Source organism: Melozone crissalis, unplaced genomic scaffold (genome assembly GCF_028551555.1).
Source record: "Melozone crissalis strain CALT ecotype California unplaced genomic scaffold, PUWL_Pcris_2 ptg000023l_1, whole genome shotgun sequence".
Classification (NCBI taxonomy): Eukaryota; Metazoa; Chordata; class Aves; order Passeriformes; family Passerellidae; genus Melozone; species Melozone crissalis.
Window position 1 is genome coordinate 30,436,713 of NW_026535801.1, and position 288,358 is coordinate 30,725,070.

The 288,358-nt window shown below is 42.8% G+C and overlaps 1 protein-coding gene across 1 annotated transcript; it reads right to left on the bottom strand.

Moving 5' to 3' along the window:
* Positions 1-14,471: 14,471 nt before the first annotated feature.
* On the bottom strand, positions 14,472-216,383 carry SEMA5B (semaphorin 5B). Its single transcript, XM_054278238.1, has 25 exons — positions 216,306-216,383; positions 204,876-205,099; positions 195,492-195,552; positions 144,378-144,583; positions 129,996-130,095; positions 115,300-115,345; positions 91,984-92,046; positions 83,183-83,281; positions 82,237-82,450; positions 79,374-79,659; positions 74,977-75,112; positions 71,303-71,510; positions 68,989-69,196; positions 54,787-54,904; positions 45,877-46,058; positions 42,729-42,872; positions 41,100-41,247; positions 39,635-39,860; positions 38,779-38,997; positions 36,735-36,905; positions 35,709-35,858; positions 34,761-34,805; positions 31,458-31,663; positions 15,106-15,175; positions 14,472-14,544 (listed from the first exon to the last, which is right to left on the bottom strand). Exons 4-25 carry the CDS (start codon positions 144,529-144,531, stop codon positions 14,537-14,539), a joined length of 3,201 nt encoding a protein of 1,066 aa, XP_054134213.1. The 5' UTR covers positions 144,532-144,583; positions 195,492-195,552; positions 204,876-205,099; positions 216,306-216,383; the 3' UTR covers positions 14,472-14,536.
* Positions 216,384-288,358: the final 71,975 nt, after the last annotated feature.

Genomic DNA, 288,358 nt, shown 5'->3' on the forward strand with positions numbered 1-288,358 from the left:
TGCTTCCAGAGCAATTTTACAGGGAAAGGAGCTTGGCTGGCTATGTACTTCATGTACAAAAAAATAGGCAATTTTTTTTTTTTTTTAGAAAATCGTGCCAGTTGGAATAAAGTGCAGACCCAAAGGATTCTGCACACATCATGAACAGATAATCTGTTAGAAGCAGCCTGTAATTTACCTGAAACCTGTGATTTTAGCTCCCACACCTGGAGAGGCCAAGCAGATGGGCAGTGTGTCTGTGTCAGGTATTCAGGCTCACAACATCTCAGTTATTCCCAACCATCTGACAGAGCTGAGAGGAGTGGGAGTGAGATGTCTTGAATGTTGGAGTGGGTTGGGAGACCCCAGACTCTGTCAGTGTTTGTTGTAGTAACTTGGGGAAAGCAACAGGTTGGATTGAGTAACAAGAAGTGCCCAGTTCCAGGGGGCATTTCAGCACCAAAATATTGCACTGGACTGATGAAGTCCATGCGCAATTTGAAATTTTGTGTGTCAGGGATGTTAATGCTGGGTTTGTTCTACAGTAAGCTGAGCAAGTGACTGCATGGCCTTGCACTGCAGCATAAACAAGCAGCCCTGATTGATGTGCATGTATTGGCTCTTACAAGAAAGGGAAATGTGATTTAATTGTCAGGAGTGACTGAAATATGAATGGGAATTACACAGTTTGCACAGTGGATATTACTGCTCTGTAATGGTGTGACAGCAGGGCTCTAATTGTTCATTTCTTTTGTTGGGTCACTTGCAAATTAAGTAAGTATCTCTGACAAAGGCATTTTTATGTTTCATTTGTTTTGAGGAGGTTCCTTTTATACTAAGTACAGACCATTGTAATAACTTGGCAAGACAAGTGCTACACTGTGTACGACACCAGTTCTGGGTATTGATTTGGTGTTTGATGTTGGGGCTGCCATTCTCTGGGTTGTTAAAGCACCACATGGGAAGAGCAGGGATGTGGGGTGTGCAAGGAGCTCTGTGTGTGTGGATGCACAGTTGTGAAGGGCAGAGCCAAACCCTGCCAAAACACACAAGGACTTTGTCACCTTCCGTGGGTCCCGGCATTCCAGCTGTGGGGGGAGAAGGGGGAAATGCTGCCTTGTGGCTGCTGCTCCTTTCCATCAGAGACAGCCAGGCAGCTCCAGGCTCCCTGCTTCACCTGAGGGGATCATCCCCATCCACACAGATTCCATCCCACATCCCTGCAGCCGTGACTGCTGCCAGGTGGGTTGTGGGTGGCACAGGAAATCTGCCTTCCTTCCTCCAGGAGTGTCACTGCAGCTGGCACAGAGCTGCCCCAGAGCAGGCACAGCCACAGTGCAGTCAGAAGAAGATGTCAATCTGCTCACAATTTTTGTAGTTTGTGTTTCAAGACAGATGAGACTAATAAATAAAGGAAGAAATGTAACTCTGTCCAAAGTTTTGACAAGCAAAAGCAAATATTTGCACAGATGTGCTGGCTGCTGCCAATTGCTTGGGATTGCAATGTTTTTGGATCAATTCATGCCCCCCACAGCCCCAGCACTGTTTCTTCAGTGCTCAGGCCCAGCAGCACCGTGGGAATCTCCAGGCCCTGGTGGAGGCAGGGGCTGCAGCACAGAGGGAAGGCAAGGGCTGAGCCAGGATGCCCAGGACAGGGGATGTTGGGCACCTGGGCTGTTTGCACAGGAGGGGTGGCTCCTTCAGCCCACTTGTTCCAGACCCTCATTTTTTCCTTCCTCAAGGATGAGTTTTTGACCTTCATTTTCTGTTTGTGATGGGATTTGTGCCACAGGGACAGCTGTGGCGGTGGCACACAATGTGGAGGTGCTGCTTCTCCAAGGTGCAGCAGGGAAGGCAGGTGGGACTTGCTCTCTGCACTAACAGCTTTTCTCTGCAAGGTCTCTCTGCCCAGTGGCTTCCTCCATGGGATTTATCCTCTTGTTGCATCTGGACAGACTCACTGCACTCACTGCATTGCTACATGAAGACAATACCAGCAGCAAAACCTCTTTTCTTTATGGGAAGATTTTCCCTTCAGGCTGAGGCCACTTCTCCAGCCTTGGTCCACATGTTTGTCAAAGCCACCACAAGCCCAGGCTCATGTTTTTTTCTTCTCATAGGGGATGTGCAGGTTTGTGTGGGACAAGCCAGGGGGCTTGGGGAAGGGCTGCCAGGGTTGGGGTGCCCACCCATGCCAGGGGAGGAGATGCTCTGTGTCCCTCTCCAGCAGGGACTCCCTGAATGTGCAATGTAAACTGGAGCTGTGTTCCCTGCCCCTCCCTGCCCACAGCTCCTCTTTCTGCTCTCACCTTTCTGCTCCACCTGGGCTGAGCCAGCCCAGCAGAGCTGCAGGTGTCCCCACTGACACCAGCTCCTGCTCCCGTGGGACAATGATGCATTTTCCAAACATATCTCTTTTCTCTGCCTATGATATTTGCTAGATTAACATATCTTTTCCCCCTATCATGTTTAATGTCTTCCACTGTGCATTTTAGAAATGAGTACTTGATAAGGTCACAAAAACAGCTTTTAATTATGGGACACACCTAACAGTTGGGGTTTTTTGAAGTGCATGAACATATGGAGAAGGAAGAGGGTTTTACATGTTGGAGAGCATCTTTGTAAACTATCCTCGACTTGTAAGACTGTTCAGTTTTACTGGAGTTTGTATGCATTTTACTTTTGTAATTTTTAAAGTGATTTGATAGAATTTTATTTTAGGGCAAATTCTACATTTTGTATGCGATATTCCAATGTGATGTATTTTTATTTTTGAGAAAATAATGTTGAAACCACTATATACTTGTCAATGTAACATACCCATTGTGTAATTTCTATTTAAAACTGGACTCTGACCATGAAGAGTGTGTTATTTTATGTACTGGCTGTTGCACATTAAAGAGGTTACTCAGTTTGCTGTTCATCACTTCCAAGAAAGCACAAGGGAATAGTTTATTTCTGCCATAATGCTGCCAAAACCCACTGCAGATACTGCCATGAAATGGGGGTTGTTTAGTCTAAATCAATGCAGCCTCATCCAATCTCCCAGCCCAGCCAATGAAAGATTTCCATGGCTTTTCCTGAGGTTTTGGGGGATGGTCTGGCACTGCAGGTGCACCCCTTGGTACCTCCAGCAGGGAGGAGAAGGGAAGGGCTTGCAGGGCTGGCAGCCTCTGCAGCCCCACCACATCATCACCACTCTGGTTTCACACCCTGATTCCTCAGGGCTCAGGATGCTGCAGGCCAGCTGATTTTGCTGGCCCCCATCATCACTGCATTGGGGCTTTTGGAAAGGAGACCCTTCCTAAGAGCCTTCCTTGTGTTTATCCTGTGTTTAATTGAAGCAGACCCAGCCCAGCATCTCTTGATCTGTGTTTATTTTCTAGGACCAACTCTTCAAGAATGGCCTGACTACTTATCAGGGCAAATTTAAAATAGCCTCACATCCTATTAGTGCTGGGAAGAAATCTGTCAACTCTCATGTTGTGGAATATCTGGGCCCCACTATTCTTAGCAACAGTCTCTTTCCAGGCTATATATGGGAGCTTAAAGCGCCTCTAATGACACAGTTCCCAGTTGTATTTATCTTTGCAGTGTTACAGAAATCTCCATCCTTAGGGGGATGAGAACTGAGGATCCATCTCAGAGTCTGATGTAGTTCTGTGTGTTGGTGAAGTCCCTGTGCTCGTTTCTTAGGTTTTTTTCCTATTTTCTGTTTTATCTTTGCTGCTGTTGAAGCCTGCTCTTTCCCTGGCACATGAATGACATTTATTCTGTCTTTCCTGAGGGAGTGCTGGGTGCTGGCAGCTCCCTCTGCGACTGTGCTGCAGTTGCACGGGGGGAGCAGCTGGGCTGGGGCCAGCTGGTTGAAAGCTCTTGGTGCTGTGCCCAGATGTGCCCAGATGTGGGTGGGCTCTCAGATACCTCATGTCTAATGCTTGTGAGACCAGCTAAGGCTGGGGAAAAGGCTGGGGCCACTTGTAAATGCTGGTTCTGTGTGTTTTGGCATCTTTGGGCTGCAGCCAAACACCCAGGATGCTGATGCTGGGAAACATGAGCAGCAGCAGCCCCCAGGCAGGGGTTCCTGCCTTCACCCTCTATCCATGGGTTAAGAGAGCTGAGCAGCTGCAGGGCTCTGCCTGCTCCAGGAGCATGATTTGGGTTGCATCAGGGACTTGGGACCCAAGGCATTCACCTTTACACATTTTGAGAGAGGTTTTCAGCATAGGCCTGAGCCTATGGCAAGCACTGCAGCTTGTCCCCCCTTGCACACTCAGTGTGTCAGGGATGGTTTTATCCTGGCTGGGGGCTCTGGGGCTCTGGGCTGGCGTGCAGCAGGGATGCTCAGAGTACAAGTTTGTACCTGCTCACTCCAGACCCTCCTTGGCTCCAGCAGCTCCTGGCACGGTGGGGCCTGCCAGGGACTGAGCTGCTCCCCAGGACAGGCAGCTCCGCCAGGCAGGAGGTTCATCTCCTGCAGTGCCAAAGGAGTGATGGAGCAGCAGAAGACAGCAGTAATTGCCAGAAGGCTTTCAGGCAGAAAGCAAGGCTCTCGCTCGAGGACAGGCTGATGTAAGTCAGCATGTAAATTGGGGACAACATAAAAATAATTCCAGCCAAGCTCCTAGGAAGAAACCTATGAACAAAAAAATGTTGTTGCTAAGAAATGTGAAAACAGAAAACAATAATGTGGCTCCTGGCAGGGTAATAAAAGTGTATCAGCGTTGTGCCTGCTCTCCCGTACAGATCGCTTGCTCGTGACAGTAAATTAAGTACTGCCAAAATGGGAACGGTTTTCTCTGTGGCCATTGATGCTTCACATCATGGAAATATCAAATGTTTCTGATGGCTGTTCATTACCCTGTGCTTGAGAGAGGAGCAATCCTTTGCTGGCTCCATTATTTCCATGACAGCAAGGAAATGACTATGGGGGGTTTAAAAACGGAGGAAAGCAGCAGGGTTAGATGGATGGAGCCTCCACAGCCTGTTGCTGTTCACTGTGCTCCATGCTAACCCTGGCTCTGGGACACACCTCACTGTCCCCACAGTGATGGAAAGCCAGGACTACTTTTTGCTTTTTTCACAAACTGTGAAGTTTGACCTTGAAAATCTTCAGAGGTGTTATTTTGAAGGGTGACAAGGCTGCAGCACAGCTGCTCAGCCAGAAGACACTGCTCACAGCTCCCCCACAGCCAGGAGGAGCTTTGAGTGATTGCTGGGCTCCAGATCTGCCTCAGCTCCTACGAGAACCCAAAGAATTGCACCTTCCATACTCTGTAGAGATCCACACCATGGAGCTGACAGATGGACGTGGCTGGTGTGCAGCACAACAACATTTCCTTGTCATCTTAGTAGGTTTAAAATGAAAACCAGCTGACCTTACACACGTTTGAGTTGCTGTGAGGTGTCAATTCCCTTTTTTTGTTCCAGTTGGAGCAAAAAAAGGGTGACAGAACTGCTGGGTCACAAAATAAACCTGGCCTGTGCTCACACTGGGGCAGCAGGAAAAGGTGAGAGCCTGCCCAGCTGCCAAGAGCCAGATTTGCATTTCTGTCACACCAAAATCACCTTCACCTAGTTCAGTCCTTACCCCAGAGGAGAATGGTTTGGTTTGGAGATATTGTCAGCAGCTTGAAGGGCTGAAATCTCAGCAAAGACAGGGATGTGTGCATGTGGTTGGGTTTTTCCTTTGGGAACAGCTGAACTCTGTCACCTTCTTGATTAATTTGAACCTCAGGTTTTTTTAAACAGAAAGTGCAATGACAACTCTGTTAGTGTTTTCTTTATAAAGGGACAAAACAAACCATGTCAGAATGCATTTCAGCTGTTAGCAAAACAGTTTGTAATGAGTCTCCAAAGCTTTTGGTAACTGAGTGTGTGGTCCCTCAAGGGGGAAGCACACATGGGGTACCATGGGGAGCAGAGCTTTTGCACTTGAGGGTTGCCTCTCCCACACTGAGGTGCTTGCTCTGTGCTGATCTCTTCAGGATGGCTGCACTGAGCTGATTTTGGCCAACACAGGGAATGTTGCTGAGCTTGGGGACTGTCCCCCTGCCCGGTCACAGCAGCACAACCATGTGGGCTCTGAGAGAGGAGTGAAATGGTTGTGTGGGCAGAGGGAAATTCAGGAGTCAGAGCCAGGCCATGTGATCCCTTTGTGGTGGGGGCACTGGTGGGGGTGCTGGGCACCAGCAGCAGTGCTGGGTGTGGAGTAGGGGATTCACTTGAGACCTTTTTGAGTGCAGCAGCCTGCCTGCTTTCACAGGAGTGTGTCTGCACAATGCTCTGCCTGGCCACTGCTCCTGGCAGCATATCAGGCTCAGGTATGAGAGAGTCAGCAGCCTTGCTAAAATCAGGCTGCAGGATATTTCTTATTTCCATGCTATCTGCACGATGTGGTGCCTGTTCAGAGGAGGAAATTAACTTGTTCTGGATAATGCCTGGGTGCCCAAACACCTCTGCTCAGCTGCTCTGTGGTGGTTACAGCTCGTTCATGTGAGTCCCTGCTCCAGCATTGCCATGAGCACGGGGGTTACCTGGGCTGGGCTGCAGTTCCTGCCCCTCCTCATCTCCACAGCACCGAGTGCTGGCAGTGCCCTTGCCCAGGCAACTGCCCCAGCAGCCATGGATGTTTCCATCCCTTATCAGAGAAGAAAACACCAGCAAATGGGCTTCATATGGAGGGACAGGGCTGGGACAGGTTTGTCACTGCAGCACCTGGCCCAGCCTGTCCCCAAAGCCCCTCTGGCAGGGAGCTGGGAGGAAACAGTGAGACCAGACTCGAGTCATGAGGAAATTTCTGCTTTTTCCTTTTCCTGCATTTTGTATGCCAAACCTCTGAGCACTCCCAAAGGCAGGTTGGAGGGGTCTGTGGGGCTGCAGCTGTTGCTGGGCCCCCCAAGCAGCCCCACAGCCTGGCCTGGGTCCCTGCTTTGCCTGTGCTGCTGGGGGTGCTCCCACACCTCATGGGGAACCCACAAGATAATGAAACTTTCTGTTTTTCTCACAATTAAGAATTAAAGAGAGAAAAGGGTACAGTTGGGATGCACAGTGAAGGTGAGAGAACAAAATTTACTGACATTACCAGTGAAGCTGTTATGTTAATGAGTCAAATTAGCAACTAGAAAAAAATGTGGTGGTAGACAGATTTAAGGGAAATTGGAAATTGGTTCCAATGTAATACTTTGCTCTAATTGTATGCAGAGGTGTCTTGATGCAAAACAAAACTGTTCAAAAATGACCTCCCTGTGTTATCCTGCAAACTAACTGAGAAAAAAAATCCATCTTATTCACAGCAAGTTTGTTTTTACTGTTCTTGTGCCTCTCAATTACTTTTTAATGGTCTGCATTGAAAAGAAATTCCTGTATGCACACTTAAGAATATGAAAACACCCAAATGATAGCTTATGATTTAGTAGGATTAAAGTATTATGTATGCAGGTGTAGCACGTTTCAGGTTATTAGCAATCCAATCTATTTTTTATGACATTATGGTGTAATTTTCTGTATGGAACTTCAATATAAGTCTTAAGCTGTATCGGAACATAAACTAAAATGTTCCTGACTCTGTCACTTTTCATGGTCTTTACTTTGATTAATAAATGCAACAAGAGCTATAACGTTCTTCAACACGAGGTTACGATCATCCTTCAATCAAAATATGTCCCTCAGCTTTTCATAACTTTTTGCATCAATATGTAGGGCTTGAGCAGCAGCAGCAGCAGCAGTGACAGGATTTTATTGCAGCTGAGCACACACAGCTGAAAGGCTCTGCAGAGGATGGATGTATTCTGCTGGCTTGGCACAGAGAGCAGTTTTGCTCTTGGGGGCTCGGTGTCACCTGCAGAGAGCTGAGGAGCACAAGGGAGATGCTTACTGCAGATCTGGACAAGGATTTGGCACCCTGAATTTCATATTCAATCTCACCTCAGCGGGCACCTCACTCAGAAATACCTTCTTTGAAAGGCACACCCCATGTTTTGTTGGAGGTTGTTTTGGGGGAAGGGAGCCTTACATCCAGTAACACAATTTGGTGTCCCCAGAGACTGCAACTCATGACAAATATAATCCAGACCTGGGCCTCATGATGTGGCCAAAGTGCAGACAGGGAGGAAGGATGGATGCTGCAATTCCCCATCCCAGCTGAGTGGATGTTGCATGGCCACTGGCCACAAAGGTCAGGAGGAAGCTCCTCCTCATTCCTGCTGGCCCATCCTGCCAGAGCCATCAGGAGCTCCAGATCCGCCACGTGTTGGTCACGCAGGAGAAATAACTCACAGGCTTGTCAGGTTGGTCTGTTTTATTTCTGAATTATTCTTTACATTGTACAATATATAAAAATACAGAGTACCCAAAAAAAATTCACAGTGTCTAAAGGCAGTGATAATAGTCTAGGTCACCTTTATGCTAAAGTACCATCAAGTTCGATTGCATAGGAAAGGTGATGTGCCTTCACAACAGAGTCCAATAACACTCTCCAGGTTTTATTGTTTTGGGGCAAGCATTCTGTGTTGACATAATTGTTTCCCATGTATCCAAGATCCAATATTGCATCTGTCACTCTCCCACCTCAACCACAAGGTAAATCCTATCATTTCCATCTCACATACCATGCATCCTCCCTAAGCTTCCTCTGTGGGAATGCTCCTAATTAAGCACATGGCTTTTAGGTATGGGCAGGTCTGGATGCTGTCTAAGGAGGGGTGTGGAAAGAAAGCACACTGCTGTGCAGCTGGCTGGCTTTTACATTGTTTGACATTTTGGTACTAATAACATTTTTTTCTCCAGTTATTAATGGCCCATCCACGCCGACCTCTGCTTGACTCCGTGGCCTGAGAATCAGCAGCGTCCTGCTGACAGAGGCATCAGCACCAGAGTGCAGTGTTAATACTTTCATGACCAGATTTGTTTAAACCCAAATCGTGGCAGGGGCTTGCAGAAAGCCAAATGCTGCTCTTACAGCACTGAATCCTCTTGAATAGCAGGGGCGAGTCTGCAGCTGAGGCTGGAGGCGGAATGGAAACAGTAACAGGTTCAAGACCCAAATTTACACCAAATGCTACTGAGCACAAATGTTTGTGGCTGTGTAAATAGTGGGTAGCTCGTTTTGCTCCTCCAGCCAACATTAATGCATTAACACATTAATTTTGCCCAAAGGTTCTAAAGAAGGAATTTCCAGGCAGAAGAGCTAAGACTGGGTAAGTCCCACTGGGACCCAGCTCCAGAGGGGTTTCTGCCCAGTTTTGAAGGTTCTGGCAACCAGGAAAAACAAAGCTGGAAACAGAAAGCTCTCTCAGCTACCCCCAAACTGCTCTTGAAGCCACCTGAAGCTTCCTTCTAAAAAGCTTAAGGGAAAGATTCATCTGTTGGGAGTTCAGGCTTTGGTCATGAGGGCATTGAAGGGATTTGTTGGAGAGGAATGAATCCTCCAGACCTGATTTACTGGGTATTTTTCTGCCATGCTCTGAGGGCGCTGTGCCCTGCTGTGTGCGAGGGCTGGCTCAGGGGGGACAGGTGAGGCAGAGCCTTGGCCACAGACACAGAAAGCTCCAGAATCACCCATAGCACCAGGGGCCTCCATGGCCTGGTGGGCTTTTTGGACCCTTCTGAAAAACAAAATACATGGGATCACAGGGCTTCTTTTCCTACACTTCAGATAAAACCTCCTGGTGTGACTGTAAGGCAAGGTTTGCAAAGCTGATCAATAACTCAGAAGGCAGTTACTGACTTCTTTAACATGGAAAATGACATTTTCCCCATTCTAACAGATGATGTCTTTTGCTCTAATGGTACAAGACTTGTTACTCCTACTTGCTATTTTAATTTTCTTTGCACAATTACTCCCTACTTATAATTACAAGAACAATAGAGTGATACACATGAGAGATTTAGGAGGCTTATTATGAAAATATAAACAGTATCAAGTATCTCTTTCTTAATAACTCTTAACCAGAATGATTTAGGGGAGAACCAGCATTTCTAACTAGAAAAATCAATTTATTTTTCAATAAAAAATTATATTTCATTTACCTCAAAATTGTGTTTTTAAACCTAATGGAAAGGGTATAAGATTTTTATAGGGTTTTTTCTTCAGTTTGTCCCTGTGGAATCTGAATACCAGCACTGCCTTTCTTATTCTAAGTTTCCTCTGCAGGCATTTTGCTAAATATATATATTGCGTGTGTATATATTATAAATATATACCGTATCTATCCACTGATAGATGTATACACTGTTACAAAAAGAAGAGTAAGTTGTTACAGAAACTTTACATTTACATTTTTATATATATATTTATAGATATTTATATATATATATATAAAACTCTCCCCCGCTACATTTGGTACAAAGAATAAATCAATCTCAATGGACAGCAGTTTTCTCTCCAGGTGGGCTGAACAGCAGATTATGTCTGCATCAGACATGGGCTCCATTCCTGCTCTCTGCTGATTTCAAAGCAAACACTTCATTTTCTGAACATAAGGCAGTAGGAACAGTGGTGGTTAGACAATAAATGTTATTCTCCTATATATCTGTACAGGTCATGCATTTGAGAGCAGCCCTGGCTCATAAGCTGAACATTCAAGTGCACCTTTAGAGCAACAGCACCTCTTGTGTGAGGGTTTGATCCTCAAGTGGTTCCTCTGTCAGTGAGCTGTGAGTTACTGGCAGCTGCTCAAGGAAAACCCAACAGCAAGGGCACTCCATGCCTGGATAACAGCAGCAGGCACAGCCCTCAGCTGGGAGAAAGGCAGCCATTTCCATGGAAAAACAGAGAATGGCCTAATTACAGATGCTTCCACTACATACTTGGCTGTAAGATTTCCATCATATCTCATGTCCTGTACACCTGAATCCTATCCAAAGGGTTTGCAGAGACACAGTGTCTCCAGACCTACAGAGGAACCACCCAGGGTTCCTTTTCTCTGCCTTAGAAGTAAAGGAAAAAATATATATAGCATAATGAACTTTCTGGAAAGCAATGGAAATGCTCCCAAAGGAAATGCATTTCCACTCCAGTTTAAGATGGCATTAGGAATAGGAAATTTTAGCATGTTTAACATCCAGCTGCAGGAGCAACTCAAACTTCTACAGATATTACAGACGTGATGCTCAAGGTGTCAAATTACCTGGAGTGCAAGAACATCCCTGCACATCACGTCATTAACCTGCCACACATTGCAGAGCTCATAAAAAATGCAACTCTCACACTGCATTAACATCGTCCTTACAGAACTGCACTCCTCTGCAAACATTAATTGAGTAATACAGTGTTCTGATTTCTTTTTTTCACTCTCTCCTGGATTCTGCTTTCTGCTCGAATGGAGACTACAGCCCCTTGCTGTGATTGCCAATTATATGAAAAAGGGCTGAATCCATTTGGATGGCTGATAAGAAGGAATATCTTGATGAAACTATAACCACATGCACCACCCTCATAGCATCTGCCCTCCAATAGCCTACAAAATATCCACCTCCTGAGCACAATGGCAATAATCACCCATCTTGGTGACTTGAACATTTAAATAATTTCATATGATACTCTGCAAAAAAGAAATCAGTTTACATCATGTTATTCTGTGAAGCCAAAAATGGAAAAAAAAATTTAAAAGGGAGAGGGGAAAAGAGAAAGGAAAAATAGAAGATTGAGATAATTGCAAGGTTTGACTTGCTTGCATTCCCTCAAACTCCAGCTGCAATCTTGCCACGTGCATGGTAATTGCAGAGTGTGTTAATACAGGGAATATTCTGATGGGGAAGCTCAGAGATGGCTTTGATTTTACAATGGCTGAAATGATCTTGGGAGCCAGTGTTTTCTTCTGAATCACATAAATTAAAGCTGGGAAATCCCATCCTGATAGTCTAATGTAATAATTTCCAACCCTTGGGCTACATACTTGTTAGAACTACATTAAGTCAGAATTTTAAATATTGCTGAAGGGCATGTGGAAATTCAGTGAGACACAGTGAACTCCTTATGGCACGAGGCACGAAGTCATCACTCCTTAAATGGGATTTAGGGCCTGGGAAGAGCCTCCCTGAAGGCTGCCTGCCACCAGTGCTATCCTGCTTCCCTGGTGATCCTGCTCTGCTCCAGCCGCTCTTGCCTGGCTGTGCTGCTGAGGGTTCAGGGCTGCTGAACCACTGTGCCAACTTGGAGAGTTGCAGCAGGTGCTCCAGACATTCTGCTAGGTCTGCATCAGTTCCTGACTCCACTGCTTAAAATCTGTTTAAGGGCATCTCTCTCTCTCCCTCTGCCCCATCTATTTCACCTGAGCAGAAACAAGGTGGGCTGCTAAATAACAAAAGCAGCTGCTGGAAATGGTGGGCACTGCTGAGCCTAAGGTGTCCTTGTGGCAGTGCTAATAACCCCACTTTATTACAAATATCCCTACAGCTTTCAATCACTGCAAACTGAAGTCAAACAAAGTAATTTAAAAATGGGAGGCTATTGTATACTTGCCCTCTGGTCAAACCACCATAACACACAGGCTTGCAGAGTCACGCTGGCTCTCCCTCGCAGGAAAAGCAATATACTTGTCACAAGTAGCACAGGCTTTCTTCATTTCCTACCAGCTGCCTACGTGAAAGAGCTGAGTACACGGCCCAAGCTGGGCTCCCAAACAAGCAACTGCAAAGGAACAGCACCGAGAAACAACCGATGTGGGCTCACAGCGAACTCCGGAACCAAGCGGGGACAGACAGGACTGCAGGGACAGACCGAGCCGGGCCGGGCACTGCTCGGGGAAGGTGCGGACAACAAAGCCAAGCTCAGGACCACGTGGAGCTCATGCGTATTTCAGGGTGTACTTTTATCTCATGCTCAGTATTGCGACATTCTAAAATACTTAGCATCAGGAGTTCATCATAAATATTTAGAAACACTGAATGGTAACAGCGGTGAACTTGTTCACGTTGCTAACACACTGGATGTAGTTGTACATTAAGCACCAGCAATAAGTTTCCTTTTTGCCAAACAATTATGTCAGACAAACATCTGGTTGTAGACAACATGGCTTCTGCATCAGACTAATACAGTTCTTATAGACACAGTCACACACATACACAAAATTACATTTCAAGGCTGGATATACTGTTTAATAATGCCACCGCTCCAATTTACTTCAATAGCTGCAGCACCATTTGTTTGTTGGATTGTTTTTTCTCAGAAAAATTAAAGAAATATTGGCAAACAACGCACTTTACTCAGTTGTGTTACTATTTCATAGAGTACTGAGTGGAAGACGCTGTAAGAATGTGCAGCAGACTTTCTGGGTCATGTCAGACTATGGAAACATTCCTTAAAAAAATACCTTCCCCCTGCAAAGTCAGAATCACTCATTTTTTGAAAGTATATGAACTAAAACCCAATAATAAAACAAGAGGAAATATTAGCCCAAAGCAAGGTGATTTCCCACAAGAAGAGCACGGCCTCTAAAGTTGCCTCTCCTGGCAGACACAATCAGGATCAAAGCTAGAACAAAAAGAGTTAATACTGTCTCAGAAAAAAAGAAAAAGGAAGAAAGAAAAAAAGCCCATGGCTCTTGTGCGGCAATCATCACATCTCTTTTTCCAGTGATATAAACATCTTTGTTTGTTAGGCACTCCAAGTTCATGTCTCCAATGTTATTCCAACATTTACTTTTCTCAGTGTCTCACTGCCTGTATAATTTTCTTTTAATTAAGACTGGAAACATTCTGGAAAGCTTCTTTGGATAATGCACTTTCTTTGTGTGTTGTTTCTCATCAGCTGAACTGCATATTACCAAAGAAGGCTGCAGAGAGTATTTCCTGTAATATGAAAAGATTCTCTTGAAGATATAGGGAACACTGCCCTATAAAGTTACTACTTTTTTTTTTCCTCAGAAACATAAAAAATCAAAAATAAAAATTAAAAAAAAAAAGGAAAAAGAAAATGTTCATCAAGTTGTTGGTGTGATGGAGTTCTGTTTGGCCTGTCCCATGAGCTGTGTGTCATCTGGCACACCATTGTTGTCCTGGCTCAGGAATGATGCATCCAGCCCTGCTCCAGGAGGCCACCTCTCGCCTTCTTGGAGTGCTCCTGTGTGTTTTGTGTGGCTGCTTAATGGTCACCAAGCCCAGCACACAGCCCCTTCCTCGACAACCTCAGCCTTGGACAGCACGCTGACCTTCCAGCCATAAACAGCTGCAGTAGAAGAGCCATCTCCAGACAAATATCCACAAAAGCTCTGCAAATGGTCCATTTGAATTCTTGTCCTTGTAAGGAGATGTGCTGTTTACAAGAAACACAATTAACCAAAAAAAAAAAAAAAAGACCCTACTGTACAATATTTACATCTAGAAGCTGGGCCGGTATTTGGTCCATAAAATCAATTTAAAAAAAAAATCATATAGGAAGTAATCCAGTCCCATAGGATCTGTCCATCATCAGCTGTTGGTAAAGGTCCTTCCAGGGGAGGCCTCGGGCCTGTAATCATATTTATTCAGTGTACTGGGGTAATAGGTTGTTGTGTACACATTGGTTTGCTGCAGCGGATAGAAGTTGGTTCTGTCGTCCGGTATCAAGTTGTTCTTGTTAAGTGTCTGTAAAAGAGAAGAGGAGATGACAGGCATGGCCACAGTGCCACACAATTACTCTTTTCTACCTGCAGGCACCTCCCTCTCACCTGCCTGCTCCAGACAGACTCTGCTGCAGCCACCACCACCTTCCCTCCGGCTGGGAGAGCAAGCTGGCGCCTCGCGCTCGCTACGGGCTGGGCTTGGGGACCACAGCTCCTGCCGGGTGTCCCTCAGCTGCCCTGTGCTCAGCTACTGCTGGGGATGGAGCCAGAGCCCTCTCCAGGGACACTGAGTCTCCTGGTGGATGGCATGTCTGAACACCTCTGTCACACAAAGCCATGCTGGGCCTACACGAAGGCTGGCGATTAACGGCAGCGCTCAGCTCTAACCTCGTCAAAAATGCTCATGGTACAGCTCTAACCTCATCCAAAATGCTCATGGTACAGCTCCAACCTCATCCAAAATGCTCATGGCTCAGCTCTAACCTTGTCCAAAATGCTCATGGTACAGCCTGTGGCTCCCTCTCAAACCAGGTGCCAAATGGTGCCAACCTTTTCCTCTTTGGAAGAGCAGGTGTGCATTTACCTGATCTCCATCTCCATTGGTAGATATCCAGGTTTGGACCCCCCGATATTAAGTGTGTCACTTCTGTAAGCTACAGTATAAGTAACAAATCATGGTCACTTTTGGAAAATCTAAAATTACTTTAAAAAATTTAACAACCACGTAACAATTGTCGGAAACAATAACATAAAAAATTAGAATGACAAATGCCCGTTTTACCAGAAAAATTTAGAAATGTTTTTTTTCTCCCTCCCCTCTTCCCACCAACAAGCAGATGTACCCCTCTCCCCAGATTAAAGACCATTGCTATGCCAGCTGTTACCTATGTGCAAGGATAAAATCACACTTTGTGTGTATGTGTGCAATAATTCTATGGAACTTTCTCCATCCTCACAGTCATCTGATTTCTGTGAATTTTTCTGAGTTACTTTTATCACAATTTTTTCACCTAACCCCTGGCTTAAATTTCTTATGCCTATCTTTGGTCTATGTCACTCCAAAGTGCACCTTTAATGGCTGTTGTGCAGGGAACTCAGTCCTTTGATCTGGGAGTCAACACCAGGCGTGCTGCTACAGCATCCTTATCTTCAGGGAACATTTAATTAACAGCACATTTAAGAGAGTATGAGCATCTCTCCCTTCAGGAGCAGAGATGGAGGGGTCTAATGAGCCAGCTAGTCCTGGGCCCTAATGGCTGTTCTGGCATGATCTGATGCTGCTTTAGTGAGGAGCCACTTCACCTCACTTCCCCCTTGAGACAAACCTCTCTTCCCTGACCCAGCTCAGGGCAAGGTGAGAACTAATTAACTAATGCTTGAATCCATGAACTACCCAGCTCCTTCAGCTTTACTCAACCCACTGAACATCAGGCAAAGTGTCTCCCTCAGCAAGGTGAGAAATCTCTGCTCTGCCTGAGGGCAGGTGGAAGTTTCTGGGGTAGGCTCTGTCCCCCCAGCCCCAGCAGCAGCAGAGTGACCTGACTGCAGTGGGGTCCCTACTGCACAGTCAGGCTTCATCCACATCCCAGCTGCGACCACTGAAAGGATCAGCTACCCTGGGCTCAAAGACAAGACCACAGGCAGTACATTTATCTCCCTGTTTCTTTGTAATAAAATCATTTTACTGCATGGGGAGGGGGAGAGGAGGAGGAAGAAAAGAAAATGTTTTCTTCTAATCAGCAGACTGACAGCTACAGCTACCTTGGGAGCTTACAACTCCCAATTTCATACAAGATGTTAGAAGGAAAAGCTTTCCTGTGCCAAAGCTACCCTGGCAAAGAAATCTCCCAATTGCTGAACCACCAAATAAATTTTTCAGAAATAAGCACTGCCTGAAACATCTCATATGAAAACTAGAGGAGACCCAGCCCCCTCCTGGTTTGACTGCAATCTCCCCCTGCCTGGACTCCCTAAATTGATCCCATAGCACAACACTTGTAGGAACCAATGAGAGAATTTGTATAGGCATGCTCTAAGTGACAAATACTTTCAAGAAATGAGAATTTGTGCCCTTCAATATGGAAGTAAAAAAGGAAATGTCATGCTTTGCTCGCAGTCACCCAAAAAAATATTAAAGTAGTGTGGCCAACAGTCTGCAGCTTTGTGCTGGAGGCTGGGAAAGAAGGAAGCCAGCCTCAGTCCTCCAGTGCTTGCTATGCTTCCTTGGGAAATCCAATTAACTGCTCTGCGCCTCCGTGTCTTCTGAACCAGCTTGAGAAAAACAAAGTTTGAGACTCCCTGTAAAAAGGCACTTCTCTAAGTACTACCACCAAGTATTTGGGGAGGTTGCTCTCTGGTGAGCCCCACAGATGTTCACACTGGCTGTACACAATGGCTGCTGTTTCCTACTGATGTTCCTAGTCTGGAATACCCACTGCTGGCACCATAACTCCATGGCCACAGCAGGAAGGAAGATGAAGAGGCTGAGTCCCACTGCCACAGTTTCTCTGGACTCTCTTGACTTTCTCTGGTCCAGCATCCAGGCCTTGTCTGGTTGGTTAAGATTCATGGCATGACAGGATTGCCACCTCTGAAACTTAGTGAGGTGAAAACCCTGACCTGCAATAGCTCAGGACCATCTTGATATAAGGACGAAGACCTCAGGACTCAACTTCTTTGGCTTTGGGATGGAAAATCTGTATGAGTTTTAACATGTTCCACAGTATTTAAAACTAGCCCATTACAACAGATTTAGCAATTAATTAACATGATTTGCATTTTTCCTTCTCTCTCTTCTTATGTTCATGTAGTACTTACTTAAGAAAAACACCACAACCGGTCATTTGCTCTTTTTGGTTTTATTTTGGATGGAGGGTTTATATCTTAAGTAAATACCTCATAAAATGGCTTAGTGGAATTTATAATACAATTAGCCACAAATAATTTGTCTCTGGAAATGCTGCAGTGGCAGTACTGTCCTAAATCAGCATGATCAATGTGCACTGCTTTAACATTTCCCCCCACAAACTTATTGTCTGTCTCATTTTAATAAACAGATGATTAGGTTCCTTGGCACTAGAAATTGGTTGATATTTTGTAGAAGGGAAATTAGGCAGCAGTGAAATTTAGAGATGTACACAGACACACTCATGCATTCCCTGCAGGAGAAGAGGCTGCAGTTAAATCTCTCTGGGTCGACTCCTGTGCTGCTTTACTCAGAGTTTTAACCCCTGCTCTCATCCCACAGCTCTTCACAGTGACAGTACAGAGATGGCAAACAACTTTCCCTTTGGAAGGCATTTCCTCATTGCTGTGTGGGTTATGCCATTGAGAACAGAGCCTCCTGACAGCCTGAACTCGCTGCAGTTCCTGTGGGATGGGATCGTCCTGCTGCACCCATGGATGCCCCCAGCAATACTGATCAGTCCCAACAGGAAAGGCAAGAGTTGTCACCAAAGTTGTCACCAGCTCGCCACAAAACCCAATACAGACCAGACCCTGGCTCCCAGCCCAACTCCTGCCAGTGTCTCATCCCCTCAGCCCCCCTGAGCCAGGTCCTCAGTATGATCAGGGCCAAGAAGTGCTTCCTGAAGACAATGCCCAGCATGTCCTCCTGGAAGGGACAGTCCTTTGGTGCTTTTGCAGGGACTTGGCAGTGGCTGCAGCAGCAAAGCTGACTGAAGCAGCCCAGCCAGCACTAGAGCTCACCAGAGGTTTCAGGGAAGGAAAAGAGAGAGACTTGCCTTTGCAACCTGAGCCCTCCTGCACCCTCCAGGGCAATAGACAATAGACCTGTCAGTCATCTCAGCACCTCCAGACCCTTCCAATGACACTTTTCCTGACACTCAACCTGTATCTTCCTCTTATTGTCTGCTTCCTCCCATATCAAATACTAGTGACTGCCCTTGCCAGCAACTACAAGCTTTTACAACTGTCTGCTCAGTAAGCAGAAAGAACCAAAAGCCTGATCAATGCTTACTGCTGCAAATTAGTTTTGACAAAATCTCCGTGCCATACACTTGATGTATTCCAAACACCAAGGAAAATGCATTTCAGGCCCTTATTTTGGTCCTATCCTGCCTTGAGAAGAAAGAAGCTTCTGGTATTTGTGCAAGCATAATATTCCACGTAAAAAGTGAGGCCAGACTGAGCTAATATGAAAACCTGTGGATGCACTTAGGAAAAGTACTCCATTCCACTAACAATTATTTCTTTTACCTGCTTCCTCCCTCACAGTATGAGCCATGACATCCTGGCATATCTGATACAATTTGTTTCTTTTGGTCTGTTCACCACTAACCTCAGTTCGAGGGCCTGTTAGCAGAAGGAAAGCGCCCAGCACGCTCTAACACAGCCAAGTGGATCACTCAAAAGCAAGCCCAACTTAACTGCTTTCTTTAAATGGCACCTTACACAGCCTTTAGGCTGCATTGGCATATGACTGATACAATTTGAAAAAATCTCTGACCCAGGAACTCTGCTTTGTCAAGCAGGAATGTTTTCATACGGACTACAATGGTTATGGCTTTAATAGACTGTAAAAGAGCAGCAGCTTGCTCCCTTATATGTGATATGTCAACTAACCAAGAGATCCAGTCTTGTTGTTGGTGAATCGCATGTCCGTGCCAAGCACAGCAGAATCCTGAGTAATTCAATATTTATGGAATTATATGAACAATCTGATCACTCATGCAAGTGTGCAGTTAGAAGTGGAGGAGTCTGAGGGGAAGGGTCACACCACAGGCAGAGCACTCACAGGCTGCTTCTCCCAGTTCCTGCCCAGTGCTGGGTGTGTTAAACATGACTCTGTTGTACCACATGCATACATTTAACTTTGTTCAGCTTTCTCCATTGATATTTTTAGCCTAGGTCATCATTCAGATTTTCCATTTGTTCATTTTTCTCCAGCAAGACCTTGCCACTAGTTCCCCAAATTCTACCTCTGCTCCAAATGATTAAGTCATTATCCACTGACCTACTTGCTTACATTCTCCCAGATGTATCAAAACATCTTTACACATAACAGTATGGGACTTCCAGTACTACTCAACTCCCATCCCACAGCTGCAAGTATAAGCTGTGTAAACATTTCTTACACACATAAACAGATCAAATGTTTCAATTTCCAATATGAAGTCATGAAAATTTCAAAACTTGATTTAAAAAGTAGATGGGCATCTCCCCACTCACAATTAAAAGGAAGTCCATATATTTTTGAAAAGTTAAGTGAAAATGATACTTCTAAAAGCTTCTGATACTCGTACAACTAATACTAAAATTAGGGCCATAATGTAGTTCCCACAGGGTAACATATGATGGCAAGATTTCCTTAATCTGCTCATGTAGAAAGCACTCAGCTTTTCAGAGCTCAGCATTCTCTCTGAGCTCCAGATCTTTCTATTTTGGGGGTTGTGGAGGAAGAGTCAGCAAGTTTCCCAGGAGTTTTGTAGGTTAATCTTCACCAGCTATGCAGCACCAGAATCCCAGTGAAGTTCAGTGAGCAAGGACAATATCCCCCAGCCTCACAGCTCCTCCACTATTTCTCTGTAAACAGATATAATTTCACTTCTTCTACCTCCCACCCATGACATTTTCCTCTTTAGAAAGGTAAAAAAGAAAAAAAGTGGGGGAACTTCCCTGGGCAGCTTCAAACAATTTTTTCAGTTTTTATGGTTACCACCACTTTAGCCTCTGAAGAGGCTGAACAATGCAGTGCACACCTTTCCATGGCTCATCAGAGACATGCTGCCTGTGCCAGGGCTGCACAGCTTTAGGTTTCCACCTTGGAATTTTGTTTGTAATGTTGAACGTCCCAGTGCACTACAGAGAAATCTTCCCCTTTCCTTCACCCCAGGATGAGTGCAGGCATGAAGGAACCAGGGGCAAGAACTTCAGTCGCTGCTAACCCTGGTCATCCACTGTGAACACAGCAGAAGGTCTAAAATCAGAGTCCAGGGAGCAGACAGCAACTTTGCAGCCAACCCATTCCTCTTAGTAAATGCAAATGAAGCCCTTGTGCATCCCTCATCCTTCCGCTGCAGAAACCAAGGAAAACACTCCTGCTGAACTCAGCCACACAATTATCCCTAAAAGAATTGAGGCAGCCTTTCCAACTTTCCTTGTAACAGCATCCAACAGACCTCCTGTAGCAACAGTGGGATGGCCATTACACCCCCTCATTCCCCAGGAAAATCGAGGGATAAGGGAATTGTGCAATGATGTAATGAAATCAAGATCCAACATTTAGGTTCTTTTGTGCTCCTTTTAAGCCATTTGCTTCTTGCAGTGAAATCAGATTAAACAAAATGCCTTTTTGATGCAGATCAGCTGTTCCATGGAGCTAGACATGCCTCCTTGTTAAAGGATGTTACTTTTTGCTTTGTTGGAACTTTAGCCAAATGACTCGGGCTGTGGAAATATATTAATATTATGAAACATTTACCAAAGCTTGTACATCTCTGGAAGTACCAGGGCAGAGATCTTGGAATTATAATTAATCAGTAAATTTGGGAATAATTAGCATAATAATTACATTTCAACAAAATAAACCATACAACTAAAATAACCTCTTTTGGCAATAACTGAGAAAATACATGACGTCTGGCCCACCCACATGCTCCCTTTCTTCTGATCAACTGGATGCCACAACACTGCTGTGCCTCTTGAGCTAAGAATTACAAATAACCCTGGAAAGATGGAAAGTTGCCAGGAAGACCTTACGAGACCCATGTATTTTCTCCAAGCTAGGAGTGATTTTTAGGACTTGAATGACTCCTCTTTCTGATATTTCTTTAAAATTTGCTTAGTATCTTATGCCAAGAAAACTATCTCACCTGATGCTTTTATAAAACCTCTTAAGCTCTGCCTACATGGAGTCAAAGGAAGCAGTGGACAGGGTTTATGTATTGAGTTTTTTCCTGATGAATTCAATAAGGCTGTTTGCAGGATTTACAGTGAAGTGTAGATGTACAGATGAGGAACCTATTTTCTGTATAAGAAGGTTATTCATCTCAAAAAGAGATACAAAAAAATCCCACTGGGACACTAAACTTATGATTGCATTTTCTTTTTGGATGGAAGCTTACCATATTTTTAGACTGGAGATTCTTTGTTCACTGTTATTGGTAAATAAATTAAACAACCCCCAAATGACGGCAGCATCTGTAGATGTGCTCAGGTTGACAATAGAACTAACATCCAATTATCAGAAAATGAATAGCTAAAGTTATTTATAGCTGTTTGAAAATAGCTATTTTATCCTTGCACTTAGGAGGGAGTGAAGTTATATTACTGCCATTGTAAACTTATAAAACCCTTCAGAGCTGGCAGCATAAAGGACCATTGTCAGAAGGATGCTTTGGCACATCTCTGACTTCAAGCACATGAGTAAGATGGCAAAACAAACTGCATGTAATAGTAAGGCAAACTGAAGTATTTTTCTGAACTGGAAACTGAAGTCCGAGGAGGTCATGGAAATCTTCCCACTGGCAAGTGCAGGTGTCTAGCCTAAAGCTTGCAATTTAGCCCCAGCTTGCCTATGATTTGGTGGTGGCAACACCCATGACGGGGTGTCCAGACACAAAAGAGGAATTCAAGGCTGCCCCAACTGCTTCCCAATATAGCTGATGCACAGGATATAGCAGACATGATGTCAGCTGTGTGGGAAGGTGCAAACTGTCTCCTCATTGCACTCCTTGCCTTGGTGAATGCTCTTCCTGGGTGCCCCACGCACACAGAGTGTTACTAGAGAGGTTCAGCATGCTCCAGTACTCAGACAAATTCACCAGGCATAACCATGGCCCTTTAAAACTGACATTAATCACTCTGGGTGCAGGTTTGGAGCAGTGGGCTGTACTGGGCTCCAGCTGATGGCAACTAGTCTGGGGCTGTCTGGGGGCACAGCTCCCACTGCCCTGCTGCTCTCATACTGGAGCAAGCAGCCTTGAGCCTCAGAGCTGGTGAATTACCAGCACAAGTCATGCAGCCTCGTGCCAGCCCACAGTGCTGCATTTAGACTGAGAATTGCAAAGGTGTAACTGCCGTGGTGAAAAAAGAAGTAATAAAAATAAAAGTAAAAACTGGGCCCAATTTGCCATCTGCTAACTCCATTCAGTCTCTTATAGTCTTACTGCTTTCCAAATTCTCCCACCCTCTAAATAGCTGCTTCTTGATTATTTTCCTCAGGATTGCTTTATTTTCTCCCCATGTTGCCTCTCACCTTGTTATTTCCTCTGTAACCTCCTCAGGTCATTTTCCATTAGTCCTATACCAGTGGCTGTTTTTTTGACACACCTCCCAGTTTAATATCTACTGCTCATTTAATTAACACACTGACTGCACTCTCTCCAAGGTCATTAATGAAGATATTAAATAAAGCCAAACCTTGCATTACTGCTTGCAGCGTCCCAAACAACTCCTCCCCATAGCCCTGTTTGTTCCCGTCAACAATTGCCCAATGTTCACAGTCCATTAGCCAGGTTTCAATCTCTACAGCAGCCTTCCTGTCCAAGCCAATTTCTATTTACACATCACAAGATTGTTTAAGACACCAATACCACCCTCTTTGCTTTAGATGTATGGACGAGTGAAGCTACATTTTTAACCAGCTGAGAATCTGCAGCTCTAACTCTGTGCAAAAAGTGATTATGTTTGATTTCTCCCTGCTCAGCATTAGGTCTTGGCTCAGCTGTCAGCTCAGCTGAACCACCTTTCATTTCATCAGGGTATGTGATATGTTGCCTCTCAAATATTAATTCAGATCTTCCTGCATATTAATACTGACACAGATTTGTTTCAATGAGTTTCCACTGCTGTAAGTGAAAGCACAGTTGAGTCGATCCCATTTGTTTCTCCTGGTTTCACTCTCTAGTATAGCCCTGGCTGCCAAATTTTACAGACAGAACAGGATTTAACACCCCATTGATGTGCTTGGTTGAATGGGGAAGGCCTGGGCTTCTTCTAGAGATTGTGGGCCCATATGCTCACAGATGCTCTGTCTGATCCCCAAATCCAACTGACATTTCCCACACAGACTTACTCATGCTACTTGTGGGACTTTAGTGCATTGCACTTCTGTAGCTTAACAGTGACTCAATTAGCAGGGCAGAAATGAGCCTGCTTTCTCACTAACACTTTTGTATTACCTTTGCAATTCATGGCACTGGGGGTTTGCCTAAGGTCCCTGATATTTATAAAGGTAATTGGAGTTGTTCATTAGCTGGTTCTCAGAGACTCTGGGATAGAGTCCATCTAGATTCCTTCACCCACAGATTTTCAGTTCTTTCCTTTATTCACATGCTTTGTGCCAAATCTCAGGACAATATCAGAGCTGACTCAATGAGGATTCCCCCAGCTCTATGGGAGTGCAGGCAGAGTTACTCCTGCTTCCCCTAGGCCAAACCTCTCGTGAATATATAAATGATGCACCAGGGAAAGTGGCTGTGGCTGTAGTGTTTCCCCAGGCTGTGCAGCTCATGCTGTGGCAGCAGCCAATGCATCCTGAGTAGCCCTGAGCTCTCAATGATTCTTCAGGACTGTGCAGTCATGGTCAAGAAAAAAAAAAAAAGCTCAAGTATTTCATCAGTTCTCACTCAAGAGCTGCCAAACACTCTGGAAACTGAGCTCTAGTCCTGAATACTGACACAGCTATCTTTATTTTGTATGCATGTAGCTCAATTTCTTTATAACTCTACTTAAGAATCCATTAATTGCAAGTGGAACTGTTTAAGAAGAATAGCAAGGCAGATCATCTCCAAGTGTAGCACAAAGGTTATATGTTTTCTGATATTTATTGTTTGTCTAATATTATCTTCTCCCTTTTCTCTAGCTCCCTGCCTCTTTCATGGCTCCCTTTAAAGTCTTCTGCAAACATATAATTAATTCCTCCTGCACATCTTGGTGGCACTGAGGATTTCCTGGTTCAGCTAATACACATAACACTTCTAGCCAGAGCTTTGAGGCAACCAAGAGGAGAGAATCACCCCAAGTACCTGGACCAAGGGAGAACCTTTAACTTCTAGCAAATGAGGAAAGGGTATATTTGAAATATTCCACTGCTGACCAGTAGAGGGAAGTCATGTAAGTAAGCAGCAGCAAGTCCAGTGCAATTTTGTTATGCCCATTCCTGTAGTTCTTCAATTAATTATTCTTCCAGCACAGCTGGGTGGGTGCAGGCTTGTGCATGTCAACCTCAGAGAAATTAGGAAAGGGGGAAATTGCAAGAAAAAGGTAATATCAGTCATTAGATCAATTAGTGTAGCCGAAAAATCAGATAAGCTTTAGAACACATTTGTCTGTCTTCAGTTCTGAAACAGCAGCTCACATGTTCAAAAACCTGCCAGATTTTCCAGCTACACTCATTGATCTAATTAAAAACAAACCAAAACTTGTCTGCCTACAAACAGATTATCACAGCTGCAGTAATATTTCTCCAAAGAAGGGCTCATGTGAGCATCCATGATGATCTAGCTTGTGAGAAGGCAGAGCATGGACCATATCCCTAACCTGGCCGTAGAGGAGATGTGCCTGGTTGTAAAGGGGGAGCAGAGAAGGCTGAGTTAATAAACAGAAAAACGTGACAGGATACTATGAAGCATCTACCCACAGTGTCAAAACTTCTTAACATGGTTTAAAAACAAAAAGTCATCTTAAAAGCCAGACTCTCTTAAAAATGGTAGGGAAAAGGGAACAGTGAGGATTCCCACCCTACAGGGAGCAGCAACACCCTGTGAAGCAGCAAGGGTTTGCATGAAAAACAGATGGAGCAGGGACTCAATTCCCATCGGGGGACTGCTGCGAGCAGCTGCTTAGTATCCCAGAGGGAGCAGGAGCAAGGTAACACTCCGATGTGAACTGGCGCTCTCCCCTACTCTTAAATACTTTATCTGCGCGAGTGCGCTATCTGTGAGTCACACACAGCACCCGCTGAGCCCCTGCTGCCAGGGGCTGGGGACAGCACCGGGAGAGGCACATCCCTGCCTGGGCACAATCACCAGGACAGCCACACCTCCAGGCATGCTTGACTGCTCAATTTGACTCGAGCCAATGATATAAAGGGAGAAAAGACACTAATAGATTTTGACTGAGACGCACCACTTAATCCTTTTTTCCCCATCAGTAAGCTCTCTTGCTTTCCCTTCATAGTAGGCATTATGCAAATCGAGTCCCCTGAAGTGATATTTGCAACTGCAGGATCATACAAGAAAGGGCACAATGCTTCTTTGCCAATCCAACCCCCTGCCCCTACTATTCTATTTCAAATAATACTATACTCATGGTAAGTACTAAAAATATGTACTCTACCATTCAAGCACTTAATGTTCTTAAATGCCACTTTGTTCAAGGGAAATGGCCTTTGTTAAACATGCAATTCACTGGGAACAGAATTTATATTTCAATCTGATTTACTATATCTATACATATATATATGGCTTTTTCCCCCCAGCTGATTACATCAGCTAACACCATGCAGCTAAAGCAAATACTTCAGGGACACTGTTGATAACTTCTTGAGAACACTGGGTATCATCAGCTACTGCTTTATATGTGAACATTACAACCACTTCCTGGGGCTTGAACGATGCCGTGAAAGGGTCATTGGGAAAAGAAAAAAGCTTATATCACAGTGCTATCAATGTATGTGCTGCGATCACCAAAAATAAATGGGTTGGCCAATTTTAGTTGCAGTAACAACACATCAAATTAACTGCAGGACACTGAAACAAAGTTTTCCATGGAGAAGCAAACATTCTCAAAGACCAAGGCTGACTTTGACAAACATTCCTCTAGGGCACTTGACAACAGTTTAAATAGCTTTAACTTAAACCACTGGCTGCCTCCTCTCTATAAAAAGGTGTGATTTTCAGAAGCAATGAAAATGACCATCACCACAAGAGAGACATTTAAAATCCATACAGAGATTCACTTTCCTATACCCTAAGCACTACTATTTTTTTCACAGAATAAAATTGCAGACTATTCTGAACTGGAAGGGACCCACAAGGATCATCCTGTCCATCTCTCAAGAGAATGGCCCACACAAAATAACCTTGGCATAATAAGCACCATGCTCAAACCAACTAACTAATCTTTTTGCTAATTTTTGCAAGGTTGAAAGCCACAGCAAGCACACAGTGTGTTATTCTATTCAGAAGGATTCATCTTCCAAAGACAGAATTGGTTTCTGTGTCTCAGCTCCCCTTGTTAGTATTTTATTGCCATGAATTATTTGGGATTAGTAATGAAGTGTGGATCACAGGGCCCGGAGTCCTTCACAGGGGGCGTCTGCTCTGCATTCTGTCATTTGTTTCCCAACAGCATTGTTCTCACTTCATTAGGAAATATTCATTGCAGCTTCTAATTTATACAGTCCAAGTGATCTACTGATTATTCCCCCCATTTTCTGGTAACTGCATCTATATTTGCTGTACAGTTTTAGGCAAGTGCAGGACTCACAGTTCTACTAAAGTTAATGTGTATTGTTCTAATGTCCTAGAAAAGTCAGATATCAAACAATACATCAAACACTTAGTTTCCCTCTTTCATTGCCATATCCTGCAATCTCACCTCATCTTTTCCCACACTAAATTTAATCCTTGACATAAATGACTGTTTTGCTTCAGTGTTTGGCCCTAAGTTCCTACAGCAGCAGTGCTGATGCCAGAGAAGGTGCAATGCTCAGGTGCTTCCTCAGTTTATTTGAGACATCAGCACAGAGAGTTTTACTGCATGACTCATGACTAAAGCTGTGTGGAAGGAAGGAAGGACAGAGGGAGGTCTGTCCAGCACAATCACAAAGAAAATCTGCAGAGTCATCATCAAAACCATCCTGCAACTTATGTTTCTCACTGATCCCATCTGGCCAGATCCAAAGGCCATTGGATTTTGGATTTGGCCCAATATGCAGACGCCTTTGTCCAAATCCCTTGTAGAATAAAATGTTGGCTCTCTTTATTGGCAGAGGATTTAGCAATAGGAAGAAGTTCAGTCCAAACCCTTTCTCCATGTGTGGCTGTTCCAAGAGATCCTAATTCACAAGGGCTCAATCTTGACCCTACATCCTCCTGCTTCTACTGCAGGATCATCTGGCTTTCCATCAGCACAGCTGTGCTAAGTAACTCACACAAGGCATGGAGCAGCTGAAGCAAGATGTTAAATAGAAGATCTCCTCACTGCTTTGATAGTCAGTTATTATTTAATTGGCGTGGCAGTACTGGGAAGGTTGTAGGTGGTTCTGTAACCCGTCATGCCAAAACGTGAAGAGCAGATAATTTTTATTTCATTATGCTTTTGTTCTGCACAGTCTTCAATATTGTCAGAGTGTTGTTTGAACTTCAACCAATTAATGAAACATGAACTGCTTATTAGGTGACCCAAAAGGTCTCTCCCCTACGATCTGTGAATACCAAATCAAAATCAACGTGTTGCTGGTAAATGCATATGCATGAAATCTTTCAAGGCATCCTGGCTAAAATAGCTAATAATAAACCTCACATCATTCTTGAGAAAGCAGAACAGGAAGGGAAAAGGAGCCAACAAAAATAAAACATGCTTCTGCAAAACACTGCCTATGCAAGTTAGCATCAGCTACATGATCAATAGGTCACCCATTATGTATGGTATTTACATCTGATCTGCATTACTGCACTGCTGTGCTGGAATGGCCAACAAGGCTCATATCAGCTAGCACTTCCTTCATTAAAATCTGCCTTCATATAAAATTTACCTTGATTTATGAGTTTGCATTCAGTGCTGTACATTTCAATGTAACACTGCCAAACTTTCTACAGTGTTCACCTGCTGGTTGTAGAGCAGAGATATTTCAAGATGAAAACAAACTAAAGATGGTTGCAGAAGGCTTGTTATTATCAAAGAATGGAAAATAATAAACTTGTGCATATGGCCAGACTTCTGCTACCATAATGTCGCTATGTATTATCATTTTTTGTTACTGAAAAGTAGTCTACACACCCTCTATTTCCTTAATCCTGAATTTAATAACTCTTTCACACAGATACACACACATACAATTATTCTTTTGCTTTCATTAAAAAATGTTGAGGGTGGTTTCCTTTGTATCTGCTGAAGAGAAACTTATTTGGGTTTAGAATCTGGAACCTCAGGTCCTTCCACTTTCTTTCAAATGTACACATTTCAAATTCAGATAGGCCCACATCCAAGCTCAGTCCAGCTGTCATTATCAGGAAGGTGAATTTTAGCTTCTCCATCATTTTAATGTTAATTCTGTGGCATCACAATAAAACTACACATGCTCCTTGAAGGCATGAAAAATCTCCCTCCTAACCCTTAAAAAAAATCTGTCAGTTATTCCTAAATATAAACCTGGCTAATAACAAGTTCCATAAGTAATTACACAGCACAGAGCACACAGAGCCTTTCCTTTTACTTCATTAATGCTATATGCTTCAAGGGAACACAGGAGTGGCAGATTTGTACTATGAAATGAGGAATTTTCAGCCAAGAGCTTAGGAAAGGAGGGGCAATAGAGAAGGTGAGCAGAAGGAAATACTCAACAGGAATGGAGAAAAAGAGGCTTCACTTGACAAATAGATTTTACCCTTTCTGTAAATCTCTTTGCCTCATTCACCACTCTGAAGTGTATGACTTCGAGTTCTTCTCAGCAAGTAGCCCCTCGCTCCTAAACATTTAACTTTGGTCTGTCCAATGACTGCAGATTTATGCACTTGAACTCTTTCACTTCCTAACATTCTGTAAATAAGCCCCATCTGGTCTATCTCTCCTTGTGTCCAAGTCCCTTCTCTCCGAATGTAAGTCATACAGTCTCAGCTAGCTAATGCCTCCCTTTAAATAAACCAGACTTTTCAAACCTTGATCTAATGCCCAAGCTCTTTATGTCCCTCGAAAGAAGGCTCTAACAGCTGCTCACTGTTACTATACACTAGATCAAGTATTCAGAGATGGATCTATCAAAGAGGTCAACTCCCTCCTGACACCACATTAACTAATCTGCTGCTATTTTAAACTTTGCTTAGCTTTGTTATTACTTCTACTTCACTGCACCACTTGACATAGACATCGTGCATTTCATAACCCATTTACCCAATTGATCAAGATCGTTCTGTGAACAACCTCATCCTTCTAAATTTTAACCATTCTGCCTATTTTAGCATCATCTGATAACACATGATAGCACAGTATAAATCATGCAGAAAACGTTAACATAAATCCAGCCCTCTAACTACCTGCTTTTGGCCACAAAACCAGATTTGTGTCTTTTCTTTATTGTTTGCTATATAAGAAACAAGGGAATACTCTTGCTCATTTTTTAATTTCTGCAAGCCTTTTTAATCTGGGTCTTCCTATTGACTTTGCCACAACAGGTCCCTTAACTGAAAGGATTACTTGGAAGTTTGATGCTTCCAAGATCAAGTCCCTGTTCTTTACCTGTCTTAATAATTTATTACTGAACCTGTATATGCAGAGTGTCTAGAATAATGCATCCCGTGAAACTTTGTTAAAAGTCTCTGAAAATCCCGATATGTCTGCTGCTTCCCTCCTATCTAGATCAATATTTATTTAATTTAAAAAAGGAATCCAATTTGCTTGACATGATTTACTTTCCACAAATCTATGCTGACTTGCATTATGATGCTGGACTCTTATTAAACTGTATGCAACTGTAGCCTTAAGCTTGCTAGCAAATGTGGTTTTGAGACTGCATTTATAGGCAGCAGTATCCTCTGAGAGGCTGCAATGCCCAACAAGGATTTCACCACATTCTTATTACCACACTGGTCAGTTATTTTCCAGCTCAAACTGTTTTCCTTTAAAACAGCAAAACAACACTGACTCTTCTCAAATTATTTGATGCAAGCTCTTATTTCTGATATGCATTCACACTGCAAATCATAGCCATGTATCAGGAGTCTCACTGTGCCCAGCGTTACACAATTCCTACTTAGAAAGAGTCCTCAACACCCAGGGAGTTTAGACTGTGGCAACAGTCCCACCACTGATCTTATTGTTGGGTCTCAGCGAGAAGCCAGGCCGGACCAGCAGAGGCAGCCAATCAAAATGTCAGCAGCACGTAGCTGTACGAAGGAACAAGCAGCTGCAGGGCTTCCTTCTGGCTTGTGTTCCTGTCCCAAATCATGCTCCACACTGTTCAAGTGACCCTAGGCAGGCTGGTCCTCCTGTGGTGACATGAAGCCCCTCCACCCTTGCCACTGCTCACTGCTCTGATCCCACGCTCCACCAGGAGGCTGATGCTCAAATGCAGTCTCAGGGTATTGTCTGCAGCAGCCTGGGTCCTATCTGCTCTGATAATGGGCCATGCTCACTTTAGCAAGCCGACATGCCAACAACACATGCCACTTCAGCACTCATCTCCTACGGGCTTCAGCTCCCCACTCTGCTACTGTCACTGAATTCTGCACAGCTGCCTGGGGTAAGTTTCTGTCCAGTACTGAGAGAGGGGGGCAAAACCCTCTCTGCTTTCTCATTCACTCCAATTTGGCAGTCACCAAAGAATTTCCAAAATCTCATCCTACCAATGCACATTTTCCCAGCTATTTGTGCAATGAAGTTTCCATTTTTATTCTTCCTCCCCTCCATTTCCTCTTACCATGCACTAACAATGCACTGAACTGAGCTCTTACTGATTTTTTTAGAGGACAATTTGTATACATTCAATAGTCAGAATGGGCTGGAGTATCTTGGTATGTACTTGCCAGACTGGCATTCATCAGGACTGTGAAACAGAACAAAATCCCACTGCAGTAATGAGGCTTTTTAACCCCTTTGTGACAGCACAGCTAAATGCCCTTTCAACCCCATGTATAATGCCATCAGCTGGGCACAGAAACACAGACCTGCCCAGTTCCAAACATGACATGAATACAGAATTTATTTAGGCAGTATCAAGCTGTTTGTGGTATTTCTCCTCAAGTACCCTACCTTGAACTCCATAGGGGTGTACTTCTCATTCTTGGGGGTTGTGTTGCCCTTGTAATGGAGATGGTTGGGAGTGGTTGGGTGGATAACAGTGGACTCCTGGGACTGCCTCTGGCAGCGCTGGCAATACACGTAAATCACAAACGTTAACAGGCTGGAGCCAAAGAAACAGGAGACCCCAGTGGCAATCAGATGGATGAGACTAAAACCTGCAAGGGAAATGACAAGAGATGCTATTTTTAAAGAACAGCCCTTTTCCCTCCCCTGACAAGACCACAGGTGCAAATCAGAGCAGTGACATCTCGGGATCAACATTAATAAGCTGTTGAAGCCAGACTCTTACATTCTAACATAAACTGACATAATCTCCCTGCAAATCGGTCTCCCCACTGCAGCTCTGCCTTGTGCAGTTTAACAGGTTCATGCATTGTTTTCTCAAAGCTCCCTCCCTGTCTCTCCTCTCTCCCCTCTATTGATATTGAAACTAAACATTATGTTAAGCTGACAGCTAAAGAAATGAGCCATACAAACAATGCACATTAATGGATTCCAAAGCATGTGCGTGTCATGGAAATAAGGGGATAAAAATGCTCAGTGTTTCTCTGAAGGGGAAGGAAGGGAGGGAAAAGCACTTTTTGTCGGCTGCCCAAAATGCCTATGGGACTGTGTGTGGGGTGGGGGAGATACACATTCCTCCCCCTTGTAATCCAAGTGTGCTCAGCATTCTTGCTTATTCATAGGATGGCATTGCCTTGGTTGGTCTGCACTACCTATGCAGTGTATTTGTGGGGCTAACAGTGAAATAGGGGTCCTCCGGAGGACAGGAAAGATAAAGTGCACAAAGGAAAGGAGAACAGTGCTTGAAAAACACTTCTTTGTTGGCTTTCTCAGCAAATTGCAGAGATAGGAAATCAGTTGCAGGCAGGTGTGGGCTATAAAAGCCTCCTGCAGAGATCTGTCCATGTGGGATTGCACCAGCACCCTTCAAGGCCAGCACTGAGCTCTGGAAGGAGCAGTAGCTGGGCATCCCACACACTGGCAAGCACCTAACTCACAGCTCTGACTGGTGGGGGAAGGCAAAGTCAAACAGCACTCTCATTCGTCCCTCACCTCCCTGAGTCTCACACCCCACAGTAACACACACCACCACCAGATCTCCTCTGACAACAGAACCAGCAGTAGAGACCATTAGAGCCACCAAGTTATCAAAGCAACCAGGGCCATTATGGGATGGCAAAACTTTATGACCCTGTTGTATCTTGCTGTGTGCACGGGGGACTAAACAGAAAGGGATCAGCTATTTGATTCCAAATGCTTTTCCTCTGCCTTTGCTCTGCCATCTTTCAAAGAGGAATGACAGAGGCCCTAGAGCCCGAGGGGACCCCCTGACTGCTGGCCCCAGGGTCAGTCACATCGCCTCAGTGGCGACTGCAGCGGTAAATTTCCCTTAACACTTAAAAAGCCAATTCATTTGGACACACTGCTGTGTTGACTTGACTGTGTGCAGAGAAATGGGGCTGCTCAGAGAGTGGCTTTAAATGAGGCTCATTCTTACTCTGATCACGGTGTGCAGTTTTTTGGTGCCATCTTACATTTTAAGTGATATTCTTTTTAGATAGCAGATTCTGCCCATTAGTCACTGGCTCTCATCTAATCTCTAGCTAAAAAATATCCTTCTGATTTTAAAAAGAACAAAACCAGTAGAGTTCTACAGCAAAGTAATGCACTTCAATCATAATTACAGTAGGGACCATTCAGAATTTATTAAACTGATGACCTAGATTTATTTTTCAAACCACATTATAAAATTCCATTGCAAGATTACCATTTTCTATTGTTTTGGATGATGGTCCCAAAAAACCCAGCAGAAATACTATAATTTCCTACTAAATGTCTCTAGACTTTTTAAAACATAAATTTCCTTTCTAAAAACCTCTGCCTGTTTTGCATCACTCATGAGACCTAAAACATAGAATATGCAACTGTGTTCAGTAAAGCCACATGACATGCAGCCACATTCTCCTCCTGCCCTGATTTGCTTATATTGCAGTGAATGTTTCATTTCACTGCCACATTTGCAAGTCACAACATAAAGCTCTCTCCTATTTCACTCTCACCTTTGAAACACCCATCTGATTTTTCAAATTAGTTTTGGCTGTATCTTAGGGGGGGGAAAAAAAACCATATTATTTTGCGGTATGTGAGTCCCCAGGGGAAAGCTTTCTGGTTCATCACTTTGAAAATATAGATTTTCTGAGATGCACCAACAGAATTTCTATTGATTGGCTTCTTTGCCAAATATTGTAGAACACTACATTAATAAATAATATTAGCTATGGAAAAATGTAGATAGCAACAGCACAGTGGTGGTGCAAAAAGAGGGAAATGTGGGTACAGTGTATAACAGTAGAGTGCAAGTTATAGCAAAGGATCCTGGAATCAAAGCAGAACCATTGCACCCTCTGAGGGAGAAGGAGTGATGCAGGAAGCCAAATGTTACATTGCAGGAGCTGAAATCTTAATTGCATTGATTGCCCTCAGTTGCAAACTGAGAATCCACATTTCCATGCCACAGGTGGCATGCCTGTTTTTGCCATTATAGGGAGAAGAGATTTTGGCAGCCTGAAGATCATCTAGATTTCAGGAAAGCAGGGATGTGACGCAAGCAGGAATTGGCATGGCCATTAGTGTGAAACGAGCATTTTAAAACATTAAAGGAACCTGCCATTTTCTTCAGTCTGCATTTTTATCATAGGGGCTCCCAGGGGAGTGGAAAAGTGACACTAATGGCTGGACCTTTCCATGTTACATGCAGAAAGGAGACACAGTTTCTGTGAGAGGTGAGAACTTGAATGAAAGGAAGTGCTTGGAGGACAAGTATAAACCTCTAATCTCATCCTATATCAGCAAAGGATCTGTTTAAGAGACCCTGTTCACTGAAATCTTTATAGATTATTTAAAAACACCTGCCTCCAAACAGCTGGAGGCTTACAGTGGTGAATGGGGAATAACCCTTTCTTCCACCTGAACCATTTATCCTGGAGGTAGAGAGACACAAGGAATTGCTCTCTAGTAATTAATGACCCTCAGTGGCCAACCCAAACTTCCAAATAAATAAAAGTCTTGGACCTGACAAGTGGACATGAGATACATTCCTCCAGTCTGACTCAGACAGCAAGACTCCAGTGGAATTAAGGCTATCAGTGGGATATGAGCTGTATAGATTAATGGTTTGGTTGATACTGCACAGAGAAAAAAGAAGTCAGGTTAAGATAAAAATAAGATATATAGTTAGTGGTAACCTACCTCCACAGTTCGTGCTCTCATCGATGCTGGAGGCTGGCAGGATCACTAAACAAAGGAAAGAAGATTGGAGAAAGTTATCATTTTGCCATCTCTTTATTTCTTCAAGTAATTAAACCCTTTGTGTTTCAGACACAAGAAGGTGCTCATAGTTCTGCAGCAAGCTGAGAGTCTCTTTAAATTGAATTACAGGCTCATGGTTTGAAACACATGCAACGAAACCTCTCCAAAGATCTTATAATTCCAGTTCTGTTACTTGATCACTCTTTAGCTTCTTCAATTTAGGGAAAAGATGTTAGCTGAAAAGAACATGAAAAAGAATACCATTGCCTAGAGATGTCAGATTTTTAAGTCAGTGCAATGTAATCCAAAAAAAAGAACATGTGGAAAAGCATTATTCAGTTTAGACCCATATCAGATATTTGCCTGAGAGATTCAGTTTCCAGAAAGCACAGGGTGGAATATGCTGATGACCATCTGTCCATCAATAGTGTTGCTCTGTTAGACCCTGGATTAATCTCCCACCTTCATACCCCAATTTTCTGCATCTGCCTCACCTTAATTCTTATCTCTTTTGGGATGCTTTTTGGATACCTGAAATCAACGACCTTCTGTTGCCCATATGCATACTGAGAACAGAGACAATTTTTATAACCCAGCCTAAGACAAACCATACAAGTTTAAAAGCTTCAATTCAGGTGAAGCAACACTAGTTATTCGTTACGGATCAAGGTAATTCTGTTTAAAAGAAATGCTAAGCTGCTTAAGGGAAAGCCATTTATCCCATGCCTGCCATAAGGGAATTTATAATGTTTATCTATTTCCTTGTTTTTCTAGAAACATCCAAGCACCATTTTTAATAGAGAAAATCTCAGGCTAGTTTGACAGTCCAAGCACGAGCTGCTCTCCTGAACTGGCCCACCCTGTCCTCCTGGATGACCCGGTACATACCAGGAATTTCATTGTAGAGGCACTCCTGGTACTGAGTGCTGTTTCCGACGCACTGGGAGGAGTCGGGGCTGTGCACCTCGCAATAGCGGCTGCGGTACTGGATGCCCTCTTCATTGCACAGGCTCCACTCTGACCACTCCGACCAGCCACCTGAAATCCAGGGGCAGCAAAACACACACACAGCGTCACCAAGAAGGAAAAGGATGCTTTGTACATATCAGACTTCTCCCATGCTGAAGGATCCCAAATCCTGGCCTGGGCCTCTCTCACACATGTTTTTCATGTGTCCTTAGTGGATTTAATTTTCTCAGTGCAAGCATCGCACACTACTTGTCAGGTTGTAGTTCTCTTAATATGGACTAAACTAACCCTTGGTGGAGCACTGCACAGAACAAAGTTGTCTTAAAACCTCCTACATCAGCTCTCTGGTCAAAGACATACAAGGAGCAGGGTGGGGCAACGTTGCACCAAGACCTCCAAGCTTTGATGTGGCCTCCCAAAGACACCTCAAGCGGCCAGCACGAATTAGAGCATTCACAGAGTTTTGCTGAGGTTCCTAAGGACAGGATTGAGCCTGCACTGGATCAGAAATACACAAATCTAAACCCTGTCCTCTGAGTTGTAGCACATGCTGATCTGTTGTCTGTGAAACAAAAAGGAAGGACTGTCCTTCAGCAAATGTACAGATTGCTGCCTCATGACTCCTTTTGTTTGTCAGGTCAACTTCCACATTGAAGAACCAAGTTCTTGCTTTTTCCATTACTTGAAAGAGATTAACCATTAGCAAAATTTTACTTGACCAGCACCAGAATGCCAGAGCAATGGCCAGTGAACACACAAAGAGGAAGGAGTTCCACTGCAGTTGATACTGGGATGTCTCCTTATCCCCTGGCTCAACAGACATTGAATAAATGTCCAAAAAACTTGTAACTGGTGGTGTTTCTGATTGTTTTTTAAACATTTTGCAGCTGTGCCTTGCTCCCACCAGCCTGGAAGCCAGCTGGAGCAGGGATGAGGAGCGGCTACCTTGGCAGGGGTGTGTGTTGCAGAGCGCCTCCTCGGTGTGCAGCCCGATGCAGATGTCCTCCCCGCTGGACGGAGCTGGGTTGGTGCAGGTCCGCGTGCGCTGGTAGTGCCCACCCCCACAGGTGGCTGAGCAGTGAGACCAGGGAGTCCAGCAAGACCACGAGCCTTTCACTGGAGGACATTGAAAAGCAGACAGGTAGAGGCCATTGGTTACTCCTATCACTGTGACAAAGCTGGACATCCCCAGTGTCTCACCTTGCACATCCACCCTGCCCACACTAGCTAGCAGTTTCCTGCACCCCAGGACATTTGGGCCTGACAACAAGAACTTCACATCAAGAAAGGGTACAAATCCACTTCACTCTGTGGATGCAGAATGAAATCTATGCAGAAAAAGACTCTGCATCATAAAGTGCATCATAAAGAAACTATTCTTTGTTGTAGTCATTAATATTCACTGAAATATTCTACTCCAGTCTATTCCTTTCCTTTTCATAAAACAGCATTGCTGCTACTATTATTATTATTATTATTATTATTATTATTATTATTACTATTACTATTTCTACTACTAGGACTACTATGTTGTCTCCTGAAACTTCATAGCAACAGCAGATTTACTTGGGAAAAAAGCGCTGTAGCACCGAAGTTGAGCTTATATGGCACCTTTCTGTGGGAGGCCCAAGTCCTCTAGTTCCAGCCTTCAGGAAACAGCAACTCAGAGGCTTTATTTATTGACCCTGCGCATTGCAGGGGTTTTGAACTAGGTGACCTTTAAAAGGTCCCTTCCAGCCCAAACCACTCTATGATCTAAGCGTAACCCCATAAGAGTTTAATAATAAAACTAGGGAGGAACGTAAGATCCTTGAATCCCCCACCCCCCACCCACTAAACTGCCTGGTTTGCAGATCCACATGCCATTAATTCAGAAGAAAATAACCTGATGACTTAGAGCAAAATAAACCCAGGATTTGTGTATACACATTGAGTGAGGCAGGGAAGAAGGGAGACACAGAGAAATAGTAATCATGCACTCAGAACAGATTGTAAAACATCAGAGTGTCTGAGGGGAGAAAACAGCACAGAAAAGGGGCACAGACATTAGTGAAAAAGCCACTGAGAGCTTCCAAAATAGTACTAATAGCTGCCTTTATAGTGCTAGAGTTATTTCCTTTTTATAGGCCATAGAGTGCAATATTTGGCACTCCTGTTATACTCTTGCTGCACATTCTGATCATATCTGCATTTGAATTTTACCTTTGTATTGAATTTTAGAATCATAATAGTACGACTATAATAGAGCATTTTCAAGTGTAGGTCACAAACTACATTGCCAGAGGTAGATAATTGCTGGAACTGCAAAGAGGCAAGGTAATTTGTGTAAGATCACTTAAATTTACTTTAGACAGTTATTACAGAGCAAGGGGAAGGATAAGTGAGAGAGAATACAGTAGTCAGTGGTCTATTACTACTATTCTGGACCAGGAGTGCAACATAAACATGAGGACAAACTCGAAAACCAGGAAACCAGGCAAGAATACTCCCTGCTGGCTGTGCAGGAAATGGTAACTGATGTCAAGAGTAGATGCCCATCGCAAGAACAATACGTAAGCAGGAGAGGGGGAAGAAATAAGTGTTCACAAGAAGAACCACCACATCAAGCATCTCTATACAGTATTAAGCCACATTTATTGTCTGCCTTCTCATCATGGAGCAGATGCACCATGATGCCCTCCACTGGATGGAGCATCAAATCTTCCTGAAGCAAAGGATTGCTACAAGCCACCATACTACTTCCTCTAGAGGATGTGGCTGTGTTACCCTCTGAGCCGAGGTGAAACCTAAGTCAGCACTAAAAATAACATATGCGGGTCATTACAATAACTTTAAAAAACATAAGGAAAAATCCCCCAAATTAAAAAAAAAAAAGAAAAAAAAAAGAAGGCAGCTTAGAAATACTGATTCTGTGGTTGTTGTTGTTGCTCTACCACTAAGATTTAGGAAAACACCTCTGAATTTCATGCAGGAAGATGATCATGGTTACCTGGGCAGGGGTGAGGATTGCAGTCTTGGTACTCCATCGCTGACCCCACACAGGGCAAGCCACCATTTTTAGGTTCAGGGTTTGTGCATGTTCTCTTCCTGATTCTAAAGCCCAGCTCACAATCCCTGGAGCAGGAAGACCAGGCCCCCCAAAAGGACCAGCCCCCATTGATAATCCGTGCAGAGGTCTTACCAGTCTTGAGGAGGTCATCAACAAGAGCTTCAAGGAAAACAAACAAGACACCAAGATCCCAAATTAGTAATTTGCTGAGCTTTTAAAAAGGGGTTCAACTTATGAATAAAATCAGGATCTATGTGCCCTGCAGAATAGTTTCTGTTGAAATCCCTTGGCAAGAGGGTTTTTTTTTCCCAGAGCTACAGCTAAACTAGATAGAAAAAGAAATTTGTAGGCATACAAACTGAGTCTGCTTGTAACCTTGATAAATCACCTCCCTGGGCAGCAAATTGTGGCAGTCCAGGCTGTGCCCTCAAGATGCTGCCTTGCATCACAGCAGTCCTGCAGGCAACAACCTGAGAAACAGTGCGCAAGGGGAGAAAGAAAAGACACACTGTCCTGAGAACAGCTCTTCTCTTCTTTACACCCTCATTACTCGCCTGTTGTCTTTGGGGCAGCCTAGCAGGAGCAACAACAAATCTACACACTGCCATAAGCACAGAGTTCACGTGTGTATACGTGTGTCACGGGGCACTCCCCATCCCTGCCCCTCTGCAGTGACACCAGTCGTACGTGTTGACACTACTGCAGCCACAGTCAGGGGCTTGTTGTTCCGAGAGCACCTCCCTTGCACTGCCCCGCCTAGGCCTGCCCCAGGGTCCCTGTGAGCTGCAGGACGTACAGTCAGTGTCACACACTGCAGAGCCATCGTTGGGGCAGAAGCGACTCTCGGTTTTCTTCCTCCCGAACTGCAGCTCGTGGGGGTCGGACAGCTGAGCCCGGCATGTGTAGCGGAAGCGCTGCTCCTGGCGGGCCCCATTCTGGGTGATGTTGACAGGCATCCACGGGGTCCAGGGGGTGTTCCTGCGCACCTCTGGGCAGCTCTCCGGGTTGCAGGTCTTGTATTCCTGCCAAGAAGGAAAACCGCTCCCTCCTTACTTACTAAACAGCAGCAGCCTAACTGGCAGAGGCTTATTTACACTTCAGAAAATAACGGGGGTACTCCCTGGATCTCAAACAGTCCCCATCCACCTTATCTGACCTCACAGGAACAAAATGTGGTGATTATGGAGGCAGTGTGCTACATAGGTGGACCTCAAGGGTAAACTGCGCTTGCTATTTTTATGTCTCCCTCAGGTTTGTGTTTCTTTGCTGACTCAAAGTCCTGTGGGGCTTCAACAGCCTGGTTCATTATCGGCAGGAGAATAATTCTGGCAAGAGATAATAATAACAGCAAACAAGTTTTCTGCTCTGACCCTGAGATGCTCTTCTCAGGTCAGCCTAGAGAAGCCTCAAGAGGACAAGATGTCAGTAAGGTCTATTCCTTGAAAGTTTATAATTTTATTTTTAATAGTAGGGTTTAGAGTAGATATTTTACAGCTATTTTTGTTTGGTTGGCTTTTCAAACTCTCTAGTGAAGGTTATGAACCATTTGCCATCCTTGATCTAGAGCAGCCATTGAGCACACACAGCATTCTGGCTAGCTGGGAATGGGGGATTCAAGGGTTTTACAATTCTCATCACTAATGGGAGGAATTCCAGTGACAAACATTTGTGTTCTTGATTTAAAATAACTAAATAAACAACCCTCTTCTGGCAGAGGGGAAGAAATGTAATGCTTCAGGACTTCATGATTCTACTGTAAATGCCAAATATCTTGGTAAGAAATGGAAGATTCCAGATCAAACCTGCTTACACTGAAATGAAGCCCCACACAACCAATTAATATGGCTGCATGAAACAGCTGCTGGAACAGCAATGGGAAAGTAAAGAGAACAAATGGGGTGTTGGACCTGTTGTTTACTCAAGTGTGACAGTGCAACTCATTTTTGATGTGTGTGTGGCCTCCTTGACTCAACAGGATCATCCTTGGGAGTGGGACAGAAGAAAAGAGCATGTCTAGAGCTTTCACGTAAAGGATTTGATATCAGCCTACAGAGGCCTAAGGAAGAACTCTGTACACAAGTGTGTCCCTAAATATGCCACCCCTCTGTTTCCAAGTTCATATCAGCATCCTCTGAACTTGACACAACATTTTCTTCTTGCTTGAGAAATAAAACCACAATGGAGAGAGAAGCTAAATACCCCATTCCTCAATGCTACTGTCAATAAGTGCCCCTCATGCAATGTCAGTAAATAATACATACCACAGCACAGCCTGGACATGTGTTTCCATTTTCACAGGACCTCTGCCTTGAATGAATCCCTCCGCCACAATTCACGCTACATTTATTCCAGGGTCCCCAGGAAGACCAAAAAATCGGTAATGGACATGGATTGTTCTCATTACAGAATCTGAAAGAAGAAAGTGCATTGCTTAAAAAACTCCGTGTCAGCACATCCAAGGGAGGAAACGGTGTGGGACGCAAGACTGCACACTGCATTTGGGCACAACTGATGCATGCACAGAGCCAGCAGTGGCTGACACAACATCAGATTAGCAATATTCCTGTCCATGGAGAGGAATGTAGCCTTTGTACCAAATGGGAGTGGTTAATCAGGCTAAGCTCGTTGGAGTAAATGGTTGAGATCAGGTTTTCTGAAGTGCGCTGTCTCAAAACTTTTCCACAAACACTGAGTCCACAAAAGAGCTCATAAATTGATGCCCAAGTGTCACAAAGAGAGAGTGGATAGCAAATATTCTAAATAGGATGACTGGTGGGAGGACAACTCAACAGAGATCACTAATGTCACACCTGTCACTAATAGCAGGTACTAAACACCTCACAATCCTCTTTTTACACAATCTGGCTTTTACTGCTGCCTCAGCCCTAAGAAGCTAGAGTTTGCAACTGGATCCTATGTGCATCTAAAGGCAAACCCTAAGTGAATGCTATTTCATGTTCTGTGTCAAAAGTAACTGTGATTTTGTTCATCTTTTTAATCAATATTGTTCTCAAATTTAATCAGATAGAACTGCAACTGACTCAGAGGTAGTCTTTAAACCCAAAAAGGACTGTTGTGAATGGACACAAATCAAACCAAACATTAAAAGGTCTTGAAACATGGAAGTTAAATGAATTGCTCTTTTTATTCTGAGAAATGCAGAGACATATGTCTTAGTGACCACTCAAGGGACAAGCAACAGCCTGTTGCCAAGTACAGGTGACCTTTAATGAAATGTCAGGCCTGGAAGGAAGTTGGGATGCCCTGAAGCATGTATTTCATGAGGGGCCAAGCTGGAAGAAGGGTTATAGTGCAGATGGCTCTGTAGGTTCAGAAAGTACTAGGTTTTTAGTAATTTTGTGTGAAATTTTCATAGTTTAGAGGGGAAAAAAGATGTTTTTCTGATACCATACCCTGCAACAACTCAAGCCTGAATCTGTGAGTTAAGCAGTATTTTGCCCTGAACTGCTTTTGGAGCATCAGCACAAGTAATAGATACTTGGAAATGGTGCAACTGGCAGTGAGCTGCACATACTCAGCTGCCACTCCAGGGATGGATCAGAATGGATCAGAATGGAGTGACTGTGTCCATAAACTCTACAGTGCCAAGCAGGCACAGCTTCTGCCTTTGGGGAGGAGGTCAGCCCTCTGTGTGGGACAGGAATACCTGCAGAGGTCTGAAGGGTCCAACTTGGGAGTGAGGGCAGTTCTCAAGTGTCTGATGTTCACAGGCTCACTGAAAGAGGGTGTCCATGCACATACGCAGCCGCATCCCTCCCATGCTCCAGGATTGCTTCCACTCTGCACTTTGAGCCCAACAGCCTCAATCTGCCTTCCCAGCACCACTACAGCCACAGGACTGAGCACAGAGCATCATGGCCAGCCCTTACCTTTCCTCCCTGCTCTGTCCAACGCAGACCCTGCCCCCGTACCGGGGAGCGGGATTGCTGCAGGAGCGCTGCCGGACCTGGAAGCCGATCCCACAGGAGGTGCTGCATGGGGCCCAGGAAGACCACGGTGTCCAAGCGCCATTTCTAGCAAAAAGGGTGAGAGAGAACAACTATGGGAGAAGTGTTGAACTCATGGGAGAATAGATCATTCATTTCAACCAGTCTTTGTATTGGGGGAGTTTTTTAAAAGGGATTTTCAAAAGTGCCTAGCAGTGGCCTAACTTTCCTCCCTTTGAAGTCTCTAAGAATTGGAAAGGAAGACAACTAAGCCAATGCTGAATGATTTTCAAAATGTCTCCTAGGATTTACTGGGCAATAGCGCGGTTAGTGTAATTTTCATTGACTATTCCCCATCATCTTACCCATGTATCATAACCCTGCTCTTCTGACCCACTGGCTTATCCCAAAGTTGTATGTTCCAAACTCTTCTGCACAAAGAGTTCTGTTTTTAAGGATCACAAATGCCAGTTGTGCTGAACGATGTAAAAAACCTATCCTCTGCTAATTCAGTAGGTACTGATGCTTTAAATCTTTTACAGCAACACCACTGCCAGCTCCCATGTTTTTATCACAAACCTCATAATATCTTGTGTTTTCCTAAAGCCTTCAGCATTGAATCCTATTAAGTGGAAATCTGAAATTTCATTAAAAATAACAATAATTGCCTCTAGCTTTCAGGGCCGCCTGCAGACGTCACTGTAGTGTGACCTTAAATCTGTAGCAACCAGAGGCAATTAAGAGCTCAGAGGCAGGATCGAGTTTCATGGTTTAATGAGTGATCACATCTCTGCTGAACAGTGGTAACACAGCCTGAAGCCAGGGTGATGTAAAACCGCCCAGTTCACACCTCAGCGCTGGAGACATTGGCAAAGCTCCTGTGAAAGGCTGAGCACGTGTAGGTGCCTAAACATGTGCTTACACAGAAGCCAACATTTTCATCTTTAAAATCTTGCATCTATTAAAGCTCACCTTCCTCTGATTTGGCAGCACTGGACCTTGAAGCAGGAGAGGAGGAACCATATCTCATCCATTCTGTGCTGCAGGTTTCATTTCATATGGAGCCAGTGGTAATGCTCTGTCTTATAAAACTGCCTAATCTTGACACTTCAGTGCCGTAAGCCAAAAAATATCTTTCCTTGGGTGTGTTTTTTTATAAAGAAAAATCTTTCCAAAAAATCTAGTCAAAAAACAACTCAGGTGCTCTCTGACTCTTGAAAGCTAAGCTTGAAAACAGATGTTAATTTTCAAAGCATTTACTGAACTAATAACACTGCTGGCAAGAAGTATTTTCTGGCATAGCACCAATCAGGGCAGAGGATGAAAGTTAAAACCCACACTGCCCTTCACAGGTTTTGTATTTTTTATCAACTCTTGCCTGTTCTTGGCAGCTTTATTTCAGAACCCTGTTAGATCCTTCCCCCCTCCTCTTCTTGTTCTCTTATCCTTCTCCCTCTCTCCCTTTCCCTCTCCCACCACAAACAAGGTCAAAGAACAAGAAATCCACTCATATAAAAATTCTACTATTCCATATTATTCTGCCATGTTTTAAACTACCTACTACCTCCCCACTCTTTAACCCAAAAGAATGATTATATGTAAAATAATGAGAAAAAAAATCAAATGGAAGGTTGCTGTTACTGCTGCAAAAAGGGCAAGTAATTTCCCCTAAAGAAATCCTCAAAACCCCAACAATTCTCAACATCCATTTGTGTTTCAGGATTTTTAACAGAAATAAAGAAACCTTCCACTTTCAGATCTCCAGCTTTTTAATAGAACTCATCTTTAAACATCCTACTCCCTCTTTGCAGAAAGAAATCTCAATGCCATATGAAGTCAATTAAAGGAAATTTGAGGGCTGAAGCGGATGTAAGATGACCAGATGTCCCTATTTTTCAAACCACGCTGTTTTCGTATGTCTTAAGATTGAATAATCTGTTTTTCATTCCCTTCTTAGAAGCTGTTCCTGCCTTAAGAGGCATCAGAGCAGTGCTGAGAAATCCATCCCAGTGGCATGTTTTCCATTTGTCACTGACAGAGAAAGCCTGCTTGGGAAAGGCTTTGCTCAGTCCACAGTGGCAACACAGGGGTAGGAATGACTGCACACCTTTTGGGCAACACAGCCCATAACTGCAAGGAGAAATGCCAATTAAAACATGAGTATTGCTGGATTTTTGGTGCCAAGGCCAGCACTGATCTCCAGGGATGAGTCAAGAGACAGCTGTCCTTAATGGAATGAATGTTTACGGAGAAGATAAAGTAGATAAAAACTATATTGACCCAATATTTACCAAAATCCTGTCTGCCCCCACCCTGATTAAATAGTGCTTACACTACTGCATCATCTTCCCTTGAGTCATGACATGATGTGGTCTGAGGGTGGTGGGGCACCACAGACACAAACACCATGGCTATGTTTGGGCACCCTACAGGAGGACATTTAGCTTCCATACTGCCAGAGCTGAGCTTCAGGCTCCCATGGGCAGGCAGTGCTTTGGCCCCAGCTGAGCTGCCTGTGCTGTTCCAGCACCATCCTGGCAGCCATTTCCCACACCTGCTGGCTGCCAGAGGATGAGCCAGAGGATGAGGAGCTGCTCTCACCTGCACAGCAGGCAGCCTGTGCTGCAGACAGGTCACAGACTCACAGAACAAGGAAAACAAGGAGCTAGGCTCAGCCCTGTCCTTACAAATGTTGCTCTGAAGGAGCTCTGCTTGGTTTTGGCAAAGTGGCCTTGGAACCCAAGCTCTGAAAAATTATGAGCTTATTGATTTTTTTAGTCTGCTATTCAGCTGGCTGACAGCTACCTCTGCCTTACTCATCTCCTCCTGGATGGGTGACTACTCACTGTACAGGTGAAGGAAACCAAGGCACAGTATAGTGTACAGTAATTTGGAGTGTTCATCTTCCAAGAGCTTTGCCTGAGGGCCCTTCACTCAGAGCGCTTGGGTTTCTTCATTTTACTCTAACTTCAAGCTGGACCTCACACACCTCACACTGGCTGGGATACAATGGCATGGTCACAAGGAAGGAGCTAAGCTGTGGACACACACAACTCTTGCTCCCTTGAGAAGCACAAAGATGCTGAGGTACCTTGAACAATTTGCGACCTCAATCCTGGCCCCTTCACAGCTGCGACCTCCACAGCGAGGACGAGGGCTGTCACATGAACGTGACCTACACATGCAGGAGCCTGTGCTGTCCCCATCTGAGTGCTCACACAGTTGCCATGGGGACCAAGGCCCCAATCTTCCATTTGTTGTCAGGTTTTTCACCTAATTTTAAGAGAAAAAAAAAGTCATTAATAGCAAGTTTACATTTCTGGAGACAGGCCCACAATAGAAATGCCAAACAAAGCTGCCGGGGGGATTAGGATGCATCTTAGATGGGAGCTGTCTGTGCTTGTGAGCAGGATTCACAACAGAGCGTTGTTTTCAGACAATGCCACATCAATATTTACCCTCCAAATTCCACGCTGCATACCTAACATGTGCACACAGGCATCGAGCCGACCCAGCCAGCACCACACCAGGAGCAACATCCATCTGCCACACCACACAACCACCACGCTCCCTGCTCCACACTGCACAGATTCAGCCTTTCAAGCAACACCGTGGCCAGTACTGACTGACCCCACTCCATCATACTCCAGCCTCTGCAGGGCTTCCTGCAGGGCATTTTCCAAGTTAGTGTTCCTATAACCATAGTGACCAGCTGAGAGGCCTTGCTGCGTTGGTGCTGCCCAAACCTGCAGTAACAATTATTTCCCTTTCTAAACTGAGGCACAGCCTAAATGGCTGGAAAAAAAAAAAAAAAGGGGACATGATGGTGACTAGTATTAATGCTGAGGATCACATAGTCACAAACAGAGTAAGAATTCATCTCAAGACAATTTATAGACCAGACTATGCTGCTATCTGTTCCCTCTGCCCTTTGCTTCATGCCTGCACAGCCCTGAACAGGCTGGGACTTGACAGCTTTCTGCACACTGTAGTGAAGGAAAAACACAGTAGTACTAGCAGACCAAGAGCATGAGAAACAGAACTGTTTCAGGGCTGTGACAACCCTCCAGCAGACAGGGTGTCAGAGCTTGCTCTCCATTTGCTTAACCAGTGCTTCCAGGGGAGCCCTAAGCCGAGGGCTGGGAGACCAGATTGCTGGGGCCTTTGCCCCCAAGGCTGTGTGGAGAGGATGTGAGCAACTTGCTTCTCCTGGAATCCCTCCTGGACACTACTGCCTTCTTGTGCCCACTCCACCGCTACTGCAAAATCCTGCAGCCCAAGACCATGTCTTGAAAGCTTCCCTGAACACCCCTGTCCTGGCATCCCCTCTGCTACTGACCTGAGAAACACGATGCAGAAAGGGATTGGTGCTGGCCCTGCCTGCCTACAGCTACTCCCTTGTAAGAGCACAGCACCATGATGCACTTCTGCCCTGCTGGCTCCCCCCATGCTCCCCACCCCATGCCCCATCCCAAAGTGCCAGGCAGATGGCACAGATGGTGGTGCCTGCAAGCAGCTCATGCCTATGGGGTGACCCATGTGGTGGTGGGGTGCTCAGCACGGGGTAAGGCCTCTGGCAAAGGCAGCACTGGATTTGGCCTCAGTGTTGCATGCAACGAAGGGTGAAGGCAGGAAGAGGTTGGGTCTCTGGCAAGCAGCCCTGGCCCCAGATCTGAGCCAGCTACCCTGACAAACCCCACAGTGCCATGCTCCACTGAGCCCTGCTGCCAGCAGGATCAGTCCCCTGGGCTGCCCCAGAGGGGAATGATTGTCCCTGCTTTACAGACAAGTAAACCAAGGCACGGAAGGGCTGTGAGTCTGCTCAGCAGTCATGCAGGGAGCCAACCACAGCCAGGGGAGGAGTGCTTCCCAGCATTCATCCTCTGAAACATGCTGCTCTGTGCTTATTCTCCACGATTGGCACTACGTTAAACACTCCGAATGTACCTCTGGTGGGTTGTCATCTTCCCCTCTCACCCATCTACAGCAGCATCAAAAATATGCAGCAGTGGCATGGAAGCAATTTAGATCTGATGCTGCACTCCTCAGGCTGCAGCTGGGGGTTTCAGGCATCTGCTGTAAGCCTTTGTTTGCAATATATTATCATGTAGTTGTAAAAATTTGCTCTGGGCTGAAGGTTACAAGGCAAGATGCCCACAGAGGAGATCATGGAGCTTTGTTGTTGTTGAATTTGCTGTTTTAAACATTGTTTAAAAATCAGTACAGTTGGGTTTCTAGAGGTTGGAGTGGGGGAATCAAAATAAGTACTTTGAGGTACTTAATACTAGATTTTTATCTCATTTTCCTCCTGCCTTAGAAAAGTCATAATCCAAGTATTGGATCATTTCTATTCATTTTTGAGCCAGAAAGCCTTGCTGATTCCAGCAGGGAGTTCTGTTCTGAAATCAATGGGATGATGTGGCCCGTGGCATCAATTAAAAAAAAAAAAAAAGGCAAATAATCATTGGCTCATAAGTGATACTGGGAAACAACCCAAAAATTAAACAAATAAGCAACCATAACCAAAGTGCTGAGATTTATAAACATGTCACACTGTGAGTGTGGGAAGTTTTTATACTTAAGAAATTACATATGGATTATCATTCCATCTTTAAATCCACAAAAATATCTTCAAAAGAGTAAACTTAGGAAGTGGTATAAAAACCCATATGCACTGATCTTTTTCAGGAATACCTTTATAAGACAAATCCTTTGAAGCCTACACAGTGCCCATCAGGCAGAGAGGACATCTTTAAAAACACATCTGATCAAATGCCCTTCTCTCACCTGACAATATTGCCATTTCTGGAATTCTTGTCTTTTTTAAACTGCCGTACTCACATTAAGACCGAATCTTTTTCTTTCTTCCTTGTAGAATCTAAAAGGTCAAGTGCAGGATCTAAAAATTCAGACTGACCACTCCTAATCTCTGCTACTAGGATATTTTCCATATTTATTCAATATTACAGGTGAGACTGGAAGCATTCCTTGTTCCTTCAATTAATCTATTCTTTATCTTGGGATTCAGATATAAACTGCTTATAATTTTGCCAAGCTTTAATTAATCTGGAAGTTGCCATGTTAGCTGTTTGATGAAAGCTAAAATTCTTGCAAAGTTTCAGTCAAACTGCTTAAACCATTCATAAAATCAAATTTAGAGGAAAAGACTGTCCATAAGTTGCAATATTTTCCTTGAAACAGGCTAGTGTTCAGAGCAAGGAACTGAACTTTATGTCCTTGTAACACCTTTTTGCAATTCCCATGAAAAGCCATTCAAAACTGTGCAGAGTATAAAATCACTGGGACATAGGGAAAATTCAGTTTTCTGAGATTCATGGATTTTAATCTCAGCACCCAGACTCTTCTGTGCACAGGAGATGCTTCAGTGAAGGCAAGAGCAGGATCACCCTGAGCACTGCAGCTCTGAGCAGCTGCAGTGTCCACATGAATTGACAGCAGGGTACAAGACACCCAAAAACAGAGTGGGGAAACTGCCACTAATAGCAAGAAAATGAGCTAGCATGGAACAGATGCAATATGAGTAAGATAGGGGTTTGCTGGAAACACAAAGTGGGACTGGGATGAAAACCTGGAAGGAAGATCATTGTTTGGCTCAGGATAAGGAGGATGGTATGTGGGATCTCAGTCTCTCAGAACTGGGGCGCAGGGTGAACTAGACCCCCCCTGGGGGGCTCGGGAGTCCTGGAATGCTGCCAGAAATGTCTGGTGGCTGGACTTTGATCCCACATGGGAGATGACATCAGTATGAGGACGGGAGGATTTCACTGGGGTGAATGGTGAAGGGACAAGTTAATTGGAGTGTGAGATACAGGGTTTAAGATCCCTGAACAGGGGGGTCTAGAGAGGCAAGATGGAGGGATTGGGGCGTGCCCTTCTCCTTCTTCTTCTTCCTCTAGGCCTCCATCTTCTGTGGTGATGTTGGCACTCCGGGATTGGACCTTACTAGGGGAACACTGGTTAAGAAGGGTAGAGGGTATTGGAGAAAAATGATAAATATGGTATACGTAACTCCGGGTATAAAGATAGGTGACCGCCCCAGGGGCTTTCAGTGTGTGCCCATGGCTGACTGCTGAGCAGAACTCTGTCAGGCCAAGAGAAAATCTTTTAGATAAGCAATTAATAAACACCAAGACCAAGAACAAATCTGAAGCTTCCTCTCGTCCTTTCGAACCCGGGGGCCCAAGGCCATCTTTGGGCTTTTCCCCAGACCATCTGAACAGCCCAGAAATCCCGCAATTGGCGTCCGCTGTGCGGGCTATCTCCCACCAAACCTTTCGGGGGGGGGGAAAGCCCTGAAGAGCTGAAGAGCCAAGAGAACAGCACTGATAACTCCAGAGGAGGGAAGCCTGAAGAAAGAAAGAAGAAAAAGAAAAAACCGGCCGGGAGAAGCTGCAAAAATCAGCAGTCACTGAGAAATCCCATCTCTCAGCTTCTGCTGAAGACAACTCGTAGCAGAGCGGCCTGGACTGGGACCAGAAAGGCGCCTCTGATCCATCCCTCGTAATCTGCTGGACGGAGAACAAGGGCCTCCAGACCACGCTGGCGACAGATTCGGTAAGAAGGCCAAAATAATACTATGGGGGCAACACTCTCCCAAGAACAACGGGAAATCTTATCCACCTTACAAAGTGTAGCAGAATTATATACAGAAGGGATCCCAAAGAAAGAATTAAAACAGCTGTTATTATGGGCAAGGCTCAATTACCCACTTGCAGAAACATATCTTTTGTTCGAAGTCGGGTTTTGGCAAGAGATTAATAGGCATTTATATATTTTAGCAACAAAAAAAGATGAGACAGCGTTAAAGCTACTCTCGCCGGCAAGAATCATGTTACAAGGTATTGCAGTCCAGTCTAAAAAACTGGAAAAGCAGCGAGAAGCTGCGGCACCCTCAGAGGAGGGGGCGGAGCGGCAGAGCTCCGGGAAAAAAATTGCTCTGGCTTTGAAAGGCCAGGGGGAAAAGGCTCTCGAAAAAAGAGAGCAGGAAAAAATATTAAAACCCCCGATCAAAAAATGCAACAAACCCCAAGGGCGTCCTGAAACTCCAGAGAGTGTGGAGGAGTCAGGAGCAGAAGGGGGGGAGCAGGAAGATAAGGGATCGGGGGGGGGGCCTGCTCGCGGCGAAAGCGGCGACGCGGCGGCGGCGGCGGGCGCGAGCAGCGCCGGTGAGGATGAGGACACGCCCGCGGAGGGCGAAACTCGCAAAAACCGGGGGATAGACTCACATACCAGCGCGGGGGCGGCGAGCGCGCAAGGCGGGCTGAGGGAAAACGCGCAGCCCCGGAGGGCCGCCGCGGCGGGACGCAGGAGGCGCGCGGGTGTGACGTCAGAGCCGGTGCGACGGTCAGCTCGAATCGCGGGTAGAGCCGGGGGGCCGGCGGGGGAGGCGAACACAACATCAGAGGAGGAGGGGTCGGATTCCGGGACAGACCGAGGGGCGGGAACCTCGGAGGTGAAACAGGGGGGAGACGATGATGACGTTACCTTGGGGGACACCGGAAGTAGCTCAGAGAGCACGCACGCGCAGAGAGCAAGACGCGGGCGGGCCCGAGCCCGGTCCCCTGTGACGTCGCGGGTGAGGAGGGGCCGTGTTAGGGATTCTACGTCCCGCGGCTCCACACCGTCTCCAGATCTGGTGCCTTTGGTCTCGAGCCTCGGAGTTTCAGTTCCTTCCCTTCATGGGAGAAGCCGAGCCGGAAGAGGAAGTAGGGTAGTCGAGATTGCACCGTCATCCGAGCCAGGGAGGCCGGTGACAGCGCCACCTAGTGGCAGGAGGGCAGAAGTGCACGACATGCCGGGTCGGCTCGGCGGAGCCACAGCGCCATCTCGTGGCGAGACTGCAACAATGCAGCAATTTTTTCCAACAATATATAAAAAGAAAAGCACCTCGAAGAAAACAATGTTAACACAACAAAGGGATTATCCATCTGATCCACCGATCGTGAGACATTTTCTAAACAACACGCAGGCAAAGCTAAAGGGAGATCCTTTAGTTTTGATCAGAAACCCAGAAACAGGTTAAATAGAGGGTCCTTTCAAACTAATCATTTGGGGAAAGGGTTTTGCTTGTATCTCCACAGATCGAGGTCTGAAGTGGGTGTCGGCACGGCATGTGAAGCCATTCCGAACGCGAGAACACGAGAATGCTGATCCAAGAAGCAGAGAGACGAGTACTCAGACAGAAGTCGAGACTCGGGCTGCGAAAAACGACCCAGAAGAGAAATGAAAAGAAACTGAGGACTTTGGGGGGTTTTCACATAAAAGCAAAAAAAGATCTTCTTGGTGCAAACAGAAGGGGGAGATGTGGGATCTCAGTCTCTCAGAACTGGGGCGCAGGGTGAACTAGACCCCCCCTGGGGGGCTCGGGAGTCCTGGAATGCTGCCAGAAATGTCTGGTGGCTGGACTTTGATCCCACATGGGAGATGACATCAGTATGAGGACGGGAGGATTTCACTGGGGTGAATGGTGAAGGGACAAGTTAATTGGAGTGTGAGATACAGGGTTTAAGATCCCTGAACAGGGGGGTCTAGAGAGGCAAGATGGAGGGATTGGGGCGTGCCCTTCTCCTTCTTCTTCTTCCTCTAGGCCTCCATCTTCTGTGGTGATGTTGGCACTCCGGGATTGGACCTTACTAGGGGAACACTGGTTAAGAAGGGTAGAGGGTATTGGAGAAAAATGATAAATATGGTATACGTAACTCCGGGTATAAAGATAGGTGACCGCCCCAGGGGCTTTCAGTGTGTGCCCATGGCTGACTGCTGAGCAGAACTCTGTCAGGCCAAGAGAAAATCTTTTAGATAAGCAATTAATAAACACCAAGACCAAGAACAAATCTGAAGCTTCCTCTCGTCCTTTCGAACCCGGGGGCCCAAGGCCATCTTTGGGCTTTTCCCCAGACCATCTGAACAGCCCAGAAATCCCACAATGGTACACTTTACTGGGAATACTCAATTCCTGACTTGCCAACCACCCTCAACAGTGACACCATGAGCTTGGCTAATAGTTTATTAACTAAGCTAAAGTTCCTTTCCTGCTGGTGGCTCATGTTGGCATCAGTAAGATACCACAAAATAGGATGCATCTGTTTTTCTGAAATCAAAGTGCACCTCACTCCCTTCTCCCAAGAAAGCAGGTACAATCCTGTATCAGGACTCCCTGGGAAACTGTGGGCACACACATGGGAGGGCAGTTTAGTTTGTGGAATTTGTGTGCTACCATTTCTTAATGTTAAAATGGTTGAGATTGCAACCTCAGTACCCCTTAGGAGATTCTGGATGTTATCTAGGAATACCATACAGTGACCATTACCCCATGTATTATGTTAACACTGCATGATTAAGCCTCCATCTAAAATCTCTTAATATTAAAGCTGGAGAGTGGGGATCTGTGGCACAATGTAGTGCTGTACAAAGATGTTCAGACTAGCTCTGAACAAATTTGCACAAGAGCAGCAGTCAAGTTGTGTTAGTGTTGTGGTTGACTCATACAAATGCCTGGCCCATGTAGGATATAATTCAATAATATGCCAGTTCTGGCTTTAAAAGTTGCTGAATGCCAGTCTCTCAGCTGTGCCAGGACATCTGTTTGTGGGCTAGGCTGCAGAAGAACTCTGACATTAGCTGGGTTAGGAAAAGTTTATTTGGGAGGGGTGCTTTTAATCTACACCATTTCACACTTGACTGTGATCTCACATACAGCTGTACCAGCACAGCTGAGCGCCTGGTGCTCAGCCCAGAAAAGCAGGGTGGGAAAAGCCAGGACATCTTATGAGAGTAACTCATCCAACTAAACTCACAGACAGGTCTTTTGCAGGAATGAAGTCTGGCATTGGGTCATTACATTCCCCTTCCCTTTCAGTGCTCATCTGCACATGCTGTTCTTCTGGACCCTTGCTTCTGTTGTCCATGACCTTTCCTGCACTGAATACAAGGAAATACTTGGATATTGCTGATGCAGGTGTTTAAATGAGCCATCCCACTCCATGTCAGTGTGAATTCGTTCCAGTGAGTGGCAGGGGTTAAAGAAAAAGGAAGCACTTGCATGTGGATTTTAAACAGCTTGGCAGCCTGTCAGTCAAAGAGCACAAGGCTGACACATGTAACAGAATAGGAGCATCTACACAGAAAATAATCTACAATGGAATTTTAAAACAAATGTAAAATGTACCCCAAGAGCAGACAAAGCTCCTGAATATTCTGTGCTGGATTTTTATGACCTTGAAACAATGACCTGGAGTAGTTTGTTCCCTAGTGTGCACCACAGTAGACATGTTCAAACTAGAGGATTAACACCTCACACACCTATCAACAGACACAGGCATTAAGCAGGATGAGATAACAGCATGGGCAATCAAGAAGCACTGCATCCCAGTTCAACACAGGAGGGTTATAAACACACAAGCCTCTGAATCCAGCAGTGAAAAACTCAAGCCTGCCAAGCTGAGGATGGATTGAAGTAATGACTAATATTTCCTGGGAAAATATCTTCGGAGTAAGGAAGATAAGGGGAATAAACATCCCAGCACCTCCAGACAGAAATAGCGTCCTGAAGATATAACCCATCCAGCCCTCTCTCCCTATCTACTGGACTTAGCAGTATTAACATGCTAATTGACGTTAGATAATAACAATGAGCATTAATGACAATTTCTCCTCCACCCTCAATTTATTTAACAAGACTGCTTTTTCATTCCCAGCCATCCTGGCGGTACAGTTCAAGCAGCAGGAATTATACTCAGCCAGACAGCTTCTGGGGATCACAGCCAGGAACTGGATATTGTCATCAGAGAAGGGTGGGTGGCTGGGAAGGGAGCTGGAGAGTTAACTCAGACTGATTCAAGAAGAGACATGTTTTTTCCATTCCCATCTCTTGGAGACCAGGACCAGGAAAAAAGGCCATCTCTTTGCAATATCATGCAGATATCCCTTCTACACATACACACATCAGTATACATAAAATTTTTCCACTGCTTCCACTTACTGGGCACTCAGTAATATTTTGGGTCCAGAGGCTCATGTTGGAGCTGTCCTCAATGGTGGTGCATCGCTTCTGCTTGCTATCCCAGCCACAGTAAGGGTCTCTGGCTCCTAGGCATTCCCTGCATGTGCAAAGACAAAAGATTAAAGCCCTTTAAGACTGTCTAGCTCCAAAGACATGTATTCAAGTATAGTCCTTGTATGTGACAGCTGTCAACTGCACCGAGGCTCAGCAGAAGAAACAATTTCTTTAAGCAGAGGTTTACCTGCTTGGAAGGGGGGAAAAATGGATAGGAGGGTGATAGGACACAAAGTAAATATCACTCATAGAAGCTGTAGATTAAAAATCACTCTTCTCCAATGCCTAGGGAAAGAAAATGACTTTACAAATTTTAGTCAAAGAACACTTGTCATTGAGATATCTTTGAGCCCCCATGTAATCACACAGCAGGCCAAATCTCACACAAAGCGACCTCTGTGACTATGTTTTCTGACACTGTGTCCATCCGAAGGGGTTAGACAAGCAGAATTAGCCAATGGACTGGTAATAAAGGCTTTCTATTAGTCTTGGTCTTTGCTGGAACAATGGTTTCATTTATAATCCCAGCATCAAGATGTCAGTTTGGAAAAGTCACAGCAGAACATTATTTCTAAGCTTTTGGCTGCTTTGAACACTCCTGTATTCATTTTCCTCCTGAATCCATATTTACAGGCTAAGTGTGTGTTCCCAACATGTGAGCTGCTAAACAAAAATATCTAGGGCTATTACTGCCACTAAGCAGTGAAGATCAGTCACAGAAGTAGTCTGTACCAATAAAATTCAGCTGTATTGGTCGTTCCCATGAGTTGCTTTCAAACTGTTAATTTTCATTAAGAAAATATAAAGGTACAAGTCACATCATGCATGTATTAGTGAAAGACAAAGAGAGGACCAAACCTAAAAATATTCACAACACTATTTTTAATCCCTATGATCCATTCTCTTCTGTCACACAAAAGGCTGATAAGATCTTTCAAAAAATCCCAAATGACTTGAAAACTGCCAATTAGACAGCAGCAAGGGACCGGGGAAATATTCAGTTGGAGAAGCTAAACAGGAGAGTAATAAAATGTATTCTAAGGCAAGGTATCAGTATGATTAACGAAACATCAAACCCCCCCCCCCACCCGCCCCAATGCAATGAGATGTGAACTGTTCCCTCCCAGAAATCTTTGAAATCCTATTAGCCTGTAATCAGCTGCAAATGAAAAAGCAAGTCCCTCACACAGCTGAGAACACTCTATTAGTCTGTGCTGACTCCACAGTGATTTGTCCCAAAGCAAACCCCAGACTGCTTTGATGTCTGGTACCCATTGCTTTATATATATCTATATACAGACACATTTATATTTTAATTATGAGTTTCCACTTTGCTCCGCTCCTACATTTCCTCTGCTAAAGATTTCACACACAGAGTTGTAAGGAACAAAACTTCTTTTGCATGATTTAGGAAGGTAGTTACAATGACTGTCTCTACTGTATTTTTCCTTCAGTTGCTTCAGCACACCCAAGGAAAAGGCAAAGATGATTTTACCCCAGCCCCAGGCAACAGAACATCAAATATTTACCTAGAAAATGGCTTGGGATCCTCAGTCCAAGGATACAGAAGGGACATGTACTGCTTTGCTCATTACTTTGTCTAAAGACCCCTGTCCCGCTGTTTTGGCAACCCAAACCATGCTCACGCACGAAGGGGGCTGCTGCCACATCCAGAGCTGCCTTTGCTGTGCAGCAGCCCCTCAGCAAGGAGAGCACCCAGTTCAATACTGAGCACACCCTGGGGCATCTGCCCACACTGTGACAAGTTGGCACCTCAGGAGGAAACTGGGCAGTTTCTAAAAGGTAGAAAAAGAGAAGCAGTGGGGAGGGGGGTGGGGGGGAAGGTCCTGCTTTTCCTCAGAGAGCCTTTTGGTCAGGCTTTTAGACCCTGACACCTCATACACTATTGTTCCCAAATGCATGAAGCCATTTCACTGGGCACCCAGCAAGTTGAGAGAGGTCATTGTAATTCATAACGGGGAAGGCTGTTGCGAGCATCACCCTATTATGATACACATTTTCTCTGAATTTAATTTATAGGAAAACATGTGCTGCATAAATTCAGGAAATAATCTCCATATGTTCTGTACTGCAGCCCTCAGCCTGTCTGCAGGCTGCAGCATAGCCCAGCTAGGCACTGACCACTCTGCTGGCACTGCCATAATGTATGTCATGGAGCTAATGGGCCGCTCTTGGCCGGGAGCAGCCGGCTCTGGAACCCTCACAGAGCTCTCAGTGAATCACAGCCCACGCTCTCCTGCCACTGCTGTGACCCCCAGCTGACAGCCATCAGCAACCGAGCTGCACAGCTGCCAGGGGCCCTGGGGATGGGCACTGGGAAATGCTGGCATGGCAGGCCCTGGGGATGGGCACAGGGAAATGCTGGCATGGCAGGCCCTGGGGATGGGCACAGGGAAATGCTGGCATGGCACCTGTTGGCTGGGAGCTGCAGCCAGTCCCGTGTGCTGCATCTGAGTTCCTGCACCCAGCCCAGGCTCTGCTGGGCTGTCAGAACACACACTCTGTAATTTAACAACCATCACAGCCCAGGACTTCTCATGTCATGGCAGGCCCTTAAAACCATTTGAAATCTAAAAACAAAATAGCTATGCTGTCTGCCTCCCTTCAGGACTCAGAGCACACTCATCTGCCTCAGCTCTGGTGAGAAACCTGTTATATCAGCTGACACCGATACACTTAGGGGTAAGGAGAAATGTATCTACTTAGGCAAAATTTTGCCCATTTTTCTCCCTTTTTAAGCAGGAAAAGCATTACAATGTATGTAATGCAAGAAAATGACATTTCTGGCAAATACTTCCAGTGAACACTTCAAAAGCCAGCCTAATTTATATCCTTACAGTATCTTTAAAATATATATATCCCTGTTTATGTCATTAAAAGATAAAACCACATCAGCAAGCACATACCAAAAGACAAATATATGCAAGCACACATGCATACCCAAATCAAAATGTTTCAGAAGTACACTGGCATTCTTAGTAGATCAGGCACCATGGTGTGGAAAATGCAAAGATATCACAGCATTTCTCTGTGCTCATAACACAAAATAAATTGAGATGTTTACATGCAAATACCATTTTGTATTATGATACTGGTGAAAAATCTCACAGAGGCCACAGGGCCTGCAGTCTCGCAGGGCAATATGTAAATAATGTGAAATAAGATACAAAGGAGTTTACATACAACAATGAAATTCTGATGTTTCAAAGGCAATGGGGCTTCTGCCACTGGCTTGGTTGCCCAGGTTTTATATTGCACATAAAGGGAACATTTCACTTAAGTCTCTTCAGTAGCAGGCTGGGAATGACTCAAGGAACTAATGGGACACTGTTCTGTTGTCTCCCACCACAATTCCCAGGGCTAAGGGGAACCCATTATCCCAGAAGACTACCTGAGCATAGCAGGTTAACACTGACTGTCTTACTGCTAATGACTTACTTAATGAAATCCTACTAAGTGGGATGCTTGTGAAAGTAAGATGAGGATGATGATGATGATGATTACACCTCATGGCCCATGCCCTGTTTCCCTCTGGCCATCTAGTAACCTCATATTCAGTGAGGACTTGGAACCTCCTGACAGATATCTAAGACGTTGGATTTATTTTGATAGGAAGAGGTTGGATTTATTTTTATAGGGCATTAATATCAATAGTGATTCATTTTAATTCATTGCCTCACAATAAATGCCTTGTGTGAGGCATAAAGGCATACACTAAAGTTCAATTGAAAAACAATTCCATTTGAGTCTCCTATTCAAGGTGTTTTTTTCCTCCAGTTCCTCATTCTCACTTACTAAGGTCATTTGCATGAAAATAAGATCTTGCTCCTAAGAGCTCACCTGCTGCCAGCTGTTTGGGAGCTGTAAGCCTCCCTGCTGTTGGCTGTTGCAATCATTTCTACAGCAGTGATCTGGGATAACACAAAGGATTAAGACTCTGCAACAGGGACATTGTCACTAAAGTCAATGGAGACTCTTACCTATGACTCAAAAGAGTTTTCATATGGTCTTTGACAGCCAGTGTGCTGAGCCTTCACTAATGGTATGTGCTGCAAAAGGGCTTCTGCTTCCAGTATGCTAATGCTGCCCAAGATCCATTTTTTCGCAATGTCCTGAATGACATCTTCTTTCAGAATCTTCATTAAAGCTTAAACATCTGTATTTAAAAAGTTTTTCATTCCCACTTTAATTTGCTCTGGGTCTAGACAACCTCATCTTTTGGTCATTTTTCCCTGAAAGTTAAAACTTTAGACTGAAAATGAATCATCAAATCAATGGAACCATACCCAAGATGTTAGGCTTTGACAGACCAAAGGAAAGAAAGAATTACTACAGCCTCTTCCATTCTTACTACCAGAGAGAAGACACATAAAAATGCCATTTTGTACCAAGAGCCACAAAACTCATTCAAAATATTTACAACTAAGAACTCTGCTCCTTTCATCTGCCAGGTTCTGCTTACTCTCCCAGTTTTCATTTCCTCTCTTTCATTTAACTTTTTATCACTCCTTTTTTATGACTAATAGCAAATAGGAATGGAATGGCAGGACATGATGATGTGCAGAGGCAAGGCTCTAGACCCAAAGGCTGAGAAGTTCCTTCCCAAACTGTGTTTGCTCACAAAACCATCACTGCACCAGGAAACAGTTCCGTGTTTTGCTCATGAGCTTGGAACCTGCAGTGAAGGTCCTGTTTGTCAGGGAGACACAAGAACTGTTTCAGTACCTGGTTCTTTAGACCCCATAGGCATCACCAGGCAGTCCATCAGAGGCACATTCACTGGTGCAGGTTTTATAACCCTGATCCTGCAAGGCACTGAGCAAGGTTCATCCATGCTCAGCATCTCAGGAGCATGGCCAGCACAGGAATGCCCCTTGCTCTTTTGGGGAATAAGATCTCAGAGTTCCAATTCCACGCTGGTTTGTTCACTCTTAGAATGGTTACCTGTGAGGGAACAGCCCTTTGCAAGCAATAAAGGGGTTTTAGCTGAGTTAGTTGTAAGCATGAGGCTGTGTTTGGCAGACAGGCATTTCCTGACAAGGGTAGCTTACTGTCCCATTGCAAGCAACCTGCAGAGGGGATGAACTAAACAAATAATCATATTAGCTTCCAGCCAACCAAATCACAATTACTGACAACCTCAACAGCCTGTGCAAGGAAGAGTGGACGTCTGTCTTCCCCAAAGCCAGATGGCATGAAAAGAGAAAAATGAGAACCAAAAGGATGATTGTGGTTTAAGAAAATAAGATTGTAAAGGAAAAAAAAGCACCAGACATTCTAAAAATCCTTCTAATTTTGATACCTTTAAAAATTCAGACTGCAGAAATGAGTTAGTGATCTGTACAAATTCATTATCTTTCCCCATAAGAAGAGAAGCCAAGTGGAACTGAGCTGCTTTAGTCAGATGCTGGTCAAGTAGCAGCTTCATTTCTCAGTTGGTAAATATAACATATTCCATGCCAGATGTTACTGCCCTTTCCTCAAGACCAGCAGCCACATACTACATAAGGAATTCACAGGGCTATTTGTGGGGCAGAGCCCAGCTTGGGAAGAGCATGCTGCAGCTCACAGGTACCACCACTGTGAGGGGTGCAGTTGATGTTAATGTGGACAGACAGGGTTTGGTATTTTGGCATGTGATACTGGATGCAGAGGCAGAGAAGCTGAAATGGGTATGTGTCATTTATCACCCACACATGCTTAGCATCAGTGATTGCTCCTCTGCACATGATTTGTTTTGAATGAATAAATTAAAGCCACGTAAAGCAACCTCCAAAACTGAAGTCGATTTATGAGTCAAACACATGTTATTTATTAAAAAAAAGCAGTGCACAGACAGAGGATTTTCAGGCAGTTTCATCTCATTTTCTTTTCCACATCAGGGAAACTCTTGCTAGAGTTCACCTTCTGGCCTACCATTTTCAATATCACTTTAATCGATTGAGGTTTATAGATTATGGCCTCGCACAAGCTACACAACTATTCCATTTCTTACTTTCTGACATCCCATTCCATCATCTTCTAGCAACACTGACTTCTTTATTGGATAGGAATTTATTTTTATTTTCAAAGCTGTGAAATAAAACAACATTCCATTTATTCAAACATGAAGATTAATGCCATCTCTGATTAAATCTGGATTTATGTTTACATTAGTAAAACAGATTAGTAAAAAAAAAAAAAAAAAAAAGGAGTGTTCCTTCATGGACACTTTTAGAAACTCTTGTCACTGTGCCAAACAAAACTGACCTCTAATAAAAACAAAAGTACAGAGGGTCTCTGACTACCAGTGACAGGATCATTCATCCACAAGAAAACTCAGATACTATTGAAGTCCTAATGAAAGGAATAGCCAGAAGGAATTCCTGAATGCAGGGCATGTTTGTCGGGGTTGCAGAGCACCACCGTTTCCAAGCCTCAGCAGGCTTCTGAGCCTTAAGAAAACATGCTCCCCAGGGCTGCCATATGGGAAGAGGCAGAGGGGACCAGGCATCCTTTTGGAAAGGCAGCTTGGGCAGATCAGTGCACTCAAGTGTTACTCCCTGTCTCTGCCCTGTGTCAGTCAGTGTCTGGAGGCAGCTGTCACATTAAGACGTGCTCTGCTCCTGTGCTTCTGCTCTGTGGCTGCAGATCTGAGATCTCTGTGTGCAAACTGCTGGAGTTTGGTAGTGTGGGTGGAGACAGGCAAAGGGTGGCTTAGGCAAGAGCAAATCCACTGCATGAGAGGCAGACAGGTGCTTTATGCAGCCTCTGCAAGACACTGATGATTTAAGAACACAAGTTACACTAAAATGGGAACTCAGGATGGGAAAGAAAAATGCAAAGGCAGAAAACTTAGAAAGCAGTGTGAATGATGATAAAGAAACCTGAAAATAGCCTACAGTTGTCACCTAGGCTGCACAAAGTAATCCATATTCAAGCAGCTCCTTTGTGAAAGTAGGATTTTGTTAAGATCTGGGTAATTATTTTCTGCTCAACAAGATGCAGATTAAACTGGATAGAGCCTTTGTAGATTAATGTATCTTGGAAAAGTCAAATAAATATTAGACCATCCATTACAGCCTGAGGATCAAACACATCTGCCTTCTAATGCAGGGATATTTTAACACTGTATAAAGGCCAAAATGGTTCTGCTACATATTCTCCAGTGCTTCTTCCCATGCAATCATAATAACACCATCAAACAATGCTCATTCCTTTTTTTAACAAGAGAACATCACTTAAGTAAATGGATATTCTTGAAATCCAGCTTTACCTCTTGCAGACTGGAGTGTTCCAATAGTTCTACAATACTCAGTATTTTGATAGAAGATACCAAACTGTACAATATTACACTTTTTGATAACCCATACATATTTTATGTATTTATATGCAGTTCAGTTTTAAACTGAAGCCAGCAAAACCAAATTTGCTCTGACTCCAGATACTTCCTCATCCCCAAACAGGTAAAACAGCACATCTCCTGATAAAAAGTTAATGATGCATCTGTAGCAATACATTAACTCAGTATTAACATTGGACACATTTGTGTTTTGCCCTGCAAATTCTGCCTGAAGCTTGAGACAAGAAGAAAACCAGCCACAGCAGCAGTACGACTGCAGATCCTTTCATCAGGAGCCACGTTACTGAATGTGACCATTGCCTAGAATACAAATCTTATGACAAAATAGTAGCAAATGGCAAGAATTGACAGATGCAATGGATATCTGCCCTGGGGCTTGCTGGTAGCTTTAGTTATTAATCTTGTTTGTATAACAATAGCATTGATGTCATCCTAACATAACATATTCAAGAAAACGACATGCTTTCCTGTCAGTTGCCACTGTGTTGAAAGTAATTTCACACAGCCCACCTAGCAGGCATCAGATGGTAATGACTTTTAGACAGCATTGATCTGAGCTGGCCTACAGCCAAGCTCCTAGAGGTAAAAGGATCTGTACACTAAACTGTTCCTAAGTCCTGTTGGCAGGATGCTTTAAAAATAGGGAGCAAACAAAAGCCCTGGCATGTTCAACCTGTGTCCTCCCTCCTGGCAAACCCAAAACGAGTTGGCAACTTAGTCATGATAGGAAGGAGACAAAAGGAAGTGAGTCCTGAAATTAACTGATTTTGTTTGCTTCTTCTGAAGTGACCTTTGTCTGTTTCAGCAATCGTATTACTCTGGACTCCAGCTACTGCTAAACTCCCCTTCTGTTCACTAAGGGTCATTTCCAGACTTCAGAACTAAAAGTGGGAGCCTAAAAGTGCACAGGCTGCTTAAAATTAATATAATACGTGTCATTGGTTTGAGCATTTAGTAGAAATGAGAAAAACTCTAATAATTCATCTGGTTGGGAGCAGATGAATTAGCGCCTTCCTATTTTGTATCCCGTCTCTTTTTCTGCAACACATGCACCAGAAATCTCAGCACAGGCTTATTCCTCAAACTCAGCCGCTTGCTGCTTTCCCTGCTGGCCCTGCACTGCATTTCTCTCCTCACTGTTATTTGTGATTCCTTCATACTTAAATGCCATCTACAAAGTATGCTATTTTCTTTCTTCCATGCCATTAAAGATAATGTCAAATAAGATGAAACTGAAAACCAATCTCTCTGGCATCTCACAGGAAACATGCCCCAGCTCACTAGCTCACTGCTTATCCTTGTCTGCTTTTTATTTCCAATTTCAGACACATCCCTTTCCCAGACCATTCAAGTGAAGCTCTTTGACTGCTATTCTGAAAGCCACGTTCCTTAGACCTTACCATCCCTTCAAACCTTGGAGGTCCATATCCTGCAAATTGTATGGATGCACTTAACTTTACATATATAAACAGCTACATTAAAGAAAATGGGAGTAATTGCCTGCTACAGCAGATGCAAATGTGTTGTCAGGATAGAGAAAATGGTATAATTTTGTACTTCTATTTAAAGAACACAGATCCATTTCATCTACAAACTTCATTCTTTCCAAGAGCTTTAGTGATCATGGTTCTGTTTGATGTCTTCATTCTCTGTCAGTGGGAGTCTTGCTATTTTCTTAAATGCAACCAGAACGTCAAACCAGATGTTTAGTGATTTATTCAGATGTATTATTGGATACTGTGGATGACAAAACATTGGGCTGAGCACTCTCCTTTCTGCCTATGAAGTCTTCCAAAGCTTTTCAGCATTATTGGTGATACAATAATTAGCTAATTCCCTTAATTGTGGAGAGGCCATATCAGCCAGAACAGATGGAAATTAATGATTAAGCTTTATCACAACATTTTTGTAGTCTGTTACCTTTCCTTTTGCCTCTATTTTTAAATGGATATTCAATGTGCTGAATATTTTTTTAAACTCTCAGGCAGAAGATCTTCAAAACAAAATCTGGGCCAGATTTTCAACAGCCTCAGCTAAGAAGTGTTGGATTTTCAAGATCTTTGATGAACAATCTGGCCATCGGTGTCGCCTCAGCGATCTGCTGGATGCTGGGCTCCACTGAGCAAGTGTCCCTGTTGTTTCCTCCCCCACCTTTTTAAAGATTTTTCTTTTAACCCAACAATAGTTCATTGTTTGTCTTTCAAGGAGCTATCATCATTCTGATGAAGAAGTCAGAGGATTGTACTCAATTAAATCCTTCCCCCAAACTGGAAAATTTTTATACCTCTTCCCAGAGTATGTCATTTCTCCAAACTAAATTCCCCAATAGCTTAAGTCCTGAAATATGGTAAACCTGTGATTCAGGTTTTAGAATCCTACATTTAAGTGCTTCACTCCTTTGTTACAGAGGATTTTGCATCATATAAGGCTTAAAAAAAATAAAAGAAGAATGTAACATTAAACTCCAAAGCAATCCTCCATGTGATATCTCAAAGCCCTCAAAGGTGGAGGTGGTACAGTGATTGTGCTTGGAGCTGCAGTTCCACTTTGGAGAGAGACAAAGAGGGCAGAAAACTCCCTGCTTCTTTAGTGTAGCTGCTGACCCTTTTCTTCCAAAAACTCCCTGGAGCCATTTCAGGAGTTACTCACCTATATGTACTTAGTTTGTGTGATCACTGGCCCAGAGCTATTTAGAGGTGAGCTGTGCTTCTCTCACAGATATCAAGTCAGCAAATAAGAGTCCTTGTCAGCTGAGTCATTTTTGCCAGCTTTGCATTAAGTACCATGGCTGGAGGGGATGTTCAGAAGAATTTAGGCCAAGCAAGAGGGCAAAACCTCACCATCACTCAAGAGCAAATTCCTGCAATCGGGTCAAAAAGCAGACAAGGGTTCAGGTTAGAGCATGTCCTAGCTGCATTCAAGAGAACCTGGCTCTGGAAGCAGGAGGATCCACAGTGGCCTGAAGGTAACCTGAGGTGGCACTGCCACAACCTGGGAGATGCCCACAGCACAGCAGGGAGAGCACAGGCAAGCTAAACTACCCCCAGAACCACGCTGTAGATCCAAAACTGCAACCTGCATCATGTTAACTGCAAGTTTTATGCAGAAAAAAATAATATGGAAGGAGAAAGAGGAAGAAATGAATATCAAAATAAAGTGTATTAAAATAAACTGCTCAGGACAGGGAGAGGAGAAGGGGTGGGTATTCAAGAGACTGCTCCTATTTCCAAACATTTTCTTTTCCTCATTTAAATGTGCAATCAAAATCCTTAGTCTACCTCAGGGTTTCTGTGGGCTCAAAGGCCCATGGTTCTGATGCTGCAAAGAGACAACAGAAAGAGATCACAAACTATTCCTTGTAACAACCAGCTTCATTTTCCTATCTGTCTGATTGCAATCCTAAAAATGCATAACTGCACCTCAGCCTTTGAAAAAATTACTAAACTATGCCTTACAAATACATCCCACCTGAAAATAATGCTGCAGATCTGAGGTCCTCAGCTCTGAAATTCAGATTTGGGATTTTGTTCAGGCACATTCTAAAGATACAGTGGTGTCAGTGATAAGGCTGCAGTACTGGTTCTTCAAATATTCCTCACCAAAGCTTGGGGGCAACTTGAAGCAAAAAAAAAAAATCGAAGCTCATTTGAAAATTGCAGGGAAGTTACAAAGATTTCAAAGCCATGCAAAATTCAGCAGCAAGCACAGCCAAACTACCACCCAGCAAAGCAACCTTCAAAACATTCTGCATATTCAAAGGGCTTGTAGGTTTTGCTCATGTTGGACATCTTCCTGAGAGTCTCCAGTGAGTGGGGAACGGCAGCACTCAAGAGAGCAGGAAAGACAAACACGAGGAGCACACACGAACAAGGGAAGGTCTCTGCAGCCAAGTCCAGCCTGTAAATTTGGGCAGCTGACATTACAGATGTCTTCCTGTGTCCCTGTTGCTAAGAGTGGCTGTTCTGAAAAGACAGACTGAGACAGGTCAGTGGGCACACACAAAACACTGCTCAGACACCCACTACATCAAGACACGGGGCTGACTTACTGGTCACCATTTAAGAGATTAAATTGGTGCCGTGTCAATAAACAAACAGTAAAGGAGATGGCAGAAATCCTTATCCCTTTCCATCTCTTCCGTTTGCTGCTGTTTTTCCCTCTGCCCCAATTCTGAGCCTCAGTAGCAAGCCCCGAGGTTTTAAAGCGGCAGAGCAGCAAAGATCGCTGCTCGGGATCAATGCTAGGGTCAATTTTCTCTCCATACGATTGCTGTTCCAGGGAGGAGGAGGAGGAGGAGGAGGAGGAAGGCAGGTTGAAGGCAACAGCTCTGTATCAGCAATCATAAACCCACATCAGCCCCCAGGGTCTAAAAGGCTGAAAAGTTTCCTGATAAGAGAAGGCAGAGCCTACAGCAAACAATGTGGTATTCCTGCCTGGGAGGCACAAATTCTCTCCATCACCTCCAAGCCTCCCGAGCCGCCCCACCACAACAATTACATTATAAAAGCTGCTGAAACCAGAGCTTTTCAAGGAGGCCAGTCACGAAGTCACAGCACAACAAAAAAGTAAGCAGGGAGTATTATAGGGGCGGGAGCCCTTCTACCCATAGCGGCTGAATATCGGCGGGTATTAAATATAGACACAACAATAAGCAATAAATCACAGCCCAGGAGAAGTGCCAGGTGGAATGCACTGGAGGAAATTAAAATATCCTTCTTGATACTGTTCAGGATTGAAAGAAATACAAAGGAGGTCAAATTGACTTATCACCTACATAGCCAGGATGCTAAGGGGGGGAAGGGCTCCAACACCTGCAGCTGAAAAATTTGCAGTTGAAAATTTCCTAGACAAAAAAAAAAAAAAAAGGACAACTCTAAGTCTAAAATGTAATAATAATATCATAAACATTCTCTCAAACAAATAAATAAATGATGGAATTGCCTGGCTTTCCTGCATTTTCTTTTTTTTTTTCCTTCCTTTTTCCAAATGCACAAGACTCACCGACAGAGCAAAGGATGGTTTGCAATGTACACAAGAACACTAAATGGTCAGCACCCAAATTCAGCAAATTCTGGCCTCCCATACCACACCCCACCATGCCATCATGACCTATCTCATGTACCTTGCTATTGCCCAGATGGTGATTTCTATCATGAAACTAGTCAATGGAGGCAAAATTTGAGTCTCCCAACTCTGAAGAACTGGGCTGTTTTCTCATTTCACTCAAAACTGCCTCCAGGAAGTTTGTTTTACAAAAAAACCAGCACTGGTACACAAACTTCCCAGTGATTTCAGAGAGGCCTCAGTGCCATACAGCGCATAAAACTGAGGCTGCTTTTGGTCACCAGCAAGCAAGGGAACCTCTGTGAGGACAGGTTTTTGTTTTGCTGGGATAAGCTTATACAAGGCTGCTCTGCAGCCTCCAGGACCTAAATGTGGTGGTCCTGTGAGATACCCCACCTGTCTGCTCTCCAGCCACTTCTTTTTTCTAGCTTGCCCCATTTTAAGGCAATTCAGCAAACCTTCAACATTTGAATTTTAATGGAAGTGTCATAGAAAGTACTTGGGCAGGCTGAAAATAGGACAGCATCTATAAATTATTGGAAAGCTGAACTTAAGATTAGGAAGGGAAAAGGAAAGGAAGAACTCATTTCTCTTGAAACTGGATCATATATATGTATACACACATAAATATTCTCAGACTGAGACTACAGGACAGCCTGAAAAGGACAGCTGTTATGTTCTACCTTTTAAAATCTCTGCTTTTAAGGGCTAAGGACAGGATGGCATTTTCCAGCTGTGGTTTTTTCTCTTACTAAACACTTTTGTGTCCGTCTGTTTTAGACATGCATGGATTTAGACAAGCTGATAGATAAACTCTACTTGTTGAAAATAAAGTTATGGTGACATTTTCTATATCAGCTTTTTTGGCAGGAGAACAGGGACATCTTGAAGTAGGCCATGGAAGAGGGAATCTGTTTAAATGCTGCTAACAAAATCCTTCCTCTTGTCTAGCACAGAGGACATCAGTTTCACACAAAACTACAAAACTCTCACAGAGAGAAGCAAGGCAAAAGCATGAGAGGAGAAGGAAAAGTATTTTCAAGAGATGTAAACAAGTAAATGCCCACAGCACCCAGTGAGAATATTTCAGCATCTGTCTCAAACAGCTGCTATCACACTTTCACCTGCTCAAATGGAGAGGCACCATTTGGATGCAAAAACCTTCTACAGTCCTGTGTGGAAGACTGCTCTGGAGCCAAGGCAGACAATTAGAAAAAGTCATTTTTCCTACTCCCTTTATAAGGTACAATCAAGGCACAGAATCTATCCAGGTGTAAGAGGTGTCACACATAATGGAGATGAACTGTTGATTTCCAAAAGCAATAACAAGTTGCCACAGAGCCCAGCCCTGCCTAATCCTATGTTTGAGAGGTGATCACTCCAATAAGCAAGGAAAGCCTGGCTGCAACCCAAATTCAAAAACCCTCAGCCATACTGCCAATAAGAACCACCAGGAAAACACATGGACTTAATAAAGACAACACTATAATATGATATTAAAAAAAACCCCCACAAAAACAGAAGTAAATATTGTAAACCCGTACTTGGTAAACATATGATTAATTTCTGAAGAGGAGTAATTAACATTTACCAAAAAAAAAAAAAAGCTTATATTGCTTATCCTCATTGCTCCTGTTATGCATGTATCTGTAAGGAGATGCACTCCAGCAGGGATCTATTAGAGCTGTAAATTTACTTACCCTTCTGTTCTGTACATGGAGCATCTCTCCAAAGGAATTTTTAGCACTCCATTATTTAGACCCACAAAGAGCGACCTGTCGCTGTGTAGGATTTGGAGACTCTTGATTGCTTCCTGTTGTCCATCAGGGAGGATCTGCATTTCCTCTAAATAACAACTCCTCAGACTCCGGTTGGTGGTAGAAAGGGCCTTCAGGATGGTGCCATACTCTAATAGAACAAGAAACAAGGCACAAGTAAATTTTAGAGGCAGTGGCTTCATTTCATACCTGCCTAAAGAGGGAAATGTTAGTGTCACCTTTACAGAGCTGGTTTAACCTAGTTCTGGGTCACCTGCTGCCCTTGGTAGAGAGCTCCAGCTACATTGTTACAATCTCAGCAGAAACCACCTGAGAATGCACTTAAATGGGAATTCAGAAGGATGTGAACCATCTGGACAGTGAGCACCTGGCAGTTTTTCCCAGCTGGAGCACTGAGGCAGAGGAGTCTGGTCCCGTTACCAGAGAGTTACAGAGCAAGGTGACCCAGGATGGCAAGAATCATTTCTGGTGCCTTTAGTCTGTATTTCTATTGGGTTATGGAGCAGATCAGTGTGATTTGATGTCATGACAAATGACAACAGATGCAGCAGCCCTGCTGGAAATCTCTGAGGCCTCCATAATGACTGCATGGGTCACAGACCTAATTGATCCTCTTCCTGGAAGAAGTCAGCTTGACAAGGGGATGTTATGGCATGAGGAGTGCATACACAGAAACATACATGTTTGTGCTCACAGTGCTCTTAGATAAACAATTTAAAGATCTGCTAAACTGTGGGAGATTAATGCACACCACTTTTCACTGAAACCCCCAAGAGGACTGTCAGCCGGATGGCTCATGAAACTTAATCTTTCTGTTCCAGTAACTTCTGCACTGGTGCCAAAGCTCAGCAATTTATAATGTTGGGGTTGGCCACCATGTGAAGTTTCCCTTTCACCCACATTTGGAACAAGACAAAAGTTTGGGCTCAGTTAGTCTCAGGACTGAGTTTGTGCTCAGGGCTGCCTCTACTGAAGCATTTCACAGGTTTAAACATTTTCAGCAGATCTTACTCTTCAGCCACCACTAACCAGGGCCACAAAGCAAACATGAGTAAGTAGTTAAGGTTATGGCATTGGACCTTTCTACACTAATGATATGAGGCAGAAAGTATTCCAACTTTCTGTAAAGGCTTTGTAGCTTGGACCCCTCACTTTAAATATCAAGATATCATATTGGCAGAATCGTGTTGTATTTCCATTTAAGTACAATCTTCTCAACATAATCAACGCTCATGGAGTTCCCATACAGGGAGTGTTGCTAGAACATATAAATAATAAACCAAGATGACCACTTTTGAAATAAGTGGCGGTAAAAGTTAGATAAATTATAACACAGTCCTGAAGTTCCCTTCTCCTAAACATGAGAATAAGGCAATGACTCTGCATTCAGATGTGGGATTAAATGAACACTTATGGAAACTATCCATCTTATTCTAAAGTCAAAGCTTCTGCTGCAGAGGATAACAACATTATACCCATGAGGCTGGCCATATGCTCTGATTAATCAAACTATTTAATTTAACCTCTATCATTAGTATTACTATGGGCTAAGACAACCATTTATAACACTTTGTCCTTCTTCAGCATTTTCACTTATCCAAGATACCTGTGCTTTTCAGAAGAGGCAACATGTTCTGCTAATTAGTGGATGGAAGTCAAAATCAAGAGCCTAAATCATACACTTAATTCTACCACTGGCTTGCTATGTTCCCACAAAAAAAGCACTCAGCTTCCCTATCTGCCTTAAACTTCAGTGCATGCCCATTCCCAAAAGCACTGGGAGCCATACATCAGCAGGGCCATGAAAGTGCAAAGAAAGACACAATTAAGTCCCTGGGCAAGCCTGGAGGCTATACATTATTATTGCGTATTTAGAGATGGGTCTGTCATAGCACTGAGAGGCAACTGACATGCATGAAACCACATGAGCATTCCAGCCACTTCTGCTCTTCCTCCCTGTTATTTATTAGCCTGATTAGTTGAAATATGTTTTTATTAGAGGGAGAAAATGTTATTGTTCTTTTTAAACACAATGGAGATTTATAGTCTGATCACTTGGGACTCTGCCTCAAGTCTTCCATCCTGTTTTTAATTTACTCTGGCAAACAACTTCCATGCAGTTTTGTACCAAAATCATATTGAATGACAACTGTGTAAGGACTTCCCAATTGGGCTCCCAGGGCTGCTAGGTCTACAAGCAAGCAGGAGGAACTGTTGGAAGCCCTCACGCTCTTACCTGTTCCAATATACATGACGTGGTAGAGGGTGTCCTTCCCCTGAACAATATCAACCACCAGTTTGGAGAAGCGAATGCTGTCCTGAGTCACGTAGGGATCCACGGTCACTGGCTGCACCACGTCGTTCATCAGGAACAGGCGCTGAGCATCCTGCAGCACTCTCTCCGTCAGGTTCTCGTTAGGGCTGTCATCGTTCAGTGTGCCACACTAAATACAGAGACTGCATTTCAGAAAGTGCATCATCTACCCAGCCCAGCATGGAAACTCATGTCCTGTTGATTTCCTGGGGAGGTGGGTCTGTGTGAGGGTCACAGGATCAGGCACGCAGCCTGATCATAGGTCCTTAGCCCAGATTTGGCCTTTAGGCCCCTCTATGAAAACTTTTCTCCTAGGTCCACTGACCAGCAATGTGGAGTTTCATTCCCTTGTGATACCCTCAACCAGCACAACAGAAGGGCTAAAGCCTTCAACAAACCATGGAGAAAAAGAAAGAATTAAAACTAGTTGTAGAAACATTTAAAGGTAGCAGTGGAGAGAAAGTTTTTGTGGTGATAAATCCTTAAAATATTTCAGACACTACCTAGCATGTCAGTCTGTACAATGAACAAAACCTGGAGTTTAAAAAACCTAAAAATGGACTGGTTTTGCATAAAAGAGCTAAACTTGCCACATTGCTTTTCTTTGATGTGCTTCCCTCTGGACAGGGGGAATCTGCAGGATCTGAAGCAAGGCAGGTTCACAATAAGCTCCCCCCACCCCTTTTCTCCTAACAGCAAATGGCAGATCAAGCCATGACCCATCCTCCAGCACCAAGGGAGGCACTGAAACAGGACTCAATTCCCTTGTACAGCAAGAACGGGGAAGAAAAACAGCACATCTTGTGTCTTTTAAACCAGTGGATAATGCATTTTAAAGCCTGAGTTGCCATCTTAGATTAATCTCTAGAACTCAATATTTTCAAAAGCCAGTGCTACTTTTTTAGTCCATGTCAGTTGTTAGGGCTGGATCTCACTCTTCCCCATAATATCATGCCTGGAGGGCAAAAAATTTATCACTCCAAAAGGCAGCAGGGTGACTGGTTATTTATCTTCCCAAGACCATGGGAGACAGTGGTACAACTAAATCCTGCCAAGACCCATACTCAGTCGATGAACAACTTCACTACTCACTAAATGAAACTCACACCTGAGCAATTTCACTAGAAATAAAATCCTACACGTTTATTTTTCTTCATTTTGGATCCAGGTGTTTGGGCTTTCCTTGAAGAAAAGTCAGAACACTGAGAATGAGGATGCTGATTTACAGCAGTTGAGCTGCAGTGTACAAATTTCCCATGTGCACACTCTCCATGCACATCACAGCAACCCTTGGTGGTATCGCTGCCTTTCCTGGGTGCACCAAGCAGCCCTTCTCCCACTATGTGCTAAAATGTTGTCAGGGATTTAACACACATTCACACAGTAAATATGGATTCCAGTGGCTGGTGTACTAAGCTTTACAATAGTCTAGAGGTTGTGTGAACTAGGAGAACAGTTATGTTGATTCTCACAACCTATGAACATGGTCACTCTTTAATCAATTTAAGCATCTTCCTGAATAGCCAGACTAAGGAAACATCTGTGGGTTTTTATGTGTCCTCAGGTGGGTTTTAATGCTTTTTTCTATGGCAATCATCTTTTTTTAGTTCATGACTCATCCCAGATTCCAAAGAGTTCTTAGGTCTCTCTCTTTTGTTGTATCCTATGCTCCTTCTTGTTCTCAGCACTGTCTTCCTTTGGATACTTTTCTCCCCATTCACTTTTCCTTCTATTGCATCACCTAAAAGGAGTCCCAGTAGCAGGAATGTCATTGTTGGTTTTGTTTTCTGTTCTCAGCAAGTCACAGATAATTCTTTTGGTCTATTGGCAGCTCATGTGCTGACGCAGCATCCCTCTGATTTGGTTTAATGTTGTTTTGTTCTAATTTCCTGATTATCTGTACTGTCCTGGTCTTCTGCATCCTTCAGTATTTCTCCTTCCTCTCTGCAAGAAAAAAAGTTCTGGCATGCTTCCCTCATCTTTCTTTGTGAACACTGAGGCACAAAAATTAATTTAATGTTTTTGCAATATCTGCCTCTTCTGTCACTAAATTAACCTTGTCATCTCCTTAAGGTTCCTCACTGACCTCTTGTTCCTTCTGTACTTGAAAAACATCTTAATCTCTTCTTGCAATCTTCTTTTGTCTACCACATACCTCCTTTTTCCTTTCCTTATTTTCCTCTAACCCTTTTCTTTCATCTTGCTGCTGCAATCTTTACACTCCACATTTTATCTGATACTTTTCTCTACATGGAAATGCCTTCCAAAGTCCTTTACTATTCCTTCTGGGTTAGCCTAGCAAGGGACAGAAAGTCCTTGATTCTCAGTTTGCCTTAATATTCCCTTTAAATTAAAAAAATAAACCAAACCAAGGACAACAACAAAAACCTGGCTATGTTTGGGCATGGCTGGACCTTCAGCAGGGCTTTGTTTCTTGGTTTTGCGTGCACCAAGCTGAGAGGGTGATAAAGAGGCCAAGCCTGTCCCACCTCATACGGGGAGGAGCCCTCAGTCAGGTGCCAAGAGGGAATTCAGGAGAAGAAATCAGGTTCCTCAGCAGGAAGACAAGGCTGTCCCTGCCTGCAGCAGAGACCTGTCTCCCATCTGCTCTTGCTGTGATTTCAGGCGACTGTAGATTTCTTTTTGGAAGGTCCTTGACATCACCAGTTTGAAGGCAGACGGCACTTGCAGGCAGCCTCAGCACATTTGCCATAATAAAGGAGAGCCAGATTCAGAAAATCAGGCTGAAAGGATTTGCCATGGGGAAGCAAGGACAGGAAGACAAGTCCATCCTACCCAGGATTCCCCTGCTGGGAAGGAGCTGAGCTGTAAAATGGGCTCATGGTCCAGAAGACTCAGGGTTGTCAGGGCTGTCATACACATACTCTGCCCCACACTGACTGGATCTGATGATAAAGCAACTGAAGCTGTTTCATAATTTTCAAAATTGCTTTAACTGATAATCCTGGAAAGTTGCTCATTCATAAACTCAAAGATTTTTAAAAAGAGAAGGAACAATCCTGTGACAATCCTCAAGTGTCCCCTTCCACCAGTTACTGTGGCAACATGTCCATGGCTTCTGGCTAAGCTACCATGTGTTAGAAAGTCATTCATCTTCCACTGAAGCACTGGTAGCCTTAGGGGCCCTATCAAGTGATGGAAAATTCATCACTTCCTTGCAGAGTCACAGTGGTTAATTACCTTTCTTGTTTAAAAAATATAGATTGTCTCCATTCTAGTTTGACTTTGTCCAGCTTCAGCTTTCAATCCTTCCCAGTTCTAGTAGGGACATGCCTTATGTCCTCTTGTGAGAATCACATCCTCAGAGCTCACGTGCCAGTGATAAGTGCAACAGAGATTTAAATCATTCATTATTATAAAAAACCCAGAACATTTTTATTATTCCTTAAACCATTCAATTTTTGCCATGAATTCTGTGGCAAGGAGTTCCACAGACTAAAACACTCATAAATATGGAGAAATACAATTTATCTGTACCGTGGGTCTACCTGGAGAAATGAGCCCTACACAAATCAACGCAGTGAAGGGACAGAACATCAGAGGGACTGCAGCAAACAGAAGGGCAAGAGCAGTACCTGGAAATTGGGGATGGGATTTAATGTTGGCAGCCAGGCTGATCTTGGGTTTTCTTGGTAGCGGAAGGGGCCATTAAATGCCTGAGTAATGGCACTCAGATTGAAGGCACACACTGCTGAGGCAGCTATGCTGTTTCTGGAAAAGGGGAGGGGAAAAAAATCAATTTAATCATTAGAACATTGACATTTTCATCATAACAGACATCAAACTCCACTCAAATAAAATACATGTAAATTGCTAGGTAGATGTACAGTGATACCAATCTCACAGGGAGTATAAATAAATAAATAAATAAACTGTAAAATGCAGATGACTTGCGTGACAATTTTGAGAATGAATTTAAAGTTTGGTTTTAAAATGTCAGAGATTTAAGGGCCATGGAAGCAGTTCTGACAAGAAAGGTGAATACAGTTTAATTTGCATGGATTATGTGTGTCTGGTTTTACTTTTATTTTTTAACAACCTATCTATCTTTATTGATTACAAGCCAGCTAATTTTTAATCTCTTGTTGTTTCTCAAGGTGAAATTCTGGTTCTATAGGTTCCTGAAATCTTCAGCTACAAAATATATCACCTAGGATTATATTTATATACGTGCAGTGGAAGGGAAAAGGTGTCAGTGACAAACCAGCTGGTTCTGACAGCAGCTCAGCATGCAAAAAGGTCTTGTTAATTCACGAAAACCTCTGTTTTCAATGACCACAGTTCACTTCTGTGTGTTCCCAGGTGGGAAGAGGATCTGTCTGGGGCAGACTCTTCAAGCACACTCAGCCAGGGAGGCACAGCACAGTGAGGGAAATGCTGTGTGGGAAGGACTCTTTGGCAAGGAGTGTGTTTCAGGGATGCTGGGCTGCCCAGTCACACTGCACACAGATCATTGGCCTTTGCTGTTCCATTTCACTCCAGGAGGACTCACTTCTGCAGGGTCCTGAGCCAGCTCATCTCCTCCTGCCTCAAGAGGGTTGGAGGGCACTTCCTAGATGGTGACCTCAACAAAACTGACTCAGAGGGACATTTGATAAGTGATGACCTGAAATTCAAACCTGCTCCCAGTTCTTCCCTCCTCCCCCTCCTTTTTTTTTTTTTTTTAGAAAAACTACAAGGTTTAGAGAAAAAGATATCAAAATAAAACTAAAAATAGGGCCAGCATGAGAGACTGATTCATCACGGTGCCTTTTAAATAACCCAAGCCCTTCTGTATGAATCTTTTTGCTAATTAAGGCAATTTGAATTCCCTGAAAAGAACACTTTTTTGCCTTTTTTTTTTTTTAAACTAAACCAATAATTACACCCTCTTGCACACACAAAAAAAGCCTTTCTTCACCATTCCAGGCTGGAAAGCAGAAGAACAGATTCTTTCACAGCATATTTCTTCCTAGCAATACAACATCAGGAAGAACTTCCTGCTTTGCCTTCCCATTCTCTGCTCCCCCCTGCCCCTTGCATCCCCAGAATGATGGAGTAGCTCACTTTGAACATGTCAAAGCAATGCCAGGCAAACCTTTCTCCACTTTTGTCTGAACACTGCTGATGCAGTGCATGCTCACAGACAGCAGCTTTTAAGACAAACCTAATGATGGATGACAAGTAAATGCCTCGAGGCGCACACAGGAAAAAAAAAGACAATGAGGGAGAAAATGAAAAAGGAAAAGAAAGAATAAAATTCCACTAGTCTAATGAAAATACTTAAAAGAAAGAGAAAAAAAAGAATATTTTTAGGGCTCTGCTAAGGACTTCATAGTTTAACCTTTTCTCTTTGCTGGAAAGGAGAAAGGAAAGAGGTTTTCCATTAAATCTGTGGACCATTTTCTTTTCCATCTGTGGTCTGGCATATTTCCCATCCCTCCTTATGAAAAGTTTGATCCCAGTCTCAAGCCATTGACATCAACTGATGCAGCTGGCCCCTGTGTTTTGGTGTGAAGTGCAACTTCCTTTATTCCCACCTCCTACCTCCTGTGACTAACTAGCTGGTTTAAAGAATGGGTTAAGTTCAAAGAGGTTTTAACATTGTCACTATTACCTCCCAGAAAATTTTAATAAAAACATCTTAAATATTTCATCACTAGCTTCCCCCCAAAAGCTCTGTTTCCCACTGATTCAGCTGGGTATAACATAACATGAAGCAATAAATCTATACGTGGGTGTTGCTACAACCACTGATTCCCTTTTTTTATAAGATGACCCTAAATTCATAAACATGAACCTTCCAAAGTAAAAATACCTGTAAACATCATTAAAAAAAAAAACCCAAAAAACATAGTTCTTAGTTGCATTGGCATTTTATCACAAAGAAACTCAGACTGGCGCATAAATTAACCCTCTTTGGTATGCAGAGCTCATGTATCATGATATAAGTCCTAGTGAAAGTTAAAAGAATAATTACCATTATTTCTCTAGTTGGATGACAAATTGGAACATTTTCTCTTTGAACTTTTAAAAGAACACTATGTTGTGCACCCAAAATGCTATTTGATCTAACTTCAGCTGTTATCAATTACTAATTTCTTCAATTACACAAATGTTGCGTATTATATTATATTATATTCAGAAGATAAAAGAGAGATCCTACATCCCTGATGTACAAAAAATGCTCAAGTGTCCACTGAGGAGACAGGTAACACTCATCACATGTCATGTTAAACTTGGGAGATGGACACAGCAGGAGAGCACTGTCCCAGCCAAAGCTAGTCTATGTCTCCCCTTTGATTGTTCAAATACATCACCAATTTGATAAATAAAATAATAATTTTCTCATTTCCAGCTTCCATTCTTGGCTGGATGAATGGGCAAATGGATAGATAAAACATTATCACTATGGGCACAGAAGTCCTCCCCAACAGCAAAAAAAAAAAAAAAGTGGGGGTCAGCTCAAGTGCCCAAAGAAGTAGCCAGATTTCCTTTTAATGTTTCGGAAGTTTGGCAAATATCCTTTAAATGTTTTTAAAGAATGACTCATGTGCCTTTCAATCTGAGGACAGTTCTTCCCCTAGCCCACAGTCAAGGTGCAGTGCTCAATCGTGTTTATTTTTTCTAGTTGCTTCTCTGCTGGCTCACTTTGACTGACATTGGCAATGGAACAGAAACAAAAGATGGAAGAGGATGAGGGTGGCCAAACACTTACCTATTTCTTGGAATTTACAGAGGGGGAAGAACATTCAGGCTCTGTTGACTCACAGTGAGGCTCTCAACAGTGCTTTAGCTCAAGGAGTTGGGGCTGATGCTTTGTGACTTCAAGGGCTGAAGTTCAAGCCCTGTCACACCAGCAGGTGACACATTAAAACAGGAGGGTTTGTACTTCAGCAGGGCTTCACTGCTTTGGTTTTCTGTGGGCTCCCTGGGAACAGGCCCTTATTCATATTGGACAGGACTGCACACAAAAACCCCAAACAAGTTGGCTGCCTAGCACAAGGAAGGCACTTTGAGCATTTGCCATATGGAGTAACTACTCAGATTTTCATTCTCCAGTTTACACGTCAGCCTAACACCCCCCTGGAGAACATGTATTATTGAAACTCAATACCATGCAGACTGGTTATAGCTTGAAACTTATCATCCTAGCCTTAGGCATCGGAGAAAAAGTTATTTGAGCTTTCCTGACTTAAAAATATACATTATGAGTTTTTTAATATATTTTTTAATTAACTCCTCTTCTCCTTTCTGCTTTCACAGCTACATTAAATCATTCCAATTACAAGTTTTTTCAATATCAAGCCAAGAAGAGGTGATTATGAAGTATCAGAAATCATACCTTCCCCTGAGAGTTCCATCACTACTTTTGATTTGTGGACCTCAAACAGTCTGGCAGAGGTAAAACCTCCCCATCCTGCCTTGGAAATGCTAAATGCCTTGTGGCCCTCATGACCTTGCTATTACAGTGCTGTTCAACTGCAATAGATGTTGTTTTCAGTCTAGGCTGTTGTGATCCCATGTGCCTCGTTCTTCTCCTTCCAGCCCTTCTCTCCTAAGTGTGTGTACCTGTCCATCTCATGGGTCAGCTCCAGCGTTCACACAAATGTGTCAGATTGTCCAGACAATTAGCCTGGCTGGAAATTAATGTGTTTCTGTTGGGTCATTTTTAGATCATCTCTCTAAACTATACAAGTTGGACTGTCCCTACAAAAAGTCTGAGGTCTGTCAATGCCCAGGTTTGCATCAAATTAAGTTACCCTAAAACTGCACAGTCACCTTTTATGGACTCCAGGAATCTGTGAGCCATGGATTAAAAACACTGTGCTAAGGCTATGTTGTCATGATGGATAACACAGATCTATCTATTCTTTCACATTTACCAAACAATCTTTCAAAAATGATTGCTCAGACTGTCTAAGAAATCAATACATTGTCAGCCTCAGACTGCTGGGACTAGAGGAAGGGCAGTAAAGCCAGTGCAACTCACACATTAGTAGTGAAGACACCGTAGATCAGATCTTGCTCAGGAAGGTAGAAGGTGCTTTGCAATTCATTGTAATAAAAAGGGATTTCTCCAGCACGAGAGCAGTTCAGCCTGGCCTTCATGAAAGTTGTCCATGTGTCCTCCAGCAAAAACCTCCCTCCAATATCATTTTTGCAGACCCTTGCCACACGGGAATACACTGTTTTCCCACAGTCGTGTTCCACCGCGTTCTCACGGAAGAAGAAGTAGGTGAACAAGCCGATGTCATAGGCAGCAATAAAGTTAGGCTCTGAAAAACAAACATTTGAAGAGATTTATATAGGTTAGAAATCAATCCATGCTCACTGACTTGCTCAATGCATTGCACTGCCAGCTCCATTTATGCAGCCTGTCAAAGCTGGGACCACAGGGAGTTTGGAGTCAGCAGAGGACATAAAAACAGTAGATGGGAATAATGATATATGAGGATATAGCTCTAGTACCTTTTTTCAGATCTTGGAAAGGTCCCATTTTTCTCCACTTTATTGGCAAAGCTGCTACTGATTTCAGTGAAAGCAGAGTTCAACATTTTGCATATGCATGACTATTCTTTGTACCTATACTCATTTTACAAGATAAAGTCTCCCCATTGGGCTGCTTCACCTATTCACTTTTGAAGTGGACCTTATGATGTGTTAAATATGCTGCGTGCATCCGCCCGATTCCCCAGACAGCTGCACTGAAACATTCAAGCTACTCTCCCAGCACTGTCACATCTGGCTTTTATCATCAAACCTTTACAGTTTCTAGGCACAAAAGATTATCTTATGTCCATAAAACAAAACCATGCCAGAAACTGACAGCAGTGAAATGTGCTCTCCTTAATGCTTTTTCTCCTAAAATTTTTGGTATTATTTTCACAAGAATTGAAAAGAACTTTGAATTTAGTAGGTTTAGTAATAAATATTTTAATTGGGGATATAACAAAGCTTTAAAGTGTACAGTCTTTTATCCTAAAAGTTTCTTTGGTAAAAGGAAAAGTTTGGCCAATGAATAATATTTGACGAAACAAACAAACCTTCCCCAAACCTGTTGGTTTAATAGGGTGTTTCCACAATGTTCATTTCTGAGTAGTACTCAAAGGAAGAAGAATAAAGGGAGGGACAGGATTCCTTTAAAGCTGCAGTCCAGGAATGAAAGGAGAACACAGAAAGGCAGCCCACTTCTGCTGCAAGGTAAGTTTGGGAGGCAGATGATGGTACAGAGGGGAGGGCATTGCAAATCATCCCCTGTCAAACTTTCTTCTTCAAACTAACCATGAACCTTAAAGGGACCATTATGATCCCCAGCCTGACCTTCTGTCTAACACAAGCCAGAGAATTTGGCCCTGTAATTCCACCATCAGATCCTGTAACTAACAGGAGAATTAGACCACATCTTTCAAAGGAGATCTGATATTAGTGGACAATGTCACCTGGCTTTACATCCATCACTTTCCTCAGTGACTTGTTCAAATCACTAAAGACTGACCCAGCTGCAACCTGTACTTCTTTTCCCATTTGACATTATCTGCTTTCAGCTTCCAATCACAGGTTCTTGCCATGACTTGTCTGCTAGACTAAAGAACTTTATCCTTTCCAAAATCTTCTCTTGATGTAAGTACTTCCATATCATGAACAAAACACCTTTTATCTCCTTTTCAGAAAGATAAATAAATTGAGCTCCTTAAGGCTCTCACTGTGAGGCAGGCTTTCCAAGTTTCAAGTCACTGAATGGCTCTTCTCTGAATCACCTTCAGGTTTTCTGTTTCTTGTTGAAAAGTGGCCAGAACAGGACAAAATTACTCCAATGTCACCAATGCTGCACAAGGTTATAAATCCAAGAGTCACATGAGTTTTTCCAGTCACATACGAGAACTTCAGTTACTGTTTGTCTTCCTTAGACTCCCATGTTCCAATGTGGCTTCCTTCTGAATCTTGCATTCATGCACAGACAACAGGAACATGTTTCCAATGAGTGTATATGGGCTATGATGCTTCTTGTTCCTAATTCACTGTCTCTCCTGATGACATCCTTTCCCTTGCACTCCATATCTCCATATTGACTTCAGGATGCCTGCAGAAGCCTAGCTCAATCTTATTAAGCTCCAGAGAGTGCACAGTCCCACTGCTCTTATCTTTAATTGAAAGGCCCTGAAATCTAATAGAAATATTTGAAATATCTGGTCATATTACCTGAGTAAAAGGAGATAGGGGGAATACTGGGGTCTCCATCACTACAGTCTGCTCAGACTAGAAGTGCTTTGCCCCAGTTGGAAGGTATGGACTCAGTGCAGGGGATGCTGGTTGAAATTCTATAGCTTGCTTGATGCAGGGTATTCTCACACTGGGGTAAGAGCTGCTTTTAATAACTATTAATCCACATCAGCATGGACTCATATGGAACATAACGTGCTGTGCAATTTCTCATTTTTGGAGTGATCTTGCACTGGCACTGAAGCCAGGCATCTTCAGCTGAGTCAGGGGAAGTAAAGAGTGCCTATCACTCTGCAGAACTGGGTCAACAATGCCATGCTTTAAGTTGATTTTGATCTTCAAATCTTTGGGTGGTTTTCTTGTTAAAATGATGTATTTGGTCATCTCACAAGACAGGGACCCATATCTATGTTAAGTAGCCTATATGACCCACTTTCTATATTCTAAATCAACTTTTCTGAAATAATTCCAGGCTCTTTTTCAATGTCTTCTAAGCTGCATTGATTATTGCTCCGGAAGCCCTTCCCCATCATAACTCTGGATCTCAATATGAAAAGAGAGAGAAAGATTTACAAGCCTGTCAAGCTGACTTTAATACATCTCTTGCTCAGATGTGACCCACATGACTTTACCATTGAGCCATTTGGAGTTGTATTGTGCTGTCCTAAGTGGGGGAACATTTCCAAGGCTGCGGTAAATAGCAGGATCCCGTCCAGAAAAATCAATCACAGTTGCAGCATAGAGTTCTCCCCGTGATGTAATCACAGCTGTCGAGTTATGCCGAGGGTCGTACGGGCACCGAGCCACTCCATTAATTCTGTCAATGATTTTGCTGAGATTTCCTACCTGTATTTAAAAGGAGAGAGAAGAAAATTTAAAGAGCATCTGACTTTCTTAATGGTACAAAGAATTTGGTTTGCCCATGAGTACCTATGAGCAAATCCCTGATTTTTAAAAATCAGGTAGCTAGGAGAATGTAATCTTAGTGATGACTGAAAATTGTTCTTTACAGCCAACATTTGCCAATGTAAGAAGTTGTGTCTGAGCCTCACTGATCCTATTGCTTTGTACAGAGGGTTATTCTCCAGTCAATAAAGCCCAAACCCCCTTGGTGTAATCAGGTGCTCCTCGTGCAAGTGCAGGTTTTTAATCTTCTGTAGACACCTCCTGAATACATACTGGCCTTAAAAAAACATACAAACATTTTTTCTGGACCTGCTCCTGCCTCCCTTGAACCCAAAGGGAGTTTTGCAATTTATTTTAAAGAAACTTTAAAGTGTTTCGCTCAGGAGGTACTCAGAGCTAAGCTTGTCTATATTTCCCATTTTCAGTGCCATACACAAGGTTTACCTGAGCAGCACTTTCTCCAGACCAAACTCACCCATAACATGAACTTTTTGTTCCCCAACTGCAGACACAGTCATTGCCCCAAAGCAGCCCAAAGAAGAAAACCAACATAATTTCAGTCAGCTACATTTAGAACATATTTTGTGCAGCCATGACAGCCTGCCAAATGAGTGTCCTTCCCCAGAGCATGTATCCAACCCTCTCTATCAATGTAAAAGAGGCAGAACAGACCTGTCGACTGGAACACACTGGTGAAAAGGCATTGGTACCACAGGTGAAAACCTTCTTGCCATAAACAATCAGCACTCGGACATAATTCTGGCACTCTTCCTATAGGGACACAAGACAGAGACAAAGGATTTTTGAAAATGTTATTACATTAAAAATACCTGTATTGCAGCAGGAATGCACCTTCCTTAGCTCTAACTTGGGCTGAGGTTTGTTGCCTCCGTGCACAGCTGTAGGGAGCCAGCAGTCTAGGAGAGCAAGCCCAATTTGCTGGTTATTTCTCTAACCATAGCCCTGCACAGTCCTGGGGTAGGATGATAGCCATCAGGTCAATTTTGTCATAGCTACAAGTGCCTCTTTCTGTGCTCTGCTTAGAGTGGAGGAGAAATTTTCCCTCTTTCCACGATGATACTTCTGACCTATTCTCCCAGTAATGTTGCAGCTTTGAAAACATTACCAAGACACCAACTTCACCAGTGAAGGACAGCAGGTCTGTCTGCACTATAATTCAAACCAGTGCCAGCAGGATAACAGCAGGAACTTCTCTTTAATAGACCAGACTGGTCAGACAATCTCGTGCTTGAACAGGCTGTTACTTCCTGCCTCCTAGAGAATTGTGTGCTCAGCATTTTCCATGGTAGAAGGAGTTTCTCTTTCAGGCCAGGCCAATGAGAAATAGCAAGTTCCCAGTCTCAGTTGCTCAACCACTTGCTGGTACCAGTAGGCAACTCCCTCCACATACCAGTCCCCAAAGGTGTGGGGGTCCTGCTGTGGGGGTGGCAGCACAAGGCCGCAGTTGCCTTTTTGTTCAGAAAATCACCTTCACGTTGCTAGAGAGAGCCATGGTCTCTCTTTCTCCCCACAGATCTGTGCAGTGCAAATCAGGCTAACTGAGCATCTCCTGGAGTGAAGTTGTTGGGGTGGAGGAGGCCACACAGGGCAGGAACTTTCCAACATTACACACAGGAAAAGGGAGGTAAGAGACTAGTATGCAATTCCCAGAGGCAGTGCAAGAGGCTGCAGAGCCACCTGCCCCAAGGATCACCCAAAGAGCCCAATGAGCCACGTGCACCAGCCTGCCTGCCCCAGGCCCTGGGCCACCTCAGAGGAGAGGATATGAGCAATGACTGGCACCCACTGGGCTCCAAGGGAAGAAAGTCTATTATGTTATACCATAAGCAGAAAAGGAAACTTGTTGAAAAATAGCAACCTCAGCTGGGTTACCCGGGCTGCTTTGCTTTCTTCCCTCCAACAGATCATCATTTGCCACTAAGTTGAGCCTACAGCTGCAGACACCACTTCTCCCTCCTGTAAGCAGCAATCATACAGCAAGTTCCCATGCTGGGAATGTTGATAAATCCCCTGAAGACTTCATTTGCAAGAATCAGCAGTGTAAAAACACCCCCTATCATCTGGAAGGGAAGGGGCTTGCTTAGCTGGATTACACACTATCTTGTTTCATTTGCTGTACAGAAAGGATCCAACAGGAAACCTGCCAGTGCTACCCACAGATGGCAACTGCATGGACATGATATGTGATCCTTGCTTTTGAATGACACAGACTCCACTCCAGAGCCAGCCCAGGAGCACTTGCCCAGTCTGGAAAGAGGCTACTGAGTGCCACAAGGCACATGCTGCCAGTCTTGAGGGGCAGCAGGAATCAGATACCCAATGCCCAGCACCCAAAAATGAGAGCTTAGATTCATACCTGAGCCAACTCTTTTTATTTCAGAAGCAGATCAGTCATGGCGACTGTGCATCAGTCTATCAAGCAGGACCTTAAGAAGCACTGTCCCGCCTGCTGTGTTGAGAATAGTGGTCTCATTGCTTCCTTTAACAAGACAAAGGGCTTGCCATCCTCTCTGCCCTCTCTTGTCATTGCTGCATGGCGCTGGGAGCCCTGTCAGTTCCTTCCTGCCCTAGAGATGTCTGCATTTCATGACTGGGTTAAGTAATTCCTCTTTCTGTAGAGTACAGTTATTCAATCCCACATAATTTTAGGACCACTATATATTTGACTGCAAAGTACTAAAAATTCTCGAACAAATGCTGTTAAAAAAAGTATTAGGTCATCTCCCAACAGAGTGTTGTTTTCAGAATATGATTGATTTGCCATCTAACCTAGAATGCAGTTCTGTACTCAAATTTCACACAAGAGAGTATCCACCTGCTCCCCCTCCACTGCCACCATTCTCTCCTCTGTGCAAGGTCTGAGCAGAGCTTCTGACCCAGAACAGCTAAGACCAGCCATGTTGCTGGACCCTTTCCTGCCTAGGTACTACAATGTATTCCTAACTAAAGCCTTGGCCTGCAAAAATATAAAATCCTAATTTGCAGATTTCCCTTTATTTGCACAGAGATAAATTTAAATTTCTGTAAAATCTTCCCAGCTGAGAAGATAGCACACAAAAAGAATTTCTGTGGAAGGTCATAGGCTGCAGACTACTGGCAATGATTAATCTATTGCACATTTTAATCCATTTTTACTGCTTAAAAATAATGCTGCTAGGTGTAGGCCATGTTCACCTGCAGTTGTTCCTATGAGTTAACTGAGCTGATATTTTCCCTAGACCTGACTGACCATGGTAGCAGCACTGCATGCTCGTGGAGGAAGAGCAGTGATAATATGCTCATTTCATGCACTGCTCTCAAAGCAATTTAGACCCTTAAAGTAATGTTCTGAGGCAGATGCACATTGTCTGCCCTGCTCTGTCAGCTGGGGCAATGGAAACAATGCAGGTGCTAATCTCACTGTAGTGACACGCAGGTTAGTGGACACACACACAAAGGTCTGACTACCAGACCACATCTCTCCAACCTGCCTGGCCCAGAGCAGAATACAGTGCTCACCTTGTGTTTCTTATTGCTGTACCCATGGCCAGTCACATCAGTCTACAAAGCCTCCAACAAAAGCAAAGAAACAAAACCAATGAAATGTTCCAGCTTGCAGGATTTTTCTCAAGACAGTGTCTGGGAGATTTAATTAGATCCTCTTACTACCCCATTCTCAAAATAAATAGCAAGGAACAGCCTTCTCTCTGTATTCTTTAAACCAGCCTGGATTTGCTCTGAAAAGTCATTCAATACAGTGCTCTCTGCAGCAAGTCATAGCTGAGGCAACTGGTTAGTAAAATGATCTCACAAGCCCCTACAGAAAGTAGGAGCTATTTAATGCAGTTTCTTCCATGTGGCTGGAAAACTCTAGGCCCACAGGAAGCAAAAATCAGATGGGCTGTAATATAAGCAGAAAATTTGGCAAGTTTGAATCCACCTCTGTCCAGACAAGACAATATTTGGATCCTGCTCTCACATTATGGAGTTATGACAGTTAAATCTGTGTATGATCAGTCTGCAAATCTCATCACCAGAAGATATTACAAGGATCAAGAGATTAAGGTTTTAAATAAAGGGGGAAGACTGCATATTTATATGGTTAATAAGAATAACTTAGTTATATTAGTTAGGATTATTATTAAATATATGGTAGAGCTGATAAAAACCTGTGGCTCACTGCCAAAGAATTAAGCATATTTCTGATTTTCCTATGAATTGCATGTTACATACTTTGAGGTTCTTGCTCCTTCCCCAAAATTACCTGGTACTCATTCCTTTATTGAGACAGGGCCATAAATTTAGAAGGTATCACTTTTCTCCAGTCTAATGACCCTTGTCTGCCTAGAAAGGAAGAGGTCATGACTGCTAATGCTCAACACTACAGGCCACAGGATTTCAGAGTCAGAACAAACTGCACTGAAGCCCCTTCATGTCACCTCCTCAGTTTAAGCCTACTTTCATTTATTTACTTTTTGTAGCATTTAGAATTACTATTCATGTACTGTCTGTGAATGCTCTATGTCCATGACTGCGGACAGGACCAGGTCTCTTACTAGCTCACAGAGACATCAGGTTGTTTTGAGAGCACAATTCAAACCTGAGAAGCAAGAGTGGTGTCCTGTTACTGCCTTCATTCATGTGGACAGATCAGCAATGGAGGGGCTGACCTCCTGCAGCTTCCATTTGAGGTAAAACTCAAAAAGTTTCAGGCTGCTGCAGATAAACCAGCTGTAGATGCTTCTTAGTTGTTTATTCTGTCATCTCTTAACACCAGAGTTCTAAAGTGTTATAAATCTTAATCTCATTGTACAGATGAATTTTTCTTTGCAAGCATAGCTATATATAGGCACTACTTTAATGGCTTTCTAGTTTAAATAAACTACCCAAGCCCTGTTGTCAGAGATCTCCTTTTTATCTCCTTTTTAATTATTTGTTAACACTATTTCATCACATACTGATAGGTTTTACAGTTATACACTATATGAGAAAAATAGCTGTTGCAGACAGTCTGCCATGCTCAGTAGAGAAACACAGACTCCTGGAGCACAACCTGGAGTTCAGAGAATCAGCCAGCAGAACTCCAAGTTACCCCTTCTGTGACATTTTATAGTGCAGCAAACATTTAATTTATCTGCTGCAGTTTATCCCAATTTATTAAAAAATAATCAAGACCTAACTTGGTTCTTGAGCCCTGCTATTGGTACACTCTCAGGTATCTGTATTTACTTCTTTGGACAAGCAAGTCTGCTACTCAGTTTAAGCCAAGGCCCCAGCCAAACTACCCCTCTCTTCTGAGTGGAACAGATAGCAAAGAGAATTGCTAATGATTTTTCTAACCAAATGTTCTTCAATAGATTTCCTAATCAAATTTATTTGGGGGCTGATTCTGCATTGATAGCTTAGCAGAAGTAACAGGAATGTAGGTTCAGGTCTCTAGGAACAGTTACAAAGGGGATAAAAATAGCTGATGGCCTCCCAGCTATTTCTGTTTCCCTGGGGATTTCTATGGTGCCTCTCCTACCTGGATGTCTATTATTCTTAAATGGTGTGGAGTTTCCCAGTTCCACCAGATAAGCAGATAAGCATCCTCTATGTGACACATAGCCACTGGAAGGCCTGAAATAGCTCAATCCTCCTTTAGCTCAGCAATTTCTATGCACCAATCCCATTCCACTGGGCTGAAGCCTTGGGTAGGATTTCCCTGTAACCTTGTGCATCCACAGCAACAGGACACCACACAAAAAGAGGGAAGAAGCTACACTGGCAGTGCAGTGGGACAACTCAGATGGATGCCTATCAGATATTAATCTCATTTCTTTCTTGCTCCAGAAGTGCTATTAGTGCATCATCTTCCTTCTGGCTACACAAAGCTCTTAGGGCAGAACGTAAGAGCTGCCATTTTTCACTGTCGTTTTCACAAGTGTTTTCTTTACACAGTTTAAAATGATGGTGTGCTGCTTTTGGAACATTAACAAATAATTTGGTGCTTAGACAAAAGAAAGACCAAAGTTCTAATCTTGAAAAACGACAATTTTCCATGTTAGGCAAAATTCCTTAGATGTGGTGGATGGCAACTGTTATGCAGAGACAAACCAATTACAAACGAGGAACTGAGCAACTCCTAATGAAATTAAATACACCTCTTCCCCTTCTGCTCTATCCATCATTCATTTTAACTACAACCTCTGGATGATTTCATTTGGAAGACACAAAGAAAAGCAACATAACACTGACTTTGTTCTCTGCACTGTCTCAGTAATGTGGATGTTTTCCAGGGGACAGTTTAAAGATATTGATCATGCTACACTTTATAAATGCTACAAAAAAAAGAAGAAGCCAGCATGGCTCTCCAGAGACATGGCAAGCAAAGCATGTACACTTCTTTGAGGAAACCACAAGTTTTAGTTGATAAAAATAACTTCAATGAAAGAGACTTTTCTGAGGTGTTTGTTTTCATATTGCATGATATATTGCAGAGAGTTAATTTTAAAATCAGGTTCAGGAACTTATACATTAAGTGATTAAAGTCTGATAAATTACTGTGATTTAAAAAAATCCTCAAAGTGAAATCACTCATAAACTTGCTGTCCTAGTGGAGTCCCAGCAAGGGTGCTACCAGCTCAGTATCAACATTTTTCTTAACAATCATTTAACCTAAAAATGGCAAAAGCTGCGACTATCAGTGAGACCAATGTCCCATTTTATAGAGATACTGTGCATTAAAGAAAGAGGAACAAAAGGGCTTTATGTATAAACATGGAGATTTCCTCCCAAGACTAGTAACTGTGAAAGAATTTAGGCAGAGCAGCTACAAAACTGCCATGTATATGAACTGAGGAGGGTGGAGGCTGTTTTAATCACACTTAAGCATTAGAGAGATTGCAAGGGAATACAGGTGAAAAATTGGAGTACGCAGAAAACAGAAAAAAGTATTCAAGGGCAGTAGAAAAATGACATAGAGAAAGGCTTGCAGAATTAATCTTTTACTTTATCAAAAAACCAAAGTACTGCATTGAAAAGAGCATATAAGTGCCTCTGTAAAAAATAAATACTGATAACTAAAGGGCTCTTTAATCGAGCAGAGAAGGGCAAAATGAAGCCCACTCACTCAAAACTGGAGCTATATCCAAATAAAAAATAAAGTACATGTTACCAGGGAAGGTAATCTGCCATTAGAACAATCCAGTAAAGCACAGGAAGCACATTTACTTCAGGCCCTCAGAGCAAAACTTTCCATCTTTTTCAAAAAGGTACAGCAGACAGACACAGGCACTGAGCTCAATTTAGGAATAAGCAAGTGAAATTCATGGCCAGAGGTGTCAGGAAAAAAGGACTTTCTCACCTTTTATCTAAGATCCAGATTTTTCATCTGCCTCTCCTCTAGACAATAGGTACTCAAAAGGAAAGTGATAATAATATCATAATAATTACACTTCTGTGATATGCATTTTGTGGCTTTTATTCTTCTGCTTCTTATTTTTCTTAGGGTACAGCTCTGTGCATTTTAGGAAGAGAGTTTCTAAGCAGCAGGAACAATCTTATCTCATACTTAACAGGCACAATAAAAGAGGCATTTTAATACATGAGCCAGTTTTGAAAGCTTTACCTAAACTACATACATTATTAAATGGGCAAGGAAAATGTACCAGCCATATAACTTAGGCAATTACACTGTGAATTAATGTAAGATCCAAAGGTTCTCCTTATTTCTAGCCTCTATCACCACATATCTAAGTGTCTAACAATCCATAACACGTTTATCATCAAATCATCTGTGCTGGGTAGAAACCTGCCATTAGTCAACTTTGAGGCAGACAGATGTCTGCACCTTGTACCACCATTGCACAGCAGAATCAGAAGTGTTCACAATGGTGCTGCCCTCACCTGCTGCATTTACCCAGCCAAGGGCAGAGATCCTGGATCAGATCTGGGCTTAGCTGGAGTAGAGCTTCATCAGCTGCCTAGACTGAACTTGGTCTTTTTGAGCTGGTGCTGAGTCATTTCTCTGCAGCAGAACTAACAATGAATGTACAGGGGACTCAGCTGTGGACTCACAGGGTAGTGTAGATACAGACCTGGGAGATCAGTGTTTACTTAGCTACTGCAGAATCCTTCTGCCTTTGTAGCTTCCTGTCTTCTTGTCAGAGTCCTAGTCAACACCTTTGTTTGCCACTAATTGTATGTCAAGAAGTGCCTAACAGTCTGCTTGAATACCTCCACTCCTCCAAACTTCACTCATGATCACTGCACCCACCAAATGATTTCAAACTCTGTGTCACAATCAGCATACACTCAGCTGCTTAGAGCATTATGCTCATGACATTTCTTTGCAAACCCTTTGCAGTGTGAGAAGGCAGCAGTGAAGATACTCAGACTGTTGCATACTTTTGACATAACAGTAACAAAGAGAGATTGAAATTACCCTAGACTTTGTTCAGTCACATGTATGGCTTTATCCAGTGGCTGACGAAATATTTCTAAACTCAAGCTAGCTTTTTTTTTGTCTGTACATACAATTTTATGCGGTAATCACATGAACTTTATTATATAAAAATAATATTGTCAATGGAAGATCAGATAATCCTGTGTTTAAAGCAGCAAACTGGAATGTGGCAGATTCCATCATTTTGGGCTAGCCACACAATCACTCTGTGCTCGACTGTCTGTGTCTAAGCAAAGATTGTGCTTATTCTGTCTCATCTTTTGCCAGCCCCTCTGGTTGGGACTTTAAGCTTTTTGCAGAGTTGTACTAAAGACAATGGACGCCCTCTCAGTTGAGGACTGAAGATTTTTGAAGTGCATGAATATCATATTTGAAAAACAAACAAACAAAATCCTGCTTTTAGATAGATGCCTTCATTTTAGCTTCGCAGAAGAAGGGTGGAAAGGCCCCATGGCTGGATCAGAAATGCCTGAAACTCCGAACTTCTGGGACAGCATGTGCAAGTTCAAGCAATTCCTACTTTAAAGTGCAGTTTAACAGAGTGCACCTGCCTCCCAAGCATCTCTGTGATATTCAACCTGAAGCGATTGCAGTGTGTGAGCAGATTCAATTCTCACCTTCCAGGGAATTATACCACTACAAACTCCAACTGCAGGCAAACATTGAATCCCATGTGGCTGAATGCCAGTGGCTCATTGCTGAGGACCTGGGCTAAGCCAGCCTGCCTGGCCTCACACCCCTCTGCAGGATGCTACCCCTGGCTTGCCACCACTCCGCTCCCTGATGTGTCACAAATTGTGTCCTCTCCAGCAGTGAAATCACCTTTAAATTTCATGCAGAGCAAGTGTAATAACTTGAACAGGGGGCCTTTGAAGTGGCTTGCTTAGTGGTGCTCATACCCATGTGGCAGTACAGCTAAACTGCTGCAAATTTGCAAGCTCAAACTGGTGTCAGACATTCTCTGTGTGGATTTCACATGTTGCAAATATATTTACCCATAACATCATTGTAACAAAGCAAAACTTACCTCTGTTTTCCCTTTACTTTGACAGGACCTCCTGGTGTCTTCATCTGAACCCCATGCTGTTGCCTGAAAAACCAAAGTGCACAAGTCACACAAGAATGCCACCAACCACCATGTCTGGAGACTCCCAAAACAAAAGCAAGCATCTCCAGCCAATTTACAGAGCCCAATTTAAAAGCAGCATTGTGACAGTAAACATGTATCTAACTCCCACTGTGCTCACAGTGCACACAAATGATAAATAGATGAGAAGTTCAGAGGCAGTGGCAACTGGAATGTTCACAGAGGACAAACTTTAATTTACATGTAAATATAACTTCTGATCATCATTCAGCTGGAAGGTCCAAGACATAAGCCCCACACACCAAGTCATCCCATTCTTTTTAAAGAGGATAGTGCAGTACAGACCCCCAGCTTTCACTGCCAAAAATAAAAATTCCCTACAGCAAAGTCTAGCAGTTGTGCACAAATCTGTTGGTCTTCTTAAATTTACCCCCAAGATTATCACTTTCTAAGTAACCCTACAGTGAATCAAGCTGGATCAAAACTGGGAGCTGACAGATAAAACCCAGAGAGATGGGAAGAGGGGAGAAAGGCTGATGGTGATTTGTGATGCTAGACAAGTGGGGTCAGGTCCTGAGGTAGAGTAAAACACATTAGGGCTGAGGGCACTATTGACTGGAGGCTGAGTGCATGTGGGGTCCCCAGTGACCTCTGACTGCTTCAGAATGAAGAGGCCCCTTCCTTCACAGCAAAAGTCAACACCAGAAAAGCTGCATTAGAGAGAACTTTTAAATGTAAAATATTTAGCAACATATCCAACTATTCAGTGCCTTCCCCAATTTTCCTCCCTTCAGCACTTTTTAAAAATAGTCCTAACAAATTCAAGAAGGTATTGTTAGCTGGAGGTAAAAATACATATAAATATCCATACTATACATAATACATCATTCTGAATACCAGAAAAACAGTTCTGCTACACAGGGAAAGGCCACGCTCACAAAGTATAGATAAAGATCCAGAACTCCCTTAACAGAGCCAGATTTTCTTTATTTTTATTTTCCTCAGTCCATTACCAACAAAGGAAATAGCTTCAAAGTTCGGTCCGGATCTGAACTCTTCTTGAACTTCTCACTGCAGCCAATATGTTTTTTAAAACCTAGGCTGCCATAGAAATTGTCCTCTGGACACATGATAAATCCATTTTTTTGCAGGAGAAAGTTGGGAAGCCACTAAAAAGAGAAGATGAATTTTCCAACTCCCAGCTCAGGTCCATGAAGACACTCATTCAGATGTACAAGAAATGCAACCGGCCAGGAAATGCATTTATATACAACATTAGGGGAAGGGATAGTTCTATCTCATTCAAAAAACCCCAAAAACCAAAAAAACCCACCCCATTTCTCCATTAGCGGAGCATTCCATTCATTTTGACTTGAAATAAAGACTTCATGAGCACAGGCAAAGATCTGCTGAGAGAAGAGAGGAGCACAGGTCTTTCTCTGGAAGCCACTTGGGAAATATCTCCCAAATACTGCAGACCAATCCAGGGTGGAGGCCAAAAGCTTGTGCCTCAGAAGAGTTTTTGTGAGAGCTGGGATAAGTCCTTGCTGAAAAGGATCATTCAGTCATATCCTGAGAGGGAATGACACTGGATGACAGAGCTCACATTGTAAGCCATCACAGGAGAACAAGGAATTTTGCCTGCTGACTACCAGCATCCATTAACATCAGCAAAGCAACTGCACAGTAGGATTATGATCTGTAATCCCAGCTCTAGCCTATGCTCATTAAAACACAGTGTCTTTGTACCTTCAATCAAGTTTTGACAATTTTAATAAAAAAAAAGAAAAAAGATACTCAGAAAAGAGATCATTTATTGTGAGGCCCTTCTTCCCATTTTAAAAGTAGAGACAGAGAACTTTCCATTTTACAGCCCAGTTTACTTTAACAGTGCTTGACAGGAGAAAATGAAAACAAAAATTGTTGGTTGCTCCAGCAATCGATGCTGCTTCTCTGCAAATACTCTGGGTCATGTGGGATTGCAGCAGTGCAGCACACAAGAATTTGGCCTCCCAGGGGTCACCCAGCTCTTCCTGCCAGACACCTGCACCACACAACTTCGAGGCATGCTGCAAACACAGCTCTAGTCAGAGCACTGCTCTCCTCTAGCCATGTTCTAATGTGCCTAAATGTTTTCTTTTATTAGGCACATTGCCCTTCAGCCTTCTGAAGCGCTACCTTGATGGGTAGTGATAAAGAAGATCTTAGTGATGGCCCAAATTATAGCAACATGTTGTTTGTGACTACACCGTTAGTCAGGGTGCATCTCATTAGAGCTAAGAGGATAATTAAGCAATATGGCAAGCCAGAGCGTGTTTTACAAGTCCCACACATGTCTTTGGCAGGACAGGGGGGAGCTAGCTTGAGGGCTGAGTAACTCCAATGACCTCTGGTGACTCAAAGAAAATATTCATGACCCTGCAAAGCAGAACATCTTGAAAATAATAAAAGTATAATTGCAAAGCCAAGCAGCTAATGAGCACTTAAATATTTGTACTGCAAGGTCCACTGACCTGCAGACTAGAGCAGGCCTTGTGCTGGACTCCCAGGAGCCCACACACATCTGTGGCCATGGCCTGTGCCTTGGACCTGGCTAGGCTCAGACCTCTGAGCCTGGGGCTTTCACATGAGCTCTCCAGCATTGTTCAGTTTCTTTACTTGACTGATCAGCTGTCTTTTCAGGTCAAAATGTCCCACCCCTGTCACCTCTGTTGCCTTGGGCTATGCTCTGCAAACTCCCTGTGGGATGCTGGTGTTCTGTCCTCTCACTGGTGCATCCAACCCAAGCCCCTCCTCCACAGATGAACATATATTCTTCCTTTGCCTTAGATCCATTTTGCCCCAGGATCAAACCACTGGACATTTGACAGAGCAACTTGCAGAAAGATCTCTCTCTCTGGGGTGCATCTGTGTGTACCCATATATTTATCAGTGAGACACAGACCTACTTAACACTTGCATAACACCTCAGCACTGTAAGACATGCTTTGTACTTTGGCTTCCTTACCTGATCATAATGCTTCTCAAAAGCCATTCTCTTGAACAATGGCTTAGGTGCCTCCCCTCCCTTCCCTCATATCTCTCAATAAACCAAATTTCTTTTTCTTTTTTTCTTTTTTTTTACTGCTTTAACTGCCTCTGCACACTTGGATGAGGTACAAACTGTATCCACCAGATGTTTTCGGTCACTCTGTTGGGATATCATCCTGAATTTATGATTAATTTTCTCAGTTTTCTGAGACATTTCAGTTTCCCAGCCCCAGAAAACACATCTGGGATTATTTTTATACCTCCTGCTACATATGTCAGTCAAAAGCAGTACACATCTCCGGACCCATATGCAAGAAAACAACTTTCATGGCATGGGTTGTGGAAGACAATCTGGATGAAGACGTGACAAACCTGGGAGCAGGGCTATATACAAATACAGGACAGTGTGTACTAGCCATGTGCTTAAGCAACCACGCAATCAGCTTTTTAGGCTGTCAGGGTGTCAGCAATTCCTCCCATGACATCCTTATAGAGAACACTCCAGCTTCTCATGCTACCTCCTTACAAACTCTCAAGTATTTCTTCCCTCATGCATTTCCAGAAGAAATGCAGCTTCTCACAGTGTTTCCAGCCACTCTGAGGACCTCCTCTATAACCACATGGCCCATTTGCAGGATGGGAGTACCCATATCCATGTGCCATGTGAAGGGAACAGCTCAGAGCTGCACCTGCTCTGCAAGATGAGCCATGCAAGCCACGGGCAGGACTGCCCAGCCACCTGTGCAGACAGACATCAGAGGACAAGCAACTTTGTCCCTGAACTGAAAATGCAAATAAACATGCCCTCTTTCAGCCTATTTGCGAGGACAGCTGGTCCTTCACATCTCTGTTTCTTGGGTTCTATGCAGACAGATTTTCTCAAATATTTTTTTAATTGCATGTTTTTGTATTATTCCTGCATTTTTAGAAATCCCATGAAGGAGACAATCACAGAGAAGCATTCGTGTGTACAATCACATGCACCTGGTGTGGCATTGCCCAACTAGAAATCAACAGAAGGGGCCACGATAGCTAAGCCTAGTCAGTGCATATCTGAATATTCAGAGGTCACATCCGGACACAGACAGAAAGAGTTAATGTCTCTCCCAATAAATTATAAGCATCACAGTTTGCTACCAGCTCTGACTGCAGATCAGCAGTGCTCTAGAATTCTAGTTCATCATGTGCTGTCACATCAGTTATTCAGCATGCACTGCTGAGAGAAGCTTTCTAGATACATTTATTTAATTACCTGCACATCCCGGCATTGGCTCCCAAAGTACCTGCCTGTCACTAGCAAGTCCTGCTATCAATAGTTATGTGTATCCTCAACTGTTAATGTGGAAGTTTCTTAGACTTCTATGGTCCAGCTTTTACACTCAGGTCAGCAGTTTATACTTCAACACCACAATATGAATTTATAGATTGAATATACACTAATCCCTGCACTGCACTTGCACAATAAGAGGTTGCAGATTTTCATGCAAAACCAAACCATTGGTTTAAAACTGGAAAGTTAAGATTGGAGGAGAATATATTACATGTATATTTATCAATTAAACACATTGTTAAACACATCTAAGGTGTTTTATTACAAACCTATCCATCTGTTACCAACCTCACTTCCATGAAACAACTGCTGCATGCAAACCACTTGCATGCCTGAAGACAGACCCACAACCATGTTGTTCAGTCCTTTTAGGGGAAAAATGTGTAATACCAGAATGCACATGCATATTTCTGAAAGGAAACAAAAATCCCTCAAGTACAAACTGACTAGAAAAAAAATAACAAACTTCACAAACAAAACCACCACAAAACAAGCAAGCAAACACTCCCCAAATCAGGTACTGATTCCATGAGATGCCAGCTTTTTCTGGAAGGTACGGTGTTCCTCAGGTTTCTGCTCCTGTGAGCAGATGCAGAAGCAAAAGCAGCACCTTGTGTCCCAGGCTCGGGTGTGCAGGGATTGCTGACGCAGGAGTTTCCATTTCCATCAACCCTCCGCAGTGCCCACAGGAGATTTCTCAACCTGCCCATGGAATGTGAGGTGATTTTGGTCCTCTGCTTGTGCTGCAGGGGCACCCCGAGCAGAGCCTGCCAGTCACATCACCCTTTGCTGAGTTATGCATGAGGAAGGAGGGCAGGAGGTGCTGTGCTGTGACAGCTATTGTGCGCCAGAGACCTGAGCTGCTAGACTTATTCCTTTCCCAGCGCATTTATTTACATCCTCCTTTCCAGTAACTGTACAAGGCACTAGTATGTTCAGAAAAATGTACCTCTGGAAAAAAACCCGAAAAACTTGCTTCCTAGATTATACAGGAAGCCAAAAATCATATACAGGCCAAAAATCTCTTCCTCTCTTATTTACATTCATAAATATTTTTTTTATCAGCTCATTTTGCAGTAAGGTAACGAAGATTTTCTTCAATCTATGGAGAGAATAACATGGAGGGACTATGTTTCCACCCTGCATTTAGAATCTGCCAACTTCAATGTAAATAAAGCACATATTTACACACTCTACCGACCAGTTTAGCTTAATCACATTCTTAGGGACTTTGCTAAATTGGAGTGCAGAGTCATTCCCTCAGTGGCTGCTCAGAGGCTGGTTCATTCCCTTACAAGAGACGCCAGCCCCAATATTCCCATCCACACTGATGAACAGATTTCAGATCTCTAAAATATCACCCATAGATTCTTTCTCTAGATAATGAAAAATCCATTTTACAATGGATTTCTCATTATCAGCAAGAATCTCTATGTTTCTATATACTTTGTAGCGTCTAACATAACATAGCAGCAGTGTAGATCTACCCTTCTCTGGGCAAATGCTGCAGCGTTTAAAAGAAATTGATAAATTCTGGGTTTTACAACACTTGGAAGGAAAAAAAAATCTTTCAAAGAAGTTCTGCAGACTGGATGCAGAAAATCCATGTAGAGGTTATTCCATTTCTATGATGTTTACAGTGAAAACATTCCTACAACACTTCAGCTACTTCTCCCCTATTTAATCCTCCAGAACTTCTCCATAAATACTTGCTAGTTTAGTCTAAAAATGGAAAGTTAAATTCCCTTTTTGAAGCATTGGTTTTTGTCTCTTGAGGACAAGGAACATTTACAGTGCTCCATAAATAATAACTTTTTGAAATCTAATAAAGCACAGTAGCTTAATGCCCTAGAGGCCATTTTTGAAGTTTCAACACTGGTAATTTATTAAAACTGTGATAAGCATGTCTGATAAAAAGATAACTAATACCAAAAGAACAGAATGCCAAACTTCAATAATTAGTTCTGCTTCACACTGCAGTATTCGAATTGCAGATCACTGCTGCGTGCAGTGACAGGTATGAGGAATGATGATGGAATTCAGTCAATTCATTGCAGGGAGAGGAGGGGGTTTGGATGAAGGGAATTGCATTGTGTGTTATCAAATTATTAATTGATTTCCCTTAAGTGATCTCTGATACTTGAAGATGTAGTAAATTCAAGCTGTTTGCCCCATTTAAACCCATAGTGCAAACAACAGACTGGCCAGACACGGCTCTCCTGGAGTGGCTGGGCAGTAACTCAGCTGGGGAAGACTTCAAATTTAACACTTGGAAGATGGAGGTTCACAAACAAACAAACAAACAAACAACTGAGAAAAATCCATCAGTGGGTTTCAGGTCCTGTAACCTTAATCTCTGAATCAGACCCTCTCTCTACCAACAAATGTCAGCCTCTCACTGTACAGGGATGGCTCTTGGCCTGGCATTTATTGGCTGCTAAACACAATTGCTCACTCTGTTCATGCCAGAGAAGTGCATGCTTCATACTGGCATAGTAAGGATGGAATAATCCATCAAAAGAAGGACATTTAAGAATGGATAGTTACTCAATTCCAAGTAATACCATCTTTGGATATTCATGATTCTCTGTCTCATGGACTGTTCTCACATCCTTGCAAAGGGAAACGCAATAGTCTGAGGTACATTCCTCTGCCCTGGTTCACCTATTGCACAAATCAGCATTTGACCAGTAAACAGGGAGGAGCATTTTCAGAAGACTGACTTTATTTTCTTTGGTTTCATTCTTAAGCCTTGTTGATTTAGAGTAGTCTGGCCCCTCACTTTATGTTTCCAGGCACAAGTGGACACAGGACCACTCTAACACCTGGCAGAACAGGGCCCCAGACTCCAGATAAGGGAGCTCTTGCTCTTTTGATCAAGTTATCTCAGCCCAAACGAGGTCCTGTAGCTCAGCTGAGCCATGGTCACTCACCCTGTTCATGGTCCCCCTGTATTTCACAGGCAAGGTAAAATGCTTCAGAGTTTTCCTCCTGTGCACAGCTCTGCAGCAAGTGGGTAAGCTCCTGTACCACAGCTGAGCATCTGTGCCTAAAGGCACAATCTGCTCTCAACTGCAAATATTATTCTTTCAGAGAAAGTTCTTAGCTGCTGTGAATTCTTCTTTGGTGGTCAATGCTACTGATTTTCTCTCTTTCACAGCTTCAAAATCCCTTGTTATTTACTTTTATTATAGAAGCACGTAGTGAACTGAGATTGTGACCCCATATTTCTAGGCAATATACAAACATGCTGTGGGAGAGAATTTCTGCCTGAGAGCACTTACAATCTAAACAGAAAACACAGGCACATGGGAGGAAGGGAAAACCAGATGCACAAAGAGGTCAACTGACTAGGAAAAGCCACTGAGCATGTCAGAGGCAGAGATGAGCACTGACCCTTGCTCTCTTGCAGACTAAAAACTTTCCTGTCTAGCACAAATGAGTTCTTAGACAGCCTTTTTTTTTTTTTGCTAGTGTCACAAAATACATCCACTGAATCAGTGGTGTGTGAGGGAGTGGGGTTAGAGATTAGAACAATGGGCAAGACTCCATGTCCTGTCCTCTTCTTTCTGACATCTTCGGGCATGGCTACAGTCTCATCTACAAAAAGAAATTTGAGTTTTTGTGCCTTCAACTTCCATTTGTCTTGCAGGAGATTCCATTAAACAACAACATAAGGTCTGTAAATCTGACACTCCCCCTTCTCTGCAATGTCAGGTAGGAATTTACAACTCCAGACTATGCATTCCCTTATCTGAAAGGAGCATTGTGTGAGGCTTAACAGATCATGGTTTCTACAGTGCACCCAAATGAAAGTACTGTAATAGTCCAAGGTCTTATTATTAAAGACGATTGTCTAAAGATTTAAAAAAGAACATTTAATACCAAATACTAAAACTAAAATGGTGTTTTCTAAAAGATAAACAACAGTGATGTACAGGTACAGCTTTTTTCAGCTCTTCAGGAATTTTAGTGTACAAAGAACATGTTACAATGAAGCAGCCAGCTCAGTCTTAGGATGCTGTCAAATTAAAATTCATATCCGAAGCAAGCAGATTGTCTTGCCACTGCTTTAAGTGTATTTTCAGTAACTCTTCTGTAAAGCATTTGTAACTTGATGCTGAATCCCATACAGAGGAGAATTTGAGCTTTTGAACATAATGGAACTTTGTCATCCCAATTTGCAGTTTTCAAAGGACCTGTGAGCCTCCACTGCAGCCCAAGATGCCCCGTGCAAGCCTTTGTAGGCACAGCCTTGTCAAAATGCATTGTGAGTAAAGTGCAATAACAAATGGGGCATCAGGTAGCAGTGGACAGCAGAGCACTGAGAGACAACAGAGCACAACCACACAAAAGGGAAAGGTCACAGCTCACCAGCCACATAACTCATTGTGAGGTTTTCATAACCAGAAGTGTTTTATTATATCAAGGATTGGATTCTTCTGAGACCCAAAGGGAACACATGGGAAAAAGCAAGAGGAGAATGCACATTAACTAAAGGCACGAGAGGTGCTGGCTTAATGGACTGATTCAGAGTGGGTTAAATCTCTCACTAGGAGTGATAAGAAGGTTTGTGGAAGACTCTTACAGTTAACACAAGCCCTAAGGCAATGCCACAAGGACAGGCCCAAAGAGAGGGGAATCAGTGTAGGGATACAAAGATGCTGGGATGCAGAGCTGTCCATAATGATAAAGAAAGGAGGGCACACTCTGCTGTGCCTGTGTGCTGAGCTTTGACAGTTGCATATTTACACAGCAATGTTAGATGAACACACCAACACGAAGCTTTGCAAGGAAGATACAGTTCTGAAGAAGAGAGATAAAGATGGCACTGCATTTCTGTTCCCACTATCTAGTGTTTATATTTTTATCATTCTATGTAAAGAAAAATGTCAGTCTGTGCCAATGATTTCATTTAGCTGGTGATCTACTTCTTTTGCTTGAAAGTGCTTAACAGTGCAATGATTTAGTTGCAAGTTCTATTTGGGAATGCTTATCTTTTTTTGAAAGCTATTGCTTTTAAGCGTGAAAAAGCAGGGATGGGGCCAAATATAAATTGACAGTCTCAGTAAACTGGGATGATAGTGAAAAAAGACCTTGAAGCTCTCACCTATAGCCAGTTTAGAGAGAATGACAACATCCAGAACAGGAGAACAGCAGAGGGGATGTTGGGAAAAGACGACAATGTTTTTCCTATTAGTGAAGATTGAAAGCATACAGAAACTGAGATGAGACTTTCAGCACACTGGGTAATTAACTGCCACAGTAGAATTTGGTTTCTTGCCATGTCACATTCAGTTTACAGCTTAGGATAACAAACATTTACAAAATGTACTGGAGATTACAGAGACATAAGATTATATGTTAAATCAATAAAATAACTAAATAAAGAGGTTAAAATATACTGAGGAGAAAATAATTAAAGAAAAAATTCACTGCTGTCAAGCACAGGTCAGAAATATAATTACAGCTGATGCAGAGGCAGGTGCAGTTGTCACTGGCCAGGTGGGTATCACATAGAACTATTTCTCATAGCCCCTGCACTGTTTATTCTGTAAAGAGCAGGCTTTGTTTTGGGGTTTCTTTTCTTCAGTTGATACAAACAAGGTACAACAAGCTATTTCTAAGAAGTGAGCCAACGAATGTAGTCACAGCAATGGTTTCCCTTGAGAGAGTGGAGGCAATTCTTCTTTCAAGGCTCCTCTACCGCCAAAAGATGTCCATCTCCACCCCTTTATGTTCTTTGGCAGAGTCGCCATTCAGAACCAAATCCCTCCTTCTTCGTTGTGGCCTCTGCTGATAGATGTGACAAGACTTCTAAGCAGCCTCCTCTTACTGTTTTGCACAACGATTTCTGGAGTAGGAGGTTCAAAACCCCCTCCAATGGACCAGCCCATATTCAGTACAAAATCAATTTACCATGGCTATAGTCTCCTTTGTATTTCTGCATCAAGCAAAGCGATTTTGTTCTCCTTCACTTTTCTGCTCTGGGTTTCCTTGCCATTGTAACTCTTTGAAGCTCACTGCTTATGGAGAGATGTTAAGGGTTCTCCACCATACATTTTTTGCATTCTCTCTCCCTCAGCTTATGGACAAATCCTACACAGTCAACTGAGTGCAATTTTGTGCACCTGCATTAAGGGCTCAGCTATGAAAAGCAATCTTTCCATATAAGCTTGAAACAAAAAATGCAATCACTGAAGCACTTGTGAAATGCCTGTGTATTACCAGCTTTCTAAAGTGGGGAAGTCTTGCATTCTTTATTCCTCTCCAGGTTGCATCATTGAATGTACTTGTTCAGCATTTACTTGTTTGTTTTGAGAAGAAGCTAAAATAAGTTTGAGGAACTGTCCAATTTGGATTTGATTCTTACAACAATTAGGCTAAGATTCAGGAATCAAAATCAGCACTTCCTGCAGTATTAAAGAGACTAATGTAGAACTAAGATGACATTTTCACTGTTCTGTGCCTCCTGTTTTTCTTTAGGGAAGTCACATCTATTGCATTGGGGGGTGCTAATACTCTTTCAGATGACAAACACTGCAATATATTCTCATTAAAATTGTGTAAGAGGTTGAACATGGTTTAAGTCTTGCCTTGGTTTGGAAAAAAAAAGAGGGCAGTGCACAATTAAACAAATAAATGTGCATGTGATTTATTTTATCCTATCAAAATGCTTTTCTGGTTGTGCACTTATGCTTGGTGTAGTACAATCAAAAGCGAAAAAAAAAGGCACTGGAAATCTTTAATTAAGTGAAAGCTGCATTATTGAGACCAAACGAAAGCTCAGAGACTCCTTTAATGAGCCAAGGCCAGTCTTGTGCAAGTCAAAGAGATTGGGAAAGTTTTGCAAGGCAGGCTGAAAACAGAGATCCTTCCTGAACCACAGGAACTTAAGTGAAACCAGACTCACTTATTCTTCCCCAATTTAAAGTAATCATTTTTGAGCTTCAATAATATGGATAAAAAATTCTAAACCCTAAACTAAAAAAGTACTTTCCCTGTTCAGTTCAGCAGATGTATGTGAGAATTTCCATTTGTTTTCTAGCACATCTAGAAAACAGATCCAGACCCTGTTCCTAGTATGATTTTGGCATGAACTGCAGAAGCACATGGACAGCTGCATAGTGCTGGGCATTTCTGTTGGAAATTAAAAGGCAATTCTGCCCTAGTGGGCCTAAATCCTAGCACAGAGGTGAAACCCACCACGTGGCTGGAAAAAACAGGCAGAAAGAAGGAGATGGACCAGTGATACAACAGATATCTGCAATCAGGGAGCTCACATGGTGCACAGGCAAGTGCAGTGTAAACTTCCCAGGATGGTTTGTTGACAACACACTTAGATTTCACCCTTTAGACTCTCTGGCTTCTATGGGGTTTGGTGCTCAGCATCATAAACTGCCAGAAAAAGGCCATTTTTGATAAATCACTAATAACCAAGAATAAGTAGGACCATCCAGAAATTACCAGGCAGGGATGGAAGAGAAAGTCAGCAATGAAAAGTCCTCAATGTTTCATAAAAGAGATTTCAGTATTTTTTATTGTTCTACAGCTACATTGTGCATTACATCTCTGCTTTCCTCCACCAGGTGCCTAACACTCTTGATCAGCTAATTACAGCCTTCTGCTTATTTCATGTCAAGCTTAACTCCCAGTCTGAGCCTAGCCTGCAGTTCTGGCATGTATTTTCCTTAATCTAAGACCATCTGTGCTCCATCAGAAAGGAACACTTAAATACAGGGAAAGTGAAGAACTAAAAGTGCAGAATTCCCAGTATCCTGCCTCCACCTCCTCTCCCCAGCATTTCCAATGAAGTGTGAAGCCAACATCCATCCAGTCCTAAATACTCTGGAAGGCTCTGATGCAGCAATAATTTTCAGTGATCAGTGGGGAAATGACAAGCCAAAAAGGACCTGAATCTCTCAATTTCTTCATATCAAGAGCTTCATAATTCAGAAACCACCACATCCCCAGCAACATATGCAGTGGTTGAGTCCAGCACTCAATCAGTGTAAATCAAATACTTGTCTCAAGAAGAACAAGGAGTCAGTTTGGGGGGAAAAAAGCAATGGGGTTGATTTATCAAGAATCCAAATGATATTTCTCAAGTCTATTTTTTATTGGGAGTGCACTACAATTTAAATCAAAACTGAACTGCAGTGTTAGGGACAATGGCTCTCTGCCACTCTGTCCCACCACCAAAATTTCCAGTGTTTCTAAGCCCTACTGTCCCCTCACTGCCCAGCCCAGCTGGACACAGCCCCAGCCTGCTGCCACTGCCAGAACCTGACCACTGTGCATGGCACTGATCCACCCTGCTTGCTCCCAAGGCTGGGAAACAGATGCCTTCAGACTCCCTGCTTGGTCTGTCACAGTTTGCCTTGCTTCTGCCTCCTCTTTTCCAACACCAGACGTCAGCACCTGATGCTGTAGTAAGCTCTGCCAAGCCTCATCTCAACAAGGAATGTATTTGCTCCTTCTCCTGCAAAGATGGCTCTGGTGCAGTGTCTTTTATTCCTTCCTCCCAGATCCTCTGTTCTGTTCTCCAGTCTGCACTCTCCTGCCAACCCAGGATTTATTTTTCAATTTCCTTCAGTTTGAGTCCTGCCCTTACATTCTCACTTCCACCTGGCTCTTCCCTCACCTCCCCTCCAGCACATTTGCATTTGACCTCTATGAAGGTCAAAGATTCCATAAAGGAGTTTTGAGAATATGTTTTATAATTAAGATGAAGGAATACAAAATTATTCTACAACAGGATTAATGCAGCATACTTCTTTGTGTTTGTTCTTAACTCCTTTCTGGTGGTTTTCAAAGCTTTCACATTTATCCTCTATTGAAAAAAATTATTTTTCTTTTTTTGCCTTGTTATTAAATCCTCAATAACTGATCTCACAGCGAAAGCTACTAAATTTGTAACAATTATATTAGCCACATACATTTTTTTCTCCTGTCACTGTGTTTACCACTATTATATTTATGAACCATTGATCATTCCTTTCTGCCCCATGCATCAAAATTCTCTCCTCTTAGGCAATTGCAGTTAGTGTCTTAATATTCCCAGGCTAAGTTAGGACTTTTTTTTCCACATTCTTAATAAAGCTTAAATCACTTCTCTCTGGATGACCTTGCAGCCTATTCAAATGGCTGCAGCCCTGTTAGCTCCTTTTCCTTACTCATAAGGAAGTAAAATACTTTTTTCCTAAAACCTCAAAACCTTGCTTTGTCTCCTGTCTGAAGTGAATAATCAATAATTAGTGCATAGAAATCTTGACAGAAAAGTGTTTCTGATGAAAACATATTTTTTGTTACCCTCCCCCACATTCCTTCCAAGCTGTTCTCTTTTTTACACAAATTTGCAGGTTTATTCATATTCTAAGTATTTTTATCTGAAGAGATACATTTGTATAGCATTCTTCCCCTAGTAGACTCTAACTATTCTATTTTTACATTCAAAGTTTTTCATTCAAAATGTTTAGAAAACAAGTAGTGAAAAAGGGGTCCGTTTTAAACACATGGATATGCTGGAATTGCCTAATTGCTTACCTAAAGAGAAGAGATGAAGATAACAACTGCTTAATACTACATCCTCTATGAATCAGAACATGACAATTTTGTAGGCTCACAGTTATGGCAAGTTTCCTATATTTACAAGTGCATGTAATCACATATAACATTTAGATCTTTAAAGAAATGCCACATATTTCAGAGAACTCAAAAGGACAAAGTGTCATTATCTCAGCTTCACGTCTAGAGAAAGGAAAGCTCAAACTGGGGGTAGCTGGAAACCACCTTACCTGTTCACAGCTGTCTGCAAGTGAAGCAGCCAGTCCATGCTACCCAAACTCTCCTTACAGAGAATGGAGAAGACGCCATTTCTCTACATGTGCCCTTCACCTGATTCACCACTCTTGGTCTCTGCAGTCTCAGAATAGTCTCTTACTTGGTCGTGTTAGTGATAAAAACGTAATAGGTACCTAAACCCATGGTGTGGTATCTTCTAGATGAAAGAAGCATTTCAGTGACAGTAGAATAACTTAAAATAATTGCTCCTATTAACTGCTCAAACTGCAGTGGCACCCAGCAACTCATTTATACCCCACAGCCACATTCCCTCACCCTCCTCCATGGTGTAATCCACCCTTCCTTTCCCTTTGCCCACTCAGTAGCAGGCAAACCACAGCAGCCATTGCCTGATCTCCTTCAGCTGAAGGTTTGCTGCTGATCCTCCTCCAGCCCTGAAGAAAGGTTTCTGAGAATGCAAACTTCCCATCCTTCTCCTGTCAGGGTGGCTGGAGATGCCACTGGCATAGTCAAGATTGTACCCATTTACCCATCTTGTCCTCTTAGGGTGTGGGTTGGGCTCTCCTTGAGCTCAGCCTGGGGAAGGCCAGTGAAACCTTGGAGGCCAAAGCTCTTTGAGGTTTTCAAAGGATTCAGGGATTCAGCTGCACCTGCCATGCTGAGACAGGATCAATATCCTGTGGGAGTGATGAGCAAACTGTTCCCATCCCAGCTCCCCAGCTCTGGGTGTCTGGTAACAGCTGTGCAGGCCACGTCTGTGACTGCTCCATAGCTCCAATAATCCCTCATATTAGTCATTCAGAACTGCTGTGCTTAAAAGAAGCTGTAAAACATATCAGCTAAACTGTTACTAACAGAGAAAAGCAGGATTATTTACCTAGGGAAAAAATACACACAGTAATATGAAATGTGTTTACTATAATTTTTTTTTTCTTTTTTGCAAAAAGCTTAATAGTTGGTTTTAGAGGAAACGTGAGGTCATTTGTAGGCCCTTGAGAGATGCAAATCAATAAATGGTGATTTTTTTTAATGCTCTCATTATAAATGACTGGATGCTAACAGGGTCAAACATAATCCTGTGCAGAGAGCCAGTGAAGGGGACATGAATCATTTAGATCTCGTTTAAGCTCTGTCTTGAGAACAAAATGTAGATATTCCTCTGTATTCTCAGTCTTTAAAAAGCGCCAACCGGCTGCTTTATTTTTTTGCAGTAATTGTCCCAGGTACTCCATTGTTCATCCTGTACGATGCCCAGTGTGCTCCTTTGTGTTTTCAAGGACTCTCTCACCCCTGACTGGCAGCATGTGCGGCTCAGCTCCCGGCAGGGATGGGTCGGGACGCGGCGTCCCAGGCAGGAGGAGCCCTCGCCCGAGCAGGGACCCATGGGCAGCTCCCCCGCCACAAACCCGGGTTGCTGAGCGGGGACCCCGCGGGAGGCATTCCCCCGTGGCCAGGACAGGGTGCGGCAGGAGCTGGCTGTGCTCGCCCGTGGAGCTCAATAGGTCCCGGCCCCCGCATCGAGCGCTCCCGGCCGAGCTGCCATTGCAGCCATCCTGTGCCGGGGCCCCGCTAACGATCGCCTCACGGAGCCTTGACCGGGCCGGGAGCGCGTCGGAAATGCGCTCCGTGCCTTGCAGCTAGCCAATAAACCACTCCGTGCCTAAAAAATATCCCGCATACCTGAAGTAATAAGAATTTTAAAAGCACATTTTTGTACAAATCTCATTATGTTGGCTTAGGTAAGGCGCTGCCTACAACAAGAGGCCGATTTGCCTCTCAGAACATGTGCAGGGCTGGGTTTGCTGACGGCAGCCACAGATGAGTGAGTTTGTCAGAGCAGGGGACAGCCATAAGCACATTGAGATCCCCAAAGGCTCCTGGAGCTGCTGGAGTGGGAAGCAGCCCACAGAGAAAAAAGGCTAAACATGCAAACCAAAATATATTTTGCAATGATAAAGAAGCAACAGTAGTGTCAGGAAATGAGAAGTCCAAGGAATTTATTTTTCTTTTGATTTTCATTTTTTTCTCTTGCCTTTTGAAAGTATGTCTAATGGTCCTGACTGTAAGTTGCAAGAAATAAGAGCATTAGTCTTCATTCCCTACACATAAAATGCCTGACAGGGTTTTATCAAATAAAGAGTCCAATATGCTACAGTTATCAGTAAGTGACTTCAGCAGCTAATTAAATTCTCAGTTTCTAAATCCTGCTCATAATGTCTGCTGACAAAGACCAAAACCCCTGTAGTAATTTTGGCTTCTAGGTGAGGTGAGGCTGGGAAGGAGAGAATGCCAACTAACAAATTACCCAGGGAAGCAGGCTGGCAATCCACAGCTGACATCCATCATGCAAACTTCACTTTACTGTGTGAGCAGAACAGGGTAGCTCCCCTCTGGATGCAAATCAGCTCCGTGGCCTTCACTCACTCCAGGAGGGCTGCCCTGCTTAAAGTACAAACCCAAACAGGTACAGTTCCTGAACCTCCTCTATAGGGGTGCTACACCCTATGTATATGATCCTCCCATGTATGGGTACATATATAAAAATAGATGTATAAATATATATATAAGTACTTCCTATACTATGCCTAAATACTCACTTTAGACAGCAATTAAACTGATCATGACTAGACCATAGACTATGAGACAGTTTAGCAGACCTATGAATGTGCATATTGAAACATTTTTGCTCACTAGAGCATGCCGTATGTTCTTAACTCAGAGGATTCTCAAAAGAAAACTGGTATTTATTTAAAGCTAAACCTGGGCTTAAAAGCTTTGCTGGTTATAAATGGACTCATGAGCTGGGTTCTCTTAGACAGAGGGGATATTGTGTTCAGAAATCACTCAACACTATGGACTGTGAGAAGAGATTTGCTTTCTCTGCTCTCTGAATTTCAGCTGATGAGTAACATCAGCAGAACTTTGGTTCCCAAGAGCAGATGCTGCAGCCCATCACAGAGTAGAGCTCCCTGCAGTGAGGAGCTGGAGAAGTGTGTCCTTGAAGGATGAGGTGTGGCCTTCAGACACTGTCACCTTCAGTCTGACATGCATTATTTTTGTCCCTCATCTCTCACTCCACGTAGAAATTTCTCTCTTACATAAATCTTGGGAAGGATGACTTGCACCTGAAAGCTGCAATCTACCTCCTGACCAGTCATTTTAAGGAAGGGAATATTCAGGGAGTAGATTTTATTTGGGGACCCTAAACCATAAGAATAAATAGCTGAATTTACCAGAAAGTTTTTCCAGCCAATATAAGCTTTATTATGGAATAGCTTTAAACCTCTAGGCTGAGAGTAAGAGGTTTTAGGTGCAGCTTTGGAAGGTGATTTATGAATAGATTTATATGTTAATCTGTTAATAAAAAATGTTTCATACTGATAAAATATGTGACAACCAGGACTCAGCTATGAGCCACATATTAAAGAGTGCATCTGCTCTAGTAGAGGTCTTTTGATTATGTTTTTAAATGAGGGAACTGCACTGGCCTGAAAATAAAGAAATAAACTTTGTATCTAGAAATATGTGCCACATAATTCAAACACATATCTGGGAATCTGCAAGAAACAAACAATAAAATGCTTCTGAAAAGTGAAGCTTATTCCTGAACATTTCAAAATAGAGCTCCTGTCAGGCAACTCAATGGTACATAAAGATAGGCAAAGTATTCTTACTCTTTCCCAAAATTACTTCCCAAACTGGATTTTAAATTGGACGATAATCTCACATTCCAACTAGATTGGAGAAATAAATACCTTCAGCAAAGCTGGGCCAGCCCAGCCCTTGGCTTGTGCTGCAATGTCAATGCCTAATTTTCTCATGATCTTTGAAAGGATATTTTGAGAAATAGGAACAGCTCTGGCTCAAGGATGTTTCTGCAAGGAAATCTGAAATACAGTACTTTTACTTCTCTTCTACTGGCAACCCCCACAGCACTTTATAGAGGAGTTCTGCAGCCCTATTGCACATGTTAAACACCAGGCAGACAACCTGGGCAGGTTAACTTTACCTCAGGCATCCATGGGCAGAGCCAGCAGCACAAATTTGGCCCTCCAAGCCCGATCTGGTGCCTATCCAGCAACTCTTGTGGATGGAAGATTTTTCTAACATTTGCAAGTTTTCTGATAAGTGCCAGGGCTTTATGAACATATTGTGAATCCTTAATATTTCTCAGTGAAGTACTTTCACTAGGAAAGATTACTTGAGTGACAACTTGTGCTGTAAACTATATTACTCACTGTTCCATGTTGATTTTGTTTATCATATTTTATTCAACTATAGAGAGAAACCAAGTTAAACTCTGCCACCTCTCCTCACACTTCTATACACTTAGAGAGCATGTTTCTCATCAGCAGACATAAGTGTGGCACTACTGAGCCCTAAATAAGTAGAAAATAATGCATTTAATGCTTGGTTTGATTCAAAGTGCAAAAGACAAAACCTGTTCCGTTTGTTGCTATGTGACATATTGAGGACTGATAGGCAAGTTTTATTATTATTAACTACAGTTTGTTGATACATGCTGTTGATTTACCAGTGATTATGGCACTGAGCTAAAGATCCCTTCAGAGAGTAGCAGGGAGGGAAGTGTGTCTTCAGGAGCAGCTGTGCAGTTTAAGAGCTTCATCTCTGTAGCAGGGATGTTGCTGCTTTTTAAAATGAGGGAAGAAAAACTGAACTAAAAACATCCTTATCAGCAATCCACTGGGTAGGTGGCTGCAGTTTATTTGTCACAGGACACTATGGAAATGTTTTGTCTCTATTTCAGGTTTGAAAAATGCTTATTGCAAAACCCCAACAATGTCAGTAGAAAGAAATTTATTTCAGTAAGGTTCAGATCATGATTTAAGAGCTGATACTGCCTCAGGATATTGATACCTTGCTTTAAGCTTGGTTTTAAGTCTTATGCCTCAGTGGGACTGATAAGTACCTCAGGTTTCCCCTAGTGACTGGGTAGCACTATACAAAGTGTCCCTGTGAATATAGGGGATCTTATTTAGAAATGTGAAGCCAAATTTCAGAAGCAAATGAAGTTGTGTGTTCTGTAGCATTTTTGTGTTTTGCAGTGGGGTACCAGTAGATCTGTAATTGTAGACCTAGGTGGTCCTGGACAGTGTGGAACTCCACAGGCAATCCTTCCTAATGCAGGTTTATGACTACTGGGGAACTCGCACACTCTCTCTCTGTGCTTAATCCACACTTCCATTTTTGTCCTTAGGAAAAAAATATTGAATTGTCAACTAAAGCATATTTTGATCTCAATTTTTTTTTCTTAGGTGAAATAACTTATGTCTTACAAATAGTTTTGCAATTGGTGCACTTATTTATTCTTTCACAGTCTGTTACAATACAGTACAAACTCTTGAAGTATTTTAAATACTTGAAATACTACTAGCCTGATATACCAGCATGCAGACTTCACAGGGCTGCTTAAAAACTTTTTAATAAGAGATCTTCCATTAAAAGAAACAATTGAAACCAAAATATTTTATGAAATTCCAACATTTTCTCTTACACTTACCAGATGAGAGTCCAGAAGGACACCTTAGATCCATAGAGAAGAGAAAAGGAAAGGAAAAGGAAAATGAAAAGGAAAGGGCAAGAGGAAGGGAAAGGGGCAAAAGGATGCCCCAAACAAACAAGAACAATTGTTTGAGATGAGAGAAATGCACATGTAAATGTTCTCTTTTGATGCTTCAGAAAATAACTTGACCCAGAGTATTTGCATGCCAATTAACCACATGTCTATCTCATTCTCCTTCAGATTTTAGAAAAATGTCAGAGGCTTGTTTTCATCTAAGTGCAAAAAGATTGGAAGTCTTTGTATCTCAAAAAGGTTGCAAAAACAATTTCCTACTCAGTTTAATTGAGAACTAAGAATCCAGGTAAAATCACAGTGAGCAGGGGGTAGGCACTGTACTGTGATTTATGAAATGCCAGCCAAATAGCCTGCTTTTAACAGACACCCCAGAACAGCATTCCTTGCTAAGAAATGCCAATCAGTACTATGAATTTTAAAAATTTTGCTTAAAGGCTTATGTTTTTAAAATGACTCTTCCACCTACCCTATTAATTACCAACTCCAGTATAAAACTGACTTTTCTATGGCCTCACCATGAAAGCTGCAGATTAGGAGCTAGCCTTGTTTCAGATCCATCCGTAAATTAACCCACATGCTCTCCAAGTGCACATCATTTAAAAGAAGTGTTCTATTAAATATCTAGTAACAAGAGTTTACAATACATATAAGACAATAATTTAAAGACAGACATGAAACAGATTTTGTTTAAAAGAGATGCTAAAAATTATGGGAAGAGTATCCATTTTAAAACGGTGCTTTTTGACTGCTGCATGAATTTGAATGCTACATGCCAAAGTTTCCAATATTAACAGGTGCTTTTGGATACCCCACCTCAAGATGCTGATTTTCAGTAATTCTTTAACAAGGTGCTTCAATTTTGGCAAGTAAAAGAGGTAGAGAAAATCACAAATTATCCCCAAAATACCTGGGCCATAACTTCCTTATGGATACAAAGAAGAAGATCAGCCAGAAATGTTTTACACAAAAGTATTAACCACCACAGAAGTTCTCATGCAACTAAAACTCATTTGGTGAAAAGCTTCATGGGTTCCAAATGAAATTTCTGGAACACATGTCGGAAACAAAGAGAGGAGAAGGAAAAATCTGTGAGAAGTTGGGACATTTGGTTCTGTGGAGCAGGAAATGAGCTTGTTCTGTTTCAGTTTTTTCCTCCACTCCACCTTCTAGTTCTCATGTAAAGATTAGTGCCTTGGAGAGATCTCAGAAGAACCAAAAGAAAATTCTAAATGAGGAGGAAACATTAACACATGGTAGAGCAGATGAGAGATAAGAAAGAAAGAGAATTGACCCCTTATTATAAAGGGGCCCAAGAGCTGACACATCCCAAAGTGACCTCTCTCCTTTCACTCTCTTAAAATCAAAATCCTTCTATAGGGTAATGCTGTCTTTTTTACACAATTCTTAATCAACAACTTCCTAGTTAATACTAAATTTTGTCTTTTAGTTTACTGCAATTCTAAGACAGTAACTTCCTATCTGAACCACGTGGCATGCCTCTTTCCCACAGGAACTGTGCAGCCTCAGGATACAGCAAAAGAACACTTAGGAAAAACAGCTTTATACTTCATCAAACCATGCTTAGAGGGGTACATTTCTCTCACTGCCAGGCTTTGTGCCACAGCCAGCATATCCTGATGTCTCTCTCCATAGACCACACTCCTCATGTTTCTGCCCTCACTTTGTGGAAGTACAAATGCAAGGGAGCAGATACCTGTCAGCACAAACCTGCACTGTGAAGCAGATTTAGCACCACTGGCAGGATGACAATGAGGTTTCATGAGCAGAAATAAATCAGAATACAATCTCGAGATGAAAAACTATCCCAATTCAGGCCCGGAAAGATCCACACTGTATTTTATTTACAAGCAAAGAGGAGATACAAAATGCAAATTGACATTGTGATTATTTCTTGAAGTGCACTCTCACCCCTATAGAACTAAATGCAAGTTCCTTGCATTTCTTGTCTCACTTTCAGATCTGACCTTTAAAATGATGCATGGTAGAGGGAAGGTGGTGCCTTTAAAAAGCATCATGAGCTTTATGGAGTCAAGCCAAGCAGCTACTTAGGCAACCATTAGGTTGGGAAACAATCACTTCCATCATTCCCAACACGTGTGTCAACATAATTCCATGCTCTCTTTGTCATGCAAAAAGTCTTGGCAAAGTAACCGGATACACCCAGAAAGCAGGAGCGGACTAAGCTCATTATGTTAACCGGAGATCCTGCAGCAGCCTCCAGTGCCATAGAAGGAGACTTCCCATGTTTTGCAGCATAGAAAAGGAAACTCACTGCACTGAAGAGGGCCAAGCCTGGCTTCAGAAGTGTGTGAGGGAGATTCACAATTGGGTTTTGTGGAAGGGGATGCCTGACAAGCAGCAGAGGCTGTGTCAGGCAGTGTGATAACAGGCGTTGCAGAAGGTATGACACCTCTCATGACTACGAACTTCCCTCTCCTGTGTGCTCACTGGAAACCTTCCAGCCATGCTAATGCAGCTCTGCAAAAGGGAAGGCACTGCCAAATGGGAGTAGCAGCTTCTCTAACTCTTTATTGTTGTCATTGGTAACTCTGCGCTTTGTTTTCCTTTTAAAGAAAGATTCAATGCATTTTACAACCATTAAACATCTTTTCTTCTCTCCAGCTATACTTGTAACTCTTACTAACAGCAAAAGGCTTGTGCACATCAGAATGGCTGGCAATGCTACTCTAATGGCTTCTTTGTGTGGTCAGGTACAGGAGCAAGGCCTCTCAGCCTGTCTGAAAAAATGCTGAATGCTTCTTTGGTGATCCAGCAACTATAGAAGATGGTAAGTATCCCAGAGCATAAGTGTTAATTTATTTAAAGATAAGCAGCTGGTGTTTTCATTAACAATTTTTGCTGCATCCTTCAATTCCAGATTCAGTGCAGTGAGAGTAAAGTCCTAATAATGCTGGATATTTTCAAGTGCTTTCAAACTTCAGCTGTTCTTTCTTGGTAAAGGCAATGGTAACATGCATTTTTCAACCCCTTTTGCCTCTTGAATGCTTGCAAGTCCAATCATGGTTTTAGTAATGCATTTAGCAACACATAGCTCCTAAACAATCCATGTTCACAAAGGCCTGCAAGGGCTAAAATGAAGATGGATGAGAAGAGTAAAACCTTCTCCAGCATGTTACTGACATCTCTAAAGAAAGCCAAGGATTTCTACTGATTGTTTTGTTTAAGCCTGTATCAGTCACACTACATGCTTTCTTCCTTAAGATGCCAAATTTTTGGCAGACGCCATTACCACCCAAATACTTGAGAATCAAAACCAGACAGCACCATCCAAGTGGGCAAGTGTAGCAGAACCCTTTTCCCAGCATCATCACTGGAGTGGGAACAAGCATTTGGTTCTGATGCATCACTTTGGGCAAATTTACACTATATAGGCTTCTGAAAATGTACATCAAATATTACAGAACTTTCATTAACAAGTCAAATAAAATAAGAGAATAAAAAGTGAACATACCTGAATAAGAGAAACGTTGTGTAGACTAAGTCTGAAGAGGTAGTTCCTGCATGAACAAGCAGAAAAATTACAAACTATTAGGCTACCAAGGAAAGAAGGGAAAAATAATTAAAGCAAGTAAGAGTTTTTGGTCATTCATGTCTACAAACAAAAGGTTTTCCTGGACTCCTCTCCACAGAATACAATAGCAGTTATATGCTTGTTCACTGACTTGTTTATCAGTATCTTAGTGAGCCTGGTAACAAAGTTCTGAGCAGGTCCTAGCATTAAATATTCCAGAATCCATACTGAAGAACCACAGTGAAATCCCAGCCACAAAGGGTCATTTGCAAACTCTCAGCAGGCTTTAGTTGAGGTCCGTATGGGCTGCAGTCATGTTTTTCACTGAATTCTGAGAAAACTGGGATTGGACAGAAGCCAGCTGGAGCAGAGCTGACTTCCTACTATGCTCCCCCAAGCATGTTCTTGTGGGAATTCCCATTCAGGACTTCGTGGAAGAGAAGAGAGCAGATACTTCTCAGTGAAATATCTCTGCACAGAAAATCAGCAGGGAAATCAAGGCAGTGACTGCAGATATTCCCAATCCTCCTGTCATTGTCTCTTCATGGGCAAAGCAAGGGAATTTCTGACAGAAGTCACTGTAGCATGAGGTACCACATATCAGCTGAGCTCCTGTCACCCTTCTAAATGTTCATATTCCATCACAAATAGGAGGCAACACATATTTGCATAAAGATCTACAGATAAGGCTTAGTTAACATGACTTATCTCACATTTTTGCTTGCTAAGACAATGCAGTCACCAGGAATCAGCTGACATATTGAGCCATACGGACTGGATTGTGTGCTTGAGGCTTTTGGCCACATCTAACTTCATATTTTTGCATACCATCTGTCACAAGGTCTAAAGAGCTGTAATCCTTTTCCAACATCACCACAATCTTCCAGAGAACACACATTTATGTCATACATGGTGAATTGAACCATACTTCTGGAAGTGGCTCTGTTTAAGTGGCAGAAAGTGCAGCTTTGATGATATAGGTTCATCTGCTCTAGAAATGTGAGTATACAGACATTCCCCCACCTAGTAAAAATGCAAGTTCCAGTCCTAGGCCAGTTACCAGAGAGGAAAGATCCTGTAGTGATGAAATGGTGCTAAGGACTCTTCTGAAGGGCCTTCTGTAGGGTCAGTACAGCAGCACAGCCTGACCAGGCAAAAAAAGAAATTCAAACTTCTCTAGTGAGAGATTCATATGTGGGTCACCATGACTGCAACAAGGCTTGGGCAATTTTTCCTTCTCCTGTTATGTATCACTTGTGTACCATCTAAGCCATAAGCATGGAGTTGTACTTGTCTCAGTTCTATAAATAAATCAAGATCTCTCAAATGCTGCTGACTGTTAATAAAGAAGGATGGGGACAAGGATGATGGGGAACTTGGGATGTTGAACTCCTGATACCAAATCTTCAGCTGATATAGCTCTGACTTGCTGTTGACTTGCACCATTGTATTCTGTACTGGAACTTGTTACTCAGAGAGGAATGAGACCCAATAGCAGTGTCTGAAGAAAATGTATCAGTGATTATTATACCTCCTGTAAGTACACAGAGAAGTATACAGACACAGAGGAAATCTCCATCCTTTCTCCTAGTTCTGTCACTGAAGATCCAGCAGTTCTTTTGTACAGTCTGAAAACCTATTCTGTCTCAAAGGGCTGCATACTTTCCCCCCAAAAATTGTTAACTCTTTAGCACCAGACTTAAATAAAGGTGTATGCAGCAGACCAGAAGCAGTACAGCTACACACAGCTAAAATTTCAAAATGAAGCTAAATTCTCATCCAGTGACAGATCTGACCACTCCCTTGGAACACCACATACCTACTCACACCAAAATATTAATGCAACTCTAGGACATGAGATATCATGGAATAAGCCTTCTGCCGGGAAAGGCCTCCAATCTTACAATACCCTCAGGAAAAAAGTTCCCATAACTAGGGACTTGAAGTTTCTGTCCTGTTGTTAAGCATGCTATTTAAATGCATTGATTTTGGAAGTCTTATAATGCAGATTTCAGCTCCTTGTTCTAGGCTTGCAAAAAGCTGGACAGTTTGACTAGGTAATAAGTTTTAATATTAGGGTTTTTTTTTCTTCCCTGAAAGCACTGCAGAGCAAATTCAACCAAAATATCTTTAATGAAAAAGACATATCCAAAGGACACAATTTTCATTCCACTCAGCCAAAACAGATGCAGACAGGGATAGTGTCCATTTCAATAAAGCCAGTCTGTTCTCTCAGTGACTGCTGTGTAGCACCTGGGCAAAGCCACTCGGGTGGCTGAGACCTGAACCAGGCAGGAACATAATAATGCTAATGTGAAGAGCACAATGATCTTCCAAAAGCTTTATACTAACCTTAGCTCTCTAAGCCTGACCTTGGGGCTTTCTTACAGAAAAGAGGGCTTCCCCATGTTTTTTATCAGCTTGCCTCACCTGGTGTCTGTACAGGCACTGGCAGTTTCTCTTTGTTTGTTTGATCCTTCTCACATCTTACAGCAGCAATACAAACACCTGTAGGCAAACCAGGCTATCAGACCCCTCCTGACTCCAGCTGACCTGCCCAGCTAGAACTGACTAATCCATAATTAATAACATGCTCTTTTAACCATACTTGTTCTGTAAAGCTGTACCAGGAGTAAAATGCCAAAGGAAAACATCTGCTGAATCAGACAGTGCCATTTTTATGAATTGCATTTTAACTGCAATTTCAGTCCAAGAATGAGCAAGATCTCTGAATGACAGGCATGGTTTAGTGTAGCTAGAATTGCCCCATTTGTGTCCTTCTTTTCTGCTTGTGTATGAAGTTATGTCTGTTTAATACCTTGCTGAACTATAATTCAGAGCAGCTGAAGGAGTATGATTAAGAGGTATATAAGAACACTGAGATCTCCACATGAATGCATGAGGTACCTTCCTGGCCTTTTTTTTTTTTCTGTCTTTTTCTTTCCCTCCCATGTTCTCTTGTAAGTGAATGCTGGTTAATTCCTTTCCCTCCTAAACTGAACCCCCTGTACTAGGCCAGATGAGCAATGGCCTGGTGCAGCCAGGATATTCCAATATCCTCCTGCTTCTGTATAAAAAGCTGGTGCACAAATTTGGAGGGATAGGACAGCCTTCTTAATTTCTGTCCTAAAAGATCACAAAACTTCACAGTATTAAACCCAGATTTTGTTTTACCCCAGATGTGGCTGCATTTCAGCCATCTCCAGAGCAAATGCCAACACTCTTGAGTACTCTGCTACAAATGACATTATGCCTCAAACTACTAATTATTATTACAACTAACCTTATTTTTCATAAACATCAGTGCCTTTTTGAAAATGCCCATGTTAAACAGTAATGCCCTGAAGTTTCAGGCAAGGATGAGGTTTTGTTGCTCTAAGACAGAGTGGGTTGATGATGGATCCTCTGGAGACTGATTCCCGGCCAGTGCCTGTTCAAACAAACTGAGGGCAGATCTTCTCTGTCACCTCTGACTGCAGTGGGTTGCTATTCCCCAGCTCAGATATACAAAGTTAGCTTCTGTGAAGTCTGTCCTGCTCTTTTAAACTTAGGCTTAAAGAATTTGCCATCTGGATATATAGAGAAGAGAGAAAAAGATGCACCACTCTTATTTAAATTCAAAGCATAGATTGAGCAATTTAGCCAGCATCACAGAATATATCTGCAGCACAACCAAGAGAAGATCTCCTGGACCATTAGTTTATGTCCTAGTTAGGAGAATAACTTGCACCCAAAGTTGGGGCACAGCATGTAAACCTGTGCTGAAGTGTCATTTACACTGTTGAGTAGAGGTTGAATTACTTTCTTAACTGAGAGCTCTATCCTGTGTGCATATGAACAGAGTCAAGCTGCAGCAGAAATCCTTTAAATGAAAGTATTTGTTAATTGGCTTAGTAATTTGTATTTGGCTGCTTGTAAAATGATTAAGTGCTCACTGTGCCTGGTACCACAAAACACACATACTAGAGCAGCAAGAGAGCAGCTGAGATTTGGTTCAGGAAAGGGTGTGGAAGAATATACCCATGTAAATCTGTTTGCCATGACAGTTCCAAGTCAAATCTGCTTCTTAAGTATTTATTTCATGTAGCCAATAGCACCTTGGGTGAACTTTGTAACACGGTGCCCATGCACTTGTTCACACGTTGCCTGGCCTTGAAAAAACTTACTTTGAAGGCAGAGCACTTTGGCTGTGATGCCACTGAGCAATAGAGATACAAGGCAAATTTAAGCCTTTCTATTGGGAAGCCACATAATAAGAGTGCCTGAACAACAACAGAGACCCTTCCTCTTAGGAGCTCTGAAACCATAAGCATTGCAGCATGCTTCAGTCACTCATTCAGGCCTCCTCCTCAGTGCCTCTTTTCAGGCACCACATCTGTCAGCACTGTACTGGCTGATTAAAAGGTGCTTCTCCTAATTAAGAGAGAGAGCAGCTTTTCAGTTCTGCAGTTGATGGACTGATCATTCATAAATAAAAGGCTATCCTAGCTTCAGATGTTTTTTGCTATTTAAATGAGTGAGGCTTGTTCACATTTTCTAACTCCTCACACACCAAGTAGGTAAGAAAACCTCTCTATATTTCAGAATAACCCCTGCTATCAAATTTGGAGCCATGACAGCCCACATGCTGACCACGACCAGAACCTCTCAGGACTTGGACATGCACACAGAAACGAACAATATGCTGCCTTAACTCAGTCTCTATCACTACCTTACATCTGCTCATTTGTTGCTACTTCCCTCCACCTTACAGGGTAGGCTGTCTTAAGCTCCCTCTCTTTCTAGGCAATTACTCTGCAAGTAGAAGCAAAGCCAACAGAAGCTGATAATAATGTTTGATCATGCATGAAAAACACACATTGAGAGAATGTTGTGGTTTAACCCCAGACATGCAACCACTCACTCACTCCCACCCTCCTCTGTGGGACTGGGAGGAGGATTGGGAAAAGGTAAAACCCACAGGCTGAGATAAGAACTATTAATTAATTGAAACAAAGTCAATTGTTGTTGTTGTTACAATAAGAATGAGAAAGAGGAATAAAGCCCAAGAAACACAGGTGCTGCACAATAAAATTGTTCACCCCATCCTGCCCAATGCCCAGCCCATCCCCCAGCAGCAACTGGCCCCTTCTAGCCAACTGCCCCAGTTAATGCATGATGTTCCAGGGTATGGGATATCCTTCTGGCTAGCCCAGGCCAGCTATCCTGGCCACCCTCCTGGCTTCTTGTGCATCTGCTCCCTGGCAGAGCATGGGAAACTGGAAAGTCCTTGACTTAGGATAAGCACTGCTTAGCAAAAACTAAAACATCAGTGTCTTACCAACATTATTCTTATACTGAATCCAAACCACAGCCCTTTACCAGCTATGGAGAAGAAAATTAACTCTATCTCAGGCAAAACCAGGACAGGAAAAGTTGAAAAGAACGGAGTGAAGAGTTACTCTCCCTTTTGGGGACTAATATTGCACTGCTCCCGTCATGCAACACAGCCTGGGTGAGGAACTGGAGCCTCAGATGGGCTCATGGTGCTCTGGGAAGAGGTTCCTTGTGAAAATAAAATAAAATAGACTATTTCAGTAGAGAAATGCTTCCTAATGCTCAGTCAGCACCTTCGCTGTCACACTTTTGAACAATACCAGTGCATCCTATCACTGGATGCCAGGGAGAAGAGATCTGCATTTCCCTCTCAGTTCCCCTCCTCAGGGTGAGATTGTGCTGCAGTCAGGGTCCAGGTCTGCAAGAGGGTCTCACAACTGTCACAGAGTAGATAATAAGAAAAACAATTAACAGAACTTTAGTCCTTTGGGTGATATGAAACAAGACACAGAATTATGCATATGACAACTAATGCTCCCTTCTGGCACTCCTGGAAGCCACGTGCTGGGGCTGAGCCTCGGGCTAGGAGCCAGCAACTCCTGTCAGCTCTTCCTATCCTTGCTCCTGGAGGCCTTAGATATACTTTGTACTTCCACACTACATGGCAAACACAGCTTAGTCATGCCTCATGACTCCCAAGGAGCTGGTTAGTCTCATTGCCCCCCTTACACTAATGGAGAAAATGAGCCAGAGAAAGGTTAAATGACCTTCTCCAAAGCACACAGCAAGGCAGTGATGGAATTGAGATCAGACCCCAGGGCTCCTGGCTACCAAATCTCATGCTAGATTAACGCACAGTGCCTGCACGCAGGTCCAGCTGTGGCTGAACTTTTCAGATGGTTATCCACATTTCGGAGCTAGCCAACCATACCAAGAAACCCAGCTCCTGAAGGATGATTCTGGCCTTTGCTTTCAGAAGGAGTTAATTACATGCCTGGTCCAGAGTGCGATGTGACAATCTGTTTGCAAATGTTACCCCAGTGGTTTATTTGAAGCTCCTGGCAAACACTTGCTGGAGAAAAGTGGAGGACCAGCAGCTACCCTACAAGCTGGATCCTTATTCACCAGTAATTTTGTTTCTATTGAAGAAAAACTTGTCCAATACATCATTCTTCCTCAAAAATCAATAGATGTACAACAGAGAACCATACTAAATGGCAGACAGTAATATGATGCAGTTGATGTATGAAGCATTGCTTTTCCCAATGCAACTTTTCTCGGTTATAAATTCAGCTGGAGCTAGAGAAACAACCTCTTAGAAGAGGATCCTTATGCAGGCAGCATATAATTTGTATTAAACAGCTTCCACATCAAGCCAGGGGCTCAGCTACTGTCTCTGTGTGGCACTGAAGCCCAGTTAGTACTTCTCTGTGGAAACAAGGATGAAATTCCTCTAGATTGCATTCAGTGGAAAACTACCATCAGCTTTAATGGCACAGGGCACATGGCACAGCTATGCTCCTCTAGATGCTGCATATTCAGGGCCAACTCTAGGAAGAGTCAAAAGAGGCAGACACAGCTGCAGAGCAGGCAGGACAACAACAAAGCTGAGGCACACTTGGGCTATGCCAATATGCAGAAATCTAGATAGATGGATGCTGCTGGGGAAGGGAGAAGCAGAAAGGGGATTGGATTTTGGATTTACAGCCTTGCCCCCTCTTCCATCAGCTTGCAAAGGGAACAGCAAGTTGTCTCTGGCCCTTCTCTTTCCCCAGGGCAGGAAAGACAAAGCCTCACTGCAAAATGATTCCACATCTTTGGGGGTTATAGTATTTGCTATGCTCCTGAGACACTTTAAAGAATGGGGATTAGGATTTTCTTTTTGTGATATTGTTTGAATATATTTATCAAATGAGGGCAAATTTCCTTTTTTTGTTTTGTTTTGCCATATTTTCTTCCCTCTTTTTCACTAGATGAGTTTCTTTAAAACCTCAGAGAACTGAGACAAATTTTCAAAGCGCATGTGTGGGTCTGTTCTTATTTTTCTGGAAGAGCGACTCCATCTCTCAGACCATCACATATTATCCCACATGCCACCTCAAGTCTTTTTTGACATGTGGCTGACAGCTCCTCTCTTCCTCTCTCATCCAGCTGCACCTTTATATGGTCCCAAGACACACAGAGACCTTTGCTCTCCTATTTGCCCATCATTTCAGTAAGTCACAACATAAAATTCCTCTTCTTCTGATGCACTGATTATTGTTCAAATCTCCCCTGGCAGCCTCCCCACCTGGCTGCTTAGGCTGATAAACATCCTCAGTTCTCTGGATGTATTCAACATGACTTGTATGTAAATACTGATGGACTTGGCTGGTGAGATGAAGTTATTGCCCAACAATCCCTTCTCTTTGCTGGGATTTTATACCTCTGCAGTGGCACAGAACAGTAGGCTTAGCACCTAAACATCTGGATGTAAAGTGGTATGTAAACCACTGTGGTGAGCCATGCCATACAAAACTGACACATCTCTACCTTAACCTGAGCAAGAGAAAGTATTCTCAGCAATGCAGAGGAAAATTGCTCTGCAGCCCCATTCTGTGATGCTGTAGAACACATTATGTCCAAGTCTCCAAGGCTTTTGCCAAAGTATCCTGACCTTGTGTTTACACCCATCCCACTCTCAGAAATGCAATCTTCAAACTTAATTATTCTCAGTGCATTACTAAAGCAAGTGAGCCTCTCATGGGTGGCTGCTTTCGTGATAGGGTATCACCAATTTTCATTTTATCTGGAATATGAGATATTTTTCTAGTGAGGCCTGCAATTTGCTGTGTAAAGATGCTTCCTATCAGTCTGTGCTGCACGAAGATTGCCTTTCACACAGCACTGGCTGTGCAGGCACTGGCTGTGAAAGTGCTCAGCCCCACAGCACTGCTGAGGTCACTTGCAGAGAGCTGGGTGGTGCTGCCTTGCAGGCAATTTGAAGGAGCAGCTGTTTTCCCTGCTGACAGAGATGACAGACCAGAGCCTGCCACTGCCTCACCCTCTTCTCCATGTACAATATTAATGTGCAAAACTGCCCCTTTGCCCTCCTACAGCTGCAGCTTCTTCTGCACAGTCATCCTTTCCAACAATCTGACAGTGTTGCAGTATAGTATTTTATTTGATTTATTTACTATGAGCTAACTAAAATTCATGTTATTTGCTTGAAAAAATGCACAAATTTTAACTAAGAAAAAGCCAAAAGCCACTTTGAACAAAATTTGGGCCAGGCTTTAAACCTCCGAGAATTCCATAATTACAAAAACTATCCTTCATTCTTTCCACACCTTTTCCCCTCCTCTCCAAAGGATTTAAGTCAGGAACAGCATAGATTTAGGGTATGCCAAATTTACACTGGTTGCAGACCAGAAGAGGAAAGCAACACTATAGGTAAAAAAAGGACACCCCAGTGAGGCTTCACCCTCCACAATTTATACAAGGGCTGAGCTGACCTCACCTGGCAGAGTATCAGAGAGGAAAATCTCCCTTTGAACTATCCCAGGCTCAACCAAGGAGGTTAAAACCTGCACTTTAAATCACACTTTTGTTCCCTTTGTAAAGAAACTGTGCACCCCAATTATGGATTTAACTAGCTGCAGTGTCTAATGACAGCTTTCTCACCTTCACCACATTCTTTACGTCACAGGTCAAGCAATGCCTTAAAATAAAAAACGTGGTCCTTTGAAGGTTTCTGTTAATTTCAGAGACTGATTTGGGGATTTTTTTCCCCCTCACATCACCATGTTATCTGCCCCTCTCCAGTCTATGATACAAGGATGCATCTTTAATTAGAGCATTCTTTTGTCTGATAGGAAAAATCGCAGTGAGAAGGAAGGCATTTGTTTCTCTCCATTTCTGTGCACTAGCGCTTTCAGCTGCCCACCTATGATCAGGATGTAATCAAAAAAATTATCATGCTCTTTGCTTGCTCATGTGCTCATTAATACCTCTACTGGCAAGGTAATTTCTCAGCCCAATGTGACTTAGCAGGGGGTAAATCTGGCGTAAGACTGTGCAAAAATAGCCCAAAGCCACCAGAAATTGTTCTGTCCATTTGTTTCAGAAAAGAACTGAGAAAAATCCTGTAGTCAGATGCTAACAGGGACCAATGGCACACCACTCGTGGCTGTTTTAGGGCAGGCCTATGGACTACACAGATGTTGGCTGTGCCCATGTGGTTGTGCCCAATGCTGACTTGTGTGCATGTGAGTCTCTCTGTGCTATAAGATACTTGACTTTTCTGGCCATGCTGAAGTCACATTTTCCCAGTGTTAGTGCATGGGACTCCCAGGCTTTCGTGAACACTTTGCCTCTTTGGAGAGGCAAGGCTAAGAACAAGTGATTGAAATACCAATACAAGACTAAGGGGTCCAAATTACACCTCTGCCATGGATTTTCTGAGCCCAGAGAAGAACTTTGGCTCTGTCCACATTAGTCAAGTGCAGACTGAGGTTGTGCAGATCTTGACTGGTATCTTCAGAAAGTGCAGTCTCACTGCAGGAGTAGCTGTGTTAGGTGCAGTACTGCACTGCTTTTCAGATATGCTTCACATATTCATGTGCCACAATATCATAGCCTTTTCACAGGGCAAGGTGGCTCTTAATCCCTCTTGGCCTTGGATTCCAATCCACAGTGTGAAATTATTAGTGCTTTCTTGCCTCACTGAAGCCCTGTGAGAACAAATGTTGGTGAGGGGCCCTGATCATTTAGCAATAGTAAGTATTGCTGACAGATTTTATACTCTGTGGATCTGTGGAACTACTCAGACCCAACTGGTGCCACTGAATTTCCTGGTTTGCAAAACATTTTTTGCCTAGGCATTATCTATGGAGACTTAAGGGTTTAGTGCAGCCCAGATGTGGACAGGATTGAATGTGCCCAAGGGTAAGAGTGATATTTTCTGACAAGCACAGGTTTTGAGCATTTTACTGCAGTGCTCTGGAGCATTCTGCCAAACAGGCAGGAAAGAGCCTGTGGTCGGCCACAAATCTGCATGTAACCTGGTTCCTGACAGAATAATCAATCATACACCAGAGACTTTCAATAAACTCAGGGTGCCAAACCTGCTGGCTGAGGGTCCTAGAATATATTTACAATTTACCATATTTCTGCAAGCTGCAACTTGAAGGAACTCTTTTGGGACATCAGTCATGCTACACAGCCTTCAGCTCCTAAGCCTACATGATCCAGACCTTTTTCAATGCTTTTATACAGCCAGAAGCATAATAGTCAGAAAACGGTGTGCCTAGGCTGCTTCCCTAAAACAACACTTGAAATTTCACACAGCACCTTCCCTGCTCCCCAAACCAACCATATTGATGCTCCATCCCCGGAAGTGTTCAAGGCCAGCTTTAGTGGGGCCCTGAGAAACCTGATCTAGTGGGTGCCATATTTGTCCATGGTGGGAAGGCCTATTAACCCAGGCCTTTCTATGACTCTGTGATATCGCCTCCCTTGCACCTATCTACTTGGCAGTAACAGGCACATTCAGATCAGCTCTAAATCAAGTATGAAAATCACCTCTGTCCAGCATCAAGGCTTGCATCACCTGCAGCTAAGCAGTTTTACATTTATTGCTGAGAAGTCTGGCAGTCCATAATGATGTGCACTTTACTTGCCAGTTCTGAGTCCCTGATGCAGCTTTTGCTCCCTCCTCTCTACCTCTGGGCTCTTGTTGGTTACAGCCAGTTGTGACAAGGGCTCCTGGGCTGCACTTCCCTGTGTGACAGCCACGAGGGATGATCCTTTCCCATCTCCTGATGGAGCTGACAGCCCTCTTGGCAGGCAGAACAGTGAGGGCTTCTGGCCATGATGTTTTCTGGCTGGTTTCCCTCAGTAATACCTCCACTCACTGTGAATGGCTGACCCTTGTAGCCCTGCCTCTCGCATCAGCTGCCTCACCAGGCTATGGCCCTGAGCTCACACCCCTGTAGTTTCCTTCTGGGAAAAGTCAAATATTTCCCTTAGGACTTCCCAGCCACCCTCTGTACAGTCATTTGTTTGGGTGCCATCCTCCTGTTGTCCAAGCTGTTTCCCTTCAGCTTGCTGTTGTGCCAGATTGTCACACGGTGTCTCAACCACCCTCCTTCACACCTTTTATGTTGTCCTCACCAGGGAGCTCTTGTGAAGTATGATTTTTGGCCTGCTTCCAAGCAGGGTCTTTCACTTTACTGGCTTCTGTCTGTGCCCAGCCAGCAATGAGACAATCTTGAGGAGTAAGGCTCCTTGAGGAGGTGGAATGTCACAGCTATACCATGTCCCTCCTCCACAAAACTCACACTCCCTGGGGCCTGGGCACCCTGCCTACAGCACAGGTGACACAGCAGAGCACAGCTTCTCCAACAGACAGGTGAAATCACTGTGACTGTATTTTCAATTTTTTTCTCACTAATAATGAGGTCTAGATTATAGTTTTCCTTCCCATTAAAGTAAGCTCAAATGGCGATCGCTTGTGCTCAAGAGCTGAAAAAAAGCAGCAAATATTTCAAAACAATCACTCATTCACAGAAGAAAAACAGTACATTAAAACACTAACACTATACCCAAAACAAAAACAAAACATGTGAACTGTGAGTCAAAATGAAGGTTATGAATTTTTGAAATGTGTGTTTTTATACTTAATGAAATGTGACTCATAATATGGGGAGTGTAGATTTACAATGTTCTAAACTATTCATATCCTTTCTCTCAAGCGTTTGGATTTTACAAATGATGTGACAAGTAAATACGTTGCTTAGAAACCATGGTGGGCTTTTGAAACTAATTCTTTTGTTTCTGGTTTTTTAACTTGGCAGGTGTTTGGTGCAGTGGAGTTATCAAACTCCTCTGGTTTACTCTCAGACAGCACCAGTCATTTAAGGAGGGCTTTTAGATAAGGATAAAGCTTAAAAATCCAAGCCTCATGTTATTCTAGCTCCCTGTCTGCATGGCATACCCTGAATACCTCTTACAGTTTCAGTCACACTGTGTCCAATTCCTGAAACCAAAAACTCTTGTGAACCCCCGGGTTTTCTAGGAAGTATTTTCTATGAAGCTTTGAAACACAGGACAAACTAAGCCAAAGAGATGCTGTGGTGAGGTCATACTGCTTTTAAATAGAGACAGACAGAAGCAGTCTGAAATAATTTATAACTCTATCATCTAAGAGAATGTTAACCAGGAAATTGAGAAGTGGGAGTACTTATAAACGCCACCCTGATCCCAAACTCCTTCCACAACCCCAGAATAGCTGGCATTACTACTAATATGATCTACAGCAGCACATTTAAACATGGTTAACATTTAAATTTAGGTTTCATAAATTACACCCTGCAAAGATGGATAGAGACAGCTCCTATCTCTTTGAGGTATTGTTTCATTTGCAAATTCAAGCAGATGGTGCACGAGCAACTAATGACTCAAAAAATCACCCCTAAAAATAGTCGAGGACAAGGTGTGGATTTATCAGGGAAGGAGGGAACAGAAAAGGCTTTACTTCCCCTTCCCATTTCTCAGGCACAGCTCCAGCAGGAGCTCAGTGCACCCAGAGCCGTACAGCAGCAAGGACCCCATCCACACCCCATTTTCAAGAATCTCTCCCTGTCACCTTCCACAGGGTGGAGTTCAGATGAGGAAATGGGTTCAGCTCTCCCCACTTTCTCCACACCAAGCATGTGTATCCAACCAAAAAAAAACCACCCTGGGAAATGACATCTTCATTAAATGTACCCTGCACCGCTCAGCGCAGCCGTGCGGCACCACTGAAACGTTCAGTGTCCCAGTCAGGTGGGTAGTGCTTCATGAAAACTGACTTTTCCAAGCAAATTCTATAAATACTTGTCACTGCTTCCTCATGAGGCCGTACCCTGCAATATAGTGTACCTCCAGCGGGAAGCCAGCTTTGCTGTCACTCCCCTGTTTGTGATGATGTTGTACCCCTGTCTAACCAGGCTCGTACAGACTCTCAGGGAGGCAGGGAGTCCCTCCAGGATGTGCTGTGGGGTTTGGGGAGGGATGAGGGACTGCGTGGAGGAAACCTGCCATGCAGCCCAATTATGTAAACCACAAACTCCTCAGAGCACCGTGCCTGAGCAATGCCTGGCAGAATGCACTGTTCACAGCCATCCCCAAAGCAATGCTGTTCTGACGTAATAAATATTAATAATTTCTGGTTAAAGATCCCAGCACAAGTAAGCCTCAGCTTGAAAAGTAAAATGTTACTCTATGAAAAGCAGGAGGGCCTCTGGCAATTTGAACAGCTACAGGAAGGTAAATGTTATTATTTACTGCACATATACAGGCAGAAAATGTGTATTAAATCACACTTCACTTGTTTCTGTGAAGCATAAAACTCTCCTTCTCTACATATCTTGCTGTTTTCTCTTGCTTGTACCATGAGTTCTTCCACCTCTGTTCCTCATGTCCCTGTCCTCTACTGCTGAATACACTGGGAAGAAAGCACTCTCCCTCCATTTTTGTTAAGAGCAGAGACTGATACCACAATGTTCTAAGTGTTATACTTTAACTGATCTGTTAGCCCATGCTTAGTATCTTTTTGTTTTTTGGCTTGTCTTATCTCTTTATTATGCAATGAAAAATAGTTGCTGTTGGGACTTGTGACTGAACCACTTCTGACATATATTATTTCGCTGAAGCATAGCTCTTTTCTCCATTACAAATGCAGCTCTAAATTTGTAAGACCTCGCCTGTGCTTATGTGTTTCCCCTCTCCTCTTGTGGCATCCTAAATAAAAATAATATTTAAAAATAAAGGAAAATATATGATAATTATATACAACGGGCTAGAAGAAAGAGTTGCACCAGAACACACTGGGTGAGGATCTGACTACATCAGCCAGATGAAGCTACCAGATTCTGAAGTGGATTCTAAGACAGAAGAAAGCAACCATTTACCTTGGCTCTATCACTTACTCAAAGGTGTGTAGATGAACCTGGTTCTGAGTAAAAGTCTTGCCATGGCAAATAAACCATAAAGTCAAATTCTGTGCCGGCAGGGGGAAGATGCAGAATGATTTACTGTAGCTCTTCTAACATTCACAATACTGAGTGAGATGCCAGCATTCTGCTTCATTAACCAGTCATTTTGATAGCATCTTTTTTTTCTTTTTAATTGTAGTAATTTTCTCTTCTTTGCAATTATACTGGATGTCTAAATCCCTCTACATAAATTGTAGCTTTCTTTTTGAGGGGAAACTGGCCACATAAGCTGGATACACACTCTCCTCTGAAGCCAGAACCTGAAGGGAATGAGCTTGAGCAGTAACCCTAGATCATCTTTACCTTGCTCCCACAATGAGCTGGTTCCTGTTGGCATCCAGTGCAAGCTGAGAAAAGTCATGCACACCTGGATAGGTGAAATTCGACACCCAGGGCTTCAGATCTGCAATGGAAAGGAGAAAGCAGAAAACAGTAAAGCTGCTCCATAAGCAGTGAATTCACCCAGACATCCACTAATGGATTTCCCACTGAGTTATCTGTCAGGGGAAGGCTAATTAATAACCTCTTTAAAGGGTTTCTATTTATTCTGATTTTCGGCAGAACGTGCAAAAAACCCACACATAAACACAAGACCGTCCCAGCAGTTATTTTCACATCCACAATGGAGTGTCAGTATTGGTTTCAGAGACAACAGCAGCTCAATTTTACTAAGTTAAAACTGAGGAAACATCTTCAGTGTCAGGATTAAGTGGTGTAAAGGGATGAGGCTGCCTGCCATAACACTTCCCCAACCCTGTCTTCTGGGCTAATCAAAGGGAAACCGCTGCCTGCCAGAAAGGGAAGGTTGTGCCAACTGATGAAGAACCAAGTTAGAGAATACTAGTGATCGGCACTCAAGACCTGGCTGCTTCAATGACTGATTTTGCCTTCTCTTTCAGGTCTTAGGTTCTCTTCTATGTTTCACTTTACCTAGCATTTCACAGCCTATCAGCTAAATCCTTCCTTCATTTTCACATGGTGGGATGTTGGGTGTCATCACAGCATCTTTGTGACTGAGCAATTGCAAAGGCTTGAGACTGACTTTATCAACTGCTTTGGATTTGCCCATCTAGGCAACTGTCCAAAATGCAATCATACAGGTTAAGTGCAAAGCAATAGATCTGGCTACGCTTTGCTCAGAGAGACAAAGCTCTTTCAGAAGTAACATCTGTTAACATCAACTGAGCAATTTAGGGCAGGAAGTCCTGTTGTAAAAAACCAAACCAAAACAAAAAACCCCACATGTTTTAAAAGAAAAAAGGCGAATTACTACTTTTAGGGTACACTCAGGCATGATGCTAGGGCATTCACAGCATCCTATCTTTCAATACCACCACCAACTTTGACCTTGTGTATATTACAGATCACAGAATTTCAATTTCCCACCTTACACCTTTAGTGCACAAAATAACTGGGAATAGATTTAAATATGTCTTTCAGAAAGCCATCCAGCTTTACTGTGAGGACTTCTCTTGAGAATTCATTTTGTTAACTACTCTGGCTGTAAAATATATGGACAATACAAAATACCTCAGAGGGCAAGGCACAGATGAGACCAAATCAGCATTACTCTAATCCCTCTATGACCTGTTGACAAGTAGCCCTGTCTCATTCAAGGACTGGTTGTTGAAGATCCAGGAGGCTCAGCATGGAAGGTAATATCTCCTGGTCTCATGCCAACAGGATACCACTACACAGGCCGATGACCTGATGACTCATAACAATAATGATGCAGTTCAGACCAGTTCAAGACAGCTCTGAAAAAAACATGTTCCACTGTCATTTTATAACCCCAAAGATAAATGGAGAAGTCTCACTGAAGGCAGTCAGGTTCGAACACTTTGTTGCAGGCATTAGTTTCCCTTTCCACAGGGGCGAGAGGACAATGCTGATGAGGAATCTCACTAAGGCCTGTGGTGTCTTGGCATGCTTCACAGGATTACAGATGTGCAATGGTTTGAAACCTTTGAGGTAGGAATTTTTGTGGTGCAATTTCAAGTCCTTTCTCCCTCCAGGGATGGATGAACCTCAATCAAGCCCTTAAGTTAAAGAAACCTTAAGAAAACACATATAAGAAGTCTACCTGGCCTGCCTCTCTTTCCAAAGCAGGATCTTGCCATGGAGCTTCTGCCTCTTCCCCGAACACCACCATGTTTCAAAACAGCTCCTACAGTCCCTCACCACAGAGCTGGACACCCTCTGGCCTGGCCCCATGCCCTGCCTAACTGGACACTGCCAGGGCCCCTCCAACAGTGAGACCTCCATCCTCGCAATAATAAAAACTCTGCTGCTGGGGCTGGAGAGGGGCTGCTGGGGCTGCTTCAGCCCTTCTCAGCATTCCTGTCACACTGTGTAAGCACACACAACACGTGTACCCCCTCTGCTCTTCAATGAAAGGCATGAGTTAAGGAATAACTCCTCTAACCTTCAAGCATCCTCCTACACTCCTCTGGGACCCTTAATGATGTACTAGCACCAGGGAGGCACTGCAGTTTCACCTCTGGCATTCTCCTAATGGGACTCTGACTTCTTTTTCTGTAGCTCTTTAGCTGCAGAGACATTTCTGAGCCAAGCAGCAGAACCAGCAACAATAACACCTTTCAGGCAGGTTAGCTGGCTGACGTGCTGCAGATCTTCTGGCATTTCTCTTGGTGATGGGGGTAGGATTAGAGAATTGCTATATAATGATGATACCTTTTAAGAATCCTGCTTTTAGGCCATAATTTCTCTTGTCATTTTACCTCCTCTTTTACTGACTCTTTCCTACTAACTAACCCACTATTAGAGTGCAGTAGCAGGAAGAATATTTCTTCATCTGCTGCTCTAAGCAAAAGCTCATCACTTCAGAGAGGTACATTCATCAGTGCTTCCTTTTAATGGCAAGCTCTGACAAACTACAGGTAAAAATAATTTTATAAAAATTAAAGGCAGTAGTTTGCTTGAATCTTTCCAAGTTGGCTCAAATGTCAATCAAGCCCAAGAAATAACAGGCACTGTCTTGATTTGTATTAGTACTGCAGGTGGTACAACTTATAAAGAAACCCTTCCCAGTTATTAAATTAAAGGCTGAAAGGCATGCATCCTCATAGCAAAATTAAGCTTTTATAGGCATGTAGTTGGAGATTATTAAACCCAGCATGGTCCCACATAACAATGTATAAATGCAAGTCGTCAGAATTAATGCCAAATGGCACATTTTCCTTCCCAAACTTTTTTCTTCTTGTTAAGAGGGAATGCAACTACAACCAAGAATCAGCACATGAGTCTTTTTTCACTCAACACATTAAAATCTACTGCTCAGACCTCAGGCATCCCTAAAACATTTTCAACTTCACTCTGAAACTAACTCAGTACTTCAAGGTAAATGCTGCCTTAGATCCACCCCATATTAGCTGAAGTTTACACATATGGACCCAATGAACTCCAGAGATTGCTTGTATTTGACTTTCTTCTGCAGGTTGATTTTTCCAGTGCTGACTCTTTAATTTGGCTGGAAACCTTCAGTGCTGGGGTATGTTTACATTTGCAAAAGTATCTGTTTAAAAACAGTATGAAAAATTAAAAACCAAGGCTCTGACTTTGCATGTCGGCAGCAAGAGACGGAAAACTTGGAACCACATGGCTTAGGGGCAAAATGTTCATCAAGGCCTCCTTTGTGCTTCTCGTCTCTAATCATTTCCAGGGGGTTAAAGATCCGTGCTCTCACTTCCTCCACATGAAAACCAATGAACAAAAGTTTAATAGTTTCCAACGCCATCCATCTCCAGCTATCTGATTCAGAACCTCTAAGCTCAAGGTGGCTCAGGTATCCAGCTGCAAAGAAGACAAGGTTTTGAAGGAAATGTAAGTCTGCAGGCACAGCGGTGCTCAGCCATTCTGCAAGCCTAAGGCAGGGTGACAAGAGGCCCTCTGCCATTTCAGAGGGTGGTCCCTGCAGCCTCCAGCACACTGCTCTGCTCTGACTTCCTGAGAGCACAGGGCTGGGACCAGGATTACTCAGCTGCACAAAGCACAGCAAGCCAGTTTGGAGAAGCTGGGTTTAAGGGCCTGGTACAGAAGCTTTACAAATCATTGGCAGTTTTCCGCTGTGTTTGATGGGTTTTGGATCACCTTCTGAAGATATGGTAAACCTGGTAATACTTGAGTCTTCATCTCCTCAAAAGCAACTGCTCCCCAGCTCACCCTCACTCTGTGTTTTGGAGGAAGGAAATATGTAAAGACTGAGCTGAGGGTTCCCTGTCTGAAGGACAGCATTCACTGCTTCATCTCACTTAAGCCCCTTGTCACTCCCATCCCAGCAGGCTGTAACAGCTTTGAGTGTCCAGCACACATCACACAAGAGCAGAGATGTTAAATGCCCTGGCCTTGAAATTGCAAAGCCATTGTAGGTGCATGGAGTGTGGCTACCCACAGTGCTATTCAACAACAGCTCTTGCAAAATAATTCTCAGCGAGGATTTCCAATTTGAAGCAAAAGAAACTAAACTGAACAGGACCAAGGATTCTTTGTGTAAAATGAGGGTATACCCATGAGCACAGGCTAACCATGCTCCTATCCTAGAACTGCATGGAAAAGTTTCAAAGAGATCATAAAAAGACCTTTTGTGAGATAAATTCAGAGGGTCCCCATTCCAGAAAAGATAACCTGAATCCCATACCTTATGTAAGGCTCTGTAAAACAGGCTGATTCAATAGTAAAAGTTTGTGCAATGAAGTAGAGCATACATAGCACTTTGGACCTGTCAGACTCAATGGCAATAAAGAAGTACCTGTTCTGCAGATACTCAGACCTACTTTTGTGCAGTGCTAACTTGATCACACATTGAATGCTTCCCTTACTGCCTCAGCATGGTCTCTTTTAAGTTCTCTTGACTCAGCTTACCAGTTCAGGACATGCCTAATTACTGTGTGTGAGTATTGGAGCACTCCTGGCAAGGCTCAGATGACAGCCATGACTCCTGTAACTTGTACAATATCCCCCTTTGGTTTGCTTCAGCCTTGGCACAGGGCAGATGATGTATAGTGATTAAACCACTCAGTTTTATTTCAGACCACCCACTAGGCTGGAGGACTCTCAATATTGGATTTGAACCATGACCAAGAGATGCAAATGATATTGTAAAACAAGGAAAGGCCTCAGGCTCTCTTCTTGGTACAGACTGATGAAATGTCCCCTTCTCAGAATCTCTGCCATCTCAGACCATCCTCTGCTTCAATTATCCTCAGTATTCAGAGCCTCTCCATGAAGTAGGCAGATGCCTGCTAAGACTGAGGCCGCAGTTTCCATTGTGTGTGGGCCCCTGACCAGACCCATCAGAGACAAGGCAAACAAGGCTGTAACCAAAGCTGAGAAAGCTAATGATTACCCAGCCATGCTATCACCTGTCTTCTCAAATGCTGCAAGTGTGGACATTTCCAAGAATGCATAGACGTTCCAATGAAATTACAGCATTATCTTTATTGGACTGACAATGAATCATATTTTAATATCAGCTTCATTTTAAATTTTAGCTCTCAGTTGTAGGTCACACCACAGGTTAGTGCAATAGATTGTGGACATTAACTTTTACTCCCACTTCATGCTGAGTTTTAAGAGTAGCCTCCACAATGCAAAACCACTCCACAATTTAGCAAATTTATCAGGGGAGGGAGAAATCTTTTGCTGCACGGGCAGAGCTGAGCAAACAAATGTGTCAGCACTCAGAGCTCAACTTTACTTATGAGGCCAAAAACTCAATCTGGCTTTACCCCAGAAGTCCTCCTACACATACATATCACCCTGCTGTCTTGTCTTCCCATCACCACCTCCACCTCATTGCTGGTATTCTTTCTTTCTTTCTTTAAACCCGATCCATTGAAATCTTTAATTGTACATTAAATATGTCCTCATCCCAACTGCTGCAATTTCCAGCGTCATTGTCTTCTCAAATCTCTGATCTCCACTCATAACTCTGAGGACTTAGAAGGCAGTTGACAGAATACATGCCCTCCTACAAAATGGGCCAAACCAGCAGTTTCCTTCTCTCTCCCCTCAGTACCTAAACCCACCTCAGATGTTCTTCCAGCTCTCTCAGTTTCATGGTTTCATTCAGTTTATCCTTCTGACCCCATATTCACCTCTCCTCCCATTCCTGCTTTCTTTCCTAGCAGTCTTCACCTTCTAGACGTGTTTCTACCTCACTTCCTGCCCACTGAAACAATTTTTTCTGTCTTGACCAACTACAAAGCCCCTTCTCAAATGAAAGAGCAATGAACTAACCCATGAGTGGCCTGTGAGTCCCTGTGATAGCAGCTTGCAGTGAGCCATTCCTTTTCCATGAGATCCAAGAAGCAAGAGTTGCTAATGTCCCTCTCCAAACTGTCCTAGAATATGTGGATAGGAGATGATGGGAAAAATAAAGAATAAGACTTTTTTCTCTTGGTCGTGTAAAAGAAAGAATATTCCTATCCCTCAACTACCAAGGAACAGAACAGCACAGAAGAAAAGGCTCTGGCTTTTATCATCCTGAAGGAAAAAAGTCCCCAAATCAAAGACTCAAGTCTTGCCTCCACAGAACCATAAGAATCCCAAGAAAGATAGTAAAATTTAAAGATCTGGATGATTTTATGCCTTTTTCCCTTAGTGTCTACAACCTCTCTCTGAACTGATCTTGCTGAGCTTCTTCCACCCCAAGAGAGAGATGACAGCTGGAGATGTAGACATGGTCCCAAGAGCCCAAGAGCACTGACACAGGAGTTCTCTGTCTTGAGCAAATCATGAAACTATTAAATGTCTCAGTGGTTCCAATTGTTAAATGGGTTTAGGGATACTGGCTGGTGCATCAAGGCGTAATTATCTGTAATGCATGTGATATACAGGAAGCACTAAGTATTGCATATTGCATACCAAGCATTTTGACTCTTTATTTCCTAAATTTTAATCATTTCTTTAAAACAAGTGTTGCCAAATTGTTTTAATATGAAGAATAAATAATTTAGTCCAAACCAAATTTTTGCAAAAGTACAATTATAACTGCTTGTTTATTTACTTTTTATTATTAATATGGAACAGATGGCAAAATACACCAATATATGAGGAAGAACTCAGGGATTCAATCCCAGATGAAACAAACACTAAATAGTAAACATGAACTAGTGCTCATTTCCAGTATGGGACAGTGTGCTGGTAAATTGTCCTGGGGCCACCTCAAGGAAGGGTATTGAAGGACCGAGCAAATCACATTCCCAATTTGGCACATTTCTACATTGTGCAGCAGTTCTGTTCCATCAGAGAGGTCAGTCTCATCCCTTTCTGTTTCACTTGTGTTCCTTGTGGCCAATAAAGAGCAAGAGGGGATGCCACAGTGCTGCAAGAGTGGTGGATGTAGGTGTGTGTTCATGAGACATAAGCATGTCCATTTGCCCTGCCTGAGATTTTCAGGACCAAAGGCATGTGCCCACATAGCACAGGACTTTATGGAAAGAATAGACTTGGCTCTCCTCAGCTGGCTGCCAGCTGGGGCAAACACCACCCTGACACTTCCTCCTCTCCCCCAGAGCCTTGGCTGCAGCCCCACAGAGCACTGCACAGTGTCATGTGGCCACAGCCCTGTGCCCCACCACCCGCTGGTGAATCTCGGCTGAGCAGTGCCACACACAGCCCCACTGCGAGCAAACCCAAAGATTTCCTGTTCTCCTGAGGATGTTGCAGAGTGTTCGAGTATTGTGATCTGTTGTTTGCTGAGACAAGTCCTGCAGCTGTCACGCAATCTCCCTCACTGAGAAAGATCAAGTGAGTGCTCATACATCACTTGCAGCTTCCTATGACATTCTGATCAGTATAATCCTTTTCTTCAGACAAGAAAGCAACCTGCATCCTGGCCTCTACAACCACTGCAGTCCGATAGGGAAAAAAAATCAACACCTCTTTGTCATTATTCAAGGATCCCTCAGTCTCTCTCCTCCACACTTGGAGGCATTTTTTTTTCCACTATCCTTACAGCTACATGTCTAAATCAGCCACTTGTGCCAGCAGAGGTGGTGCTCAGGACAACCATTTTCACTAGTGAGAAGGTAGGATAAGGCAGAGAAAGCAGGGCTAAACTGTCCTTGAATTTTTCCTGCAGGTAACTAGATCTGCCAGAGAAGCAGAAGTGTCTGATTGTGGTGAACAGAAGCAGAAGGTGATCCTCTTTGCTGGCTAACCAAAGACTGAACTGGAGATGCCCAGTTTAATGCACAGTTTGTGCTGTGTAGCTGCCAGGCCTACGAGGACTCTTGTCTTCTGCAGACAAAACTCCCACCATGAGGCAGTTAGAGCAAAGAAGGAGAGCACAGACTGTGAATTCCTGAAAGACTTTTGAAATTAGGCTGTTCTCATAAGAATCAGTGTTTTAAATTGGAAACTGGCTAATAACAAACAACCCCACTGACTTCAAGAAAAGTACATATTCAGAACCTGACTGAGATGACACTATCTGTGGGCTTTCCAGGGTGAACTCTGTATGATAAAACAAGAATATTTATTATGAGATTGCTAGTACTAAGGGAACTTTATCAAAACATAATGCCATCCTTGAATGAAAGGTTTTAGGAGAATGTGCTATGTTAACAGTCACCAGAAACAGATGTGCTAAATAAATGAGGTCTGCTGTACCACTGCTGTTGTATCACAAACTTGTTCAGTTAGGGAACTATATTAAGTAAATTTGAAATTGAAAATGAGGTCTCTCCAAGGGATGTCTTTGTTTGGACTGAACCACAGAAAAAGAAGATAAGCACTTCACTTTAGATTTCCACTTTGTTCTTTTTCTCTGATGTGTGCCCGAAATCCAAAAAAAAAGGCTGCCCATCTCTATGTCCTAGATCCAGCCCCTGTGCCAAAGACAGGACCAGGCACATGCTGCTGTTAGCCTCAGTTACACCAGTGGTACCTCTGGAAAATATCAATCAGCTACTTTGTTGCTCACATGAGTTTTTCATGGCCTTGGTCCATGCAGAATGGTGACCTGAGTGCCTGCTCCTCCACACTCTGAGTCTACCTCACTCAATCCTGCTACTGAGGAAGCCTCCCTCCCATCAACACCACCACTCATGTCACAGGCTGCTCCTTCCCTTGAGCTGTTGTACCTCTTTAGAGTTTTACCTTCCCTCACTCCCATATGTTAAGTTACTTGATCACTTCAGTTCCTGAATCTTCACTGCAAAGTCTTTCTTTTCTCTCCTGCTTCTCATGATTCATTCCATCTAAAGCATTTTCTGAATGAAAGGCATTCTTCCAACCCTCCCTTTCTTCCTGAGGTCCCAAGAAACAGCACACTGAGTAATTTTTTCAATCAAATCTCATTGCTATTATTTGTGAGGTGCCTTGGACATCATTAATGAGGAAGTCGTAAAGAACTAGCATAATTACTATTACAATTATTATTTTGGAATAAAACATATATTAAGAGCAGTTGGGTGTATTTTTCTGAAGTTTTGCCTGAGAACAATTATTTCCCTAACTACTGTATATTTTTGGCTTTATCAGTCATAATTTTCAAACAAATTCTAAATCAAATCGAAATAAGATAGTTCTAGTTTCCATTTGCCACAGCTCTGTTTTTCAAGATTAAAAGTAAAATTGCCACAAGCCTTGCTTAATGGAAACAAAATCCATACTGAAATGCAATGAAGGTCAAATATTCCAAAGCACCCACAGGATGCCACCAGTTTCCAGTTGAAACTCCGTCATTAGTTAATGTTTGGGCTCCCTGCATGGAGAACCAAGAGCAGCAAGGCTATGAGCTAGAAGGCAATTCTCCCATAATGTATTGTGCCTTCCATTAATGCTTACATACACCTCTAATACTTCACCTCACAATCTTCATCCTTCTTTAACTAAAATTTTGGTTTGGATTGTCAAAATCTCACATGCTCGAGAAAAGTGTATATCTTGACCAGAATTTCCTATGGGGCTTTCCCAGCTGGCCTTTGGAGTTGATGAATGCTAATGTACTTTTTTCCCATCAGTATACAGTAAAGGGAATAATGTATTAGTGACCAATTCAACAACAGTGGGAGTGTTTGGTGAAATGTCAAGAACTTTCTACATAAATAAATCATACCTTATTATCCTTCAGCCCACAAAGTTAAAATAGCTTTTGCTTTCAATACAAGAAAACATTTAGCTGCTCTCCACAGGTTTCAGTGTTTGAAGCTGGACACATTTCTATAAAATGTTGTTTAAAGAAATAAAATATTGAGAAAATGCATAGCAAGCTGCATTCAAGTCACCTGAATCACATTTATCTGGTAGGAGGTAATAATTACAGACAGTCTGAAGTAAACTCCCAGATTTAAACATTCCCAAACTAAATCACTTTGAAAACCTGAGGCAACAGACAGAGCAACTTGTCTGCATCTAGGTGAGATTGAGGATTAGACAATGGATCACATGCCACACATTGAGAACTCACACTGGCCATGATGGTACAGTTTGCAAAGCCCAGATTTGCAGTCCTGAGGAGACCTAAGCTATTTAACCAAGTCCACCTCCGTCCTGTGTCTCCATATGGGATCAGCTGAAGGGTTTTTACGGATGAAGAAAGGCTGCAATTATTAAAGCAGGGACAAATTATGTTCTTCCAGCTTACCCTAACTGCCATGACCCAGGGGGGAAAGTCCTGAGAGACAGAACAGAGAAAAACCTGTGAAGTTATCATACTTTTTCCTGAGCATACTGATTTACTGGATGAAATTAATAAGAAAAAATAATGGAAAGAACTGCAAGTGGAAACCTGTCTACAACTCATTTCCAGTGAAGTTGTGAACATCCAAATGATTCACATAACATCGATGAGTTTGCAAAGTTTTAAGCACTTGGTAAACAAGATGAAGCCAAACACTCTGCTGCCATTACAAACATGAGTGCACATCCCTCATGGCTCTGGCTCTTGAAATAACAAACCTTATATAGGAAGGAAGATTTAACATGGAAGATGTTTCTGGTTTTCCCAAAAGGCACGTTACAAAGGAGCTCCAAATGTCTTTAAGGAATAGCAAGAGTGTTTTATATCCAAGAAAGAGCTGTACAACAATGAAGTATACTGCTGGCAGCCAGGACAGTAGGACACAGGCACTGCCCAATTGGAAATGCAGGCACTGATCTATTGACAGTATAACCCATACAGAAAAAACGAGAAATATGAACATGATTGACAAGAAGTAGAAACAAATTCTCTGGTGTTTGGCTTACCAGAGTGGACCACAGGGGAGCTATGCTGGAATGACAAACTGTTTTGTGAAATGGGACTTGGAAGCATGTGTACACGCATGTATAAATAAAAAGGGATGCACTAAGAATACACTTGACTTGTTTTGCCGAATTCTCAACTCACTGAAAAACAAACAAGCATGCAACATCCCTAATGTAGCTACCCACTAACAGTCAAATAGGTAGTAAGACCCAGAAACAGCCTCCTGGAAAGTAGAAGATCATTTTCTTATTGATCTAACAAGGGAAATCAAACTTTAACTGGATTTCCTATAAGCACAGAGTAGAACAATCTAATTATGAAAAGTCCAAACTGGGTATGTTATTATTGCTGGAACTGTACAATGAGCACCATTTATAAGCCCCAGGGAAACTGGGGCACTGTTGTGATAGTTTGGTACTGTGCAAACACACAGGAAAGTGTTGCAGCACAAAATTCCTGTTGTGTCCCTCAGGATCTCCATGCAGGCTGTGAGGATAAACCATTCAGCTCATGTTCCCTCCCCAGCCCACATCTGTCCTGGCAGAGCAATGTTATCTTTAGCATTTAAAGTGTGTACATCTAGAACCAGAATGCATGCCCCTTGACTTGTCTAGGCCATTTTCTCCATGTCACATGTAATAGCACAAATAATTTTGGGAATGGAGTCTGTAAAGAAACATTTCTTCAGGTCTGAACATAGCTAAAGTAAAAGCATTTTACATACGTATTAAGCATTTTACACACATATTATCCTTTCTGCTTAAATGGGTAGGACACGTACTGGGTTCTGTCTTTCTTACCCACTCTCATAGCAAGACAAAGACATAGAAAGCCAATCAAACAGATGATTGGCTAGTGTGGATGAGATACAATAAGAACATAAAAATACAGAATTTCTCGACAAATAAGGGGAAAATAGAAAGAAGTTTTACTTGGATTCTTCTACAACAAGGACATTATCCAACTGGATGCTAAGAATATAATCTAGGGGTAAAGTATAATAAAAAGAGACTGAGCACAAGCAAAGTGGGAACTGAAGCCTAGAGAACACAAAACATGGTATGGCATCCTATTTGTCTGGTGATGGGAAGCCTGGTTAGCAAGGTTGTGAAAAAGAAGTTATTCAACCCCTTTGTAACATAAACTGTTTTGTTAGCCTATTCATTCTGGCAGTAAATTAATGTACCCTGTATGACTGAATGGTCACAGGCCTTATTATTATTGTGGCCCATCCACAGAAAATTGCTGGTGTAACATAATCCCTTCCCCTGGCAGCAGGAGCATCAGAAGGGCTCTGCTGGGGTCACTCCTTCAGTCATTACACACTCCCATTGTGTAGCGGGTTCTGATTCATGAGTCCATGCATCTGGAGAGCCACAGAAAGCCCCTGAGGCACACTGTTAAGCAGAGACATCCTCAGAGCAATCTGGGAACACCACATAAAATTTAGATTTCCCTACTTGTCTACCATTGCAGCCTAAACCTGCATGTGCTGGCATAAGAACAGGGTATAGCTTTAAGAGAAATCAGATTATGAACTGAGATGTGGTTTTGGACATGTGAGCCCTCTTCACCAGGCCTTATGTGCAGTGGACAAAAGACGCCTTTAATTTAATTCCTACAGTGTATTTTCCAGCTGAGCTTTGCAGCAGAAAATACAAGATGAAACTGTATCATGAACAATCACAAGGAAACAGGTGCTGTGAAAAAACCATAACTCTGAATCTAACTTGGGTTTAAGAATCTCAAATTATAATCTCGGTCATTTTCTTAATGCATCTGCAATTTAAATCTTTCTTTCTTTTGCATAATTGTCAGGTTCTAATGAACTCCCCAGTTTTTGCCCTCTATCATTGAAAGAAGGAATGGAACAAGAACAGTGAAAGAAGAGGACAGCTTTTTTTTTCCTGTGAAATATTCATGCGTTATTAAAACAAACAAACTGGCAGATTATGAGTGTGTTTACACAGACATCAATTCTGCAGAGTAGCACTCATATTGAGTGCCCACCAATTCCTCAACTTCAGGAACTGGGGCTTTTAACATTCCCTGCAGAATGATTTACCTCAATGCAGGATTGCACAGACACATCGTCTGTAAACTCAAAGTTTGGTGCTCCTGGTTAATAGAGAGAGCAAGATTTTTTCTCTTTTCTGTACCTACAATATTCTCATAACTTTTTTATTTACTGAATTGAATTTCATTGTTTTTTAACAGCAAGGACTTCTCCTTTTGGCCCTCCCCACTTAAAACAGATGGTTAGATTTATTTAGCAACTAAAATCGAGGCTTATTTGCCAGACCAAGGTTAGAGCCAGTGCTGTATCATATAGGCTCAAAGATTCTGCTAATTTATTTTAATCTACTTAAACCTTTAAGGCATGGATAATGGAAAACAGACAAGAAATCCCTTAAACTTTCCAAATTAAGAGACAAGAGTTTTCTCCTCTGTGAAGAATAGTAAAGCTCTCTAGAAGAACCCTGAAAGGTCAGCAAGGAAGCCTTTGACTACTTTCTTCCTGGAAACCCTATCTCAAAGGTCACAAAACCACAACTGAATTGCCTTTAGCAAAGAACCTAACTAGAGACACATTGCAAGGTACTCAATTGCCTTTAGCAAAGAATGTAACTGGAGATGCATTGCAAAGTCTTAAATGGGAACCAAAATCGATATTCCAACATTTCAGAGGAAACCATTTTTAGCAAGGAGACTCAGCAGCTGCTGATGCTGGCACACTGAGTTGAACACACTAGTATGGAGTGAATTTTCAAATAATGGTGGTACCAATATAAAGATCTAGCTGCTGTGTGGATAAGTGGACAGATTATCCAGACAACAATTGAGAAGTACATGACATGAACGTTCATGGAAAATCTGAGTGGATAAGGACAAGAGAAATCCCACGCTTCGAAAGAACAGGAAAAGAATTGGCCATTGCAACACAAAGGCTCCCTCTCACATTCAAGTTAAATGCCCAGATGAAGGACAGAAAAACTACTAGTCCAGGTGACAAATACATAACAAAACCAAACCAAACCAGGAATGCTACAAACAAAAGCACAGCCACTCCCTGCAATTTTTAATTGACTCATTTCTCTTGCATTCAAGCGTGTCCAAATTCTCTATCACATTTCACTTATTAAGTGTCTGGCTCCAGCAAGCCAGGTGAAGCATTATTGAAACCAGTTAGAGAAAAGGAAACTGAAACACAGTTCCAGCATGGCACAAGATTACAGGGAGCCTGTAACAGAGTAGAAAATTGAGATTCTTAGACCAGTAGTCCCAAAATGGCCTGGATTAAGTGACTGCTGTGAAACCTCAGAATTAAAACACTGTAAAGCATCAAAGGGAAAAGGATTCGTCAGGCCACTTCCCCTGGCCTGTGGATCAGAGTTGTAAGGAAAAACAGCACAGACTAAACCTAAATGGATCATCCAATTGGAATCTGGAACAGGAATAGAAGCTCTTACCTTCAAAAGCAATTGTGGGGTGTTCTTTCCTAACACATTGCTGATGTTCAGCTTCAGTGTATTCAGGTGCATTCTGTGATGCTGAGAGATGAAAAGCAAGAAGAAAAAGGCTTGGCAATGACAGGGAAATGGCCTTTAATCTTGAAACAATCATGACTGAAGGGCGGCTGCAGATCTAGCTTCCAAGACAGGCCCACGGAGAATACCTGAAATACAAATAATTCCTCTTTCAGAAAGGTTCCACTTTCAGAAAGGCAAATGCTTGTCCAGAGTGTGTAACATGGGGAAGGGTGGAGTTCCCCTTTCCTACCAACCCTACTTGTGCTTAAGTATGTAAGGTAATATTCCACAAACAGCACAAAAAACCACACCAACAAAAATAAAAAATAAAAAAACCCACCCCAATTTACAACCATAAAGAAGGGAAGTGTACAGCTCCCTAAACACCTATCTCTGTGTACCCTTGGGGTCTGTGTCTTATAAAGCATCTGGTGTGCAATGACTGGCGCCAACAACATGAAATTTTCAACTATCGCAGGTGTAAATGTTTCCCCCAGTGTGGACAACTCCCTCCTCAATTTCAAAATGTGTCCATGGTAAATTCCATGCTAAATTCAAGAAATCGCTAAGGAAAGGCCAACATCAGTCACCATGAAAACTGTGTTCTAACATGTGATTCATTCTGCTTTGAGTGTCTTGAAACAAAACAAGCCAGTATAAAGGTCTTGCCGGGAAAGTGCTAATTGAGGTAACATAAAAGTTAGAATAATCTGAAGGGGAAAATGGTGAGAAGTGAGTTGATTGCCTTCATTATTATGGGATGCTATAGCTCCCAGTCTATACAAGAGCTGAGGCACAGCTCAAGAGGAGGAGCATCCACTCTCAGGCGAGGAGAGAGGAAAGTCATGCCTTTTCTACGTGAGTATTTTTAACAACAGTAGCAGTAAAAGCACAGCTCTAAAAATTCTCCCAGGCCTACCAGGCCTGAGGCAGAGGACGGAGGATTAATTAGCCCATGCCACAAGCACCCCAAGACGATGCTGCAGCTTAAGAAAATCTGCATTGCTAAATTTAATCTTATTGATGTGCATAGTATATTTTCCTATGTGACTTTGTTCAATTATTGCAAGCACGTGTTTTCAAATAAATAGAGTCTCCTACCTTTAAATCTTATCTAGTGATAAAGCTAATTCTGATCAAACTCACACATAATGAGATTTTCAATTCCTGCAGATGTTATTCATAAATTTAGTGTAACAGTCAACACCTGCAGTATCTGATACCTCTATATATTTGTGTTTGGAGTCTCTAAAACATTTTCAGTGACCCAAAATGGGCAGGCTGATGGCAGGTAACATGAGGCACTGATGCACAATGACAGGATTGTGGCTTGGAGCAAACTCCAATATAGAGGACAATATTGTGACATCAAGGAGTTGGAAGAAACTTTTAAAGGTCTTCAGGCATCACAAGAGCAATAAGGGACTGCTTACACCAGAAATGGGAGACAGTTGGTTTGAAAAAATGGATCTTGTGTTTTATTCTTGACTGTATTTCTGTGTGATTTTAAACATGCATAAAGATGAGTTGCCAGTGCATCCATTCTGCACGTCCTCAGCAGCAGCTCCATACCTCTGACTGAAAATAGCATTGGCATTCAGGGCTCAGGGTAGTTCTCGGGACTTGGTTTCCCAACCAGTGTGAGTGAGACATTACAACATTTCACATTTTTTCCATCCCCATATACATGCAGATTTTATGCAGTGACATATAAAATCTCTTTCCAGCTCTCCAAAAGAGGTTCTACAGCACTTTACTACGGAGGATGACTGTTTTGAAAAACACAGCAAATATAATGTTAAATTAAGAAATGGGACTGGCAGAAGGAAGAGATGTGAAATCATTTAGAGCTAAGGCCAGCACAGCATTAAGCACAAGCATACTGCAGGGTGTACACCACTGAGTACTGTGGCACCTCACATGATGGACATGTTGTATGAGCCACACTATGATGAAGCTTCACATTATATTTTCAGCCACTGGATTAAATGATCCTTTTTTTCCAGTAAAAATCCAGAAATGAAGCACAGCACAGAGATGTGAAGGCCAGGGAGATGCATTTTGTATAGCTTTCAGATACACTTAAAGTCAAAGCCAAACTTTCCTGAGATAGGAGATGGTTGTTGTGGGAAATGCACAAAAGGCAAAAAGAACTTTTTCATTGTCAGATATCCTTGCTGGAAACTGGAAAAGACAGTCATAGAAATCTCACTTTATGCACGCTCTACTACTCCCAGTGCAGCCATTACTGGCTAATCCTAGAAAGAAGGTACTAAACTAGACAGACTTCTAGTCTGAGCCAACATGGCCATTTTCATGTACTAATCATCCAAACAATGATCTCAAGCTAGGTGAAAAAAAATCTTAAAACAAAGACACTTGATAATGTCCTATGCTCATGTGCAATCAGCAGATGAGTGAATTCAAGTTTCACACTCATTATGGTCATGAAATTATAAAAAGTTGCATACAGGGAAGCTTCATAGCATCCCACAGCCTATTCTGTGCCAAAGCAGAGTACATTTACTAGTGTTTTGTCTGGACTAGTTGTAAAATGTGCCAAGTATCTGGATTTCTGCCACTTTCCCTGGGAGATTTTACCACAGTCCAAGAGACTTCAGTGTTCCTTAGAAAGCTGTAACCAGTATTTGGGGTAAAGTTCCATCTTCTCTTCCTTATTGTCATAGGGAAATCCAAAGTGTGCATGAAAATAATGGTTTTGAACTTGAAGCGGAAAGTAATAAATGACCAAAGCAAGGTGAAAAAGGAACATGTAAAAAACTCACATCCTTCACTGTGTTCTGTACCTCCTACATCCAATTGCATTCATCAGATGTGTAGAGCATTTGTGTGCTGGAAAGTTGAGGAAAACCAGTGTCATGTGCAGCCCTGAGCTGGTGTGTAACTGGAGTCAGAGTCAGTGGGAAATGCCAGCTTGATCAAGGGCAACAGAAGTCAGAGCCCTAGAGCTGAACAATATTGAGACAGTGGATAACACTGAAAAATATTAGTCCTTCAACCTGTCCTTTCCCAGGCTTCCTTGTTCACTTTTTCTCAGTATTTTAAGACTCTAACTTGGTAATTCTCAGCTGCAGCAAATTCATTTCCAAAGAGAACCCCACACTTCTAATATGAAGCAGTGCCATGTGCAAGCACAGGTCAGCAGTATGCCAAAAGCAAGCTCATAACTGCCTGGGAGAGTCCAGCAGTTATGAAGTGTTTTAGTGAAATGAAATGTTTTCATTTTACTGGAGGTGGCCAAACCCAAGCCTCCCATTTTGCCCAAGCTGCAGATTTTCCCTGTGAAGCCTGGAGTATGATCAGTGCTTAGGGCCAGTCTCCATCCAGACTGCTAAAACGCTGCACATCCCAAGCACATCCCAGAGTAGTGGTGCTTTGCAGTGCTGGAACTTGCCCTGGCCTTAAGCCATTTAGATACAGTTAAATACTATAAAAAGAGCTGTCCTTATTAGACTGTCTGCTCAGAATGGCTTAGGGCTCAAGAAACCAGTTGTCAAGGTTTCAGTGCAGATGAGAGACAAGAGCTCAAATCCCTGGTTAAACTGAAATCTCAGACAGCACACATCATTTCAATTCTTTATTTGCTCATCTTGATGCAAGTTACCACCTTGGCTACTCTTCTCCCTGGTTCAATGCCGACACAATAAAAAGAGATAAAAATGTCCAAAAATATTATCTGTCCAAGTTTATCTGCCTTGTCCCTCATGAAAGCTGTCCTCTGAGCCTCTGCAAAGCCCCAAGGGCCAGTGATGGGGCAACTTTCTCCCCTTTTCTCTCCACCCAGTGAATCCCTACAGCCCTCTGACAGAAGAAGGTTGATAAATTCAGGCTATACTGGATTTGGTGACATTTGCTCCACAGTCAGGTATTTTATAGAGCACCACTTCTGCCACCATCCTCTTGTCTCTTAAATCAGGCTATCTCAGCTCACTGGCCTCCCTGCCTGTAGTGGCAGTGGCAGGGGATGTGCAAAGAGCAGCTCCATCTGGGAAAGGCAGGAGGTCTGCGCACTCAGAGCATCTCCAAAGCTGAGATTTGCACCCTCAGTGCCTGTGTCAGCACAAACCCCCTCTGCCTGCCCACCTCCCAGCCAGGACATTCCATGGCAGCCCAGAGGGACAGGGTATAATTCTGCTTTGCCTTGTGGCTTCACCCCAGTGCAAGGGCAGCATTCAGGGGTTTGCCCACAGTCCCTCCCTTATTTATTGCCAGGGCATGAGTCTTTTCCAACTCACCCCGTATTGTATCATTGCAACTCCATTGATTTCACAGGAACTAATCCTGATTTACAGAGGGTAACTCAGATCAGGCCCCTTTTGACTAAAGCTTTGTGTCTAAAAGAAAAATACCTTCAATCAATCTTCAGGGCTTTAAAACAAAGCACACTTTAAAAATGGCTGTACCAGGAATTCATATCCTGCTTTCCTCTGACTGTAACTATCATTTTGACTTAATAAAATGTGACAGTAAAGTTAAAGGATAAAAGAAAATGCTTCATCTTTCATTTTAAAGGAAAGACATGCCTTTAAAAAAGACTAAAAAAGGAGCCTCCTGCAAAAGCTTTAATTCTTCTGTTCAGGATCTTTTGTGATTGCCACAGTTATGGTTTTATTAGACTGGGATAGCAGAGGGAAGAGGTGCAATGGAAAGATGTGGACATTAAAGTATTCAAAAAAGTATTGGAAGAATAAGGGAAATAAATATAAACATTGTAAAGAAAGACAGCTCAGAAATGTGGCTATGACAGGCTGGCACAGGCAGCTCTGCCCTAGAAAACAGCTCCAAGACCAACAAAACTATGGTCCTTTATTCATCTGGTGCTCCTCACGCTTCCCTCCCTCTCCAGCTGGAATCCATCCCACCCAACTGGCTCCAAGGGCCATTCCACACTATCAAAGGAAAAGCACAGCTTTTCCCTCTGCCCCTGGCCACATGCACACACTCAGCCCTCAGCTGTGCCCATGGATCTGTCTTACAGCCAAAACATGCCATGCTGCACTTCATGTCCAGAGGCCAAATCTCATATGCACCGTTAGACTGGACTTGTGGATACTGAGATTCTCTCACTTACTTACTTTGTGAGGCAAATCTATGGAAATGGTCACACTCTGGCTGAGATGAGAATCTGTGAAGAGATCTTGTTTTGCTTTAATTAAACCACCCTACAGTCTTCAGAAGAATTGGTGAGCTCACTTTGGATTTCATGGCAGTTTATATGCCAAAGGTCTTGCTCTGACTGTCACCAGGCTTGTGTGTACCCATCTTGTTCAGGGCTTCCCATGGCCTCAACTGCAACATCTCCTATGAGTCTCACACTGATCTTGCTCTCACAACACCCCAGGAAGACAAACCCACATTTTCACACATATAATCCAAGGGTTATCTTCAAACCCCCCTGCAATTCAGCAGCAGGGTGCATCACAAGTGTGTGCAGGCAATTTGCTGTCTTGTGGCAGAGCAGAAGCTTGAGCTCCATGCTGACCCCTCTCACAGCTCCTGCCTCACAGAGTCTGCAGGACACCACTGGCAGTATCACAGTGGGTTTTGTATCAGGAATAAAACAATCAAGATATTGCAACACAGGTCAATTCATTGAAACCCTTCTGTTATCTAGATCTGTATAAATAATTCAGGTAACTCTTTGCAAGGGAGAAATCAGTTTTTCCTAATGTACTCTTTGGTTCATGGCTCATGAATCCTGTAGTGGAGCTAAATTGTAATAGTCTATACTTTGATGTTCTTAGGACTACATTCCACAAAAAATCAACAGTGCACTTGGGGGCATTTTATTTCTAGGGCTCTTTCTGATTGCTGATCAAAGCCACCCAGGACTGGTCATGGTCCAAAACCAAGGCCACAAAATGCAATGGGATATTTTCATTCAGAATAGGCAACAGAAACAAAATTCTTAATAATGGTTTAGCACAAAATTAATTGGTTGTTGTCAGGCCACTTCTCTATGGACTGGTGTGGGCCCTCAGCAAGCCATCAGCCACCACTTGGTTACTGGGCCTTAGTAGTGCGGTCCACTGCCACAAGGTCCTGGAAACAGAGCTGTTTCCTCACCTGTAGAGGAAGCACTCCAAAACAAGACCCTATTATAGAGAGATTCCATTAAATAAGGCTGATTCAACAATAAAAGTCTGTGTAACAGCACAAAATATACTGTACCTCTGGGCTCCTGCCAAATCCAGTGGGCATAAATAAATACCTGCTCTGCTGACACTCAGACTTGCTTCTGAGTAGTGCTAACCTGACCACACATTGAGTGTGTCCCCAAGTGCTTCAAGAGGCTCCCCAGAGAGCTCTAGATCTTTTTTTACAGGCTACACTTAATATAAAGACATGAGAGGCTTTGTTAGCATTTGTTTGGGGTATGAATTTAGCACTTGAGAAAAGGTGCCTTGGAGTCTGAAGTCGTGTGTTTATTCAAAGATTGTATTTGGCAATGAAGGCTCACACTCATTTATCTCCCTGGTGGTGTGCTGCCACTGTTTTCTAGAAAAGTGCCTCTGCAGGGGGGATGGAAATATCTGCTATTTACTTTTCACAGAATGGCCTCTCTGAGAGATGTCAAAATTTTGTCAAAGAATTACCAAATTTTGGTAATTCCTGGACCTGGACTGGCTATGGAATTATTTTTATGTGTTCCATCTCTGAAAAATGGAGATGAAGGCAAAGCCTAACACAACAGCAGAATGTAATGGATGCTATGGTACTGAGCACAACTGCAGCTCAGACTCAACATTTTCTGCAGCCTAGCTCCAGAATCAGGAGATCCTGACTCCCTGTCAAAGTCTCCAGATCCTCAGCCAAAAAGAGGAAGAGTGTCCCAGGGCTCATGGGACAGCAGCAATAGCAGGAATAACAACTCCAGAGGCCCTGCCTGCAGCAGAGGAATGTGCACAGGGCTCAGCATCCCTTGCAGTGAAGTCACCTTTCTCACTGAACATCTGATTTGGAATCCCCTGCATGGGGGCTGTAAATCCAAGGTACCAGACATGCTGCTTACATACTGCAAGTATCACACTTACTGCAAATCATCACCTGGCTGCAAGAGTTCTTTCTGGCTTGAGGTTTGGTACTCAACCCACAGCCTGATGCCTTAAGCCTGCAGCTGTTACAGAAACACCAACACAGCAGCTTTTTTTCAAGTTACTCCCCTACACAATGTAGTTGGCTTGTAAATGTGAAATTAGCAGAACCACAGTCCCCAGGACCACACTGCACAGCCACTGTCAGTCCAATACACTCTTGTACTTGACAGCCTGGAGACAATCCTCTATTTGCAGTGATTTCTAGACATGTGGGGCTCCTGCTCACAGACCTCCCCACTGCAGCTGTGAGGACACAATGCTGGAAACTGAGGCAGGACACAGATTTGTCACTCAGTCACTAGTATCTGCAGACAGTTTTAGACAGAGACAGAAAGAAGAATTAATCCCTCCTGACTTTTCAAAATGCTTTTGGTATGGGCTTATCCTTTGTCTCACAGTTTAATATGAAAACAATAAATGCTATTGAATTTTTTTACTTACTAAAGTATTAACCAATGTTTTACTGACACTATTTTTTTATTCAGCTCTAATTATAGGGTCTATTGCAGACATCCCTTGGAATGCTTAGTAAGGAAGTTGGTGACAATAGTTTCAAATTATATTAGACCTGATACAGGTTAGTGACTCACAAAGTTTCTCTCTTCAACACTGTGACAGCAATCTGGGGACAAGTACAATCCCCAAATTGTGCCCTGCAGATAAGCAATTCTGATAAACTATGTAGCAGTCACTGTGGTGCCCCTGTGTCCACAGGGCTGGGAAACAACAGAAAGCAGAAATTAAAAAAAAAACCACAAAAACAACAAATCACTTAAGTTTCCTCTGACCTAAAGCAATCCCACAATTCAAGTGTCCAGAAGACAAACACCAAGCCATGAAATCATCACACCAACAAACCTCTCGCCTGAGAGTCAGCCATAACACATGGGCTGGCCTTTTCCAGTTTGTCCTGTTAAAACCTCTGACACTACATCCAGCTTCTGCCATTCTCTTCCTTCTACTCCATCCAGCAAATCCTCTTGCATCACTGACACAGCCCCACATGCCAGAGTCAAAGGCAGTTGTTGCACATTGCAAACCCAACTCATCCCTCCCTGCAGCTCCTTCCTCCACTGCTATGTTGGAAAAACAGGATGGGAAGAACATATTCTTTTAATGCTTGCCCATGCAGCAGAGAGAAACCAGAGCTTGTTTGTTTTGTCAAAGATTTGTGATTACCCAGTGCCACATAACACATACTCATGGTTTAATTTTAACTCTAGGAGAAGAAGCATAAAGCATCCCTGTAGCACAACTCCAAGTTTCAGCCTGTTTGGAAACAAGAATATATTTTGCTGCATTGTCTTTTTGGCACAGCACAGCATCATTTATCATACAGAAACCTTTGGCTAGAAAGCATTCAGTCAGCCTCTATATGCCCCAAATGTGAACAGACAAAACAATAATTGTCAGCCAGAGTCTTTTTTTCTCCTGCCATGCTCAGCTCTTCTCATACCTCTTACAACAGCAGGTACCAGTTGAGCTCTGTTCCCCTCACTGGAGCAGCAGGGCTGCTTTGGTCTGCCCCAACTCTTGCACTGTATTTGGGGCTCTGAAAAGCAGGATCTGCTCTTCCCAGATCCTCTTGGCTGCAGGGCAGCACTGAAGAACATACACAGCTCACAAATGACAGGGTATTACCGACTGCTGTGTATAAACAAAATGGGGCTGATTCCCTATCTGCTGAAAACAACAGTGACATCAATTTTCCCATGAAAAATACAGGGTGATCAACAGTTTCTGAAAAGACAGAGCTGAATTTCCCCCTCCTTCCACACATGCTATGCAATTTGTCCGATACCAGGAGCATGGTACTGTGTTACCTGCTAACTGAAGCTCACCAGCCTCAGAGCACAGGCATTACTATGCTGGGTCACGGAGACATCCTTTTAGAGCTTTTCTCTAAAACAGTACTTAGGCAAAGGCAAAGTCACGCAGGACAGCTGACCTTCAAAAAGGCCTTGGCTGCTTTCTTTTAATGGACTGAACAGTTGTAATTTTCTCTGTCTGCAGATTTACTTTTAACTAAACAGTACAGAGTCCCCATCCTGCAGTGGGACCCCCTAAATTCCCAAAGACATCACAGTGATCCAGGATTTAATGCAAATCCAATGATCTACAACTTAGCTAAGAAATTCCATTCTGGAACTGAAGGGAAGAATATCTGAGACTGAAAGCTGGGATCCTCCTCTGCACTTATGTTTTTGACCATCAGATGTCCAGCCAAGATTGAGTATCTGAATATTTCCCCACCAGGCAGGAGAAGCAGCCTGCCAGAGGACACCCCAGCCCTGGGGTGTCAGCTCTTAGCCTCAGAAATGCTTTAAAATACCCAAAAAATCCCTCAGACAGAAACTTCGTCATCATCTTCCAGAGGCAGGGTCTGAGCAAGCATTTGGGAGCTGATATAATTTTAATACACTCTGAGGCCAGCCTTCCTAGAGAAGATGAATTATTTGTAATGAATTCCAATCACATGGTGCTCCAGCCCCCACACCTTCATTCCTGCATATATAACCAAATTAGTTTAGGAGATGTAAGTTATTCAGGGACTTAGCTGTTCAGTCTGGCCTTGGAGGAGTTGCTCTCATTATGGCTTTTATGCAAATTCTGTCCTCCAAATCTCTTCTGAATCAATTATTACTAGATTAATTTAAACATGTCCACCTGGGGTGCCTGTATATCATGTGCCTCATGTTAAAAAGTAAAAAGGAAGATAATGAATTCAGGAAGTGACTGAAACAGATTCCTGCTTTGTGGAAATGTGACCTTTTTGCATAATGTCATAAAAGAAAGAAGTTCCTTCAAGAAACATTGCAGATAGGGTCATTCATTGGATCAGCTGGGCTTTCAATCACTCTTTGGAAATTAGCATGATACAATAAAAAATTAATAAGAAATTTAAAAAAATATCACTTTAATGCTCCAGACTATTAAAGTCTTTGATGGACTACTAATTGAAATGTAATGCTTAATTTTAAGCAATGCCATTTTATTAATGGCAAAAACTTGAATTAATGTCATTAACCAATGTTAATATTACAAATCCCCTGAGGGTTAACAAAGCAATTATGTTATTCACAGAACCGAAAGGGGGGAAAAGATGTAATCTGTACATGACTGCACTAAGGCAGGAGAGACTGCTTCCATCTGCATTTCCTCTGCTGAGAAAGGGGGTTTGTTTGTTTTTTTGTGCAAAGAGGAGGGAGAGGAAGAGAAGAACTTGTGCTAAGTTAATTACTGCTGATTTTCAGGCACTTAATAGCTAGGAAATTATTCTGTTACTCAAACACCATACTGTGGGGACCCTGGAAAAATAATTTGGGAATGAGAAATTGATTACAAACCCTTCTTCTTGGAGGTCTCCCCTGTGTGTGCTTGGCTCCTAAATATGAACTAACAGCATTCACCTGATGGAAAAGCTTGATGCAAATATGCAGCCCCACACCTGGTGGCAAAAATGGCTTTATGAAGCTGTGCTGGATTGTATCTGCCAGGGATCACCAAGGAGAACACCTTCTGCACTACTGAGTGCCCTCAATTTCATGTGAGGGCAGGTGCTTTTATTTTATATAGTTTAGCAAGTTCAGCATCTTGTCAGATCCACTGCTCATACAGCAGGGGAGATGGGGTTAGACTTAATTAAAGAACCAAAACCAATGCTCTTGCTAACTGGCAGAAGTCACATTGCCCAGAGGGAGTAAGAACTTTGTATGGTGCTGGTATAATACTGCATTTACTCCAGAATAACCATGTTTGACATAAACCCTGGATTAACTATTTTTTTATTGTCTGGCTGATAATTCAGAGACAATGGGGAGATTCAGCAATTCAGACCATGAAGAATTCCTTAAGGAGCTACAAACTTTTTTATTGCTAAGAATCCCAAAGGCTTTTGGTTTTTATTTACAAAAAGTGAAAGTACTGCAATGCACCCAACACACCATTGTCAAAATTCAAATGCCTCTTTCAGTGTGCACTTTTCAATGCTACCAGTCAAATGTGTCACAAATTCACGAACAGTATTAACCCATGTGAAGAGATACAATAATTAATTTCCTCTGTTGCGTGTAACATGACAATGCTTTGGTGTAAACCAGACTGAGGATGCTCAGGAGATTCTTCTGAGATTGTCCTGCCAAGTACTTTTAAAAAGTTAGTTTTCTTTGCAAAAAAACCAAAAGCATTGACACTAATTACTACCAGACTTCCTATTTATGTTGCACAGGATGTAAAACCTCAATGCCAACTCCAAATAAATCAACTGAACAGAAAAAAACTAAGGCTATCAAGGGAGTGAGAATCTGTGTCTAAACCTGGCTGGATGTAATAACAGGGATTCACACTTGGTGGCTGGGACCAGGGTGTCTTTCTTTGTAGCCCAAGCACAGAACACCCAGGTGCCTCTTTATGTTTCTGTTCAGGATATAAATACAGCTGTAAAACACAATGAGATTTGGGGATTTTACTTAAATTGATATATTACTTAGCAATCATATTATAAATGGCAGAACAAACAAGGGGAAGAATTACTGCAAGGTTTCCACTCTCCTTACCAATGAGGTCCTGCATGTGGCAGGCTTCAGTCTGTGGAACAGATTATGCTCGAAAGCATGATAGCTTTTCTCCTGCAAATTTGCAAATCATTGCATTTTCATCTCCCAGTAATGGTTCCTCTTACCTCTCGTCTCCCCCATCTCCTCAAAGAACAACATCAAACTTCCTTTGTAGTATCTCCATTCTGTCACTCTTCCATTTTCTCTTCCAACTCCCCATTCCCGATTTGAAAACGAGAGAGGGGAAGCCACTGAAGACACCAAGGTCAAGGCGGAGCGAGACAAAGTCAAACTCATGCAATCATTTAACACCACACGCCATCAGGCCATTACAGAGACATGAGACGTTATGGATTGCAGCTTAATAGATCGCAATAGAGGATGATGGGGGAGAGGAAAAGAGAAAAATATTCCTTCTGGGCTGAGACTTGCTGATTAAAGTGCATGAGTGGGCAGGGGACAGCATTTGTGTTCATAAAGCTGAGCCTTACCTCTCAATATTAATGGACACACCATTGTCGCCAGGCGCAATGTTTTGTTATTGCGTGATTAATTGAGAGTCACACGCAATGACACATTACAGGCAGGATAAAGCTGTCACTGCAAAGCAATCCTTCACAGCAATTCCTGCCAGTCTCTACAGTCTGAAATTGCATACCTCGTTACAGACGACCCCTCAAGCACAAATGCATTACATATCTTTATATAAATAACAGTGACGAACAACAGCAGTCTGAGGTAATCTCTGTGGGATATGAAATAGGGAAAAAGGTAAGGCAGAGAAATTGCCTTCAAATATTAGTAAGCTTGTCTGTGCTAATCCCCATCAAATGAACCATTTCTCTTTTTCTTTATAATAAAAATTGTTCCTGCTGGAGACACAGAAAGTATTATAAAAGGACATGTTGTGACATAAATGACAACTAGAAGCCTTACTTCTTCAAGAGGCCACTAGTTCTAAATCTTAGAAACGTATCTTGATCAAGACTAATTAAACTTCGACACAGTCGCTTTATCACTTACTTAGGTCAGTAAGTGTCAGTAACTGGTCCAGCTCACTTTTTTAAAGCCACCAGATCAAAGACTCTTTTACATTTCTTTTGGCAGCAGCAAGAAGATATCAAATCATTAATTTTCTCCATGCATTTTATTTCAGTCAGAATCACTGCATTCAAAATACAATTCGGGAAAAAAAAAATCTACATTGCTGAAGGGAAAGGACACAGCCCAGGAGAATACAAGTGCCCAGGAAAACCACTTTGCATCACTTATGCTCAATTATGACAAATTCCTGGCTATATTGCCAGGAGCGGCACCCAGTTGCCTAATCTCCAGTTGGCATTCAGCACTTCCCATACCATTGGCTAATGGTCAGATCAGCTTCAGTGCTCTTTTCTTCCTGTCTGATTGCAGCCAATACCCCACAACTCGAGTGAGCAACATTTTAAAGACTCACCATCAGATAGGGTGGCATTAACCAAAACCAACAGAACCTTCTCTTTGGCAAGCTCTCCATTTCACACCACGACTGAGACACTGTTTTAAGCCATTTCAAGCTCAACCACTTGGACTTTCTGTTACCAACCACTTGTAAACTAAGGAAAAGTCATGCAAAGGTCTTTACCTGCTGAGAAGATGTTCTCTACCTCCTCAGAAGACAGGCTATTGCAGTCTCTCTTAAATCTGCCACTGACAGGAGCCAAGAGAAATGGGGATAGGAAAGCACAAAGCCTGGGCTGTCCTGTGGCCTGGAGGCAAATAGCAATCTCTGTCTTCACCTAACCCAACCAGAGCCCTGCAAGAGAGTAAATCTGTGTCCACTGGCCTTTTTAACAGCCCCTTAATGACCGTTAACTTTTTTCAGCCAGCCATTGATTCTAATGGCATGTGCATTCACACACAATAATACCTCAGACGGCCTTCATTAATTTACCATGCATAATTTCTCTGAAAGCTTTTGCCAATAGAATACCCCTAAACTGACTCACTAACTCATGAAGATAAAGCACTTTCTGTGTGAAACCATTATGCAGATGCACTGCATTCTACTCAAATAAGTTAAAAAGTAGGTATTGTTCGGTGCCTACCCATTTTTTGGACACAGCAAAGTACCAGGGCTTGAAAATGTAAAGCTGCTGCTGGAGTATCCGGTGTGACAATGAATATGTAAGATACTCCAAGCTGAAGAAAGAACAACAAGAAAAAAGGCAAATTATATGAAAAAGCCTTTCTGCTGAGAAGTTCCTGAAATCTTTTACAAATTCCAACAATGGGAAATCCTAAAAGTGAAAGGCTGTTAAAATACCAAAGGAAAATGCAGCAATATAGATATTCACAGGCCTAGGCCCATTCATCCAGAGAGAGGGTGGGGGAAGATCCAGCAAAGGGAGTGTATTAGAAACAAACCATCCCACAGAACAAGGGTTTAGAGCTGTCAGGAGCTACAGTGCTGCTGTTAGCCCTGCAGTAAATTATGGAGCTGTCAGCATTTTCCCATTATAAATCTCTCAAGCCTCCTCTTATGTACACTGATGTAAGATTCAGACCTCAGTCCCATGGTGGCAATGATATTGCAGACAAAAGCATCACAGACCCCCTCTGGAAATATAAGACCCATAAATATAACCTGTGGTCTTATAAACTCTAGAAGATGTTGATTATAGGGAATAAAAAACGGCCATTGTTTCTTTTCTTTTTTAAATTACAATTAGTTTGTCTTTAAACAAAGTCAGAGAATGAGAAGTGAAGTGCTGATTGAAAGGGTGAACAGGAATAGGCTCCTCTTTTGCACTACACATAAGTCTTTTATCAACTTGCAAATTTCTCATCCCTTTCTGGAGGATTGATCACAGAGCCCATGAACACTGAGACTCCACTTCCAAGGTTATAGGTGCTGTCCTGACTCATGTAAAAAAACCACCTTCCATAGACAGTCACTTGTGAGGCCCTATAATATTAAATTTGGAGGTAAAATAAAGATTAAAATAAAATTAGATCTGAAAATTTAATCTGTCTCAAATTCATGAGTTGTGGGACTCAGGGTTTTGGTTTCTCATCAATGAGCAGTGAACCACTTGGAGGGAATTCCGAAGCCACAGAGCAGGTGGATTAGGAACAGAGCTCTTCAAAAATTCTCCATTAACAGCAAACCTCATTTTTAAGAAATTGGATTTTTTGTTGTTATTTCAGGATATAGACTGCAAAAGAGGCTCCATGTACTTCCGTAAAAAAAAAAGAAAAAAAAAAGATAATGAAGACTGACAGTGTATGTGGAGGGAATATGCTCACATAGAGATACTTTTTTAAGTAAAAACCACCAGGAGGATTTTGGCAAAGGATATAAGCCATTATCAGCATAAAGGTAATGAAAACCAAGGGAAAACACCTCTGCCTAGAGTGAATATCATTAAAGACCATTAATATTGCCACTAATTATACACACTTAACTACAGCTCTGCCTGGAACTGCAACATCACAACATGCCAACAAACTGTTGGGGGAGCAACAGACTGCTTCAAAAGTCCCTAAATATGTGCTTACAGATGATAAGGGGAAAAGTGATTTATCACACTTGAAGAGGAGCATCTTCCCTGTTCCCTCTTGATTTTTTTCTATACTTACCTTGCTGCAGACGCCAAGCTCTTCCTCCATGCTCTTGAGGCCAGCCTGGGACGCAGAGCCTGGCCTGTCAAACCGGGCAGACTTGGGCAGGGGCTGCAGCTCTCCACTCACTCAGGGGCCAGTAGCAAATCTCAGCAGCACATCCGTGCCTGTACTAGGCACCAAGTAGTGCCTGTGCTGGAGGATTTGGGAGTGCAAGCAGTCTGTCTGCTCCAGATAAAGTAATGACTCAAACACAAGGCAGGAGACACTCGAGGCTCCCAGTGCGTGCGACAGCCCAGCAGAGTTACAGCCGCCCCCAGCCCTCCACTCAGCAGGAATAGCAAATCACTCCTCACGTTTTGCCAGCCCTGGAGCAGTGTTTCCATACTGTACCATTCCTTTGCTCCTGGCTTGTGTATTACAGGAAAAAAAGTAGGACAATTATTCCCTTTTTAACTCCTGATTTTTACTTTTTTTTTAATTGTATAGGTTTTTTGCTGAAATCTTGCTGTGTATCTGCTTATAAAGTAACCAGCATAGCAGTCTGCTTCAGAGAGAATATATAACAGCAGAATAAAATTCTATCCATATGTCCGAAATATAAGGGGTTCGCAGTAGAGCTGGCAAATGGTGTAATTAATCCTGACTGCATTTCAGCAAAGACAAATCTAGAAATAATGTACAATTTCTCTCTTTGTGAATTACCACTTGAGAAAACTCTCTGCCTGTATCATATATACCCAAAGCAATTTTTGCAGATTGTTTACAATAAATCAAATTTGGGACAGTGTTTGACTGATGAAATTTCAAACACCATCTCTTTACTCTTTGGGTGCTCCTTTTATAATGTCAAGTTAACAGAAAAAACACAGCGGATACACAGACGCCAGACACATTCAAAGGTTTCCATCTGGGCTTTAATTACTATCACAGTTGCCTCACTAAATTGAATACGTTCCTCCTCCTCCTAAGGGCTTTGCCTTGTATCTGATTTAGCTTACTTTGCCTTGATGAACAAAATCTGGTATAATCATTTTCTATGATGCCCCAGAGGAGCATCATCCCATGTATAAACTTGTTGCCCTGTAAGTCAGTTTTTTACATTTCTCTCTTCAGACATTATCCTGAACTGTACTGATTTTTTTTTTCCTTCAGGAAATTATTTTGGATAAGTTCTAAAGCAGATTTTCTCCAAAAGCCACATTTAGATTACATTAAGTCACTGTTGTTATTGTAAAATAAAAAAAGAGGCAACATGTCCAAACCACTTCTTCCAAATGCAGAAGACAAACAAACCCCCCTTTCTCCCTCTCCACACAGCATCACCTGTTCCTGACCCCACTGACCAGTTCATTATTGCTTTCAGATGGTAATTAGTGAGGCCAGACAGCCTGAGCTTTGCCATTTCTCCTGACCTGTTAGGCTTGGCCTCCCTTAGTTATTATCAGTGTCTTTCTCTAGGTGCTCTCAGAGAGCAGGAAAGTGTGTGCCATCTGTTTAAGCTCTCCTGATTTGAACAGCTAAATAAAAACACATAACATCATCCACAAAAATGCCATTGTTAGGTTCTGCAGCAGGCCCTGAACCCTTTATAATTAACTGCAGACCTACTTGTTGGTTTCCAATAAGGTCATTCTTTCAGTAATCAGAGGTGGTCCCAGGAGGTAGTACATAAATAGTCTATATTGAAGCCTAAATTAGGCTAACTCAGAACTTCCTGTACTCTTCACTGCAAATAAAGCAAATATTTATAGACTCTTGCAATCTTTGAAGTTCCTACCTAAGAATTAGCATCAGAGCTGCTCTTCTTGCTCACAGTAAATCAGAATCGTACCAAACATCCCAAAGCTCAGATTCCTCAGTGTATTATTTTTATTTGAAACTCCCCTCACTACCCTTTAGATATAAAATAAAATAAAATGAAATAAAATAAAATAAAATAGAATAAAATAATTCAAAAGAAAGATGAAAACAGACTTTGAAGGAAAACATCCCTCTGTCAAAATCTGGCTAAGTCATATTGCTACAGACTTGGAACATCTGGCTTCTATTCTGGGTTCTGCCACTGACTCTCTCTGTAGCCTCAGGGAAGTCCTTTCAGCTCTAAGTCTCCATTTTTATTTTCTTTTCAAGCAAGTAATAGTTTTCCTTAATTCTCCCCTTTACTCTCTGTCTTGACCATCCTGACCCATGCACAATTTTAAAGAAGGCAAGTATCAACACTTCTCCCTGGATGCACCAAATAAGCAGACACTTCTCTGAAGGATGGAGGCTCTGGACTGTAAACACCTCAGGGTAAAGACCATCTCCTAACATTTGTGAACTCTTCTGTTTTTTAGAGTACTTAGAGAAGCTAATGTTATTCTGTAGGAATTTCTGGAAGCAGCTGGCTGAGTTTCTGCTGGAATCATCACTTTAAACATTGCTGGGATGTCATTGTTTTATTCAGAGGTGTCAGAACGCCTAGAGCTTTGGCCAGCCATCTTCTCTCATTAGTAATTTTCACACAAGTCTAAATAAATGTGTTTGTACTGTGCCCAACGTAATGCAGCTCCTGTGTGCCACATTAACACAGCTAATAAATAAAAAATCCTATTCATGATATTCTTACACCAAGCCAGCAGTAGAAAATGGCCACTCATCAGGGAAGTGGGAAGCATTAGTGGCTGGGGTGGATGGTGTCAGCAAACAGGCTCCAGCTGGAACAGCAAGCAACTTTATCAATTATTTTCATTAGCAAACTGCATTTCCTTGCCCCTCTACCCCCTCATAGAGAAGGTCTGGTGAAAAGCATTGTAGCCATTTATCCTTAGCGAGCTCTTGAGCCAGCAAGGCCCCTTTGTTACATTCTGGCCTGGAAACTGAGACCTGAATGATCAATGCTGTTCGGCTGCTGCCTCTGCACAGTGCAGGAAGAATGATACCAATGGGCAGTGAAGAATACTCCTTCCTCAATAGCTGCCACCAACATGCTAGATGCTTTCCAAATACACAACATCCAGCCTAAAAGTGCTGTCAAAGAGCTCCCAGGCACCACCGGAACACAAAATTAACACACAGGAGAATGTCTCTGTGAATACATCAATGGAACTCCATGCCTCATGTCTGGACTGCACCCAGCTGTGGTGCAGCTTCCTTACATCTCCTTATCACTATCAATCCATCTTACCTGGAATGATAAAATGATCTCATTTCACAAGAAAGTGTTTTAAGAACAGAGACTTGACTTTAGAGAAAAGCATAGTTAATTATCATAGCATGTATATACATTTTCTCCCAGAAAAATAGAATTTGAGACTAATCAGATATTTTATTTCTTCCAGGTAGCATGATTAATGGTTTTCCCATTTCACAGAATAAACATATTTGAACAAGCATTCCGGAACCACAGTATCTTACTGAACTTCCCCCAGCCTGTGGGTTTACAGAACAAAGGCTCCCATCTCTGTCAGCCAGGAAATGAGCTCCTGTCCTTTCAGGACTGGGTACTACCAATACAAATAATCCCATATCATTTTACTCAGACGCACTGAGTCTTTGATAGAAGCAATTTCACGAACACTCTGCAGAAACTCCCCCTCTCTGCAGTCCCAGTTCAAAGCTCTTTATTTCCCTGCCTTTTTCTTCACCTCTCTTTTTCCTCAGATGAGCCCAGCTCCCAGTCTCAGACAATTACATTTTTTCCAGAGCAATGGAGCTAATGTTCCTCCCAAAAAAGTTCAAGAGAGTTACAACAATATTCATGGCCAAGACTCCTTGCCTATGGAGACACTTGACAGAGGAGAAAGATGGTGCCTTCCTAGCCACCAGGCTTGCAAAAATCCAAAACAAGAAATCATTTGCCTGTGCTCATAGAAAATAATAATTTACTGTGATTTTAAAAAGAGAGCTACTGAATTCTAGGAGTGCTAAAGGAAAAGCAGCCTTCTATGAATCCTGGGTGGTTCACTATGAAGATGACTGTTGCCCTAGAAACCTCATAAACTGGAGTGACAGATAACTGAAGTAGATGAGATCTGTCAGAAAAAGTTTGGCACCATCAAACCAATGCTTTGAAAGCATAAAAATGACTAATTGTCTGTGTTTTCTTTGCCACATCAGACAAAAGGCTTTCCTGGCAGTGAGGGACAGATTTCTGAGCTGTGTTTTGCTATTCACTCATCTGCTTCAATTTTCAGTGTAGGATTTAAAGCTTGTTTTAAAAAAATTAAAAGCTTCTTTTATTCAAATGAAAGCTAAGTAAGTAATGGGTTTGTGTTCTTTCCCCTTCTCTTCCAAAGGCCTGAGTTCAGATAACCTTCTGAAAAAAGCTGGTGTCCTGTTGGTGCTATGAGAAATCAGGATTAGTGGGCTTGGCAAAGGTCACTACCTTGAGTAGTTAATTTAGAGAACAAGTTTTATCAGGAGTGGTTGAGCAAATTCAGGTTCTTTAGGCTGGATAAAAGGAGGCTTTGGGGGTCCTTGTTGCTCTCTGTATACAACCTGAAAGGAAGCTGTGGTAAAGTGAGGGTGGGTCTCTTCTCCCAAGTTGCAAGTGATAGGACAAGAGGCAAGAGCCTGAATTTGTGCCAGGAGAGGTTGAGATTGGATATTGGGAAAAATTTCTTCTCTGGAAGGGTTGTCAAGCACTGGAACAGGCTGTCCAGGAAAGTGGTTGGGTTATCATCCCTAGAGGTGTTTAAAAGACCTGTAGATGTGGCACTTGGGGACATGGTTTAGTGGTGGCCTTGACAGTGCTGGATTAATGGTTGCACTTACTGATTTTGGAGGTCTTTTCCAACCCAGATGATTCTGTGATTCTGTAAATTTGATATGACAACTCAGAATCTGTCCAAAGTAAGTTTGGTGCATCAATGCATCACAAGTCAGACCTCAATTTTTTTTTCTTGATTATCTCCTGTTCGTAAAATAAAACCTAGACTGAGTTAAGTGGTGTCTTTATGGCATCTACAGCAAATACACAACAAAACTGAAAAAGAGAAGGTTGAGTTCAAAAAGAAAAAACCCTTAAGTATTTAGACTTGTGTTTCCTTATTTGGCCTCTGTTTCTCATTCCTTTTCCCTCCCTTTAACTGGCCAGTTGCCAATAGAGAAGAAGAGATAAGCAACAAAAATTGATTATAAGCAATAAAAGGAATTTAAAACTTTTTTAAGGACTGAGTCAGGGCAGGAGGGAAAACTGAGGAACTCTGGACTTGCTACACTCTTCTTCATGGGTGCTGAGTGATGCCAGTGTATCTGTGCAAGCAGCACACAAGCAAAGAGCACAGCTGTTGGCATTCTCTCTGTGCACAGGGAAGCAATTTTCCCTTTTCATTTATTATTCAAAACTTGCTGCAGCCATTCTGCAAATTCAGTGTATCTCCTTTAATGCAACAATGAGATTGAGATGCAGATTCTTTCCCTTGTGTTGTTTGTGGTTTTGGTTTTTTTCCTTGAATACTGAGAGTGCTGGATATGGGGTTTCTTTCTACTTAAATTTCTTTTCAATTTGGAGATGATTTAAACTATGCAGAATGCAGACAGGCAACAAGTAAGAATTTCTTGTTCTGATCCACGCCTTCTCCCCCAGCCAAGCCTGCAAAAATAACCCTTGAATCCTCAACATGAACACATCACTTCGAATTTAGAGAAGAGGTAGTCCCAACTCTCCCAAAAATGGTTTGGGAATGGAATGGCTTCAGAGAAAATGCTGTCTCCTTTTTCTCTCTACACTAATTAGTACAAACCATAGCCAACTCCTTTGCAAAAAAGCAAACATTTAACACTAATAGCCATTATCATTAGTAACTCCCTACTTTTGAAAAAAGCCCTTGACTGCAACCTCCAATATTTATTCTCACTTGATGTTAAGATGACAGATTTGCCAACCAGCTTGGGAGGTGAAATAGCATCAGTGGGCCACCTGCTCCCTTGAAGTTTAGCTTTAATAATGCAATGCAGTTTCATAAGATGAAGTCATTTGATGCAATTGATGCAGGAGGAAAATGCAGATTTTCTCATCCTCTGAAAGTTTTGATTTAGGCACCAAAATAATCTGTATTGTTGTGCTCCTACACATTCAAACTAAACAGAGCAAAGTTAGAGCCATCCCTGGTGTGAGCCTTGGCTTGGCATGGGGCCAAAAAAAAGAGCATAGATTTCTTGCACAGTACAGGGTTGGCAGCCACCCTGCATTTCTTCTCCAGATAAAGTGGAATATCTTTGTTTTGCTTTGAGAAGTTAATCATTTTATCATTGAGGCTTCATAACACTGCATAGGAGTGTCTCTGGACAACATCCATGCTGTGGCTCAGCATGGTTGGTTACCTGTTCACTCACACAGCATCACTGCAGATTCTGCACTGTCAGGGCTGTGTGACACAAATCAGATTTCATTTCAATATTGCACTGATGCCATACCCTGAACACGAAACACCAATTTGCACACAACATGTTAGGAGCCAGATTGCACAGCTGTCACTCAGTCCAAGACCACTGACAAGAGCAGAATCCACATCAGCAGATCCACCTGGTCCAGGTCTGATGTTTAGGGGCAGGACTGCCCAGCAAAAACTCTGGATTTGAATCTAACTTCTGTGAACACTAACTTGCTTTTTGATGATGTGGTTCTTGGATTGCCTGCTCACCTTACCAAAATATCTTAGTTACTTAAATTTGTGAAATGCATTGAGATTTGAGGGCAAATCAGGCTGTGGGGAGTCAGAGTATTGCTGCAGATGTGATCAAATGTGCTGTACACTGTGGGGAATGTTAACAGTTCTACCAATATAGGAATGCTAACAGACTTCTGCCCTTTGTAACTTGATATGATTGCCATGATATAAAGGACTAAATTTCAGAGGAAAATTTAGTAGTATAAGCCCTATCATCCCAACCTGGCTATCACATGACTTACATGGGTTATTGCAGTAGCCCACCTCCAACATTCACTCAATCTTCTAGTGAAGATTATCACTCCTGTTTAAGAGATACCAAGTCCCTTGTTCCCACTGGTGGGAAATCCTTTTCGGAAAAATTGTGAATCTTTAGACTGTCTGCATTCTAACCTAGAAAGCAGGGGATCCAGCCAAATAAATGTGTAAGCCTGGGTTCTTCACCTAGTTAGGCTGGGATGAAAGCCCTGCTTTTCATACACAGGCTGATATATTAAATGTGAGGGTCTTATCAGTGAAATCAACTCCAGGTTTAAATCAGAAAGCAGAAAATCCCTGTGTAATTTCAGCAGTGCTACTTCACTGAATAAATGCTTACACCAAATTCAGGTCAACTCAAATGCCACCTGCATTGGCTGGTGTGACATGCAGTGGGTAAGGGTTTCTCTGCCAGGAGCAGGTACCTGCAGAGCTTCTTTTCTACCTTTGCAGGGGAACAGGAACTGATCATTTTCAGAGTTGCAAATACACCTGAGTGTCACCTAAGGCAGAGCCTCTATCAGAACAGAGCATTACCACTTACAGGGGCTTGTGTTGTTCTTCCTCCCCAGTTGAATAGGCTGCTAAATGAACAAAATCAATTTGAAATCACACATCTAACTAGCATATTAGAAAAAATTTCAAGAGCAGCTGCTGCCTACCTACAACTCTCTAATTCCAGCCCAAACAATCTGTTTCCCAGTTGTGGGAGAGCAATCCACAAAAGGACCCAACAATCAGAGTCAGCAGAGAGGTGACGTCGTGCCTCCATCTCTGGCATGCAGCTAATTACAAAGGACAATTATTATAATTAATGCCAGTAGATGTGGCCAAGTCTCCCTGCAACTGCTGTGGGGAATTTCTACCACTACTTCAACCAAAAACCATCTGTCAGACGGGAAAAGAACAATATAAAACCCCTCCTTGCCAAACATTCTCAGTAAAATGTTTTATTGCTGCTAACCTGGCAGTAACAGGGAGATCACACAAGTTTCAAATAGGAACCACACTGAGAAGTGAAAATCCCTGACTTCATATTCTCTGCCCCATCATGTAAACAGTCCATTGATTTATGCAGCAAGAGGCTGTTGCTGGAGAGGTTCAAGGATGGATAAGTTACACACTCCTGTTTGTCGTGAGCTGGTTTGTTTTGTACAGAAGCAGATATCCAGAGAAAATGGACTGGAAATGCTGCTGCTGCAGAGCTCTGTCAAGGCAGTGGGTTACACAAATGCCAGTAGATACTTACCATTCACACATTTAAATTTTCTCATCTTCGTACCTCAGTGACCACTTGAAAGGCAATAGGAATAAGGACAAATTGTGAAAGTAGATATATCATGTTCCTAACTGATCCATGCACATACTGTTAGGAGGAAAATTTGGCTATGCAGGAAATTTGTTGACTATGTCAGGCTTCTTTCTGTGCAACGCATGAAATCCACACAACTGTCTGTCATGGTGATCTGATTTCCTCTGAGCAGATCTCCTCTTGCTGCAGTGCTGCCAGTGAGCTCTCATCAAAACATACCCACCCAGTGAACTCTTTATCACTTGCTTCAGGCTAGGTATTGGCACCCAGGCCACTGTAAGAAATTCAGTGATGGTACTCAGGCATACCTGAACCATCTGACTGCCACAGACTCAAGCACTCATTGTCCACTAGAGAAAAAATAAAATGGCCAAGACAAAAGTGTTGCAAAGCAGGAGTGTTTTCAAAAGTGTTACATAGTGAATAATATTGGGGCTTTTTTCTTCCCAAAGGGTAATTCTTACTGGCATACAAAACTAATAGCTTATAAAGTTTCAATACTACCTTCTTCTGGACAGTACAATCTTGTTGAGCAGTCTCACCAGCTCAAGTGAGAAACCTCTCACATTTTAGGGCTGACCTACCCTGGGATTCCTAAGCCAGGTGCAGATGCATTCACACCATCTTCCAAAGGTGTACTACAGGTATCATCAGCAATTTAGGCACAGCAGGATGGAGCACAGCCACACATCTTGCCTGGGAATATCTGAGCCATAATGCTGCTGGAAAGACTCAAACTCACAGCACACAGCTACACATTAACACTGCCTGGTAGGCAGGCTCCAAGGAGTTGAAAAGGCAGAGCTAGAGTCTGCTGAAGAAAGAGATACCTGCAGGTGAATCCACAGCCTTTCACTTTCACCAAGTTATTACAAGATCAAAAGGATGTGAATTGGGCTACCATGGCTGGAACACCTGGTTCAGCTCCTAGCTCTGCAAGAGGTAATTTACCCAATTTAATGCAGGCAGATAGACATGGGCAACTTACTAGCATGTGCAAAAGCATCTGAGGATGTATTTCTATTCATCTCTATTACTGAAATAATTATTGAAATAGACTTCTGCTGTCTGCAGTGCCTCGTGGGTCAGAGTTCAGGTGTCTTTGCAGGATATTTCTGTACGGGTGCACTGAATTACATACATGTATTGATCTGAGCTGAATGAAGATTTGTTTTTCTAAGTTCTTGTTGATGTACCACTATGCAACATTCAACATAAGTTAATTAAAAACTGCTTAGTAGTCTTCACACATTGGCTAACCATGAATACATCTGTAAAACCAAAACCATTACACAGGACAGTTGTTTTGAGCTGGAATGTACACATGTAAGCTTGTGACATACTAAAGAAAGATGAAATATTACTATTTAATTTCAACACTTTCAGAGTCATGACAATTCTGTGTGTTTCAGCTCCTTTAAAATCTTTGTCTTATCAATCAATATTTAATTCTTCTCTTTTTACTGGTTAGCTCTAAAAGAGAATAAAAGGCTCCAAAGGAATAAGGAAAGCAATTCATAACTTTCAAAAAAGATCATCTATGGCTTCCAGCTAAGTAAACCAAGCTCTTTTATTATATAATGTGGGTAAGACAATGTTTATTCTAAGGATTTAAATGTAAAAGTGTTCCCAAAAATCTAACTTGTTCTTTTACATTTGAAATAACTCTTACTCAAACTAGTCAGAGAAAACAATCTTCTTAACTTTTAAAAGAAAACATCTGAAGCAGTTTTCTCACCATGCTAGGGGTTCAAATGTTGGTATGTGCTTTTTTAATATCTAAAATTACTTCTGTTTTCATATTGATTTCAGGAACATCAATGAGGAAAAATCTTTGTATCAGAGGTGGGAATCCCCTGAACTACCTGAGCCTGATGAGAGGAGAAAAATAGAGATGTCCAAGTCAAGGAAAGTAGTTTAATGTAATAACTAAGCACATGGTGCAGCAACTGTTTTTCAACCCACCTTCCTGTCAGACAATATACTCATAATTCCTCAGCAACAGGTCACTGCTGCGTCCCTCTGGGGTGCAAATGTAATTGAAACCTCACAGTCACTTAAGAACTATTGTTTTTCTATGTTTAAGAGGCTAGAGAGGTTAGACTCAACTGCACTAATAGATCAGATCAGGCTGGCATTTATATCACCACTGTTAACTGAAGAACTCCTTGTAAGTCTGTGGACAAATGTTTTGCTTTTGATTTGCACCAACTTGCTGTACACACACCCAAACTGCTCAGCTGTGAGAGTCAGGGGAGATGAGTCTTTAGAAGATTATGTAAAGAATTAGTTAAACTTGCTTGACATCTGTTACTTAACTACATTATGTCTCATCAGTCAGATTTGATTCTACTTCCCATTGGTGTTTTTCTTTATTCCTCCATCCTCTTTCCATTAATTTTGTTCAAAGGAGTAAAGTAGATGAAATGTTAAAATTATTTAGGATTTTCAGCAGTAAGAGGAGTGTATAAGCAACACTAAGAGCCTGGCTTCACTGTAAGATAGGATATTTGGACAAATCAGATATTCCAGAGCAATTCAGCAGCTTGGAATTGCTGATTAAAGAAAGATCTGCTATTCTCTCCCTAGATTGGTGAAACACTGTTCATCAGCTGACCTAAGTATGTTGTTTTAATTTTTTTCTCTGTTCTTTTCTTTTCATATAATTTTTGAAAGTTGCCTTTTAAATTTGTTTAAGCATAATTTTGTACCAGGTGCTGCAGACTCTAATGGAACTGCAGCCCAGTGTAGACAAAAATGGGCCAGGTGTCATTCAGCTACATCTGGAAGGGATGGCAGCTGAGCTGAGACACACAGACACCAGCACAGGTGAGCCACCAAATTCAGGCACTTCAGCACAGGCTGACTTCTGCATTACTGCTGCCTTATTGATGTGGATTCTCTGAATGGCAAAGTTCTCAGAAGACCAGAATAAAAGAGTTCAATGTTGAGGGCAACAGGCACTGTGTTGGCCCTGTGCTGATGGAGTTTTCTACAGGGGACTATTTCATATTCAGAAACTGGAGATGTGCTGAAGCTTTAAAACACAAGAAAAGCCCAAGCCCACCAAGTCAAGCTGATTTCTACCTGAGAAGACAAGAGGTGGAGGGTGGTGCCTGTGAGCCTGCCTGGGCAGCAAGGTCTGCCTGTCCCTGAGGGCAGAACTGGGAAATTGCTGTTACGCCACAGGCCAATGTACTCCACAATCTGCAGTCCTACTCACTTTCACTCTGCTAATAGAATTGGATGAAAATAGATTTGCCCACCTAAAAATGGCTAAATCTGCTGCAGTTCTACGGCCTGTGTGGGCATTTCTCCAACAAATGCCTCCTTAAAATTGCAGGAGGTGAATGTCACCACCACACTGTGTCTGTGCCTCCCACACCCACAAAATCAGCCAGCAGTACCTGGCACCCTGACATTGCCCAGCCAGAGAGCAAGAAACACATAAACCTTATTTAGATTTTTTTTTTAATAATGTTTTACACAGCTGAGTAGAATTCTTTGGGATATTAATCTCCCTTTGTTACCAGGAACCACCTGCTAGAATGATACGGCACAGAGTCCCAAGGCAAGTTGATGTCAGGGTTGGCAATGCTCAGGTCTGAGTTGCAGGAAGGATATTTCAGGCTGATGTTGACATCCTATACATTGAGATGTCATAGCCAAGTTGTCTGTATCAATTCTGTCTTAATTCTCTCTTTGATAGGTGAGAATTAAGAAATTACAGGAAGCAGCCCCGATCTCCTACATGGTTATTATATCAAAATTAAGTGATTGCTCTGCTGACTCAAAAACATGAGGAAAGAGCAAAATCACAGTCACTCAAATATAAAAAAGCAGCTAAAAGTGAAAGCAGACTGTGGTTAATTTAGTAATGAGGAAAAAAACACACCTATTTTTCATTTGAGTTCTGTGTAATTCAGATGCTCACAAGTCTTCACTGCTTCATGACAGACCATAAGAACTCATTAACAAAGCTTATTTTAATTCTGAGAAAAATTATTGTAATATTTGTCTATGGACTTGTGTAAGTGATTTACCTAATTTATCCAGTTGAAAGAAAGACTAAACTGTATGGACTGTAAGTGATAAATGTAATGAAAATTGAGCATTTCCACTGCACTATTTAAATTTATCGCAACCCACTCTGGCTGCACACTTGGCCAGCCATACTGCAGCTACCTTTCTTCCATCACTGCTCTGCTCTGTAACATCAGCACCTCCCTCCTAACATCCATGAATGCACAGCATCAACATGCTTCAGGACACCAGACAGCTCTGATGGCTGTGAGACAAAGGAAACTCCTTTATGGCACCATGTAACTTCTCACATCTTCCCTAAAGCATGTGACATTGGATACTGCCACTGGCAGCACACTGCTGAGAGGACTGCCAGTTTTATCTGCATCTGTCAAAAAGCACTGCTTAAAATATGCACCCTTAATTGTTGTGCCAATAGACTTCTGGAGTCCTGCAGGAAGGTACCACCCACAAGAATGATATGGTGTGTCAAATAACCAACATCCTGCTGCATGAAAGTTATCTTCACGAAGGTATTAAAAAATAATGCTCGATACCAGACACAGTTACATTCCCTTTTTCATCTGCATAGTATTTGTGTCATTCACAAGCTAGGGCCTGTGCTACACAACCAAAGCAGCTCTGGAGAAAAGACATTGTCCTGTTCTGCCCTGTGTATAATATGCAAAATTACCAGCCAGCTTCCTAACCCTGCCTCCTCAGTGCTACTGCATCCCTTTAAAAAGCAGGAGGAAAAATTGTTGTCTCCTCTACATAAAAGGCTGAGTTTGCAGTGGTCAGAGACAAAGAAAAAAAATGTTCTAACCTGCAAATTGGCTGGGTTTAGTGTGTGAACATTAATCAGAAATAAATAAGAAATATCAAGGTATGTATTGCACTGTTGGCCTGGACCATGCTCCAATGTTCATTACTGCCAAACTTACTCACTGAAGTAGGAAATACCCAAAAGAGGAAGATCTCAGTGCCAGAAGAAGAAGTCAAGGCAACAAGAACAAAACATAAGCACAAAGAAAATGCAATAGTTTAAAAAAAATTGTTATTAACTGCTGGGAATATGGAGAGAATGAAGCAGAGCACACTCGGGGTATGTGAAGAAAGAGCTTGAGTGACTTCTCCTTCCTTTCCCGTCATTCAGTCCTGACAGGCAGGGACAAATTGAATAAAAATCAAAGCTGCCAAAGGAAAAGGGGAAACAACACTTTTTATTAGCTTTCATATCTGACATTGTGGAGGGAATCCCTGGAGAAGTGGTGCAGTGTGTGATAGCCTGGACACAAAGCTGCAGTCCGTGCCCACAGGCTGGGGAAAAGTCATTTAGAGGCGGGACAGAGCAGGTAACCAGCTAAATGCAAAACCCAAAGATCAAGCAAAGAGGCAAGTCCTAGAATCTTAAAAATCAACCAGCTGCTTTATTGGGAATCAATCTTGCTCCCTTAGGAAGGAAATAAGATAATGGACAGACTTAGATTCAGTATCGAGCCTTTCCTGAATTCCATACAGAAGGGCAGCAGTGACTCAGAATAAAAATGGCCAAACCCAGGCTGAGACAGAATAAAAGCAGACAGCACATTTCTCTACTACCCCTGAAATGAATAGTTTTAATTCATGTGATCAATTTGTCTGCCTCTCAGACACAGAATTTCTCTTTACTATCACCCTCTGTTTCAAATCAGTTAATTTTCCTTCTTTCTTTCCAAAAATCCAGGTTCTGCCTTTCTACTGCTTCGATCAAGCTTTGGCCCATCACTTTTCTAGGTCAAATCCTCCATATCACCACTCATCCTGATTTTCTCGTAGCTTTCCACCCAACAGCAATACTGAACCAATGCTCCTTTGGAATTTGCCATAAAACAACACAGCAAGCAAAATGGTGACTTCCAGGTGTCTGAAGATACATCCTTCCTCTTTCCCTCTCTCTTTCACACTCTCTCCTATCTGCTGGATCTCTGCCACATGTCCACTTGGTCCATCTCTTTTTCAGGTCAGAGTGTCCTGGTCTGTTTTACTCATTTACAGACAGACCTGGTGATAAACTTCATTTGCTTTCTTACAATTGAGGTCAGTAATTTCCCTCCTCAAGATCAAGTCTGAAATGCAACTGAAGGCTGAAACAACACTCCCGAGCCTCCCTGATCAGGGCTTGTCCATGAGTGGCCAAGACCTCGCTGTACTTGATGCCCTATAAACACCCCCAGCCCAGCTCAGCTCTAGGAGCAACAGCATCCACCAGAAATACATCAAAACTACTGATATGTCCTGAAAGGGTCAAAGCAAAGATGATAAAGGGTTTATATGCTCAAGATTCTCACGTATAATTCTGGCTGTCCTCGCAGCGGGCACAAGTCAGGAGAGATCTCCTTCCAAGGCCTGATCTCATTAAACTGCAAGAGAATTTCACTGAACATGCACTCAGTTTTCTCTGCTTTTTGCCCTTTTTGGCAGGAAAAGGTGCTTTTGATAGCTCGTCTGTTTAACAAGGAAATTCCTCAGAGGGTCTTTGCTGAGAGCATACAAAAATCCACTGACAGATGCTGTGATGGTTGCTCATTTCTGGGTTAACACACAGTATTTAGACAGGAAGCAGTAGAGGAAAGGTACAATTTATTAAAAATGGGCTTGGTTCCAAAATTCACATTATGGTACAACACATGGCACAGAGACAACACACTCCCACTGCAGCTACCTGCATGGGCAGGCAACCCCAGATTCCCATGTTTGTGTGAGCCTGGTGCAGGAGCTGCAGTTACACCCAGGGAGAAGAGGACCCACACCACCTGCAGTCCTTCAGAACCAAAACACTGCCATAAATTCCTTTCTTGAAAGACACGTCCTGCTTTTCCACATGGTGCAAAGTGAAGCCACATTTTTGCTTTTCTTTTTACATCTTTAAAGCAGCTGTCAGACAGAAAGCTCTCTCTCTGGAGTACTCACATGGTCCCTCACACCACAGCATCAGTGTAATCTTAATTATCTTTAGTGCATCTTTGGGAAAGATCTCCTCCAACTTACAGGAGGGGAAACTGAGTCAGAAAGCAACTCAATGATTTTGCTTGGTGCTCCCCACTGTCGAGCAGGATGATGGTCACTCTGGCTCTTACAGGATCACCCCAGCATTTACCTCTTTGAAAAGGAGTGATATAAGTGCACATTGTCTCATGCCCTCCAGCACTGAGGTGGAGGTGAGGTTTTGCCCCCCTCCGCCAGCAGCCTCTCTCTCCTTCTGCTCTTCTTCTATCCCCAGGGGCTGCATGGCTTTGGTGGGATAATTTCTGTATGTTCCAATCCATGAACCCCGTAGGGACTCATGCTGAGAGTTCTGTAAAATGCTCATCTCCCTTCTGGCAGAGGAAAGACTTGGTGTGCCCTGCCAGGCACCAGCTCAGACCAGCACAGGGTTTGTGCTCCAGACACACAAACTCCTATTGTCCTCAAGCAAAGAAAAGCTCTGAAGAGGGTTCACAAAGCACCTGATGTCAGCCTACACAAAACAGTAACAAAATGGTCACTTCCAAAAAATGGTTGCTATAAAAAAGATGAGATTTTGCTGTCCACTTCAGAAATTCCCACTACCAGGTGGTGACTATTTCACTCTCTTTACAAAAGCACAGAAACTCCCACCTCCCCCTCTCCCTGCCCGTGTCAGCAGGCTCGCTGGGATGTTTTCATGTACACCCACATTTGTCTTTCCTCACATGCTATTACAGAAGCATTTTGGTTTGCTCTTTTCGTGTGCTACATTCCAAAGCATTTCTGTCAACAGGGAGCTGCATCCCCACCATAAACTCATGTGTGCAGTCAGCTGGGGGGCAGCCATCAAATCCCACATACAGCCAGATCCCATTGGTAAAGATAAGGATCAGCACACAGCAATGACACACTGCAAGGGCACAGACACACATGTGCCTCTACTGCCCTCACTGCAAATAAAGTATCAATGAAATTTCATGAAGGTTCACAAACAGGTCTCCTCACCAGCAGCTTGGTGATGAAAAACTTGGAGTAGCTGGTTGCTGTACCAGGAGCACCATGGGCAGTGGTAATTAACATTAATGTGAATATGGAGGATCTGAGCATGGCTGACATGAAAGTCAGAGTTTCTGAGCATTTAGGAACCGAGTCCTGGCTGCTACACTGAACACAAGAACTTCAGCAGGGGCACTGAACCATGCACAGGGGGAAGAGAAGCACTGCTTGCCTGGAAGTGGTGGTACTTTGCATTTTTTCACAATTAGAAAATTCAGCAGTGGCTGGATGGATTTACATCTGAAGTATCAAAAAGAATTTTTTTTCTGCCTCTAGAGAAAATAACATCCCAAGCTCTAATTTTTATTAAAGCAACTGTAGAGAGCAGTCTAGAATAAAATTGCCATCTGAATCTTAATTATACCTTCACATTGAAACACTGTAGCGAATTACATGTAAGATTTAAAAAAAGGAGTGATATTAACATATAATGAGCCTCATCAATTACTATGGATCAGGAAAAGTAGCCCTCATATTATTGAAATGGTTTAATTTGCATGACTGGATGATTCAGATTCTTCTTGGCCATTCATTCAAATCTCCCCAGAAGACATAGCCAGAGAAATGTCCCGTAGCAGTCTTGGCCTCAAATAACTAAATTAAATACACTGTTACCCTCTCATTTTGCAGCAGGGAAATTGAAGAGATCTCCTATGGTAAATCCAGGGAGGAACACAGATCTTTAGCCATTACTGAGTTAACTGTATATGTATATAAAATTAGTAGGATTTTTATAGTGGAGCAGTTTGTAAAATGACTTGCATATTTAAGTTCAACTTCTCAGGGACAGAGGCTCAGTCCCATGCTGGAAACAGGAAATATATTTTAACAGCAAAGAAAGAAATGGACTTAAAGATGAAGATCAGTGTTCACACCATTTGAAGAGGAGCCCAAAGATTAATAAAACACCCAGACAACAAATAAACTATACTCAGAACTAGGGTTGTGTGTGCACTTGGATTTGGTAACAACTTAGCCACTGGAGACAAGCAGAGAGATCTGGCAATACAATAGAACATACAGGGGAGCCACATTGAGATGTTTACTTCATTTTTGTCAGTCTTGAATTTTCTTGGCCATCCTTGGGAGTTTTCCACAGTTATAACTGCATTGGTTCATGACAACAAACAGTTGGATGATGGGCACAAAGATACAAGTCAGGAGCTGCTTAGCAATACTTTGGACACCGCATTTATCCTCTCTGCTTTAATATTCCTGCTCAAGAGTTAACATTATTTCCCTGCTTTGCAAGGACATTGGGGCAATCCATTTAATACTGTTGAGCAGATTAAGATGTTGAATGAATATCGATCACTAAGCTTATTCTGACTTTAGCACCATATACATACACAGACCAATCTTCAAGACACTTCTGATGATCAGCACTGACCAAATATATCTAATGAAAACTAGTTTAGAAACACATTGGAGTCAGGTATCATTCATTCATTTCCAGATTCAATCAGCAAAGAAGAGGGGGAAAGTTTGTTTCCTTTTCTGCAGATTAAAGGCTGTGTCTGCTTTGAAAATTAATCACTTTCTGCTGTCATATAGTCCTCCAAGAAGCAAACTGATGGATTGCCATCAGGTTACTCACAATAAACAGATATCCACATGCCTGCAAGCTTGTAAAGATTAAGGATGGAAAAGGATTTTTGGAGGTACACAGGGATACCATAATGAGCAATGACTTGAGGAAAACAAAGGCAAAATCTTAATTTGAAAATGCAATGGAGCAGAGATAAACTTCCAAAGGAAGTTCTGAAAATTTCATCATTTGCAACTGGATAGAAATGAACCAGTACCTGGGAACATACTATCAGGTGCACTCATGTTTTGGCAGGCAGATCATTTAGGTTACTTAAAAAGCTCCTTTTCTATCTGATATTCCACGAAGGCCCATAGATTTTACTACAAACCTCTGGTCCACCGAGGCCCTCAGTGAGCCTGGGCTGTTAGCAGGGAAGAGAAGAGGGGAGGAAGGACCAACATGTCCTTGGGACACCAACATTTTTCAGGAGCACAACCATGCCACCATGGCCCCCTCTTCTCCCAACCCCCTGCATCAGTCACCATGCACAGAAAAGAGCCTGCAGGCATTTATTGCCTTTAAAAACTATCTATCTCATTCCTTGCCGTGTCCTGATTTTAAATGAGAGAGATGGCAGGACATTCAAAACATCCCTTGCGGTCCACAGGCATCCTTGTGCCCCCACCAAGTCACTGGTGTCCCAGCCATGCCCTTGTTGTGGGCAGCACGATAACAAAGAATGGATAATGACTCCAATTAGGAGGTGTGAATGTCATTCCACTCCCCCTGCTCTCTTCCAGGTCACCATGAATGTGTTTGAAAACTACTGGCACAGCAATTTAACGATAATTCAGATTTAATTTGCACTCTGTCATCTCTGTTTTTTCGATAGGCTTTAATAGTTTAATTTAACAGTCTTAAACACCGTCTATATTACTGAGACATAATGTGTATTTGAGATTTGAGCAGCTGCATGGCACAAAATAATATTTCACATTTATATTGTGTCTTTCATGCCGAAGATGCTGAAAAATGCCTTGATTAGTATATCCACAGAAGAATCAACTCATCCATCACTGAAATGCAGTCACTTTGAGGTTGGAAACCTCATCAGTCTTTAATAATTTAGGCAAAATAGAGCAGAATATTCCACTCTATGAGGAGGCAAGTTGAGCAGGTAAAATTAAGTTATCCAAAACTGCAGTTGGGCAGGGTTGTCTCATGTGCTCACTCTCATGACAGGAAGTCTTTTATGACTCTCAGATCTCTAATCAAAAGGCTGTACCTGCAGGAACAGTTTCCCTTATACCAGCACGGTTTATTATCGGTCAAGGGAAGGAAGGCTCTATTGTCTGCTGCCTGCCTCGGCTCTGCCTCTCCCTCTGCCACCTCCCCTCTGGGTCACTAAGTCCCAACCTGATGCCAGTCAGAACAGACCCTTGAAAACATAAAGAAGCAGTGAAATGACTGTCAGAGTTCCTCACTCGGGCGCTGCTGAGGCCAGATCCTTCAAGCCAGTGAGAAAGCACCCACTGATGTCACTGTGCTCTGAATCAGGCCCTAAAGAAGCCCAGCCCTGCTCTGCCCTTCAGCCCCATGCCTGCTCCCATCACCAGCTGCCAAATTCCCAACCGAACAGGTACCCAGGGAGAGCAACTTCCATGTGTCAGCGAGTGCTCTGCTCCACCTTTCAAAACTGCCAGAGGAGAGCTCTCTTACACATGTGGTTGCAAACCAGCTGGTGATGAATTTGGCTCTCACCTCCTTCAGCTGCCCCATGGTGGTGCTTCCCCATGTAGAGGTGCTTTCCCAACTCAAGCTTTGTCCCACTGGTGTTTTTTTGTGACAGTGATCCAGGGACCAAGTAAAGCAACAGTGAAGTGGGTGGGGGGAGAACAAGTGGGTGGGTGGGTGTCAAGCTCAATAAAGATTCTCTCTATTTCCAAGAACATTATCATCCATGTTCACAATTTATTAAAAGGCTTTCATTTATGAAGCCTTTAAAGCCCAGTTTAATAACCTGCAATCATTACTTGAATCACAAAATTTGCTTTTTATTATATTGTGTAAATGAAGTACTGTAGCATTTAATGTAAATTATGTTTTCCTCTTCCTCTTTTATCAATGTTTTTAAAACCATTATGATCAAGTTCTTCTCAACCTCCCCGAAAAATGCACTGCACAGTATCTGTGGACCCAAAGTAACACTGTTCCTGGGATCTGAGTACAGCAATAAAAGAACAAGGATAATAAACCAGCCTTTCCTGTGTGCTTGCTGCCTCTGAGGTTTCTAACTGGATTGCTCAGACCACTCTCTGTCCCTAGGGAGAGGCTTGAGGTCCCCTTATATCCAGGAGACATAAAAAGGAATCTGTTATTATTAATACACTCTCTTCTGGAGGATTTTTTTTTTTCATCAGAGTATAAATTCGTGATGGAATTTATATATGTGCAGACTGAGGACACAGCATTGTTGATGGGTGGCCTGGAGTTATGGGTGAAGTCATGGTAACAAGCCAACAGCGAGATTCTGCAGCTGGGGACTTCTCAAGAGTCACAGCCATTTCAGGCCAGCGAGAAAGACATTTGCCATTTAGGACTTCCCAGGGGCTGTGCTCTACTGAGCTACCAGGACAGAAGCAGGGGCAGCCACCAGCCTGCCAGGATGGCACAGAAATGCTTCTCAACCCCAAATCTATTGCGAGCCCTCCCAGCATGTACAGGCACATCCTGAAACCAAATTGTGCCTCTGCAGCCCCAGTGGGACTTAGGACAGCACGTCTCATGTCCTTCATGAGGCCAGTCTTTCGTGGAGACAAAATGAAAACATTAAAAAACCTGGAGTAAAACCAGAAGGAAAAATAAAACAGGAAGAAAATTAAACACTGGAAACTGGTCAAAACTGCAAAGCTGAGAGATGTGGATCCAAAATTTGGAGCAATTCTAATCAGGGGTTTGGTTGTGGCTCATCTGTAATTGAAATGAAGTAAAAATCTGCCTGAGACAGTCAACAATCTCAGCTGTTTCCGAGATCTGGCTTTCATTAATTTCATTAACATCTAAAATGCATTCTTGTTGCTTGTTCTTATGCTGAAGAGTAAGCGAAAGAACAACACACCAGGAGCCAGTTTATCTTTGTCTTTGCAGAGGAGCAGATGCAGTATCAGTCTCAGGGGCACGCAGACCCCTTGCATGGAAAATGACAGCAAAGAGTTGCGCAAGTGTGGAAATCTTTAGCCTGAAAAAGAAATAAATTGGAACTAGTACTTCCACCAGTCCCTCACACACTTTGGGGAGCTGCATCAATATTATTATTATTAATCAGTGTGACAATCTCAGGCTATGCTTTGCCAGCCTTGTTCCAGAGAAACAATCAAAAATTCAGAACTTGTAGGGAGCCCTCTCAAGAACCTGTGCTTTGTGAAGCCAGATCTGGGGATTCTGCAGAAGGTTCACACCCTTCCTGATTCTCATGGAAGGATAAGTATCACAGACCAAGGTCCTGGGCAGAGGGATTAAACGTGCTCTAGTTGGGCATGTGTAAATGGCATTTCCAGGATAAAATGGCATTTCCACCCTTCCCTTCAATTCAGATATTTAAGAACAGGGTGAAAATGGGAACTGGGAGGCTGGCTCCTCATGCCTCTGAAACAAAGCTGCAGCCGCTGATGAGATGAATTTCCCGTGTGCTCCCCACTGCTGTGCAGGGGCTAATACCCCAGCCTGTGTGGCAGAAAGGGCAGTGTGTGTGTGCAGGCCTGGCAGTCACAGGGAGGGCTGTGCCCGCCCAGGGAGGGCTGTGCCCACCTGCCAGCCCCACCAGAGCCTTGCACTCCCAGAAGCCAAATGCAGCAGTGCCCGGGGCACACACGGCTCCTTGGGAGGGCAAGGATGCCACTTTCAGCCTAGGTAGGACATCAGGGCACAGAAACCCTTGACAAATTTTTAGTCCCATTTCCCTTGATCTAAACCATTTTGCCAGACTCCATCTCTCCTCTAGTGTGAGGCAAGTCACCAGCAGGGCGACTAGAGGGTGCTACAACATATATGGGCCTCAGATTGCATCCCCTGGTACTTAGAAATTCATGGCATAAATTAACTGTTCAGCTCTGTGATGATACTGATTTGCTTCACTTGGCATAAGCAGATATTTTGCTACAAGAGAGATGATACTTTCTGAGACCTGTCATCCTTGGGTTTTCAAATCCACTGGCATGTTTAATAGCAAAAAATATGAAAGGCAAAAATAGTCTTGTACAGATAAAGACCTCTGTGTCACAAATGACAATTCAGTTTAATTAAGCCAACTCACATATATTATATTCCACCCATAAAACTTAATATCAGCTAAAAATTCCCATCAAATGCAAATTTTCTTTAGTGATTTATTTATGCAATTGTGACACAGAAAGCAGACAAAGCAGTGGGAGCTGCAGGCTGCAGTAAACAGTGCTGTCAGAATATGCAAAACAAGGGAAGAACACAAAAAAAAGAGAGGGAGAAGGAAGGGACAAACATTCTCTGGCTGGAAAGTTATTGAGTGTTTGGAGCCAAAGGGGAGTGGAAAGCTTGGAAAGGAATTTCTACATGTAACCTACAGACTCTACCCTATTTCCACGCCCAGCATCTCTCCCATTTAACTAACAAATGAAAAACCTTTTTAGGGGTAGACATAGGGTTAGATTTGTGGTTTTAAAGGTCATTGCCTAAACCAGCCCCGCAGCAGGCAGAAAGGAGCTTTGCAGTTGGTCGGCTTCGGCGTATCCCACACTTTGAGGAGCGCTGGCAGTGAGGTAATCCCTTAGGAATGTGTGTGCGGTTGGATGGCTGTGAAAAGAGAGCGGTCAGCTACCAAAGCTCTGTGCTGAATATTCGCGTCACACACACACAATCATTTTTCTTGTTAAGTATTGAGAAGAATGGGAACATTATAAATGCAGTATCTTCTCTGGTTACAAGTTTAGCTGCTTTAAAAAGATCTCATTCCCTGCTACTCCACTCCACCAGCTGTGCTCCACCTCCATTCCCAAACCAAGTCTGCTCACACTGAACTTTATAAGACATAAAGAAACCGGGGGAAAAATTAAATACAACTGAACTAAAGCCGAACAGTAAGAAGTGTAAAAGGTGATGATGCAGAAAATTGTTAAAAGCATTTCAAGGTCACTCGTCTATCTAAAAATGACTCTTTATTGAACATATGGGGTTCCATGCCACATGACTGGGTTATATCCATATCCATATTCAAAGCAAGTGCTTTCCTGTCTACATGTTGAGGAGCCATTTTAGCCAACAACAGATGAGTTTGCTTTAACAGTGCAAAGTAGTATTGACAGTGGTGGTTGTTGATGATATCTTTATTTGCTACAGGCACTTAGCAATTTGTTGCAGGGAGACAGAGTAAGTGTTGATCAGGCATCCCAGCCCAAAATCAAGAACATCAAGGAAAGTTTCCCACTTATTTTAGTGAGTTTTTTATCAAACCCTAAGCAGGAAAAAATGCAATATAATGCTTTCAGTCACTTTTCTGATCATTTGCCAGTAAGGCTAGACAGACAATCTTCCCTTTTATATTTTCTTTTTTTCCCCCTTCCTTTCTTCCTGTTTCAAATGGGCCTGCATTGGCATTTTTCTGGCCATTTTCATATGTACTTGGTCACCCTCTGCTTCATTCAGGGGGCTAGACCTCACAGCTTGCCTGCACAGAAGCAAGATAACAGCTCCTCACAGAAGTAATTTTCAAATTAATGGTATCTACAAAAAAGTGAGAATTTGACTAATCACATGCCTCATTTGAAAATACTATTTTTCTGTTTTCTAAAAAAACGTTCCAGATACATGAACTCACAGGACTAGATTAAGTTTCTAGGTCAGTAAACTCCTGATTATGAGATGATTAGCTTGAATGTGGCACATTTAAACCCCAATCTCTTTTCTTGCAAGAAACAAACAGTTTAAGCATGCAATTTTTGACCTACTCTAGTACCTTTAAACTTACTGTTTAAGAAAACAAAAGAAAGAAGGGTGGTGAAAAGTTGCCAATCCACTTCAAAGCTTCTTCTATATTTGTGGGTAAGCTAAGTCCAAAAAGGATTAATGAGTGTACTCAGATGAAAACTCACTGGGAACAAACTTTCTAGAACTAAGCAGCAAAAGCATCAAACAGATGCTCTGTACCAGGGGCCAGAATGCAAATTTACTTCAAATGTATTACAAATGTTAGCCTTCAACTTCTAAGCATGCACATAGAAATGTCTTTACAGCTGTAACTGATTTCAGCACAGAGGCCTTCAACAACGTGGCACTGGGGAAGGTGCTGGATGGTGTCTGGTACTGTTTATTTCCATCTGAGGATTGCCCCACAGTGTAACTCCTCTCCCTCAGGAGACACTAACTCTCCACAGACACTGACTGACCAAGCCTTAAAATCCAGCTGTTTCCATTAGCTCAAAGCCCTCAGCTTTACCAGTGGGAAAACTGAGATACAGTGCTCCTGAGGTACAATTCTCTTGTCTGCTGAGGAATTGAAGTCCCCTTAGAGACCACATCTTAACACTAACCCCAAGCATTTCACAACAGGGTATGAAATGCCCTCCTCATACAAGGAGGACCACTTTTTCTCTCTCCATTAACGAAGTTCATTAACTCACACAGACAAAAGGTGCTTTCTGGGTTTCTATCTCTACCACCATGACTTCAGCAAAGTCTGCTCATGATTCACTTACAGAATGGTTGTCCCCACTGGAATTTCTGCAAACAGCGCATCTCCCATGCAACATATCGAGAAAACTGATTGTCTGCATGAAATAATTTCCATAATTTTGAAACTGTCCCAGTTCCACATGTTTGGAAGGAGAGAACCAGGGGCAACAGTTAAAAAAATTACACTACTAAAAAGCTATTTTCCTTTCAACTATTGTATCAAGTTCATTAATACCTTCTGCTGTTGGTGAAATGATCTCCAATTAACATTTCAATTTATTATTACTGCTCCATTAATGAGACCACAAGAAATGGAAATGAGGCCTATAAATATGCCGAGAGTTAAAGTCACGAATCGTAACAGCGTGCGCACTTTATGAGGAATGTTTTGGTACCACAGGCCTTCAAAACACCACGGAAGGATGGCTCTCCCTCATGAGCATCTGACTTAACAAACAAGGCCCCAAAAGGTCCAAACAGAAAACCACAATTCTTGAAACTACAGGTTAAAGTATCGGCAGAATCAAATCAGTCTTAACCCCAGCTGCTGAGCTCCATGTGGTTCACTGTAAAAATCTTTTTCAGCGAAGGTCATTGGGACTGTCAAACTTCAACAAGCAAATTCTGCAGGAGGAAGGACTTGTCTCCATGTTCTTTGTTTAAAAAAAACCCCCTTTATTTCATGTTAAATATCTGCTTACTGGCACCACATCCAGTACTGGGGGATATTGATCTCTTGATAGTGCATCACATCTTCCAGGAAAAAGGGCAGGCTACAAATAGAGAATTCCAGTCTTGGGAACCACATTAGGATTCATTTGAGAAATAAATTTATTGCCAGGTAGCCTTTTAGATCCATCAGCCTCCCACAGTTCCTCTGTTGATATTTTCTCCAACAAACAGTGAATATCCTCCATGGGTCAAGAAACATCCTTATGCAAATGGCACTACTGCAACTTGCATTTTCAATTATTAATATTCCACTTCCCATCTTACAAATGTTTTCAGAAAAGGAGGAAAGCAGAAGCTCATTCCCCTGGGAACAAAACCACCAAATGTGATACCTAGTGAGGGATGTCATATCATGCTAGCAACATTTCTGTTTCTGCATTTCATTTCTCTCTACTGATTAAAAATTACCAATTCTACCCCATTTTTTCAGCTGACAGCACTAGGCTTATGCTAAATGAAATGCATAGCACTATCATTAGCACTATAACTTGGAAGGAACAAACTTATAATTATTACATTATTTTTCCTGATTTATTTTCCAGGAATCTCAGATTTCATGACAGGGACTGGCTTTGCTCTGAGGTCCTGCAATGTCAGTGAGAAGAGAACACTGCAGTCCATGCTGCTTTTAAGCATTAACAGAGGAAATGGTCTAAATTAGCCAGTTTGCCGTGGCAGCAATAGTAGGTTAGGAAAAAAACCCAGACAGCTTCAGTAAGATGAAATAAAACAAAAACACAAAAAGCAAGCTATTTAATGAGAGCACAGGCTATTTCAATAAATCTAGTTATTTGATAAGCAGACTGCCACTGCCAGCCTTTTATCACCTGTGAAAATGCAGATGGATCTTTTCTGTTTGCTTACAATTTCAGACCTTCCCCTTCTGATCAACATCAGCATTTTGCTCCAGTGCCTCTAAGGACATGGATTGCTAGCAACCATCCAGATTCCACCTTTGAGGAAGACTGACAACACAGGCATGGCTCAGTGCTGTGTACATATGGCACACAGTCTGGGTAGTTCAAGGCTGTTAAATGTTCAGCCTCTTCTGAGTTTGCCTAAAGGGAATGAAAACGGCTCCTGCTGAGAGTGCATGCACCTAAAGCTGTAACAAACATTTCATTTTTGCTTCTCTGAAACAGAATTAGTCTGTGCATTCTGCATTACCAGTTCCGACTGCTGCTGCTCAGATGAGGTGGTTTGTGTGTTATTAATTCCCATATTAATAGTCAGCTTCCCCCATAATGCTGAAATATAGGGTCCTGAGTGCGTTTCAGTCTTACTTTCCCACTTCTTTCAATTCTTTCACAATAAGCAGATAAAGTCATTATTTGGATGAAAAGGACTTCAGGCCAACACAGGCTCACAATACTTTATCTAGCTTTCTGATTCAACTACCCATTTTACCTTCTATGTAAAATAAAACTTGCTTGAAGAACAAAAAAAGCTAGAAAATAATTTTAAATGTACAGCAAGTTCCAGAGAAACTGCTGAAACAGCTACATCCTGTATCCACTGTTTGTTTGTGCTGAACCAGTTAGCAGGAGAGAAAGGCTCAAATAGGATTTTTAAACTAGGCTGGTGAAAAATGTTTCACTCTCCAACAGAGTTGATTTGAAAGGATTATTTCTCTGCTACAGTCTGAGAGAGCAATGCTGCCAGATGTCATGAATCTAAAATGCTTTATCTAAATCATAAGATACTGCCTGAAATCATGTGTACTTTACATACCGTGCAGCCTCTTTCTGTCCTTTTCCTGAAGTTTAGGTGTAAAGCCCAGAGGTACTACTGAAACAACCCCAGAAAACTCTATGGAGACTGAAACTTCTTGAACTGGAGCAAAGCAGAAGTAACTCCATCAAAGTCAGCTCTTTAGTACTGACGTTTATCTCATTTATGCTGGCTAAGGATCCAACTCTACTATCTACAGATTGAAAGATGCTAAAAAAAGGACTATTTCTATATGCTCTACCAAATATAAAATATGTGAGTGAAACGTAGGCAGAGATTCATCTCACCCTACTTTATTCACCTAGCTAAGCTAGGCTGCAAGGCCCTGGTACGTCAGCAGGAGGAGATGAGCAGTCCCAAAGGTCACCTCTTGTCACCCATGGGAAGGCCCTTCTGGAGAGTCACCCTCTGGAGATGTTCATCTCCTTCCTCCACTACACAACAAAACTGGGTTATGACAGACTGTCCCAATCAGTTGTAACAAAACAATCTGATAGCTACATGAAATACTGATCCTCCCCTTTTTGTCCCCCACTATTTTTGTGTCAGCATAAATCCACTGATTTCTGCAAGGTTATTCACACTCAAATCCATCCAGCCATAATACTGTCCATAAAGTCATGTTCACCTGGACTGAAAGCTGCTGAGGACACTGATTTCAGTTGTCCTAACTTCCCTCAAAAAGGTGCCCAAAATGCAAGAGATTCAGAGATCATCCTTTATATAAGGCCTTTCATTACTTTCATCCAGGTTTTACCTCAACAAGAAGTTTGGTTTGACACCAGACAACTCTACCACAAAATCACTGAGAAATATAAAATACTGTAACAGCCCCTCACCATAGGATGAATTGTCCTGGATGTGAAGCATTCACATCCAGATGTTGTTCACACTTCACTGCATTACTTACAGTGAATTTTGCTGAAGTTTTTGAGAGTTAATAAGCTGCCTGCTTCTCTTTCAGTGTTCAACAGTGTCAAGTCTGTATAGAGAGAGGTACAGAAACAGTATCTGATCTAAAGCTAGAAACTAAAGAGCTTATTTCCCTCATCTGGTGAAGAATCCAGTAAGCCTCTTAGGCATGTAGTTGAAACCATAGTAAGGACAGTATAACCTCTCCTAGAATTGAAGGATCAGGAATAAAGTAAGAAACAAGAGGTAAACGAGTTGCTAGAGTATGCTTGGGGAAAGCTTTAATCAAAGGTGCTGGGTAATAATTGGGAAAGTCCTGCAGCACTCACTTCATACAGGGAATGGCCTGGGACTGTGCCCAGTCTGGACTCACTTGGGGCTGATTCCACCTTGAGCACCTCTCTCTTCCCCATCTGCAAAATGGTGATAACTCCTTATGAATAAAAATCAGTATATGGGAGCTAAGCCTTTTCCTTCATGTCTTCAGGCAGGCAGCACCCTGGGGAAATCAGTGTGGGATTTTCCAGGCGAAAGGTTGGAGGGCAGAGCCCAAAGCTGTGGGACAAAGCCTGCAAAAGGAGGAAGGGGTGACCCAAGTACAATGCCCTTCACATATCTCCTGAGTGGTGCAAAGTATTTCCCAAGTTTGTTGCTGCAAAGCAAAGCCGAGAGATATTGCTCCTCTACAAATACAGACATTTCATCAGAGGACATCAAAACAAGTTTTGCCTTTGTTTTGCCCTTCATAACTTAAAAAGGCATCTCCCGAATAAACAAATTCCCTTCTTGTTTCATTGTCTCCAAACATGCTGCTTCACCTGGAGCCAGCCTCTGCAGCAGCTACCATTTTGCTCCAATATGGTAAACATCCTTTCTTCCCTTCCCCCTCCTCTCCCCTTTTCTACCTGAGGAATTCAGCTGCTTGCATAAAAACTTGAGAAGAGAGAAATGGAATAAAATGTTGGCTTCTATGGCCCAGAAATAAGAACTGAAAAAAAAGTGAAACCTTATGCCTTGTCCCCAGTGGCTCAGGGACTTGGAGCCATATCAAGGCCATGAAAACAGAATCTTGCTCTCTGTTTACTAAAAATAAATAAATAAATGACTACTCACTCCTGCCCTTTGGGATATGTTTTCTAAGGAGGAAGAAATTCCCTGTGGAGTTTATTATGTGTAGAAGGGATGTGTGCCTCCCAGGGAAAAGTACTGGGGGTAGTTTTTCCCTTGGTGATTTCTTTGCCGCCTTTATATCACTTTTTTATTAATTTCTGCAAGTCTCACTCCCCTCCCTTCTGCAATAAGCAAAGCCACACAAAGGAACATGCAGGTAATTCAGCCACTCAAAACTACACAGCATCTCCTTTCCTATATAAACAATCAGTGTGTGGCCTGGGTTTCATTTGCAACTGTAAATGAAACAGGCCTACAACTGTGTTCATAATCCTCCTTAATTGAATTTCTGTGACAAAACCCAGACAAAATTATTACCCTCAAGTTAACAGTTTGTGCGAAGTAGCCAAGGGTTCCTGGGAAGCTTTAAAACAAATGCAGGACAAAACTGGATCCCACAAAGCAGCTATTTGGTGTTGGTACCATTTATTTGAAGCGGAGGAGGTTTCCCTGGAGGAACAAGGTCATTTTAATATGAAGGACAGGCCAGGAATTCAACTCAGGCCAAAATAAAAAGTGAGAATTAAATAAGCAGTGGACGAGCTTGGATGTAAACCAGCACATGCTGTTCACACCACAGCTACTGGAAGGAGGTATTGGGCTGTCCTGGCTGTTTGAAGGACAGCATCATTCACAACTGGTGTGGCTCATGGGACAGTTTCACAAATCCAGAAGGACTTTAGGCAACTGTTAGGTTTGTGTTGAAGTTCACACCCCATTGAAAGGGTATCTCCTTTACAGTTTGCATGTAATAATTTCCTTCAACTAGATCATCAGTTCTGTGGTAAATATGCAGAGACTTAGTAATGATGTCAGACTGCTGGTAAAATATCTAAACTTACTTCTAAAATGTGAGAACCACTGCTAAATGAAAGCAGTGATGCAAAAAGGGCACTGTCCTGCAGGGCACTCCCACAGTTTGCAGAAGAAAAGAATTAAAGCCTTTCCTGTTACCCAAATTTAGTGTTTGTTTTTCTTTAGATGATACAGATGTTTTCTTGACAAATTGGGCAAAGTTGATGGGAACAGAGACGTCTGTTTGCAACAGCTAATTTTGTGTGTCATTGCCATGTACTTGGATAAACATTCAATATTTTACCCCAAAGTACCATGTTTAAGTCATTTCTGTATCAACTGGTAACTAAAGCAAACGAGCAAAGTTATTAAGGATCAAAGCAGGCTCTCTATGCTTCAGTTTACAGAGTTGATCAGAGCAGGGAAAACCATGTCATCCCAAGGCAGTGCCTGCCTGGGTTACTGCCCCACATGCTCACAGAAGTTAATAACCTTTGCATTTTAAGCAGAAGGCAAGGCTACGAGGGAATGGGGAAGGCTGAGGTAATGGAAATAGAAATCCTACAACTCCTCAGTATGCGCCCATGTCTTGTGGGTTACCCAGCCCTTCTTTGCAGGCAGAGCTGATGGAAATTTAGGGGTAGAGGAGGCTGGCAGGGCCTCATGTTAAAATTTCCTCCAAGTAAAATATTGCTATAGGTGATTAAATGAGCATTCCTGTTCAGAGACGGGCAGGCAGAGACCAGAACTCATTTCCACAGACCTCTGTGCCACTGCAGGATAGTGGGTCTCTCTCCCCACCCTCACTTGCAAGGCACAGCTGACATAATGAGGGACCTCAGAAGAGTTTCCAGGAGACATGTCCACTCCCAGAGATCCAGAGGGGTGACAATCGGGTGCTACTGCTTTCTTCAGTGCCTCTGCTGTGCCAAACGTTTCAGCAGTTGCATTAATATCTGGCTTTGAGAGATTGCTCATTAGCCCTTGGGTCCTGTGCCACTTTAAGCAACCTTTTCCGAACAACTTTTTTATAGTTTGTGTGTTCTGTTTTTCCTCAGGCCACAAGTTAAACACACTGAACAACACTGGAGAAAGAAATAAACACTGAGTCAGAAACAAAAAGATGCATACATACATGCCTAATATCCTCCCCATACACACATACATACACAATCAGGGCCAGAGATCAATGTTTGCAGGAAAAGGCATGAGGGAACAAATTATCACAGTGCTTTGTCAGTGGCGGCAAAGGAAAGAAAAAGGAACACTCAAAAGGGTGATGAAATGTTTCGAGAAAAAGCAATATATTTTTATGTACTTGTAAAATCCATTGGCAATGACTTTTCTGGTTAATTGGTTCCATCTTATTAAGCTAAAAATGTATTTGTAAAATCCAGACATATTCAAGCGTAAGTCCAATTTCTTCACCAAAAGCCAATACACCATTTCAAAAAAGAAAATTCAGCAATACAAACCATTTTCCATTAGCCTGAAATCACAGCACTCATATTGGGAAAAGAAATGGATAGAGTGCTTGACTTCTCTAAAAGGCACTTTGGAGAAATCACGTAACTCATTCACCCCAAAACTGCTGTCCTCTTTCTCCCTGGCCCTGTGAAAATGGATTAATATTTTGGCCCAATTATGCAGTGATTTATAAACTAACATTCTGCTATCTTTCCTTGCACTTGTCTTGTTCGACTTTTTCCCCTTTATTAAACCACTCTTCTTCCCATTAAATAGTCCCTCTGTCTCACTTGCCAAAGAACTGCCAATGGGCCTCTGATTTTACAGAAGAATAGACTCAGCTTTACCAATGGAAAAGGGCCTTTAATGTACCATGGACACAGCACAGTGAAGCATGGAAATTTGCCTGTGTTAATGATGCTACTTCACAATGATCAGGAAAACAAAAATCTCTAATAGCTAAATGACACCCAGTCCTTCTGCAGCCTGTTGAATTCAAAATCAGTAGGAGCAAAACCCAACATCCTTTAGGAGATGAGCTAAAAGTGGTTGCAGTTTTTCTTTTCTTTACCCTCAAATTCCTGATTGGCATTGAATCACTAAAATGGGTGATTTGGTGCTGGGAGCAGGACAAAAAAAGCCCAAACCAAGTGTTTCAAAATGCTTTAGCCGCTCAAAAGCAAGTGGAGAAAAATTTATGAACATTTATGTAAATATTTTTGGACATACATTGGACTGGCATGATTTTGTGCAAAATACCACTACAAAGCAGGTCTAAAGTATAATTCATAATTTTCTCTTTTTTAGGTGAAAAGAGGAAGCCATTACTGTGGGAAGGACAGAGCAGCAATCTGCATGTGCCATTGCTTACTTCTGAAGATGCTCCAGCTCCACAAAGCTCTGAGTTCTTGAGTGCTAAATTAACCCCAAGAAATGTCTTCAGCCACAGTTCTCATCAGAAAGCTTCTTAGACCTGGGTTCCCTGAGCTGCTGGCTGGGCAAAGCACTGATTGCTTTGGCCAGTCAAAGAGTCACTGCTCCAAAAGTCAATCTTCAAATACAGCACATTAAGCTACTCCTTGGAGAAACTCTGCTCTCATGTTTGGCCAAACACAACAGGCAGACCAGCACCAGCTTTGATGACATTATTTGGAGTGCACAAGAAGGGAACCAGAGATCATATGGTGCATGTTTGGTAATCCTTTGGCACCATTGAAAGGTTGGAGAATAGACTCAAACACAGGTTTATGAAAAAAAGATGAACAATATTTACAATATTGCTCATCTAAGTTTCCAGGGACAGAGGGAGTGATTTGTCATCTAGTTGCAGTTCTGTAGATTTTGTAGCTGTCTGATTGGCACACTCCACACGTTCCTTGTTCAAAACTTTCTGGTACAACTGTGCAAAACAGGAGCAGGACTTGAATTCAAGAGTGGCTGAGAATATAGGACCAAGCCATTTCAATTTTATGTCCATTTCATTTCACACACTCACACAGAATCATTTAAGTTGAAAAAGACCTCTGAGATCATCGAGTCCAACCTTTGACTGACCTCCAACTTGTCAACCAGACTATGGCATTGAGGGCCACATCCAGTCATTTCTTGAAGACCTACAGAGATGGTGACTCCACCACCTCCACAGGCAGCCCCTTCCAATGCAGTCCTTGTCCAGGCATTTTTCAATCCATCATGTTCATTACTTAATAAACCCTGAGCTAAGACCCTATCCCCATTAGAGACAGCTTTTACTGTAGAGTGCTTAGGGTGTTGTTGGGGATGGAAGGGGTGGGGAAGTAAGATTATTTACTGTAGAGCTCTACACTTGATTCTCCTGTGCTTGCCACAGGAAAAGTTTGTCAATGAAGGTTGAAAATAAGCACCTGAAGCCTCTCAAAATACCTGTTTATTCAATCTGGAGTAGCACTCAAGGGGAGCACTAAAATCTTCAAGACAAACGCCACACACCACATATTAGAAGTTCCCCAAAGTGTTGTATCATTAAGTCTTTTTTACTAATATGGCTGCTTCAACTAAAAGACCTGTTCTAAATATCCCACAAGATGGGCGTGTCAATAGCTGACTCAGTGTTTGATTTGCAGAAAATGTGTCCATAGCACTAACAACCACACCTTGGTAGAGACAGAGGCAAAGGAGCAGTGATGTGCCTTAAACACCAAATTATTTACTATAATTTTAAATAGCAACACTTCCTCAACAAAGAGTTTTGATATCTTTCATCTTGTGTTTTGCAGACTTTGCCAAGTTGAGGCCATAAAACTTACAATCAATATATCAGCAAAACCATGGCTGACTCTACAGAGGCCTGATATTTGAGACCTGTCCAGGCAATCCCACTGTGAAGTCAAAGGGCCAAGGAAAATCTCCCAGCTGTGGCCCAGCAGAAGTGCTTCTCTGCCACAGCATATGTCACAACTGAGACAGCCATGATACACAGAGTATCACCACACAATTTCAGAGAACTTTAAGCATTCACCCAAACAAACACCATATCACTTCAGAAGGCTGCAAGCACCTTCTTGTTCTTTAGCCCAACCTTTTATACCCCCATGTTGACGCACTGCACCTGTGTGCCCTCTGTCCCCTTTGGTGGTTGGTCAGTGCCCCTGGGCACTCCATGGCTTATTGCTGTCAGTGCTGCTCACCTGCTGCTCACAACTGAGCCCATTGGGGATGAGGCTCACACCAGCCCCACTCCCAGTTACCACAAACTGTACCTACACTTCTCCAGTGGGGCATTCCATCTCCCAGCCAGGCCTCTCAAAGCTGCTTGGCAGTGTGCAAAAGACATGTTGTCTTCCAGGGGCAAACAAACCTCACCACAGGACAAAATTCACACACCTGGCAGAACTAGCAGAGATTCTCTTTCAGATGGGTCAGGGCAGGAAACCAGAACAGCTCTCACTGCTAGCAGTGAACAGCCATCCCCCCATCCTGCCAGCAGAGCACAGTACCATGCCCACCCTTGGGGCACAGAAGCCCTGCAAGCAAAGCCAGAGGCAGGGACTGAGCAGGTTCACAGGCCACAGCCACCTTTTAGTGTGGGCAGGGACATCCCTGTGCTGCCAAGCCTTGGGCCCCTCAGTGATCACATCAAGGGAGGCTGCAGATCATCCCTCCTCTGCCCTTATCTAAAGCAACAGCCGCACAATAAAAAGCCGTGTGAGCAGGAAGGCTGGAGGATCTCACACAGCAAAGTTTCTTTCTTGGTGTCTCTCTTGATATCAAACTGCTTGTGTGAACGGAACTGCTCATCTATGGGGTTGCCAACACCTGGAGATGGTGCATGGTGCTTGTCATAGCAACTTAAGTATTATCCATGATTGTCCCTCTAAATTTTTCAAGATGGGTGCACAGGCAAAATCGTTATATCCATTAATTTTAAAGTAGTGATACCTCTGTTGCTTGCTACTTGCCAGGCAAGTATAACCACCAAGGTGTGCAGCTATTAAATGCCAACCACAGTTCCTATCATCCTTTTTTTGTTTTTCATCTTCCTTTCACTGTGCATTTTCCTCAAGATCTTTCTTCCTTGATCTTCTTGAGGAAAATGGCCTCCTTTATTGATTAAATTACAAATTCCAGTGCCGGATGATTGAGTTATATGATAACACCTGACGAAAGACAATTGAAATAAATGGAAAAATTAGCACTCTCTTTATTACAAAAGGTTTGGATGTTGAGTGGCTGACTGAATTAAATGGAGATTGAGCAGATCAGAGAGAATTGATTAGGAAAAACAATGCAGAATTCAGAAAAGAGATACCAAAATTAGCACCTTACTAATTCACCTTTGAAAAAGACAGAAAAAGTTGAGGAGAAGGAAACTGTATCCTTTTCATGCATTCACAACCAGATTGCCCAAAAGCAATCTCTGTGATTGCTTATATCAATGTGAGATATTTCTATGATAGGACTTTTAGGATACTGAAATCTGACATCAAGTTACCAAAGGCCAACAAATACATGACCAGGCCAGCAGCCTCTAGGGTTCATTTGTTCAGTTTCTAGTAGGCCTTTTTAATTAGCATCACAAGCAAAGGAAGGTTCTGTGCCTGGGGACCAATGACATGCCAGCTTTTGGTAAAGTATCACTGCACTTTATTCACTGCTCACTGCTAATGAGATATTTTTAATTTTGCCGTCTTGTGACATTTCCTGCAATACTGGCAGATGTCTTGGGCTTTCTTCCTGCAGATTAGGCAACCATTACTGGAGTTTTTAGATTAAACGAGAAGCTGATAAAGCAAAGCATCTAAAATGGCCTGATCGACTTGGAAACCATGTCTGCTCTCAGTGACTTCCCTGCAAGCTTGTTGTGAGGTAAACAGGGTCTAGCAAAGATGAGTTCTAGCAAAGCTCTGGAAAGAGTGTAAACACAGCTCTAAAACAAGGGCTTCAAAACATGATATTATTTACTTACAGCTTCTGCATTACTGAAGTGTCATATTCGAAGTCATGCTCCAGGGAGAATCTTAAGTGACCTGTGGAAACACCAGAAAACCAGTTTTTAGTGGATATTTCTAACTACGTCTTCTAACAGATAGAGAAGAAATTTGACATTGTTTGGAAATCAAATGTAATGTAAATATTATTTAAGTTTAACCACAAAGCAATGTAAAAATTTTTCCTTAATGCTTACCTGAAGGTTGCTTCAAAACTAGCTTTAGCTGCAATTATTTGCTTCCTGCAAAACATCCTAGCCCACAGATTGGGTAGCAGAAAATGTTTGTGGAAACAATAAATATTTTAACACAATCAATCTGTCTGAGAAATTTTGCAGCCCTCTCTGAACTTTTCATAATCCTAAATGCTTCATCCTCAGAGAAAAAGATGAGGAATCACTCTTGTCCCAGTTTCCAAGTGGGAGATTTGCACCAGTGAGAAATGTAAGCTGTGAACTCATAGCTTACTCCTCACTGCAATGCTCTCTTTGGGAATATTCCTGTCCCCACTATCCATCACCTGCCTCATCATTCACTCCTGCTGGAGTTCACTGCACCTTCCATTCTGCCAGTTGAACTACAGATGTGCTCAGGTTAGTCAAGAATTATTTGAATTGCTCAAGTAAATGCAGGAGCTGCAGGCAGATGATGTGTGAGTACAGCCTACACTTTGGTCCCAGACTCACAGCAGGCGTGGTAGGGCAGAGAGCCTCTACACTGGCTGTGAGCCATAAATCCCCTCTTTGAAACACCAAAAGCAAAGCTCAGAATGAACACATTTGCTCAAGAAACCGACATCTGAAAGGTTATTCTCACTGTTTTCACCCTTATGTCTTATCCAAACCCCACAACAGTCTCCTGGAAGTAAAAAGGCAAAAATTATGAAAAATTCTAAAAAGTTGTAGATTAGTTTGTACTAATTTATCCTTTAGTTATGGCAGCACCAAAAAGCCTACCCTGTGCCTGAACTCTTTGCATTGAGCACAGTGCAGGCACTGGCTGTGGTAGTCTCTGCTCCCTGGAGCTCACCAGCAAGAGATCAAAGAGCTAAAACTGTAGGCAGGGAAAAGACAGAGACAGTAAAAATTGGAGGACGCTTCTGTACAATGGCTTGTGAACACAAATCCCACTCAGTCAGTAAGAAATGAATCACTGTGAAGAGATTCTGACCCTGCTACCCATTATGCTCAACAGACAAACTCAATGAAATAATTTATCTAGTTATTTACATGGCTTCCATTAGAGCAATGTCTGAGCATTCACAAACCAGATGGGTTTTTCCTCACTGTGCTCCTGAGAAGGAGCACATGCTGCTAACACTACATCATAGACAAGGAGCAGAGATACTAAAAATGGTTGTTTTTTTTTTTTTTTTAGTAGAGATACAAAATGCTTTTTCCAGGGAAACTAGTATCTGATCTGACAAAATTCTATATAATGCCAGAGGGCTTCTGTAGGTTAAGGTGCTACTCTCAGGGACAGACCATCAGGCCTTAGCCATAGGCAGACTTCCTACCACCCTGGTAATTATTTTTTGAACAATGGCTTCTATACAGTATGAATCAGAAAAAGTGAAAGAGAAAAAGGGAAAGGGAGGGTAAAAAGGGAAAATAGGGAAAAAACATTATAAAGGAAAGACATGATAAATGTAGCACCATCTAAAAAAAACCAAAGTGCAGAAACAGAGGAACCAGTCATGCAGTTCACTGAGAGGACTGAAGCAATTGTTTCCTTCAAGAAACCTCATTCATCACATTTCCATAACCCAGAAAAGGCTTTCACAGTCCTCTCTTTCAACATATTAAGACTAACATGCATACAGACTCTTCACATTTCCTTCTTTCTCCTATCAGTCTTTTCCTCATGGAAGAAATCATAGGAAGGGGATGAAGATGAGAACGCTTCTGCAGCTGTTCTGCCAGGGCTGAATCCTGAAGGTGGGACACTCAAAGGAGCCCAGGGGTGATAGAGCACCCACCAAAAGGACTCAGTCTTCACTTAGTCAGATTACTCCTGCTTCTTTAAAATGGTGACAGTGGAAATGCTCCTTTGGTGATATCCCAGGAGGCAGATCAGAGCCCAGCACACCAGCTTGTGAGAAAACAAGATCCATCTGTTAGCTCAAACCTCCAGGACTGGCAGGTAGTCTTTCCTATACAGAAAGCCACTGGACAGCACAAACTCTAAGTTTCATCAGCAGAAGAATTCTGGTCTGCACACTGCCTCTCTAAACATAATAGCTCCCCTTTGGCTAGAGAATAGAGGATTCCCTAAATGAACCCTTTGATCTGCAAGACACTGAGCCTTCTCCTGAAATTTCTTCTCAGACATTTGAATTCCCTGCCGGGTTACAGCATGAAACCTTTCTCATCTCTCCATTAAAGCAGCAGATAGATAGATGGGATAGTCTTCATCTTTCAGGACTCTTGAAGTTCATTTCTCATCAATTTTAACAGGAATGCTCAGAGCTCCTGTTAAGTGTAAGAGAACCAAAGCTATAGATTGTGCTCAGTCAAAGCCAGGAGAATCCCAAGCCTGGTAGTCCCTCCACAGGCTGCCATCAGTTAAAAAGAAGCAACATAATATAAACAACAGTATAATGGCCAAACTTCCCCCTCCACACATGTTGCCAAATCATTTTTGAAAACTTTTCAAGCACTGGTTTTTATAGTCCAGTAAGTGCTGTTAGTGGAGGTGGAGCTATACCAGAACACCACTGGGTCTAAATGTCTTCTCTTTATTAATGGGTTTTATTCTCTCTTTATTGCCAGTCAAAGGCAACAAGGTGTTATTGCCCTTTTTCAAGCTATAAAAAATCTAACACAGCAGATGGATTACACACCTCACCCAAGGTCCCTTGGGACACCCACATTTGCACAGAGAACTGATCCCAAAATGCCACATACCCAGTGCCCTGCCCTTCCCTCCAGCCCAGCCTAATTCTCTGAATTTTGTGATGATTCAAAAGTCTATTTAAAGCCTACAGCTATGGGTGTGTGCAAAATATTAAGGCTGAGCCAAAAAGTTGACTGGATTCTTGGTAAGAGTGAAATTTTACACAGAGCTGGGAGGGTTTACCCTGACATGGAAAAAAGGTGGCATGTGTCAACTGGGTTATGATGTGAACCCCCAAGAAGATACAGCAGCAATGCCAGTGTCCCCTTCCCACACTCCAATGGTACCCACAGCCTAGCACAGCTTTCCCAAGTCTGCTCCTTGCTTGTACAGCAAGTGCTGCTATGAAACAGGAAAAAAGCAGATGCAGAGGAAGAGCTACTAATACCTCTTGCAGTTTCCCAGCGTAAATGGAGTGGCCAGGCATAGTTACACACTGAAATGAAGCAGCCAGGAGAGCTGACAAGGTTCATAGACACACAGCCATGGTTTACTACTCAAACCATTCTAAGCTCTTTAGGTAAGCTTTGTTATTACAGATGGTATTGCATGCCCTAGATCTGATGTCCAGAATGGGGTTGCTCTCTGTAATCCTTCAGAGGCTGCTTATAAATCACAGAATGCTTCACCTCTTGACACATGGCACTAATAGATGATAATGTAAATGGTGCAATGTTTTAACCTTAACAGCCATTTGCTTAGGTTATTTTAGACAAAAATGAGGTCAGGAACTGTGGTCATGAGCCTTAATCTCAAAGAGCCTGTCTGGAATCATCTGGAGACCTCGGGCTTGTGCAGCAAGCAAAAGGCTGAGGGTGCAAAGGGGGAGTGGGCTCTGCTGTCCCACTGCTGCACAGCTGCACCCCACAGTGCCCCTGCACCTCCCAGGACCCTCCCAAGACACTTTGCCTGTAGTAAACAGCAACTGCAGTATAATAATTGCTGTGGAAATGATTTTGAAGGCATCAACCCCTAAACACAGAGAGTAAACAAAATCTGCTTCTTCCACTTTTCTCAGGCATCTGAGGGAAGTCCTTTATAAACCATGAGATAAGAGCAGACTCACTGTTCAGACTGCATATCTGCCTGGTTCCTTAGATACCACCGAAAGCCCAAAGGCACAGCTTGGCATCTCATCCCCTTCTTATAAACTCTTTCAGAAAGTTACAGCTGATTTTGACAGAAAGGTGATGAGAAATGGGGAGCTATTTGTGCCCTTCTGGAGAACATGCCAAACCCTGTATTAACACCCCCAACCCTGTTAAAAACAAAACAAAGCAAAAAAACCCCAACAACCAGACCAGCAAAAAGCAATCCTTCTGTTTGCTACTGATTAGGCAGCCGAATTAAAACTGATGAAGTGATTGGATAGGATCCAAAGCTGTTTATCTGCACATAAATCACAGACATGCTTTACTCAGCCAGTATGGATTTACTGAGCTAGAGGAAGGACCTCGTACTCAGAATGCTGATTATTACAGCAATTAAAATATCAGTGAAGCAAACATTTTGGGTAGAAAGCTGCTAGGGGTTACTAGAGAAATCATTCCATTATATATGAATTCAATCAGGCTTCAAATTTTAAAAAAAGGGAGTTTTAATAGAGGGTTTCTTTTTTCTGATTAAGTATATGTTGCTAGAAAAATCAAATTCAAACGGAGAAAAGGTACAAAATAGCTAGCTGGACATGCCAAAGGAGATTAGAAAGGGAGGCTGATACATATTTTATGATCACAAGGGAATAAAAAAAATAAATTGAGAGATGTACTGTCAAACTAGACACAGTGTTAATAGCTAAAGTATATGGCAGTAAGAACTGCTGTTCCCACAGCTATTAATGTAAAACTGAAAATGTGGAGCAAGCTGCAGCAAAGGAAAATAAATCACACTTTTTTTTTTTCAGTTTGAAAATATATATAAAATAAATCCCTACCCCCATCACTCACTCTCTGCATCCCAACCCCTCGACACCAAGACTGTCATTTCAGCAAGCTACAGCTTCCAGGCAAGTGAGACAAGTGACAATTTCTTCCTATTAATCATTGCTAATTTATTTATGCAACTTTTCTACTTATGAGAATCATTGGCCTGGAGATTATTTCCTCTTTCCCCTTTGAGTCCTGAGAAACTATTTAACATGGGAAGTAGTTAAGGGGGGTAAAGAGGGGAGAGTGTCATGTAGCCAAGTTACGCATCCCAGCTGGAATTTGGGATGATGTCTTGCAGCTCTGGCTCCTCCAGCCAAGTTTCATACAGGAAGCACGGACGGGCCAAGGGTGCAGCAAAATCCGTGGAGCCAATAAATATCACTTGAGTCCATTAACACACTCCTGCTGTGGATCCCTGCACGAAAGCTCAGCCACCTTGCAACCAGCTTGCTCGTGAGGTAGCCAACAACTTGCACAGGGGAAAGGTTCAGGAGCCAAGGGATCCTCTGGTGAAGCCTCACAGATGCAGAGTGTGTGTGCATGTGGGATGTATCCAGAGCCCTGCCAGAAGAGGCAAACACTGCTGATATACAAGGCTTATATGGAATAGTGGCCATGGACGGTCATGGTGTCACTGGTGAGGTAAAAGGTAAATTGCTGTGAAGAACTTCACAAGGCCCCTGAAGACAACTCACTTCTTGCCCAGAGGGTCCTCTCCAAGCCTGGGATGGGTCTGGAGGTACCACAGAGGAGCAGGCATCCCCATCAGTCCATGCAGTTTTTGCCCATCCACAACAACCTGTTTCAACTAGGAAAAAGGCCTAGGAAAACATTCTAAAATTTGTAGATTAAAATTTTGTAATGCATGCATTACAAGTCTGATTTTTATTTCAAAGCTATCAGTAGCAAGAATAATTTCACCTACCATAGAAATACCTCCATGATAACTTTCTGGAGTAAGAGATAACTTTGCTGGGAAGTAGCTGACAAATTACTTGACAAATTTGTCAACTATTTTGGAGCCATCAAGATAAAAGGCTTTATATGTTGAATGATTTTTTTATGTATATATATAAAACACTTTTATTGGACTGTTGATAAAAGCCTGAGCTACAAAGGAACTTTTTCCCCCAGCTGAGAAAAGGCAAGCTGCTAGACAAATCAGTTCAATCTCTGCCTTTCAAACAATATAAAGCAGTATAACTTTCAGGAGTAACACCTCATCTGTTTTTTTCTCCAGACTGCCTATCAGGAATCAAGCATTAAGTAAACATTTGAAAAGTGTTCCTCTGAGAGCAAAGGTTTAGATTTGAGTCACAGGATCCATTGAAAAGAAAAATTGCTTCTGTGCATTGGGACAGTGCCTTCCCTTCTGAAAAGTTTCTAAAAAGAGCAAATGGAGATAATCTTTTTACAAGGTATAACCCATACGGAAATTCATTATTCTTTCCCTTTAAAAAAAGACAAGATATTTCAGAAAGTGAGAATGGAATCACTATTTTAAAACTATTAAAAATATGCAGAAGATTTTCTAACAACTATAGCAAGTAAAGGCATGGTTAAAGTGCTTTATCATGGTCTTAAGTGAAGCTCTGATTGATGAGAACATGAGATAAACAAAAGAGGAAAAGACATAATAGAGCCCTAAATCACTAAGAGTATTTAATCCAGAAATGGGGGTATATATACCCAGTGACTGTTGATTAAATATTTTAAGGATCTATTCTTCTCCCAGCACAAAACACTCGCTAGAGTGGCTTCAGCACTGCAGCTCCCCGAAGGCTGCATTACTGCTCGTTAGCCCCGTGCAATCACCACTGTGGATGCAGAGCTGAAAGGAATCATTGTTCCTGCTGCACAAAAGCTAAACTGAGCCTCCAGAGAAGGTGAATGATTTGCAAAGGATTTTACAGCAGACCAGTGGCACAGCTGGGGGAAGGGGGAAACCCCAACTTTCCAGCCGGTGCTTCCCAGACACAATTCCTCATTGCTTGCAAGAACACCCTGAAGTTAGGCATTATTTTCATTCCTACCTTTTCCATACACAGACATGACTATTAACTTCAGACTGTCACCAAAACCATGTACATTTCCATAGAAGGTCACAGAGGCGGGGCCCGGGATAGTGCTGAAGACAATACTTAGCTCTAGGTTCTGCTTTCAATAGCTGTGAAAGATAAACTCTTTCCTTCAGTAGAGTTAAACTGGAGATGAAAGTTTGATCCTAAAAGGCCTAAACTAGACCTACAGCTGCTTGGCAATAGTTGTCTGTCATAGCCAACACTAGTCCTGAATTCAGTCTGATTACACAGCATTGAGTATGGCAGGCACCTGAGGACAGAGCATAATCCCACACCAGAGCACGCTGGATACACAGGCAAGGCAGGGTAAGTCATGGAGCCAGACAGAATGTCCTGGATGGTCACTCCAAGCTGCACACTTTTCTTTAACACTAAGAACTTTTTAAGATTAATTAAATCACTAAGATTAATTTAGGTGATTAGATGAGTCAAAAATTCAGAGGGAGCTGTTGTTCATTACTTCCTCCCCCCTTTGGCTACTCCAAGAGACCTTTTAAGGGACAGGTGATCTTTTTAACGTATAGTTATTGTTCTCATTAGCACTAAATCCATGAATATGAATATGAATTCAAGGAGAGACAGGAAATGACTGCAAACATTTTTAGTTAAATAAAATTCCTATTCCTCCTCCAAAGAGTACAGCTGCACCATTCTGGTGCAGAAGGTACCACTCTGGGCAAGCAAGATCCAAGAAGTAAAAGCCACTGAGCCAAGTTCACCTTTCGCATTGTTTCTTAGCCAGACCCAGGATACTGAGAGCAACTCTGCCCAGGAAATCTCCAACATGACTCTTTTCTGATTAAAGCTTATCTGTTGACATTGACACATCCAGTCTTTTGGTTTTGCCAGGTCTCTCAAAGAAGAGCTGTGAGGGGCCAAGCCTGTGCTGCTGGTCCTGTCACTGCTCGGCTTCCCACCAGCTCACACTGCAGGACATGAGCAAAACAGCAACAGGGCCAGGGCTTTTACAGGCCAGTGCATAGCCAGGCCACAAACCAAAGTACTGAAGTACAGGCAAATTTTAAGGTCAAACTCACAGGACTTTTAGGATCCCTGATATGCAGTCAAACAGTTCTCAATAAAATAACTTTCCTCTGCCCCTAGACTGCCCAGGGTACAGGAGAGACTTGCTCGAGCAAGCCTCTGGAGCATAAGGAGCACAAGGAGCACAGGACTATCCCTTTTTTCTCTAGGCACTGTGGTACTTGTTCCCTTTGGGTGTGTATTTTTGTCCAGCAGCAGAGTTAGGCCATATGATCCCATTCTCCCTTGTGAGATGACCAAGTCTATGCTCAGTATAGCAATCTGCAAGAGAACAGTGTATCTGGGATTTCTGGGGCTTTCTGAACACGTCTCTGCAGACTGCTGCCTGCTAATGGCACCACTTGATTGATTGATTCCTGCAGCCTCCTTCATGTCTCCTCTCTTTCAGAGGACTCCCAGCCTGGGAGCTGTCTGCAGGACTGAAACTGACACTTCCCCTGGAAAAAACATCTTCTGGACCCATATGTCTTTGCCAGACAGACCAAAGGGAAATGAATCAACATGATTGGACTAGATCAGATGTGCTGGAAAACTCTATGTTGGGTCCATCATTCTACAAAATCAGACAAAAAATTTTATCTTTCTGTTAGAATAAAAAATTTATTTTCAATAAGGAATTTAAAAATGCCTTTCCATTTTCCAAACTTAAACTACAACCTTTCCAAAGCGGAAACTCTTCCTAGTTTCAGACAGCACAAAATAAGCACAAACTATAAATAGTACCTTCTTGTAGTGCTTCTGTGGAAAATTTGTTGAGTTTTTGTGGGATATATTCTAGGACCAAACTAATCAATTTCCACTCAGCATTCCCCTGCTTATACAACATCACATCTATCTGTCCTGACTAACTGAGAAGTAGTAGGTTCCTGTGTAACAATGAATTCTGGCAAAATACACCAATGTTATTTGAGATTTGAAGTAATATATAACCAGGGCCTGCAGCAGTGACCCACCTTTTTAGACAACTGTGATTTTCCCACCCATTATACAGCAGCTAAAAAGTTGCATCAATTCCCTACACTGCAGCAGGCATACATTTCTTTTATAACCAAATGATTAGAGGAACATGCATGCTTTATAGACAGTCTGAAATATAAGGTTCCTAACAAAGTCAAGAGAGAAAGTCCCACTGAGTCTAATGACAGCCGAGTTAAGTCATTGAGCCACTGGAAAATGCTGCATCTAATATCTGTCATTCTTTGCCTTTTCCAGAATCACAAATAGGCTGTGGCAGCCTCAGGAACAGTGGCCAAGTCTTCCAGCTCCAAGATTTGTGCTTTAACTACTTGACATATCCTCTCATCACTGGAGCAGGAGACAGAATGATCAGAGACCAAAACCCCTTGCACTGAGCCATCTGAAAATATCATGTTTCAGCCCAACAGAGACGTGTGTCATTCCATCAGTAACTCACCAGCCCAGAGGACAAGTCCAAGACAAATGTCCTGGCAGCAGTCCAAGGTCAGAGTCCCAGAAGGTAAAGCCGTCAAGAATGGGTGATGTAAATGCTCCCTCTCAGAGACAGTCCCACTGCAGTCTTCTCTGAATCCCTAGGACTCTGCAAACTTCCTTCTCTGGCATGCCTCTTTGGACTTCTTCCTTCTAATTTTCACATCAGCTTGTTTGTGGATGATTTATCTATTTAAAAAAAAAAAGGCACATTTTTCCTCCATTAAAAAAGAAGTGCGTCTGCATTTGGCTGACACAAATAATGGTGTTACAAAGGCCTCTTTGAGGAAGGATCTCTCTACTTCATGTCCTTCCTCTTTGCTGAGTTATGTGACAAAGATCCTGGGAAAAAAGCTCATAAACTTCATGGTAAGCACCATCTCCCCTTTTCCCTTTTCCCTCCTCACAAAAATTTTTGAAACTATTTAAATTATCTCATTCTGGGTCTGAGCATTGAGTCTGATATGTCACAATTTCTAAAGAGCCTACTTTTCTTCCATTACTGACCAGGACACAGAATCTCTATTCAGTGTAAACGTAACTCAGCTTAATTTTTCCAAAGACCATTTATTTTTACTTTCTGGTATACACAAGTGAGTGAATATTACTTGATAGGCTAGAATTTCATGAAACCCAACTAAAATGAGGGCTCCAGATCACTAGATGCAGCATAAACATATGGTGAAAACTTTGTAATCGTCCCCAAGACTACAGAGGCTTCCTGTGAGGCAGCCGGGAAAGGAACTGAAGTCAATTTTCTGAGTCCCTGTTAGAGCCTTAAACATAAACCATCTTTCCTCCATATCTCTATTCTCAGAAAACACATATTTTCTCAGTTTCTGCCTAGCTAGCAAATATCAAAAGCAGTTTTCACCCTCTAGTATCAACTCAGTTACAACAATTTTAATTGTGATTGGTTTCCTAAGTCGTCGTCTCCTCTCACAGTAATTTTTGCTGAAAATTTACCTCCTGTCTTTGCATGGGCTCCATTCTAATCAAGCCACACTTTTCACTCCACACTTTTGGCACTGCATTTAAAAATCAAAGTGTCAAATCCCTCTGTGAACTACTCAGATGCAGCACTTATATATGCCTATCAAATTCAGAGAGAAGTCAAACTTTGACCCTAAATAAGCTGATATATGAAAACATGCCAGGGCTTCTTTGGCTGGAGGAAAAAAGACATTACTTAAAAAGCCTTTACTTAATTCTTTGTATCTGTATTACAAAATAAGCAATTATAAATCTCCTCAGATTGTTCTAAACAGTACAAGTAAACCTATCAAAATGAGATGCACATGCCAGCATCTCATAAATGCTTTTCCAAGCAGAAATGTTAAGCAGAGTTGCAGCCCTGCTTCAGGTCAGTGCAGTCCTGTAGTAATTACAAGTGCTAAGAACAGAGCAATGACCAGATTCAGAGTAGAATCCATCCTTTTTCACCTATAAAGAAAATAAATTTCAAAGAGAGCCCAAGAAAGAGTGAAGAAAACTTCAGAAAAGTGATGAAGTCCCAAGCCTGCCACTGTATGCAGAGCTAATGATGGCTCTGTTAGTGAGCTGAAGAGGAATGGCACAAAGGATGGAGAATCTGCCAGACACTGACAAGCCCAGATAAAATGAAGAGTTATAAACACTTATAGAGAAAGACTTGTTTCCCCCAGTGATGAACTACTCTGTTCAACTGCAGACCCAAAGCAGACACAGAACTAGTCTGTGGGATCTAACCAAAAAATGTGGCTCACACCTGCTTAAAAGAGGGAAGATATTTTAAGTAAGTCCTTAATTTACCAACACAGGAAAGACTTCCCCCACAAAGCACTGCCCATTCTACATAGGGACAAAGATGGGGTCTGCTGCGGGAAGACCACCTGGCATTTGCACCCTAAGGAGAAACTCAATGTCACAGCATAAAGGACTAAAGCTGGAATCAGTTACATAGCTGGGTGCAGTACATGCTACACAGTAGTTGATAAACACTTGCCATGTGCTATATAGGTCCAAAAAATATTTTGGCTGAACCCCATGGAAGTGTTATCTTTCCTATGGCCCTGGAACACTACGAGTGTAACTTTCATAGGTTACTGTTCATCCGCTTCAACGCCTCATATGAGAGCTGGATTAAATCTGTGACTATCCCCAGCCAAAAAGATTGAGTTACTGCATCAAAATCTCTCGTGCTGACTCCTGATAACTCACATTTACTTTCCTCAGCCTTTACAGCTCCTTTCCTTGACATTTACTGCCAGTGCAACTGCTGCCATTGTTTCCACAGAGCATCACAAACACTTTGTTACTGATTTTCACCAAAGAGCAGAGAAGATCTGATAGTAAATGGGATGGCAAGTTCTCCAAGCAATAAGCAAACTTTTGATTGCAACAGAAACCTAGAAGCAAAAACTGTAAATCTCACAACTGGAGTGAGAGTTTGCAGCTAAGGTGACTTATACATCCAGTAAGGGATGCTGCAGAACCAAGAGACAGGACAGATTGCAAAAATGGACTCACTTGTACTGCAGAGGAAATAATGTCCACAGCAGTACAGATGATTTCCTGCAAGTGTTTATGTATTTGCACTGGGGAAAGAAACCTGACTAGCAACCAGGTTTCCATCTGAAATTCTCTGGTAGGTGGAAACTGCTAATTTTCCACTTCTCCAATGAAAATCTCAAAACTCACAGAAGATCTCTATAAAGCAATGTTTTTACAGGAATAAATTTATCTTTCAGCCAGCTCTCTAACACACACATCCATAGTAGCATGTAATAACTAGTGCTAGTATTTAGGCTGCCCTATTTTCCTTGCTGAAAGCAATACTACTCTATTTCTCTTTAGGACATCTCCCATTTTCATTTCAGATAATTAGAGAATAAAATGTACTGTCTTCTCCACTTCCATTGCTGTTGACAGAGACCAAGGCCTAAAGACTTATTTTCCAGTGTACAGTTACATCCCTAGCAAGCTCTGCCCATCAGATTATTCCATTAATTTTCCAAATGACATGAGATCACAGTTTTACATTAATTTCCTGATGATTATCTAGGTCCTGGAAAAATTGCATCAAATTTTGAGCAGCTCAAATCCTTATGAGAATTCTGTTTCTTAAACACAGTAATGATCAGCTGTTTTGGACAATAGAAACCACTTCCATGCACTGGATGCTACCCTTTCATTTTCAGACATTGCAAAACTCATCAGTTGGCAGTCATGAATTGTTAGCTGGGATCCCTATGCAACCTCATCAATTTGTGCCTATCAGTATATTTAAAATAAGGCAAGAACTATCAACTCTATATCTGTGCTACAAAAAGATAAACAGTTTTGTTAATCACTTGCCTTTATTGCATCAGAATCACTGATTTAAATATCAGTATCAGTTCATGCAGTGTTCACCAATTTTAGTAAACTTGCTCTGGAAATTCATTTGGCTCACTTTTACTCAGATGTGAGGTTCTGGCAGTATGCATTTGTTGTCTCTTTTCCATAAAGCCTTCCTGGCAACACTGAGACAAGGCTGTTTTCAGACATGCTCCTAAAATGTGCTGTAAGCAGGCAGGAGCCCAAGAGCCCATTTGGAGCAGCAAGCCCTGCAGGTCGGGAATTAAGATCAGCCACTGTGTAACAACAGCCATGGGTCAGCCTCAAGGAAACAGCAGGAGAGGAATACAAGAGTAGGATTTCCAGCAGGTGCCTCTGAGGTGTCCACTGTCCTCAAACAGTGAAGAGTGAAGCACCCAAACCCCCCACAACCCCATGAAGAGTCCCCCCCAGGCTTTCTATAACACAGTTTTGACCAGGCACAAAAGTCATGAGGCTGTAAATCTCCATCACCTGTAAAACCATGGCACACTTGAGTTTTTGTTTCATATTATGAAGATACAAAATATCCAATTTCTTTCTTTGGTGTTAGAGAAACAAGAAGGTTTCTACAGTGCTACCATAGTGCCTTTATCCAAACACGGATTATTAATGCAACTAATGGCTGTGATGGACAAGGCTGACAGAACACCACTGGACTCTGCTGTTGAACCCACTGTATCAGGCAGGAAAGACTGAATGTCACACTTGCTGATTTCAGAAAACAAAGTATTTCTACCTAGTTTGTCATAACTACCTCATTAAGCAAATGATTTCCCTTTTCTGCCGGCCCCTAACCATCTGAAAGTTTAGCCTCATTTCCAATTTGAATGTGCCCTTTATTAAATTGAATTCACTGTTCTTTGTGTTACTACTTGTGTTATGTATCATTTCCTTTTCCTGGTATTAAATGACCCTTAAGATGATCATGCTGCCATTAAGCATTTCTCTAGATGAAACTGGCTAAATTCATTCCTGCTTCTGTATCTCCTTTAATGGTGCAGTGTTACTTTGAGTCTGGTTTCTGACATTAAGAGCATGATCTTGGTGCATGATGCTACAGGTGTGATCTCAGCAGCAGCATAATGACACATTTGTAAATTTTCTTATCCCAACTAAGCTGCTTTTCAAATTTCACTAAAATGAGGGGTGTATTGATAACTCCCATCAACAAATACTTCTTTTCCTGACTGCTTTCATTTTGCATCAGTCATCTCAGGATAGATTTGCTGATTCAGACCAGGCACTTCCCTGGTGGCACCACAAACACCTACACATGGAATTAAAAACCCATTGGGTCTCAGTACTGCCCAAGCCTTTGGCAGACAGAGATGGCAATCAGGTTCACAGTGATGTGAGAGGCACTGGCTTATGCTGCCAAACAGGAATGAAGTTAAGAACTGATGTTTTCCTAAATCTTGAGCTCTGGGGTACAGGATTTACTGTGGGATTGGGACTCCAAACAACAGTAAGGTTAATGCAGTTGTGAGTTTCAACTGAGCTGCCTGTCCCTTCATTTACACATTCTTTTAACTCAGCTGTTTTTCATATGCGTTTTACCTTTTCACTGTTCAAGTGCAATTTGTCACAGTAATTTCCTCACTTGTGATACTTTCCTGTATGTCTTTCTCTGGTCCTGGACCAAACCCCATTTTGGAAAGACATTTCTGAGCTACCTTAATAAGGCTTAGCCCATATTTCAAATCAGCAACAATGGACAGAAGTAAGAAAACTTGTCAGTTCAGTTCAGGCACAGACATCCCTCCCATGCCTTCTGCATGTGTGCACAGGCAGTCACACAATCACACCTGCTTCTTCACCTGTAGGATCAAACCTCTTGAAATTCTTCCATGGTTAACTTGCAAATAACTTATAACCCAACCAGAGACCCTCCTAGAAGATTGGTAACAGTACCTTCATTCTGCCTGCCAAAGCTGTTCACTTCTAAGGCTTTTTTTAAAAACAAATATGGATATGGACATATATATGTATGTGTGAGTGTATGTTTGCATGTTTATGTCTGTGTGCATATACATACATGTCTGCATATTTATGTATACAAGTATAAGTACATATGTATAGTTACACAGACACTTATTTGTAATTTTGGCCTCATATGCCCCCAAAGAACAAAGCACTTGAAAATTATTCTTCCAGTAGGGCTATGATAGCATGGTAAAAATCTCTCTGCTCTTAATTAGTCAAAGGCTCTTAAACTCAGGGACTTATAAACTACCAGAAGTAGAAATCTATTGAATGTAAGTAATGTGCTTTAGATAAGCAGCAGGGAATAAAGTACAAGATGGCCCAGTGTTACTTGTCTTGACAAAGTTTTACTTTTCCTGGGTCAGTAGCAGAGTTTTAGTGTTCTTTCTTTACTTTTAATGAAACTTTACCACAGAATCTCCCCTGTACCATGACCTGGAATTCAGAAAAACAATGCAACAGCCTATATATATTTTTCTGATTATATTTTCCAGAGCCAATTTCACACAGACTGTTTATAAGTCACTCACCAGAAAGCAGAAAAGAAGAAAATAACATTTTCCATCTCTTTACTGAAAAGCAAAAAGCCTCAAACCAAACAAAATTGTACACAGCTGTGTGACACCAGCAGTGACTTTTATGATACCATATGCCCCGCTGAATGGTGTTTCACTCAGCTGATGTAGCCTTACTGAAAGGTTAATAAAGAGGCATGATCTTCGGCTAATAAAGGCTGAGTCTGTTATAAAGGAGATAGATTTCAATTTGCAAGGAGAAAGAGGAGAGGGAAAGAGACAGGCAGGAGAAATCTCTGCTGAGGGCACTGTTGGCACGCCATGACTTGCAGGGCAGGGACAAGGGGCCTTTTATGGGGGTTCACTATGACAGCACATGGGGCAAGCAGAGCCAGGACCTGCCCCAAAGCCCCCTGCAAGGTTCTTCCCCCAGAGCCACACGGCAAACCCAGAGCTTGTTTTCCAGCTTAAGCATAAGAGAAACCAACATCTCAGCTCTCATCTGCTTCTGGATCTGACACTATTTATCACTCTGATGGGCTACATTACAATTAAAAAGATATGAGGGGGTTGCCAGCCTGGGGGGCTTTTTTCATCTAGGATGCAAAAGAAAATCTGAGATGCAAACCACTTCAGAAGCACACACATGGAATTGTGAGATGCACCGTTCCTGAAAGATGGGGCTGGGCCACCCACAGGCACCAAACAGCCTTCAGAGGAAAGACAGATCCTCACCTGCCCTTTCTACCACTGCCTAGAAAGTGGGAAACCAAGGTGATTTTCACTGAAGCAAACCTTCCTTTCAAACATGCATTTCTGCAGAGCCTGGCAGGCTTCTTCCAGCCTCCCAAGAAAGCATTTCCAGCACACCCTGTCCCAAGACCCTCTGTTCCCCCCACACACACTCAAATCCCATCAAGGTAAACAAGTGATAAGACTTCAGGATTAGGTCTACTGACCTCAGAAGGAATTTTGCTCAAACAAGCATTAAGCCTGGAAGGATTTTGACCTTACTGAGAGGCTTCTAAAGGTTTCCCACATAAGAGTTTCAGGAAAATGACTTGTGGAATTTACATCCCGCTTTGCTCCCTCAGACATTTTGGCAGCTTATCCTGGAGGACACCAGAGCTGGCACTCAGACAAGACGTCAGCTCACAGCCTAACAAATTATTGATTCTCTCCTCACTTTGAAGCAAGGCAACAACAAACTCCTAAATGCACTGCATCCTTCACTATCTCCCTCCAGAGAAATATCCATCTGCAACACTGGCAGTAAGGGGATGTTTCCATCCCAGGCCATCTCAGGTAGACAGAGCTCTGTGCTTATGTATTTTGTTCTCGATGCCCAGGTGAGATTTCTGCACAGAACAACTTTCAAATCCACACTGAGACACAGTGACACACATATACAAATATTTGAGTGCACATATATGTGAAATAGATTGAATTTGGAGTACAGAAGGTGTCCAACAGAAAATAGATTGAATTTGGAGTACAGAAGGTGTCCAACAGAAAATAGATTGAATTTAGAGTACAGAAGGTGTCCAACAGAAAATGGGGTTAAGAGTTTGTTTTCACCAGTATCACATTATTAAGAGATAAACAGAATTTTCCATGCGTCATACACTTAATGAGCACCAGATTGAGGACACAAAAAGATCTTGACATTGGCTTGAAGAAACAAAATGTTCAAAATGATCTTGACAACTTTAGGCACTTCATCATAAAAGGCACATCACCACATGAGCATGATTTTTTGCAATTCCTGTTACTTTTCTGCAACTAATAGCAATGTTCCCCATGCTTTCTTGTTTTTCTCCAGCTCTCTTCAATGCCCATTCACTAGGGATGTAGGTCCTCCCTTGACCCACTGCTCTGCAAGGGCTGTGCCTTGTCCTGCTGCTGGTATCCCAACTCTGCAGCCCCCAATGCCAAAACCAGCACGCAGCCACCCAAAAGTGCTGGTGACTCAGCACTAGACTGATGTAATGAGCAGACTGAGGAGTAACATCTACTTCTACCTCTCTGGGAGTAGTTGTGGGAGCAACATTCCCTTGTGTGAAGGGCTAGAAATGGGGCTATTTGATGGAATCCATCAGGGAATGCCTCGTTGGGATATACAGGAGAGGCCAGGAACCAAACCCAATAGCTGCAGCTTGCAGTTGTTCGATACATCTCGTATGCGATGCCTCCCCCTGCCTTGCACCAGCTCACAGTAGGACTAGAAGGGGTCCCTTGGGCAAATTCTGCATTCTCACAGCTTGGAATACAGATAAATCCAGCAGCTCATCTATTCTGCCTTGAAATGTTTCCCCTGCACCTGAAATCAATATGGTCTTCATGCAAATTTTTACTACATGTGCTGCATGGATTCTAAACATTCATTCAGTCGACACACCTAAATAGCTCGGAAAATGATATTATAACTTAGCAAGTCAATGATCTACAATTTTATATCTCCCTAACCACATATTTATAAACAACACTATCAACATTGTTAAGGCTACTGTGTGAAACTCTCATACCATTTCTAAATGTATTTTTTTGCAAATACTACTTTTATCAGAAATATTAAACAGCAATTTCTTTTGCTCCAGGCACTCTTTTCTGATTAAGATTGATACAACAGAGATTTCAAATGCGCAAAATACCCTGTACCACAAATACTTTTTATTGTCCTTGTGAATTGCAGTATGTCCCAATTTCAAGAGTCTGCTTTGCTTTAGATAACGTTGCCAAGTTACTAAAAAAAACCATCAGCAGTGGACTGTTTGTGTCCCAGGGTCATAATAATGTATCCTGGTGATACTGAAACATCAAGATGTAAACAATAAAGAGACAGAAGGATGTTGACCCAAGTGGCCAAGTCCAAAAAAACCTGCACTTCTAAAGCAAGGCAGGATTTTGTCCATGGGATAGTACTGGTATAGGTACCTGCAGAACTAGGTGCTGATTTTAGCATTTCTCAGATGAATTTGCAAACTGAGTTCATATGTTGGGCTCACAGCAGAACAGAGACCTCAACAGATGCAGATTCCTGTACACTGAAGAGGCTGGAATAATCACTCCTAGCCCCAAGGCAGAGAAATAGGAGAACATTTGTTTTCAATATTTAAATCAACTAATGCTGCAGGATATCTCATCATTAATACAAACACACATCATAACAGGCAGAGGATAGCACTGAGACAGGCACCTATCCTGCCACATGGTTTTGCAGCCTTAAAATACCCTGGATAGAAATCAAATATGAGCCACTATTAGCTGCAGCAACATTTTTTAGGAGATGGACTGATAGCAAGACAAGGCAGATCGTGAATCTTTTATTGGGCTGATATATAAGCTGTAACACATGAGCCTTCAGGCCAAAGAAGTCTTCAGGGGGCTGGCAGCAGAAAGAACATTTCTGGCCTGAAAGCATCTCAATGTTTCGAGCCAACACAAAGTCTCCACCTCTGCCCATTTTATCTCAAGCAGCTGAAAATATTTTTTTGCAGCCTGTTTGTGACAGTGACAATGACAACCTGCACAAACCCAGCAGGCCCAACAGAAAAGTCCTTACTGCTTAAGTGCTCTGTTTGGTCTCTGTCCGCCCAGGCTATTTATGGAGCAATCACAGGGACACTCACAGCCCAGTCATGGTGACAGGCAAGTTTTGCAAGAACTACAGTCACAAAATTAACAATTCTCTGTGAAAACACACAAATTCTTTCCCCGGTGACACTTGGATGTCCCTGGAAGTGACCATTGCAAATCTCTTGCAATTACAGTGCAACTTAAGGGAGGAAAAATACCATTGTCAAGGTGTTTCTCAGAGATGAAGGGATGTGGCCAGGAGTGACTTACATTGCTTTTGATAAGGTTTCCATACAAACATAAGGGCCACTTAGCAGAGACTTGAACAAGGTGTTTCCAAACTAAAAGACTGAGGGGGTGTTGGTTGAGTTAAAAAGCTGAGCTCTGAAATTTGGCGCTGCAATAATTCAGATCCTGCAGAGACAATTACAGGAGCCAAAAAGAAAAACAACTTTATTGTTGCTCACATAATATCACAAAATTTGTGAAGCATAGAGAGTTTAAGCAATCTGGCCACCAGGATCAGAAACTTAACTGTGATCTCTTGCATCTGCAAAACACCTTTTGCAGCAGAAAATGGGGTTGATTTTTCAAGTCTCCAGGAAGCACATGAGTACTGAAATAGGGTTTCCAACAGCAGTAAAGCTGAAGTGGTCAGAAAATCTTTGGGAAATTTTTTTCCTTGAGCCAAAACAATTTGTGGTATCTTATCAGTTCTGCTAAAATTGTGTCTGAAAGGCAAAAAAGGGAAGAAAACTGGGAAAGTTATGAAAAGGGGAAAATCAGACATGGAGAAGCTTTGAGAAGCATAAAACATTCTGAAATAAGGTTTTGCTTCTGCATGTTCTGTATTATGCATCTGAAGATAAACATTTCTTTAAACAAAGCGTTTCTGTGAGCCCCATACAAAGCTTCCTCCCTCCCTTCCTCCCTCACCTAAGAATTTCCTTTCCAGTTCTGAAATTGTCTGTGTTTGATCCTATTCAGAATAAGTGCAAACATTAAAATCCTCCATAAAACATAGCTTTTGTCCATACCATAACTTACACCTAAAACTCCATTCTTCTTGGTAGGGACAATGTACCTGAGCAGTTCACCAAATGTTCTGCGACTCTTTATTAGGCATCTAAATATTTTTTTTTAAATATAAACTCATCTGGAGAGGAAGACATGAAGCCAGATAGCACTAAGCATACACCAGACTGCATTTCCAGACAAGCCAGTTAGAAGCATAAGGCTATGAATAATCTGATCCCAACTATCCCAACAAACAGGAGAAATAATGAAAGCAAAGGGGAAAGGGAAAGAATTCAAACAGGCAGTGTATGTAAGATAACGACAGTGCCGGAGCACCACTGTAGTGTAGCCAGGCTGTGGCAGGCGATAACATTCACTCCCCAGAGAAACCTTCAGGTTTATGACAAATCAAGGATGATGCTCAACAGCCATTTGATGAGCTCTGCAACAGCTGCTGAGGTCTGCATGCCACTGCAACACAGCTGGAAATGCACGGTGCCACAGCATTAACTGGATAATGACTCAGGGCTTGCCAAGCACTGAGTATCAGTAACTTTTTCTGATGAGTTATTTGTGTCCATAATCAGCTGTGAAACTCTTTAGTAAAGATGTTCTCTGAAAAGGAGGATTTATCTGCAAAGCAAGCCACTGTTGTTAATAAAGTTGTCTGGCCTCAAAGCCTCAACAACCTGGACTCAAAACCATGCAGCAGGCTTAGGGCAGTTAAATGTTTTCCCAGTGATGGAAATTTAAGAAATATTTAAAAGACAGAAAACATGGTAAATGAGTTAATATGTGGACCTTTGTATATGAAACGAAAGATGTGCGGGGGGAGCAGAAGAACTACAATGCACCCAAGACAGTAGGATCAAGGATGAAATATTTTACATCATTGGAGGGCAATTTTTGACTTGGAAAAAAATCCTAATAGTGCAATCACTTACATCTTGATTGTAAGACATCATGTGCTCTGATAAAGGCTGGCACCAGCTTTCCCAGTGAGCAGAATCCAAGGAACAAATTGTGGCACAGGCAGTTCCAGTTCCCTCAGTCTTGCCAGAGAAAAGCTGTATCCACTTCACTGCAAGAAACGTTAAGCATCAGGCTGTGCGCAGCCACCCTATGGGGAAAACAAGGGGCAGAACCAAGCTTGCTACTTCCCTTCACTCCATCATGGGGAAATGAGCAGGAGGAAATATTGTGGACAACACAGTGGGGGATTAGACTCTACTCCCTGTGCACAGGGACAGGTCAGGCCAACCCAGCTCTTCTAGTTTGGCTTCTTTTTGTGCGCGGAAGAAAATCCCTGGCACAGCTCTCAGCCATAGGATGTCTCCTTTCACTGAGTGATTGCTCTGGCCAGTTACAGGAGCTCTCTCTGCACTGGGGAGCAGTGCTACAGTTGTCATCACCATCCCTGGGACCGGAACCAGCAGCAGCTGCCCTGCTCTTGGGGAGCCCATGAATCACTGCCCACAAAGAGGTGACAAGGGAGGGTATGGCAGGTGAGGGTGATCGGCAGAAGGAAGGCAGGGGTACATTCCTGTCTTTGCCTAAATACCTGAAAAATCAGCCTCAGTCCAGACTTAAGACATTCACACATTGCCACACTGACCAGTCTTTTCCCATCCCTCACAGGTCAAAGGCATCAGCCTTAAAGAATGTAAATTAAATAACAATCATTGCCTTCTTTATTATACTAATGCCTAGAGCATGGGAAGGGGGGCAGGGGGAACCTAGCAGAATCTTACTCTGATTTACATCAAATACCATTTGTACTTTTCACTGGCTGCCTGAGGGAGAGGAAAACCACAGAATGAATATGGGGGGTCTTTGTCATCACCAAAAGAAGAGAAGCACAAGAAAAGAGCAGATGGGAGAGGATGAAAAGAGGAAAAGGAAGTATTTCAGAGAAGTGAGTTTATAGCTGTTGTTTCTTCAGCATTTCACAGGTTCAGATTGAGCACATATGCTGAGGAAGAAGAGGAGGTTTCTACAGCCAGCAGCAGAGGCTGTGGTACTTTTCCAGGGGTTTCTACTACTCAGAAGCTGAGTCCTAGGAACTGTTCCATAATAGACTTCCAGGAATGACAGTGATGAGAGCACCAGTTTTGCAAACATTAGAGGAAATGGACTCATTTTAATGGATTCTCAGCATGTTTAACATGGCTTGTCTTGTACTGAGGGTAGGGACAGAGTCCGCACAGCCCATAAAGACAAAGACAGAACATTTGCTACAGATGCCTGTTCATGCAGCTGTACCAGTGAGTAACTGAAAGAGCCTCTTGGTGCAGAAGGTTCTCCAACAGGAGCTGCAATGCTGAGAAAAGCTGTTTTCCCCACATTTTCCTTGGACAAGCTGGCAATGACTACACAGAGCACAAACCCCTCTTACTCTCCTCACATGACAGGTGTGTCATGCTGAGCCCTCACAGAGACCATGGCAATCAAGCAGAACAAAACAACATCCAGCCTGGTTGGACTGTCTCCTCAAGCAGCCTCAGTGGTAATCAGGCCTTTTATTCCCTTGTGCATGATGACCTATCAGGAGAAACCATCATTGTCAATGCTCAATTTTATCCCAAATCTTGCACTGGCTGGTCATTTCTTTAAAGCACTGGTTTCTATAGTTACACAAAAATGAGTGCTGTGCCTGGTTCCTAAGGAAATGAGACCTAACGTGCAGTTTGACTTTCTCTTCTTCCTACTAACTCGAGAACTCATGGACCAGCTTTTATCCAGAGCAGAGAGTGGAGGCTCCCAGGATAAGTATGTTCTCACAAATTTCATGAACACAAGCTCTGGACAGGATATAGCTCCAAGAAAGGCTGAAATGTGAACTGAGACTGAGGAAGACACAGCTCTGCCTGGCTACAGAAGCAAAACAAAGAAACAAAATTCAGCCACATTAATTTCAGAGAAATTACCTTTCCCAAACATAAGGTTTAGAAGCCATTTGTTTCTAAGGATCATTGAATTAATAATCATGAAAACCAATGGTTTTTCCAAAAGTTATTTTCTTTCCCATCATTAATTCAGCCTCTTTGAATTGCTAAAGATATGTGCACATGAATGGCAAACAGAATCTGTCCTACAAGTGCCACATCAAGATGATGCTATGGAAAGGCACTACAGTACTCTTTGTTCCCTCACTAAATCTGCCCTGGGGATAAATCCAACCCATACCATGGGATTTAGCTAAAACCCACTGCTGACCACAGCAGAGATAAAGCTGGCATTTCTGGTATTGCCTCAACTAGGGTGGTTTAAGATGCCAGTATTTCAGGCTTCCTGAGCAGCTCTACCATTCAGCTTTCATTTACATTATCACTGATGGAGGGGGCACTCACAGAGAATTAGAGCTCTGAAAATATCTCCATACAGACAGGGCCAAAGAGGCCTCCTCCTCATGGTGATTTACTTCACTGCAGCAATGAAAATTCCTGTCTGGAACCAAGTGCCTGACTGCAAACTTACCACAGCTCCAGGGCTAGCAGAGTCAAAAGGTCACATTATTTATTTGTTGCTCCTCCAAGATCACTTTCCCATGAACTAGATGGATTCTCAAATGCCTTCTATTGCACAGAAGACTGTGATTAATCTAAGTCCTGGTTCAATTTGGGACTAGCAGTGTCTTCTTCAAAAAACTCTGTCTTAAATTCACTCCCTGGATTCTTAAAAGTTTTAGAACTGGACAATTAGTTTTAAAGTAGAATATATAAGGTCTGCTTTTGCTAAGCAAGTTTAATGACTGCAGAAAATAAATTGCTCTAATTCTTAATTTAATTCTTTGCCCAGCAAAGGAAGAATTCTACTTCAGGATCTTCAGCTGCTCTCTTTTTCCCCTCCCTGTGTTAAGACATGGAAGAGGTCTGTTCTGCTCCCAGTCCTGCTACCCACCCTGTGTGCTGTTGCATGTAAAACTCAAATTTCATATGTGTTTTCTCAGCTAATAAAAGTGCTTCTCTGTCTCTGAAGTGTGGTGTTATTTAATTTTTATGTAATATAATAGAGCATGATTTTATACGACCTCTCATAACTTTGTCTTCTTCATAAAGCTGCAGTTCCTGGAGCCATGTTGTTACACAAAATTCTCATTAGACCAAAATGTTCAAAAAAAAGGGAAAAAAAAAGGAAGGAGAAAAAAAGCTTTTAGTGCACAGAGCAAGAAAGAGGAGATTGCAAAGGCGAAAATACCCTAGGTTCAAAAACCAGACGAGCCCTAGCAAATCGTGTTACAGCAGTTTAAGACATCACCATCCCCAGATGGCTGCCTCAACCACTTGCTAGAGGTTTCCATTGCTTGAGGCAATGGGCAGAGCAGAACATGTGTCTGCACTTAAGCACAACAGCTTAGAGCCAGAGATCTCAGTGCCCAACCATCGGCCTCAGGTTTGAGCTAAAGGGGAGGTTTTGCACAGAGCTGGAGGCAGCCCAGGCTTATCTGCCCTTCTGCCTATTCTGCTGTGGAACAGGGCCCTGACAGACAGGGCTGGGCAGACAGTGGAGCCACATCTCTGGCTCTCTGGCCCCAGGTTCATGCACCCTCATTTTGCACCCCAGCATTTCACACAAGCTGTTTTGGAAGCAGCAATGCTCATGCTGCTATTGGATCCAGGTCAGGTTGGCTTCCCTGCTCAGTCACCCCATAACCTCAGCTCTTCAACGTCCTCTGTAATCCCACCCTGCCCTTGCAACATCCCTCCTCCAAATCTGCTGACATCCCCTCACGACAGACTCTGTCCCACAGCCCCAGCCAGAACATGTTTTTCTCCCCAAACAGCTTGGCATGCAGAGCTGAATGCATGAGCTGACAGCCCAGCCCAGTCAGCTACCATGGCACTAAGGTGGCTGCTTCTCCATGGAGGCACTGATTTGGCTCCCTGTGCTCCACCCAACCATAGCATTTTCATTTTTCAGTCACAGGAATGCTTCTTGTCCCTTTCCAGGGGAGTATCTGTGCACCAGGTGCCACTGAAAGCAGTGATCAATTTGCTCTGCAAAAGGAGCTTGCGGGTGCAGATGTTGGCTACACATAACCCAGCCATGGTTTAAACTCTTGACCTTGGGCGTTTACTCCCCCCAAATACAACACTAATTCTGAGATTGCCTTTCCACCCCAAACACTCATCAAAACATTAATAAAGCATGAGGTCTTATTTGCTAAAATGGGCACATTCCCACTGGGAAAACAGCCGTCCCAGAAGTCTCAAGCCTGGCAGGAAACTGGCTTTCCAAGAGCCTGGAGTTATGTGGGACAAACTAAATGATGCTACTCAGCAACTGTTTCCCAGAGAAATACAGCAAGGGCCATGACAAGGCCAACAAAGACTAAAAATATCCCAGAGTTTAGCCCAGGCTCTACATATTGTTCCATTTAATGTGCCATAATTAAGCTTTCTGTCCACATAGAGAGATGTATGAAGTGCAACACCACCATCACACAACTGGTAACAGTGATGCATAGGAGACTCAGAGACAAGGGGATAGTGCTGCTGCTCAGCACAGAAGATACCAGAGTCTCAGGGAAAACAGCAAATGGAGGGGATGCCTCAGAAGGAAAAGATCTCCTCACAGGGTAATGGGAATCTGAAGTAAAAATTCAGCAGTTTAGGTGGATCCCAGCAATTTGGTGAGGGTAGCTGCCTTCAACATTTAAATTTCTCTGAGTAATGTCTACAAATTGTACTTATCTGAGACTGCAAGCATCTGTTTAAAGCAGGCTCTAATTTGAGACATTTTTCCCTTTGATAATATGACGGCATCAAATTCCAAAGTGCTAAAAACCAGACAAAAATCAAGAGCTGAGATGCTGCAAGATGTGACGTTTTTCATATAACAGCAAGCCAGTCTGACACTCTCATGGATCCCAGCATGCTGTTATTATGTGAAGCTCTACTGCCATTGATAATAGTTAAAGGATGGCAGTTATGTTTCAGGAGCCAAAAATAATTTAAAAACCTTGAAGTGCCTTTAAACAAACGTTACTGAAACCTCTCCTTGTGGTCCTTGAATTCCCATCGGGTAGACACTATACCCTTCATGTAACCCCTGGCTGCTGATTAATGAAACTTGGCAAAGGGTAACAAAGCCATGCCAAAGGCAGCACAAAATCCCAAGTTTCTTCAAATCCTAGGGGTGAAAATGCACAGACAACAACAGCACCCCCCAATCATTTCCTGACTTCACTTAGCCAGAAGTTTGAGATAAGAGTGCTCAAATAGGCAGTGCTTTTCCCTCTGTGTTCCTGACAATGGCTCCACATTCAAAGCAATCACAGCCATCTCCTGTGTACAATTACAGCCTTTTACAGTCTCACCTTGTCCAACTCCCCACCACGGACCACAGGTCTAGTCAGACACTACGTGCATTTGCAGTAAGTTTTCATGTAGTTTCCTGGATCTCTGCCTCCTGTTGGAACTCTGCTGTCTGCAAAGTTAACAGGCATGAAAAAGTTGGATACAATTCTCACGTAAGCTAAAACTGAGCTTTTTGGATCATTAGTGTTCACAGCACCTAATCATGCTACTGCAAGAATAACTAACCCTTTGTGTTCTGCAGGTACTGGCCTGAGCTGCAAAAGCTGAACATCCAGACTGGCTGTATGTTCATGTTCTACATCGCATCTCAGTTTTTCTGCTTTGTTTTATTTATGACTAAAAAGCAATAATCCACATGCCACGTGATCAGATAATCTATACTCTGGTTTGCTCACTCTGCAGCAAGATTCAAAAGACAATATTCGGCAAGCAGCAGCATCCCAGCTTCTTGTGTACAAACCAGCAGCTTGGGATCCCTCGTGCAGAGATAGGTCAAAGAAACACACTGCAGTAACCATCACATATAGCCAAGGTGACCTAAAGCAGACTAGCCCAAGTCTCAGATCTCATCTGGAACAAGAAGAAATGCCTGTTCAGCCAGAGCACAGCAGCATTTAAGATACCCCCAACATACCCTGAGCAGCAGAGAAGGGAGAAGAGCCGTGTTGGAGAGGGAGTGTAACTCCATTGCAGCCAAGGGCAGAGCCAGCCCTGGTTTGCTGCTGCACTGTGGAGGTGCTGCCAGAGATGCAAAGCCCAGGAAAACCCATTGAGATAAGTTTGCAGACAGCCTGACAAGTCAGTGCTAAAAATGACCCATACAGATTTCCTACCCTGTGCAAAGCCACTATCCTTCAGATCAACAGTGGGGTGTGAGGGCAAATGGCTTGCTACATTAGAGCAGTTAAATTTTATGCTGTTTGGCCATTTGTAGACAGAAATCCTTTCAGGCAGGAATCTTGGATGCTTGTAATTGATTTTTTTTTAGTCAACTAAGGGACATTTCACAAAATGTATCCTACGTGTTATACATCATAATATGTACCATGTGGCATCATAAATCCATGCTCCTCCCAAAGCTGCACCTCAGACCTATTGCTCAAAATCTGCCAGCTGTCCATGCCTGGTGGCAGTTTCCATTGCATTTGGTAGAGGGTAGATGGTGTGCATGCACTGAAGCAGCAGAAAAACTGGTGAAGACATTCCAACATGTTGTTGGAATGCTTTCAACAATGTCTTCAAGGCAGCAGTGCAAAAATCCCAATCCCATTTCTGCTTTTGATTTCCTCCTGTGACCCTGGTTAAGCATCTGTGTTCCAGCTTTCCCACCTGTGCAAGACCCCAGATCCTGGGGTTCTTGTGAAGATTACCTTCTGTAAGGCTCTTAGGAGAATTAAAATAAAGTATTTCCCCTGTGGCTGCACAGATGTCCATGTGGAAGAGTCCTGGGCTTCTCAACATAAATGCAACTAAGAGTTTCTGCAGTACTGCAACCATGGTCTACAGAAAGGACCAAAACCAGTATTTAAAGAAAAGAATGAAAGGCTTTTGGGAATAATTTTCCCAGCACCTAGGATGCTGCTGCTGGGAACTTGTGCTCTGCAGAACTTTACAGGATGATTTAAGAATGCTCAAAACTCCATTTTCCTGTATAAAAGAGTGAGACTGGGAAAGCTAAAAAAGAAGACTGGGATGACAAAATGCAGAGAGAACATATCAGACAGGGACTGTAAAAGAAATGCAAAGTGCTAAATATCTAGGGAAGGCAAGGTAAGATAGGAAACAATACCCAAGGTATGAAAACCAGAAAAAGCCAGGCTTTAAGAAATCTCAATATATCAGTGAGTGAGCAGTAGGTCCTCTGGGAAGAGGTCTGAAAGAATTAATTCAACAGTGAAGTGGGAAAAGGTAATGAAGAAAGCACTGGTGTGACAGACTGCTCGGAAAAGTCATGGGGAAAGTGCTAATGAAGTGCACATTGTTAATTACCACTGAGCAAGTCCCCACTATGCCAAGGTACAGGATCACAGAGATGGGTTTGCTGACCATCCCATCACAAGCCATGGCTGCACACCAGAGAATTCACAGGGGCTCATAGAGCAAGTGATGACAAAAGCTTGGGGTTGGGTGATGGGAAGAGAAAGAGGGATCTGTACATCCTCTTTTCTCCCCGTGGAGCTACACACTGTCCTTGCCACAGCAGCTCCATGGCTACCAATGCACCAGGCTAGAAAGCAGCAGCACAGACCCAGGTGCCACATCCAGACCCACCATTTCTTGGTTGTCACACACTCAGCACCTGGGCACAGCAGGAAGCTGGTCTGCAGTACCACACAGAGCCAGCTCCATGTGGCCAGATGTCAGGAAACCCTGATCATTCAGCTGGCTGGATATCAATACATGGCACTGATGGAATACCTGTGATTACCAAAGCACTTTGTGCGTATGAACACACCTCTGTCACTAGGAGACAAATTCATATTTGTCCTCCTTATATGGGAAGGAATTGAGACACAGAAAGGTTATGTGACTTGTTCTACACAGCAACAGTGAACAGCAGAGCAAGGAAGATGATGACTGACACAGTCACCAAATTTCCTCCACACTCCCTGGTTTTCCTCTGCTCCTGGCTGTGACAGGCTGCAATAAATTTGTACTGGCAGCTATGAGGAGAAAGTACAAAACACAGAGCTGGGACTGGGCATTCATACTGGTAACAAGTCTATCCAGATTTGTGATGGCAAACTGTAGACAGGGAGAGGCAAAAGCTTTTGCAAAATGCTACCCATTTCAGAGCCAGCCCCTGGATATTAGGAGCTGGGAGAAGACATTCACAGAGAACCATTTATTGCATGCACACACCCCACAAAGCAGCAAATTTTTACCAGTGTCAGACCCAGCAGATGTGCAGCTCAAGCAGGAATCCAGATCTGGGCAGATTTTCCTAAAATTCCCACCAAAATCAGAAGAGACAGAAGTGCAGAGTGGACTTGTTACTAGCTGATACATATGAAGAGGGAGCTTGAAACAATTCAGTTCCTGGCTGACATATCCTGCTTAGGGGCTATTTTCAAACCAGCAAGAAAAAGAGAATAAAAATGTTTCCTCCATGGATCTGGACTTCTCTCCCTTCCTGTAATACTTTTGCTGTGCTTGCCAGATTGGAAACTGCTTCTGGCCAAAATGTCCCCATCAGGAGCAGAACAGAAACTGAGGTGTCTGGTAATAGATATCACCTAATAACAGAGAAGAGTTATTTCCCTTGCAGTCCTTGCTGGTATCTCTGATGGACCCGGAAAGCCAAGCATTCAGAAGGTGAATTCATAAACCCTGGTTTGAACTTCTGACATCTCCCTCACTGCTGTGGGCTAACACTGGGTGCCTCATTCACCTTGGCTTTGTACCCTGTGAATTCACTAAGCCTGGGGTGCCCACAGGCAGTTTCTGAGCTGCACACTCAGAACTATTTCAAACCCAGCCCCCAGGCTGAGCAGGTTACACTCCAGCAGTGCAGCAGGTATAAGCGTAAGTCACTGCTGCAGGTGAAGTGAGCTGACTGTCACTCATTTTTCACCCTGAAACCCCTTTGCATGCCCACTCCAGCCTTGTCCGGCAGCAGAATGGTCACACCTTCGCAGATCTTGTCTCTTCTCCCATCTCTGAACTAGGCTCAGCTCCCCCTCCAGCTCCCCAAGGCAGGCTGTATGTATTTCATGGCCTTCAGCCACATGGAGAATTTGGACTGCCCAGAACTTGTAGAGTCAGGAATCTTGGCCATCTCTACATTCAGCTAATGAAAAGGAAAGGAGCAACCCTAGGTCTGGACACAGCTGCAGTGCTCTGGAAGGGAACTACTCAAAAGCACAGCTGCTCCTTCCCCACATGACAGTGGCAGCAGGCAGGGACCTGCAGCCCCCTCAGGCTGCCCATTTGGATTTGCTCACACACCATATCTTTTTAAAATTAGTATAACTTACTGCAGAAAACAAGCAGCAAAAGAAGATCACACCCCAAGAGAAATTAAGGATTTCAATGAAAGAAGGTTGCAAATGTCAGGGTGCATATTAGGGTACAGAGAAGCCCACACAGGTGGCTACTGCATTAAAAGTGAGCATCTGCAAACTCAGGGTGGCTCAGTTTACTTTCTTGCTGTCTCTCCTCTTCCCCTCCCACACTTGATGGGAGAGCCGGACAACCTATAAAATCCAAATGCCAAGAAACAGTAGTCTTGTAATAATTTGTGCAAGTCAGGCTTATAGTGCAGGACAGAAGGAACTCCCAGAGCACCTGAGAAGCAAGCAACCCTCTTATCTAGAGCAAGCTCCAAAAAATTCATAGGAACTTCCCCTGCTGAAAACCAGCCCTCAGTACCAGGATCCCACAGGGCAGCTGCTCCAGCTTCCAGCCCTCCTTGTGGTTCCCCGACAAAAGGAAACCTCAGGGAAATACCAATGGGCCAACTCAGAGTGAGGAGGCAGCCCCGTGAAAATCAGCCAGGAGGGAGCTCTGCAGCTGCTGGTGGGGTTTTGCTCACCATGGTCCCCAGGGCAGAGGGAGAGGCTGTGGGAAGGACAAGCCCAAAGGCTGGGAAGGAGAGCTCCCTGATGGTTAATGTGTCTCTAAGCAAAGCAAAACCCACCTCCTTCCATGGAGTAAAGGTGAAATGTAGGCTCCACGCAGCCCCACATGGCAGTGAGAATGCTGCCTCAGCATGGACACTTTGACCTCTCTTCCAAGCATATGAAAACTATTGCGCCTTATCGGCTCTCCTCTGCTGGAAACCTCCCGCAATCCCATGCTGGGGACTTAGAAAGAGGTCAGGGAGGGAGAGTTTTACATGCTGAATCATTCCCAGACAAATCGTTTCCTTATTATACATGGCAGCCTCCCACGGACAGACTGCCAGAGGGCTCTCTGAAATCGTATTAGGTGCCTTTCCCTTGCTCCTCTTTATCCCCCCGTCATCCTTCTCTCATTTGAAACGTTATAGCTTGCAGTCCCACTGCAGAGGGTCTGGGGGTCATGAGCACACAAACAGTCCAAGGGGCCCAAGGAAGGGAACAGCACAAGGGCCTGCTGTAAACTGCTCCAGGCTCAGCCACTCTTGCATGGGGCAGCTACACTCCTGGCTCACACTCATGGCTCACACTCCCGGCTCACACTCCCGGCTCATGCTCTCAGCTCACACTCCCAGGTCACACTCCTGGCTCACTCTCCCGGCTCACACTCCTGGCTCATGCTCTCAGCTCACACTCCCAGCTCACACTCCTGGCTCACTCTCATGGCTCACACTCATGGCTCACACTCCAGGCTCACACTCCTGGGTCACACTCCAGGCTCACACTCCTGGCTCACTCTCATGGCTCACACTCCCAGTTCATACTCCCAGCTCCCTCTCATGGCTCACACTCCTGGGTCACACTCCAGGCTCACACTCCCAGCTCACACTCCTGGCTCACTCTCATGGCTCACACTCATGGCTCACACTCTAGGCTCACACTCCCAGCTCACACTCCTGGCTCACACTCCTGGCTCACTCTCATGGCTCACACTCTCGGCTCACACTCCCGGCTCACACTCCAAGCTCACTCTCCCAGCCCTTTGCAGGACTGGCAGCCAGATGTCAGGATCCAGCGAGCCCGGCAGCAGAGCTGCCCTTCAGACCCGCAAGGCCTTTGCTCTGGCACGCCGCCGATCGCGCCTGCAAGTCAGGTGTGCTCGCTCCTACCACATCTACCCACACCCCAGGCCCTCTGGAGGGAGACCAGGAACCACAGAACTGTATTTCAAAGAGCATCAAAGGGGAGTTTGTTAATAAGTCCCGAGGAGGCACTCAGCTCTGTGCCATGCTGAGGTTCTGGTTGCAGCCTCGGGGCTGGAGCTGACTTGCACCCAGCCAGCCAGAAGTGTGGAGAGAAGGGGTAATTCCCCCTCCAAACCGCACCGCCCTGCGTGGGGACGGCTGGTGCTGGGAGGCTCCTTGCTGCCAGGGCTGCGTGCCCGTGCCTCCCGTGCTGCGCCTGCCTGCGAGGGGAGGACGGGCAGCACAGGAGCTCAGCTGCGGCTCAAACTCCTCTGTGAGGCCTGGGGAGAAAAACAAGATACTCCACTTCACAGGGGCAGTTTCTGAAGTCAGCACAGTGTCTTGATGGCATTACAGCAGCGTTATTGTGCGCAGCTGGGGGTAAATTATTCCTTATGTAACTTTTATTTAACATAGCAACTTCTCTTGTAAATCACACTGCTCAGGCCCCAGTCACTGCAGGGACGTTGCCAATCGAGGCTGTGACAGAAGTAATGCCAGATCCGAATCAAGCACACAAACCCTTCTGAGGTTACTCAAAACGTGCTCAAGAGCTTTTCAGCAGGGCTGGGTCTGCAGGCTCACAACATGTGCTTGGGCCACTTCTGGTTTGTTACTCAGATTCCTCTGCAAAGGAGGGCTGGGGCTGTCCCACAGCATTACAAGGTTTCTATTTATTCCCACAGAACTGAATAGAGGCTCTCATGCTGCCCCTCCACTCAAATGCTTTGGAGCAATAAGAATCATTAACACGCCAGGGAAAACAGAAGTCTTCTCTATACATTCACATTTTCCTAAAAATTGTATCATCAAACTTGGCCAGTAGCCATCTCTCTCTGCTGTTGTTTGTTTTCTCCTACCTCTGTGCTCTGCTTTGTCTTGGGGAGCAGCTGCCCCACAAAGCTCTCTTCTGTTTCAGGAGGCTTCAGAACTGAGTTACTGACATGATGTTGTAACAGGTACAATACATAAGGGTGACCTAGCACCACAAGGCCATTTAAAATGCAGCCACTGGGACTTGTGGCAAACTATTTCAGGTTCCAGCTTGGAAGTGACTTGTCACCATAAGAACTCAGTCTCTTGGTGTCATTTCCAGCATGAGGCTGAACTCAAATGGCGTCTGTCCTACAGAGTTACAAATCCCATTTTAGCCTCTAGGTTCCTCTGAACCTTAACAGATGTGCTGTGAACCTCAGTAAGTAAAGCAAGTCCCAGGCCTGGGAAATGAAACGAAAACTGCAAGTAGAATTTTATTGCCTAGAAACTGCTCTGGAATCTGGACCCACAGGAATTTGCCCAGCACACACATGGTTTTTCCTATCAGCAGAGCACCTCATTATCCCTCGTGGCTGACAGGGCACTGCAGCGTCACAGAGTCCTCACCTCCAGCACAACACAGAGGCATTCAGCACAACTGTGAGAGTTCTCCCCAGAGAGGCATTCCTGCAGACACCCATGGGGCAGAGTTCTCACAAATCTGCCAAGCACCAGCTCTCCACCCTCTGATTCTATGTGAGGCCTGAATCAGCTCACAGTGGCCTGGTTTTTTGTTCTATTTTTCCTGCAACCCATGGAGCCCTACTGTCCCATTACTGCATCAGGCAAAGAAGCTGAGACCACAATTGCCCTGAGCAGCTCATATGCAAGACAAGGAAGAAAAAGGCTGGGGAAGGATTATCCCTACAACTGCAGTACTGAAAGGACATGGAGATTAACCAACTCTTTGGGGTCACACAAGCATCTGTGGCAAAGGCAAGAATTAAACCAGAATCCTCCAATCATGTGCTAGTGCCCTTACCACAGGCCTTTCCTCTCTGCCTCTAATGGAGTGTCTTCACCTTTCAAGGGCAAAGCAGGGAAAGTGGCAGTGCTGCTTTGTTCCCTTCCTGCAGCAAAAGCAGAAAATGAGAGTTACAGCACAGCCAGGTGGGACTGAAAACAGAGCACTTGCAGCAGCAGTGTCAAGTGGGCAAACTTTTTTTGACAATTAATGAAGATGTGCTACAGCCAGAGACCTCCTTTCCCCCAGCTGCAAGCTGCTTCCAGCTCCTGAAGTGCTTGGATCACTTCCCCATTCCCTCTCTGCAGCATATCTGGCAGAGTTATGGAGATGTGGACATTTGAGCAAGCAGAGCTGATTTACCTTCACTTGCTTTGCTTCTCACAGGGCCTGCGTCCACTCTGAACATCTGCTTTGTGTTTTATAGCAGTTTTAATTGGGAGCAGTGCTGAATGCTTACTAACTTTGGCTTTTTCTTTGAGTTCCACAGTCAGGCTCCAACACTATTTTTTATTTCTAACTGGACAATTCTGCCAGGGCAAACCTGAAAGCACAACTGAGGCAGGTAACTGCTGACACTCTGCAAGTCTTTTGAGAGAGTGCCCACACAATCCTTTTCCTCTTGGTTTCCTCCTTGAGAGGTGGGACAGAAAGAAGAAAATGCATTTGATCTTCCTAAATTGTGAGGCTATGGTGATGTGTGACTACATGTCTTCTTCAGCAGAATGGGCCAACCATATTTATAAAATCAGACTTGAAACATCAAATTAAGAAAATCAAGTCACATAATCAAAGCAGAGACTGACCTATGCATCCCTGAGTAATTTTTGTCAGGGCTAGATATTTCAGATGACCACTATTCACTCTCTCTGCTGACAGAATTTAGCTGCCATATCTGGAGGTTTCTTAAATGTAAACGTCACATCAAAATGACATGAACAAGCCAACTTTATTAGTCTGGAAATGAAACAAAATGTCTATGATTTCTGATTTGATTTCCATCCTGAAATATACATAAAAGTGACTGATAGACCAGTGCAGGCTTGGCACAGGGCAATCATTATGTTCATTTTCAGAATCCTGAGAGTCCTGATAATAAAATAAATAAGCCAATTTCTTTGTGAAGTGGTAAAGAAACAAAGCAATTGGCATCCAACATTCTCCGCCCAGCCTCAGACTGCCTTTCTACACAAAATAGGTTGTTCCCAAACAAAACCACTTTCCAAGCTTGCCACAACAGCCCTGCTTCATGCTTCAAAAAATTTCTGCATGCATTCAAGCCTCCTTATGCACTTTGGTGGAAATCCTATGCTCTCCATGATAGAGACTGAACTTGGAGCCAGTCAAGTTTTCAAACTTTGTTTTGAGATCCCAGCTTCACACAGTACCAGGGCTCCAGGCAAGAACTCCCCTGAGAATAAGCCAGCCAGATCTAAGGCTGGTTAGCACCCTTTATACAAGCTCAAGCACAGCAGAAACTATGAGCTTTGATATAAAAACAGGGGGAAAATCATGACAGTGGACATCTGAAATGCCATCAGAATCATCAGCACAGTTTTTCATGTCACTGTGTCATTACATCACAGTTTGGTGGACTGGAGATGGGTCAATGACCAAGTCTAATTCCAATTCTAACATCCTCTCCTTAGACTGAATTCAGTCTTCATTTAATGAGCTGCAGTTTTAATTATTTACTTCCAAGGACACCAAGTCTCTAGTTGGTTTTTTATGTGGCTTGAGGCATATGTTAAATAGGATCATAATATTTACTTACCTCACCAAAGTGGTGGGAGATTTAACACACCAACTTGCACTTTAATGCAATATCGAAAGATAATGTCTGAAGCAGTTTCAGGCACTACCCTGAACCTCCTCATTCTGCTTTTAAGGCTCAAAAAAAAAATCACATATTTTTGTGATGTTCTTTCTATTTTGTTCTACACAAAAAGGTAATGAACTAAAGGTAAAAACATTAGAATCCAAACAGCCCCAATTTCCAATACTGCAAATTCACTTTGCAGCAAAACCAGGCTGGAGGAAACACAGCTTATTTCTTTTTCATGTTGTTTTGTGTTTCAAACCAGTTAATAAAGAAAAAAATGAATTAAAACTTTGTCAATCGCAACTTCAACCAGAAAAAGAAGACAAAAAGAAATCCACTGAATCTTCCTTTCCTTGTTCTATGAGCAGCATTTATTACAGTACTCAGGTAGGGTTTTTAAGAAAGTAAGTTGAAAATCAAAAAGACAAAACTGACTTCTTGGTTGACAACAACACCTCAGTTGTGTTTGCAACTCATTTTGAAGATGTAAATGATTACTGTAAGTGTTAAAACATTATTCCTGACTTTACTGGGAGAGAACTACAGCACAGGTGAGCCACTAGAGAGGAACAAAGCAAACTGGCTGGCAGTTCTGAAAAACTGTAACCCAAGAAGTGCCCACGATGCACTCTGACCCTGCACACAGGTGGATCTTTATATCTTCAAGCAGTAAACTTAAGGCACAGCTATGAGAAGCAGACTTAACTCTTACAGAGCCATTTTCATCCTCATATTGAAAGCAGTATTTACCCAGAACTCTGCATTACTAGATCTGTTTTTCATGATGGGACATGAGTGGGGAACACACAAGAGTTAAGGCTGTAACTGGATGACCAAGTCCCAGCTCAGTATTGTGGGCACATCGCTGTGCTGCCTGTCCTGGTCACACCAGGGAGTGCAAATGTGCAGGAAGACCTGGCCAAATCACTTTAAAAAAAAAAATCATTTAGAGACTTTGAGGTCTACAGGAAAAACTGAGGAACTGCAGTCTGCTCAACAAGGAGACAAGACTAGGAGGATCATACCCCACTTGGATGGGAAAGAAGTGTCTTATTCTGCCTGGACCAATCCTCCTCTGAGTATTTATGAATCCTTTCACCTACATCCACCCATCTCAGCTGTTTGCCTATTCTTTAAAATCTCCAGTAAAACATTAACATAGGAGCACTCGGAACATAAGTCAATTAAACAGGAAGCATTCACTCCTCTCCATGCCTTCCCAACTACAAACAGCTTTTTCCCAGTGCTCAGTCAGCATCCCAAGCACTCCTCCCTTCCTTCAGGAAACACCTGAGCAAACAGGTGTGCCTAACAGACTGCTCTCAAGTCCAGCAGATCCCCTGGGAAGTAGTTCATGGCTAAGCTGTCCTGTCTAATAGTTGATCCCTTTTTCCATCCTTGGGTGAAGACAGGACTCATGGGAGACCCAGCAGGCAGTGCTGTGTAGACCAGAAGCTCTGGTTTCATTTCCAGATCTGGGTTGTTGACCTGTGGTGCACTGGCACAGGTCTGTCAGTCTCGGTCTCCTAAAGTGCATTCACTATTTAAACAACAAGCCCTTGGGAGAGATATTGCTGCTATCTAAATGAGGGAGGACAGGCTGTGACTACATCAGGCAATTTAGGAGCAGTGTTAAAGTGCAGGGAGGCTGGGAGAGTTACCAATGCCTTTGTAGCATTTTCCCATCTCGGAAAATCAGCAACCATCTGAAGCCATCTCCCAGGACATGTTTGTAGCTGCCTATTGTAACAGATCCCTGGCTTCTGCCAGACCTTCCTGGGTGTTAACCAAAACAGCATAAATACTAGAAGGCTGAGAGCTGTCTCAGAAGATCAAATAATTCCCATCTGTAACTCAACAGAGTATTTGAACCCAAGGCTACTGAAATGAATGGCTGATATCAGACATCCGCTGCACGACCCACATCACTCTCCCACACTGCTCTGACCTCAGCTGAAACCATTTGCAATTTTACTTCTTCCACAGTGGCAGGGATTAATGATTGATCATGGACCTTCACCATGAATCTCTGGGCTCCTGTCAGCCAGTGTCACAAACTTAACATTATCTAATTGTAAGTTTTCCCATTTAATTGCAATATACACCTGCTCAATGTCCCTCTGTGTGTGAAAAAGCATCATACTTCATTTAAAAAGCCCTCATTTAAATTCAACAGCTAGCTGCACAGATTTAACCATTAAACTGATTTATGTTGCATAAAAGATCAAACCAGATCGCACCTTGTGGCCAAATAACCATAAAAGGTTTCTGTAAAGATCATTAATTCACCTCCCTGGGCAGTTAGTTTAGCAGTAAATATGACTTAGATGACTTTATCCAGTTAACCTTAATCAATTTGTTATTATGATTAGTGGCCCTAAATAACAGAAATGTGAGAGGGGAAGGTGCTACAGTTCAGACCCTGGTAATGAACAGGCTGCTGGTGTGCTGACCCCAGATTCCCACACTCCTGGGAAACAGGAATCCATCCTCTGCCTGCACCTCAGGGGACCTCAGCCAACCTGTGCTGGGGAGAGCATCTCAGAGGCTGATCCTTTTCAGTGCACTGCAGGTAGGCAGCTCCCACCATCACAACTCAAGAAAGAGAAGGGGCAGAGGGGGACAGAAGGCAGGAACAGCCCATTCACCTCATGCTATGAGGAAAGCTGGCCCAGTAGTCCACACACCAGCTTGAAACCTGGCAAGGTTTAATTTGGCAGACCTTGCTCTGTCACAGATTTCCACAGTGACCTTGGCCAAGGTATTTCATCTCACTGTGTCTCAGCTCCCCAGCTGTTAGGCTGAGACGACAGTGCTTCCATCTCTCACAGGAGTGGTCTTTAAGTTTGTGAGGCATTCAAACATCACAGCTCTGGGAACCATAAAAACTCCTTAAGTGGGTAGATCCATCACCCTGGATGCTCCGTTCTCCTCTCACCCTGCATGGCTCCATTGACTTCAACCCATTTAACCTGTCACGGTGGATGTGAAATCAGATTCAGGCCCTTGATCTGCCAAAGGGATTGCCTCTTCCTCAGAGTCACTGCAATAACCAGCAGAATGGGACCCAGTGGTGTCTACAGCAATGTAAGTGATCATCAGTACTAAAGGAAATAAGCCCATATCTTGGCTACCAAAGTTATTCACACCTGCGCAAGGCACATTATACTGACAGCCATGCAAACTGCTGGTATCAACTGACTGCCTCTTACACCAGTTTGGAAATAGAGGGAAGAGAAGGTGAGAAGGGGCTTAAATCGTAACTCTTATACTGGTACAGGTCAGCAGGAAATTCATGCAGTCAGTGGAACAATACTGGTGTAAGGAAGAAAACAGAACTTGAGGTGTTTGGGTGTCTGCCCCCAGCCCCCCTGGGGCAGGGCCTTGCTCCTGTCACAGCTGCACTTGGTATGCAGTCAGCACATCAGTAAATCATCACTCCCTGCACGAAAGGGCTCATTCTGTCTGTGTGCATTTCCCTGTCTGTGTGTTCGCTCTCATCAGTGCAAGGAAAGCACTTTATCCTTCATTTTTATGCTCAGCCACGTACTTCTCCAGCCTTCCCACGTTGTGCACACAAGTAAGAATGCAGAACACTTCTCTTTGCAATGTCCACAGATCTCCCAGGCAAAGGACTCCAAACCCACACCTGTGTTCAGCATGAAGTGCTGGACGCTTTCTCATAAACTCAGTTCCTACTTCAGTGTTTGGTCTGAACAGAAAACAAGGTAATCATCAAAATCAGTCAGTAAGGACCTTTTCACTGATCCTCAGTCTTTAGTTGAGATTCTCTGTGTTCAATTATTTCAGTCATTATCACTAAACAAGAGATTCAAGCATACCTGCAACCTTCAAAGCTGCTGATGTGGAACACAGGACATGAGAACAGACAATGTAACTCACTTGGGGAATGTGACATGCTAATAGAGAGCCCTTCCTCCAATGTCAATGATTCTTTCCATGAACTGGGCTGCATGATCCTATGTTCTTGGATGTAAGTTTAGCTTGCTACAAGTGAAGAAGGGGATTATAGATTTGTACAGCATCCAGGAAATCTCTGTTCCTATGAAAATAGTTTGCACTCTTTGGATGTGGCTGCAGGATGGTGGCCAAAGCAGTATTGTGGAAACTATATAGTCTATCCCCATTTTAGGGACATTTCCAAATCCATGGAAATTAGGACACCAATAAAGTCTAAAAATGAAATCTAATGGAGTTTAAGAAAAGTGGGGCCTCACTTTAAGCATTTAAGAAGCATTTACTTAAAATTCAGCATATGTCTAGGGGTCATTGATTTCAGTGGTGCTTATTTGTGGGTCCAAGTTCTGTCTTGATCTGGGATCTGAAAGCTTCAACATTAGAAAGAAAATGCAGAGACGACTTTTCATTTTTATGATTAAAGGCATATCACATCAATCTCATATCAACAAGGAGTCTTTATTTATAGAATATGATATTAAATCTGGATTCCTTTCAAATACTAGGAGTATTTTGTTACACTATGCATCCAGGTGCTACATGTGATTTTGACAGACAGGCTCATCTGAGAGGTGCCAATTAAGAAACGCTCTCAGAAGCAGAACGTGACAAAAGTCACAACATCATCAGAGAAGGAATGTGTTCTCTCTCACAGGAGGAGATATCAGTAAGGAAAAAGTTCGTTCATCTCCTCCAACAATAAATGAATAGTTCCCCTCAATTACCCCATTACTCCTTTACTAACTGTAAAGAGACATCATGAAGAAATGAATATATATTACATTTCTATTTTACATAATACCTCTCCACCATTACTAAGGAGTCAGAGAGAGTTAAAACTTGATGAAAAGGTTGTTGATTTTTTATCATCATGTTTGCTTTTAAACTTGCTGGAGTGCTTAAGCAGGCCTGTGAGTTCCACATTTGTTCCTAATTTGCTCTGAAGGCAGGGGGCCAGCGGCAGGGCAAAACAGGCAGTGTCTGGCACTTCTGCTTATTTTCAGATAGAGTTTAAGGCAGGAGTCCAGACCTGGAGGGTGTTTTAAAATACTGATCTTGAATTTCTACAGTAATTCTTTGGGAAGATATAATGGTGTCTTATACACTATGGCCACAATTCTACACTGAATTAATTCAGGCCTCATGTATGAAAAAGGATGAATTGGAGAAGGATTGGAGCTAGAGATCACTGTGGCCACTGCTGAATACACACTTGCTGTTAAGTGGTACAGAGAAGAAAATCCTACATGAATTCTTATTCTATTATATCTGCAAGAAATAACTATGCAAAATGGAACAAGGATCTCTTCACTTCTGAAAAATGCTAAGTGATAATTCATGATTTCAAATGTCAGAAACTTTATTTTATATATTTTGGGGAGGACTAGTGACACCATGCCTGACCAATTCATCAGGAACACCTCTCTCATCCATGTCATCATCTGCCAACACCTTTAAAGAGTCTTTCTCTAGGACCAGACCTGTTCAAATATAAATTCCTATACAAGATCTGGCAAGGGCACAATGTGCCTGAGGCTGTGACTCTGCACTGCTGGGAGGTGGGGCTTTCTGTCCTGCTGGTAACTGAAAATGGCCCAATTCACCCCCTCCAGTCATGTCTTTTAGACAAGACCTGTTGCTGACTCACATCCTGCCAAGAAGTAACAATCTCACACAAGAATCATCTCTGACCCTCAAGTTGCTTCCTACTGGGTGTGTACAGCCCAAACCTCACCTGCAGCATGAAGTAGGGAGGTGCTTGTTTATGCTACTAAATTCACTGAGCAAGAAGCTTGGCAATGCAAGCTTCCTTTAACATATTTCATCTATACCTTAATGTGATGGAAAGACAAGATTTTTAGCAATAAAGCCATCAATGTGTTTTCAAGTTCCTTGGTGCAAGTCCCTCGATGGTTGGTTGTTCTTGTGATCTCAAGTGAATTGCCTTTTAAACTTTCCTATTTCTGAGAGAAAGTAAAAGATCCCATTTTGCTGGGCAACAACTTTAATTCCTTGTTTTGTCAACCTCAGACAAGGGTAGCAGGTTAATTGCTGTTTTTATTGGTATAATGAATGCCAATTATAAGGTGTGTGTTAAATTCCTATGTTCTAGCTATGTGAAAAAAACCCGATCACATATATATACCCTCTGCATGCTGCTGTCCAAAGTAACAAGAAGTTGGAATATCCCAGGAAACAGAAAACAGCAACAACAACAAAATTAAAATCATAAAGACACCTCACTACTGTCAATCAGCATGGATCCTGCATGGCCAGCTCTGAGACAAAGCTGAAAAGATCTGCACCAGCTCCCCAGATCTCATTAGGCTGAGCTCACACGCTCAGTCCCCACAGAGGTCCTTTACAAGCAAATCCTGCGTGTAAGGAAATCTTTCTGTACCTGAGGCCCATGGGGGCTGCAGCCACAGAGCTCTTTGAGTGCTCTGCTGGTTTGGACCCAGCCCCAGCCACATTTGCTGCTTCCAGCTGTGCCAGAACCATTCCTGACCCCCTGTTCAGTGTGCTGGTTACAGCACAGGTTCTCCCCTCTCCCACGGGAAACACAAGTGCCTTGTGGGCCACCCTGACCACACCTGTAACATGATTATGGCCTGAAAGAGCTCACAGAGCTACATGCCAGTTTAAGAAGCTTATAAATGGACTTGGCAAACAAGAAAAAGTGTAGGATTTAACATTTTTCTTCTTTCTTTTAATGTGAAAACACTTTGCATATGCAATTAACCCTGTTTGGTCATCTTTTTCCACCACTTCAGGCAGCTATGTAATATTTTTATTCAAATTGCTCCTTTGGTGTAAAGTTTCTCTTCAGAGAGTTTTTTTCCAATTTTCCCTCCCTCTTCAAGTGGTCTTAAAGAAGGGACTTGGTCAGCTGGACTTCAAATGACCCTTGAATGCTGTGCTTATTTTCACAGCAGGATGCTTCAACTGCTTCATCAAATAAGTCTCAAGCTGACAGGTTTGTTGATTGGGAAAGCAAAGTCTCAAACTGAGGGTAAAGGGTATGTCAGAAATATTAGTGTAAGTATGGTGAAGGCCCTATATCCTTGCAGGGAACAGTGTTTGCCCTAGGCTAAAATCTGTGCTAATATTTTGAATTTATATCACATCTTCTCAGCTGATCTTAAGGGAAAAAGGCCAATTGGATTTTATAGCTCAACAGCTAATAGGATTCTGCAGGATTTGATAAAGAAAGAAACTGCCGTTATAGGTTTAACTATCCTGTAACAAGGAATATAGAGCTGTGTTAAATTTCAATATTTTATAAAATATTTGCACTGAAAATAGAGCTGCAAATCCATGTTATGTGTTAATAGTTTAAAATTAAATACCTGGATGCCTAGCTGCTGCTGAACCATACACTGAGAAAAATAAGTTATCCTATAATTTTATAGCCTGAATCTCTGACATCTGCAGTATCTTCCACTCCAGGTATTCCCTTTGCTTTGGAAATTTGGATTCACAAAAAGAAAATTGGGACTCTGCAAAAGCTTAATCCAGAACCAAGGTAGATCAAAATGAATTCAGGCACTGCTGCTTATAGAAATATCTACTGTGGTGTATGGCACACTAATAGGCACTGACCTGATAGCACCAGTTATTCCCTCTCCTGAGGGAGAAAAATATCTGGGCTCCCCCTAGACATGTGTGAGCCTCCCTTTTTTAGTGCCACTGGCACCTGCAGACAGGGACACAGCAGCCTGAGCTTCTCCTTCAGCACAGAGAGCTCCCAGGGGCACTCAGCACTGCAGCTGCCCAGAGGCAAGGGGTAACACCACAAGATACCAAGAGCTTGTTGTTTTTACCAGACTGGCTTTGAGGAGAACTGAACTGAGCTAGCAGAGGAGGAAAGAATCATTAAAAATTTGTATGCAGGCCCAAGGGTGGAATTGATTAAGAAGGAAAACAAGACCTTGAAGGAAGCATGTGAAGGATCTCAAAGTCCCAGGTGGACAAGACAGTGAAGCATGGATTGAGCCCAACTGATATTGACAGCTCTGTACAAACATGACCCATAAGAAGGTAGGTCCCTCCTGATGAGCTGATTGGGACAAAAAGAGCTGCCCTGCAAACTGGACCTTGCCAGAGAGGAGCCAAATATGACAAAGACCATACCTGATCCTAGGGAGAAGATCTGACAAGTTAGACTCAGGAGCCAGAAGCTATTTACAGTGGCAGCAAAGAATACAATCTCAACTATAACCTTGGAAGCAACAGGCTTGCTGAGCCAAGCATCATCTCCTAGATAATCTAATGAGAAATCTCTCCCCAGTTCCCTTTCTCCCTTCCCTCCTCTCTGTGTACATCCCTTTGATGTACAGCTCCAAGGGCTGGCCAGGTGCAATCTGTTTTAGTGAGTAATATGCATACAGCTTTGTAAAGTATTTTTAAGGCTTCAGGTGAACCTGGGTTCAATGTTTTATGTCTGTAAGTGTCAGCTCCTGATAGGAAAGTTCAGCAGCTGCTGGCTGAGTACACCTCCTCACTTGGAAGGCACTGCACCTCCCCTCTACAGCTTGCAGGCACATGAGTGAAGAAGCTGAGGTGCAGGACAACCCTGCATCTTCCTAAAAGAAAAGGCTGAGCAGGGAGCTGGCTCTTGGGGAAGGAAAGGTAGCTGAATGTGAGTTTGTAAGGGATTCAATCATTTGAAGTCTCTCTGAACCTGCAGGGTTCTGCTTGTGAACAGAGAACGGAAGAGAGGGAAGGGGCTGGGGATTTTTCATGTGTAGGCTCCTATAAACCGAGCCACCAGGCACACATCTACTTCTCCATTACTCTGCTTCCAAAGTGAGGCCACACTGTTCATCCTGGCTGTGACTCCTTTGCACAAGTGTAGCCACACACTGTGAAGCTGGTTTGGATGATTCCCTTCTCTTCACCATGCAAAGATGAGTCTGTTTAAACTTGCCTCCATTTCGAAGAGTAGGTGTCGGGAGTACGCTGCTGGGCAGACACCCAACAGCTCTCGACAAGCTACGCTGAGCCTTGAGAGAAACATAATTGCTTTCTGTTTGGCACCTGGGAGCAATGTAACCTCACTGCCAAGCTGAGGCAACCTGCTTCCAAGGAAGGCTAATTAACCCAAAAAGGCATCACCCTGGTGTCATCACCTGGCTCTGCATTGCTAAACAGGCACCTCCTGGGCTGACCTAGGCATTTCTGAGAAATGCTGCTCTGCCCGAGGTGAGCTGTATTCCATGGCAAGCCATCTGCTGCTGCCCACAGCTGGAACTCCTGCTTGACAGAGGGAGGGAGGTGCTGCCCCACCCGCCCCAAGGCACACACCCAGCTGTGTGTGCATCCACAGTGAGTGCAGTGTGGACACAGTGACACAGGTGTCACAGGACTCACTGTAACACACCCAGTTGCTCAGTGCTCATGACTGTCCTGCTCACTGGAGCTATTCTCCTGTATCGGCACATGCCACTCCCTTGACCCTCAGTAAGTGCAGACAGAAGTGTCTGAGCTCAAAGCCAAGTGCCAGCCCCATACGGCATGTACAAAGGTTCAAGAAACATCCATTCCCTTCTTCCTTTGCCAGGGGATCAGTGGATGCTGGATTCCATCTACAGGTTTTTGCCTCTCCCCACACAGACAATTTCCAATAGACACGCTCATTACGCTCCAGCGGAGCAGACGATAAAGGAAAGGTAAGCGGCAGCCAGAGCACTCTCTGCACACAGCAGCCAATGCTGGGGAAGCTGTCCTCATCCTGCAAAATCGACTCAGACACTTCCAGAAATTCACATCAGATATCCAGCCTCTGAACAGATAATAAATACGTCTGACCCAATAATCCAAGTGTTATCTGTGTTTCAACTACCAAATCAAACAATACAGCCGCACACCTGATGTAATTTTAATAACATAACACCACAAAGAGCAACGGAGCACAATAGCGAAAGCAGGCAAGGGAACATTGATTTTCAGATTGCATTCCACTATAAACATCAAACTGCTGCTGGTTTATCTGAAATATAAGCAGACCTAAGCAGAGCAAAAGAGGCTGAAGTTCATGCATTTAGGCTGAAGAGTGCTTAATGTGCCAACCCCAGTGGATCCTGCAGGCAAGCTGCCTCTGCCAGCCATAAACAGGAATTCTTCATTCAGGATCAATGCAACTTCAGCTACTGTTGTACTAATTGTAGTAGCTGGATATTGACAGTGTTCGTGTACGTGTTATGCATTGCAGCTTCCTGCCTACAGGGGAAGAATTTAAACTTGTTTGAGCAGATGATTATACCTAACCTTAAAGCCTTGACCAAACTCTTTATTTTCATGGTATATAAGTTTTAACACCCTGAATGCATTCAGCTCTCACTGACTGCTTGTAGTCGCAGGAAGTTTTTCAATTACAGCTTCTGGGGAACCTGTCTGTAGGAGAGGGAGGCTCACTGCTAGCTTTTCCTGTCATTTACTTGGTTATCAACCAGGAATAACTTCCCCCACACCAGAGAATCACAGAATCACAGAATTTCTAGGCTGGAAGAGACCTTTAAGATCATCGAGTCCAACCCATGTTCTAACACCTCAACTAGATCATGGCACCAAATGCCACATCCAGTCTTTTTTTAAACACATCAAGGGATGGTGACTCCACCACCTCCCTGGGTAGACGATTCCAGTATTTGACCACTCTTTCTATGAAAAACTTTCCCCTTAATTCTAGCTTGCATCTCCCTTGGCGCAGCTTGAGACTGTGTCCTCTTGTTCTGTCTGTTGTTGCCCGGAGAAAGAGACCGACCCCCAGCTCACCACAGCCACCCTTCAGGAAGTTGAAGAGAGTGATAAGGTCATCTCTGAGTCTCCTTTTCTCCAGGCTGAATTATTCCTTTGTACAGCCAGGAAATAAGATGCAAAATTTTGTACACTGCACCTTTGCTTTAATTAGAGTCAGATAAGGGATCTGTGTTTCCTTTCAGAACCTACTTTCCACCTTTAAATATGTATGTGAGGACACATATTATGTTTCTTTGGCTAAACCTTAATCCTTTAATCCCTCAATCCATCTCCTCATCCAGGAGATATAAGCTTCCAAGACATATACCAAATGGCACAGGTTAGACAAAAAGGACTAAACTTTAACCACCATCTCTACAGGTGGGTTGAACAAACCTGTATTCCTAAATCTAACACTGGAAATAGAAAGGAAATTTATCTAGGAAATAGGTAAATCCTGTGGATTTATCTTCTGGTGAAGGTGAGATCATACAATATAACTTAAAAAACGGTTAAGGTAGGAGCATTAAAGAAGACATCACCCCTGGATGCAGGGAGAGCTTTCTAGGGATGAATTCTCTATACACTGGTGCAGTGCATGCTGCACAGATTCTGCCCTGAGCATCTGCAGCTGCCTGCTGTCAGAGGTAGACCCCAGGAGAAATGGGCCTTTAGAGTGCTATGTCTAGTGAATGACCCAGAGGAGAACTTCTAAACTCTGATGGTTTTGATGGCTGTCAGTTTTGATCCTGTACTACTGCAACCAAGAAGCAACTTTCCTTCTTTACTGGAACACTGAACAAACATCAAGGGACCTCTTTCTGTCTGGACCAGCAAAATCTGCAGCCAGATCTCAGCAAAAAGCCAGTATTTACTCACAACACAGTAATACTTTAATGCACGGATTTCCCAAGAAGTGCAGTTGTCACAGAATGGAGATGGCTGGATTGAGCAGGTGCAGCCTCCAAGGAGGTGACAGTGGCTGGATACTCTCTTCCTTCCATGGAAGTTTGAGGAGGATTTCCTACTGATTTCATCAGCAACAGGATCATCAAGACAGATGATTCGCTTACCTAGCTGATAAAAGCATCATGTTGGCATTCATACCACACTGGTCCAACCATAACATTTTCTGGTTCTTTCAGAGCTTTTCAGGCACCCCAGAGGCTCACTGAACATTACTTCACCATAACTGCCTCTCTGAAACATTTGCCGGTGTGCAAATATTTAAAATTGTGGATTTACACAAGGGAAGATGCTTCTAGACAACTGTCAGTTTTTCTTTGGCAAAAATACAGAGCTGGTCACATTTTGGAAGGTATTTAAAGCCTACTATTTTTCAAAGAACAAGAGCCTCTACAAAATAAATAAAGCACAGAGCTTGATTCTCCACCAGACACCTCCAATTCTACAGTGGTGCAACAGTATCAAACAAATGGCCAAGAATGACTTATGGTCTACATCTCCCTTTTTCTGTGGGAGATGTAGAGAATTCAATCATGTTAGCTTATCAAAGAGCAGGTTAAGAGAAGATTTGATCACAGTCTTTAAGTACCTGCACAGTATCTGGTCCTAGGCAGTTCTTTAATCTGGCACATCAAAGCACTAGAAGGTGAAATTAGACCAACAAACTGGAAAAAGCAGACATTTTACTCTTTACCTACTCCTTCAACACAGGATGCCATACACTGCCAATTTCTTAAATGTAAAAGTGTTAATTTCTCCCTAGTACAGGTATGTCTTAACACAGTCATATATTATTGGATTAAATTGCAGAATTAGCACATGAAATTCCATGTTCTGAAGTTTTACAGAAAATCAGACTAGTCACTCAGAGGCTGTTCTGTTTAAAAAGAAAAATAAATACACAATAGAGTTACAGAAATGATATGAAATAAATTTTTCCAATTATTTGTAAGGAAGTTGGCTCCCTTGCTTCTTCCACTCATGCAATTTATTTTGAGGTAAAGTGAGGAGGTTTGGGCTTTGTTTGGATGGATTTCTTGTTGATTTCTTCCCTATAAAATTAATATTGAGGCATCTTCACAATTCCCACATGGAAAAAGCACACTCATAACTATGAAGATCGTCAGTTTTCAGCCTGGAATGCAGCTGACCTTTCCTTTTTCAGCCATTGCAGTTTCTCAGCTTCCACAAATGGATATTTACTCTTTTTTCTTTATTACTTTTTTTTTTTTGGAAACATTCCATTCACAGTGTGCTAGGGGATTTCACTCAAAGTAACACATGCTCCACAGATTAGCAGGCTCTTAAAAATATGCTTGTTTTCTCTTTATGGGCTGGTCTATTAAAAAGAAGTTAACAGAAAGACACCCATTACTTCTGTGGGTATTGGACTGGGGCCTAAATTATTGCTAGTGCTGAACATGCACAGTCAGAAAGCATTTCAGAAAACATGTGCTTTTGAGTATAAAGCGGATTTCCCTGAGATCCTTTCCAAACTCCAGTGACTAGCTCTGGAGAAGACATCTGCTCTCCCACGGAGCTTCTCCCTCTAATGATGGGCAGGACCAGGCAATCCCTGAGTACTCACAGAGGGGATTTCTATCACTTATCTCAGGCTTTTTTCCCTCCCTCCACACACACACAGCTCTTTTATACACCAGGTTCTCCGCTTCCCATCCTACCCTGGCAGCTTCTCCTCTCCAGGCCATGCATGGGAATAGTGCTGGCAGCCCACAAAACCCAAATTGTTAGTGAAGCACCAATTTTGATGTGGTCACATTCTCCTGTGGCTGCAGCATGCCCCATACACACACCACGTGTATATGTGCATCAAATGCATCTTGTGAACTGAGGAGAAATACCTCAATGGATCCAACTATTGCATGTAATGTACAAAGGACATTTTGCAGAGTCCTAAACATTTCCCTGGCAAGACCAGCAGTGGGCTCAGCAGTTCATTACCTATTGCTAATTACACCCCATCAAGTGACCTGAAACTACTCAGCAGCTCTGAGTTAAGTATGCTTCCATGGGAAACACCAGAAAGCTAAATCTCTCCACAGTTGGCTTAGAAAAGATTAGTTTACAGAGACGTCTGTTCCTTGTCAAAAAATTCCTTCCATTTCTTTCTTTCATGTTATACACGGACAGATCATTATTGGCTTGAAATTGCAGAATCCATTTCTTCCCCTTAAGAAAATCCATGGTAAGTCTTACTGGGTTAAACTAGTAATTTAAAAAACTAAATGAAAACAGGCAGAAACAGGTTTCTGAGGATAAACATAGGTTTAAAAAATAGTTTTAGTTTTAAATGGAAGCAGAAGGGCATGCATAGAGAGCTGATTTTTTTCCCTAAGTGAAACCAGAATTGGAAATCCAGTTGTGAGCAATCTGGACTGCTCAGCCACTCCCATTCATTCCAGTTACCTCTCCATTCCTCTGCTACTGCAATGCTCACTTATTGCCTCCAGTCTTTAATTAGGCATCCACCTATCCCACAAAACTGTTTATGGAAACAGTGTCCTATTAACTGCAGCAGGGCCTGGGGTCAATCAAGCTGCACAGAACACTTGCCCCTCTGTTCAGGGTTTGGTCTGAACTCCTAACAGAGACCCCCCAGGCAAGAAAAAACAAGAGCCTGCTTAGATATTAGTACAAAAATTTTAAATTCCAGATTTGTTTTCTAGAACCAAGCTGTCTCTTTATTATTACAGCTCTCTCATGACTTTCCTTAACTGGTTTTAAAGCTCTCCAGAAGGAGATAAGTCTTTATTTACAAACAGGGAAACTGCAGAGGAAGAACTGATAGCAGAGTCAGAAACAGAACCTCAGCTCCCCAGTCCTAGGCCAGCACCAAATACACTAAGCTACACTTACCTTTCAAGAAGCTGCTACAATCAACTCCTTCAACTGTTGCATTAGTGCTTCTGAATGTACTGGGATAATTTTAAATGCCTCCTACCTAGGGAGATTATCAAGTTAGCTTGTGCATAAAATATGCTTATATGCATTTCTGATTTGATCTCTACAGTATCCTGTGTGTTTTATGCTAAAGCAGAAGAAATAGCTTCAAGATACTATCTGCTTCCACCACACTGCTGAAATGGGAGAGTATAAAGACATGCATGGGGAAGTCAGGAATTGATTCACACATATGTCCTATCTGTTCCAGTTCTGGTTGCATTAACAGCGAGCCTCCTGTGAGTTCTCTCTGCTGGGTATGCTCAATGTCGATTTAGGGAAGGGAAAACTCTCCATGTCCAGCTCCTAAAGAAATTCCTGCCTTACCAACAGTGTTGTGGCACTGCTGAAAATGCCAGACACAGCGGAGCTACAGAGTTTAAAGCTAAACTCATCAATATGGAGAGGGGAGACAGACATCTCTCAAATCTGCACACTCACCAGGTCTCTTTTTCCCTGACAGCTTTGCTTCAGCCCATCTCAAAGCTGCACTCTTGAGCACTGCAGCATTTGAGCTCTGCTCTCCTCACAGCATGTGAGCTGTCTGACCCCAATGGCCCTGAGGTGACAGCAGTGACAAGTGACATCTGACAAAGAGTGACAAGAGAGAACACTTGCAGAGCTAACATATGCCAAAGAGGATCCTGGAACATGGAGCTGGGCTCTTGGCTGGAATAGTAACTCTTGGGTCCACAGGTATTAACTGTTTGAATTTGATCATACTCCCAGTTCTTGAGGAACAGATTGCCACCAAAGCCAAAAAAAGGGACCTGGCTAAGGAATGCAAAGAAAGTAGGAGCTGCCTTTAATAAGGGATGCATTCAGTTGGTCCTCACAGTCCAAGCGTGTACAATATTCTTCAGACTTCTTTATATTCTGGTTCTACTAAAATAAATACAGTTAATTTAGTCAAATGTTGGGAGAAGATAATTCATCTAGAGACAATAATGCATCCTGGAAAGCTAAAGAACTGCTTGCAGAGCTACTGCTTTCCAGGAAAGGAGTCAGGGAGTCAGAACAAACAAGGAACTCAACATGAGCTCCCACTGCAGTGGGATCAGCAAAGCCACACCTCAGCAACAAATGGAGAGCTGAAGCAGAAATGTCATTTAACTTGAGTTGAAACAGTAGATATTCTACTGCAGCTCATCTGTACCACAACAGTGGGGTGCATTCACACCACCCAATGAGTAGCTGACCTAAGAGGGCAGTAACACCAGCACAGCTGGAGCCTGAAGACAATATGGGAACACAGATTTGACATTTAAAAGCTGGAGAAAACAGAATGAAAATGGTGAAACAGCTCTGTATTTTCTGAACTCTCTCAGGAGGGTGGAAGATGAGAAGCAGAAGCACCGTGGGAACATCCTCTACATTTCTGAGCAATTCGAGAGAACGTGCTTCTAAACTTTTGCACTTGGAGACTCCTTGTTTCCCCTCCTCCAGCAATTAACACAGAGGATATGCCTGACACACAGGATCACACAGCTCTGGAGACCTTTGGGAAGCACACACCCACACTAGGGTGCAACACTGTGCTGGCCCTGTTCTCCAAGCACAGGCCCTTGGTGAGCTGAAGGATGCACTGACAAGCTGCACCTTCAACAGGGGCTCACCAAATGGGACAGAGGTCCCAGCGCTCCCCAGCAAATGGATGGCAGATGGCTCTCAGGGATTAAGAGAGCTCTCTGTGGATGTGCAGCCAGTACAGATGTGACCAGTACATGGCTGTGATCCTCACTGCTCAAAGTATTTTCTCACACAACACCTAAAATTTTTATGTGTCTGACTCAGCAGTGGTTAAACACATACATCCAAGTATCTGTTGTAAAGCAGAAGATTATCAGCTTTCCTTCACCCATGGAGCCATCCCTCTGTGGCCTGGAAAACCCACAGTGATGGTACAAAATAAAAACCTGCCAGAATGGCTCGGTGTAAGCGTGTGCAGGATCCATACAGATATTCCATGGGGGGAGAGGGCAGGTTAAGCCATCCCAAGTGGAGGCTTTGCAGTGCTCCCAAAGAGAATACATGAGGTGTCTCTTTGCCCAGACAAACATGAGTCAGATTCAAGTATTCTCTGTGGATGGCTCAGAAACAAAATGCTAACACACTAAACAGTGTTCCAATGGGAGGGTCCCATCCCTGAAGAATTAATAGTTATATGGGACAATCTTGTCTGCATAACTGGAAAAAAGGATGGCATACCTAAAATGTTCAGAATGGCCATATGATTTAATTTGCCATGTGATTTTCCTTCTCCTTTGTTTGGCTTTGGTCTGCTATCTGATAATATAGAAGGTGAAAGAGGAACTTTTATTGGAAGCCTCCAGCACACCACATTCTAAGAACATTCAGGGTTAATGAGAGGAAGTAAGGTTTTTCTTAAAAATGCTGTTTCCTCCACACTCAGAAGACACGGGAGCCTGTTGAGGCTAGAGAAAGCTATAAATTTAAAATGCAGCTCAGTGACCTAAATGGTGGTGTCTAGAATTAAATACTGCAACACAGACAATCCAGGGTCAGTACTGGTTCTGCCACTGACCCCTGCTCAGTCCCTCAGACTTGGCTGCAGCCCTGGTTATCATCTTGAAAATGGATTTCAAAAATGGATTTCAAATATGGAGTTCTAAGTAGGCAATGTAATTTGTGCCTGTGCTACAGTTGAAAAGGTACCAACAATTTTGGGCAACTATAACAATACCACTCTGTGGATCTCACTTCAGATTCAGCTTTTTTTTTGCTAGACAAACTAAGACAGCCACTCACCTGGTAGTGTCAACTAAACACCTGTAGAAATCCAAAAACCTGTCCCGGAGTCATAGGTTTAGGATCCAGCATTTCGGCTTGGACTCATCTGTAGTTTAAACCACCAAGAAAGAAAATTCCTCATTTGATTGAAACCAGTCACATACAGAGCTCTCCTTACTGATCGAAGAAAAGTGATTATCTGCTTTATTTTTTGAGAAGGAAAATGAGTGTTTCTAAAAAAGAGCTCACAAACGCCAATGTCCATTTTCTATAGAGTTCTGAATTACATTTCACAGCTCCAGATAAAAATTAATGACCTCTGCAGTGTAGAGAATGCTCCAGCTGGGATCACTTTTTCTTTTATTCCTAATGCCTTACAGCACAAACACTGAGCAAAATGTCCTCACAGATATAATTGTGTTATATCACGATACCAGACAGACACGGTGCTGAGAGCAGACAGTAATTTACTCACTGAGGCTCTGATCCAGTTTCATTGAAATCAATGTAAAGGTTTCCTCCAACTTGAATGGCTATTGACTGGATCAATCTTTTTCTCTTCATAGCTGAACACAGCCATTTCCCATTATTGTTCTGTGACCTTGCTTTCTCATTAAACTTCACTCAAGGTACAGAGTACTGCATATGGAGGATAACTCAAGAGATTTATTCTACCCAATCATGTCTAAATAAAGCAGTGACAAGCAGGAAAACATACTTCTTTTCTTACCGTGCAGTCTGCTGGCCATCATGAGATTGTCAAGTTTTACTTTAAAGGTAAGGTAAAATCTTACACACAATATCCAGACCTCAGCTCTACAAAGTGATGGAAATATGTGCAGTGGGGTAAGCTAAGGACGAGCTGAGCTGCAGTGTTGCTGGGGTTTGTTTGAATCGGACACTTCAATGCCTGTAACAAAAGTTTGGCTGTTTGTGCTCCTTTATTGAACTCTGCTGGGTCATCCAGCCTCTCGCTCTCGCACACAACCACACTATTGATCCTTTTCATAAACAACCACGATCCCCACTAAACACACTCTCCCTTTCAGAAGCTGCGACACAAAACTGCCTCTCACTTCTCTGGTGGCCAGAACATTACAGCTCCCAGTCTGAACTCACAACCAGTGGATACAACCCTAATCCTGAGCCAGCCTAGTATTTTAGCTTAAATTGTTCTTTCCTTCCCTGGTGTTAACACTCAAGATATATTTATGAACACTTATATTACCTTTCCCCCTCCGCTCTGCTGGGCCAAGCAAGCCAGGCTGTTGTCATTTCCTCTCTAATGGTGGCTCTTCACTTTGTACCTTGCAGTACTTTAAAATACTTGCACAAGTTTAGACAAATTGTTATATTTTACAGACAGATTAAGCTATGATGACCTTCTGAATTACTCAGGGTACAGACTGTCACCTGTAATTCCTGCATTTTGGACATAATTTCAGGTTGAACTAGGTCATATATTTAATAAGCAAAGAAACAAATCCATTATACTCTAATGCATCAGGTACTCTAATGTGCTCAGGCACCAAAATGGTCAGAAACTCAGTGAAGGACATTCAGAGGGTAGAGCAGTAAAAACCAGTGGCCATGAAAAATGCTGCATTGTTTTAACAAATACATGTTCTATGATATGCTGAGCATCACAAAGTGCTTTCAAAGTTAAACTGGTTATTTATCCTACATTTATAACAATATCAAGATTTTCTTTACAAAGGAGACTCTTAGAAACAGTTCCACTTGTTCTTATTTCTGTGCAAATATTTAAAATCATTCCAGGAGTACAGAGGAAAAACAGTAATGAAGAAAACACAGAGCTGGAAAGAGAAAATTATTAAAGATAAAAGTCAAACTAGCTTTGAGGTTTTGACCCAAACAAAAAAACATATGTAAAACCTAAAGGTAACATTGGGTATTACATTCTATTTTGAAAACAATTATGTAATATAACAATAGGTCTTCATTCAGCAGAGTATGTTCATCCCTTGGCCATAGACCTTCAGCTGGTGTGGGTGTGCAGCATGCAGAAATATCCTATCAGGATCCAAGGCATCCTTGGAGTGACCCTTCCAAAAAGAGCTGAGGCATCCCTGGGCACCCCTCTTTATTTCAGTGACTCCAGCCATCTGGCCCTAGGGCTCACTCCTACAGCAAAGCACCTCCTTCGGCTGGGGATTGCTTTGAAGCAAGTGGAACCACTTGCAGATAAGGTACTAATTTTGCATGTGCAAACAACCTGTGGCTTAGCTTTAAGAGGTCCTGAGCCCCCACAGCTTCCACGGCTGCCTCTGAAGCTCACAGTCTTCAAAAGTAGAGCCAGCATATCCTCAGGGCCTGATATTTCCCTAACCTCAGAAGCACAAGGGTTATCAAAGGAGCGTGTGAAAGGTACTAGATTGTGTAGTGTACATTAATACTAAATGTGTATCTGTCTGGTGCTCCCTGCAGCTGCTCTGCCAGGGAGACACCGACCAGGACAGCTCCACAATTGGAAAAGCAGATGGGCTGTGATATTTCCATTACAAAGAACCAAACAAGGTCTTGCTGCCCACAGGTCCATGGACATATGCTTCCCTAGGACTGATGATTTATGAGCTAAAAAATGGCAAGGCACTGCATAAATCTGTGAAGGTTCTAGTCTAAAAAAGAAGATCTGTGAACACTGGGGTTTTTCCATCATTGGCCATGTAAACACTGCTGCAATAAGGAATATGAGTATTGTTAAGTCTGAATGTACAGCTTTCCTGTAATGTCTGGGTTTAATTTCCAATAAGTCTGCACTTTACAAGGACATTTTTTTTTTCCCAATTTTCTTTGGCTCTATTTTCAGGACCTTGTATTTTGTTACAAGGGAAAGAAAGCAAGCCATAAAATGTTTTAAAAACACTATATCCTATGGATATAGGGCAAGACACATCTTTAAAAATATGAACCAAACCATCACTTCTTCCTCTGCACCTTCAAAGGCTTTTGCAAATGTCGCAGTTACTGCCCTATCTTTATTTCTGAAAACAATTGTGCTTTTAAGATCTGGCCATCCCTTCTTGCTATCAGCTTCATTAAAAGCTTCATTAAATGAATTGCTTCACTTTGTACTGAAACAAATTAGGAATACTTACATGATCAGTCAGCTGAGCAGCAGATAATGAACAGCTGAGAGACAGTAACAACCTAAATCAGTACAGCTGTTTAAAATCCATGGACATGACCACCTTTCAAAATATCCGGGTGAAATAGATAAATATTCTAGTAGACACACTCCACCCACATGTAGATTTCCTAATTACCCCTGTGTGGTCTGTTGTAACCATAGTGGATCCAGGACAGAACTGAGGGCAGAAATCAGTTTACCCCTACTGCACCCACTTCTTAGCTGATCTCTGGGTGTTGGCAGTAGCACAGGGCAGGTTCCCTTTTTATCTGAACTCCCTCCAGCCAATTCTTCTTAACCAGCACTGCAAAGGCGTTTTAGTCTACAAATAGCTCTAAGGCTGATTTTATTGTAGTCCATAAAGCATTTGCATTTGCACAAAAAAACCCACAAAAAACCCCAAAAAACTTAGATGAAGAACTATCACTGAGGAAATCCTGGCAGTTTCATGAATGCTCCTGTAAATATGCTTTGGCATAAACATCTGCAAAATGAACTCATTTAAGCCCCCCATTTTTAGTGAACACTTCTCCCATTCACTCAGACTGATGACAGATTCACACGTGGCTTTCGTACATTACACCATTGGCCACCAACAAATGAGAGCCATGCAAAACCACAATTGGCCACTCTCAAGCAACTCTGAAACTGAGATTTGTCTCCATAAAAGCCTATATGAACACTTACTTTAAGTAATAAACAAATTTATCAAGTCACAAATCCCTGTGTGAAGACAAAAACCAGAGCTATGCTTGTTGAAAGCAGTTGCTGTGATTTAGATAAGGGATCTCAAATCACAAAGAAGCTCCCTGTTTAGCACAAGGCACTGATTTATGGATGCAGTGGCCTGAGCAACACGTTGCATTTTCTAAAAGGGCCATGGCACCCCAACTACCAAAACAGGCAATATAAGCTCTCATCACACACAGATGAGAGAAAAAAACCAGATTCTCTGTATGTACACACAGATTGGTATGATAATCTTTAACACAAATCCACCCCAGAGACACAGGTGAATATGAAAAAGTCTGAAACAAACTCCTACTTATTTCTAATCCAGGAAACCAGACTAAAATTCCTCAGTGGGGTTTGGCTATTCTATTTATTTTATTTTGTTTTGCAGAGGGAGAAAATCTGTACTCTGTACTCCCAGGATGAGGAGATGCTGTATGCCAAATGTCAGCATGGAGCACATTTTTACAGCCAGCTTCTAAACCCATGAATAAAGAAAAGGACTTAGCGGAAATACTGACAGAAGTTTAACCACAGTGGGCCAAAGTGTAGGTGCAGGCAACTCCGCTGATGTTAATGGATTTACACCAAGGCTGGAGTTGGCCCCATGCCTCCAGCTGGCACAGCTAAAATCTGCAGGCATGATACAGAAAGACAGCAGCCCGGAGGGACTGGATGCTTCCCTCTGAACCTGGCAGGACTCACGTTCATCAGAATGGATTGCATCAATTCCTTCATGAATGAGCACCTGCAGATTCACCCACGATCAGCTCTGAGGAAACTCAATGATGCCAGTTTTTCATGGGGCAGTGATTATGGATTACAGTGCTCCCAGTAAACTGTAAAGCCTGAGGGATGATAATGTGCCCCTCACTGGCAGAAACCTCCGTCAGGCCTCCTTTTGCACAGTGCTGTGCTTTGTTTTTTCCCTAAGGGAAAGACCACACAGGGATTTTGACATCCAGTAAATGGAAAGCTGTAGTTGGTTTCTAAACGTGATGAATCTGATCCTGAGGGCCTTAGCTTCAGCAGGGAATGAATGAGCAAGCTCAGGAAAAACAATGGTGCATTATCAAATTAATTTCACAGCACAGATCACGTGAGATTCCCCGGAGTCCCTCCAATGCCAAAACACAATCCAATTGTGTAGATCAGCGGCACAACTGCTGTCATCAAGGGTAAATTAACTGGCCAGACTCATCCCCTGGTGTAACCTCACTTGAATTACTGAATAGGACAGTGGGATCCTGCAATAGACAATTTTAATACACAATTTGACCAGTTTCAGGTTTTGCCAGTAAGCAGAATTTCCAGTCTTTGTCTAAATAAGAAGATTGAGTAATATTGCATAAAATCCTGCTTTACTGAAGAGCTCCATGCAGGCATAAATTTTGTCCATATGGAGTTCCACTGCTTTGAAGTAAACCATGCTTGCTCCAGTTTCATTAATGGAATGATAGTGGGTCACAGCAGGTGACCTCCAAATTCTACACACACAGGGAAGCACAAACACCCTTACACAGCCTGGCATAGACTGCATCTGTATTACAATCAAACTGAAAGTGATTTAGGCTACTGTCCTGCAAAGAATTCTGCATGGGCACCTCTAGAAATGTATCTTGCTGAAAAGCTACCCTGAGCAAAGCAGCTTTGTCTTAGTATATGCTGAGTACCTTGAAGTGTGCACACACTAAAATAGTCCAGCACAGCACAAGCTCTTACAGCACTGTGGAAACCAACACAACAGGTATGTTGGGGATTTAACTGAAGACATTCAGAGTTAAGTTGTCTGCTACCATGAACTGAAAGATGAAAACTTTCTGATGGCAACTTCTGTAGCTTCATTACAGACTAAGTCCTGCAGATGAGGCAGACCTCAGCAAGAGCTACGGTGTAATTTGCAGCCCCACTTCTACATCTCACATACTCTTAATTCAGCAGTGTGTTCTGAAGAAATGTGATGCTGATTCACAGTTCAAAAAATGTAGTGATACAGCAGAGAACAATGATATCATACATGACATAAGAGGTATGAATCAAGAAGTTAAATAAAGCAAAGGGCAAGATACGGTACTTAAAACCCAACAAGAATATTGTGGATATAAGTGGCTAGAAAGAGAAAGACGTGGGTTCATACCTGCATTCACAAGCCACCTGAGCCATTATCAGGGCATAGCTGTTACAAAAACAAATGAAGTTACATCATTGTATTAAAAAACATTTTTCTAGCAGAGGTGAAAAAGCATTAATAGAGCTGTTCAATACACTTCTGTCTTGTACCCAAAGCAGAGGAATTCAAACTTGAGTAGGTCCAGAGAAAAGCTACTCATGCTATCAGACACTTTATGGATCTCATGAGCTTAAATTGGTTAAGGAAAACAAAAGTTGAGAGTGGAAAAGATTACTAAAGATTACTCTTATAAATATATCAGTATAAAATAGCTATTTAGATTAATAGGGAGTGTTCATACAAGAAATGAAATTATATAGGTTGTCTCTGAATAGTATTAACTTACACCTTCAAAAATATTTCTGGCTATTAAAGGGCTGAGTTTCTTTAATAATGTTCCAGTCAGAATAGTGGGAACAACACAACTATTAAAAGTGGCTCTTGCTGGGGCTGAATGACCTACCACCTATCAAAAACAGGAGCAGGGACAGTAGTCTGGAGATGTCATCCCAGTCTTACCCTGTGGGGTACTTGAGACTCCCCAGCCTTGGTGAGGAACAAAATCCCACCATCCATGGGCTTATCACAAAATGACCGACTCTTACTGTACTGTAGCTTTCCTATGTCTTTTCTTACCTGATAGATTCAAAAGGCATCCTACTTAAAAACTTATAAAACAATCTGGCCAAAATTTAAGGGAAGATTACAAGATTTGAGGGCAGAATAATTGGAGGGGAGTAGCAGCTGAGGAAGAAAACACTTCAGCAACAGGAGTGTTAATAAAAAGGTAAATAAAAACATGCAACAGCTACAGTCTAAGCAATAGCTATGCCTAGATAATAAAGAAACAACAGTAAATCTTGTGGTAACATGTTACCACTTGTCAGATGAACATAAAAAATTGACTCCGTGAGTGCTCCTAGCCCATTGCAAATGAGTGAAGCATGTTAACCAAAATAAATAACCTCTAGCAAGGTTTTGGAGATGAGCAGCTGGAGTGATAACATCTTACTCTAGGTCGACTCCAAGTACAACACATTTGATGGCAGCCTCCACTGTGCAGAGAATCAGCCATCAAAGAGTAGCTCATTACCCTGTGCTGCTATGATGTAAGTAGTCACACCAGTGCACTGCAGGCAGCTGCAGCAATAAACCTTCCCTGACACTTAGAAATTCTATATGATTTATGTATTTGGGGGTGTAAAGCATAATTTGCATGACGTATTTAGAAAGCTTTAATTAATTTTGTGATTGATGCTCTAAAACTACTGAGTGAAGTTAAGACTTTTTTAAATTGTTAAATTATATTTGGGAATTAACACGAGCAGGGCTGAGTAATCACCACTTCATGTTCATGTATAGCTCATTCAGTTCAATTAAGTTCTGGTATATAATGAAGAAGAGAAAGCAGCCAAACAAAATGCTATTGCAAGAATCTGGGTGACAACTAGTACAGCTTACAAAAGAGTAAGAAAAATAGTAGGTTTTCTTTAATACATTAAAAGAAAACAAGTCTGAGAATTATTAAGAAGGCAGGATATATGCTGTTCATGGCAGAATTATCTCATGCTCAGAGTGATGAGGTATTTTGTGAACTACCCTTAGAAGACATTCCATCCTGCCCAGCAATACAGTTACAGGTTCCTGTTTAACTGTATATCATACAGATGGGCAAATATTTTAGGAGAGAAGAGAAAGAACACCATAACCAGCTGAAATGCTATGGAGAATTACAAGCAGACTCAAATACAGGATATCTTGAACATTCCTTGCTGTAGGGAACACCTGGAATGCTTCCTCTTGAAGAAGAGGCTAAAAGTATTCCTTATATCTCTTCTGGTTTTGCATTATTAACTACCAGTATGGAAGGAGAGAATCACTGAAAAAATAATAATATCACTGGCATCAAGAATTAAAAGACATCAACTGAATTTTTAGGGAAAATATATATATTATTTTTTGCTGTGTCTCACAAGCTGGTTGGTGAGCTTACTTGTAACAAGTCTGAAGAGTGTAATTTAAAAGAGAAGCATTGGTTGATAGACCATCAGTGAATATGAATCCAGATTATCCAAACTCATCAATCCTAATTATTTTTATACAGAAATTTCTGCACAGCCCCTCTCTCTTGGTGTAAAAGCTCAAGAAAATCAATCAACATATTACTTTTTTTATTTGCCACACACATTCCCCCCATTTGTGCTTGCCCTGGTCCCCTTGGTGATGGTGCTTAGTGCCTACTCACACACAAACCCCACACACATTTCTCTGGAGATTTATTCTCCTCTGTATCTCACTGTGGCACCAAGAATATAAATTGATCCAATTTGCCACTTGTCAGGACTCAGGGACTCAAAAGCAAAGAGCGCTGAGGTATGAAATGGATGGATACTGACCGTGATAAGACAGTTCAGATTATCAGAATTACTTCATCCCTTAAAGATAATGACTCCACAACATCCTACCCTTCAGCAGAGGAACTCAACACATGAACAATAATTATCACTCTCAGTTGTGCACTGAAGATCTGGTTGTATCTGGCTCTTCTCAACTTGTGAGAGCCCAGACAATGGCACCCCAGGTAGAGATGTGAGGAATGCCAGTCACGTCCCCTTTCGGCTGACAGAACAAGGCACTGTTTGTTTGCTGAGATATCAGCAGAGGTGCTGGTACCACAAACCCCCAGCACCTCTGGTTTCTCTGTATTGTGCTGACAGAGGAACTGCTGCTGATCTATCAGTGAGCTCTTCACCTTCAAGTAGTCCACATCAGAAAGACAAAACCTTTTTTACACATCCGTCTCTCTCAATTTGCCAGGCACACCATGAGGAGAGCACGAAGTGGGGCTAACTGACTGGAGAGCAGATGAACACTGTAACATTGTGCTGCACAGGCAGCACAGTCAATTCCTGCAGCAGACACTCATTTGATCAAAAGTGGTTCTGCTGGCAATTTACTTTTCTTGATCCCACTGAAAAAGAGTTTTAATCTCTGTTTTAAACTTGACTTCTACTTGGTGCCCTGAGGAAAATCAAGGCCAGATAAATGATTTTCAAAGACAAGACAGCTTCTTTTCTTCCAGATTCAGAAAATGATTTTGTCTTGATGAATAATACAGGCTTTAGTCGTTTAACTTAACTCTGAGCTACAAAGAACCTCTGCTCTCTCCAGGTAACCAAGGACACATGCATTTTTAACACACCTGTCTCAAAATGAGTTTGCAGGGCAGGCAATCAAAAATCTACCCTGTAACCTGGATAATGAGATATAGACCCATTCGAAACCACTCAACATGCAGCCCCATGCTGTCACTTCTCAGATTCATTTTATTATATATGGCTACATTGTAAAGCATTTCTCTGTTGCGGGGGGGGGGGGGGGGAGGGAAGAAAAGAAGTTCAGCAAAACTAGTGTTTTTTGTAGCTAAGTGTACTTCCAGAGCTTCACAGAAACCGGAAACCTCACCAGAAAGTAGAGGAAAAGACCCCCATTATTCCACAGCATCAAAGCACAGACAATTTAAACAGAGAAAAGAGTTTTCTGTGAATTTTCTGGATGTAACATCAATATTGTCTTGACATGTCCTTTTCTTTCTCATTTCTAATTCCCTCCTTGCATCAACACACCAAACTTCTCCTCTCCACACTCTAACCACCTGTGCTTTTGACACCATATCTCAGCGTGTTTCTACATCATTCAATATCTCCACCACTTGGTTCCTGAGCAGGGCAAATAATCCAGCCCCACATCAAAACAACAGGTAGGAGCAATCTGAAAACTTCACAGGTTTCTGTAATGGAAGACAGCAAGGAACAAGCAAGGTCTTATTGCCAAACAGCAAGGAAAATTAATGAGGCTTTCAAATGCCCAACTGGCAGTGATAGTGTGTTAAAAGAATGTAAAAGAGGGGAAAGGACCATCTGCCTGCCAACTATGAGCACTCTCTGGCTGGTGCTAAAAACTCCACTGACTGCTGGGCTTGAAATTCTGGTATTAAAGTTTAAGACATGTGTTCAAGACTTTTATGAAATGAATGTGATTTACACCAAAAGACACAGCCAGTGATGCTTCTTATCCTTTCTTACATTTACTAGTCTTTTTCCTCTAAATGGATTTTCTGGATCTTCAACCACCAGTAAAATTCCAGGCTTCCAATAAAGGACTCTTTTAAAATTACAATGAATCATAAAACATATGAAACATGGGTTGATATGTAATTCCAGACAGCTTGGTCATTGAGCTGAAATAAAAGAAAATGGTGGCCTAATTACCAGGCTGAAGGATGGCAAAGATAGCTTAAAATGCAGTATTTCCTCTGAAATCTTTCAGATTCAGATCTGGTAAAGACAAAAGAAAGGCTTCTCTAGAATTTGGTGGTAGCTAAGCCTATCTTGAAGATAAGGCACACTTTTGATATAACAGTGATTAGTATTTGGTTTGTGACGTTTTACAATAATCCCTGCAATTGACATTACCCCTAACTCAGAGCTGGGAAGACTGAAGTATCTCAGTTACATTTGCACCCATGTATCACACACACACAGACACACACACACAGACACACAGACACACACAGACACAGACACACACACACACACACACTTATGCCCAGACTCAGTTTGTAACAGCAATCTTTACTAATCATGCACAAGCCTCCATTCAGAAGCTGTCCTGACTTATCAAGCAAAATCACTTTTCTAGGGCAATGAAATAAACAGGTGCTCACATATCAAAAAATTGAGTTAGTGGCTTTCCACAGCACAGACTCGGGTTGTTCCAAGCCTGTAGGGCCACATTTTCAAAGGTATCTGAAGCAACAGATTTATGCAGAGCCCATAAGATGCACAAGCTGGTTTAACAAAGGACATTCTGGAGCTTGAGCTGAGCATTAAATGGTGGCAGTGGAAGATGTATATCTCCATAGTGAAACTTGCGGTAGTATTAAGCTGCAATTTATAAGAATGAAGCTTACTGATCACTCACATAAAGTATGGTAGCAACAGATCCATCTACAAATACTGGAACAATGTAAAATTGTTGAGTTAACTGGGGAAATGGGTAAAAAATTAAGGAAAGTTTAGGCTTGTTGTTAGAGTTCACTACTGGTCCATTATATGTCTTCCCCAGGGAGGCAACAGGTGCTTCATTTTTTAAAGCCAACAGGAAAGAATGCATTGTAGAGACAGCAGTAATTCCACAGCAATTCCACAGCAGTAATAGATAAAGTGGATAGGCTGTCAGCCTTTTCCAATTCTAGTTAGTTTATGCTTTCCTAATAATTCTTCTTTGAGTTAAATGTTCAGACCCCCACTATTCTCACTGGTCTCCATAAATGCACATTACCCGACAGACAGAGAATAAAAGTTCTCCCTGTACAATGTGTTGAACTGTCACCTTGCAACTACTGAAATGCAGTGAAGCCTTTTCACCACAGAGAGTTTACTTGCCAAATGATGGTGAGGATCACTTCAACTAGACCTCCTTGCCCTTTGCAAAACAACAGAGCAGTTGCACCTTGTCTGTCTGAGTCTGAGTGTGCCTGGGAGTTATGCCTGGATGAAGAAAACAGGTTGTGATTAAGATCTACTGAGATACCTGCAGCAATTCCGGGCTCTGGCCACAGACACTGTCTGCATTCCTAGCAGCTGTAATGCACTTTCAGCTCAGGCTCCAAACTTCAACACACTTTGCATCAGCCCTAGACAAGGTGGACTAAGAGCCCAGGCACATCTCACAAAGCTCCTGGAAGATGACACAACACAAACAAAAGACAAAGAGAGCAGCTTTATGTACAGACAGGAAAAAAGGTGTGCTAAGAGCTGGAAGTGCTGGAGAAGCCAGATATTTCAGCAAGCAGCAAGGAGAGACATTTGGAAAGGAAGTTTCCCCATCTGTGGAACACAAAGAAACTTGTTGTCACTCTAGAATTAAAAGCCTGTGTGAGTTAGCAGAGATGAAGGAAACAATGTCAGGGGAAAGAAATAAAAGGAGGAGGTTTTGCAATGATTCAACTATCAGTCATGAATTGCCATGTTCAAAGGGTAAGTCTGGGATTCAGAAGAGAAGCCAAGCATGGGAAGGAAAGGAGCAGAGATTGAATATGGACATCTTTTATTCTCCCTAGTTTTCTGATGCTTATTCTGCATGAAAGGACAGAGCTAGTGGCTTAGGAATTCTCTGAAAATCCTATTTTTCTTATCTATCACACATACCTAGAGAGACAAATTGTTGTGCAGAATGAGCTGGGATCTAGAAATACAAGGATACAGAGCTGAAAAAGAGCACATGAGAAACCAAGTTTTACTCCCTGCTCATGTATGATGATAGTTAAAAGCACAAAATTAGAATGCCTGTGGTAACACATTCCTGGCTTAGCCAGGCCGAGGTGAGGCCTCCCGACTAGGAAGAGCTGCAGGGCACACAAAAGCACCAGATGTTTGCCTGCTGAATGACTAATCGTGCCCTCACCCTCAGTAAAGTGTTCCAGTGGCATGAAGAGACACATTCTTGGCTTCATAACCAGCTAACGTTAACATTCAGGAGAAAATGTCATTAAAAGTCTGTACTTCAGCCCAAGGTTGGAGTAGCTGAAAACTCCTCGTTCTCTTACCACCCAACCTGCCCCCAGACAGATGGGGAGGCTTTCTGGTGAAACACAAGCAGCTGGATTCACTGGATTAGGTACAGTTCTGAGGATGAAAGGCAAGGACAACATCCAAGCACTGCAGTCAGCAAGGACTGGGCAGAGGGAGGGAAGGGCCTTGCCCTGTTGGAAGGGCAGCAATCCTGTCAGCAGCAGCCCAGCCCGCAGCAGACAGGAGCTTGCCCATTTCTGACAATGCAGATGGGAACTGGGAAAGGAACAGAGGTCACAGGGCAAACAGCATGAGAGAGGTTGGAGCTCAGCCCATTTCCATCTAAAAGAGCCACATAATTTAAAGAGCCTCTAAGAGAGGCAATTCAACTGAAGTTTGCTCTCCCTCTTGGGGGATTTTCTGACAGAAAAACGACAGAGACCTGCCCTCCTGCATTTGGCAGAACAGATCCACAACCTCTAAGGGGAGGCTAACACAAAAACACTTGCATGCATCAGGAACTCTAGGCTGAGAAACACTATCCTCAAACCCCTGACCAAAGAGAGCAGCCAGAGCCAAAAGGCTCTTTCTGAGAAGCAGTGACTGTGATTATTCTTCTCAAATTGGTTTCAACAAATAGCAACACTGTAGAAATCCTTCTCTCTCTAGCAGGTATAACACGCCTAGCAGAAGAGGACAAGCACAGGGATCTGTTGCTACATGAGTACTTCCTGATGGGAACAGGATGCCAACCAAGCATGCTTTGGATTTTTTACTAAAACTACCTGTCAGACTGCCAAAGGTATTAAATAACAAATCTGCTTATTTTCAACCATGACCACAGTTGAGTGCAGCCAAGTGAAAACAGTCCCTCACAGGTGGACTGCATATAAAGTGCTACACCCAGGCCCTGGAGAGGACACCCTGCCCTTAACGATGTGTATTCCAGCTGTACTGCACAGATGTACAGTCCCTGTTCCAATTTAAAGAATACTGACTTTGGTAGACTCACTAGTTTAAAGGTAAAATATGCTTTTGGCTGCAACTTCAATTGTACAACACTGATCTATTTTACCTTCTATTAAAATACAATCTTGGTAGCCATCCATGTCGGATGCAGTAATGAAAACCAACCTGCTTCTACAGACCACAAGCCATTCTAAATGAGAGGAACTGTTAACTGGGCATGCATGAAAGGAGTGAAATGAAAAAACTCTGAAACAGTAAAGACATGCACAGTACTCAAGAACTCTTGGTTGAGATTAGAGGACAAGTATATTCAAAAGACAGCCTAACCCAAAGACAGTGGAAGGAATTTTAAGACACACTCTCCCTTTTATGTCAACACTCTTTGCATCAGGTCCGTAGCTGGAAGTTCATAGCCAATCCATAAGTTTTACATTCAGGAGGAACAAATACAGTAACTTCTTGAGTAACTTTTAAAGGGGTAGTCATAAAGAAAACTCGCTGTCATCATTTCAGAACATGTCAGAGCTGGTGCCAACTAATCAAGCTGATGGAAACTTCAGTGGCTGTTGGATGTACATTTGGAGAAGAGAGAATGGGGAGCATCTTCATTTGTAGCCCACTTCAAAGTGAAGTTATCTAGGGAATCATAGGAACATGGAATACAGACAAGAGAGCTTTGGCAACTCCTTATAATCTCTTAGTCCTGAAAGGAAGCTCAACACTTAAAGCCAGTGTGCGAGCCTTAATGCACCAGAGAGATCTGGCTTTCAGTTTGAATGCTGAGGTTTGGAGGCTCATGGCCAACAGCAGCCACAGAGTCAGCAGCTTGTTTCCAGTTCGTGAACTCCACATGCAAGCTGGATTTCCACTTCAGGAAGAGGTGAAGGGAAATAATTCAAGTTACCATGCCTTTAGGGTCTATGTTCTTTTCTTTCTTTTTTTTTCCCACCCAGGCTGGCACATGTCACTAGGAGCAAAGCCAACACTAGACACTCAATGTGTCAAAGTGACTCACCGCTGATCACTGCTTGTTACTGGGAGCACAGATGTGGAGGAATCTAAGAACTGGAAATGCAAACTTCTTGGATCAAAGGAAGTAAGGGCAGCTAATACCAGCTGTTCTGCAAAAAACTTGGGGAATTAATTTAAAGAGTTAGCATCAGCTAACTGCTGGGAATCTACTTTTTCTGAAAGCACTGCTCCAGCAGGGCGGGTTTCAGAGATAATGCTGCCAGTTTGAAATAGAACATCTTGTTTTTAATAGCACATATCTGTCCTTTCTGCTGTTTTGATAGGTCATTTCAAATGGGTATCACCAAATGGGAGCTGTTATTCAGACTGATTACTTCCTATGTATATAACTAATATACAGGGATTAGAAAAAAATTAAAATACATTGCACTTTTCAGGTAATCCTCTAAAACAATCTTTGATTAATTCTTACAACTCTAGAAAATTATGTCTATCTTCTTTTTTTTCCCCTTAAGCATTATTACTTCAACAGAGAAACCTGATACTGACTTCCCAGTGTTTGCCCAAGGCATTGAGTGAGCTGCTGGTAGGGATGAGCTTAGAAGTTAAAACTCACCAACTGCCAGGTTTGTATTTAAGCAATCACAGCACATGTCTCTCAGTCAATTCATGTCCCTTTCTAACTGTTAACACAGACCAAAGCAGGTGACCTTTATACAGAATTAGTTGAATGCAACCAATATTAATACTTGCAATTCTATAGCTGGCCCAGGCTAAGTGCTCCCAGAGCTTTACAAATCCCAGATACCAAAGCCTTACAACATCTCTGTGAAGTACTATTTGCTTTGTAGGGGGGCTGAGTAAGGAATGATGGAGTGTGCATGGGACAGGTTCATATTCACAGAGTCAGCATGTGACAGGACTTGATGGTAGCCCTGGAGTCCATGTCATTCCCAGGTGTTTCAAGGGCTCTCTTATGACAGCATGTAGATGGTCTGTATGCCTCACAAGAGGAGCAGGCTTTGGCTACAGAGAGCCAATCCCTGATATGAATGCAAGCAGGTAACTATTGGTCAGTGGGCTGGGTGGTAACCAGTCAGAATCGAGTACAGAGTCTTTTGAATGGCCTTTATAAAGAGCTGTGTAGACCAATAATCTCTCTCTGCTATAAGAAACCTCAAAATTGTGTCATCTCACGATCCCCACGTACCGCGACATTCTCTGAGTCTTCAGCCAATGTTCAGCTCAAGAGTCCATTTTGCCCTTCCTTCAGTTCAGTTTTTAGCCAGAAATGTTCTCCGTAAGAGGCTCAGAGAAGATGTAAGGCTATGTGTTCTCAGACAACCTCATTAAGGATAGAGATCCACATACAGAAATTTTGTAGGGTGAAAGGACCAGTCACAAGAGACTATTGTTTTGTTCTCTAAACAAATTTTGGGGCTGTGTGCAGTGTAACGTACATACCATTTAACCTTTTAACACTGTTAGTTGTAGGTGCCAATAAACTCAACAAGGGAACATTTGAAATCAGTCTCACCTAACTGTAAAATCGATGCTACCTGTCACAGCACAGCAAAATGCTCCAGCTCCAGCTGTACTGTATGGTTGCACCCCCCACTGCATGAAAACACACACAATGCTCTCTATGATGCTGCAGTCCTGTTAAAACAATTTTCATTAAATGCCTCAAAGAGCTAAAGAGATTGCTATCTGAAAACACAGAGAAAGCATTTAAACCACAAGGTGCTTGGATTTCAGATGGATTCCACTGCTATTTGACTTAGAGTCAGGCAGAGGTTCCACATGAGTGCCACTGCACAAGTTGCTATCCACAGAGTAACTTCTCATCCCCAAAGATCTTTTGATCTCAGAAACCAAAACAGACTAAATGTGCTTTAGTACTCATTCATGGAAAGTTGAGGCAGAGAGCACTCATCAGACATCCTCCTGGAGATGGTCTAAACTTCCTGTCCCAGCATCATCTGACCTCTGTGTCAATTAGAGCTTCCTGCAAAAAGGAAATTATTGCCCAATAATCCAGGACGTAAATCTCAATTGCAATAGGTAATTCCTATTAGCTCCCTGAGTGGATACTGTATTGCACAGTCAGAGCATCTTCCTGTGGTTGAGAGGATTACACTGAGCCGCATAAAGGCAGTTTTCAGTTACCGTTCCACCTCAGGCAGGAGATGCAATCCCTGCACAGGTAGGCACACCTGTGATAGCTGACAAGGCACAGGCTGTATTACCAACATCCAGGTACCTACTTGGGCACTTGACACCTTTGCTGTCAAACAAGAGCCCTCAGGGGCCATGAAGAAACAGTGAGCTTTTGGAGCTAATGTGCACAGAGAAATAAAACTCTAAATTAAAGATGCTAAAGAGGTTTTTGTTTAAGCGATGTATTTGTTCCTTCACAGTCCATCATCTGACTGGGTTCAGCCACATCTAAAAGCTCCAGTAAGGAAAAAATAAAACAGCAACTATCAGAAGACAGGACTTCTGTAAGTACACGTGTGAGTGATGATGATTTTATGAATTTAACCCATCAAAAGACAAATAGCTGCCAAGAATTCCTCCCAGTAACATGGTATCATTCAGCATCCCATTGCCCCTCTCAGCTCTGATATTGCAAAGTCTCCTCCAAATGCCTACTCCATTCCCTGCAATCCTGAAGAAAAGCCAGGAAGAGGCTCAGCACATGTGACATGCTGCACTCTAAGAGCAGAAAGGGTTTGGCTGCTGACTCCACAGCAAACCCTTTCTTTTCATTAAGGGTATATCCAAACAGTATTTTACTGGCAGACAGTAGGTCTTCTGCTCAGACTCAAGACAGTCATTTACAAGCCTTGTTCACCTGCATTCTTAATTGGAGATCTCATTTGACTATGGCCTCTTACCTCTCTTTCCCACATAAAAAACTCCAGCTCAGGAGAGGAAGTGCTTTAAACTCTGGTTAATTAACTCTGCAAGAGAAAGTCAGAGCTCAAAATCTACCCTCCCCTATCAGAAACTCCTTACTCTGCAGTTAAGAAACATGAAGATGCTGACACTCCTCCCACAGGAAATGTATTTCTCCCATAACTTCTGGGGAATTACTCCTATACAGTCTCAACATAAAAGAGTCCTGGGACACAGTGACACCCACATGTACACACACCTCCCCAGAGGCAAGCACACAGGCACTGAGGACAGGCACATGGCTTTGCTGTTGTACTGTTCACACAGAGCTTCCAGCCTCCTAGATGAGTTGTGCAGTGAAGACAAGGATATTCATTTGGGACTAAATTGTTCTGCTCTGGCACAGCATGTCCAGGAACTGGACACCTGCATTTCTCTCCCAGCTCTCACTGACTGCACACTCCAATCATAAGCCATTGAACCTTAGTAGTCAAACCTGACTGTGAGGTGCCCTGCTGGAGAGACATGGTCCTGAGATCCCTGGTGTCTCTAACTCTCCATGACTTCCATCTGCTTTGGGCTTTTAGGACCCCTAACGCACTACCAACATCCAAAAATAGAGGCTGTACCTCATTAGCCTGTAGGAAAAGCCGTTTCCTCTGCTGTCCTACACAAGTAGCATACAACCATATACATTTTAGTACAGCTATCTCTGTTAATGCAACATGGGGATGTGCAAATGGGCCCTAGTCTCTCTCCCCCTTTCCCTTTATCCTTCCCAAAAATGGAAATAAATAATATCCACAAAGCATGGCAAAGCACCTTGTAATCCCCAAATGAAGGATTCTGTAGGTGTGAAGTGTTCCTAAGACATTTTTATTTTCAAATTGCAAAAAAGCTGGTTGCTGTGTTTCCTGGCTGTGTTTAGCACACCTCTGCCGTTCACATCTGAAGCACACATCAGGGAAAGAAATGCTGTGATAATCAACTGCAAATCCCACAATCTATTTGTTCTAGTAATTAAAGAAATATTTACTCGGGAAGCAGGTTTACACAGGATGAATAGCTTCTAAGAACAAATATGATTTAATTATGTGTAAGTGCAAGAAGCATGCTACATATTAAGTAGATTAATTTATGCTCATTAACAATACAGACAAAATTGGTGCTTGGCTATTAATTTTCTATGTTGGAAAAAAGAAATGGTAAGGAAGTGTTCACAGAGTTGTCTGCTTCAGAAGCTTATGTACTTTTTCAGAAAGAACCAGAATAAACCCTCTGCATAAGATAACTTAATTTACTCACCACATTTGATAAATAACTTGTATTTTGAATTGTCAGAATTGTTCATTTAATGACACTGAGGATAAAAAAAACTTTTATTTTTTAGCACTTACCATAAGTATTCATAATATATTCTTCAACAGCATTCAGCCTTGCTTTATAGGAAAAAAATAATTTCCCAGAATTAACAGGAACTATTTCAAGGCCCCTCTTTAATATAAAGAATCCATCAGATTTGTGCTGTCAAACAAGAAAAAATGTTTGTGGCTGCAGGACTGTCTTTCACTGCTGCCTTCTATGAGTTTAGACAAGAGGCTTGACTTCTCTTTGTCTCATCTTCTTCCCTGGTAAAAATCAATTTGTTCACTTAAGACTTATAAAGGACAATGCAATGAGTGTGTTATATTACAGCTGGATAAGGCACAAAATAACAATGATGACTGTTTTTGTAAATTCTTCTTCCTGTCCTCTGCATGTGCTACTAAATATAGTGGAGCAAGACAGTTCTAATTGATTCTTGTCTTTGTTCTTACAGCTGCCTTTTATTTTCTGCACAAACTTCCTCTCTTTTCAACATCCTTGAAAACCAAGAAGAATTTACTGGCATCCCACCACAGTTCAATGTGCTGTTACCACCTGGTTTTACCCCAACCAGAAAGACGGCTTTTCACATTTGCTCTGGTGTTTGCTAATAAGCAGAAGACTTCAATTCTCAAAGAAAGAGACTTCAGCCTACAAGTTTTTCGCAGTCTTGATGAAATGCAATATCACTAGCCTTGTGTGTGAAAATGCAGAAATTAATAAATTTTAAGAACATTTCCAGTTCCTACCATGGTTTAGTTCAGCTGAGCATATGTTTAGCTAAGTGGTGGAGGTTTGGCTAATGCTGTTTGAGCTGGGGGAATGGACTGGACAATGTGCTAAAGTCAGTTCTATGAAAGTCTGGCCACCAATATATTAAATTAGTGTCTGACTTCATCAGATGCAGCTCAGTATTTCATTATAATCTTTAAATCTTAGCCTTTTAAAAATACCAAACAGAAATTTAGAAGGATATGGGAGAAAGGAAACACAACCTTTGAACTTCACTGTGAAATGGAGGGGCCAGCAAAATAAAAAGAGCTTTGTACTACTTTGGAAATTAAGAGCAGACCATTTCTATCAAATAAATGCTGTTGTAGCTGAAACAACCCAGATTGCAGACACATTTGTAGATTTCTGTTTTACAGAGAGGCTCAAGTTTTTGGTGAAAGATCTTCCTAAATCAATCTGCTTTGAAGTGCTTCCTACAATCATGATAATCTGTTCCAGAAACTGGTCATAATAGAAAACACCATTTCAATGCAGTCTACAAAGCACAGTTTTAAAAAAGCTTTCAGTTATTCCTTAATTGTAAATATGCTACCAAGCCACTCACTTCTTCACTGGGGAGAGCTGGCTGTGGTAAGCACACATTTCCTGATCTCCTGCCTTCTAATCATGTCTATCAAGTCTTTGTGACTGACAGACATGTAAGCTCTGCTATTCAAAACAAATAAGAGATGCCTAAATTATACCACTGCACTTTAAAGAAGCACTGTCAAGTTGAAAATGTGGGGCCATCTCCTGCAGCTCTGACTCAGGTAGTATGCCAATTTCAAACCCAAATATTCATTGGATAAGAACTGCAAAATGTGAAGTTTTGGGTTTTTTAAAGATAAAAATTAAATTTTAACTTACAAAAATTGAACTCTTCCTACTGATGTCCCTTGTTGCAGGGTCAGCCTCTTGTCTCTTCAACAAATATCTTAGACCATTAGAACTACATGTATCAGGTTATTTCCAGTTCTTTAAACTACTAATTTAAAACCCTGTTTCTATCAGGTAGAAGTCTGCCATGGAAATAATTCTGCTGGCTCAAGGCTGTTGTGGTAACTTCACTGAAGCACTTCAGTAGTTCATCTGGTCTATTTGTGAAGAAAAGTCTTACTCATCTCAAGTTAACTCTTCAGAAGTTTGGTTTTTTTCTTTCCTCAGTTGAATCAGTTTGGGAAAGAAAAAAAAAAGCAAGCCTCATTATTTTACTTCTGTTTTTAATCAATTACTTCTGCATCTTATGCTCAAACCTGTGGAAGCCTAAAATTCAGCAGAAATAGAAATCATGTTGTTTCACGTTTTTGTTTTAATTAAAACTAAAAATGCTTCTCTTGGTGCTGAGTTTTGCAACAGCATAATCTGGCAGAGCTCATTTAGGAGAGCTCCTCCAGACCAATACCATCCCTAAGCAATCTGGTTCCATAGGTACAAACTTGTCTTTGATTTTTTGGGCTCACATTGCAGTCCTCAGCCAAGCACAACCACAGCTCTTCACTGAGGCTGCACTCATCTATCTGTGAGCAGAATTGGGCTCTTGAACTTTTCATGGACATCCAAGCCCTCTGAGAGCTTTGTAAATGGATAGCAGAGTAGGCTGCCAGAAAACAAAGGGTTTTCATTAAATGATAACATCTTTCCAAACTAAAAACAGAAATTGTAGTACTTATGGGAAGATTCTAGTCCTCTCTAACCACAGGTATCACAGTTAAGGTTAGTGCAAGCCAGCTTGATACTACTATAACTTTTGCAAATAATTTAACCATTTGCCTTGTGTTAGCAATCAAGAACTCAGGCCAGTAAACTCTCATTCACAGGTCATTTTACTGAAATTCGTAACACACTGAATTTGTACAGATTGCAAAAGTGAGTTTGATTTTGCAGGCTCAGATCTTACACTTGCAAGAATAGAATGTCTTCCTCATCAGAAATTCTGCCTGAACTCTGCCCTCAGTTAGTTTAAAGTGGCTCTTTTCCCCCTGCCTGCATTGCAGTGCTCCTGAATGAGAGTCTGGTTATGCCCAGGCAAAGTGCAGACAGATGTTTTGACATTTTCTGCAGAGAGTTCCCCTGACCCAACACTGCTCTGATTTACAAGCAGTGCTGCTGCTGCAATCCCCACCCAGCTCCAAACCATGCTCCTCTGCCAGTAAAATCCTGCTGCTGCCTTTAACCATTGCAGCCACTCCAGCTCTACACCAGGCTCCTCATGCCAAGAGATTCCTACACCACTATCCTTTTCTTCTGCATTCCAGCTTTGCATCCTTATCTCCTGATGTCTATCTGCTCAGTTCTGCTCCACAACCTCTGCTGTTTCAGTTCTCCCAAACCGCTGTAGCTGTCACTTCTACGGTCTTCTTTGGCCAGTAGCATCCTTTAGAAAGTTCAGAGAAGAGCCACCAAGCAATAAGGATTGAAAAAAACATTGGAAAATCCAGTATCATACTGAAATATCACAGAAAATTAAGAGATTACTTGACTGCAGATCAAAGTACTTTCACAGCAAGAAAATGTGGTGCTTTCCTCTTTGGATAAGAACATAGCAGAGCCAAGAACCTAGCAAATAAGGGGGAGCATAATCACAAGAGTTGCTAAATTTTAAATACTTAAGCAAGAATTGCAGGATGTTCTCTCCCTTCATAAATATTTAAATCAAAATTGGATATTTGTTTAGAAAAATTGACCAGCTTGAACATGAATTGGCTCGGGGGAAGTTCTGTGCCTTCAGGGAAGGCAGAAAAAAATGACTGGAAGCACCTTTCTGGAGTCTGTCACTGTGGAAGGAAGGACCAGATGGGGAAGAACTCCAGGAAGCAAAAGTAAAATGGTAAAACCTAAAGGGTAAAATGCTAAAAACCCTGTTCATATATGTAGTCTTACAGGTCAATGAACTCCATTTGAATAAAGACCAAATGACCAAAGACTGCTTGCCCAAAGCACATCACCCTCAAATCTGCCCATGAGTTTTCAATGCAAAATTAAATTTAGACTTGTCAGCCTTGATGTGCTTTGTTTTGATGAAACCAGGAATGAAATATAGCACAGTAATCTTATCCAGTCATCTTAACTAATTCAGCATTTTGGATGCCTTAGAGAAATTTTTGGCAAAAAAGGATGGCATTGTAACTGCAGCCTTCTTAAAATTAACTCACACCAGCTATTCTCAGTAGTACCATCATTATCTGTGAAACTGTGCACAAATGAAGAATCAATAAATAAATATGAAGAAGAAATTTAGGGGGAAAATGAAGTGCTATTAGCATTCCAGGAGTATAATAAACTCATAATTCTCTGAGGCAAAACAGTGAAGCCTGGATTTGCAAAGCTACCATAGACAAGGAAGTGTGCAAAACTCATTCCAAATATAAGCTGGTTTAATATTTCAAAGACTCATTAGAGGGAGCACACAGCGTTAGCAAAATCATGGTTTGTATTACTGATGTACAGTCCTAGACAAATACAGAATGTATCTAGGAAATTACTCTCTCGGGAGCAATTTCTGTTGGTTAAGGGGGGGAAATGTTAAATTTTAAAGATGTTAATCACTTGTTTTTGTTTTATTTCAACCTGTAGAGATGCATGTCTGGTATGCATCTGAAAATGCAAAATACAGGAATAATCCCTAGCTCATCTTGAAAATATTGGGACCAATAGTGCACATGCCAGCAGGGTACTGATTTTCTTGAACCACAGTCACACTCACTTACACTGAATTGTTTAGTTGTGTAAAGGATTTGCACGATAAACCTACACTCTGGCAATGTTGAGCATGGAGATAAATGCATAGTCTTATAAGGCATGAGTTTAGGGCTTTGAGGCAGGAAAGCAACAAGATGAAACATTTCATTCATAGGATTTAAGTACACTTATAGAATTAAGTAATTGAATAACTGTTTTCAGGGCTTGTAACTTTGCCTCTGCCACTAACACACACTCTATGACCTTGAGCAAGTTGCATAAGACTAGCTTTTCACAGACCTCAAAGTTTAATTTGTACAGATTTCAGTCGCTGGCAGCCCTACCTGGCGCCCCTCTGCATCATTATTCATGATACCTTTAACAGATGAGCACAAAATTCTCCAGGCCACAGTCCTTTTATGCCTCACTCTCTGTCCCTGATGATTATTAATTCTGACTGCTGAGCATGGATGTTAAAATGGAAATAAGGTTAAGTTGTACTATTATATCACTTGATTATCCTCACAAAGCAGGAACTGTGAAATTTTTCATATTATGTGTTACCTCACCTCATCCTTTGTCAGTATTAGAACAGCACATGCTTAGAGTGCATATTCCTATTTTGCTCATGTTGAGCAAGTATGTGTCTTTATCCTACCACAAGCCACTAATGATATTCTTCCCCCTGTTGCCTTTTATTTTAAGTAGGTGGTTACAAGCTGCAATTGCAACTAAAAGCTAAGCTCTTTTGGACTGGAGGAGCACATTGGATACAGGCAAAAACTGAGTCTCAGCTTTGTGTTTCTAATGAAAATGCCCTTCATATGTGGAATGGACACCAGAAAAGGTCAGAGAGTGAAATATTAAGTGATTTACAAATATAGGCTGATTGCCCTGTCCAAACCATGTGTTTGAAAATCTCCTCCTGGCAGACAATCTTCAATCAGGAAGGGAGAGCAGAGAAAGGAACATGAGGCAGGGCAGGGGGATCTGTAATCACTCTAAGAAACTTCTGAGACCTAGCTGAGTTTTCCTTCCATTTGTTATATATATACAAATATATATATATGCCCCAAAAGCATCTCCTTCTGCATTCTTGAATTTACCATATTACCCTGTCAAACTGAGTTATCCAGACAGAACTTCCTACCCTTTCCTTTCTTGCCTTATTTTTTCCTCCTGTCTTTGATGTGCTGTAAATCAGCACCATAGCAGAAAAATAAGCAACCTTTAGCTGAAACAGCAGGCTAAACAACTTCCACGTGGCCAAGCAGCACAGCAAAGCAATTAAACCTGCCCAACAGGCCATCTGTAGTCAAACTCCTCTTCCCTTAAGAGCCAAAGTACTCCCAGATTTAGTTCCTAATCCTACCTCTGAGTTGTGCAGATGGTTCCACAGCACCCACTCAAAACCCTTTGAAGTTACTATGAATCCAAACATCTGGGTAAACTCGCTGTCCCTGAATCTGCTGCAAGAATGAGGATGTGGCCAAAATCTCATGGAAGATTGTGTTCTGCACTTTGAGAAAACAAGCAGGATCTGCTTCTTTCCCACAAAACTAGTCATAACTGTCACAGCCATATTTTGGAACCACCAATTTGATCTCTGAGTCAGGGCAATTTCATACCACATAAGAAATTTTCATTCTGTTATCCTTTCAAATAAATTTGAAGCTATTTTTTCATTTTCACTCTACATCAGTAACCTGCACAGGGTTTGCACAAGGTTTGCACTTGAAATGAAAAATACTGCTTTTAAAATGACAAACACTGAACACAGGACATTTGTTACCACTAAAAAAAAACACTCTCTGTCTCTGGAGAAGCATAATTCATTCACTGATACATGCACCCACATTTTCTCCAGGGAGTTTCACAAATTCACATGCACTCCCAGCACTAAATTTTGCATTTCAATCTAGGCATTAGCTATAAAAGATGTGTAAAATCTTATGTAGTCAGACAGAAGCTGTTCCCTATTGGCTACATAATAAGCACCTTAGGTGGCTCCAAGGTATAAAATTATTCCAAAAGGGGTGTGGAAAAAATTACACTGCATAAATTGATTCCACATCCACCTGTTCCAGGTGCCAGCAAATATATTTTGTTAAAGCCATCTGGTTGTCTTAAAAGCTAACAGTTTTTGAAGACTGTGGCACAAACAATCTGGAAAATATACCAACTTTCAAAGCTACAAACCCTTTAACTGCAAATGGCTTAGAGATCATCTATGCAGGACTTAGCTGGGCTGTTCTGCATGACTGCAGGTGGCATCTCTGCTTAACATCTAAGACAATCTGGCATCAGGGTACACCCTCCATAGCACAGAGGGTCCAAGGCTACTGGAGGATCCATTCTGCATCATCAGATGCTCACATGATATTCTCAATTATGGAATGGGTTTGCCTCATGGGTCTGAAGTTGTGATGAAGCTTTTGAGTGCAGCACAATATTGGGCAGAAATAAAACTTATGACTGAGGTTCTCTGCAGGTGGCTATGTCCCGGCTGGTCACGTGTTGCTGCATCACGGATAAAGTCAAACTTTGAAACTGGCACTCCGCAATTTATTTAATTTGCAGCAACAGCCTAATAGGGAGTATGTTATCTAGACTAACAAGCCCATAAGCATTTTGCCTGCTCAACAAAGCCACGAGGTCAGCCACTGCTGCAGTTTGTGTTTATCAGGGTCTGGCTGGGCCGGGTGCTGTTTCCCAGAGACGCGTTAACAACAATGAGGAACATGCAGCACCTTGTAAGATCAAGCTCATCACAGCAACTTCTGGGAAGAAAATATTCTGTGCTCTCTCCACAAATGACCCCTTTCTGAACACCAATGAAATTAGACATATGATTTATAAACTCTACAGGTGTTGACAATTGATTTGGGGATTAAAACTAGTAATCAGCATGTTTACTTATTTTCTGATTTACAGCTCACTAAAAAGTAAATAAAGACACACCAGTCCTTAACCAGCACAGTGCTTTGGTACATGTTTAATTATAAGCACATGAATAGCCCTGCCACCAATTCAGAGTCATACTTTGTAACTTGGTAACATCCTTCACATATGCAAATTACCTCCCCAAATTATTACATTTAGAAACAAAACAAACCCACTTGGTTTGTAGATACATTTTTGACAACAGTAATATTTCTGGACTATTACTACTGATAAACTCATCTTCAGAAAATCACCTTGAGTGATTTTTTGTGGACCTTAAAAAATTGTGCTTTATATGAGTTCTGAAGCAGAGGTAACTTTGGGAGTCGCGGCGCTGTAGTCAAGGAGACCCTGTGTGCTGAAAGTCACAGTTGTGCAGTCAGAGCTCTGCTGCACTTCACTCACATGGTTTGAGCCTGGGGTAAGAAATAATGGCTGTCATGCAGTAAATTTTTTTTGGACAACAATGAGAACAGTGGGGAAATAAATACTGAGGTTAACTGTGCTTGAAGAATAATCTCCAGCAAGCAAAGCACTGTCCACACAGTTGCAGGCTCAAAGAGCTGAAAAAGTCTCACACTCAGCTCCCACTGAAACTAATGAAAATTGCCACCATGGACAGAGATGGGATGACTCCTAATATTGGGCACACTGGACAAGTCAGCAGTCTAAAAGCAAGAGAAACAATCCCTACAATAAAACTGACACAGTGCCTTCAGTGAGCTGATTTTTGTTTCCTTAAGTAACAGAACAATAAGAACAAGAACAATGACAACAAATAAGAACAAAGAGCTGTTGACTTGAATCTCAGAAGAAACAACACTCGGACACAGCCCATGTCAAGGCACAGCAGGGATAGTGCAATACACCACGGTTTGTGTCCTGGACTAAATCACAGGGATCCAACCCAAAATTGTGGCAGTTCACCTTCACAGTATTTGGTCTGTAAAAGGTAAGTCCATCACTTAAGACTGACTTTTTGATTTCAGTGTGATTTGGTACTTACACACAATGAACACTGATGAATTTTACCCCTAGAGAGCCATTCTGAATTGTCTCCACCACTCTCTGCAGGTAATTAAATTTCCCTTTTTCAGCTTTATACCAGAAATGATCTTGTGGGCATGATCTGCAGCAAGGAAAATCCAGTTGAAGACTTCACACTGGCACCTAAACTCTGAATCTCGGCACTACCCCAGCAGCAGAACACCTTCACATTACAGTGACTGACTCCCCCTCCTCAGCACGTCCCCTCTCTCGGGGCCAGTCTGCCCCTGCTGCTGCAGTTCTTGCCATGAAGGCAGTGAGCAGCACTTAGGAGACCTGACAAAGCTGGAGTCCAGCACGTGGCCTCCCAATGACAGACCCTCAGTAAAATTGCCCATGGCTTCCAGTAAAAAATGAACTAAGAAATGCTAATCTAATAATGCAGGCATGTAGATAAATGAAAGGTGAAAAGGCTTTTAAATGCATTCTAAAACCAATATTTTATGAGATGGATCAATATATTTCTCTAGGCTGGAAACAAACGAGTTCTCAAAGAAAGTTAAATTTAGAGAAGAAATTGTTTGGTTTTCTTACTACGGAAAACAGTGGCGATAATTCCTTGAGGGCATTTGTACCAACACCACTCCAAAGCTAAGGCTTCACCATGTTTTCCCTAAAAACAGTACAGTAAAAACAAGGTAAGGTTACTACTGCCAGCCTACTACATGTGAACAAAACTAGCTTTGCAATCATACAGCATTGTCCTTAATTTCCAGTCGTTCAACAGCATATGGAAGTGATGCGACCGCAAAGTAAAACAATTACAGCTTTGATCTTGCATCTTTTAGACAGTCAATTAACCCCTCCGATGTCTTTACAAGGAATCACCTGAACACGGGCTACCGGATAAGACCCTGAATTCCCAGATCCCGGTTGATGGAGCCCGCAGCAGCCGGCGCTGGAGGCAGGGAGGCGGCAGCGGCAGCTCGTCCCTGGCACTGTTGGATACTGCCCCCTTTTGCCGAACAGCAAGGCAACAGCCCCGGCTGCACTCTGAAACTTTGCCCGGCATCTATTTGTTTTCGGGAAGATATATTCATGCAGATGGTCTTATTTAACCCTAGTATGTCTGTTCGCATGATTATTTGTCCTGACTAAAATAGAAATCTATTGTTTGAGCCATGTTTAATGTCACAGCGTGCCTGCTTCCCAGGAACTTTCCCTCTTACGGGGCCCTATCATGCATCAGCCCAAGTCAAGCAGCACTTTTACAACTGACTACAAGGTAAGAAGAAGAGTTTATAGTCCGGGGATATGTTCCCCCAGGTCAGCTGTCGGCCTGGGGAATAAAGGCCAATCACAGAGGATGACCAAAGCCATTCTGTCTGGGAACTTTTTTAATCTTACTGCAAAGCAACTAAAGTTCCATGGCACCACTTGCATCGAGCTTCTCTTGGACTACCCACATTCCTGCTGAACCCATCCCCATGCCATTGTTTCCAGTCAATGTGAACTGATCAAGGCCAGTTTGCTAAAAGTCATTTTCTGTGCAGAACCTCATCCCCCGCATGTCTCTGTTCAAGCCTTTTGTCCTCTGGGGTTGTGCTTTTTCACTTGCTGGAGTTTGCACATTTTCTCCTCCCTGGTTGCCCCAGCTTTTTGCAGGAAGGGAGAGAGGTCACAGAGGGCAGCCACTGCCAATTCCATCAGCCTAACAGGCTGGGGGGGGGAGATGAACAAAGTAAATATCTATATTCTGAAGGGTGGGATCTCTCTCTCCCCCATGACTTCAGGATTAGTGAGTCCCTGGCAGGAGAGGACAAAAACTTGGCCTTTTTAATGAAAGAAAAAAAGATAGAGAGAAAAACAGAACAACATGCCTAGACTTCACTGAAAATGCAAGAAGCATAACATAAAACACAGAGATTCCCCACTATTGCTTAGTTCTGAGTCTCAATCCAATCAGAAAAGTTTTAGTGCAAAAGGAGAAAAGATGAAAGATATGGATGATTCAAGTGTCTGTTTAAAAACTGAATCTGTTAAAAATCCGGTTAAATATCAGCAGGATTTTCCTTATCCACTGCCACTTTGTCTGCAGTTATGACCGGTTTTCTACCTTGGGTGCTTACAAATCAGATGTATAACCACAACAGTACTTTTCTGTAGGGGTAGTTTGTTCCAGCTCCCCTCACTCCTCCTCCGCTCACCTGGGATCTCTAGGGATCTCAAGCAGCAGTAAGAACCAAAGCCCATTACAACTTCTAGTTTAGTTGGCTTCTATTTTGTCCACAGTGCAGTCAGCCTGGGGTCTTAGCCTACCACTGAACACATCCCGAGGCAAGGACATCAAACCTCTTGCAGCTCAGACCATAATTTAGGAACAGAAATGTTTTTTGTAATGAGAGGGAGCACTTGCACAACAAAATAAGGAACTTTACTATGGTGGTTCTTAACCAATATATCCATACATAAATAGTTTTAAGATAAAAGAAAAGGGGAAAAAAAAAGTAAACCTCAACTAAAACCAGAAAAATAAATTAGAAAAAAAAAAAAACAAACAAAAAAACCCCAATCAAACAACAAAACAGGACCTGGCATCTACCATGTTTGGAGACCTTTTTTTAAGGACAGGAAATTATCAAAGAGTCTAAACTGAGCCAACAGAGGACAGTGAACCTTTAGGACATAGATACTCCTAGATACTTAATGTTTCACCTAAAAGCCCATGAAGACACAGGTTCAGGACCGACTTGGCAAGCACACCTTTTGTTTGTTTCCTCTGAGGCATAACAGTAAGCGTGCTCCTGGGCAGCACCAGGAGCAGATGGTAGTGCTGGAAAATACAGCTCTCCAACTTTGGTGTGGATATTTGAGCTGGATCTACAAAGGTTGTTTCTGGAAATCCTACCCCCCATATACTCCCCGTAAGTTTCTAACAATGCGCGGATCTAAGGAGCAGCACAAGGCTCTCGGCTTCCCTCTCCCTCTCCCCTTCGCTTTTGATCTCCATCTGGACGTGAGCTGAAATTTAATGGGCCACCCCTACCACAAAGACAAATTACCATCTGAAAAACAAAAATCATTGATATCCCTTCGTCTGGGCTATCCTCCTTCCCACCACTGCACCCCTTCGCTCCCGCCACAGCCTCCCTCAGCGGGTTTAGGAAGAACTGGGAAGGTGGCGGAGAGGAGGAAAAAAACCCACCTCCACTGCCACCTCCGAGCCAGCGTGCTCTCCAGCGCTGCCGGACCGCGAACACAGCGACGAAAAACAAGCCCCTTAGGCTCCCCGGCGGGCAGGGGGACGGCGCGCCGAGCGCCGGGCACAAACACACCCCCACGCCCCGCAGGTTGCCCCCGGCCCCCATTACCGGCCGCTGCTCCGGGGCCGACGGAGACGCGCAGCAGCCCGGGGGTTCCTATCTCCCCGGATCCCCTTCCCAGCGCCGCCCGCTCCCCCCGACCCCGCCGAGTTGGGAAGTTTGCGCGCCCCCGGCCCGTCCCGCCGCCCGCCCCCCGGGCCGCCGCCGCGCTGCGCTTACGGGGTGGCCGCGGGGCTCCCGGCGCGGGGCTCACCGGCACATCGCGCTCTGCAGCGGGGGCAGCCGCGGCGCGGCTCGGCGTGTCTGGGCTCGGCTCGGCGCGGCTGGGCTCGGCTCGGCGCGGCTGGGCTCTGCTGGGCTCGGCTCGGGGCGAGCGGGGAGCGGAGCGGCGGCTCTGCCCAGCCCGGCGCTCAGGGAGTGCCGCCTCGGGCCATGCGAGCGGCGGCGGGCAGCGTCCCCGCGGTGCGGCCGGAGTTGGGACCGAAGTCCTCCCGGGCGCTCCGCTGTCTCTTCCAAGCGGCTCCTATCAGCACGGCTTCAACTCTTTCCATCGGAGACCGAGGGGAGGAGGAGAAGGAGGCGGAGGAGGAGGAGGTAGGGAAGGAGGAGGGAGCTAGGGGCTGGCAGCCCCAACTCGCACTGATGTCAACTAATATATTCAAAGTTCAACAGGGCATTTCTCTAGCAAGCGAATCGCCCTCGCCGCCCTCCCCGCTGGTCGCAGCCGGCCTCCCCGGGCCGGTGGGGGGTCCCGCGGAGCACAGCGGCACTTCCCGGCCGGACCCTGCGGAGGGGGGCCGGCGGGGCTGGCCCCGAGAGGAGGGGGTCGGCGATGGGGGATGGCACACTTTTCAGGCGGGCACCCCGCCGGTGTGGGGAGGGCTGAGGTTGGAGGTGAGGCACCAGACAAGAGCGAAAATAATCCGCCGAGCGGCGGAGCGATGTTTGCGTTTAAATCCAGCCTCTTCCCTCCCCGCTAGAAGGGGCTGGGCCGGCTGCGTTGCTGTGGCTGTGATGGGAGAGGGGCGCGGGGAAGCGGCTGCGCTGGGGCTCGGAGCGGCGCCGGGGGGCTCCGGGCTCCCTTGCGGCCCCCGCGGACACGCCGCCCGGCCCGGGCTTGCACCGAGCGCGGAGCGGAGCGCGGTCCCCTGCCCTGGCTGAGCCCCTCACTCGGGCCCGGGGCTGTGGCCACGTCTCCCCGATGTCCCCTTGTTTGCCGGAGGCTAATGGGGTCGAGATGAAGCCGGGGAGGGAAGCGGCAGTTTTCTGACGCCGGAGAGCAGACAGCGGCGGAAAATCCGCGATGAGGAGAGAACGCGGCGCGGAGCGCACGGGAGAAGCAGCGCTGTCCCTCCGCGGCCCCACCGCTGCCCGCGGGGAATCGCTGCGAGGCCGGGGGGCTGCATCCAACGTGGCTTTGGGAAGGCTGATGCACAGCGCCCGAACGCCCTTAGCGACAACCGCTTAAAGCCATAGGATGGACCCTGCTGATGGACAAGCAGCCCGGCAGTCAAAGGATAAAAACACTTCTGGGCTGGTCTAGTGACATTTTAAAATCGCCAGATAAGAGCCTCAGTTATTTATCAGCTGAATCCCCAGATAGAACGGCCTGCACTGATGCCGTTGCATATGTATGTGTGCATACATAATGAGGCTGGGTTTTTTTCCTTCTGTAAACTGATCCTGTCATTCATGTTGACAGTATGTTATAGCTATATAAAAACAGTGTAATTGTATGATGGCTCATCAGTGCTGTGACAGCCAATTGTGGCGGCAGTGGGTGTGCTCCCAATTCTCATCTCAGAGAAGTAACTGCATAGATCCGTGGAGATGATGATTATACAACTTGTAATTGTTTGCCTGTTCATAATTTCTCAGTTCTTCCTTAACCAAGGAACTATATCACTACATCTGCTCAGGCAGTAATGTATTTTTTCATACCTTGAGTGAAGCAGTCAATATATTATTTATATGCATAACATTTTTTATCTCCTTTCCATTTTAAAACTCACACTGGAAAGCATAGAACAGGTGAAGAATACAAAACAATTGCAATTTCCCTATGTATTCTGTTCAAAACTCAAACTCTGGAAGAAGACTTGAGTCAGACATAGTCTGGAAAGTGCTGAGCAAACTGCCCCATTCACAGTGGCATCACATTTGTGCCTCTTTTTTTCCCTATCTTTCCTAATACTGAAAAAACTCTGGCTGGTTTTTTGGGTTTTTTTTTTTTTGTTTTTTGGGTTTTTGGTGGTTTTTTTTTTTTTTTTTTGGTAATAGTATCTTCTTAGAATATTGTCTTAATTTACATGTGAATAGTAAGTAAGTGTCCTTCCATTTCTTAAATATATAGGATGATATCTTTCAATTTAGTGAATTGAATTTTAAATAATGATGTACAACAGCCTGGGTGGACAGAGCAGAACACAGTGAAGGTTGTGCTCTGTGCTGGGACACTATTTGTCTTCTTTTTCAGTTTTACTGTAGAGTGAGTCACTTGGTTATCTAAGCCTCAGGATCACCTCATCAAATGCCACAACTTCACATGCAATTTCCAGAAGACAGCTCAACCTTTCCTCATCTTAAGACTTTGAGATGTGGCACTGAGCATTTAACTTAAGACCACATAAATGTCTGTCAACATTTAAAGATATAATGGATAGTACTTTTCTATTAAAGAAAAGATTGTTTGTCCTAAAATCTTCTAGCATTTTCCTGCTACTATTTTGCTATTTCCCCGACTAGGCTGGGATCAGTTCTTTTGGTCATGTGTGTGTATGCATTGCTCAAAGACTTACTAATAAAACGTGCACATAAATAAAAGTTTTGTAATGTTTCCATGGACAGTCAGGTCCTGACACCTTAATGCCTTTAAACAGCATGGTATCCGGGAAATCACCAGCCAGACAGAGAAACTGCTCAAATCCTTTTAGTAAAGGGCTTGTGACGCAAAGCACTACAATTACAATTCTATGAAAAAGAGAGAAATGTCATGGGAAAAGTCAGGGTATTGCATGTGAAGTGATCTGTATCAAACAATTTGTTTCCAGTCTCCTGAGGAGAGGATGTACCGGGTTCCTATTCCGGGCTTGGCGGAGGCCGAGGTCATGGCAAGACTCCTCACAGCTGCTCGCAGAGGTGTTGAACTGTAACCCTGTCCAGAGCCACTGCCGCTGGAGAAACGCCCTTTCCGCTAAGGGAAGAGACGCGGCCGCCTGTGCCTGTGCCTGTGCCTGTGCCTGTGGCTCAGGCCGAGCGGGCTCTCGGCGGAGCGGGCGCTCGGCGCGGCTGTCACCGCTAGGGGCTGCTGGTGCCTCCCGGAGCGCCGGCCCCGCTCCCGCCGCTGCCGGTGCGGGGCCGCCGGACCGCGGGGCACCCCGTGAGCCCGCACCTGGGAGCCGGGAGCCTGCACCTGGGAGCCAGGAGCCCGCACCTGGGAGCCAGGAGCCCGCACCTGGGAGCCGGGAGCCCGCACTCCGTGATTCGGGGGCCCGCACCCCGTGATTCGGGAGCCCGCACCCCGTGATTCGGGAGCCCGCACCCCGTGCGGGATCTGCAGCACTCGTGTGAGCAGCCAGGGCAGCGGCGCGTCTGGCACAGGCGTTCCGGGAACGCTGTAGGGAAAAGGGGCTCCCGCCTTTGCTGCCTTCAAACTCAGCGGTGCAGAGCACGGAGAGGGATGGGGGAGAGTTCAATAGAGCGGAAACGCTGCAGGGACGAGGGACAGGAGTCGGGTGGGAGCGCTTTGGGCTACAGGGCAGAAGGAGGCAGGATAACAGGTACAGGTGGGTTCTGGTGGGGATGAGGACATGCAAGTGTAAAACTGAGCTCTCTGGGAAAGAAGAGACCAAACTCGGGCTTTTTATGAGCTGGGTCATCCAAAGGCAGTCCCCCAAATTGCAGATAGAATGGTATTTTTGCAACCTAACCAGAGCATCTTTTAGCCCCCATTTGTACACAGGTCAGTCTGTTCATGACTGAACTGACTGCACAGGCCGGCTTGAGCTTAAGCTTTTTTGGGCACTCAGATAAGCTTTCCTGCTAGATGTTTTAGAGGGTGGTCTAGAGGAATATCAATCCTGGCCTCATTGTCTGGAAGCTAGGGAACAACATTGACCCACACTTGATGCCTGGACTGTGACCCCACACTAGTAGCAGTCTCATTAGAAAATTCTTTCTGCTGTAGATACCCAGACCATTTCACACAGACTGACAGTGCATACATCAGTGGCAAAAAATTCTAAACTATGCTGGAATTTAGAGCTGGGCACATATGTTCAGACAATCACTACACTGGCCAACTACACGTTTTTATTTCCCCATCATACTGCAAGGGAAGAAGCAGAGTTGCATGAAAAAAAACCAGTCAAAATATATGCAGCACACTATGTCTGATGATTCAAATGCCTGACCCCGAGTGGACCCCAAATGCCCTTCTAATGCAGTTTCCTCAAAAGAGAAAAAATACATTTCTAAACACAGTATCAGCAAATACTCAGAAGCAATGGCACGCAGCAATAGCAATAGTAAGCATTATCTTGAATACTGAGATCTAGATCTGAAGCCAAATGGCAACTAGCCATAAAATATTTAGGTATATGGCTTTTTTCCTGAATTTAAAATAGATTGCTAAATAGCTAGTAGTTGTGGTTTCCGGGCTCAGTCTGATGGTGACAGCAACATTTTAATTTTTACTAAAGATAAGTCGAATTTAAATCCATGACACTAACTAAAAGTCAGATGACCTTAATGCAAGAGAATACAAATGAGCTCCCTGGAGAAAAGACACTGTAATGAAACAAATAGAATAACATATAGGGATGACTTGACACTGTCACCAGAGTGACAGTATTTAACTTCTTTGGAAAGAAATGAAATGAGCTTAAATTGGGACAACTACTTCATTTTTCAGAGAATTGCATCTGAAGCCTACAGACAAGCGCTATAAGTGGTTTCCTCCCTGATGCCAAGGGCCAATCTTCATATGTCACTCGACATGACAAAGTCAGCAAATGTCATCACACTTCATAAGGCAGGCCTGAGTATTCCCACTGAGTCTCACAAAAGTAGAAAGTTCCCTCTTTGCAGACAAAGAATTTCACAAAAAATTGTGAAACATAAAAGTTGTGTTAACACAATGATAACTAGGAGGAAGGGAAAGTTAAACTGAGACACTTCTTGTTGTCCAGTAAGCACCCACACTGAGGTAAGAGACACAGCACCGAGCAGTCACCTATTTGTTGGCAAACAAAAAAGAGCAGTGAAAAATTAGTTTTTTAACAATACCATTAGGAGGTTTAACACTACATCAAAACTTGGTTTTCCCCTCCTCTAACTCAAGCTTTGACCTTAGTGACTGTGTTTATTGTATAGTACTTTTGCCTTGAGACTGGAAGTGTAAAACCTAGCACCAAACACCTTTATGGTGCCCCTAGACACATATTATCTGAGGGACTGAAAACTTCCTTGCTAAATACAAGTGGGATTTCTGTTTTCTTTTCTCTGGGAAGTAGAGGTACCTTTACAATTAGCCTTAACCTTTATTTAAAGACATGTTGTTTAGCACATCAGACATCTCACTAAACACACTCTAGAAAAAACACATTTTAATTGAAAGTGAATTCAGGACTGTTGACAGCTTATCTACTGACTTCATATCCCACCCCAGGCAATTCAGCTGAAAGATGAGCTCAACACTGCAAGTTCCCATTACAGTCTTTGCAGTACCTTGTCTTATTTTAATTTTCCTTTAAAAAGCTAAATTAAAAAGCTTTACAAGGACCCACTTATACAATGAACTGTTGTGTCCAGCAAGCTGAAAATTCTGAGTCTAAATGTGAGGAGGTTTTGAAAGTATTAATATTCCTTCCTCCACTTGCTTACATGATGACCAATGTCTTGATAATGCAACTTGCAGTGTCTGGTTTGGAAAATGAAATTCTCAGTGTAATGGGAATGTGAACATGCTGATAAAACTGAGTATCTGTTCTGCAGATTGTAGTTCTGTTGTAGTATTTGAAACTCATGATCTGGAAAGCCATTCTGAGGATTTAAGAAGTTCACAGTGCTCAGTTAATACAATGGCCTTGCATAATAGCATGTTTTAATGAACTTAACTAAAAAACATACTGTACCTACTCAGTCTGTGATATTCAGATGCTTATAATTCAAATCTAAACAATTTGAATTTCAAATCTCACCCACTTTGGCCACAGGGCTGTTTAAACTAAAATATCAGGAGAAAAATATTTTTAAAATTAAACTTTTTTAGTATTCACAATCAAAATATAAAATGCTTTCAAACACATATTTTTATCCTTAGGCAGATGCCAACTAATTTAGATTTCAGCCCTCCATTTTGCAGGTTTTCAGATGGATATTGAAAATAAGGGCTTAAGAGGGGAAACTGTATTGTAGCTTCACCTACAATGGTTGTGATGAAGTCACCAAGTCTTTCATCTCTTAAGAAATAGGCCCATTGGAACTGATGCAGACAGGTCAATGCATTTTGGGGAAATGTGGTTCCAAATTCATTGACAGGTTAGCTGCAATTTCACAGGGTGAGACATGTCCCAACAACAAACCTGAAACGTCACAAAAAGCTCTTCCTGCTATTTTAGGGAAATGTAGCATATTGTAGCCATGTTCCCCCTTGAACTGCAGTGTCCCCCTTTGTGACTTGGCAATGCAATGGAAGGCCCTGCACTAGAGAAGAGGTGAAAGTCTCCCAAAAAAGCCCTCTCTGCCCTTTTCACTGCTTGATTCAGTGAAGCAAGGTGGCTTCTTGCCCACACAAAGAGAAGGGTGGTGGAAGAAGTTCTGTGATGATGTTAAATATGTGTTCCTTGTTATTTTATCATTGGTAAACCAGAAAGAGGCTGGGCTGGATGTTTCTACAGTGTGTAACCTGTTTTTGTCTATCTCTTTCAAAAAGTTGAAAGAGATAGACATCTTTTTTCTTGCAGTACCTCAGCGAAGGACTGTGGCATACTGCAAACCTCGCAGTAACAGAAAGCCAGGCACACTGTCACATTAGGCTGCACTTCCTAACTGAGTGCGTGCTTCCCTTCACCAGGAGTGTCAGTAAAGGAAAATGATTGCAGCACAGTAGGTTAGTGCGCTGAGAGAAGCTTTCTGCTTTGTATTTTTAATCATTAAAAACACTGCAACTTCTTCTCCAAAACACCACATCTTTCCTTCAGCTTGGCCATCTCAACATATAGTGATGGCATCTCAATTATGAGGCACAACACAATAGCAAGCAGGAGCTTCATAGTGCCTTCTGAAGGTACATGGTGCAGCCACACAGACCAGGGTGTTGGAACAGGCAGGGCCAGGTACTGAGTCAGGTATTGAGTCCTGGGCATTAAGCAGTGCACTGTTATTCTACCCAGATAATCCCAACCACTTCATTACACTCTGTATGTAATGATATATTACTGATTATCTATTTGCCATTTCTTTTCCATGCAAACTTGTTCATTGGAAAAACCTTTGCTAGATTAGAACACATTTGGATATGTATAATAAAAATACAATCTCTCTCTCTATTTTAATTAGTGTAACATATACTGCAAAGTATATTGTATACTCAATCTAGTCTAGTGGCCAAAAATATTCCATGAATTCTGGTCAACAACTATCAAGAATTTCTATTCCTGCCAGATAAGCTGAAAATTATCACTCGCTGACTAAGTCAATATGTTACTGTGCTGCTATGCCATATGGCCCTGGATGCTGAGACACAACACAACCTTATCAAGTGACACCCAAACTGGAGGAGTGGCACACTGGAGAGAGCAGGGTTTCCATTCAAAAGGACCTCAACAAACCAGAGAAGCAAGCTAGCAGGAACCCCATGAGGTTCAACAAAGCCAAATGAAGCTGTGCACTGGGGTCAGAAGTGCCCCGTGCGCCAGGCCAGCCCGAGGGCTGAGCAAACAGCCCCAGAGCTGCAGTTTGGGGCTCACACAACAACAGCTGCTCACAGCCTGCACAGAGCCCAGGGAGGGGCTGCTGGGGCAAGAAGGGAACCACAGCCCCTGAGGTACAGAGAGGCAGAGGCCACTGCCTTGCTTGGGCTGGAGACAAGAAGCCCAAGACAGGATGTAGCTACAGTCTTCCACTACCTCAATCCATTGGAGAAGACAGACAGACATTTCTCAGGGGTGCATGGCAAAAGAACAAAAGGCAACAGTCACAAGCTGCAACAAGGGAAATACTAATTGGGAAGGGAAAAAAGTCATCTCAGTGGGACTAGAGCATCACTGAAACAGGAGCCCAAAGGGGCTGTTCAGTCATCACCCTTGGAGATTTTCAAAACTTCTCAAGGTTTTGAGCAATTTGATCTGATTTTGAAGCTAGTCCTACTTTGAGCAGAAGCTTGGTATACAGAACTCCAGATGTGCCTTCCAACCCAAAGTTTTCTGTGAATGCATCTCACAAAATGCAGTTCCATATGACACTACATATCCTTTCCACCAGCCATACAAGGTGCTCAAGTCTTGTCAGGGGTCAACAGAAATGGCTTATTATAGCAGTGACCTTCCTAAATCTTAGCTCTGATTTGATTTGGTATGTAATCAGGTTAAGTGAAATAAATTATTAGATTGCCTACATATTATATTCAGATTATTGTAACATGATGAAATATACAAACCTTGACTCTGCTCTCCTTTTCTTCAAAAATGTGAGATTCAGCAGTAGTAATGAAGGAAGAAAAGACAAAAGATAGAAACTGTTCTGCCCTGAACAATGAGTGGAACTGCTACATTTCATGTAAATATTATCATGGATCTATGATACAATAATTTCTACAGTCAACAGGCTCATAATATTCCTTCCTCATCAAAACACATAGGGTTACTCATACAAGTAAAGGGTTGTAGGCATGCAAATTAATTTGTAGTAAGATGGTTAAAGTTCTAAATCATGTATTAAATTACTTCTATTGTACAAGTTTAACTTCATTTTCCAAGCTAGTCACATGCAACAGAGATGCAGTAATGCAGGTATTCCAGCTGCAGAGTGATTAGCTGCCGGTGCCTTCTAAAACTAGATTTGTAAGTCAGATCATTGGAAAGATCAGTGGCTTGTTTCCTGGATGTCATGAGACCAGAGAGGTGGAATATTGGCAGAAGATTAGGTTTATTTTTGTGTATGTGTCTGAAATATTTAAACAGACTAGGATAGAAATCAACTTACAGGGTTATAAACCCTGTTCCAGCAAAGCAAAAAAAGTCATAAGCAAGCCCATCTCAGGTGTACAAGGAGCACAAATATAGATTTATCCTTGAACAGAGGCCCAAAGTCCCATTAAAGTTCAGGGAAAGACAGCG

Excerpts from the sequence above, each read along its gene's own strand:
- SEMA5B (XM_054278238.1), bottom strand. The coding sequence starts at position 144,531 with ATGATTGTTTCAAGATTAAAGGCCATTTCCCTGTCATTGCCAAGCCTT. Across the intron at positions 54,905-68,988 it reads TCCATGTACAGAACAGAAGG|GGAATGCCTAGGAGCCAGAG; the intron begins GTAAGTAAATTT and ends TTGCACATGCAG. Across the intron at positions 46,059-54,786 it reads AAAATATTACTGAGTGCCCA|GTGAAAAACCTGACAACAAA; the intron begins GTAAGTGGAAGC and ends TCTTAAAATTAG.